Source organism: Ovis aries, chromosome 26 (genome assembly GCF_016772045.2).
Source record: "Ovis aries strain OAR_USU_Benz2616 breed Rambouillet chromosome 26, ARS-UI_Ramb_v3.0, whole genome shotgun sequence".
Taxonomy (NCBI): domain Eukaryota; kingdom Metazoa; phylum Chordata; class Mammalia; order Artiodactyla; family Bovidae; genus Ovis; species Ovis aries.
The window spans coordinates 33087826-33296694 of NC_056079.1; the positions used below are offsets into that span (position 1 = coordinate 33087826).

Consider the following 208869-nt stretch of genomic DNA (forward strand, 5'->3'; position numbering starts at 1 on the left):
TCCAGTTACGTAACAATTTTTATCAAATCAACATTCTGTGTTTACGTCAGTAATGTAATAATGTGATGTTTACGTTGACAATGCAAACATTGTTCAGAGAAGTGCCACGTAGCATGTGATGATTACTCTTTTCCTTTCCATATAACTTTTTGTTTTTCCTGGAATTAATAATTGCCTCTTTGTTGTCGTTACTATTGTTTAATTGGTTTTCTATGTGTCTTTAATTCATCTTCTAACTATAAATTATAAAATTATAACTTAAGCATTATAAAATTCTCAATATTATAAATAACATAATTCTATAACCAACAAGAACTATAAAATTCTTTCTAATACAGTCAAACATATCAGGCTCTTAGTTTTTCCTTTGAATGTCTCTGAGATTCAGCAATCTTGGATTTCTCTGTCCTCCAGAAAGCAGATACAGACTGCTTTCCCCCTGGGTTTGCTACACAACTATGATTTGGAAAGTTTCCGTCATCTTCATTGCGGGAATTCTTTCCACCTCTCTCCTGTCTTTGGCCTATTTTTCAGGGATCTTGGTTTGTCTCTTCCTTTGGTAGGGAGGAGTACATCTTCCAGTAGCTTTTTGAGAATAAGGGAATGGCAAGTGAATTTTTTGAGACAACAAATGCCTGAAAACCATCTTTATTCTGTTTTCATAATTGGTCTAAACTATGGTTGGGTATAGAAGTCTAGGTTATAAATTGTTTTCTCCTTTCAGTGCCTTTGGAAGGCCTTGATCCCTTTGTCCTGCTGTTCAGAAGTCTGAAGCCATTCTGACTCCTCGACTTCTCTGAGTGTGATATACTTCTTTCTGGAAGTTTTGGGTCTTCTCTTGACCCCAGTGATGTGAGATGTGTCTTTGTGTGGGTTTGCTTTCACTCTTTGTGCTGGGCACTCATTGGCCATTTTTTAAAAATTATTTATTTTAATTGGAGGCTAATTATAGTACTGTGGTGTTTTTTGCCATACATCCACATAAGTCAGCCATAGGCACTCATGTGTCCGCTTTCCTCTGGGACCCCTCCCACCTCCCTCTCCACCCCATCCCTCCAATTGACGTACTTCAGTTCCGGGACTCTATCTTCATTTAGTTTCTCTGTTTTCTCTTTTCATAACTCTCATTCAGCAGATATTGAGTCTCCTGAATTTATATCCTTTTTTGTCCCATTTTCTTACTTTCCAACTTTTTGTCTATTTTGCTTTTGGTAGATTCCCTCAACTTTACCTTTCAACCCTCCGAAAGATTCTTTCTCTATCATATTTGTAACCTCCGTGACGTTTTTCTTATTTTCTGTATGCTCTCTCTCTCATTAAAAGGCATCCTGATATTTTTAGAAAATTACTATCATTTTGAAAATGATATCTTTTTTTTTTACCTCAGTGTTATATTAATAGTATTTTTTTCTCTCCCTGCATTGCCTTTGTTTCTTCAAAGTGCTCCCCTTCCCCCTCCATTTGTTTTAGTCTACCTTTTACGTTGGAGGATTCCCCCAAATGTTCAATGCTTTTTTTGGGGGGGGGGGGGGGGGCAGTGTGTAGCTTCTGGGATCGTAGTTTCCTGATCAGTGAAACTACTCCAGACTTCAGTTAGCCTGGAGTCCTAACCACTGGACCACTGGGGAGTTCCCTGTTTGGTGGTCCTCATTTTTTTATTCAGCTGCAGCATGCAGGATCTTTTAGTTGTGACACGTGAACCCCTAGCTGTGGGGTCTAGTTCCCTGGCTAGGGATTGAACCTGGCCGCCTGCATTAGGGTGGCAGAGCCTTAGCCACTGGACCACCAGGGAGTTCCCTTCTCTATGGTCCTTGATGGTTCACAGTTGCCGGTGAGGCACTAAAATCTACTTGAAACTGTTGAGCATAACTGTGAGTTTGAAGACAGGTGGGCTGTGTCAAAGCCATTGAACCAGGAGACAAATCCGGGAGACAAATGCTTGATTTTGTAGCATTTTTCTCTTGAGCTGGACCGTTTCCCAGTGAGATTACTCCTCCACATTCTTGCTAGGGGTTAGGGGTGGAAATTGTGAAAATTTAAGCTTTCTTCAGCATTTTTTCCAGCCAAATATAGATGGAGGCCGGGGCAAGTGGTGGCACTCTGTTCAGTACATGGGCTTTCGGTGACTGCCCCTGGCTGTGATTCCACTCTCATTTCTGTCCTTGGTGGAGCCTAGATCCTAAGCCCCAAGGCTTCCGTGTTCACTCTTCTTCCTCCTCACGCAAGCTTTCAACCCATCTTCCTGTTTCCAGCCCCACCCTAACCACACCTCCTCCACACCTCCTCCACCACCCAGTTCAGAGGCTCCTGCTCCTTGAATTCTTGAGCCTGTCTGGGGCTTGGAGATGCTGAACTGCTGGTTTCTTGGTGCTTCCAGTCTTCACAGGTCTAAGTTTTTCTGATATAGTAGGTTAGTTTCCACTGACGATAGCTTTTGTGTTTTTTAAAAGGTTTAACATTTTTTGTTGGTTGTTGCTGTTTTCACATTCTTTGTCCTTGAGGACGTATGTTCCCTTCCTCCTTTGCTATCATTTTAGTGTAGGCTTAAGAGAGAGCAGAGATAAAATTACGTGTCCAGTAGACCATGCTTAACTGGGATTTCCATGTGCCTGTCTGAAAATCCACTGTTCCAGCTTTCTTTCCCTCCCTCCCTCCCGTCCTTTTTCTTTCTTCCTCATTCCTCCCCCTCTCTCTCTCTCTTAGAATGCTGTTCCTCCCTCTTTGAATGTGTTGGGAAGGCTGATGTCCTCTGCTCTTTAAAATATAATACTTTGAATATAAACAGCACCTTGGACTCTGGCTTTAATTTGGACACATCATGGTTCTGCAGTGGATTTAGAAATACCAACAACCCACAGTCTGCACTTCTGAATCTCTTGCCTCTCTGTGCTTGCTGAGAAAACTCTTCGGTATTTTTAGGAAGTGGAGTACTGGCATTTCATCCACTACAGGTCTGAGTAGTTCAGAGTTTAAGTTTCAGAATGGTGGTCCAGGGAGCATAGGGCCAGGTGAGGATGGGACTGGGTATTAATTAGTTGATGAATTAATTTAAAATATATATTGTCTACTATATTCCAGGCACTGTCATAGGTAGAGTGAGTATGTGCATGCTCAGTTACTCAGTCGTGGCTGACTCTGACCCCATGGACTGTAACCCACCAGGCTTCTCCGCCCATGGAATTCTCCAGGCAAGAATACTGGAGTGGGTTGCCATTTCCTACTCCAGGGGATCTTCCCCATCCAGGGACTGAACCTTCATCTCCTGCATTGGCAGGCAGATTCTTTACCACTGAGCCACTTGGAAAGCCTGTCACAGATAGAGGAAATGAGTAAGACATTCAGAGTTCAGTGAGAGAAGACAAACAGCTAAGAAAACGCAACATAAGTGTAAATGTCCTTTATGCTCAACGAAATTAATTTAGCATCTACTGTACGTCTGGCACTGTACTACCATACTTACATTTTATTTATTCCTTACAGTAACACTGTGTGTGGGGCACTATCATAATCTATTTTATTTTATTTTATTTTTATTTATTTATTATTATTATTTTTTAATTTTATAGCTCCCACTCCCCCACAGATCCTCTTTTTTTTTTTTTTTTTTTTAGTTTTTTATTTTTTAAATTTTAAAATCTTTAATTCTTACATGCATTCCCAAACATGAACCCCCCTCCCACCTCCCTCCCCATAACATCTTTCTGGGTCATCCCCATGCACCAGCCCCAAGCATGCTGCATCCTGCGTCAGACATAGACTGGCGATTCAATTCACATGATAGTATACATGTTAGAATGTCATTCTCCCAAATCATCCCACCCTCTCCCTCTCCCTCTGTGTCCAAAAGTCCATTATACACATCTGTGTCTCTTTCCCTGTCTTGCATACAGGGTCGTCATTGCCATCTTCCTAAATTCCATATATATGTGTTAGTATACTGTATTGGTGTTTTTCTTTCTGGCTTACTTCACTCTGTATAATCGGCTCCAGTTTCATCCATCTATTCTATTCCATCATAATCTATTTTAATATAAGGAAGCTGTCAAAATAGAGGAATATACAAGTTTGCCCTCCATCTGTCTCTTCCTCCTTTCTTTCTTCCTTATTTTTTTCCCTTTTGTTTCTTTCCTCCTTTCCCAATTTCCCCCCTTCCTCCTTCTATCTCATCTCTCTCTAGGGGAGAGGTGAGCCATCTCTCCTCCTTGGCCAGGCACCCGAGTGCCCATCATCCTGGGCTTAGCGCCTACAGTCTCAGAGTCCACTGAGCCCCTGCTTTCTGCAGAACCGAAAGCAGGGGCTCTGGTTGCTGCCTGAAACTTGCTCTTCATCCCTGCACATCACCCCTCTCATCTCCTCCCTCCCAACTCCGAATGCAGCAAGAGCATCTCAGGTTGGACCAGAGAAAGAAAAGAACATCCTGCAGGTAACTAGCAGTGTTTCTGAGTGCTGTCTTCAGCTTGGAAAGAAACAGGGGAGAAGAAACAAGTCATGGAAACATTGACCGAAAACTGTCCCAAACTACAAAGAAACTCATTCCTTTTTCTCTTTCTCATTCCACGCCTCGCCCCCTTTCCTTATTCTTGTAACAAAAATGTACCAGGGTATTGAGACACCAGCTAAGGAACGGCTGTGAGCGCAGAGGGCCAGGGAGGGGCTGGGGCTATATCTAGAGAGATTTTTTTTTTTTTGATCACACCACACAGCGTGTGGGATCTTAGTTCCCCAATCAAGGATCGAACCCGTGCTCCCTGCAGTGGAAGCTGAAGTCTGAACTACTCAGCCACCAGGGAAGCCCCTAGAGAGATTCTTTAGAAAAGAAGGTCAGCTGTCCCCCAGAGAAAGATCAAGGGGTCACGGGGATGACTGGGGGAGAGGGAAACACATACACCCCCCTTCTATGAATTTAGTCAGTTTTTCCATTTTTAAAACTGTCTCGGAAACAGGAAATTGCTTGGGTCTCCTGAACCGAGGGGCTCAGGTCTGGTCTTCCTCCTTATCGCTATCACCTTGTCCTTGGCCACATGGAGGTGGCTTCCTACAGTTGATGAGAAGCTGGCTTTCTCGTGCAAAGAGCCTTGTTCTTCCCAAACCAGGGCAGGTAAGTGGAGGCTGGGGATTCCTGAGGGGTTCCTCTCACTAACGATGAAGTAGAGAAGGTTTGTGGTGGGGGTGTGTGGAGGTACCCGAACACCCCAAGTGCTGAGAACGGGAGGCGGGAGTGAGGTACGGACAGAGGTTCTGCTAAATTCTGGAGGCCACCACCTAGATCCAGACCAGTTCTCAAGGGAGGCCAAAAAAAGGTTTGAAATTCAAATTATTTTTGGTGCTTGGGAGATGGGAGGGGAGTGAGAGAGGGCAGTGATAGTAAACAGAACAGAAGGGGAAAGAAAAATGAAAGGCTTGATCGGTGTCTTTCCTAAGAAGCAGCTCAGGATAACGTGTGGCAAAGGTGATCAGACTTGCAGCTGGACTTGAATGATGTTTTCTGTTATGTGTCCATGGGTTAGCCTGTGATGGGGAATATTTACAAATTTCATGCAGCTTTGGTGTCTGCCCTGAAAGCAGAGGCTTTTAATAAGCTCTCTCCTTTTTTCAGCTGCTGTTTTTGAGGTGACGACGCAGAGGTGTTTTTCCCACACTGTACCCACACGCTCTCTGCTTCTCTCAAGACAGTTCCGGGTCTCAGTTTCCCCCGACAGCGTCCGTCCTTTCACGCATATCATAGCCTGTTTTGTTATTGTTGTTGTTTTTACTCTGGCTAAGGAGGATAGGAACACCATAGGAGGGACGGATAAACATGGGCCCTGTGATGAGAGGCGAGAAAACATCAGCTCTATTTGGGAATTCGGTGGAGGGAGCAATAAACGATCTTTGGCACTTCGTTCTTTTCAGGACAGTTTCTCTCATCTCTGAAAATGAATGATCGCGATGAGCAAGGGTTGCCAGGTAGACCGTAGATACTAGACATGCAGTTCGATTTGAATTTTAGACAAACAGCGAATACGTTACTAAAAGTCTAATGTTACAGTTCTGTGTATTTGAGGTAGTTCTTAAGTCACCTCGGTGGCTCAGACGGTAAAGACTCTGCCTGCAATATGGAGGACCTGGGTTTGATCCCTGGATGGGGAAGATCCCCTGAAGAAGGAAATGGCAACCCACTCCAGTATTCTTGGCTGGAAAATCCCATGGAGGGAGGAGCCTGGTGGGCTACAGTCCATGGGGTCCCAAAGAGTCGGACATGACTGAGCAACACACTGAAGTCCCCCCCCCCCCCCCCGGCTGGTGTTCTAGGTGGTGTTTAAAGGATGGGCCCCCACAGGACTCAGACTTAGGAGAATCAGTTTCTGCATCTCCCGGAGACGGACAGACAGCCACGTCTCACGTCCGCCTGCCCACCTGTCTCTGCTCCCACATGGCCTTTCACACCAGCCTTCTCTCTCTTCTAAAAAAGGAAACAAAGGCATTGCCCTTTGTTGTAAAAACCTCCAGGGTGGAGACAGGGGGTGAATAAAAATATCTCTGTTTGCACTGCTGTATTTAAAACAGATGACCAATAAACAAATGAATTACTTTTGAAAAAACGTTAAAATAAAAATAGGGCAAGGGACTTCACTGGTGATGTAGTTGGTAAGACTTCCTGCTTCCACTTCAGGGGACACAGGTTCCATTCCTGGTTCGGAAACTAAGATCCCACATGCCGCTCTCCATGGTCAAAATAAACATCTGTGTTTGCATTGAGAAAGCAAAAGCCTTTTGTAACTGAGGTGCAAATCACTTTGCAAGGTAGGTGGCTTCCCGGGTATGATCTTCTGTAAAACTTGGAAGAAAAACACCTAACTGAGTTGACCACTGATAGATCATTATAGCAATTTTAAAAAAAGAAGACTTTATTTTTAAGAGCAGTTTCAGGTTTGCAGGAGAACTGAGCAGACAGTACAGAGTGTTCCCATATGCTTCCCCCAACCGCCCCCACAGAGTAATTTTTGAAGTGATGGCTGACCTACAGTTCGAAGGAGTTAAAAAAAATTGAGCAACGCTGCCAAATTCAGCTCTGCTGAAAAGCAGATTTCTTTTTGTTTTATTTTTTTTAATAAACTTTTAATTTTATACTAGAGTTGTAGCCTATTAACAATGTTGTGATAGTTTCAGGTGGACAGCACAGGGACTCAGCCATACACATACATGTATTCTCCCCCAAAACTCTCCTCCCATCCAGGCTGCCACATAACATTGAGCAGAGTTCTCTGTGCTATACAGTAGGTCCTTGTGAGTTTTCCATTTTAAATATAGCAATATGCCCATGTCGATTCTAAACTCCCTGACTCTCCTTCCCACCTCCCCCTCCTTCCCATAAGCTTGTTCTCTAAGTCTGTGAGTCTTCTGCTTTGTATCATGTCTTTTTAAGATTCCACATATAAAAGATAAGTGAGTGAAGTCGCTCAGTCTTGTCATACAATATTTCTCCTTCTCTGTCTGATTTATTTCACTCTTATGACAATCTCTAAATCCATCCATATTGTTGCATGCGGCATAATTTCATTATTTTTAATGGTTGAGTGCACACATACAGTAAAATCCCATTGTATGTATGGACTACGTCTTCTTTATCCATTCCTCCACTGGCGGACATTTAGGTGGCTTCTATCTCTTAGCTATTGTGAACAGTGCTGTGATGAACATGAAAAATAGATTTTAAATTCCCTTGCAAAGGTGAACTGGCTAGAAATCTTTGCACAGGGTTTGTGTTCACTCAGTCATAACAGACTCTGCTCGAAAGCCTTTCCTCTGATTAACCCTAAACACTGCTGTAACAAAACTCCATACAGCCCCATCTATTTGTTCTGGTCAACAGGTTTCCTCAGTCCATGAAAATAAGAAATAGGGATCGTATTGGTGCTATACCTGCTCATTCTTGCACTAAGTAATATTAATTGATGAATATTTGAACTGTTACATATATATGTAAATATATAAAAACATTTTAAAATTCATCCTCATCCATCTCATTAAGAGAATAATTTCCAGTAACATTTTATTGCTTCATGTTTCGTGATCAATGACATTTGTATTTATCTTGTTACAAATTATGGCAATGATGAATTAGTCTCCAAAAATATGTCTTCACACTTGGAGCCTGAAGGTTGCAGGATAGTTTTTAATTTCTAAATTGTAAAATCAATTTATAGAGGCATTTTTGTTTCAGAAAATGGGATGGGGTAATCGGTAAGAGATGTCCAAATAGTAGATGTTCAAGTAATAAAAGACGTCAAAAATATATGACATTTGGACAAACTTCTCTGGAAGCGGAATGAAAATAGAGTTTAAGGAGGAAAGGGAAAAAATTAACATCTCTGACTGTTAGAGAGCTACTTGTTCATTTCCAAAAAGGAATGGGGGTGTCAAGTTACTATGATACTTGATTTCTATTGGATACCTTTAAAAAGAGTGATATGACAGTTTCATTTAAAAATATCCTATGTTAATTAACGATTGGCAGAACACATTTTTTGCAATCACTCAAACTTGTGATTAAAAGTTACAAATGTCAATTTGAAAATGTGTGTAGAGATACATAGTCTTCCAGCATTTAAAAAATTAATGTTAACTTATTTACTTTATTTTTGGCTGTGCTGGGTCTTTTTGCTATAAGCGGGTTTTCTCTCGTTGCAGTGAACAGGGGCTACCCTCCAGCTGCTGGGAGAGGGCTTCTCACTGCGCTGGCTTCTGTTGCTGTGGAGCACAGGCTATAGGCACAAGGGTTCAGTAGCTGCAGAGTCCTGGCCCAGCTGCCCCTTGACATGTGGCATCCTCTGGGACCAGAGATTGAACCTGTGTCTCCTGCAATGGCAGGTGGATTTGTAAACACTGGCCCACCAGGGAAGTCCTCCAGCAATTTTTAGCGGGTGTTGGTGAAGAAGTTTGAAGATCACTGTTTTATATCATTGTCTCCCTGCCATTTCTGCTCATAATACTTACATTTCTAGACACTTTATAACTCTGAACAATAAAACATGTCAGCGTCATTTTACTAAAATTTCAGAGGATTCCTGGTCCCAAGTTCTTGGTACCCCATCATGCTGCCCTTCTACTCTGAACTGGGTGGTAGTTGCAGGGTCATGATACAAGGGCTTAAATTGGAGAAACCAAAAATAAACCAGCCCCTGGAGCTCACCACCAAACTATTTCAAGAACACGCAGTTACTTTTCATTGGCCATGGTTTGACTCATGGTGTACTCAGTAACATGCAATTACAAAGCTACATTCTAACAGACTTGACTTCTACCCTAACGCTTGCTTGTCACCTTCTGAGTATAGGGAGCCACCGCAGTCCTGGATAGTAACTAACCGAAGTCATCTAACGGACCCTGATGCGAACCCCTCATAGGAGAGTGGCTTTCTCGAATACCAGCCGAGGTTCTGGTGGATTTTCTTTTTAAGGAAGGCAAAAAAAAAAAAAAAAAAGAATGGAAGCAACCATATGCCCATATGGCAGAAGAAATCCACATGGAGAAGCTGGGTCACAGGGACTGTAGCAGTTGAAGTTGGGGAGAAATGAGGAACTAAAGAGCCTCTTGATAAGGGTGAAAGAGGAGACTGAAAAAGTTGACTTGAAACTCAGTGCTAAAAAACTAAGACCATGGCATCTGGTTCCATCACTTCATGGCAAATAAAAGGGAAAAAATAGAAGCAGTTACTTTTCTTTTCTTTTCTTGGGCTCCAAAATCACCATGGATGGTGACTGCAGCCATGAAATTAAAAGATGCTGCTCTTGGAAGAAAAGCTATGACAAACCTAGACAATGTATTAAAAAGCAGAGACACCACCTTGCTGACAAAGGTCCATCTAGTCAAAGCTATGGTTTCTTCAGTAGTCATGTACAGATGTAAGAGTTGGACCATAAAGAAGGCTGGGCAACAAAGAATTGATGCTTTCAAAGTGTGGTGCTAGAGAAGACTCCTGAGAGTCCCTTGGACTGCAAGGAGATCAAACCAGTCAATCCTAAAGCAAATCTACCCTGAACATTCATTGGAAGAGCTGTTGCTAAAGCTGAAGTGCCAATACTTTGGCCACCTGATGCAAAGAGCTGACTCATTGGAAAAGACCCTGATGCTGGGAAAGCCTGAGGGCGGGAGGAGAAGGGGCTACAGAGGATGAGATGGTTCGATAGCATCACTGACTCAATAGACATGAATTTGAGCAAACTCTGGGGGAGAGTGGAGGACAGAGGAGTCACAGTCCATGGGATTGCAAAGAGTCGGACATGACTTAGCGACTGAACAACAACATAGTCATTTAACAATGTTGTGATAGTTTCAAATTTGAGAAGCACTGTTCTTCACATCAGAACAGAAAAGTAAATGATAGTTCTTTCTGTGATGTGCACATTGAGACCTACTCTTTTATTCACTTTCAAATATACAATGTGGTGCAGTTAGCTATAGTTACCATGCTATACAATCCACCCCCAGAACTTATTTATCTTATAACTGGAAATTTGCACCTTTTGACCACCTTCTCTCCCCCTACATCGACCCCCAGCCCTAGCTCCCACCACTCGCCTCTGGCGACCACCAATCTGTTCTCTGTTTCTGTAAGTTCAGGGGTTTTTAGATTCCACAGAAGAGTGAGATCATATAGAATCTGTTTTTCCTCTGTCTTACTTCACTTAGTATAATGCCTTCAAGATCCACCCATGTTGTTGCAAATGGCAGAATTTCCTTCTTCTTTTTGGCTGAATAGTATTTCATTGAATATATGTCACGCTTTCCGTATCTATTCATTTGTCAGTGGGCACCTAGTTTGTTTCTTATTTTATTTTTATTTATTTATTTATTTATTTATTTATTTATTTTTACCTAGTTTGTTTCTACGTCTTGGCTATGGTGAATAATGCTGCAATGAATCTGGGAGTGCAGATATCTTTTTTGAGATAGTGATTTTGTTTCTTTCTGATATATACACAGAAGTGGAACTGCTGGATCATACGATCGTTCTATTTTTAATTTTTTGAGGAACCTCCATACTGTTTTCCATAGTGGCTACACCAATTTGCATTCCAACAGGGCCCAAGGGTTCCCTTTTCTCCACATCCTTGCCGACTTGTCCTTCGCTGTCTTTTTGATAAAAGCCATCCATATTCATGTGAAGTGATACTCATTGTGGTTGTGACTTGCATTTCCCTACTGGTGAATGATGCTGAGCATCTCTTCATGTACCTGTCAGCTATTTGTATATCTTCTTTGGAAAAATGTCTATTCAGCTCTTCTGCCTATTTAAAAAATCAGATTGTTGGGTTTTTCCTTGTTGTTGAGTTACATGAATTCTTTATATATTTTGGATATTAACCCCTTATCAGATATATGATTTGCAACATTTTCTCCCATTCTGTAGGGTGCCTTTTCATCTTGTTGATGGTTTTCTTTCCTTTGCTTTCTTCCTGGGTAGAAGAATTTTAGTTTGGTGTAGCACCATTTGTTTGTTTTTACTTCTGTTGCCTTTTTTGGCTTTTGGTGTCAAATCCAACAAGAATAATTTCCAAGACCAATGTCAAGGACCTTACCCATTATGTTTTCTTCTAGAGTTTTATGGTTCCAGGTCTTCCATATTTTAATTTGTACAATTTTCTTTTCATGTACTTTTACTTTAAAATCTTTTGTAGGGGCATTAAATAATTTGAAAAAAAGTATATTACTAAGCAAAAGAAATATAATGCACATGATATAATATTTTAAAAATATATAAGAGCATGAATGAATCCTGTCCTCTCTTAACCACCTCAGAAATGATCTCCTCGAATTCGCCACTCTTACAAGCAAAACTGTATGAAACTTCTCACCTAAAATCAAGGCGCCCATCACAGTTCAACCACTTTTTCCTACCTCAAAGTCATCACCGAAAGTGATGCAGATTGTCTTGGGCACATATCACTTCGGGGAATGCTTATTAACTTTTCTTTCTCTCCTTCGTTGTTATCAACTAATCCATTTACAGAGAGAAATCAACTGAATAAAGTCATTTTTCCCTCCCCTGGCCCTCTCCATCTCCAAAAGCTTTTCTATTTTCTTGGTTTCTAGTCCACTGAGGACTGGGAAACCACATAACTGGACCTTTTGAAATTAGATCTTCAGCCAGAATCAGTAAGCAAGCCTAAAAAAGCATCTCTGTGAAGACACAGGGACTTGGCTACTCAGAGGCTCTTTCTCTCTTATCTTCCAGTTCAGAGTTCTCTTCCAGAGATTGAAGTTGCCAGAAAGTGACCTCCAGGTCAAGACCATGTTCCTGATATGTCTGGCAGCCAGCCAGGACTGTGACATCTTCTGACATCAGATGATGGAAGGAGCATTTGGCCACTTATCCAATTAGAACATCCAAACCGTCATTATGTATTAGGTGTAAGGATAAATTTAGCTTGTTATTGTTTAATTACTAAATGATGGAATGAAGCTGAACTGGGTTTAACTCTCCAGCCTAGTGTTACACTTAATTTTAACAAAGTTTGACAGAGATGTGGAGTCATTGTACAAATTATGATGAAATTTGAAAGAAGATGCCTTAGTAAATTACCTGTCTCCGGTGACTCACACTGAACTTCACAGGTCTCGAGGTTCAAACTGCCAGTCAGGTTTCACATATCTTTTCCAGTGGCAGGAGTTTTAATGTGAATGGATACAAAATTGGCTAAAATTTCTCAAAAAATATATCCATGGACTCACAAGTATTTTTAAGTTGAAGATAAAGTTAGTTCTTTTTTTTTTTTTTTTTTTTAGTCACAGAGCAACTATAAGATGTCTGCGGTATTTTTAAATTAAAAGCTAGTTATTTGCCTAGCTTGGCAAGTTCAGAAATAGAAAAGACTTTTTAGAATAAAGTATTTGTTCATTCTTCCTCTTTTGTACCTTTTGAACTTTGTACTGTGTGCATGTATTTCCTAATAACAAAATAATGGAAGGACATAAATCCATCTGTCCAAATATCCTGTTTGATTTTCTTTGTTTTGTAATCACCAGCTTGTGTTGAGAATCACTGAGGTAATAGCCAATCTGGTTCACTGACCACCACAGGCATCTCTTGGAATAAACTGGACAGAGTTTATTCCAGCTACCAACTTTGACCACCTTCACCCCAGTATTTTCTAATTGTAGCCCTCATGTAGGCTCTGTGCTGAGGAAATGAATTATGAAACTAGTCTAAGAAAAAATATGTTAACTATAGTACCAAAGCACGGTCATGGATCCACACCTTAGGTATCAATGTCTGTCTGTTCATTCTCTCTCTCTCTGGTTCCACAGACCCAGTTCTTTCCCTGTAATCACAGGGAATGCAGGAATCCCAGCCATGCACTGCCCTTATTCAAACTGACGGAAAAACAATACCATCGCATGAATCAATAGGAACGGTGCATTTGGCCAGGAGACTGTGATTTCTGGGGACTGGACGGGCGCTTCGTTTTGAAGTTTATATTAGCATCAGATTTAACAGTATGGCAATGTTTGCCAAACTTTGTCACTGGGAAGTAATTCTGGCCTGTATCCGTAAGCACTGTCTCTCTCTATATGTATGAGTATAAAAAGTACTATAGAGTGGGTGGCTTAAACAACAGAAATTTCTTTTCTCAGCGTTCTAGGGGCTGGAGTCCAGGAGGGGGTTGCCAGCTAGGTTGGGCTCTGGAGAGAGCTCTCTTCTAGGATTGCAGATGGCTGCCCTCTTGTTGTGTGTTCACACGGCCTTGGAGACAGGGCGAGATCGCTTCCTCTTCTTATATGGCTATCAGTTCTGTTGGATTAGGACCTCACCCTTATGAGCTCAGTTAACCTTAACTCCTTCTTGAAAGGCTCTATCTCTAAATGCAGTCAGATTGTGAGTTAGGTCTTCAGCATACATGTTTTATTTTGAGAGGCAGCGTAATTCACCATATAATATACACATATCAATATGTATATACTTGTGTATATAAAATTTGATTTGACATACACACTTCCAGGTATTTCATGGAAGTTTTCTCCCTTTTGATTTTACTTTATTACCATCCCTTACCACTCTTTCCCTTATCCATAAACAGAAATTGCCAGTGTTCTTCTATCGTTTTCTGTTCTCAAAGCTGAGGATTGGAGCTAAGCAATAAAGCTGAGTGTTGGGCGGGGACCACTGAACCAAGACAGAATTCATGTCTGGCTCTGTGATTCCAAGAGTGTACCTCTCTCCTTAAAAACCTAAATTCTTTCACCTGTGTAAAACAGGATTGATAATCTATAATCCTGTGAAAGTGTGAAGAAGGAACAGGTAATAATTTGTCGCGTAATGTGAGCTCTTTTTAGTAAAAGTTTCAAAATGAAATGCAAAGATTTTCATCCAAAGGTATGAAACTGTTAAAATTTAACTGACATTCTCAGCAATTACCATGTGCCCTAAGAACATTAACTCACTGAATCTCAACAACAGTGGTATGAGATAGGTTATGTGTTATCACCACCTTTTCTATTTTATAGAAACACAGGAAACCAGAGTATCTGGTGCATGACTACACAGCTCATTTGGGAGAGTCAGGAGTCACATCCCTGGTGGTAGCTTTGGTGTTAGAGACCAGGTACCATGAAGCCACGAACTATGAAATTGCTGCTTATTCACTTCTAATTGTGTGACTCCCTTGTTCAAAAACCTCCACTAGCTCTTTTTTCTTTTTTTTGATGTGGACAATTTTTTAAAGCCTATATTGAATTTGTTACAGTGTTGCTTCTGTTTTCTGTTTTTTTTGACTGAGAGGCATGTCAGATCTTAGCTCCCTGACCAGGCATCGAACCCACACCTGTTTCACTGGAAAGCAAAAATCTTAACCGCTGGCCCGCCAGAGAAGTCCCTCCAGTGGCTCTCAAAGCCTAAAGTAATATGTACAACTCATTTGCTTAACAATAAATACCCTCGGGCAACCTTTCTTTCCTGTTTTGCTCCCCATGAAAATCCTTCCTGCATTCTTCCTGGTCCCCCTGTACTCCAGCTGAAATGGACCAATCCCTTTATCTGAATCCACCTATTCTAACACCTGTCTCCACCTTCTATATTTTACACCATTCACATCTTCAAGGTCCCTCCAAAATGCAGTCTCTTCCTACATTTTCTCCTGCACCTCTCAGCTCTAGCTGGCTGATTTTTCTTTCCCACAGAATTTTCTCTCTCTTCTCTGCATGTATTAATATGAGCTTCTGGCTTTTATGATATTTCTTTCTGTATGCTATATTCCCTCCCAACTAAATGATGGGATCCTTGAGGGCTGCAATATGCTTTCTCGGAGCTCTTTAACACTTTTCATTAAAATTTTAAATCATTATTTTTTGGTAACCAAATGTATGCAGATTTATTGGAAAAAATAAAACATTACAGAAATACATCTCTTAAAAACTGAGATCTATCATTAGAACCCTTCCTCTTCCGCCCAAAGAGAACTGTGGTTAACAGTTTGCAATGCAGTCTTTTAAACCTTTTTTTTCACTTAATAAACATACAATTTTTATGTACACAAATGGGATTCTACTATATAGGCAAATTTGTACCTTCCTCCCACTTAATCAATATTTTTCATATAAAGAGGTATCTCATTTTTTTTTAACAGCCACTCAGTATAATACTAAATGAAATCAACTCTGAATATTCACTGGAAGGACTGGTGTGGGAGCTGAAGCTCCAATACTTTGGCCACCTGATGCAAAGAGCCAACTCATAGGAAAAGACCCTAATGCTGGGAAAGATTGAGGGCAGTAGGAGATGGGGGCAACAGAGGATGAGTTGGTTGGATGTTTCACTGAGTCAGTGAGCATGAGTTTAAACTAACTCCAGGAGATAGTGAAGGACAGAGAAGCCTGGCGTGCTGCAGTTTATGTGGTCGCAAAGAGACGGGCATGACTTAGCGACTGAACAAAAACAACATAGTATAAAATTATGTGGCTGTAACAGTACTTACCTGTTCAGTCCCTCGTTGAGGAATATGACAGTGATTTCCAAATTTCACTATTATGAGCAATGCTGAAGCAAATGTATTATTCGATATATATACTCTTCGTTGTTCTGATTCACCCACCACTTTGAGGGGAACTTGAAAGACTGAGAAAGCTGGACAGATCACCAAGAAGCTGCCTGGGCCTGAACCAATGTGCTTCTTGTCATAAAGGAGGGCACTGGAAGCAGGAATGTCCTCAGCACTCTACTGGGGGACGCCAGAGAGGCAACCCTGACCAGCCCCAGTTCTTTGTGAATAAGTTGGACGAGAGAGCCCACACACCGAACGATGCGGCCCGAGGGCCTGCCTGGCTATGGATCCCACTTGATCCACTCTCATTATCCCAGCGGACCCTTGGGTCACCCTTGATGTGGCAGGTAAAACTGAATTTCTTGTGTCTACTGGAGCTGCCCGCTCTGCTCTGACTCGGCCAGCCGGCCCCCCTCTCCATCTGTGGACCACACTGTGACAGGAGCTGGTAGACAGCCCAAGGGAGAGCGATTTGCATCTCTCCTTGGCTTCCCAGGTGGCACAGTGGTAAAGAATCTGCCTGCAATGCAGGAGACACAGGAGACTTGGGTTCAATCCCAGGATTGGGAAGATCCCCTGGAGAAGGAAATGGCAACCCACTCCAGTATTCTTGCCTGGAAAATTCCATGGACGAGAAACCTGGTAGGCTACAGTCCATGGGATCACAAAGAGTCGGCCACGACTGAGCACATACTCTTTACATACACAGAAACATACATTCCATATATGTTATCTGTATCTACAGATGACTTTCTGCAGGACAAATCTTCTGGACATGAAATTGCTAGCCAAAATGGAATGGATATTCTAAATGATGATAATTATCGAATATGTGTAGGGAAAATATCTTGTTTTATGTCTTCCTGTATGTATCCTTCACAACCTCCGTGGTTAAGGGGGCTGGCTCTGGCATCCAACTGGACAGGTTTGTGACTGGGCTTGGTCCCTATGTTTTAGTCACCTCATCTATAAAATGGGGAAATAGTTGTACCTTACTCCTTGTGTTGTAAGACTTAAATAAAACAATACATGTAAAGCAATTAGCATTTAGTAAGTACCTGGAAAATAAGTAAGTGCAAGATACATGGGAGGCTTCCCTGATGGCTCACTGGGTAAAGAACCTGCCTGCAATGCAGGAACTGCAGGAGACAATGGGTTTGATCCCTGGGTCTTGAAGATCCCCTGGAGGAGGAAACGGCAACCCACTCCAGTATTCTTGCCTGGGAAATCCCATGGACAGAGCAACCTGGTGGGCTACAGCCTAAAGGGTCGCAAGGTGTTGGATGTAACTGAGCACAAGATATATGGGAGGAAAACATGGTTAATAGGTTCAGATAACTGTTCGCTGAGTGAATAGGACTGAACAGAACAATAGTAGTTTGAGTAATCTTTCGAGAAATGGATGGTATGTGGCTACTGAAACCAATAGCAACTCTACAAAATGACCAGCTAGCATTAGAAGTGCAATGGCTTTGGAACAATTTAACTTTGTGCAAAATGAACCGGTCTGAACCAGGATCAACCACTGACCTCGGCCTCTTCAGTCCCACACTTTCCCCAACAGAACTCGCTGGCCCCAGCTGCAACCTGGTACCTTATATAATGTGTGTCTCTAAGGACAGAGAACAATGCGGTTCCCTGGGGGGAGCCCTGGCTCAGCACCGAAGGTTGTTAGGGCACCTGGTAAGCCAGCGGTGAACACTGAAAATGAATAGAAAGTGCATAAATGGCTGGAGTATAAGACTCTCTGTTTAAACTCTTAGGTTCTGCCTAGTCTCCATTGTCATGGGAAGGTTCCTGTATCAATACTAAGATTCTCCACCCTGGGTTCCAGAAACATCTCTGCCACTAATCAGCTGCAAAACCTTGAGCAAACTGTTGAAACTCATTTGCACTGACACAACATGGGACTGAAATAGCTGCTGTGAAAGGCCCTTTTTGACATTCCTTTCCCCACAGGCAGAGTCACATTTTCAGACGTCTGGGCTGTCTATTGCACTGAAAAAAAAAAAAAAAAGCCCGCATAAAATCAGTCAATGGAAATATTTTCAAAATGTGTCAGAGATGGTCAATGGACCACAGCAGGGCCCAGACTCAATTGACCATCTTTGTCTCTATGGTAGAAGGTGATGGGGTCTTCTGAGGAAGCACCAGAAATACAGAAGTTGGACTGGGGCCAGGTCCTGGCCAGGGACAAGTCTGGCAGTAAATGGGGCTTCCCAGTGAAGGATAAGCATCACTGGAAGTGTACCAGTGACCCTTCTCCTAGCCTAACATCGGAGTCGAACTGCACCGGTCTTCTCAGGCCTATTTCTTTTTTTTTTTTTTTTAATATAAATTTATTTATTTTAGTCGGAGGCTAATTACTTTACAATATTGTATTGGTTTTGCCATACATTGACATGAATCCTCCATGGGTGTACATGTGTCTCCCATCCTGAACCCCCCTCCTACCTCCCACCCCATCCCATCCCTCAGGGTCATCCCAGTGCACCAGCCCCGAGCACCCTGTCTCATGCATTGAACCTGGACTAGCGATTCATTTAACATATGGTAATATACATGTTTCAATGCCATTCTCCCAAACCATCCCACCCTCTCCCTCTCCCACAGAGTCCAAAAGACTGTTCTATACATCTGTGTCTCGCATACAGGGTTATTGTTACCATCTTTCTAAATTCCATACATATGCATTAGTATACTGTATTGGTGTTTTTCTTTCTGGCTTACTTTACTCTGTATAATCATCTCCAGTTTCATCCAGCTCAGTAGAACTGATTCAAATGTATTCTTTTTAATGGCTGAGTAATACTCCATTGTGTATATGTACCACGGCTTTCTTATCCATTTGTCTGCCAATGGACATCTCGGTTGCTTCTATGTCCTGGCTATTACAAACGGTGCTGTGATGAACATTGGGGTACACGTGTCTCTTTCAGTTCTGGTTTCCTCGGTGTGTATGCCCAGCAGTGGGATTGCTGGGTCGTCTGGCAGTTCTATTTCCAGTTTTTTAAGGAATCTCCACACTGTTCTCCATAGTGGCTGTACTAGTTGCATTCCCACCAACAGTGTAGGAGGGTTCCCTTTTCTCCACACCCTCTCCAGCATTCATTGCTTGTAGACTTTTGGATCGCAGTTCTTAGGCCTATTTCAAAATCCACCTCCTTCCAAGGATCCCCTCCCAAACGAACCAGCACATGCGGTGGCACTTTCTCACCGTGTGCCACTTTCACGACCCTTCCAGGAGGGATACAGGCTGCCTCTGAGTGACACTTGCATCCTTTCAGGGAGCTTTGCCTCCCAGGCATCCAATACAGTAGTGCTCAGGAAATATTTGCGGCTCTGTGAATGAGTGACTCAGGCAAGCTCCCCAGGGGACTACAGTTTTATGGGTTTTAATATGAACCATACCATGGAACCTGAGACTTTTCCCTCATTGCTCCCACTGGAAACTGTCCATTCCAGTCGGATTTGCTGGCAGTTGGATGGAATTTTGTTCCTTTTCACGCTGAAAACCATAATCTAATTTTTAAATAATTAAAAAAAAACATTTTCATAGCACCTACCTCACGTTCTGCAGCAATCCAAACATTCTACAAATGTTAATTCATTTATTCTTTGCAAGCACCCAGATGTAGAAAATAAGACCAGGAAAGGTTGTCACTTTGTTCTGAGATCAAAGCTAATAAGCTCCAGAGCTGGTGTTCAAACTCAGGCCATCTGGTTGTGGAGTATACGCTCTGCCTGAAATGTATGTGAGTAGCAAAAATCTTCATGAGCAGGAAAAAAAAAAAGATGTTGATGTATTTATTTCAAAGGAAATGCTCTTTCTCTTGTGTCCCCCTTTCCTTCCTCATTCAGAGCATAATGTTCTAAACCAAACAGTCTTTTTTCACACCTGAGAGAGCGAGGAGGCTCATTTTTGGTTTGGCAATCAAAATGGAAGAGGAAACGTGTGTGGTTTCATCACCGGTGTTTTCCGGGCGTGTGCTCTGCCTGGTCCTGCCTGCCTCCCGGCTCATCTCGCTGGGGACCCCCTTTCTCCAAGCTTTGCTGCCTCGGGTCGCAGAGACTTTTAACAGTCTGTCTTTCCCCTGCATCTCTGGGTCACGGACCAGCCTTTCCTGCAATCCCGCCCAGCCAGACTTTGAGCCTCGACGTCTTCTTAGGCCCTCCCCTCAGTCAAAGCCTTGCAATTAGGACTCCGACCTCATCAACTGCAACTGCATCCGAATCCCCAGAAATCGCAGCTCCAGGTCCTCCATCCTGGGGTGAATCCACTGCCTTTCTGGGTTTTGAATGTTAGGCGCTTGACTACACGTACATTTCAATTATCTGTCTTCTCGGTGCGAGGCTGGCGTCAGAACCCGACAGACCTGCCATTGGTAGCCGTGGGACCCAGGGCAAGTTACCTAACGTCTCTGACTCTCGGTTTCCTCATCGTGGAGGGGATTGATATCCATAGGGTGGCCGCGTGGATCGAACGAGATAAGGGCAGAGGCTGCGCCGGCACCCTTGGGTTCTCTTCGGTCCCTCTCGGCAATAGGACGTCATACCTGCTCGTCGGTTTCCCATTTTCTCCTCCAGCTCCGAGGGCTGGGAGGGCGTCTTGGCGCCACGCTCGGAAAAAAGCCCCTAGGCACCCTTAGAAAGTGAGACCCCTCCCCGGGCTCCTGGGGCTCATTCGTGACAACCCGGGAGAGCTGAGATAACTTGCTTCGACCCTAACCCTAAACCTCAGCCCCGCGGTCCCAGATGGCTAAAGACTCGGGGTCCGATGGAGGACCGCCTGAAGTCTCTGGAGGAGGGGGCTGGGGAAGAAGAAATGGAGTCAAGAGTGAGCCCGCGCTCCGGCTTGCCTCCCTCCCCCAAGGATGCTCTCATCCCGGGGCTCCCTTCCCACTCGGACACCTGCTGCCCGGCGTCCGAGGCAGGGCCTCCCTCCGCCAGGCGGGCTTCCCGGCCCGCGTCCCACCTGCGCGGCCGCCCCCCGTGGGCGAGGGCGAGGGTTGGGGGGGTGATCCCGGCACCCAGCCTTGGGGGCCGCCGCCGGGCTCCCCGCCCCCGCGAGGTCCGCGCCCCCGGCCGCGCCCCCCGGCCGCCCCGGCACCCCTCTCCTCCCCCGGCGGGCTCGGCGGAGCTTTGTACTCACATCCGGGGCTGGGTTTTGCTTTAATGCGAAACGTAATTAACCCGGAAAAAAGGGCCGAGAGACAAGAGAGAAGGAGGGAGTGAGGGCTCGGGGGCAGAAGAGCAGGAGGAGCCAGAGGCCCCCGAGAGTTTGGCGGCGACAGAGACCACCTCCCATCCCCTCCGTCCACCCGAGAGCGACGGCCCGGAGGGCCCGAGAGGCGCTTCCAGCCGGATGTAACGCGCGCACCCTGCCCGAGCCCCGGCCCTGCGCGGCGGGGTAAGTGGGGCGCCCGCGCCGGCCGGGGCGCGCGCCGCCGGGGCCGGCAGGGAGGCCGGGCGGCGGGTGGGGGGGGTCCCACCTGGGGACCCAGGACCCCGGGACGGGTCGCCACCGCCCCCAGCCGCCTCCGATGGCCCCCGGAGAGCCCGCAGGGTAGCACCCCCCCTTCGGCCCTCGGGAGCGTCCGGGGTGGCCAAGGTCGCCGCCGCCAGGGGTCGGGCTGCGGGGGTGGGGCCGGCGACTGGGTGGGGGCGGGTGTTCTGCCGAGCTGCGATTTCTCACGTTTGCAGCGGTGAAACTTCTCGGCGGGTTCTGGCGCTGGGGTAGCCGCCCTGCAACGACTGCCCGGGCTGCAGGTAGGGGAGGCAAGCGGACGACGTCCAGGCAAGTCCCCCGGGGCACGGATGGGGCCTCGGAGACGCATCTTTCTTTTCCCCTGTTAGCCTTATTCCGTGGCAGGCCTAGAACGCTCTCCAGGGAGATCCCGCCCCTGCCCAGTGGGCCCAGCCCGAGCGCCCTCGGGCTTCTGGACCTGCGGGCTCTGGGGTGACTTGGAGGAAACGGCCCTAAAATGCAGGTGGGGTGCTAGATTGGGGAAAGCAGGCAAAGGGATCTGGCTGGCTGTCTCATCAACTTCTTCCCCTCCACCTTACACGCTTCCCTCTTCTGCTCCAGTTCTAAAGACTATTAATGCATCGATTTAAAAAAATAAAAAAAGAGGAAAGGGAAAAGAGAGGCAGTGTAGGAACGAAAAGTGTGCAGACAAGTCCAGAGAGGAGGCGCGGCCGGGCCATCTCCCCCGAGGCGGTCACATCTCCTCCCCAGGCCAGCCCTGCCCCCAGCCCCTCGCGGGGAGGTTTCCTTCCTACTTGGTGCATCTTCCCCTTCTAACTCCTCTCGCGCCCCTCCCACCCCGCTGTCTTTCTTTCGGACTCCAAATGGGGATTTTCGGAGGAGAGCAAACAGCGGAGCAGGGGGAGGGGACGGGCCTTCCACCGGGACGCCAGCTGTGGCTCCTGGCCGAAGGGGGAGGGGGCGCCTCGGGCCGCCGAGGGGTGGGTGCGCTTGGGCTGAAGTTCCAACACTGTACTCCTGTTGTGTTCAATGTATCTAAGTCAGCCACCCCTCCCCCCCGCCGCACCCCACCCCCTCCCCTTTCCTCCTTTCTGAAGCTTCATCATCTTTCTTTCTTGGGGAGCAGAGCCTTCCGAAACAGTAAGGCCAAAGATCTGGGAAGAGTAGTGTTTGTTTTCTGTTTCAGTTACATTCAATGGGTATTTTTTGGGTAATTAAGTCACCGAAGACGGTACTGAACAAAAGATAGCCTCTGTCTTCAGGGGGCTTACCACCTGAGGAGGCCAGAGGAGATCCACCGGTATTTAAAACAGAGTGCAGATTGTGAAAATGGAGATCCAGCATGCTTTGAGAAGCCAGAGGCTTTAAATTTTTTTAAAATTAATTACTTAATTACTTAATTTTTGGAATTAATGTTTGCCTGTGCTGGATCTTCCTTGCTTCCAGGGCTTTCCTCCAGTTGCGGCAATGGGGGAGGTTGGCGGGGGGACTACTCTTCTAGTGGGCTTCCCCTTTCGGTGGCCCCTCTCCTTGGGGAGTCCTGGCTCTAGGGTGCAGGGGCTTCAGTAGTTGTGGTTCCTGGGCTCTAGAGCAGAGGATCAGTGGTTGCGGTGCAGGGTCTTACTTGCCCCATGCCATGTGGGATCTTCCTCAACCAGGGATCGAACCCATGTCTCCTGTACTGGCAGGCAGATTCTTTACTACTGAGCAACCAGGGAAGCCCAAGAAGCCAGAGGCTTTTTTAAAAAAAAACCCAACTTCATCCTTTTTCAGATATTAGCCTTCTCTGTTGTGTCCCACTTGAATGCAGGTGACTTTGGCCCTAGCTTGTAGTCTAGACTCTGTGCCAGCCTGGTGGTGTATGACATCTGCTAGGTGCTAAGTAAATGTTTGTTGAATGAATGAGTGACTGCAAGCACAGGAATTGTGTGCCCTGTCCAAATGGGAGAGCGCAGTGTGAAAGTGCCTCGGACTGGTTCAAGCGGGTTTGTGAGGATTTATCTCTGATGTTGCCTTTGGACCTAAGTGCCCTTTGCCCTCTTTGTAAGCCCTGCTTTTTTTTTTTTTTAAATTAAGTCTCATATGGACAATATATAGCTGATACTTTATTTTTAAAATATTTTATTTATTTATTTTTGGCTGCACTGGGTTGCTGGGTGTGGGCTTTGTCGAGTTGCAGGGGGCAGAGGTTACCCTTTGTTGTGGTGCAGGCTTCTCATTGTGGTGGCTTTCCTTCTTGTGAAGCATCTAGAGCCCAGGCTCAGTAGTTGTAGTGTGCGGTTGGCCCGCAGCCTGTGGGGTCTTCCAGGACCAGGGATCGAACCCGTGTCCCCTGCATTGGCAGGTGGATTCTTAGCCTCTGGACCCCCAGGGAAGTCCTAAGCCCCGCTTTTGACAAGTGTGTGTGGCACTCCTACTGCTGGGAGACTCGCTCACTTCACAGGTGGGTGGGTGATCACCTGGGTATGGATCAAGAAGCCACCTGCCCTTTGGTGGAGAGTCTGCAACCCTTCTTTTCTTTTGCCATTGGTGCTTGCTTCTCTCTTCTGTATAAGGAAGTGGGGCCTGCAAATCCCGTCATGTCATCATAGTGTGCTGAACTGTTCTCAGCTCAGTATTTCCCCCCGAGGTTAAAATAAATACTGGAGATATGCTGCTTTTGGTTGGTGCGTGCTTGTGGAGCAATTCTGCAAAAAAATGAAAAGGGCGAAGCTTCAGCGCTATCACCCAAGCCCCTCTGAACAGCCTGCCTGCTGGCTTGCCTGATATTTGCTGTAAGTGCTGGGTCACTAAGGAGCCCAGATCAGCAGGGGGATGGTTTTCGGATGTGCATTCAGCTGGCGCTTTGTGGATCTCCGGTCTTCTTCGTGGGGCAGGTAGACAGGTGGGTGATGCCCCTCACATTAGATATTACTGTGGCCCCAGTGCAGTAAATATCTCTTTGGTTTCCCTGAAACTGTGGCGTTGCTTATTCCGGCTGACATAGTCCTGGCGTTTGGAAAAGATGGTCTGGGTGCTGGGACGCTGCTTTTCCCTGCCTCTTTCCTCCTCCACCACGAGCAGCTGTTGTTGTTCAGTTGCTCAGTCGTGTCTGACTCTTTGCAGCCCCATGGACTGCAGCACACCAGACTTCCCTGTCCTTTACTGTCTCCCAGAGTTTGCTCAAACTCATGTTCATCAAGTCAGTGATGTCATCCAACCACCTCATCCTCTGTCATCCCCTTCACCTCCTGCCCTCAATCTTTTCTGGCATCAGGGTCTTTTCCAGTGAGTCGGCTCTTTGCATCAGGTGGCCAAAGTGTTGGAGCTTCAGCGTCAGCATGAGTGAGCACTTGGGGCCGCCTTACTTTCAGTTTTCCGTGCATCTTGGTGAGCTGGAGAGGACTCCGGTGGTCCCATCTGTTAGGCTTTGGAAAGGAAGAGAGCAGAGCAAATATTGTAGTGCAACAGCAAGAGAAGACTGCTAGCTCTGTCTGATACAAGCTCATCACTGAGCCAGGGAATTGGCCATGGTGGGGCGATGGGGTAGGAGGGATGGGTCTCCACAGGCTGGTGGTTGGTGCGGTGGGGCAGTAACTGGAAGACTCCATTGACCTTTACTCTGAATCTTGGGTTGCTCTGCTCTCCCCTCCCCTGGTCCCTGCTGGTAAAACCATCCACCCTTTTGGGCTTTATAACTTCTCTCTCTCCTGGACGCCTTTTCTTTACCCTTGACCCCCATTGATTAAATTGATGTGCAGAAGATTAAAGACTGAATTGGGCTCTTTCTTCCGGGGAGGTGGGGGAGATCCACGCCTGCTGGGACAGGAGCTTCCAACATTGCCCAGGGCGGCAGGAGGCTTTCAGGTCTGGACCTTTGTGCCAGTAGAGGCCGGCCAGCTGAGATAAAGAGGATGGGAAATGAGGTCCCCTTCTCCTTGAGACACACGATAGTTAAAGGGCAAAGGTGAGGGCTTGCTCTCCCATCATTGCGGACTCCATTTGGCCATCCACTTGCAGAGAGCATCTATGATACCTCCCTCCTCACCCTCACCCCCACCCTCCCACCACACACCCTCCCCCACCAACCCGGGCTGAGCAAGAGGTGGCTCCAGAGTCCCTTTCCTGGCACCTGATTGCAGGCCTGGGTCTGTGAACCTGCTGGGTGACCTGGCCCACATGGATCCCATGGATCTCTTGCACTTTTTTCAATAACTTCTTGGAGAAATTTATAGGTGAGAAATATGATGGTTCTCCGAGGAGAACATTCAAATGAGACAGCTTGTTTGAATCCTTGTGAAAGATTCCAGCATCACTGCTTTCTCAGTGGGATTTGCTTACTGATATTGGAGGGCTGGAGTCAGTCTGGCAGCTGTCCGCCCTGTTTAAACTAGCGATGGGAATCATATACTGCTTGTTAGGCACTCCACATCTACCCAACCACACACACACACACACACACACACACACACACACACACACATATTTACCCAGTGCTTTGTCTTTACCAGACCTCCTGTTAAGCACTTTTCACACATTATTTCGTTTAATCCACACGGCAGCCTTTGAAGTCGGTACAGCAGTTCTCTCCATTTTGCACACGAGGAAACAGACCCCGGAAAGTTAAGTCTCATCTGTCTGGCTCTGAGACCCACGGTCTTTCCCTTTACCCCAGCACGTCGGTGAAGTCAGCACGCCCTCTTCTTGCAAGAGTTTCATCAGATGCACTCTAACCGACTGATCGCTGTCATCTGCACATCCTCTGGGCCACACCCAGCTCCTCCTCCTTCCCTGCTTCCCGGGATGGAGCCCAAGGCATTTAGACTAGCAGGCTTAGGCTGTTTGTACTCTCCCAGCACCTTGCGAAAGGCTAGTACCTGGGAGAAATAAGGATGCTCTCTTTGCTGCTACCATTAGGAAGCCCTACAGCGAAACTGAACTGTTGAATCTTCTAACTGAGGGACTGTCACATTCTGAAAGTGGAAAATCTCAGTTTCTATAGGCTATTTATAGCCCCCGCCCCCCACCCCTATCCCCTTGGCTGCTTCCAGTGCTGTGAATTCCCTGGGGTTAGGAACCTTGAGTCAAAGGCAGACCTTTGCTTCCTGCCAGCTCCATCCAGCAACAACATTTTCTCTGAACAGAGATGAGGCTGTTCAGAGAGATCATGAGTATGTCAAATATTTTGTCGTTTTCAGTATCAGTATTCAGTCATTTCTGCGTTTTCCCCAGCATTCCACCCCCCCCCCCCACCGAAAACTTTCCTTGAGTGTTTCTTGCCTCCATTCAGGGTTCTCGGGTCCACTGGGGACTGGGCACCTTTTCCTCCCCTCCCCATTCCTGTGGATGTCTGCATTCCTCAGCCTGTTCTTCCGCTGGGAACGTGTTCTCAGGACATTCCCTTCTCTCGCACATTATTCTCCAGCCTCAGACTATTTGGAATGTGCTCTTATGACAGTTTCAGAATGCAGTGATATTATAGCCATAGGAAATAGATGTTCCCACACTTTCAAAGTTGGACTCTTTGGCCCAGTCTCAGGGCTGGGTTGCCAAATAGATGTTGCTTGTGTTGTTTTTATTATTGCTGTTGTGTTTTAACTGGGCCCCTGAGTGTTGCTGGGCCCTCCAAAATGCACCCTAATGTAGGCTGGAGTATTGAAACACAGGCGACCTCTCTGATCGTCTGGCCCAGCGTTTTCTAACTCCACAGCCCAGTTCCTGTCTGCTCATTACAGCCCTTGCTGAGACCTCTGATGTCATTTCCTGATTCACTTTCTCCTGTAGAAGTTTAGCAATTTCCTGCGGTGTCCCTCTTGCTCACCACCGATGCTGCCGTCCCCAGCTCTATCCTGGAGGGTGACAAGACAGCACAAGAAACACCTTCCTGACTTTTTTTCTGAAGCAGAAACCTTGGAATTCCCTGTCCTGCTAACACCAAGTCACGTGAAAGAAAAATCTCCAAATGTACAAATGGATGAAAAATTTTTTTTTTTTTTTTCAGTTCTGAACTGCAGGAGATTATAGTGGATTATTTCATCCTGGGACCAGTACCGTTTAAGACTTTATCTCCGATATCACTTCTGTCGTTTGTATTTATCTCAGAAGTATCAGACCAATCAGGCAGATGACTTTCCCTTATTTCCCTCTATTTTTTTTTTTTTTCTGTATCTTCAAACCCATGATCTTAAAAATAAGACATCCAGTACACTAAGCCGGAGTTTTCATGACTTAATAGCTCTTTAGCTTTTCTTTAAAAACTCTGTTTATCCACCTTTTCATTCATTTGTCTAAACATTTAGCTTAAACACGTCAGTCTCATCTCCCAGAGTTCAAGAAGGAAAATTCCACTGGGTTGGGGGTGGGGGGTGGCCTTTGTTGGGGGTCCTTGCTTCCCTTCCCCAGAGCACTTGGTGGGCTGTGTCGCAGAGGTCACAGAGGCTGTATCATAGAGGCTGTGTCGCAGAGGGTGTAGCAGCAGCAGGAGCGAGGCACTGACTTGGCTGTGAATCTTCAGCTGACCCCCAGGACAGGGGCTCCTTTTATGAAGACCAGAGAGCAAAGAACCAAACCCACAAGGGAAAGAAAGAGCCTCTCTTAGAGGAGGTTGCAATAGGAAGTAAGAAACCCAACTAGGTTGGAGGGCGCCAAAGCCCTCTGGGTAGGTACCAAGCTTTTAAGCAGTTGTGATGGGTAGAATAGGGCTTTATTAGATTTAAGACTTTGAAACACCAAGAAGTCCCAAGAGAGCTATAATTTAAGCATGGTTTTGCTTCTTTATGGACTCTGGAGAATTGAGAAATTTTTTCTCAGCTTCAAAACTTCTGCACTGGGGATGGGGGTATGTGTGGAGTTAAATAGCTTTCCTCCCTGCTAAATAAAGTAACATGTACTTCCTGTATAAAAATTTGGAAAATATGAAAAACATACAGATGTAGATAAAATTTGCCCATAACCTATGGATAATAGCTGCTAATATTTTAGTGTCTGGATGTCAGTCTTTTTCTATCCAAATACAGAAATATAAAAACAATATTTAGAGGCCTTGGGTTCATATTCAAAATTGTGTTATTGTATCTTAAAGCTTATGGTGAGTTTTTTTCCTAATTTATTTAAAATTGTGTGAAAACATAGTTTTTTAAAGATTGTGCAGCATTTCCTTATGTGAATATCCTGTCACTTCTTATTACCTAATCATTGGAATGTTCAGGGTATTTCCAACTTTTTGTCACTATAAATTCAGTTGTAGTTGCTATCTTTAATTTTAATCTGTATTTGCATCTTTGTTTATTTACTTGGATGGAATGCTGGAAGTAGAATTATTGGGTCAGAGGGTATAAACTGTGCATTTTTGTTTCGTATTGCCCTCTTGTTTCATATTGCCAAGTTTCTTTCCAGAAAGGTTGCTACTCCTGTCCCGGGTGTGTGAAAATTCTAGGCAGTGTCCTCAAGTAGATGTCATGTGTTTCCGGCTTCAGCCTTCTTACTTTTCTTCCCCACTGGTGCATCAGTCTTCTGCTGGGACATGTTCTACTTTCTTGGGGTCTTGGTCCCAGTGATCTATTATATATATATATATTTTTTAAATTAAAAAATATTTATTTGTTTGGCCGTGCCAGGCCTTAGTTGCAGTGCCTGTCCTCTGGTTTCCTGATTAAGGATCGAACCCAGGACTCCTGCATTGGGAGTGTGGAGTCTGGACCACCAGGGAAGTCCTAGTTATCTGTTAGATATTAATGAGCCTGATGAAGATGTCAGTTGCCTCAGTTCCTAGGGGACGATTTTATTGGCTTGAATCTCCTCCTGTGACGGAGCCAAATGCCCTGGAAGGAGCAGTGGAGCGACGTTTGGGACAGGGGTGTTGCCCGATACGCTCATCTCATTGAAAGGTGGGCAGCCGTTGACTACTTCTCCTGACCTTTATTTCATCAGTGGGCAAGTGTTGGCCAGGAATTTCAGGTTAGGCCAGGTTGGCATTTAACTTATTTTCTGCTGCTGATCAGCAGGCAAACTCCACACAAAGTCCCTTTCTTTCTAAAAGTTTCACTTTTATCATGAATTAAATATTTAACATATTTTCACCTGCAGCACATACTTGGAAACTTACAAGACACCTAGATTATGTAAAACTTGTCTCTTTTACTTTTCATTATGAACCAGTGTTTTCTTACTTGGATTATGTGAAGCCATGTTTTGTTTTTTTTGACGTGTGTGTGTGTGTCTGTGTGTGTGTGTCTGTGTGAAAGGGAGAGAGAGGAAGAGAAATGGATTGTGTGCACACATAATTTTGATTTTCATTAAACAAAGTCTAGGAAGGAAGATGAAGCAGGAAGCAAACATGAGAAAATGTTCTGCCTCCCTGGCGTTGTTATATATTTAAACTAGCCACAGTTGAAAATAAGAACATTCAGTGTATGTAGGATTATAGCAGTGTAACAGTATGTTGCTGGCTGCAGTGTAAACAGATGAAATAATTTTAGAAAGTAATTTTGTAATGGGTGTCAAGAGTTATAAAAGATCATAACCTATGATCTAGTCTTATTATGACTTAGAATTTATGTGGTATCCGAGTGCAAAAGAAGAAACAACGTATAAAAACATGAATTTTAGCATTAGAAAAATTGGATATCATCTAACTGTCTAATCATGGAGACATGGTTTAAGTAAATTATAGTAAGTCCAGTCCAGTGATGTTATGCAACCATTAGAAACACTGATTATAAAGACAGGGTAGGAACATGGAACATGTTTATGACATAATTGAAAGTTTTAAGAAGGTTGATTATGTGGATAGGGGCATGAAAAAGCATGCAAAAGTGTAAACGATTGGCTGGAGTGATTTTTGTTAATGCCAGCATTGTTATATGGTGAGTTTTGTACAAACAGAAAACACTAGAGAGGTTGGCGTGCTTTGGAAGGAGAGGGTGCTGAAGGGGGTGTACTGAGGGCCCTTCCTGCACACAGTTTGCCCTCCATGCGTTGAGCTCCTTGCTAGGTGGTCTTGGCATTGCAGGTGGAGGGGCTGGTCTGAGCGAATGCTGCCTGGTGGTCTGACCCGACAATGAGAACACTTGCCATGTTGTCCCAAGAGATGGGACCAGAGTCATTGTCTGGTTGAGGGTCCCAGGATATGGAGTGTGTGTGTGGGGCAACTCCTGGGACGTATCCCCCAGTGTTGCCATTTACCTTTTATTTTTACTTTGGGGAACTTGGTTAAAATGAAGAGTTTACAGGACAGGCTAGACTGTTACACCTGAGGAGTGTTATGAGAGCTGGAAAGGACGTTTTGAAGGGGTGAGAGTATGTGCGTGTTTCATCAAGGTGTCCTGCCCCCTTATGGACTGGGGGCTCTTTCTCCCCTCCAGGCCAGATGGTTGGGGCTGGGCCAGGGACTTGGGGGGCTGGAGGCAGAGTGAATTGTCTTTGAGGAGCCTCTGCGGGAAAGAGGGGAGCAGACCCCGGAGACTTGGTTGATGATGGAGGCAAGCTGAAGAGGTAGGGAGACGGGATTTGGAGTCAGGGGCGGCTGGCGCCCTGTACCAAATCTTAGCAGCTGCTGGGACGAGGATGCGCTGCCAGAAGACTGGGCTCAGGACCTCAGGTTTGCGTGTCACTTCTGTGTGGGCTGATCTAACCGCATTTCTGTGTGATGCTTCGTTCTCCTGCCGCTCATTCTGCGTCCCCCCACCCCTCCCACCTCCCACAGGATGATGAGCTCTGTGACTCAGCTGCTTCTTAGGACATCTGAGCAGCTTTTTTTCGCTCCCCCGCCCCGCCTCCCCGGGCTAGAACCACACTCAGGAGATACGTAACCAAAATTCTTCTTTTTATTGTCTTGCCTTTTGATCCCTGTGAGTCCTCTCCCTCCCTTGAAAAAAGTGAAAGTGAGTTGCTCAGTGATGCTGGACTGTGCGACCCCATGGACTGTAGCTTGCCAGGCTCCTCTATGCATGGGGATTCTCCAGGCAAGAATCCTGGAGTGAGTTGCCATGCCCTTCTCCAGGGGATCTTCCCGACCTAAGGATCAAACCTGGGTTTCCTGCATTGCAGGCAGATTCTTTACCAGCTGAGCCACCTGGAAAGCCCAATCTTGGATCCATGCAAATAGGCAGCCCCCTGTTCACAAATGTTGATGATGGAAAGAGTTTCTTCTCTGGCATCTGACTTCGGTAAAAGACACTGATTAATCCTGTGGGCTAAAGAGAGGATATTGGAAAGGAAGCGTGAAGACAGATGCCAGTATTTTGGTCGACTGTGTTATCCGCTGCAGTTTATACCCTTCCTCTTAGAGATGTCCCAGGAGTGATGACAGCCCCGAAGCCCCTGGAACCTCTGTCGCTGTGGCCGGGCTGGCATCATGAGAATTTGCTGAGCTTTCCTGGGGGATGGGTGTACACTTACTGCAGGGCTGACCCAGCCTTTCTGCCCAGGACTCCTGATTTCCCCTGATTCCCTGGCGGAAACTGCATCCTTTCTCAGGGATCCATCCACTTCCTCTCCAACCAGCCTCTGACCTCTCTCCCCCAATCTTTGACCTGGCATCTGCAAGACTCGAAGTCCCTCCCGCGGCATTCGCTCCTTAACCATTGGCTTAAAAAGCCCGTCTCATCTCCCTTTCCTGAACTCACTGCCGGGCCAGTTGTGAGACTAGAGCTGGGATGGAGGCTTAGTTTGGGAAGCTGCCCACAGGGACCTCAGACCACATGGTGCACTGTGCGCGGGGAAGCGGGGTGTCTCCCCCATCCCCACTCTTGGGGTCCCTCTGCTATTTCCTTCTCCTCTGCCATCTTCTAAAGCCTCTTCTTTCCACTTTTTCTCCCTTTCTCATCTCTTCTTTTACACTCTCTTTCTAGCTGTGCTGTTTCATCTTTGTCCTGTTTCTCTGGCCCACTATATTTTTTGTACCCCATCATTACTTAGTGAGTTACCACCAGATCCCTGACCTGTCTGCCTCCTGCCTGAATCGTCTGCCCCACGGCCCAATTTCTGCCTGACCTTACCTAGAATCTGGGATTTGCTCTTCCCTGGCATCTTGGTGTGTGAGCAGAGTATTTCTTTCCCTTGGGACAGCCTCTCAGCTCCGCAGGGCCCCTTAGAGAGTCCATCACAGCATCATCAACATCCTTAGAATCCGCCTCACCTTTTGGGAATGCGTGTCTCTGCCTGTGGGACTTTCCTCCTGGCCTGGAGGCCTGCAGGTGTGGCATCTCCACTCACAGGCTAACCCAGGGTCTGCAGGGCATGGCCCGAAGCCAGCCATCTCTCTGAGCTTAGTCATAGGCTCGGGGCCATGGCGGGTTTGTGTCACTGTGAATTTTGCTTTCTTGGAGCCAATGCCATTCTCTCAATTCATCCCACCCTCTCCTTCCCCCACTGTGTCCACAGGTCTGTTTCCTGTGTCTATTCAAGTGGGACCACGGGTGAGTGGGGTCTGTCCCCAAGGGTCTGACAGTCGTGTGGGGTTTTCTAACCCCCGGGCATTGCATCCCACTTCTGCAGTGTACTGTGCTCTCAGCTGGGACGTGCCTGCCTGTTGGAGGGCGCTTATCCTCGTGGGGAAGAGAACGGGGCTTTTACATCGGCTAATCAGACAGGAGGAAACCAGAACTGGGGAGGCCCAGGGCGTGGCTTGTCTCAAATCGCTGGACCCTGTTCTGCATTCAGGGGAGCTGTTTGCAGATGGGTGTTCTTCTGCTCTCTCACTCTTCCGATGACAAATGGCTTCTGGGAAATAGTGAAGTGAAGGAAGTGAGGCCAGGGCTGAGGCCTCTGGGGGCTGCTCTCTGCACCTGAATTCCCAGCAGAGTTTATCCAAGTATTTGTACTGGAGCTTAAGTCCTTTCTGGACTTCCCTGGTGGCTCCGTGGTAAAGAAGCCATCTGCTTTGCAGGAGATGCCAGAGACATGGGTTTGATACCTGGGTCGGGAAGATCCCCTGGAGAAGGGCATGGCAACCCACTCCAGTTTTCTTGCTTGGAGAATCCCATGGACAGAGGAGCCTGGCGGGCTACAGTCCACAGGGTTGGAAAGAGTTGGACACAACTGAAGCGACTGAGCAGTAATTCTTTCTGTGATATTTTCTTTACATGTAAAGTTGGGTTATGACCTACTTTACAAGGCTTTTCTGAAAAGTGATAATAATGCTTAGTGTTTATCAGTGCTTCATGTCTGCCAAGCATTTCAGTTCAGTTCAGTCTCTCACCTGTGTCTGACTGCAGCACCATGGACTGCAGCACACCAGGCTTCGCTGTCCATCACCAACTCCCAGAGCTTACTCAAACTCATGCTCATCAAGTCGGTGATGCCATCCAACCATCTCATCCTCTGTCATGCCCTTCTCCTCCTGCCTTCAATCTTTCCCTGCGTCAGGGTCTTTTCAAATAAGTCAGTTCTTCGCATCAGTTGGCTGAACTATTATTGGAGCTTCAACATCAGTCCTTTCAATGAACACCTAGGGCTGATCTCCTTTAGAATGGACTGATTGGATCTCCTTGCAGTCCAAGGGACTCTCAAGAGTCTTCTCCAACACCACAGTTCAAAAGCATCAATTCTTCGGCACTCAGCCTTCTTCACAGTCCAACTCTCACATCCATACATGACCGCTGGAAAAACCATAGCCTTGACTAGACGGACCTTTGTTGGCAAAGTAATGTCTCTGCTTTTCAATATGCTATCTAGGTTGGTCATAACTTTTCTTCCAAGGAGTAAGCATCTTTTAATTTCATGGCTGCAGTCACCATCTGCAGTGATTTTAGAGCCCCCCCAAAATAAAGTCTGACACTGTTTCCACCATTTCCCCATCTATTTCCCATGAAGTGATGGGACCAGATGCCATGATCTTCGTTTTCTGAATGTTGAGCTTTAAGCCAACTTTTTCACTCTCCTTTTCACTTTCATCAAGAGGCTTTTTAGTTCCTCCTCACTTTCTGCCATAAGGGTCCCATTACTCTCCCCGTTTTACAGAGGCAGAAACTGAGGCCTGGAAAGGTTAGACAGTTTGTGGCCACACAGTCAGTAAGGGGCCAGAACTGGGAATAGAACTCAGGCCCCTGACCCAGAGTCTGGGCTTACATTCTCCGTGAGTGTGAAGATGCTTCGCACTCTGCCTGGCACATAGTGGAGCCTCAGGGAAGTTAGTTGAATACATGTTAATGGATTTTGGTGACCATTTGTGGAACAGAGTTGGTGGACATTTCCGGAATCTGATTGGGGTGGGATGTCTGGGGCCCTGGGGAAGAAGGATGCCCGTGGGAGAGGGTGCCGGCCTCCCTGCTGGCAGAGGTGAGTCAGCCAGAGCGAGGCACCCGCTTCGCCCTTCTTCTCACAGCCTCTCCCTTCCCGCCATGCAGGGTGATGTGAGCAGAGCCCCGGAATGCCTTATGTGGATCGGCAGAACCGAATCTGTGGGTTTCTGGACATCGAGGAGAATGAGAACAGCGGCAAGTTTCTGCGGAGGTACTTTATTCTGGACACGCAGGCCAACTGCCTGCTCTGGTACATGGACAACCCCCAGGTGAGAGGTGGCATGGGAGGGCACAGGTGGCTGCCCGGTCATCACTGGGGGGTCCTCTCTCTTGGGCAATACAGCCTACTGGTCGGAAGGGAGGGGAGAAATCCCACAACACACACATATACACAACACACACAATACAACATACAACACACATGTAACATACAACACACATGTAACACACAACACACACAAATAACACAACACACAACATATAAATACAACACACACAACATACACATACAACACAACACACAACATACACATATAACACAATACACACAATGTAACACACACAACATATACACAACACATACAACATACAAATACAACACACCGCACACACCACACAATACACACAACACATATGTAACACAACATACACACAACACACACAACACATACCATGTACACACACCACAAGCAACACACACACACAACACATACAATGTACACACACAACACACACAGTACACACACATCACATATATCACACACAACACACACATGCAACACACAACATACACACAACACACTCCACACAAACACACAAATACACACAACACACACAACACACAACATACACAACACACACAACATACATATGCAACACACACACAACACACTCCACACACACAATACGCACACACACATATACATGCATAAGAAGCCACCCCAGATTGTAGAAAAGGAAGCTCGTCTCTCCTGCCCCGTGGGGATCTGGTGTCTTTTCTCACCATCAGTAATTTTTTAAAATTTCAATATATTTTATTTAATTATAACTCTATACAGTTTAGTTATTAATGATGGCTATCATTACAACTGGCTTGCAGATTTCCAGAAATGTAACAGCTGACTCCCGTGAGCCAGTGTGAACTGACTCTGTCACAACTATGAAGTAGGTATTGTTATCATCTGTTTTACAGATGAGAAGATAGAGCTTCAGAGAGATTATCTGCTCTTTTTTAAAAATTAGTCTCTATTAGAGTATAGCTGCTTTAAAACGTTTCTCAGTTACTGTTGTACAGCAAAGTGAATGAGCCGTACATATACCTGTGTCTCCTCTTTCTTGGATTTCCTTCCCATTTAGGTCACCACAGAGCATTGAGTTGTGGTCCAGTGGTTAAAACTCTGAGCTACCAGTGCCGGGGGGTGCAGGTTCAATCCCGGCTGGGGAACTAGGCTCTAGCATGCCATGCAGTACAGCCAAAAAATTAAAAATTTTTTTAATTAAGTTAAATTAAAATTTGAAAAAGAGAAAGGATGCAGGAATTTCACCCTTGCAGAGGCTGGCAGCGCTGGATGCTGGCTCTGGGCAGCGGCTTCCTCTTTCCTCTCAGCAGGGCTGAGTCTCATGGCCATTCCCGCTCTTCCAGCCTGGGGCCCCGCCCCAGCAGAGAATGTGACCTGGCTCCCTGAACTGGACAAAGGTTGGACCTGTTTGGATCCTGGGTGGGAGGTGACTCTGGGGGCCACCCAGTTTGCCACAGATGAGAAACGGAGGCTCACATTGGGACTGCCTTTGGCAAGCACACAGCGGAACTGGGTGCCTGGCTCGGGGTTCTGTGGGGGTCAGGCACCGAGACGGCGCCTGAGGCTCTTTAGTGCTGTGCCCGGAATTCCTCGAGTCATCACTAGTCTGGGAAAAAGTTGCCCTGCTCCTGACTGGGGATCTCAGGTCTTTTTTTTCTGGCCCCGTGAGTGCTCTTGGCTCTTTCCTTCCTGCTGCCCTGGATGGGATGGGGCCCCAGAGCCTGGCATGGCCCCTGGACCCGGCAAGGTCATGGCTCACGGCCGTGTTGGGGTTGGGGGCTGGCATGCGGCTGAGGGTCGGCTTTCGTTCAGAGATTTGGGAAGAGGAGAGGCTGAGTGTTAGGGGAAGGCTTTGTGCCGTAAGATGTGAAAGTGCAAAATATCCGGGGGCTCACCCACTAGAGACCTTTGGCATGTGTCCTGTGGATCCGATGGCTGAGAGAAAACGCTATAGATACGGACAACCTACTCAGGTCACTGCCACCAGCTGCCTTTTCCCGGAAAGTTATTGTTGCTCAGTCACTCAGTCGTGTCCGACTCTTTTGCAGCCCCATGGACTGTAACCTGCCAGGGTCCCCTGCCCATGGGACTTCCTAGGCAAGAATGCTGGAGTGGGTTGCCATTTCCTCCTCCAGAGGATCTTCTTGACCCAGGCATCAAACCCGTGTCTTCTGGCCTTGGCAGGCGGATTCTTAACCGCTGAGCCACCTGGGAAGCCCCTTTCAGGGAAAGACTTAAATAGAAGCCCCGTGGTTCACCCACATCCCTGGTAGCCCTTCTGTGGGTGTCTTTCACTTAAAATGCTGAGCGTGCAGAGTGAAACCCACACACAATCTCTCCCATTCTGGGTGGATCAGGAATGCTGGCCTCCTAGGATGTGTTGGTCTTGGGTTTGCCTTCGGGCTCTGCTGCACCATTTTCCCGGCATTGCTCTGCACGGGTGCCCACGGCTGGGGCAACATGTCCGCTGGGAAAGGAAGTAGCATTTAAGGTGCTGCCTCCCCACCATGAGAGGGATTGCAATCAAGTCTTGGATGCCAGTAGACTTGGCTTCTGACGGGCCAGGCCTGAGCCCTGGGCTGGGGTCTCTGGGTCTTATCCTTCCCCTTTTCTCTCTTTGTGTACCTTCTGCTCACCTGTCTTATTAGCTCAGGGGATTAGCTCTTGCTTTCTACTAGGACTGTTTTTAACCCGAATTCATGTGCTTGGGTGGGGTGGGAGGGAGGCTTAAGAGGGAGGGGCTATATGTATGCTTATAGCTGATTCATGTTGTTGTATGGCGGAAACCAACACACCATTGTAAAGCAATTATCCTCCAATTAAAAACAAATGAAAAAAAAAATTCAGGTGCTAAGGGAATCCTGCCCAGCTCTCTTCCCCTGAGAGTGGATGGATCACCCAGGACCACCGGGTCACCGTCTCAGATCTGGACTGTTACCAGTGCTCAAGAGTTCCCTGGCTCTGTGCTGCCCTCTGATCGGCTGTCTGTGGTTCTAGAACCTACAATTCCCTGGGATACTATGCCTTGGGCCTCCTTGCCAGGGTCTCTGGGGTCCACCTCTGAGGCTCTTCCCACCCTGCCCAGGGCAGCCTCCTGAGCCTCTCTGACCCCCTGCACTGTCAGGATGCTCTCTGTGCTACAGCCTTCTTCGAGTCTGGATTACAAATAGAGCTTGGGTCCCTGCTCGGGATTCTTTACATTTCCCGTGGAAGCAGAGGTTTCAGCTGGCTGGCAGATGCCTAAAAAAGGATAGACTTGCTGTGACATAGCAATAGTTCAGAACATCGTACTTCAGTTGTTAGCTTTAGCCCTTCATTTGTGTTAATGGCCAGACAGCTATCCTCTCTAAAAGCTAGATCTTTCTGTAAGCTGTAAAATGGTAGAGTGAGCATTTATTGCTATGTGCCAGGCACTATTCTAAGGACTTCTTTGTTTTTTTTTTTCCTTTGAGTATATGCATGATTTTTGGCTTCCCTGGTGGCTCAGACGTAAATAATCCATCTGTAATACAGGAGACCTAGGTTTGATCCCTGGGTTGAGAAGATGCTCTGGAGAAGGGAATGGCTACCCACTCCAGTATTCTTGCCTGGGGAATTCCATTGACAAAGGAGCATGGCAGGCTACATGTAGACCATGGGGTCACAAAGGGTCAGACACAACTGAGCAACCGACATGTAAATACATGGTTTTATTGCATAATAGTTTGTAGACATTTTGGGTACAAGTACTCTAGGACCTTTTCCAACAGTAATATTTAGAAAAATGTTTTTATTGTCTTTGCCTCACTCTCAGACTTATACTTTTATTTCTTAAATTTTATTGGTGTATAATTGATTTATAATGTTGTGTTAGTTTCAGGTATATAGCAAAGCGAGTCAGTTATTTATATATATATATATATACATATATACATGTATCCACTCTTTTTAAGATTCTTCTTCCATACAGGGTCGTTGGGTTTTCATTTCATTCTGACAGGTCTAGTTGGCAGGCATCACTGTCCTCATTCTAAAGGTGGGGTGGGTGAGGCAGAGAGGGGAGGAAGTTTGCCCGTGGTTATGTCATAAGAAAGTGGCTGAGCCGGGATCCTAACCCCGGCTATCTGACACCAGCTCCCCTGCTATTATGGCCGGGGCAGTCACCTTAGTGTTGCTTGGGAGGAAGGAGAGCTTGCAAACGTGAGTCTCTGATTGAGATAAAGAAGGCCAGGACACTCTCAGGGCTGGGAGGTCCTAGAGGGCATGTGCTTGTCTGGCTTTTGATCCCCAGTGTCCAGTATTTGATAAATGTGAGCTCATTGAATGAATGAATGAATGAACGAGGCTGTTAAAGAGATGCCTTTGTGAAATGGAGAGTGTCCAACACTGCTCTCCTGGGCCTGGGACGAGAGCCTGTACCAAGTGAAAGCTCTGCAGAGTGAGGTGAAGCAGAGAGCAGGGGGTCAGAGAGAGGGGTGGAAGGTGATCCCCAAGAGCAAACCTGGGTAAGGTTGGTCCTTCCCTGTGGAGAGGGACACTGGGGAATGTGTGTCGTCACTGAACGTCTTAAGTTTATAGGGAAAAGGAGACACCTACTATAATGGTTTCGGTATTTAATAAGCTGGGTTTTTTTTTTTTTTTTTTTCCTGAACCCAAGTCTCTGATCTATGCCTGTTTAAACCCCTTGGAAGTCTCTGGGAGCCTGTTTTTACTACCGCTGCTACCAGTATCACTGGCTGCAGTTATATTCACTGAGTGGGTGTGGTATACCAGCCATTGTGCAAAATGCTTTGCATGTTATCTCGTTAAGGTCCTCTCAGTAATCCTGGGACCTGGGAAATCCAGCATTTCCTCTTCAAGGTGCAGAGATGGTCAGCAGCTTTGTTCAAGGTCATGCAGGTGGTAAACACAGAGCCAGGTCTGTCTCACTCCAGTGTCTACCCTCTTCACCTTTTTAAACAATATTAATTTGGCTGCATGAGATCTTTCAGTTGCGGCATGCAGGCTCTTTGTTGTGGCATGCAGGATCTAGTTCCCTGCCCAGGCTCTCTGCGTTGGGAGCTCAGAGTTTTAACCACTGGACCACCAAGGACCACCACTGGTCCCTGTATTCTTCACCTTTGTCTGCCTCTTTCCACCTGATACATGTGCTCAACCCCATGCTGATGCGGAGGAGATGACGTGGAGGGGAATTCAGAGAGGTCTTTGCCACCAGAAAACTTGAGATTTTGTTGGCAAAATGAAAACAGCATACATAAAACTACAGTGGTAAAAATGCCAATCCGTCTTTACAATAAGGTAGCATGTCATCGGACTTCCCTGGTGACTCAGACGGTAAAGAATCTGCCTGCGATGAAAGAGACCTAGGTTCCATCGCTGGGTTAGAAAGATCCCCTGGAGAAGGGAATGGCAACCCACTCCATTATTCTTGCCTGGAGAATTCCATGGACAGAGAAGCCTGGCGAGCTATATAGTCCATGGAGTTGCAGAGTTGGACACAACTGAGTTACTCTCACACACACACACACACACACACACACACACACACACACACACACCATGTTGTTAAAGTGAACAGCCCAGATGCCACTAGTTTGGGTGCAGGAGAAGGAGCTGCAGTTTTCCTCTGTGCTGCTGGTCCAGGGAAGATGGAGGGCCTGGAGGTGGAGTCTCGGATGGATGGGCCTGGGAGACGAGAGATCAAGGATCAGGTTCTGACTCTGGCCCTGAGGTGTTTGGTATGTTAGGCAAGTCATCGTGGGCCCTTTGGGTGATCCTTAACCCGGCCTTTCACCCTTCCATTTCCTAAGGGACTGAGACTAGAGTGGGATCTTTGAAATTCAGCATCATTATTTATCACATATTTGCTAAATATGCCCCATATGCCAGGCACCGGCCTAGATGCTGACGCTGCAACTGTGCCTAAGACAGAGTCTGGGCCTTTTGTGCAGCTTGCACTGTAGGTGAGGAGACAGAGGATTAGATGAAATTGAGGCAGGGAGAAAACTGCTGGGCCCCCCTTCATGGAGGGGTGGCTTAGATCCAGGTCTGCAAGGATGAGGGAGGTTAGAGTCGTAATGGCTACAGGTGATGCACATTTGTTGTGCAGTTTGCAGGTTGAAGTGTTTTCACTTAACAGTAGCCTGGAGCGCTGCAGTCCATGGGGTCGCAAAGAGTCAGACACGACTTAGCGACTGAACAGTAACAATCTCTTTCGATTGCTGTGCACCCTGTCTGGAGCAGAGCCGAAGTGGATAAGGAAACAAGGGGACAAGGAAACTGCCACTATAGAGCAGGGGTGGCACCCAGGAGAAAAGGCGAGCTTGCCTGCCTCAAGGGTGTTCAGGGTTCTGAGTTCCCCAGAAGACCAAGACTCACCGAAGCTAGGATTCGTAGCAAGCTCTTTATTAAGAAGAGAGCTGGCAACAGGACAGGGAATGGGAGGGAGCAGATAGGGCCAGCGCTCCTGCAGAAGTTGGCAAGCGATGGGCTTAGCCTTATGTTCTGGGGGACTCGAAGTTGTCCCAAGGGGGCTGGCTTCCGCATCCCCCAGGCTGGACTGTCAGGGTTCCGGCCCTCTGCAGGTGGACAGAATGGATCCAGTAGCTGAGGACAGCCCTCAGATGCAAAACAGAGATAGGAGGCCATCGCTGCATCTGCTGGGGAGGGTTGGTCGTGGGTGTGTGTTCGGCGGGTATGTGTGCCAGACCAGGTACAGCCTTGAGTGCCTGATAAAGAGTCTAGAATCTGTGTGCTGAAGTATGCAATCAAGTTGCTTTTAACTCCAGACAGAGGGCACCAAACAGGTAGAGGATGAAACCCATTAGCTCTAAAGGACCCTATAAATGGAAAGTTTCAATATTATTGATTATGGCCCCTGACTTGGTTCATGCATTTAAAAATCAATCTGCTGACAACGTCAAGGACACAGATAATGCCTGAATAGGGACAGACATTGGCTAGATTTCCTGTCAAACATTGCACTGAAGTCATGGCAGGTGTATTTTACTTTAACGTTGATCCCTATCATGACAGAAAAGGAGAAGTTCCTTCGTTAGGCTGCTCTACTCTGTTACCGACTGAGTAACCAGCTCTGTTTCAGTTGCGTGGCAACACTTACATTCCACTCTTGTGATGCCCATTTGGATAAGTAATTGGGAGACTAAATTATATGGCCCCAAACAAAGGATAAATCGAAGCATGAAAACAGTATTATTGCACTTAGACAGTTGTTCTTGTCAGATTTACTCCATAGATTGTGTTTTCTCTCTTTTGCCAAAAAAATAGGCAGATGTTTTTATTTTCCAAAGGCCATGATGTGAATTGTGGATCACCATAGTATCCAAAAAGATGACATCTCTCCTGGTAACTCTTGGACCCTGATAAAAGCCCTTTGCTTTTTTTTTTTTTTTTTGAAGCTGAAAGCAGTTCTTTCCTTTGAAAGGGACGGAGAGCTTTAGCTGTATTGACATAAAGATGGATATTTGGCAGCATTTTAGTAGAAAGAATATGAAAGAGTGGTAGAAAATGATATTAACATGTACTATGGCATGAACAATAATTTTGTCTTAAAGGCTAGGCAAAATTGCCATGTTTAAAAACTTGTGCTTTTTGTATCAGAATCCTCCTTGAGCAAAATTTCGCTGAAATCCAACAATATTAAAAAGATTTTGGGGGAGTATACTATTTTATTAACAATTAATTTCTTTACCGAGAGTTCAAGTATGTACTCACTTTATGTTCAGATTTTTGAAATGAACGTAAAATGGAGCAACAGCTTTAAGGTTGCGGTGTATTGAACGCCGCATAGCATACTCACCAAGGACGCAATCTAGGGGAGTGCTGTAACTATGCACTTAGGAGCCCAAGTACAGGGAACAGCCCTGGAATCTGAAGAAAAATCCACCATTCAAGACTGAACAGAGGCCCTTGGTTGCTAATAGAGTCTCTCCTTGACTTCAGACTTGACACAAACCGAGGGAGTCTGTCAGGGTACAAAGCCCAGCGGATTCAGGATGAGCAGTAACAGGACAGATTGGTTCATGCCAGTTTGGATTGAGGGGGTGGCTGGAGGCTGGGAAACGTGGCAGTTCAAGGCCGGGAATGGTAGATGGGAACAGCCGTTCTTCTGAGCGTTGCTGATTTCAAACAAGTTCAAACAATGTTTAAAAGATTTTGGGGAAATTTGCTGTCTGTCCAGTGGTTAGGACTCAGTGCTTTCACTGCTGTGGGTCTGGGTTTGATCCCTCGTAGGGGAACTAGGGTCCCTCCAGGGATTTTATGCGGCTTGGCCAAAGACTTTTGCACGATATGCTGAACCTATGATAATGCCAAGAACCAGGAAGATAACTTGCTTTTAAAAATGGTCAGTACATACACATGGTATATAATTCAGAATCTGGGAGAACTGATTTAGTGACCAGTTTCTCCCTCCCACTCCTGGCCCCCAGTCACGTGTCCCGCTCACCAGAGGCGGCCAGTGTTTCCACGTTCTTGTGTGTCTGTCTAGAAATATTCTCAGCATATAACTTTCGTGGTGTAACTTTCACATCTGCAGAAATTTGGGGGACAGAGTGTTTTTAATGCATGGATTTTATGTAATTGGTATATTAACTATCCATGTAAACACATGATTTCAAGGGCTAAGTGGAATTTCTGGCATGCTTTTGTCCATTCTGGGTTAGAGTAAGAATGCAGAATTCCTTTGGGGAAAAAAAAAAAAAAAATTCCCCAAAGAAGATTTCAAGCAACAGATCTCTCTTTTTTTTTTTTTTCCCCACCAAAAAGCAAATTCTGCTTAAGGTAAATTATTAAGAAGTTGGTGTTTTAAGAATTAAAATAGTGTAGGGACTTTTTGAGACTTAGCATAGAATACTATAAGTGCTCTGTGTGCTTTCTTTGTTAATGTTAGTCATTTAGAAAGCTTCTTGTTTTTATAACAAGATGTGCTTTGTTTAAATTAAAAAGAAGTAAAAACTAAGAAGCACTTTGGGATAATCATGTTAGTCGTTTGCATTCAATTCAGTTCAGTCGCTCAGTTGTGTTCAACTCTTTGCAACCCCATGGACGCAGCACACCAGGCTTCCCTGTCCATCACCAATTCCTAAAGCCAGCTAAAACTCATGCCCATCCAGTCAGTGATGCCATCCAACCATCTCATCCTCTGTCATCCCCTTCTCCTCCCACCCTCAATCTTTCCCAGCATCAGGGTCTTTTTGAAAGAGCCAGCTTTTTGCATCAGGTGGCCAAAGTATTGGAGTTTCAGCTTCAACATCAGTCCTTCCAATGAATATTCAGGACTAATTTCCTTTAGGATGGACTGGTTGGATCTCTTTGCTGTCCAAGGGACTCTCAAGAGTCTTCTCCAACACCACAGTTCAAAAGCCTCAATTCTTCAGTGCTCAGCTTTCTTTATAGTCCAACTCTCATGTCCATACATGACTACTGGAAAAAGTATAGGTTTGACTAGACGGACCTTTGTTGGCAAAGTAATGTCTTTGCTTTTTAATATGCTATCTAGGTTGGTCATAGCTTTTCTTCCAAGGAGCAGGCATCTTTTAATTTCGTGGCTGCAGCCACCATCTGCAGTGATTTTGGAGCCCCCCAAAATAAAGTCTGACACTGTTTCCATGGTTTCCCATCTGTTTGCCATGAAGTGATGGGACCGGATGCCATGATCTTAGTTTTCTGAATGTTGAGTTTTAAGCCAACTTTTTCACTCTTTTCTTTCACTTTCATCAAGAGGTTCTTTAGTTCTTTGCTTTCTGCCATAAGGGTGGTATCATCTGTATATCTGAGGTTATTGATATTTCTCCCTGCAATCTTGATTCCAGCTTGTGCTTCGTCCAGCCCAGCATTTTGCATGATATACTCTGCCTATAAGTTAGATAAGCAGGGTGACAATATACAGCCAATATATTCCTTTCCCTATTTAGAACCAGTCTGTTGTTCCATGTCCAGTTCTAACTGTTGCTTCTTTACCTGCATACAGATTTCTCAGGAGGCAGGTCAGGTGGTCTGGTATTCCCATCTCTTTAAGAATTTTCCACAGTTTGTTGTGATCCACCCAGTCAAAGGCTTTGGCCTGGCCAATAAAGCAGTAGATGTTTTCCTGGAACTCTCTTGCATTTTTGATGATCCAACGGATATTGGCAGTTTGATCTCTGGTTCCAAAGAATGTTCAAACTACTGCACAATTGCGCTCATCTCACATGCTAGCAAAGTAGTTTGCATTTAGCACCTGAAGAGACAGAAGCTATGAAGCTTAACAGAGGTTTTACTATGTAGAACCGTGGTGATGACTGTTCTTAGTTTTCTTAAAATACGTTTTTGGTTATATTGTTGTCAGGTTTTGCTTTAGATTGCTTTAGATTCAGCATTTGTTTAGTGTATCTGTTGTACACATCTGTTGTTTTGTATAGTATATTTATATACAAACAAATTATATTTTTTATTATCTTTTAAAATGCCTCTAATACAAAGCAGGTGATTTCGCCTTTGTGAGAAGTGCTGCATATCAGATTTTGCTTCAGAATCTATTGTGTTAGTTACATCAGCCAAGCACAGGACAACTTGATGAACTCATTAAGCTGTGTGTTAGGGAAAAAACATCCCCTTTTCTGAGCCTCTGTTACCTCTAGCTCTGACATTGTTGCTGTGAAGATAAATGAATAGGAGAGTGCTCCGACAAACTCTAAAGTACTACTTTAGAGATGCTACTTGTTCAAGTTTGTTCTGCCAGTGACGTCAGGATGTACAGGGAAGTGGGAGGGCCTGGGATTGAGGATAACAGTGAGGAATTTGTCCCACACCTTCCCGCGGTGTCTGAAGGGGGTGGTGTAGGGGGAACAGAGAGGAGGGGTCAGATCTGAAGGCTGTCTGAAGCAAGTCGGTGGCAAGCTTGGTGACTGACCCAAGGGTGAAGTAGAACATTCAGAGGTATGTTACCCAGTTGAGTGGGGGAGAATGCGGAGTGGCTGATGGATGTGAGGAAGTTGGGAAGAGAACCACTTAGAGGGAGAGGGGATGTGATGATGGAGTTTGAGGCAAATGGGCTGGAGGCTGAGTTGAGCAAAGGGACAAGGAGACGGCGTGTTGAGTTGAAGGTTTTGGCACCATGTCCGTGGCCATCAGTTGGCGTCCTGGAGCTTGAACGTGTCCAGGGGATTAAATAGAGCCCAGGCCTTCAACCAAGTCTGAGGTCACTATGACCAGCCTTGGAAGAGGGAAGTGAGGAGCTGGGGGTTGTGGTGGCCAAGAGACTGATACTTCATGACGTCCATCCTGGCTGAACCGGGGCTGGCGTGTGTCCACTAGAAAGAGACAGCCAGATAAGAGCATGAAAGCCTTGCCCCAGTGCAGCCATTTACGACACGATTGACTTTTTATTTTTACTATTTTTTAAAATTCAAATTTACTTATTTTTAAATGGAGGATAATTGCTTTACAATTGTGTTGGTTTCTGCCATATATCAACATGAATCAGCCGTTGGTGTGCATATGTCCCCTCCCTTTAGGATTGACTTTTTAAAAAAATGCTTATTTGGTTGCACTGGGTCTCAGCTATGACATGTGGGATCTAGTTCCCTGACCAGGGATCAAACCCGGGCCTACTGCATTGGGAGCTCACAATCTTAGCTACTGGACTACCGGGAAGTTCCAGGAGTGTCTTTTCTTGAAGGGAAAGATTGAATGCATATTTGACCTGGAGAATGGAGAGAGTAGCTTTTCACCTTTCCTCACAGCGTTCTCGTTTGGGCTTCCCTGGTGGCTCAAACGGTAAAGAATCCGCCTGCAAGGCAAGAGATGCAGGTTCGATCCCTGGGTCGGGAAGATCCCCTGGAGGAGGGTGTGGCAACCCACTCCAGTATTCTTGCCTGGAGAATCCCATGGACAGAGGAGCCTGGTGGGCTATAGTCCATGCGGTTGCAAAGAGTCGGACAGGACTGAGTATCTAAGTCAAATTGGTACCAGCAGCTGGAACTCCTGAGTGAGGGGAAGACATTGTTGGTCTCAGAGCATCTGGTAGAGCATCTGGTAAAGCATCGCCCACCCACCTACCCACCCAGAGCTTGGGAGTATCTTGCTTACTTGACTTTGGGTCATTCTCATGCCAGGCCAAGGCTGGGATGTGGACAGAGGGGATTAGGGTCTCCCCTCCCTCTGTTCCCATCACACCACCCTGCTTACTTAGCAAGTCTTGCTGTTCCGAGTGTCTGTGTCTGGCCTTGGCTGCTGGTGTTTCGAGCTGTGGTTTCAGTCCGTGGGCGGCCTTGGCGGCTCGTGCCCCGGCTATGGAATTCCATGTCCACCCCTTCCTCCTCCCTAGGTAACCTTGGGCCAGCTGGTCTGTCTGCCAGGCACCTGGGAAGCACAGAAGAGAAGGCAAGACTGGCTAGCATCTCTCCTTCCCTTTGCTCACTCTCTGAGTCCAGGTCTTTTGGAGTTTGGCATCCAAGAGCCAGTTTGACTAGTTCCTGCCCTGCCTAGTTTGGGCAGCTGTTTAGGGCCTCTTGGTGTAACCCTGCTGGTCCTGCTCTTGTGTTTACCTTTCGGTGATAATCAACTTGTAGATGCTGAGCAGGTCCTGGTCGATGTGAAGAACTGTCTCATGGGAGGTGACCTGGTATAAAAGATGGTGCATGGGATTTGAGAACCAGGCAGGGTTGGGGTGGAATCTACACGAGACTTCTGTGGGACCTGGTTAGCAACTTGCTTCACCTGCTGCATCCTGAGTTTCCTTATCTGTGAAATGGGATTGTCAGGGTGAAGTGAAGTGACCTCGCGCAGCAAGCCTGGTGCATAACAGACTCAAAATATTTGTCAGTTTCGCCTTCCTTTCTCTGGCTGTGCTTGACCCCAGGAGTAAGGGGCTCTGTCTGTTTTTCTTCACTTGACTCCTTGGGGAAGTCATTTCCCCAAGGTGAGGCTTGGAGGGCTCCTGGTGAATGACCAGGCAGCCACAGAACCTTCTAGCGCTGACATTCCCTGAATTTAGGAATCTGGAGATGGGTCTTCTGGTCATTTCTGTGTTCCCGTTACTCTCACTAGAGGATGGGGACATTTTTCTCTTTTGAGAAGAAGCAGCATTGCTTCTAGAAAAAAAGGCTCCCCCGGGAGGTACGCCCCATCTCTGTGGGCACCTCCATTCCTTCCTTGGTGTTCAGCCTCCCGCTTCCCACTCTTGGTAGTGGCTCCCTTTGGGACCTTGGTGGCAGGAGAACCCTTAAGCAGAGAGCAAGGGTTGGCGGAGTCTTCATGAAACCATCTGGCTTCAATAGGAATGTGCCCTGTGCCCTACATTGTTCCAGAAAATTCAGAAGCCCCAGAAATGTACAAGCTGCTCCTGACTCCTAGACATCCAGCGGGGCCCTGGGATCTACCCCCAACCCCACTCTGCCTGCGGCCTCAGCTTCTTCCTCTTCCCTCTTGGTGCTGCAGCAGCCACAGGGTGACTCTCTGGGCCAGCTGGGTGTGGCCTCTCTCCCCAGCTGCCTGGGCTCCAGTGCAGAGTCAGCAGGCTGGGTGGCGTCTGCAGCAAGGGTAGGGGTGGGGAGGAGGAGGGGGTACTTAGACCTGGCCTTGCGGTGGGATCTCCTGTGAGCTTAGAAACCTGTCGCTACCAGGGCCCCTACCCTTTATGTTAAAACCCTGGGAGGAAGCACAGGCATTGAAGTGAAAGTTGCTTAGTCGTGTCCGATTCTTTGTGACTCCCTGGACTATGTAGTCCATGGGATTCTCCAGGCCTGAATACCAGAGTGGGTAGCCTTACCCTTCTCCAGGGGATCTTCCCAACCCAGGGATTGAACCTAGGTCTCCCACATGGCAGGCGGATTCTTTGCCAGCTGAGCCACAAGCACGGGCATTACTTGTGGACAAATCTCCCCAGCTGATCCACACAGGCAGCCTCCCCATCAGCCTCTGTCTTTACTCCTGTCTGCTCAGAGGCCCCTGGTCCCCTCCCTAGTTCCTTCCTCAGCTCCTTCCCCCAGGTCCTTGACCCCCTCCTACTCCAGGCTGTCTCCTTTCATACCTCCTGCACCCAGTTCCTATCCACAGGAACCGCCCCCCCCCCCGCCCCCTGCCCAGGACAGGGGAACTGTAGACTCAAGTGACAGCCGAGTTCGAACTTGAATGTGTCTTCCCTAGGACACAGCGTTTCCCAGTGGAGAGAAGCTGTTCAGGTCATCTAGTGTCATATGAGTGTGTGCGTGCGTGCTCAGTCGCTCGGTTGTGTCTGACTCTTTGCGACCCCATGGACTGTAGCCCACCAGGCTCCTTTGTCCCTGGGATTCTCCAGGCAGGAATACAGGAGTGCCATTTCCTCCTCCAGGGGGTCTTCCCAACTTAAGGGCTGGTTTGGGAACTTAACCACCATGCAAATTGTGTTTTCATTTAAAAATCAAAGAGTCTCCGGGGTAGAGGAAGAAGATACTACTCTTGTCCTCAGTGTGCTTAAAATCTAGCAAGAAGAGACTTAAAGACATAGTAAAATACCCTCCAGTATAAAACTGAGGGCTGGGGGATTCCCTGGTGGGCTGGTGGTTAATTCCGTGCGTCCACTGCCAGGGGCACAGGTTCTATCTCTGATTGAGGAACTAAGATCCCGCAAGCCACCAGGCATAGCCCAAAAAAAAAAAAAAAAAACCCAGGGCTAGATTTTGTCCTGTAAACCAATTGTTCTCAAACTTGGGCCCATTGAGGGATCACTTGGGGACATTTTAAAAATGTGCAAGTTCTGGGAATTCCTTTGGTGGTCTAGTGGGCTGTCACTGTTGAGGCCTGGGGTTGAGTTCCTGGTTGGGGAACCAAAATCCAACAAGCCATGTGGCAAACAACTCTAGCACGTTCTGACTGCCTTCCAGTTGATTCTGATTCAGTGTTTTTCGGGTGGGTCTTTTAAAACAAGCTCCCCAGGAGAGGGTGATGTGCATGAGTTCAGGGAGGGGGGGGCAGGCTGCTGTCAGATGATGCTGGGATGCGCTGCAATGTGGCTTCGTGAAGGCGGGGCCTCCTGAACGTCCCTTGGAGGAGACGGTGCGTCCGCAGGTGGGCTCTGACACCCGGCCCTCCCCAGGTGCAGGCTCCCAGCGTTCCTGCCCTGACATCTGGCTGCTCGGCTCAGGCAGCTGGCACAGTCCTCCTGGACCTGGAAGTGTCTGGCCTGGAGCTGCCACTCTGGCAGCGAGCTGTCACCGTTCATCTCCGAGGTCCAGCGATCGGAGCAGACACTGCGCCGTCAGTCTGGATCAAGCCTCGGTGATCCTGGGTGATCCTGTTTTCCCCCTGTCACTCACTTCCCCCTGGGTGAGGAGCACAGTTGGGGGCGGAGCAGGGGGGAACTGCGTTCTCAGACATGCGTCAGATTTTCCTGGCCTCTGGTGGTGCAGGGAGGTGCCTGTGATCCGAGGAGCAGGCAGGCAGAGGGAGGACCGTGGTGAGGGGCTGGGGACACCTCCATCCTGGGCTCACTGGGCTGAGAGAACGACTGTGTCCTCTTCAAAGCCAGAGAGCTGAGGGCAGCCGGGGCTGAGGGTGGACTGCCCTCCCTCCGGAGGGAGATGAAGTCGTTGCAGTGGGATGGGTTCATATCTGGCAGGACGTATGGGTTTGTGTCTTGAGTGGCTCCCTCAAATCCCACTTGATCGCTCATAATTCCAGCTAGGGCTCTGGAGGCCTCCGGCTGTGGTCTGGGGTGAGGAGACTGAGTTGGGCAAGAACGGCTCCGAGACTTGGCGTCTGCGTCTGGTAATTAGCGCCACTGGTCGGGGATGGAAGCTGCCCTGGGCCGGACTCCGCTGTTTACCCTTATGTAACTCTCACAACCAGCCCAGGAAACAGGGCTGGTGAGCCCCGTCTTCTAGGTAGAGGAACTTGCCTGCGGGCCTACGACAGTGATGTCTCAGCTAGAATTCCAGCCACTTAAGTTAGAGACGGCAGTGTGCTGCTTCTAGGGCTTTGGGGTGAAGTCAGGAGAAGCCAAGCCAGGTGTGTGACCTCGGGCAGATCCCCTCAACACACGACTCACTTCCCTCAAGTACACAACAGGGGCTGGGGGTGGGCCAAGCAGCCAGTGTCCACAGTGGCCGGTGGCGGGGTGTGTCCCCAGGGCTGTGCAGATGCAGCCAGCTGTGGGCAGCCTCTCTCTGCAGAGCTGTCTGCCTTGGGTGGCTCACAGCCTTCTCAGAGGCACTGTCAGCTGCTCACTGGCTTTTTGGGGTGCTGTGTTTCCTTTTTGGAATCAGATTTAGGGGGTATAGATTTCCCTGGTGGCTCAGACGGTAAAGAATCTGCCTGTAATGTGGGAGATCTGGGTTTGTTCCCTGGGTGGGGAAGATCCCTTGGAAGAGGGCACAGCTATCCACTCCAATCTTCTTGCCCGGAGAATCCCATGGACAGGGGAACCTGGAGAGGCTACAGTCCATGGTGTTGCAAAGAGTCAGACACGACTGAGTGACTAACACTTAGGGGTACTAGGCCTATCTGTTGTTACCCAATAGAGAGTTTTCTTTAAACAACAACAACAACAAAACAATGCAGTCATTATGTAGTTTAAAAAATGTGTAAATCCAGTTGTCCATATTCAAAATGCTGATTCAGATACTCAAGGGCAACTTTTAGACTTATGGCCTCATTTGCAAAAGAGAGATGTCGTTTCTGGATCTCTTTCTCTAAATTTCTAGGGCTCTGAGAATCCTTTTATCGCGGTTTTATCTCCATCCATTTTCTTATGAATAGGAAGCTTCACACACTGCCTTACTTCAGGTGATGCCTGTGAATTTAGGTTGTTGGACTTGGAAGGACTCTTCCCTGCTATCTAAGATATTTCTTAAGGGCAGTCTCCTGGAATGACAAGTCATCCCACTGTGGACCCTTTAGGAAATTTACTAGATAGTGAAGGACCGGGAAGCCTGGCGTGCTGCTGTCTATGGGGTTGCAAAGAGTCGGACATGACTGAGTGACTGAACAATGATCTGCAACCATTATCCTAGATTTGCCTTTGTTTATTGCTTTGAGATGACCCCAGGTCTTCAAAATAGGGGCTCCCAGGTTATTCTTTGAGGCTTTCGGCAATAGTTTAAGAGGTCACCAGGAGCTGAGGTCCCGTGCGAGTGGATTCGCCAAGTTATATGTGAGAAACTCCATAGCTGTGATTTCTAACGATGGCTGTTTCTTTGGTATGCTCCCACCCCTGTGTTCATTTCTGACAGTGGAGAAGTTAGAGAGCCAAGAGACTGCGTCAGGGTAGAATGTTGCCAGACAAGGTGCCTGTTTCTTGATGTTTTAATAATGCATTTATTTTTTTATGCTGTACAGATATCATTCCATTTTAGTACTTAAAACTGCCCTTTGAAATAGACTGAAGAACTATGTTTTTCTTTCCTCCCCCCCCCCCGCCATATTGTGTTACTCTGTACCATATTTATTAAGAAGAGAATTTGAAGTGTCATCAAATAAGATAAAGCCAACAGGGATATCGGAGCAGTCAGGACAATATATATTTTATTATATATATATATATATGTATAACTAGCTAACACTTTTTCAGAGTCATATAGATGACTGTATAACTCTAAACAGAGACAATTCTAAGTGTCTTTTTAAAAGTATTTATTGGGCTGTGCCAGGTCTTAGTTGTGGCACGAGAGATCTTTAGTTGTGGCACGCAGGATCTTTTCTTCTTTAGTTGTGGCACGTGGGATCAGTTTCCTGACCAGAGCTCGAAAGACTCCTGCATTGGGAGCATGGAGTCTTAGCCACCAGGGAAGTTCCCGCAAGTGGTCTTAAGTCTATTAACTCATCCTTAGAACTGTCTGGTGAGGTAGGTACTATTATGATCCCTGTTTTTACAGAAGGGAAAACTGAGGCTTAGAGATGAAGGAACTCATTCACAAAGTGGTGGATCCCCCACTTTTAACCACTGTCCTAGAATACCTCTCTAAAATAAATGAGGCTAAGGGAAATGTTAAGTCGATATACCGTGGCAAGAATGATCACTGTGGTGAGGTGAAGAAAGATAAGTGACTAGAGAACACACTTATGGGGAGATGGTGGGGGAAGAATAGTTAGGGAGTTTGGGAAGGACATGTACACACTGCTGTATTTAAAATGGATAATCAACAAGGACCTACTGTATAGCACAGGAAATTCTGCTCAATATTCTGTAACAACTTCATTGGGAAAAGAATTTGAAAGAATTTGAAAAAGAATAGATACATGTATTTGTACAATTGAAAGGCTTAGGGCTTCCCAGGTGATCCTAGTGGTAAAGAACCTGCCTACCAATGCAGGAGATGGTAAGAGATACCGGTTTGATCCCTGGGTCGAGAAGATCCCCTGGAGTAGGAAATGGCAACTCACTCCAGTATTCCTGCCTGGAGAATCCCATGGTCAGAGGAGCCTGGCAGGCTACAGCCCTTGGGGTTGCAAAGAGTTGGACACGACTGAAGTGGCAGCATGCACGCCTGTGTAATTGAATCACTTTGTTGTACACCTGAAACTAATACAACATTGTTCATCAGCTGTACTCCAAAAATCAAAAGCTAAAAAAAAAAAAAAAAAGTAAGTGACTAGTCAAGATTGCAAAGCCAGAAAGTGGCATCAACAGAATGAGACTCTCAGCCTTCTTTAGTCCTGTATCCACTGCCTCGCATAGCATCCTTCTTCAAACGCAAAACCCATGTCTTTCAGAACCTGGCAATTGGGGCAGGAGCTGTTGGATCTTTGCAGCTGACCTACATCTCGAAGGTAATGTCGGCCTGGAGCTTTGGGACTTCATAGTCTGTAAGTAGGTTTAGTATCTAAACTAGAGGAAGCACACACCTCGGGCATCGGCTCCTGGGGGTGTTGCTGGGCTGTAATGTGCTCCCCACATGCCTGTGGAAGCGTGTAACTGACCAGGGCCGGGTGGCCTGTGGTTAGCAGGTTCTTGGAGGGTGGTCTTGCAGCCTCTCACTTCTGGGACCCATTAGTCAGTGCCACCTCCTGCAAAGGTGGGATGGGAGGTGGGTGGGCAAAGACTGGGACATGATCTTTTTTTAAATTGGGACCAAAAGGAACACAAACACAACAGCAAAAAACCCAGTGACTGCAAAGGATTCTCCCAAAGTGTATGGTTTGACTGGCATGGCTCAGAAAGCGTTGGGGCGGCACTGAAAGCTTATCCATGGGCTGGACCGGATAACTGTGGAGGGGAGCCTGGGAGGGCCCTAACCACTCAGCAGCCAGAGAACAGCTGGAGGGGCTGGCAGGCCAGCCGACAGCCCATCCCCTTGTCCAGTCCGCACAGAAGAGGTGAGAGCAACCCCTCTTTTGGGCTGAGACCTGGGTGGGGCCTGGGGGGCTCCAAGTGGATGGTGCCCACTCATAGCTGCTGAATTCAGCTTTGTGTAGTGGCTCCTCCCTGGAGCAGGCACTGGCGCTGACCTGTGATACAGCAGTGACAAAAAAAAAAAAAAGAAGGCCAGGGGATTTAGAGCCTTGCTAGAAAGAGGAACTGTTCATCCAGCGAGGAGAGCAGATGGCCCCAGCCAGCACCGAGGTTCTGCAAGGCCCTCACTCAGGCCTCTTGGGGACCTCAGCTTCCTTGTCCACGTTCTCCCCTCCTCAGGGGATGGGACTCTGATCTGAGTGGCTCCTGGCTCCATCTCATAATAAGCTTTGGGGGTCCTTGGGCAGCCCTCCCATCTCAGCTGGGCCAGAGAGGAAGGCAGCTGCAGGGGTTGCAGGCAGGAGTCCAGCAGAGGTGACTGGGTGCAGGGCAGTGTTTGGGTGCCTTAGAGCGAGGAGGGAAGGATGGGGAGAGGGGAAGGGCTTAGGAAAGCAGGCCATTTGCACGCTTTGTGGTCAGAATGTGGCTGCCTGGCCGCCCGGCCAGGAGCCTGGGCCCCTGCCTCTCCTGTCCGGTCCTGTCCTGTCTTGCTGTGAGCTCATTAGGTCATTTCATTAGGAGGTTGGAAGAGAGAGAATTCAGAGAGCGGGGAGCAGAGACCCTCAAGATTAGTGAAACTCCAACCATCTCCTGTTTGAGAGGGTTTTTTTTTTTTTTTCCTCCTTCCTGATGGGAGAAGAGGGAGTACAGTCTCGCAGAATCGTGATTTATAAATGCAGCTCGGATGAGGGTTTCTCAAATTCTCGGCTTGGGAGGCTGCTTCCTTTAGCAGGAGGGACCTGCCTTTTACCTTCTGTGGAGGGGAGAGGCAGGCAGGGATGGGTTTTGCAAAACCCACAGCTGCCAGTGGGTCAGGTTTCACCGAGAGGAGAGCCTTGAACTGCTGGCTGCCTGACCCAGTACCAGAAAGCTGGGGTTTTCCCAGAAAAAAAAAAGATTTAGCCTGTGCTGGTATCAAATTAGGCATTCCAGGTTATTTCTTGTTAATCCCTAGGTGTCCCCTCCCCAAGGAACGTGTTGCATCAGCAGCGGCAGCCTGGCCGTGGTGCGTGTGCCTTCCGCTAAGGGTGCTCGTCCTTGTGGGCTGGTGTTGGGAACATCCATCTTCAGAGGAAGGTTCTGAAATTGATGTCGTCACAGCAGCAGGGTCAGTTCTCAGGCCAACCAGAAAAAGATGGATACTGGCCTTTGACTCCACCCACCTCCCCGCTTTGTTTGCGGGTCCTCTTTCACGCAGCCAGCTCCACCTCTGTTAATGCGAATCCTGGCCTGACCCGTGAGGCCAACCAAACTGAAATGTGGGAGTCAGGAGCAGACAAAGCTTTACTGCAAGGCCATGCAAGGAGATGAGGTGGCTCACGGCCTTCAGGAGTCTAAAGCTCCCTGAAGTGTTTCAGCAAAGCATTTTTAAGGGCAGATGAGAGGGTTGAGGGTCTCAGGGTGCACGTTTCTCTGACGGGCTGATGGTGAGACAGCTGGGCGGTGTCATGGGAGTTCATGTTAGCGGTCCTCGGGCTCCAGGAGATGTGGGATCGTGTACTCAAGGTCATCTAGTCCTTCCTCCATTTGCTGCTGGTTGTTGAGGGGGGTGGGGTTCACATCTGCAAAACAACTCAGGAAATTTGCATCAGATACTATTATCTGGGTACCTCAGAGGGGAGCTCAAGCAGAGGATACGGAGAAGGCTTTGTCTGTGGAAGGCCCCATAGGGTCCTGTTCGCTTACACTTCCAGCTTGTGGCCTGGCTCTCTGTTAACTGCAACAAAGACCTCCCTGGAACAGGGCTCACTCCTGGCTTTTGACGGGCAGGGGTGGGCGGGGTCATGGATCCTTAGGAAATTCTGATGAGAAGCGTGGATTGATGTCCCGGGTAAATCATGTGTGCGTGCACATACCCTGATTTTGCCTGTGCCTCCAGGGGTCACTGACCCCTGGAAGCTGGTTCAGAGGCTCCGGCTTCAAGCCCGCTATGACTCTGGGTGGCTGACTGCCTCTTCCCTGGCTCCTGATGCTGCCTCGTGGGTCAGGGTCTCCCTGGGCAGCACCGAGGCTCCAAGGCCTTGGGCTGCTGCTGCTGCTGCTGCTGGAGGGGCCCCAGCCCCACTTCCGGCCCAGGGGGGCCAGGGTGGGGCGGGTTCGCAGTGCCCCGGTGCCCCATGGCTTTGCTGCTCCTGTGGTCTGTGCCTGATCTGATAAGAGCGAGTTCCTGAGCGTCTGTCGGGCTGGGGGTGGGGGCAGGGGGCGGCCTCGCCTGAGTCACTCTGCAGGTGACCTGTGCCCCGTCTCTGCCTCACCTCCCCTGCCTCCTGACGTCTCCCTGCCTCCTCACCCAGGACCCACCGGTCAACCACTGCTGTGCAGCGACTTACTTGTGGCCAGAGTCAGCCCATCCACCATGCCACTTCTTCAGGAGCCTCTCTGGGCTGCTTGGAGTGGGGCAGTGGGGCAGTGGTGCTATCCCTCCCAGGAGGCAGGGGTCCTGCCCCCCATCAACGGGATCTGGGGGCAAGCCAGAGCTATACTCCTCCAGAGTGAGTGAGACCACCTCTTAGCCCCCACCTTGGCCTTTCTTTTTGAGGGCATAGCAGCCAATAGATGGGACTTGCTATGTTGTGTTTTTTTTGGCCACACCAAGGTATGTGGGATCTTAGTTCCCCAATGAGGGATCAAACCCATGCCCCTGTATTGAAAGCCTGGAGTCTTAACCACTGGACCACCAGGGAAGTCCCTTTATTTTCTTCGTCATTCCAGGACTGTAAGAAGGGGTGTAGTTGCTTCTCCTCTGGCTTTGCCAATCTGGGGGCTGATCAGAGAGGTTGAGGGTCTTACCCTTACTAAACAACCCATCAGGGTTGACCTAGAACTGGCGTCCTGTTAATTCATCAAGAGCTGCTTGGCCAGGTAATCCTTCTGTGGTCACCACGAAGCAGATTACAGGTGTGCAGGCGTGTAATCACACGTACTCCCAACTGAACACCGGATAAACACATAAAAGCAAATGGAAAGCCAAGTGATCTCTTTGAAAGCTTTGACTTCCGGTAATAAGCACATTTTCCGTCTGCTGGCTGGTAATGAGTTGTGGTCAGAGTGGACCGTTTGTCACCCAGCCAGGGTGAAAGTGTCCCGAAGGCCTGGATGGCCAAGGTAGTGCTGCGACGGTCAGGGTCATACAGGAACCAAGGGTGGGGTGCACAGGAGCTCTGAGCTTGAGGACCTGCAGGAACACAGGTGCTGAGGGAGGAAGCCCATGAGTCACCGACAGATCAGAACATCAGATGCAAACAGGAGGAACGCACACAGTGTGGCTCAGGTTGAATTCTGGGGTCTGAATCCCAGGAGAACAAGATGGCATGGGGGCCAGGGCTTGTTCGCAGGGCTCCGGCGCACAGATGCTAAAGAAGCAATGGGATTTTCATCCTCTTTGAAGGCAGATATGCGGGCTCACCTTTGTCTAAATCTTCATCATCTGGGAGATGATTTTTCTTAGGCCCTCTAGCGTACACCTCACATCATGGTAAACATCAGAATGACTCCACTTTCCTCATTGACTGTAATTGTCTGGCTGTGAGATATTTGAAAGGATTTTCATCATTTTTCTTTTTGACATGATTTGACTCTGAGTAACTCAATTTATGATTGGCTCTAATTTCTCAGCTATCGTCTTGCACATCCGGGGATTCTCGTGAACCAAGAAAATCAAAGCTGCTAATTATTTTTGAATGTTGTGCAGTTTTTGTGAATGTTTAATTAGAATGTGAATGAAATTAGCTTAATGCGACATCTTATAGGCATTTAGTTAAATACTTGCTGATGAGGTTGGTGTAACGTCATATAGACATTCAGTTGAATAGTTATTACTGTTGAGTGTGCCATATTCATTTTGTGTGTTGGAGGCCAGGTCTCATACATGTTTTGCTGCCCGGAGAAGCTCACAAGGCCCTTAGCATTTTGTCCGTCATGCCAGGCATGAAAAGTGAAAGTTAGTCACACAGTCATGTCTGACTCTTTGCAATCTCATGGACTGTAGCCCACCAGGCTCCTCCATCCATGGAATTCTCCAGGCAAGAGTACTGGAGTGGATTGCCATTTCCTTCTCCAGGGAATCTTCCTGACCCAGGGATCAATCCCAGGTCTCCTGCACTGCAGGTGGATTCTTTACCATCTGAGCTACTAGGGAAGCCCCTCATGCCCAGCATAGCATGGCTTGTATTGGTACGTGGAATGGGTGTAAACAGCCCCTCCTTGGTTGAGCAGCTTCTGCATGATAAAGTGGGTTAAGTGCTTCACTTGCACGGTCACATTTAATCCTCACCATGGCCCTGTGAGAGCATGATTTATTATTACTGTTTGATGGACTAGGAAATGGTGAGACAGCTGGGACGCCTGGGATGGGGGCCTGGCGCTCTGGCACCAAAACCCAGGCTGTGCCGCCTCTCCTTCCTTTGATCTTTTATAGGCTGCCGCCTCGGTGCCCATCTTGAGTGTTCTGAGCAGTATTAATTTGGGTTGTTGAGAAATCTGGGCCAGGTCTGTAGAAAGAACTTAGAGCCAGGATGGAGAATCCAGTCACCCTGGTGTGTCAGCTTGGTGTGTCAGTCATGATCAGATCTTGAGCCACTGTGAGCCATGATGAGACCTTAATTTTTTTTTCTTTTTAATGTTGGAGCTTTCCCTCTTGTTTTTATTTTATTTTATTTTATTTACCTGCACTTGGGTCCTTTAGTTGCGGCCGGGCAGGATTTTTCCCAGGTGGCTCGGTGGTCAGAAATCCACCTGCCAACGCAGGAGACACAGGAGACGTGGGATCGATCCCTGGGTTGGGAGGATCCTCTGGAAGAGGAAATGGCAACCCACTCCAGTATTCTTGCCTGGGAAATCTCATGGACAGAGGAGCCTGGCGGGCTACAGTCCAAGGGGTCGAAAAGAGTTGGACACGACTGGGCACACATACACTATAGGAACTCTCAGTTGTGGCATTTGGGATCTAGTTCCCTGACCAGGGATGGAACCTGGGTCCCATGTGTTAGGAGCACAGGGTCTTAGCTACTGGATCACCAGGGAAGTCCTGAAACCTTAATTTTGATCCCAAAGTTTTCTTTAGCTCTTGGCTTCTAATGAGCCTCCTGTTAAAGCTAGAACGACTCCAGGAGCCCCTGGGCGAGAGCAAGTTGGACAATGCCCCTGACCAGAAATGCGGGAATGGTGTGCCTGAGTGGATGATAGCCACGTGTGAACAGTGGTTCCCAGCCTCGGTCCTGGGGGAAGGGGCTGCCCCCTTAGAAATCCCAGGTCCAGTGGGGGAGGCCTGCTCCAGGGACGTTCAGCCTTCATCAAGGGCAGTCATCTAATTCCATATGATGGAATATGCTTTCCTTTCCTTGTTCAGAGTATTTGAACTCAAACGAGAGGGGCTCACAACAGGCACAGAATCAGAACGTACATGTGGGGGCAGGCTTGAAAAGGCAGGATGACACAGCAGGACGTAGAAAAAGTCCTGCTTTCTTATGCCTTTGTCTTCAATATGGGATGTGCCCTGATCCAGTCAGCTATTCTCTGGGCAGGTGGGAAGCGCTTATTTTCATGGTGAAGCAGTCACGGTAAAGCTAAGGGAAATTGATCTGTGTGTCTCAGTGAGTGACTCTGTGGGCTCTGTTTGAAATCTGTGTATTTGTGACAATTCCACCTCTAATTCACAGAACTGTTTAGCAGAGGAGGTTGGTGGTTGGGAGAGGAGTAGGGTCTCGCTAATGTGAAAGGTACGTATCTTTGTGGTTCAAAGAGAATTTTCTCAGGACTCAGTGGCTTGTGAGCGTTTTTGCAGATTCAACACAGACATCAAGATAGCGGTTATCTCCGAGGGGTGGGGCCGGGATTCTATCTACCAGGGAGGGGCACAGAGGGCCTCTAAGAAATAGGATCGATAGTGGGTGATTTCTTAATCTGGATGATGCGTGCAAGGCTTCCACTCAGTCATTAGTTTTTAAAATGTTCTCATATGTTTTTGTATACTCTTCTTTTGTATCAAGTCTCCTAATGTATAAAGTTTTGAAGGAAGAAAAAGCACAACTTTACAACACTGTTGGAAACACACTCACGTTTCTTTTCTTTTTTCATCTGATTTAGGTGAGCATAGCCACCCCAAAGCAGAAACCCAAAACTCCGTTTTGCTTTGGTAAGTCCTGAGCAGAGGGTGGGTTTTCTGAACACTCCTACAGCAGCTTCCTCTTTTGCGTGGAGACGGTCCTGTGATCGATCACATGTGACTTGTACCATGTGTGTGTGAGGGACCGCTGTCCCAGCCGTATCCCTGGGTCTCACATGATCTTCCTTTCCCTGGTCTCCCTGTGAAGATTGTTAATAACATAAGACGGAGGCACAGGCACCCATGATGTCTCAGTTCTCCTGGCTCTGTAGGGCAGGGTGCCAGGTATCTACTGGAAGTCTTAAAGAAGCTTTAACTCAGAGCAGAGGAATGGTATGGAGATTTGAGGGAATTAGGGAATGTTCTACTGAAAGTCTTACTGCCAGTGAGTGATGGCTGGGGGTGCCCCAGGAAGCAGAGCCACTCAGTGGATGCAGGTCATTGAAGCATCAGTATTGAACTGGCTTCTACTGCCTTCTCAGTGCTGTACTAAGTGCTATGAGTAGATGCTAACAGATAGCTTCTGTTTTATGTCTGGGGTGTAAACTCCACGAAGGTAGGGATGCTCCCCCGCTTTGTCATTGGTGTATCCCCAGCACTTAGCGTATGCTTCCTGGCACAAAGCAGTTGCTCAGTAAATATTCGCTGAAGGAATGAGGGAATGAACTAAGGGGTTGTCTACCCCCCGATGCTCACCTCCTCCAGTTCTAGCTTATTTTTGCCAGGAGAGTAACATGGTCCTTTAAACTGTCCTCTTTTCCCACTCAGGTTGGTTCAAACTTCTTTTGCACTTTCTCCCACTTCCTTCAACTACCATTGCCAAGCTCAAAAATCTGACTCTCAGATTTTGTGGTCAGCAGATCTAAAAAGAGAGGAAAAAAAAAAAAAAAAAAAAGAACCCAGAAGTGAATTGTTGACCTCATGGAGTGCTGAGGAAGGACCAGGTTGAAAATGGGGTCTCAAGGTCACAGACTTGAACCCAGGCAACCTTAGTTCCATGTCTCAACCACAGACAAGACCCCTAACCCGGGTCAGTTGTGCTAGTGGAAACCGGGAGCATGGGGCCAAACTTACATGTGTATTATCATGACTGTCCAGCGTTTGGCGCCTTGGAAAAGCTGTCTGGGCGTGTGTCTGGTGGACGGTGAATGAGCCGCCTTTCTGCACAGCAGCACACGAAGGCCATTAGTGTTGTCTTGTGGCCAATGGAATAATAATCCACGTTTTTTTTTGAGATTGAGAGCGCTCTGCTTCCCAGTTATTCCCAGGTGACTTTGCACCATGGGGAACATCTTGGTCTCCCCGGCGGGAATCCTCTGCCCTGCTACGTCAAGCACCTTAGCTTTGGCGTGTGAGTTCTGACCTGGATTCTTCTCTCTTCATCCCATGCCTTTTGCAGTCATCAACGCCCTCTCGCAGAGGTATTTTCTTCAAGCCAATGACCAGAAAGATCTGAAGGACTGGGTGGAAGCCTTGAACCAAGCCAGCAAGATCACTGTACGTATGATCTTTCTCCTTTCTGGTGAGAGTCTCTCTGCAGTAGGCGCGTTTCGGGTGGGGAGTGGCCCAGGTGGCAATGGGGACTTTCTCAGGACCCGTTCCAGACCGGTTCCCCTACCTCTTCATACCTTGGCCGACTAGCCGCAAGTTGAACTGAGAGTCTGAGTCTGAATCAGGTTCGAGGGGAAGTTTATGGAGTGTCCCGCTGTGCTTCCTGGGAGGGCTCCCAGGCGGTCGTGGTTTGGGTCATTCTGGGATGCTGATTCAGAATGTGGTGGGATTGGAAAATGGAGTGCTGACTCTGAGAAACAGAGTGGAGGAAACTCACATGAGGGGGGAAGTCGGAACTTTTTCCTGGCTTGCGGAGAGACTCTTCTGACTTTAAGAGGCCACCTGGGGACCAGTCCAGGCCGTCCATTGACCTGTCCTGGGAAAGCCTAACATTTATAAGCACCAGCTTGCTGGCTGTTCTATGAGGACTCTTGTTTTCCTTGACTTGGCTAACAAAGAACTCCTTTCTTCCTCCTTAGAAATACAGAAAAAGAAAGGGAGATGGGTATGAATAAGGAGAGGGGAAAACTGTTTCAGGGAAAAAAACTAGACCTTTAACCAATAATATAAGCCGACTTCTGGCATGTAAGCCACACTTTGCTGAAAAGCTTGATTTTCTGTATCATATCTTCAGAAGTGCTAACATTCTAGTGACTTCCAGTAAAAACCAGTATGTGCTGGGGCAGATTATTCTCCCCAACACCTCAGGGTTCCCGTGAACAATTTCACAGAAGAAACCTGTACAGTTATCCAGCACCTGTGATGCTGCCTCTGAGCAGAGTACATCGATGTGGTTTTGCTTGTCGGCTCGTTATTCTGATAAACCTTGGTAAGGCAGTGAAAAGAGAGGGAAATGGTGGGGGTCTGTGAAGGGGGGTAGCTGCTAACTCAGGCACGTCTGCTACCTACACGCTTGTGTGTGTCTGCAGAATGCTGACGTTATTAAAGGTTTCCTTCGTTCATGTTGGAGTCTTCACCCTTCTGGGTCTTCCACACTGTGGGGAGTTTCTTTCAGTGAATACTTTCTTCTCATTCAGTGTTATCTCTCTCTTTTTTTTTTTTTTAAGTTTTTTGTTTTTTTGATGTGGATAATTTTTAAAAGTCTTTATTGAATTTGTTACAGTAATGTTCCTGTCTTATGTTTTGGTTGCTTGGCTGCAAGGCCTGTGGGATCTTAGCTTGGGAAGCTAAGATCCAGTCATACCCTCTGCATTGGAAGGTGAGGTCTTAAGCACTGGACCACCAGGGAAGACCCCAGGGTGTCCTATCTTGGACCTGCCTGGTGAACTGGACTACACAGACTGTGAGGCAGCGGGGGCCTGTTTGTCCTGCTTTTGTGCCTTGAGCGAGGAGTTGCTCCAAGCGGCCAGTTCCACGCCCTCTTTCTGCCTGCTGGGATGTCCCAGCCTCTGCAGGGGTGCCATAACCTCTAGGGTCCCCCTGTTCCTCTCTCTGCTCTATTTATGCATCTCTTTACTCCTCCTACCAAAGATCCTGTGGGACAGAAGGAAGAGGAGGGACACCTGACTTCCTCATTACGGGCAGATTTCTCTTAGTGCACCTTATGTGCAAAGTGAAGCATCTTGGGGGCAGGGGATGCAGAGATGAAGGATACAGACCATGTATCCAGGTGGGCTTTCTCACCGGCCACATTGCTCACCCTTCGCATCACTCCTGTGAGGCGGGTGCTTTCGCTGCCATTTTTATGAGGAAAACGGAAATCAGAGTCTTGCCCTAAGTCTGCGAAGTCACTTCAGTCGTGTTTGACTCTGTGCGACCCCATAGATGGCAGCCCACCAGGCTCCCCCGTCCCTGGGATTCTCCAGGCAAGAACACCGGAGTGGGTTGCCATTGCCTTCTCCAATGCATGGAAGTGAAAAGTGAAAGTGAAGTCGCTCAGTCGTGGCCGACTCTTAGCGACCCCATGGACTGCAGCCTACCAGGCTCCTCCGTCCATGGGATTTTCCAGGCAAGAGTACTGGAGTGGGGTGCCATTGCTCTAAGTCTGGAGTTTGCTAAATGACAGAGCTGGGATTCAAGCCTGGGACCTTCTGACTTCTGAGACCTGGAAGGGTTTATAAAAATATGAAAAACAAGCAGCAAACGTACAAGAAGTTAGATGACATACCACTTTCACTTTCATGACTTCTTGTTAGCCTCATGAAAACCTCAACTAGGGAGGGCGGGAGTGATCATCTGGTTTATAAACGAGGCAGTGGAAATGCCTGGAGATCAGAGTGACCCGCCCAGGTTCAGGAGCCAGTAACCACAGATCCCTGGTCGTTGAGTGCTGGGTCACTGAGTCCTTATGATTGAAGATAATGGTGAGCGTATGGTATTCAGCCAGAAGTGCAGACGCCAAGCGGGAGAGGGGTGGGGTGAACTGGGAGCCTGGGATTGACATACGTACACTGCCATGTATAAAATGGATAGCTAACGAGAACCTACTGTATAGCACAGGGGGCTCTATTCAGTGCCCTGCAGTGACCTAAATGGGGAGGGAATCCAATAAAGAGGAGATATCTGTGTATAGATAGCTGACTCACTTTGCTGTACAGCAGAAACTAACACAACATTGTAAAGCAGCCATATACCCCAATAAACATTTTTTAAAAAAATAAAGAATTGGGTTTGCTCAGAGTAGTAGTATTCCTATATTAGTTTCCTAAGGGCTGTTGCAAAAGGTGGATGGCTTAGAGTAACAGAAATGTATTCTCCCACAGTCCTGAGACGTCTGACATCAGAGTGTCGGCAAGGCCCTCCATGTACCCATTGAAGGCTCAAGGGGAGAATACTTCCTTGCCCTTTCTAGCTCTCAGAGGCTTCCCTGGTTTGTCCTGCATCCCTCCACTTCTGCCTCCGTCATTGTACAGCCTGTGTGTCTGTATGACCCCTCCTCTTAGGAAGACATGAGTCATTGCACTTAAGTGAAGTGAAGTCGCTCAGTCATGTCCGACTCTTTGTGACCCCAAGAACTGTAGGCCACCAGGCTCTTCCATCCATGGAATTTTCTAGGGAAGAGTACTGGAGTGGGTTGCCATTTCCTTCTCCAGGGGATCTTCCCGACCCATTGTACTTAGGGCCCACCCTAAACCAGCATCAGTTCAGTTCAGTCGCTCAGTCATGTCCGACTCTGCGACCCCATGGACTGCAGCACGCCAGGCCTCCCTGTCCATCACCAACTCCCAGAGTTCACTCAAACTCATGTCCATTGAGTCGGTGATGCCATCCAGCCATCTCATCCTCTGTTGTCCCCTGCATCAGGGGCTTTTCAAATGAGTCAGCTCTTCTCATCAGGTGGCCAAAGTATTGGAGTTTCAGCTTCAACATCCGTCTTTCCAGTGAACACCCAGGACTGATCTTTAGGATGGACTGGTTGGATTTCCTTGCAGTCTAAACCAGCATGGCTTCATCTTAATTTAATTACCTCTGCAAGAACCCTATTTCCAAAAAAAGTCACATCTGAGGTTATGGGTGGACATCTTGGGGAGACATTATTCAACTCACTACATTTTTTCGAAAGGGTTGAAAATTGGACAGTGAAATTATAGCATACTTTCCCCTATCCCAGTTAGACTCTTCCTCATAGTCTTGCCCTGCCTGTGGCAAGAGAGTCCTTGCAAATTTCATTTCCTGTTGGAAATGGAACCCTGTGGATCTCCTCCATCAGGGCACCCTTCACCAGGGAGGGGACGGGGTGGTGGAAGAGGGCCCTGTTTCACTGGGATCTTGGGAGACAGACAAGCCAAGAGGATGTCCTTGTTTTCAAGACCTGGCGCATGGTTATTGGTAAGTTTGTTCTCTGCAGGCTGATTCACCGTCTCAGGAAGTATAAGCTGTTTTGGAGATCCAGGCCATTGGTCAGAGGGAGCCGATGATGCAGGGGTGTGAGCAGTGATGACCAGCAGTTCTCTGGGTGGGCTGACGGGTCGAGAGGCAACATGACAACCAAGCTGCCAGGGGTCCTTTCCCGGCTGTCGTGAACTCTGAAAGGTTACTCCCCTCCTCCTTTGCTGGGTTTCAGGAATTTATTTGGGTCACTAGGGGGCAGGTGTGCTGTTCCACCCTGGACATATCACTGGACACCCCAGCACTCACCCACATCCCAAAAGGATTCCACGCACTGGAGCAAAACACAGAGGAACTGGGAAGGGTGGTCCCAGGAGGTGGTAGGTAGTGGTGTTTAGCAGCGGCACCGACTTTTAACGAGCTTTTGTTTACCTAATCTATGAAATAGAGAAACGGATGCCTGCCTGGTAAAGTGGCCTGAGATGAGTAGTAATGCAGGAAGAGACTAGTACTTCCTCCGCCTGGCACTGAGCAGAGGCCCAAAGCAACTGTTGTCTGAGAAGGAAAGGAGAGGGAGGGTTTCTGGCCTCATCTGGAGAGGTGGGGGGCAGAGGTCGCCCTTGACTATCTAAGTTGAGTGCACAGGCCAGGAAGAAGGGTCCTGTCCTCTTTCTGGGGCCCCAGTGTTGATCACGATGGTCTTACTCCTTTGAATTAGATGCATAGGGGTGTGGTCCTTCATTCTCATCCTTAGCAGGCAGAGTTAGTTCTCCTATGGCCCTGAGCTGTGAACTCCCCCCACCCCACTTCCTGGCTTACAGTAGCTTTTGAAAATTAATTAGGCTGCTCCAGGTCATGTATGGATGTGAGAGTTGGACTATAAAGAAAGCTGAGTGCTGAAAAATTGATGCTTTTGAACTGTGGTGTTGGGGAAGACTCTTGAGAGTCCCTTGGATTGCAAGGAGATCCAACCAGTCCATTCTAAGGGAGATCAGTCCTGAGTATTCATTGGAAGGACTGATGATGAACCTGAAACTCCAATACTTTGGCCACCTGATGCGAAGAACTGACTCATTTGAAAAGACCCTGGTGCTGGAAAAGATTGAAGGCAGGAGGAGAAGGGGATGACAAGATGAGATGGTTGGATGGCATCACCGACTCAATGGACGTACATTTTAGTAAACTCTGGTAGTTGGTGATGGACAGGGAGGCCTGGCATGCTGCAGTCCATGGGATCGCAAAGAGTCGTACATGACTGAGTGACTGAACTGACTGAGATCTTAGTTGCAGCATGTGGGATCTAGTTTCCTGACCAGGGATCGAACCCAGGCCTCCTGCATTGGGAGTGTGGAATCTTAGCCACTGGAGCACCAGGGAAGTCTTGTAATAGTGTTTTCGTTTTTAAACTTTTTTTTTTTTTTTTTTTACAGTTTTTAAAGGTTACTTTCCATTTAAATGATTACAAAATATTGGCTATATTTCCCATGTTGTATAATATATCCTTGAGCTGTGAGCTCTTGAAAGATCTGGATTCTTAGGTCTTTCTAGCTTCCAAGGCTGTAGAAGAAGTGAAACAGGATGTTAGGTTTTCTTCTGGGGTCTGCAGTTACTTTCCTGGCAGACTCACATGGGGTCTTGGGTCCTTGTGAAGGACAGGCTTTGTGGTGTGATGGGGACTGAACCAGCAGAGTTCAGGGACTTGGTCTCTGCTTAGGTGTTAATATTAATCACGGCTTTGGGCATATGATTGGACTGTTCTGGGCCTCTCTGATGATGAAAGATTTTCCAGTATAAATGAGAAATGGACAAGGAGGACGAAAAGTGGCAACATGAATGAGGATAAATGACCTCGGGTTGGGAGAATGGTCAGGACTGGGACAAACTGAAGAATCTGTTCCTCATCCAAAGACTGAACTGCTGCTTTGCTGGAAAACAAGATTGTTTTGTATGAAATATTTCAGATTTTAATTGCAGGTTGAAAAACATACTGGATAGGACAGACGAGACACAGTTGGGGCAAGTCTGCCTTTGGACCACCCGTTTGCAACCTGTGGTCTCAAACGTGCCCTAAAAATTCTGTGACTCTTTCATCAGCTGGAGAGGATCAAAGATAAATCATTTTGCAGAAGGGCGATATTTGTAAGTGCTAGTACCATTAATAAAAAGTTATTTAGAGGGACTCTCCTGTGGTCCAGTGGTTAAGAGTCCACCTGCCAATGCAGGAGATACAGGTTTGATCCCTGGTCCTGGAAGATCCCATGTGCCACAGGGCAGCTAAGCCAGTGCGTCACAACTACTGAGCCCAAGCGCTGTAGCTTTTGAACTCGCATGTTGCAAATACCGAAGCCCACACACCTAGATCCCAAGCTCTGCAACGAGCGAAGCCACCGCAATAAGAAGCCCAAGCACCATAACGAAGCATAGGGCTGGCTCACTGCAACTAGAGAAAGCCTGTGCGACAGCGAAGACTCAGCACGGCCAAAAATACATAAATTAATTAATTTTTAAAAAGTTGACTTAGAATATCTTAATTAAAATACTTTTGCATTTTTATTCATATTTTAAGTGTTTGAATTTATATCCTCTCATCGTTTGATGACCATGATAACTCTATGACGGTGTCACTCATTTAGTGACAGGTCAGAGGTTACACCCCAAGCCCTGGGACATGCTCCCCATCCTGTACCGTATGCCACAGGTGTCTCACCTACTGCTGTGCCGGGGTCCAGCCCCGGTGGATCCAGGGTGATTCGAAGGTGGGGGGACGGAGTCGGCGTCTTTGGAAAAATACATATTTAATCACAGATAGAGAGAGATTAGAAACGGATAGTGTAGTAGGAAGATTAGTGGAGAAAAGGAGGCTGAATAACTTGGATTACGTGGAATAGCATCCATGCTCCAGATGGGAATTCAGCCAGAAAAACGGGAGCAAGAAAGAAGCGACATGGGGGATTCAGTCTTTCCGGAAACTGATCCGATTTCTTTATTTTTGGGTTTGCTTATATACCTTTTGTTACACATAGGGATGAATGCAGAGTCACGCGGGGGTCAGCAGTCCCGACCTTTATCAAAATCAGGTGCTTCACATAAATGTATAAAAAAAGGTACATCATCTTCTGGCCATGAGTGAGACCTGCTGACATTTTATGATGCTTTCTTTCTGATAACCAAAAAATTTATTTCTTCCAAGGGTGTTTTTTTCTTAAACCAGGCACCACCCTCCAAATAAAGTTACATTCCTATAGGGTGAGGGTGTAGTGAGTTACAATCAAGAAAGGAATTTATTTAACCCAAGGTTAACATGATTAATCTTAAAGGTTAATACTTATTTCTCCTATATGCTTAAAGGTTAATACTTATTTCTTCCTATATGCTAGTTATATTCATTATAAGAGTAGGGAACATGGAGATTTAGCAGCAAACATCAGCCCAACAAATGAAAATCCTTTCACCAATGCTCCCCTTAAGATCTATTTAGTCTTAAGATATGATAAAGTTACATTCTTACACAGCAAGGACACAGTGATATATAAGTACAGTGATCTATTACAAAAGAGAAAATCCATTAACTCAGAAAGTCTAGTATTGCTAACATCAAAAACTACCATATTTCCTTTGCTATATTCCAAATACATTGATTAATATATTCCCAAGTGCCTAAGGATATGGAGGCCTGGCGGCAATCATTGACTCAACAAGAAGAAAAAGTCCTATGCTAATTAAGACTCTCAAAATACTCCAAAACTCTCTGTGCTGTTTATGGTTGAGAGGTAGTAAACAATCATGTGGCAGGAGTATGGATAATCCTGTCACACAAGCTAGTTTGTCAGCAGAGAGGTTTGACCTGAGACATCCTTGTCCCACCCAGAGCAGGTAATTAGCAGCAATTATTGACACAACAAATGAAGAACCCTTCACCAATATAATTCCTAACCAACTATACTAATAATTTCTAACTCCCCAAAAGAATTTGCCTTTAGTAAATCTAAAACATCTCGTGCCTCTCAGGTTGGGAGGCTGTAAGCAATCACATGTGGCCGGACAAACCTATACAAGTGGGCTAGATAACCTTCAGAGGAGTCCGTAAGCTGAAACACTCTTGTCACGCCCAAGAATTTTTATTGCCTTGGAGCTGCGCATTTACTCCTTCTCTGAGAGAAACGGTTATGGGGGAGAGCCCCCGTAAAGTCAGAGGTGTAGGTGAGAGCATAAAACAGACTCTGGTTTTGGGGTTAGATGCTCGGGAACAGGGGGTTTCCTGAGGCTTGATCACGCCTTTGCGTATGCCAAGCCTCCTTCCTCATGACCTTTGCCATGGGCGGAATTCCTCTCGCTGGCCCCCGGCACTGCTGAGCATCCTTTCTCCCGTCTTTATGTTCCTGGCTCCTTTTCATCCTCCAGGTCACTGTTTGAGCATCTCTTTCCCCTGGAGACTTACATCAACCATGCCCACAATTTTCTGCTGTCAGTCTCAGCTCCTGTTTATTGTCTTCAAGGCAGTCACCACGATTTGTGATTATTCTGGTTGTTCATCTTGCTGTATGCTTATGATCAGTCTCCCTGATCAGCATGGACGTGGAGTGAGGGCAGGACATGTGTCTGTGTGTGCTGGTTTATCTTTGGTCTCTAGCCAGGCAGGGGCTGACTCACTCAGAGTAGGTGCTCAGCACATTTGTTGAGTAAGTGTGTGCCTCTGTGTGTGTGTGTGTTTGTATGGTGGGAGTGGTTTGCTGAATTCCTCATGTCCAGGTTTGGATGGATGGAAGGACATGGTGGGAAGGGGTTTCTCACTATAACTTGGCACATTAACTTTCTTCTTCCTCCCGCCGTCCTTGGTCACCTCCCTGCTCTTTCTGGGCTTTCTTTCCCGGTTAACTGCACTGTCGTTCTTCCCAGGTACCCAAAGCTGGGAACCTGCCCCTGACGACCGAAGTTCTCAAGAGCCTAGCAACTCCTCTGGCCTTAGAGAAGAAGCCACAGGTGGCCTACAAGACAGAGATCATCGGAGGGGTGGTGGTACACACGCCCATCAACCAGGTGCTGGGGCCTGGGGCTGCCAGGCTGGGGCATGGGGGGGAGTCCAGGGGTGTCCATGGTGTGTCAGTGACATGACAGGAGGGCAGGACCAAGGAAAGGGCAGGGGTGGGGGAGCCCGTGTACGTGGGCTGATGGAGAATACCGACAGTGCAGAGACTGCGGCCGCTGCATCTGGAGCTCTGCTGCCAGGACAGCTCTGCATCACCCGCGGGGACTGGCACCTGTGGAGCCCGTGGGAAGCGGGCCAAGGGTGGCTGGCAGCAAGCTCACTGTGCCTCTGCCTCGTCTGGTTTGCTTTGGCAGCCCTTCCCTTTCTCCTGGGTCTCCCGGCCCTCCCCAGCCTTGCTCTGTGAAAGCACCCTGTACAGTGCCTGCCCAAGACAAAAGTTTGCTTTCTGGTTTCTTTCTTATTTGACTGCCCTCGTGGGCCAAGAGGAAGAGGTGACTGGCCAGGGCGGGTGGGGCCGTGTCAGGAGCAGGGAGGTGCTAACCCTGCCCCGCCCCGTTTCCATGTAGAACGGCGGGGATGGGCAGGAAGTGGGTGAGCCCGGCTCCCACGCCATCCTTCGGAGGTCTCAGAGTTACATCCCCACGACCGGCTGCCGGGGACCCACCGGGCCGCCCCTCATCAAGAGCGGCTACTGTGTGAAGCAAGGGAACGTGGTGAGTGTCCGCGAGGGGAGCTGAGGGGGGTTCTGGGGACCCCAGGAGCCAGTGGGTGTGGGCGAGCCCGAGGGGAGGGCAGATTGCTGGGAGGAGGTTGGAGCCAGCCACGCCCACATCGGCTGATTCCCGGAGGGGTTCAAAGGAAACGTGCGCCCTGCTGTCCGAGGTGCTCCCAGGCGTTTCCGCAGAGGAAGAAATCCTTGGCTCCTCACTCTGGTCCCCCAGGCTGGGAGCCTGGCCTTTGCGGGGCGAGGTCCCCAGAAGCTTAGGACCAGAATGCACCCCCGGGGACCTCTTCTAACATTCTGCTCTCTACCCTCTATTGCAGCGCAAGAGCTGGAAGCGGCGCTTCTTTGCGCTGGATGACTTTACCATCTGCTACTTCAAGTGTGAGCAGGTTTGTCGTGGCTCTGGGGCCCTCAAGAGACCGAGGGGTCTCACACATGTGTGTGTGTGTGTGTGTGTGTGTGTGCATACACGCGCATGTGTGTGAGCAGAGATGTGGTCACACAGACTCATCTGTGTGCTGGGAGTGTGCGGCATCTTAGCTCCGTCCACCTGGTGTGGGCAGCTTCGCCATGATATTACAGTGGCCTTGAGGAACTCCCTCCCTGTGTGTGCTGAGAACCGCAGAGCATCTTAGATTTTTTTTTTTTCCTCCTCTCTTGATTGTTTCGGGACCTTGTCTTGTTTGCGACCTGGTTTCAGCCAGTCATGTCTGATGATAATGGCTGGCTGGTCCCAGCGGTGGCCTTGGGCAGACGGCCTCATTCACTCTTATCTCCCCGTTTCCTCCCCCAGGACCGAGAACCACTTCGTACCATATACCTCAAGGATGTTCTCAAGACCCACGAGTGTCTGGTCAAGTCTGGGTAATTGTCTCTGCTTCTTCTTCTGTGGTCAGAACCCCGTGTGCCATCTTAGCTCTCCCGATACTCCCTGTCTGAGGCTCTGTTCCAGAGCCTGCCTTTAAGAGCAGGAGGACTTCGTCTCCCTGACATCTGTGGCTGCCTGTCTCCATCCAGGTGGTCACAGCGGCAAGATGGTGCGCTTGGCCAACCTGCCCACTTCCCAGCCCTTTACTCTCACTCCTCAGATGAGCCTGTGTAACACTGTTCTCATGGAGGAAAAGAAAGAATATGGAACAGAGGAGAGAGAGGTCCTTCTCAGGTGTTGGATGCTCATTGCCCAGGACTGACCTTCAGGGGAGGGGGCCACTGTACCCTTAGTCTCTCACTTTTTAGCACATTTGCTCAGAGCCTTGTTTGTGCCAGTGCCTCTGACCTTAATTGTTATGCCTTTTCTCTTCTCTTCCTTTTGGCAAAGTCCCTGATACCTTCTTTTAAAATATATATATATATATTTGGCTGTGCTGGGTCTTTGTTGCTGTGTGTGGGCTTTTCTCTAGTCGTGGCCAGCACGGGCTACCCTGTGGTTGTGGAGCGCACACTGGCTTTTCATTCTGGTGGCTTCTGTTGTTGTGGAGCACAGGCTGTACCACATGCAGGCGTCAGTAATTAGGCTCGTGGGCTCAGTAGTTCTGGTTCCTGGGCTCCAGAGCACAGGCTCACTCATTACGGTGCACGGGCTTAGTTGCTCCACGGCATGTGGGATCTTTCCAGATCAGGGGTCGTCTCCTGCATGGGCAGGCAGATTCTTTACCACTGAGCCATCAGGGAGGTCCCCCGATGTCTTCGTAACATAGGGCTGATTCATGGCAATGCTGTCGGGCAGGAAGAAGAAATATTTTTTAAGATGTTCTTCTTTCCACCAGGAAATGGTTACCTTTCCAGGGCCGCGGAGGGCAGGACGAATTTGGGACCTGGGGCCCATTCAATGGCTCTCCCATATCCGGCACCCATACTGGTGCCCTTGGAGCCAAGCTTTAGAGACCCAGGGGCATCTGGGCACCTAGCGGTCCTCGCTCGGCCCTCCGTCAGCAGTCTGCAGGGGCAGTTTGCTGTATCTCCCTCCCACGGACTGTGCGTGCAGAGCCAGTGTCACCAGGGGAGCTGTTGACAGCAGGCTGACTGTTCTCACATGAAGGTGTGGGAGGGTCTTGCATGAAAGCGAGGTGCGCTGTGGCCCATGGAAGCGGGGACTTGCAAACAGCAGTTGCAGAGTTTAGAAGATAAGGAAAGTTCCCACCGACAGATTATCACTTGTGAGAGCAGCTACAGATGGAAGTTCCAGAAGCGCAGCTCTGGAGCTGACCATGGGTGGAGGAGAGATGGGACTTGTTCCCAACCCTGGAGGCCTGTGCAGGTCAACAGGCGGGCTGGGGTGACTTAGAGAACCCAGATAATGTTCGGTCCTGAGAGTGCTTCACACTTCACCTGAGCCACTCACCGGCAGAGTCAGACTGAACTGTGGGAAAGAGAACTGAGAGACAGGCAGATCCCTGGGGAAGGAAGCTCCCAGACTCTGCAGGTTCCAGGCCTGTGAGACTAGGCTTCTCCCCAGCCCAGTCAAGGGGATTCTGGGCATCTGGATAGTCAGTTAATGTTTTGTTGAATTGAATTGAATTAAAAGGCTTCATAGGTGAAGGAAATGGCAACCAACTCCAGGATACTTGCCTGGAGAATCCCATGGACAGAGGAGCCTGGCGGGCTTTACAGTCTAAGGGGTTGCAAAGAGTCGGACATGACTGAAGCAACTGAGCACAAAAGGCTTCATGCAGCCTGAGAAATGGATGCAAAAAGGGTGGGGATTTCCTCCCGGTTTTGCTTTTTCCTCCCCAGAAGTTGATTACATGACTGTATGTACGTGCATGAATAGTTTGAAAGGTTAAACCACTTTAGCCAGAAGGAAGTGCGATCTCCTCTCAGATACTCAGAAAGGGACAATAGCTAATGACATGCATTTCAGATGAGCACCGTGTGGCTTTCTCGTTGCACCAGATGCTGTGTATAACTTATAACTGATCTTTGTGGTGATAAGCTTGATAGAGACGGGCTTCTGATTTCCATTGTACAGCTGGAGTGCAAAGGCTCACAAAGTTTTAAACATATTCCAGAAATACCATTTCCCAGTGGAGTCAGGATCAGGCCCTAAGTCTGTCTGACCCCCCACCCCAACCCCATAGCTGTACCCTCCCCTGGGGGTCTTTAATCTCATGCTTCTCTTTTGCCCACATGCCCCTGTCACTGGCCATGCATCTGCCATTTCCTTCGAAGCCTTGATTCCTGAAGCCAGCCTTGTCTGTGATCAGTCCTGTCTTTTCTTTCTTCCATTAAAAAAAAAATTTTTGGCCGTGCCACTCGGCATGTGGGATCTTAGCTCCTGGACCAGGGATGGAATCCGTATGTCCTGTAGTGGAAGCGTGGTCTTAACCGCTGGACCGCCAGGGACGTCCACCTGCAGTTAGTCCTTTCTTGGAATCATTCTAACTCTTGGCATGTAACACACACTTCAGCGTCTGACTCTATAGTTTTGCTTTTTAATGTTCTTTTATGGGGAAGGAGGTGGATCTCCTGCTCCTGTATGTTCCCCCAGAGACTGGATACACCAGGCAGGCGTTTCACCCTGGAAATCATTTCAGCCATTTGGAGGCTTGTGGCTAAGCATCAGCTACTTCTAGCCTTTTTCCTTGCAGAAGTCAAAGCCCTCTTACAAACCTCACCCCAGTTTGAAGCACCTTTAAGTGGTCCACACTCTCCTTCCCTTTCTCCTCCTTCACATCTAGCCCCTTTCTGAGAGCTGGGATTTGGTGAAACGGATATGGTTGCTGTGTGGATGGAGAAAGACGTTGGAAATGAGAGATTTGGGTCCCTGAGGAGAGGCCTGGTGGTGGAGTAATTAAGAGTGTAGACTCTGGAATCAGACCTGGATTCAGATCCTGACTCTGCCATTTATTTACTTCGGTGCTGTGGACCAGTCACAGAACCTCTTTGAGCCCGGGTTTACCCCAGTGGGGAAAGTCTTACTGCCTCATTGAATGGTGGTGAAGATTGGATGAAATAGCGCATCTCAAAACACAAAGACAGGGATTTCCGTGTGGTCCAGTGGTTAACACTCTGACCCACCAATGCAGGGGGCATGAGTTTGATCCTAGTTGGGGAACCAAGGTCCCACATGCCATATGGCTCGGCCAAAAGATTGTTTAAAAAGCACAAATAACAGATTGGTGGTTACCAGAGGTGGATGGTTGGGGGTAACCAAAATGGATGGAGGGAGTTGAGTGGTACAAACCTCCAGTTATAAATAAGTCCTGGGAATGGAGTATATAGCATGGTGACTATGGTTAAGGGTACTGTATGTGAACGTTGCTAAAAGAGTTGATCTTAAAAGTTATCATCTTATTGCAAGAAAACAAATTGTTACTACGTAGTGTGGTGAGTGTTGCCTAGACAGTGATCATTTGCAATATATCCAAATATCGAATCATGTTGTACACCGGAAACAAATTTACTGCTCTTTTTTATGAATATACTGTTGTATGTCTGTTATCTCTCTATAATACATACAAATAAATATATGTATATAATATATATATTTAATGTAGATATAATGGATATATAACAGCTTGTGTGTTTACATGTGTGTGTTTGTATCCAATAAGACTTTCATTACTTGACCCTAAAATAAAACCCCTCAAAATGGTACCTCTCGAAAAGCACTTGATACATCTTGGCCACTAAAGAAACACAGCTGTAGGCAGTGTGGGGGTGTGGTGCATATGAGGCAAGAGGTCTTAGAAGCAAAGGAGCTGTGTCTTGTGAGAACTGATGGCGGTGTGTATTGGGGAGGGGGTGTCCATGGGGATGGTTAAACCACTGGAGATCCTCCAGGAAGTGAAGCTGAAGGAAATATGGCAATGTTTTCTGAGGCAAGGGCTGCAGAAGGAAGGGCCTGTGAACCCCCTTTTTACGGAAGGCGGCACAGGTACCCGTCTTAGCTTGAATCAGGTTCCCAGTGGGTGACCAGCATACCTGGTAACATTCTTTCCCTCTCTCTGTCTAGCGATCTGCTGATGAGGGACAACCTGTTTGAAATAATAACCAGCTCCAGGACCTTCTACGTGCAGGTAAAAAGCTCCTCCCGACCCCGAGAAGACGGGGACTTTCCTTCTCTGTGGCGAGTATACTTGCAGGCCTGCCTTTCCCTCTGCTTTCTCTTTTATTTTGTTCGAAATTTCTCGGCGGTAAATTTAGGCCCCCGATAGTCAGTCCAGGTCCCATTTCATTCTAAACAGGATGTTTGCCCCAAGCTTCCCAACCATAAAATAATAAGAGTGGCCCGAGCCATCTCACTGGGGACTGTGAGCTTGTACCAGCTGCTCTCAGCTGCCGGGCGCCAGCTAAGCAGAGAAAAGGAGAACTGGTCAGTGGTTTCACTTCTCCCCTGGAGGGTATTTATAAGCCCCGTCTGTGTGTGGACGGCGCTGCGTGCGGAAGGACCAAAGCACAGAGGGCCCTGTGCGGGGACCAGGTGCATAGCCAGCTGCACAGAGAAAGCCATTGTGTGGGCGCCGACTGTTCAGCTCTCAGAAGCGTCTCCCCTCCGCCCACGGCTCTGGAGTTCTCCCAGCTCCTCCTCAGATCATGGGAGCTGGAAAGGCAGATTTCCAGCCTCTAGCGCGGCCTAGACTTTCAAGGCCTAGTCCCCACCCCGGGCCGCCTAGCGGTCAGTCCACAGATGGCATGCCCCCTGACTCCCCCGCCTTGCGATGATGCTGCCTTTCTAGTGCCAGGGCTGCTGTGGGGTGTGTTGGTTGAAATTTGGGGCCTCCCCACACAATTTCTCAGGGCTCCCTGCATGCTCCCCACTAAATGCCCTTCCTTTCGAGAGGTCGCCTCTCAGCCATTTCATGAGCAGCCGCGCCCTCTGAGCCGGTTCCCCTGGCTGAGCCCAGCAGACCTGTTGGCAGCCGGAGGCATCTGTGGGTTCCATTCATTCAGATGAACACCCGGGAAGAGCCCTGGAAAGTGATGGGGCCTTCGGGCAGCCTCCGTGCTGTTCGGGGCCAAAGTCTGAGCTGTAGGTACAAGAACTTCCAGTTCCTGGATTTGACAGATATTTGTAGATTCTTCTCAGAGTGCAGGCGTTGCCTCATCCTGGGGACCTGACGTTCAACAGAACAGATCCTGAACCAGAGAGGGAGATAGTCAAGAAAACTGGCAATTAGAACAGTGTGATGAGGTGGGGGTCAGCGTGTTGGGGAGATGAACACAGGTGACCTTTTAGGGCAGTGTAACTATTCCGCGGGCTTCCATGGTGGTGCTAGTGGTAAAGAGCACCCATCTGCCAATGCAGGAGACATAAGAGACGGGTTTGATCCCTGGGTCAGTAAAACCCCTGGAGGAGGGCATGGAAACCCACTCCAGTACTCTTGCCTGGAGAATTCCCATGGACAGAGGAGGTTGGCAGGCTATAGTCCATAGGGGTCGCAAAGATTCAGCCGCGACTGAAGCGATTTAGCACGCAGGCAGCGGTTCTGTATGATACTGCAGTGGCAGATGTGTGAAATTGAATTTTACAGCACAGAGTGTTAACTTTTAATATATGCAAATTAAAAAAATAATTTAGATGGTTGGGTAATTCCAGTATGGCATGCAGAATATGATCAAAGAACCTACATGTGTTAAAGTATGAAGCAACCTCACTCATGGAGGTGGGGTCGGGGGGGAAGAAAGTGTGAGAAGGGCTACCCTTAGAGTAAGTAGTGATTGCTATGGGAACTCCTAAGAAGGGTACCTCCCCTAGTCTCAGGGAGGTAAGGGAAGTTTCCTGAAGGAAGATGGAGGAAAAGTGGCCCAGAGAGTTGTTCAGTCGCTAAGTCATGTCTGACTCTCTGTGACCCCATGGACTGCAGCACGCCAGGCTTCCCTGTCCTCCACTATCTCCTAGAGTCTGCTCAAGTTCCATGTCCATTGAGTCGATGAAGGTATCTAATCATCTCATCCTCTGTTGTCCCCTTCTCCTCCTGCCCTCAATGTTTCCCAGCGTCAGGGTCTTTTCTAATGAGTTGGCTGTTCGCATCAGGTGGCCAAAGTATCGGCCCAGGGAGAGGGAACAGCAAGCAGCATGTGAAAAAAAATGCCTAGAGGTGAAAGAGGCTCAGGTGCTGGAAAGCTGATATAGAGGGTCCTTGTTAAAAAGCTGTATTTTATCCTGGGGGTTAGGCCCTTGGAGGTTAAGCTGGGGCGGTGACCCAATCAGATCCACCTCTTAAAAATCCCATTTGCACAATGGCGTGTTTCAGAGCCTTGTTTTCCTCATTTGTAAAGGGGAGATGGTAGTCCTTGATCCTGGCCACTTCGATGGGACTCCAGACCCTGGCAATGAATGTCCTGGCTGGTGCGGTGTAGTGGCTTGGCAGTGTAGGGGACAGATAAGAAAAGGGTGAGACAGGAGCCAGCAGAGCAGTTGGGAGGCTATTTATTGTCATGGTTTCAGTGACAAGGGAGGGATAAGGAAGCCTGATATCGGATGGGTGAAGAGTGGAGAAATTTGAAGAGTCCTTTCCAGGACTTTCAAGTTGATTGGATGTGGGATGAAGAGAGAGACGGGAGGTGAAGACCCTGCCCAGATGTCTGGCTGGAGCCTCAGGGTGACGATGGCAGCCGTCACTGCAGAGGACGAACACACGGAAGGAGGGGCTGTTGAGGGCAAAGGGAAGCCTTGCTCAGGTGGTTGTGGTTCCTGCAAGATGTCCTAGGTGACCTGTTAGGACAGCCCCAGATGGATGGTGCCTAACACGGTGGTGGTGCTGAGTAAACATATGCCAGGTAAACGATGATGCCAGGTGAGGGTCTAGGACGGAGCTTTGGGTGGAGATAGTGACTTGGGAAACATAAACGCAGGCAAAAAGTGTTCAGAAGACACTGCATTGTTGGCAAGAGTGTCTGCAATTAACCAGAACCTTATCATCACTTCTGTCCTCCTTTTCCATCTGCTGTCGCATTTCTAGGGTAAAAGAACCCTCACATGGCCCTGAATAAATAAATGAGGGACTGGGCAAATCTGGGTATAGCAGCACACTCAGAAAGTTGGAGAAGAGTAGAGGTGAAAACTCTTTAAGAATATGTATTTATTCATTTATGAATAAACTCATTTATGTTATCACAAGTAACATTTCATGAAAAATAACTCTGTTTCTAAAACAGAGGAGCAACAGGAGTAGCTTTTTTTTTTTTTTTTTTTTTGTATTTTTGCAAATCTCTTTAATGGCTGGCTTATTGGAAGACAGCAGGGTTCTCAGATCTGCTTCTGCATTCAGTCTGGGGCCATATGTTGTTTTGATAGAAGAGTGTGAAGAAAATCTGGCCCCGCAGAGACATGTATTTGGGAAAAGGGGATATTTTAATCTCACAGATGATTGTGGTCAGTTTGGCCCTTTGAATGGATCATACATGGCAGGGCTGTATCTGAAGGTGGGATTTGCTCCTGGGGAGAGGGTAGGGGTTATTAGCTGTTGGGAATAGAATTAAGAAGGGCTGCCTAAAAATTCTGGGCAGTTGCAACAGAAGCAACCAGTAATATATATTGGAAGTCTCTTATTTTTTATTTTTGACTGCGAATGAGGACCTTAGGTCCCTGACCTGGGGACTGAACCTGTGCCCCCTGCAGTGGAAACCACTGGACCACCGAAGGAGGTTCTAGAAGCCTTTTATTGATGACCTGTTAGGATTCAGTGCTTAAAACTGTCGCATCTGTTATGACGCTAATAGCAGATCCTCAATCAGAGCTCATTGGACTGCAATAAAAATCAGTCTGCAGTGATTCATTCAATACCCTTTGTTCCTCTCACCTCAAAAACTGCCCTCAAGGACAGAAACCCTACTTTTTCTTTTGAACCAAGCACCAGAAGCATAGCACACTCTTAAGCAGACCTGTAAGAGGTGAAGGTATAAGCTTGGCACTTCCCTTCTTGTTCTGCTGAGTTTTTTCAGCCTTTTTTTTTCACTCTCTTAGTAATTCACCGTAGGGTGGGTGGATTTCAGCTCTGGTTTTTACCTCTGGTTCATGAAACTACCTTTGTGATGTGGTTTTAAGATATTTTCGAGTTTCTGATAAAAGCTAAGCACCGGCTTTCCATAAAAGATAGATATATACATATACTGTAATCTTCACATATAGTTTTGGAGGTTTCACTGAATTTCTGTCGCCCGTGGAGTCCAGTTCTTAAAACTACTAATAGAGATTTTAACTGTGAGCTCAATAACATAATATCCTATTTCTTCTCATGTGGGATCAATATCTGCCTTTTTATTTGAAAAATATTTTAAGCACTAGGATAATGTTTATCCAGAGAAAAGCAATATCTCAAAGGTGAGTTGAAATATAAGACAATTTTACTTTAAATGTCCAAACTATAGAAATAGAGGTGAGCATTAATGAATAACGTTATTTATACTAGAAATAATGATCAATATCTTTTCAAATAACCCAAGGAATCTGAGAGACTTCAAGAAATATAGAAATATGTACAGAAATCCTTAGGAAGGCTGAAAAGAATACCACAGGAAACAGGTAGGCAGTGAAGACCTGGTCAGCTTCCCATCTGTAAACCATTTTATGGAGCTGATAAATGAGCATATTAAGAAAAAGTATGTTATTTGATCCCAACAGTTTGATCCCTTTAGAATTATATGCAGTTTGAATGTGAAGAAAATGAAAAAAAAAGTTGTAGGGGAGAAAGCCACGAAATACATTTATAATATTGGAATTTAGGGCTTCATTTGAGTCCCTCATATAACAATAATAACAACAGCGATAACTAATATGAAGCCCTTTCTGTGTATCAGGCACTTTCAAACTGCTTTGGCTAAATGAGTTCATCTAATTTTTCCTAGTAGTTCTACTTGTGAAACAAGTCAGCTAGCCCTGCTGTACGTAAAATGCCTTCTGGAAGAATCTTGGAGACTGTCCTGGTTCTCTTTTTGGACTGGGGATGGGTTTCTTTTTCTGGTTGTCCAGTAACTGGGAAAAGTCCCGGGGAAAGAGGGAGCAGGTGGATTTGCGTGAGAAAGTCCTTCCACTGGGGCGCCCTTGCTGCCTGTCTTTGGCCCAGCGCACTGGGGTGTGAAACTGCTCCCCTTGTAAACGTCCTGCACACATCTAACCAGGGAGGGTTGGTTTGGCGTGACAGGAAGGGGTAGGCGGGCAAGTTTGAGGGTTTAAAAAAAATTAGTTGTGTATTACCTTGGTGTGTAATGCAAAGAGAAAGAAACCTTTTAGGGGTGGGGAGAGTGAGGGGTGTATGTGGAAACTTTTACAGGGCCAGCCTATGATTGCACTCACGTGTGCCCAGGCACGCACGTGCACACTGGTAATTTGGGGTGACTCTACCCGAGGAAAGTGCAGGGAGACAGGTGAACAAATGTAAGTTTCTGGATGTCAGGCCTTCAGTCTTGGTCCCAACTCTGTGCCTGATACCTTTTGCCAGGTGCCACACTGGATAAGGCTTCAGTAAACGTTTGCCAGGATCACTTGAGCTCAACCTGGTAAAGTGGGAAGGTACTGAGAATTCCTGGGGCTCCAACCTGCTGTGTCGCAGCCTGGGACTCTCCTTTCTTCACAGAGCCGCTGCTGCCCCCTTCTGGCGTTGCTTGGTATTTCTCGGGGGGAGTCCTTGGGCTACACTGAGCATTTTGCAGGATTTCAATTCCCCAACCAGGGATTGAACACTCACCCTCAGCAGTGGAAGTGCGGAGTCCTAACCACTGGACCACCAGGGAATGCCCAGGGCAAGAACTTTCTAAGGGCTCAGCAGTGCGGTACACATTGGTGAAACCAAGTGCTGCAAGTCTAGCAACTGTGGAGGCCTGGGTGGGCCTCAGGACAGACCCAGATCGTTTGTCTTTTGAGAGACAAACTGTCCCTGTTCCTAGAGAAGCTGCCTCTCTGGGAGATTTTGCAGAGGATTTGGTTTCAGTGGGATTGGAGCTGGAAGTGGGATTGTTTGTTCTGATAGCTATAGTAAAACAGAAAGATGACTGCTTTGGGTATCTGGGGAGTGGAATCAAAACCAGCCCTAAACTTTGGGCTCTGGTTTTCTGAACCTCATTTTTACTTTTCTGTGAAACAGGAGGTGAGGCCAGGTTGATCTTGTTCCACAGGGGGTGAGGGACTTCACCGCTAAGCTCTCCCTCTCTCACGACCACTGTCCACTTTATTGATAAGGTGACAGAGACAACTTTGCTGGGGGAAAACAGATATCCTCAGAAGTCTGAAAGCCACTTGGATGATCTCTGAGATCCCCTCCCGCTCCAATGGTGTGGTTTTCTGAACTTAAAATTGAGTTACAGACATGGAAGCTGAAGTCACAGTGCCGTTCGTGGCTCTGTAAGTGCCTTGGGTGTTTTGCAGGCGGACAGTCCGGAAGACATGCACAGCTGGATTAAGGAGATCGGGGCAGCTGTCCAGGCCCTCAAGTGCCACCCCAGAGTAAGTCACTTCCTTCCTGCTCACAGTCACTGTCAGCCTTGCGATGAGTTGTCCCGAGTGGGCGGGTTTTGGTGATGTAGGCAAGCAGCCCGGAGCCCAGATGCAGCAGAAGCTCCAAGCTGTCTTGTTTGTTTTTCTCTTTCCACTGATCTGGGTACAAATTTTTATTTCTGTTCAGTCATTGGAGGAGGTGAGGTAGAGTTGGATAGAGAACCAGGGCTTCTGATGTGTTCTACAGATCTCCCTGCCAGGCAGTCCTTGACACCTGCGGAGTGAATGCTGCCGCTGGACATATTTGATCTCTGTAGACATGTATCTCTGGGCCTGTGAGGAGGTGGTCCTGGGTGGAGGGCCTCTTCTTGGGCCTTTGGGATGAATATTGTTAGGAAACCCTTTACTTTTCTTTTTTTCCCCCCTCCCTCTTTTATTTTCCACAGGAGATGTCCTTTTCTCGGTCCATTTCTTTGACCCGCCCCGGAAGCTCCAGCCTCTCAGGGGGGCCCAACTCTATCTTGTGCAGAGGGCGAGCACCCGGGGAGGAGAGAAAGACCCTCTGCAAAGCCCCCTCCCTGGCCTCCTCCTGGCAGCCCTGGACACCCGTCCCCCAGGCCGGGGAAAAGCTGCTTCCCACCGAAGAGACTGCTGAGGACTCTTTGTTCACGCCTCGACTTGGGGAGAGCAGTACGTCTGGGGTGCTGCCCAGCTCCCGGATAAGACACCGATCAGAACCCCAGCACCCCAAGGAGAAGCCATTTGTGTTCAACCTTGATGACGAAAATATACGGACCTCTGATGTGTGATGAGGCGTGGTGCCTGGGAGGGAGGGGGTGGGCTCAGACAAGGGGCCGTGACTCAGTGTCTCCATCTGATGCAGGACAATCAGACACCTTCCCGGCACTTGCATCCCTCTGGAGTGGGAATCCAGCTGACTTTTTAAAGAAAATGAATGCAGTGTTTTTCATTTGGGAAGGTCACTAGGTTAGACCTGTAGGCTTGCTCAGTGTGCCTCTTGCTCGACTCTTCCACAGTCCACCTGGTGTGCAGAGGTTAGAAGTCCAGTTTCATTCCTAACCAATTTTTAGTTCCTTGTCTTTGTCTCAGCTTCTTCCCTTTGTTTTCAGGCCAGGCACAGAACCTTGAGGCCAGTCATCTGGTCTTATCCTATTCTTATACATTGGCGGAAGTTTGACTGTGAAGTGGGAGAGTGGTAACTAATCCAGCTGAAAGGGTAGGGGGGTGGTGGTGGTTAGGGGGGCGGGGGATCCAGGCTCCATCTTGGTCAGGATACATTCTAAGGGACGGTGTTAAAATCTGGGGGCTTGTGGGAGGCCCCAAATGTCAACCAGGGAGATTCCCCCCCCTCCCTCCAGGGGACTGCCATAAGGGAAGACATAGGGGCCTTTTGAAGGTATGGGGAAATAATTCAACCTGAGTGGATCAGCCAATTTTGAGAATTACTCTGTTCTCTTTGAGATGTTCTTTGACCCCGAATACTGCCACCATAAAAGACAGACCTCCCCGCCCCATTTCTGTGTCAGACCCTTAGGATGGGCTCATCAGTGTTCAGTGTTGAGAACGAAACAGACATTGCCCTTGATACGGTGTTAACTGAAATGTGTGGAAGGTTGATGAGCGTATGGTAATTCACTTGTGTGATCCATCAGATCTCTATCTTAGAGTTTGAGAGTTGCTGTAAAGCAGGTGCCAGGAAGAGATGGAGTTTAGTTCACCCAGCTAAAATGTTTTGATTCATGTTTTCCTGACAGAGGAAAAAGTCTCTTTTAGCAGAGACAGATTATCTCGGGTCCTTGCCTCTCAACTCTTCTTTCATGGGGTGTTACTAGTCTAGTTTTCAGTGTTGTACATGGTATACCTGGCAGATTTGATTTCTTTCTGTTCTTTGTGTCGCCTTTTGGATGATCCCTTGTGTCTATACTTGCATGATGATACCTCATCGTCTGATGAGGTTCTGTGTGCTTAACACCGAGGAGATAACAAAGATAGCCTTAAGAGATATTTATATTTTTAACAAAAATAGAAACTGTGCATAGAAACATTGATTTAGAGGCTCTGCATTGCTGGCTAGAGATTTCCCAGGTAGAAGAGCATAGATTGTATTTCCCATCCTGTATTTTAGGATGTACCTTTGTCCATTTGTCAAGAGATACTATTTCCAGATCCCTAGAAGAATCTGTCTGTCCAGCTTATGTGGTGAACTGCTACCAGGGTTCCCTAAAGGGAGGGAATTTGATTCTGTCTATAGCTTTGTATCAGCTAGATCAGTTAATTTTTGTCTTTAAATTAAAACTTAACAAATAGATCAGGAGACTAAGAGAAGCATTTTTACCTAAGTCAGTCCCTTCCCCTCCTGATGTTCACATCCAATGGCAGCAAAAAACATGTGGTCAGAAAATCCTTAGTGGCTTGAGGGAAATCTGTTTCTTTCAGGCAGGGTAGTTTCCTTCTCAGGTTGTGAACTTTTCTTGACTGAACTGCTTTAGAGATAAGCTTCACTTAAATTGTTTGGCCCACTGGTCCTGGTTTGAAAAAGGAAATCTACCCTGAATTTTACTCTTTTTCTCTTTTCTTTATTCTGCAGCCTCTTGTATACTTTTGTCTTAAAAATCCCTTGTTTGGGGATTATTTATTTATGAGTAATCAGGTGACAACATATTTCAAGTCACCTGATTTCAAGAAGCCATTCCCAATTCTTCAAGTTCTTTGTCTCAGGTTTCATCTTCAAAGTTCCCGCAAGACAATTCTTTGGCTAGGTCAAAGAAAGTGCACAGAGATACGGAACTATAAAAATAAATTAGGAACTTTTGAGATCTCTTATACATTCCCTGACTCATGGAAAGATGTCATCTCTTGGTGTGTCAGATGTGAAAATCTACCGATTTCTTCCTCTCTTTTCAGTAAGCTCTCTGCTAGATTACTACTGCTGAATTAATTGGCCATTACAGTAAGCTGATCTGTTTCTTAGTAAGAGCTGTTTTGAGAATGTATTAAATTAAACATACTTATAAATCCGGATTGTATTAACATGATAGAGGGAAAACAAGAATTCTAGTTGGCAGATACTTGGGATTTCCAAGTTAGAATGTTGTTAATGTAGCTCCAACACCAGATAAATATAATTATCTTCAGTGAAGCCTAGAGGCATGCTCATTGCCAAATCTTTCAGAATTCCTTTTGTGTCCATTGTTTCTTAGCCTCTGGTTAATTTCACATCATACCTTTTAACGTCACTACATGTGTGAGCCAAGGATGGTGCTTATATGACCAAAGCGTTTGGTTTGAAGTGTGAAAAGTGGAACCAAACGGGAAAAGTAGGGCAGGGATGCAGGATCGATTAGTAGTTAAGTGCATAGGCTCTGGAATAAGTCTTGTTTTTTTTAAAAAAGGAACCAAAAAAGATACTGCATTTTTTTGTGTGTATGGGATAAAAGCATTTTCTGAGTTGCTGTTTTGCATAAGACTTTAGACTTGGTCTTCACCCACTGTGTCTAACAGTTTCAAGTTCTTGAAAGTTAAGGATTTGCTAGCTCAGAGCAAATGAGCTGATGGCTGATGTCTGGTGAATGTAGTTTGGCCTTTTGCATTCTGTGAGATGACAGTCCTACTAAGATGTCGTGAAAACAGAAGAGGCACACATCGGTTTCTGAATAGACTGCTGGGCTCCCAAAGAGTCCAATTTCATAGCTCACTTGAAGCAGAAGGCAGTTTTTTGGTTTTTCTTACCTCCCCTCCCCTACAATGTAATTGTGGTCTGATGTGGACTAAAAGGATCCAATACATAAGTGGCAGATTCAGTAGCTGAACTGCGAGATTTGATATGTTTGTTTTCACTGTTAACCAGATAGACATAAAGAGGTAGTAACTAGCATTTTGGAAATTGAGTTTCCCAAATTAGGTTTGTTTATGAGCTTCCAACATGTCAGAAATAGTTTCTGCCAGCCATCACTTTCTTTTCCCTTACTCCCTTTTTCTGTGTTATTGCCTGCAGTAGTGAATTACAGTCACTCATGCCTGGTAGAGTTTGAGTAAAGCGAATATTTGGCCAAAAACCATACTGTTTGACCCCTTACCCGCTGTTCCAGAAGGTGTGGTATGATCCTGTGTTTTGAACCAGTCTGTGTCAGCTGAAATGCACTGACTTGCAGGCTGAGCTGAGTGCATGGAAACTCTTATGCTTCTCATTTTATGTGATCTCTTAATTGGTATGTAGCAAAAATAATTTTCTAAAACTGTTTTGTTGCTTGTTTTGTAATAAAACCACGTGAAATACTGAAATATGGTACATGTTTTCCTAACACTGACCGTCTGTCCGTGGGTGGGTAATGTGTCTTGTCAGTCTGCCCCCGTTCTGGGTGTTAACTGGTTTCATGAGGTGGGTCCCTGGCGGGGGTGCAGCGGTGCGGGGAGGGGGGGCGGTGTCGGGGAAGGGCCGAGGACATGTCTCCATCTCCTGGGACTGGTCGGGATGGGTTGAAGTGGGGGTTACTGGGGAGTGTGTGGAGAGGGCTGCCAGGCTCTGCCCCTTAAAGTCTGGGGCTGGCGAAGACAACACCCCAGTCCGGAGACTGCTGCTCATCTGAGTGGGTTCAGAGGGAAGGTGGGAGGCGAGCAGGATGACCAGACCCCTGCGGCAGCCTGCCGGGCTCGGACCGTTCGTTCTGCTGTGGCTGCTGCTGCCCGCGCCAAGTGGGCGCGGGGTCCAGGCCGGGCGGGCCTGGCCCGTCCCACCCTGCCCAGCGGTCTGCGAACCCACGCGCTGCCCCCCGCGGCCCCGGTGCTCGGCGGGGACCGCGCCGGTGCTCGACCGCTGCGGGTGCTGCCAGGTCTGCGCCGCGGCCGAGGGCGAGGCCTGCGGCGGGCCGCTGGGCCGGCCGTGCGCCCCGGGACTGCAGTGCCGCGCGCCGCGCGCTCCCCAGCTCCTCGGCGGCCGCCCGTTGGGCACCTGCGGCTGCCCGGCGGCGGGGGCGACAGTGTGCGGCAGCGACGGGCGGACCTACCCTAGCCTGTGCGCGCTCCGAGCCGAGAACCGCGCCGCGCGCCTCCGTGGCGCGCTCCCCGCAGTGCCAGTGCAGAAGGGGGGCTGTGGGGACCCAGGTGAGCCGCGGGCGCGCGCTCTCGGCGCCCCCTCCTCGCTTCTTTAAGCAGCGAGTTCCCATCGCGGGGTTTGCCGCCGGCTCCTCCCGGCTGCCTTGCCAAAGGGAGTCAGTGCTTCCCTCCTTAAGTGTGGCGGCTCAGGGGTAAAGAATCCTCCTGCCAATGCAGGAGACGCAAGAGATGAGGGTTTGATCCCTGGGTGGGAAAGATCCCCTGGAGGAGGGCATGGCAACCCACTCCAGTGTTCTTGTCTGCACAATCCCATGGACAGAGGAGGCCTGGTGGGCTACCGTCCATGGGGTCGCAGAGTCCGACACGACTGAGCACGCACGCTCCTGCTTTGGTGTCTGGTTCCCGGCTCCCACGTGGCTGCTCCCCAATTTCCTCCCCATAGCTGTTGACCACCGTTTTCCCTTTTAAGTAATTTCCAAATCAGGATCACAGGTCTGGTCTCCTCAAGGTGTACCCTCGTGGGGACCCCAGTGAATACACAGAGGGACACGTAGAGAGGAAAGGGAGGGAAAGACGGGAGAGAGGACGAGAGATTTGAGAGGTGATACTCGATGTGAGCAGGCAGCCAGGGTCCTACTCCTCCAACCCCTGCCCCAAGAATAAAGCATCTCTTCGCAGGGACCGGAAGTGCAGGCTGGCCCAGGAGCAAGTTCAACTTCATCGCCTCCGTGGTGGAGAAGGTGGCCCCGTCCGTGGTTCATTTACAGCTGTTCCGCAGGTAAAAGGGGTCTGAGGAGGAAGCTAGACCCCTGGGCTAAGTTTCTGAGAGCCTCTCTGCTCCATCCTCTCCCTCCTCCCCACTCCCACCGCATCGGCCCTTCCAGCTTCAGTTAGTTTTCCCAGCATCACTTAGTCTTAAAAACCGCCCTGAGAAAAATCAAGGGGCTCAAAGACCTTGTATGGTCTGTTGGTCATTTCGCCAAAAAGCCCTAGTCATATGGATTCCGACTTGCAAACCTGAGCTATTCCTCCGCCTCAGACAAATTCGAGGTCAAATGCAAGAGCCAGGAGGCATCTCGATGGTGATCTTGTCTGGGCATCTTCTGCATGAAAAGAATCCCAGACCCAGAGGGCAAGAGAAACTTGTCATATGTCAGTTCGTATGTCAGTTCGTAGGCCAGTTCGTAGTGGAAACTAGGCAGAGACCAGACTTCTCTGACTCCCTCCCTGCTTGGGTGCTGGATAAAGTGGCACTAGGTCCACTTCTGACCCCAGGATTAGGTTTAGTCGCTGAGTCATGTCTGACTCTTTTGCGACCCCATGGACAGTAGCCCTCCAGGCTCCTCTGTCTGTGGGATTTCTCAGGCAAGAATACTGGAGTGGGCTGTCATTTCCTTCTCCACAATTAGGTTAGTCCTCTTTGAAGCAGAGGACAGCTACTTTGAGCAGCAAGACGGGGGCATTCCTGGTAAAGGAGAATTGGAATCAGCTCTCAGTCCTGTTCCTAAGAGATGGCCAGGGCACTGAACACACAGTCCAGTTAACGTGGAGAGAATGGAAACAGGGAGAAGTAAAATGTCTGAGGAAGCTAGGGTGAGAGAATGTTTGACAAACGCCAGGTTTCTCGTGCTTCCAGAGTACGGCGGATGCCCTGATTTGCCTGCCCTTGGCTTATGCTGTTGTCTTGCTGAGACAGGTCGCCTCTCGGCAGTGAGGATGTCCCTGCGTCCAGTGCCTCTGGGTTCATAGTGTCTGAGGATGGGCTCATTGTTACCAATGCCCATGTCCTCACTAACCAGCAGCGGATCCAGGTGGAGCTGCAGAGTGGGGTCCAGTATGAAGCCACCGTCAAGGACATTGACCATAAACTGGATCTTGCCCTGATTAAGATTGAGCCAAATGTGAGTCTGTGTATTTGGGGACTTTCATCAACGTGCTGGTGTTTTCTTCCCCACCCGCTCACACATCTTTTCTTCTTGCTATATGTTTCCTTCGTCTCCCACCCCTGTTCTCTTTCTTTCTGTTCGTTACTCCTTCTTTTTTAAATTTTCTTCTGTGCCTGTCTGTCCGTCCCTAGCAATTTCTATTAACTACACAGCTGTCTTTTTTTTTCTCCTTCAGTTCCTTCTCCAACAGAGACTGCTTCTGGGAAACTTATTTCTCTGCTGTCTTAGAACACCAGACATAACTGTAATGGATTCCAAGCTGCTAAGATGTGCTTTGAGTTCCTTGCTATGCAAAGTGGTCCACACCCCGGCAGCACTGACATCATCTGAGAAAGTGTTTAGAAAACTCAGATCGACTGAATCAGAATCTGCCTTTTCTTGTTTTATTTTATTCTCCTCTATAATGCTATGGTACTAGGCTCTCTTTTATTTTTTTTCTCTTTATTTTTTCATTGGAGGATGATTGCTTTACAGTGTTGTGTTAGTTTCCGCTGTGCAGCAAAGTCAATCAGCTACTTGTGTACGTACATCCCCTCCATCAGGAGCCTCCCTGCCACTCCCCCGACCGTCTCACCCCTCTAGGTCATCACAGAGCATGAGCTATGCTGCAGCTTCCCACTAGCTCTGTTTCACACGTGGCGGCGTGTATGTGTCAGAGCTACTCTCCTGATTCGTTCCACCCTCTCCTTCCCGCCCTGTGTCCACATGTCCACTCGCTACGTCTGTGAGAACCCACCTCTTAGCATGATTCCCAAGAGGTTCATGTGCACAGTTAAAGAGAAAGACTGCTTTGGGTGACCTCCTTTCTGTTCATGGCTTATTAACTTTGCAAACTCGTGAGCTGGAGTGGGGCCAAGTAAACTGCTAACGTCGGTTTATGTTTCATCAGTTAACTTCACTTTGTTTACTTATCATTATTTCTACAAGCAGTGATTTTAGATTTTAGGGATGGTCTGATCATCTTAACAAGTGAGAGTCTGGTGTAGTCGGAGTATAAGGAAGAAGCCTCAGGCAGTTGTAGAACTGAGGTGTGTGGTCGATTCTTAGATTCCGGGTGCTAAAATGGTAGTGGCCGTGTCATATATGTGTTATACACAAATGCTGATTGAGTCCATTCTTGATTTATCCACCTCATCCCTCTTCACCCACATACAGACTGACCTCCCTGTATTGCTGCTGGGAAAGTCATCTGACCTGCGAGCTGGCGAGTTTGTGGTGGCCTTGGGGAGCCCGTTTTCACTGCAGAACACGGTGACGGCAGGAATTGTCAGCACCACCCAGCGAGGGGGCAAAGAGCTTGGGCTGAAGGATTCAGACATGGATTACATCCAGACAGACGCCATAATTAATGTAAGTCACGGGGGTGGCTGTCCTCAGCCCGTAAGATGCAGTGGCCAGTAAGATCTCACTGGCAATGCAGTGAGAAGAACGCTTCAGGGTACCTTTGTTTCCCTTCGGCCTTTCAGGGATGTCCAGAGATCAGGTCTACCCTCTTGGGAGGGATGGAGTGCCATGCTGTTAGAGGTCAGCCTGTGTGATGTGATGACTGGCATCCACGATACTGGATGGTCTCTTAGGGTCTGTCACAGAGGTCACCACTGCCATAGGAAGTGGTGGTTCTTCCTCGGGCTGCTGTTCTTTTCTTTAAATTTTAAAAATATTGTTTATTTATTTATCTGTCTGAGTTTTAGTTGTGGCACTTCGGATCTAGTTGGGGCATGTGGAATCTAGTTCCCTGACCAGGGATGGAACTCCGGCCTCCTGCCTTGGTGGCGCAGAGTCTTAGCCTCTGGACCACCAGGGAAGTCCCCTCTTCCTATTGTTCTTTACCTGCACTGGTTTCGTAATTGATGATGATGTGGCCTGCCTTTGCCTGCCCTGGGGGAACGGGCTCACTAGAGCAGGCTGCTTTTGATAAACCTCTTTAGGGATTGTGTAGACATGACCAGGGAAAAAGTACTGATGGCATTTTCCAATTCTGTCTTCAGCACGGGAATTCTGGGGGTCCTCTGGTGAACTTGGTAAGTAGCCACTTTTTTTGTTGCCTCACACCTCTTCCTAGCTTTCAGAGACTTGACATTTCATGGTGCAGACGGCCATGTTGCTCCTGTGTAGCGATGTGTGGTTTGGTGCTTTTCTATTATTGCACCGTAAGTAAGGAGTTAGGAAAATTTCAGATCTACGATGGGTTGCCATCCTGGTGTGTGAGCTCATCCAGTTGAGGGTGCCAGAGTTTCCTTCACACCTACTTACATCTCTTCCACGTGTTCTCTGCTTTCGTTGGGTACTTAACAAAAGTCCTGGGTACTAAACCCAAATTATGTCAAACGACCACTGTACTGTGGAATGTATATCCTTGACGACCTCCTGCTTCTGCATGTGAAGAACTAACTCTCACCCCAAAATGCTAATTTAGTATTGACCTGCGTAGAGATGATAAAGGCATCAACAGCAGTCCACTGCTCTGTCATGTATTTAATTCTTAAGTTGTAATCAACATCCCTGGTGGCAACGCCAGGGTTTCTAGTTGCTCAAATACATTTGACGACCTGAGAGGGCAGTGCTGTCTGAAACACAGCCTGTGACCGTGGCCTCTGAGTCCCTTTGAGTGGGTCATTTTTGGTTCCTTTTTACATGTTACACTTGCTTGTAGGAGGATGAGTTGGGTGTGTGAAATCACTGAGCACTTTTTACTTATAACGTGGTACGTGATTTGGGGCCTGCTTTTTTTCCAGTAGACAATGAATTTACTAGAGTGAAGATGAGATGCAGAATTTCAAAGTCACACTGCAGACCTATTGAATTATAATCTGTATTTCAGTGTGATGGAAAGTCTCTCTTTTTTTTCCTCCTGCCCATTACCTAACAAAAGCTAAGGGATGATGAAATTAAGAAAAAGTATTTCCCACTTCATAAATTATGTTTAGGGGACATAAATTGACCTTATGTTCCTAAGGTCAATTTGGCGAATCTTCTGAATAGTTTCATTGAAGTGTGACTGAAAGTCAACAGCTTTTTGCCTTTTCCATGTTTATTTTTAGTCTCATTTAAGGAATGGAAAGGCATATATTCCTTATTCTCATATCTGTGTTGAAATATAAACTGTGGTTCACTCTGAAAAATCAATGTAATTTGAGCAAGAAAAAAAAAAAAAAGTGAGCTCAGGATTAAAACCCCAAACTCCTCAGCAGGAATCTGTGCTGGAGTAGGTCCCCTCTGTAACCCACACACTGCTGGTCCCCTAAGATGCCAGCTGCTGCTCCACCCTAAGCGTCTCTCCTTCCTTTGCCTGTTCAATCTGCACAGCTGGGCAGCTGAGTGTTGTCCCCTCCTTTGGCAGGATGGTGATGTGATTGGCATAAACACACTGAAGGTGACTGCAGGAATCTCCTTTGCAATTCCCTCGGATCGCATTCGGCAGTTCTTGGCCGAATTCCATGAGCGCCAGCTGAAAGGTAAGGGGAGTTGGTTTGGACTTTTCTTTCCCTCCAGGCTTCCTGGTGACTCAGATAGTAAAGAATATGCCTGCAACGCAAGAAACCCAGCTTTGATCCCTGGGTCAGGGAAGATTCCCCTGGAGGAGGAAATAGCAACGCACTCCAGTATTCTTCCCTGGAAAATTCCATGGACAGAGGAGTCTGGCTGGCTACAGTCCATAGGGTCACCAAGAATTGGATGTGACTGAGCAACTAAGGCTCTTGAGAAACCTGTATGCAGGTCAGGAAGCAACAGTTAGAACTGGACATGGAACAACAGACTGGTTCCAAATAGGAAAAGGAGTACGTCAAGGCTGTATATTGTCACCCTGCTTATTTAACTTCTATGCAGAGTACATCATGAGAAATGCTGGGCTGGAAGAAGCACAAGCTGGAATCAAGATTGCCGGGAGAAATATCAATAACCTCAGATATGCAAATGACACCACCCTTATGGCAGAAAGTGAAGAGGAACTAAAAGCCTCTTGATGAAAGTGAAAGAGGAGAGTGAGAAAGTTCGCTTCAGTTCAGTTCAGTCGCTTAGTCGTGTCCAACTCTTTGCGACCCCATGAATCACAGCACACCAGGCCTCCCTGTCCATCACCAACTCCTGGAGTTCACTCAAACTCATGTCCATCAATTCAGTGATGCCATCCAGCCATCTCATCCTCTGTCGTCCCATTCTCCTCCTGCCCCCAATCCCTCTCAGCATCAGTCTTTTCCAATGAGTCAACTCTTCGCATGAGGTGGCCAAAGTACTGGAGTTTTCCGCTTTAGCATCATTCCTTCCAAAGAACACCCAGGACTGATCTCCTTTAGGATGGACTGGTTGGATCTCCTTGCAGTCCAAAGTGCAACATTCAGAAAACTAAGATCATGGCATCTGGTCCCATCACTTCATGGCAAATAGATGGGGAAAGAGTGGAAACAGTGTCAGACTTTATTTTTGGGGGCTCCAAAATCACTGCAGATGGTGATTGCAGCCATGAAATTAAAAGATGCTTACTCCTTGGAAGTAAAGTTATGACCAACCTAGATAGCATATTCAAAAGCAGAGATGTTACCTTGCCAACAAAGGTCTGTCTAGTCAAGGCTGTGGTTTTTCCAGTGGTCATGTATGGATGTGAGAGTTGGACTGTGGAGAAGGCTGAGCACAGAATTGATGGTTTTGAACTGTGGTGTTGGAGAGACTCTTGAGAGTCCCTTGGACTGCAAGGAGATCTAACCAGTCCATCCTAAAGGAGCTCAGTCCTGGGTGTTCATTGGAAGGACTGATGCTGAAGCTGAAACTCCAGTACTTTGGCCACCTCATGCGAAGAGTTGACTCACTGGAAAAGACCCTGATGCTGGGAGGGATTGGGGGCAGGAGGAGAAGGGGACGACAGAGGATGAGATGGTTGGATGGCATCACTGACTCGATGGACATGAGTTTGAGTGAACTCCGGGAGTTGGTGATGGACAGGGAGGCCTGGCATGCTGTGATTCATGGGGTCGCAGAGTCGGACACGACTGAACGACTGAACTGAACTGAGTGACTAACACTTTCACTTTTCACCTTTTTCTTCCCCTCCAGTAGTTTTCAGGAGCCCTCAAAGGCCTTACCTGTGGTGGAGACACTCCTTCGAGTTCTGCAGAAAACAGAGTCGTGTTTCATGTTAGACCCGACTCAGATCACAGTGGGGCCAGGCAGCAATACCGGGGGCCAGGCGCAAGGCCTGGCGTGAGGTGTGCCCAGAAATACTCGGATTGAATTGATGTGGAAAGGAAAGCCAGGGGCCGGAGGTGGGGCCGTGAGCCTGCGCTAATGATGAAGGTTCTCTGAAGCACGTTTGTCTTGGCCGACAGCCTGAGAGGGCACTTATAATTGGAAGGAATATTCTGTGACTCCGGGTCTTTTAAGTTCTGCCAAAAGGAGAGAGGTCTTGTTGTCAGTAACACATTATAATTTTCCTTTCCAGGAAAGGCTCTCTCACAGAAGAAATATCTGGGTCTGCGCATGCTACCCCTCACATTGAAGTAAGCATGGGCTTTGACTATGTCTGGGTTGTATTTTAGAAGAAAAAGTTACAGATAGAGAGTCTGAACGGAGAAGGTAGAGGATGTGGTCAGAAGCGGATGAATCACCTACCACTTGTTACAGAGTCAGTGACCGCGTCTGCCGGCACCAACGCACTGTATTTTCCATGGGACTCTTTCACTTGTGGCTGTATTTTTTTTTATTTACTTATTTTTTCTTTCGGCTGCACCATGTGGCACATGGGATCTTCGTTCCCCGACCAGGGATTGCACCTGCTCCCCTTGCAGTGGAAATTCAGTCTTAACCACTGGACTGTCAGGGAAGTCACACTATGGCCACACTTTATAACGTCCAGTGGTTCTAGGCTTTGGCACCGAGAATCGGGGAAGAATGACTGTGGCCCTGTGACCAGCTAGATGGCGTCTTTGTCCCCTTGGTGCGAGCCTTGGGCTGAGCAGAGAGTCCCCGCTGAGAGCTAGGGGCGGGCCAGGGCTAGTTCACTGTGCTTCCTAACCTCCTGGGGAATCTCTTGTCACTCTTCCTAGCCTGCTTCAAGAAATGAAAAGGCAAGATCCAGAATTCCCTGACGTGGCTTCTGGGGTTTTTGTACATGAGGTGATTCAAGGAACAGCTGCTGAGAGGTAAGAGCAGTGCAGGCCCCGGCCCAGGCTCCTCCGTTCTCACTAGACGTGTCCCACGGTAAACGTGTGTGGGATCCAGGGTCCTGTCCCGTACCGTGGGCTCCACCCCCAGAGGCCACTGAACAGCTGAGGGGTGTGACTGACCGACCATATTTTACGTTTTGTGCGTGTTTGCATGCTAAGTCGCTTCAGTCCTCTCAGGCTCTTTATGACCCTATGGACGGCAGTCCACCAGGCCCCTCTGTCCATGGGATTCTCCAGGCAAGAATACTGGAGTAGGTTGCCATTTCCTTCTCCAGGAGATCATCCCAAGCCAGGGATCAAACCTGCTTCTCTTAAGGTCTCCTGCATTGGAGGGTAGGTTCTTTACCTCTAGCCACCTGGGAAACCCCATTTTGCATTTTACTTAATTTTAATTGATAATTAAATTAAAACACAGAACAGAAGCATTGTGAAATGTTTTCCCATGAAGCATATCTTTTTTTGTTGTTGTTGTTCTGGGAAGATTGCATTTTATTTTAATAACTGCACTGTGGAAGAAATTATCATCAGGTATATGCTGTCTCTAGAAGATTTCAAAGAGTGTAAAATATGTATAATAATTATTAAAATATGACATGTTAAAATGATATTTTAGATATACAGTTAAGACATCAAAGTACATTTTTATATTATATGTTAGTTTCATCTGTTTAAAAATTAGAGAAAAACTTTTTTTTAAAATGTGGCTACCAGTTCACATAAATTTAAATTAATTTTGCTAGAATTTCCAAATCTACTCTTTTGCTTAATACCTTACTTAGTAAGAATTAGAAGAATCTGGAGGGTTAGGAGTTTAGGAACATATTTTAGGTACTTTAAAATCCTGGATGACACTAAAGAATTCTCTGACACTATCAGAGGCCAGCCCAGTACTAAACAAGTACATAAAGTGAATAAAGCAAAGGCTAGAGACATTTCGAGAGATTTCCAGTAACTACAGAGAGAAAAGATGACTCGGCCTACAGTTATTCTCCTGATCTCTCTCTTATGCTTCTTGCATACCCTTCCTTCACCGTTTTCGTTTTTCTAAGAGCTCAACAGTCTGCTTAGATTATGTTAACTCTTTTCATAGGGCAAGAATCTATAGGGTACTAACTGTTCAGAACAGCTAAGCGTTAGGCTTCCAGTTACTATATTTGACTTGCCATTGGCATTTCTAGACTTTCTGGGTCCCTGCCCCCACTTATTTTTAACTTCTGGTTCAAGGCCGAAGCTATTTCTTTCAGCTCTTCAGTCCTTGCTCCTCAAAATTTGGTCTGTAGACCAGCAACAATGGCATCAGCTAGAGCTTTTCAGAGTGACAGGAGTGCCTCTGGAAAATAATTTGGAAAATAATAGATACATGTGTAGGCGTAACTGAATCACTTTGCTGCACACCAAAACTAACACAACATACTCCAATATAAAATAAAAGTTTAGAAAGAATCAGAATCTGCTTTTTAAATAAGATCTTCAGGGGATTCAGGTGCACGTTACACGGTGGGAATTGCTGCTGGCTTGAAGTCTCTGATAAACTGGAAATCTTCCTGGTGTCACCCACTCATAATAGTGATCACAGTTCCGGTAATAACAGCTGGCATTTATCAACCACTTACTGTGTCAGGAATCATTTAAAGGGTCTACCCTGGTGGCTCAGAGGTTAAAGTGTCTGCCTGCAATGCGGGAGACGTGGGTTCGATTCCTGGGTTGGGAAGATCCCCTGGAGAAGGAAATGGCAACCCACTCCAGTATTCTTGCCTGGAGAACCCCATGGACGGAGGAGCCTGGTGGGCTACAGTCCACGGGGTTGCAAAGAGTCGGACATGACTGAGTGACTTCACTTCATGTACTTGTTTCAAGCCCCCAGTAATTTGGGGATATAGGTGTTATTTTACAGAGGCAGCAAATGGGGTGCAGAGGTTAATTACCTTGGAAGTTACGTGATGTGTCAGTCAGAAGGCAGGGATGTGGGACCTAGCTTGGCCCCTGTATTATCCTACTCTTGCGGCTGCTGTTATTGTTTCTGAGAGGCAGAGTGACTGACGAGAAGATGGGTTTTCAAGTCTGAAACATCCAGGATGAAATTCTGCTTTCGCTTCTTACAAGCTGACAGTCATGGGGGAAAGTCTCTTATTTGTCTGAGCCCCACTTCCCCATACTTGACGCATAGTTTGCATCCAGTAATACTTTACAGATTTCTTTTTCTACTTACAGAACTATTGTGAATTAACTTCTTTCTTTGTGCACCACACCAGGCACCAACCCCTCCTCCTACGCACCCCCCTGCCCTGCCCCGCCCGGCAACTACCGTTGTTCTCAAGGTTTTCTCTGCTTTTAGCTCTACCCTTGAACTTCTCTTCATAGGCACGTCCTTTACATTTGGTTTCTCTTTTCTTCTTTTTTTTAATAAACTCCACATACCCTGATAATCCTCCCACATTATCATTTCTTCCCTGGGCTTCTCAGTTTCCTATTCCTCACTCTTTTTTTCTTTTTTGGCTGTACCTGGCGGCTTGTGAGATCTCAGTTCCCTCACCAGGGGTCTAATAACCTGCCCCCCTGGCAGTGAAAGCACAGAGTCCTGACCACTGGACTGCCAGGAAATCCCACCAACGCCACCACCCCCCATTTCCCTCACATGGTATCTCCTGTGGTCATTTGACTTCCAGCCTGTTTTTGACTTTAAGATAGATCGTCCACATGGCTATATATTTACTGTACTGTTTTGTATCTGGAACTAGTTTTGTTTCTAGAACATATATTCTATGTGAAACAAATATGTTGGAGGCTGAATATAATCACAACTTTGAGGAAAAGAAGCCTTAAATATTTAGAGCTTGGAGCTTCGTGACTGGTTTTTGACTTTCTGGAAACTGCTTCTGTAGTACAGCTCAGCATACCCTCCAGGTCCAAAAATTATAGGTGAAGGTGGGGTAGGTAAGTGGGCTGTCAACACCCCACTGATCAGAGTGTAATTGTCTGGAAAAATATGTATTGCTTGGGCTTTTCACGTTTATTGGTAAGGTTGAGGGTATGTTTCAGGTTAAGTGAGGTCAGGGATTAACAGACAAGAAAAGCTCAATTTACTATTCCAAACCAAATCTAACATATGGGAGGTGCAAATTTCATACATATGATTCTGGTGGAATATGAATTCTAGAAAGGTGAATAGGGTTGTTGTCCTCCGGTGATTCTGCAGCATATATTAGAAGAGCTCCCATATTTGGAAGTGAAAAGTGAAAGTGAAGCCGCTCAGTTGTGTCTGACTCTTGCAACCCTACGGACTGGCTCTTCCAAAAATGGATTTTCCAGGCAAGAATTACTGGAGTGGGTTGCCATTTCCTTGGGATCTTCCCAACCCAGGGATCGAACCCAGGTCTCCTGCATTGCAGGCAGACTCCTTACCATCTGAACCACCAGGGAAGTGGCATATTTGGAAGAATGGAGGCTATTTCTGGTTCCCTGGTTTGCATGCTTAATGTCAGCACAATAGTAGTGCCTTGAGAGACAGACATTAAATTCTAGATGGGGATTAAGTCAAACTCTTACAGTTTCATGGTCCTTTTTTCTCCCCTCCCAGCTCTGGGTTGAAAGACCACGATGTAATTGTCAGCATAAACGGACTGCCTGTCACCACAACAACCGATGTGATTGAAGCTGTTAAGGCCAATGATTCACTTTCCCTCCTGGTTCGTCGGAAAAGTCAAACTTTGATCCTGACAGTCACACCTGAGATAATCAATTAAGAGCCTTGCTTTAAAGATAAATTATCTAACAAAGCCAAAGCTACATTACCTGGTTTGTATTGAGGATGTGCCAGTGATGGCAAGGGGTTTTAGGATCTCTTTCTTCTGAAGAAAAATGTGTGCTTTTAAAACACACATACACACATTCCAGAACCATCAGGTTGGGGGTATTACAACTGCTGATAAGGAGCCTAAGGCAAGTAGAAGAAGGACATGGTGCCAGGAAGTCTGGGGAGCTGATAAAATTTTATTTAAAGACAGGAAACAACTGAAAACAGGCAGTTTCTAATTTATCCTTGATGGAAGTACTAAAACTTTTTTATAGCCATAAACTGGATATAGCACTACACACACACACACACACATATGCACCTATCTACCGACATTGAGAAACTGAATCCAGAGTGCAAAGGAAATCACATTTTTAATATTATTCCTTTACTCAGTTCTCCAAGTTTATCACAATTGGCCAGGGTCTGTAAATACAGAGGATACTCGTCACTTAAAATTCACACTGAAACTAACAAATTTGGATGGTCACAGAGGAATATAGATTCTCAGGTTGTCAGCTAGCAGTGGAAACAACTCTGGTTCCCATCAGCTTTTCTGTGAGGAGGGCTTCTATAAAATATTCTATAAAATAGAAACTTTAATAATTTACAGACTTTTACCTCTTTACCCAAGTTCTTCTTCCTGGAAACATTCATGACCAGTGATTTTGAGTCTGAAAGCTGCCACAGTTTATTTTTTAAAAATAACTTTTGATGGGGTTTGTGAATATCTTTAAGGATTTTTTTTTAAAGTGTGAGATGAAGCAGTATTTGTGGTTTAAAGTAGTATCTTATTTGGGGCAGGATTTCAATTTTAGTTTTCCAGATTTTTCTTAAAAGTGAGTTTTTCTTTTTTAAAAGGGGCATCCTTGAACTCTCTTAAGTTCTATGCAGAAATTTTAAGTTTATGTGCATTTTTCTGGGGAGAAGGTTCAATTTCTTCAGGACCCACAGCAATTTAAAATATACTGCCTTAGACTATAGAGATTATAAATAAGAATCTATCAATTTATAGTTATGAAGAAGTTGAGGTCAATGTGGTACAGAACTATCAAGACAAAAGAGAATAATCTGTTTTCATTTCTACATAATTGCCTCCATTTAATACCATAAGAAGAGCGGTCATATTAATCAGGGATAATAAAGCTGAAACTTTCAGGAAAACTGCTTCATAATGATAGAGAGTATCCAGTTATTTTAACTGGGATTCTTGGCTTTCATGTCAATTATTACGAGACTAAACTTTGAGCGGTTCTACCTTGATTGTTCCTAGAATTTATACGTTGCCCAAATAGCAGGCTCTTTGTAAACCCCCCCTTTTACTTTACACTTAACAGTTCTTTTCAACTCAGATTGTAAGGGATGGGAACTAAGTTTTTAAAACCACAAGTTTAGAACATTTTTTTTTTATCCCCTGTGATGTGGGAACTTGAAAGCTTGGCTGTCTCTTTCCCTATGACTGACTGCTATAGCCCAATGAGAGACTTTGGTACCATGCTTATTTTGACAAATGTGTCCAGTTTCTTTTTGTTTCCCACAAGTCACATCCTAATTCTATCTAGCACTCAGCAGTAATATCCTTTAAGGAAGAATCTGTTTTTCTTTCCAAGGATGTGAGGCTCTTCATTTTATATTATGTAATCATGAAGAAGAGATTTAGTTACTTGTATGATTTTTTTTTTTAATCAGTCTATAACATGGGCTTTCTAAATTGGTAAATGATACCTTTTCAATAGGAAAATTCTGCCAAGAGGATAGCTGAACCCAGACATGTCTGGAACTGTTGGCTTTCAAAACATAATTGGACATTAGAGGGAATTACTATACTGGATATATTGCCTCTCAGGAGTAATAATGATGAAACAATAGGGTTTATTAATAGACTCATTTCAGATGCTCAGCTTTAAGCACAACAGATATTGAGTTTCATCCTACCTATTGAAAAATACCCAAACAAGCATTCCAGGTTGGCAACATTCATTCTGAAATTTAAACTCAGAAAGTCAGAATTTCAGCATGTATTAAAATCGACTGCTGTTTCTACTTCTGCTGGACATTTTTGTTGGTTCAGCTTCTGACCTCCACTGCACGAAGACTCAGGGTCACAAAGGCACAGGCCAAAAACATCCTGTTGGGTCCAACTGCTCCAAAGGGTTGATGACATAGCAGCACACAGAAATAAAGAATAAGGTGACGCTTCTGCAGCTTATAAGTTAATCACTAGCCTTTATATTTTTGGTACACGAGGAAAGGTACAAACTTGATAGCCACAATACTGTCTGCTTGTCATTTCTAGTCTGCAGGGTCAAATCTGGGTCGAACATCCACAGTCTGAAGCCATCTTCCTAACCAAACCCATTCTCTCCAACGAGGGAAAATACTGGTCAGGCCTGACATCGAGGAGTTCTGAGCCTGCAGAGATGAGTCCAAGAGCCTTGCCTCTCTGGGCCACAGCAGCAGCTCTTCTTAGTAAATGGTGCACCAATTGCTGCCATCACTGGGCATCAGCCCTCCAGTGATCAGCAAAATAAGGTCAACAAACCACCAAATCCCAAGTCCTCCAAGGGTCAAGAGCTTCCCCACTGCTGTGCCAGTGTGACCCAGGCAGAAACGATCTACTCCAAAACATCCCAGGAAGAAAGAGTAGAGCAAAGTGGTTATGAAGTAGTGTCCGGTATACCTAGAGAGAGGGAATCAAGAGGAAGATGCTTATCACGTGAAAATGAAAACACTTAATGCTTTATTAGTGAATTTCACATAAGTGACAAGATGGGAAGATAGTCCCTCTGTGATTTCTTACCAACCCCTTCTCCCCCAAAGGAAGATCTCTAGTTTGTCTAGATTCTCAAAAAGGTACTTGCTAAGGCATGGAGGGGGCTTCCCAGGTGGCGCTAGTGGTAAGAACCTGCCTGCAGTGCAGGAGACACAAGAGACGGGGGTTGAATCCCTGAGTTGGGAAGATCCCCTGGAGGAGGGCATGGCAACCCACTCCAGTGTTCTTGCCTGGAGAATCCCATGGACAGAGAAGCCTGGCAGGCTACAGTCCATAGGGTCGCAGAGAGTCAGACACGACTGAGCGACTCAGCACACACGCACACAAGGTATAGAGGATCCAGAGGAACCAATACAGAGTTGGGCTGGATAAGAAACTATTACGGACATTTACAGGATAGGTATCCTAGTTGGAGTGGTGGCTGGCGCCCATCCCTTTCCTGTGGAGGCTCTTTTCCTGAGGGAGGCTGCAGTTCTGAATGTAGCTCTCTCATGAGGTGTGACCTTCCCTTAAATGAACATTAATCTCCATGCTCCTCTCCTGGCACCTGAAAAATGGGACTTCTTGGAAGGACTTCTGTCTTACATACTGTGATGACATTCAATTTCAGATACTCTAATAGCATCACCTAACACAGGCACAACTCTCCATCAGCAAGTGGTATACCTAAGTTCTGTGCCTTCAAGTGGAGTTTACAGAAATAACCCTAATTCGTTTTTTTAAAAGTTAATTAATTTTTGGCTGTGTCAAGTCTCAGTTGCGGCACTCGGGATCTTCACTGTGGTGTGCATGCTTCTCACTCTTAGCACGTGGGTTCCGTCATTGTGGTGTGTGGGCTTAGCTGCCCTGTGGCAAGTAGGAGCTTAGTTCCTGGACCAGCGATCGAGTCCACATCCCCTGACATTGGAAGGTGGATTCTTAACCCCCGGACCACCAGGGAAGTCTCAATAACCCTAATTCTTCAAGATAATACTGCTTTTCAGGGAGAAAGGCCTGCACTGTTCATAATAAAATCTTTCCTCCTGAAATTCTACGGCTGTTTTCAAAGGATGTATGCCTATCGTAGGAGTTCTGAAGTTGGATCATCTGTTCCACCTCCTTCATTTTGTGGAGGAGGGGACAGAGACTCTGGGTGCCCAGAGGTCCTTTAGCTGGTTGATGAAAGGGACATTTAGACAGCCTCTGGCCTCCTGTCCAGTGTCCCCTACGTTATCACCCCATCGCTTGTGTCTGTGGAATATGCACAGCAGTAATCATGCTGCCCGTTTAACACTTAAGGTAAAAGAAAAAAGTCAACATCAAGAGAGGACACAACAGCCCTACCTCCATCTAAGTACCAGCTACACCATGCAGACAGCACTTACTTTATACAAGGTTTGTTCTCTCGGAGGAAGGTCCTCGTGCCGGCACACTCGATTCCCTCCAGGGCCCGGCACTGCACGCGAGTGTGCTCCACATCTCTGTAGGCCTGACCCCCGAACTGCGGGGTAACAACCACAACAGAACAACCACACTAGCCAGAGCAAGCAACACGAAACATCTCTTCATATGAAGTAACAAAAGCTGGCCCAGGACAGTAACTATTCTAACAAAGGTGGGGTAAAGCTGTGCTGAAGAGCGAGGAGTTTAGTGACATACTTCAAGCGATTTTCAATGAGACGATCCTAAACGGACATGGTTTTAAATAAACTCCTTTTCATCCTTTTCATTTTCTTTCCTTGTGACTACCTTCTTTGATAATATAGCACAGAAGTTTAAAATCAGTTTCACTAAATGCCATTTTGGATTAGCGGGACACAGAGCTCTAATTAATCCTATATTTACAGAAGAGAAGAGCACATGAGTGCATATTTGGGAATGGGTATTCAGAAAGTCAATGTGTAGAGACTATCATACAGAGTGAAGTCAGAAAGAGAAAAATGTCATGTATTAACGCATACATGAGCAGTCTAGACGGAGAAGGCAATGGCACCCCACTCCAGTACTCTTGCCTGGAAAATCCCATGGATGGAGGAGCCTGGTAGGCTGCAGTCCATGGGGTCGCTAAGAGTCGGGCACGACTGAGCGACTTCACTTTCACTTTTTTACTTTCATGCATTGGAGAAGGAAATGGCAACCCACTCCAGTGTTCTTGCCTGGAGAATCCCAGGGACAGAGGAGCCTCATGGGCTGCTGTCTATGGGGTCCCACAGAGTCGGACACGACTTAAGTGACTTGGCAGCAGCAGCAGTGCAGTCTAGAAGTGTGATACTGACGAACCTATCTGTAGGGCAGGAGTAGAGACACAGATGCAGAGGATGGGCTATGGATGTGGATGTGACGGGGGGGGGATGGGAAAGGAGAGGAGGGAAGGAACTGAGAGAGCAGCACTGACGCACATACGCTGCCAAGTATAAAACAGCTAGTGGGAAGCTGCTGAATGGCATAGGGAGCTCACCTTGGTGCTCTGTGATGACCTGGGGGTGGGGATGGGCAGTGGGTGGGAGGGAGGCTCGGGAGAGAAGGGATATACGTACACATATAGCTGACTCATGCTGCTGTACAGCAGAAACTAAAACAACACTGCACAGCAATTATACTCCAATTAAAAAAAGAGTCAATGTGTATTTGAGGTCTATTGGCCCGGATGGAAAAGCATCTGCCTACAATGTGGGAGATCCAGGTTCGATCCTCTGGAGAAGGAAATGGCAACCCACTCCAGTACTCTTGCCTGGATAATCCCATGGATGGAGGAGCGTTGTAGGCTACAGTCCATGGGGTCGCAAAGAGTCGGACACAACTGAGCGACTTCACTTCTTCACTTCACTTCTTTTACATATATTATAAATGAACATCGTTAGGAAAGAACTCAGCATGTCAACTGACTCAGGACTTTGTGCAGGTCTCGAAACTGTGATATTCAGCTCATATCCATAGTAATGTAATACATCTATATATAAGTCTAAATTCCAGCAAAAAATTTCAGAAGACCTCCGACCCTTTGTGTAACTGAATTCTAGCAGAGGAAGCACAGCTGGGCACTCTCCACTGGCACCTTATTAAGTGCTTCACTACAGTTCTCGCTGGAACATTCCTCAAAGGGAAGTGGGGGGAACATGAGGATGTTTACTCTTGCCCCTCCCTTGGGACTTGGGGGCCCGAATGCTGACAGTCCCCCAGGACTTCCAGGGGAAGTGACAGTCTGAGCACCTTGACAGGATCAACCCAGTGTTGTAATGAAAATGGGCAAAAGTAAGTACTGTATAGAGATCACTTATTTTTGCCTATTTTCATTGAACCCTGGGTTGATCCTGTCAAGGTGCTCAGACTGATCTCTATATGATACTCTGGGCTTCCCTGGTGACTGGGTAAAGAACCTCTGCCAATGTAAGAGATGAGGGTTCAATCCCTGTGTCAGGAAGATCCCCTGAAGAAGGAAATGGCAACCCACTCCAGTACGCTTGCCTGGGAATTCCCACGGGCAGAGGAGCCTGGCGGGCTAGTCCATGGGGTCGCAAGAGTTGGTCACGACTTAGTGACTGAACATGAGCATACAATGCTCACTCAAACTTTTATCAATAATTACCCATAGAACAAAATCTCATTGTAGTGAAAATATTTCTTTACTTGTGAGTGCAGCAAGAGTTGCCTTTTTGGCCTTGTTACTTTCAGGTTTATTTCCCTGTGTTTGATTTAGTAACAAAGAATATTTTCCCATAATTCTCTTATAGCTGATGGTGTCTTGACTTGTATTATGCAGTGTAATATAACAGAATGGTGAGTCCACAGAGGGGAGGAAGTATATGAACTTCACTGGGTCTGGGGAGACTGACTAGGAAGTATGCGTCCAGCTTCAGGGATATTATTAATGGAACTGAAGGGCTTCTTTTCATTCTAAGAGGCCATTGTTATCCAAGGCTCCTCCTGAATGCTACAACCCCCTACAAAGACATATAATAATGAAAAGTGAAAGTGTTAGTCACTCAGGGTGTCTGACTCTTTGTGACCCTGCGTAGCCCACCAAACTCCTCTGTCCATGGGGATCTCTAGGCAAGAATACTGGAGTGGGTTGCCATTTCCTTCTCCAGGAGATCTTCCTAACCCAGGGATGGAACCCGGGTCTCCTGTGTTAGCAGGCGGAGTCTTTACCACTGAGCCACCAGGGAAGTATACTGATAGGTCTGATCTATTTCCTAAGGACGTGGTGGAAACTGCTTGCCTAGTGAAAAGAAAGGTCATTGGCAAGAGGAGCTTTGCCCCAAATGCATATGTAACGAAGATACTGCTCAATCCAGCATCAGTTTTAGAAATTGCATAAACCTTCCTTTTGCTCTTTCAGGAAAGTACGTGCCTTGAAGGGTAGTCAGGGGTGATATCTGAGCTTCAAATCCGTCAATCACAATGGCCAAAGGAACCAAAGACAGATTGGTCTTTGCACCTGGGTAGTTTTGGCACAGAGCCTGCTTCTTTCTGAGAAGGCTAAATGTCTTGTTCAGCCACTGACCCTGATCATGCTGGAAATTTTCAGTAACAATCATTTCAATGAATTTTACAAAAAAATAATTTCATACTCCTCATACTTTTCTGTAATAGCATTTAGGCAATATTGTTTCTCTATGGAAGACTTTTTTTATAAAACCAAACAAAAACCCACCTTGAGACAACCATAACCAAGCTCCTGGGATGCTGTTGTGTTTCCAACATGATCCACTGGGTCATCACATTCAATAAATTCTTCGGGTCTGTAAATCACCAGTAAGATCATCATTAAGGTCTTTCTAAATGGCTGTTTACAGGTATATAGTCGTAATAGGCAAGAGACATTTCTGCAAATTTTCTGGGGGTTAATGTCCCTCTGAGTCTTCCCCAAAACAAGAGATTCTGTCAATTAGGCTGAAGGACAGCAGGTCAAACAGCCATCCAATGACCCTTTGGTTAAGGCGGGGTGGGGATGAGGGGCGTTTCTGGTCCTTTTTCTACACCGATTCTACCTCTGCCAAGGCTTCATCTCTTCCCTAGGCAAACAGCCACAAGGCTATGGGGGCAAAATCCAGGCCAAAGGATTCCCAGCTCTCTCGCGGTTTTTCAAAAGCCTTTTCTTATTTGACTTAAAAGAGACGTTAAAAGTTTTGACTTGGTTTTGCAACGCTAAGGTTACTGCTTTTATTTTTTTAAGGAGGTGCCACGTAGAGGCGTGTGATTTACTCCACTTGCGCACCACTCAGTACCAGCACGAACGAGGGTGTCTCCTACGGTTAAAGGGAGCAGGTACAACCTCGTACTCTTCTTCCGCAGGCTATATGATGTCACTGTTCCCTAGTTCTCCTCTTTGGGGAGCCCAAAGGATCAGCCACCGACACAGAGGGGTTTTCCCTTGGAGGAGTGCGTTGAGTGAGAAACCTGTCATGGTTATTTTTCTCCCGCGTGTCGACGATCAGGTAGGTCCTCCAGGTGGAGAGGGACTGGGGGGCGGGGGGAAAGCAGCCTCCCTCCCCCCGTGCCCCCGCACAACCCCCGTGTATCCCAGGGACCCCATCTCCATCTCCACCCGCCTCGAGGACCGCGTAGCTTACAGGTAAGAGCAAAGGATGACTGGAGAGTGGGGATCGACATACTCCCAGCTCGCAGCGCCGGGGGAGCCCTCCGGGTGGGCGGCGCCAGCGGATGTGAGCTCGGGCTCGGCGGTGGCGTTGTGCGAGTGGCTCCGAGACACACAATGCAGCAGCAGTAGATTTCCCAGCAGCAGAGCCGCCTGGCCGCACAGAAGTAAGTAACTCACCGGGCAACCCCCCAGGACCATCTTCCCAGGCCCAGAGGCGTAGACCCGGCCTCAGACCCCCAGTCCCAAGCCGGCAACCGCGGACCCAAGCCCTGCCTGGTCAAGGCCTTTCCGCGGAGCCCCACGCCTCGATGCCAAACAGCCAATGGGAGCTCAGATTTTTACGTCCCCGCCCAACTCAGACAGCCAATAAGGAAAGGCTGCGCAGGAGGCGGGCCTGCGTTTCGTTTCTGCGGGTCAATTCCGCTTCTGGGGCTCACGCTCCGCCTTCTTTTCCGTGACGAGTGCTTCTTCTAATAGGCTCCTTCGACCCGCCTCAGAGTAGGCGGGCCTTGAAGCAGGTGGGTGGGGAGAATGACGATGGGCGGGGTCGGCTCCTAAGAGGGTCTGAGGGGACTGGAGAGAAAGCCCGTTCTCACTCGTCCCGGACGGAGCGCTTAGTACGTCAGTCAGGCGAGCGGGCGCCGCGTCGGGAGCGAGCTCGGACCGGAGCCGAGTTGCGTCAGTGTTGAGCGCGCGCGCATCGGTGCCAGCCCGGGGCCCCTGGCGGGGCTGGGGAATCGTGGAGCGGGCGGAGGCAGGGGCGACCGAGTGCTGAGGAGAACCTGCGGGCTCGGGCTGAGATGGGGTCGGGCGTGGGCTCGCCCTCTGAGACTCTCCGCGTCCGGTGGCTGCTCTTGGTGGGCTTGCTGAGCCCGGCCCTCGGCGGGGTTCGGTCAGGTGGGTGTCCACCCCCAGGGACCTTTCGGAATTCCAGTTTCCTAGGGCCGGGATGCTCGGAGTTTTTACCCCGCGGTGCCTGAGAGTGGCGGGGCCTGGCCTGGGCACTGGAACCCGACCCGAGTCGGGAGGCGGAGCCGCTGGGCTGCCTGTGGACCAGGGCTCGGACCCGAGGCTCCGGGTCTGGGCGCCCCCAGTTCTCTTGGGCACTGTTCTCGGGTCTGGTTCCCAGCCCTCGGTCTCTTGCCTAGCAGAGCCTTTTGGGGGTGAGCCCGACCACCAGTCTCGCGCCAAGCTGGGTCCCCCCCACCCCCCAAGACCCTCCCGGGGCGACTCTCGGTCCGACCCCGAACCTCCGGGACTCGGCTGAGAGCTTGGGAAGCTGGCTGAATGCGCGCGGAGGCTTTGAGAAGTGCTTTTGAGAAATGGAGCTGGGGTTTGCTTGCAAGGTAAATGTCACTGGGAAAGAGACCGGGAGATGGAACTTTTTGCTCCAGGTTTTCATGATTTGAAATTTTGACCATCATTTTATTAGCGGAGTCACCAGTAGGTACCACAGGGCTGAATTTAGCGATGAAATAAGAGGAGGGGGTGATTGCGTTTTTTTTTTTTTGGGGGGGGGGGCTTTTTGTTGTTTTAGTAAGAATACTTCTTTTTTTTTTTGGAAACGAAGTGCTACATTTTTATAGCCAGTCTTTTATCTCCGTTTTTACTGGGTTGGTAATGTCTCAAATCCAGGCAGATAATCCCTACTCTGCTTAAGTCACAGGCTTACGGTAAGAATTGAATCATTTATGTGAAATTGCTTTTGACTTGTGAAGCTTCCCTTAAATACATAAGGTATTTGTATTGGAGATGCTCAGACATAGTGGAAACATTTAAATCGCCAACACTAGCTTCTTTCTGAAAACACTTTTGTTTTGGCTCGTGTTAAATTATTGTTTGCGTGGCTGTGTTTTCTTTATCAGCCAGAGTATGATGGAGAATGGGGTTTCTACTAAATCGTTATCTTGAGAGTTTTTCAAAGGTGAGGATTTCAGTGCAGGACTAAATTTAGATTTTTTTTTCCTCCTTATTTTATTATTTTTCAATTAAGAAAATTTGCACCATTGCAGGAATTTTAAAGCTCTCAGTACTGAAACTTTATTGACTGGGAAGGTACCAAATCTTTTCTATTTGAAACTGTTTTTGCTATGGTGTTCTATTAATACATGGTTAACATTTATCAGCGTTTAAGGGGAAGTAGGTTAAACATCTGGAGTTTTAGTAATCCATGATTCTGTTTGGAATACTTTAAATAAGACTGATTTTTAAAGTTTATGTATTGATTTTTACATTGCTGCATATAGATGGATGGAATATCCTTATGTTTTTTAACAACAGCTTTAACAGTTTATAGTTTAACAGTCCCTCACTTAAGCACGTATATGCTTTCAAAATTTAATCAGCCTTCATAGAACACCTATGAACACCGAGCTCAGTGCTTGTGGAGGGGCACAGAGTGACCAAATGTGCTGAGTTTATCTGAAGGATGTAGAGGAAGGTTTTATTGAGAAACTGATATTTGAACTGATCGGTATGGGTGAATATTCAAGGACAGGAATTCAAAGCTGAAGGGTTTTTGCAAGAGTCTAGAGAGATAAGATGGAGAAGGCAATGGCACCCCACTCCAGTTCTCTTGCCTGGAAAATCCCATGGACGGAGGAGCCTGGTGGGCTGCAGTCCATGGGGTCGCTAAGAGTCGGACACGACTGAGCAACTTCACTTTCACTTTTCACTTTCATGCATTGGAGAAGGAAATGGCAACCCACTCCAGTGTTCTTTCCTGGAGAATCCCAGGGATGGGGGAGCCTGGTGGGCTGCCGTCTATGGGGTCGCATAGAGTCGGACACGACTGAAGCGACTTAGCAGTAGCAGCAGCAGAGAGATAAGAACAGGACTAGTTAAGGAATGGTGAGAAATCACCAGGGGGTCCACCTCAAAGGGAGGCGTGGAAAAAACTAAGGTAAGTTGATACCAGTTGGGGAGAGTCTTCTGTGATGAGCTATGGGATTTGGACTTTACCCTGGAGGAAGTTCTTTGGGCAGGATGGTTTTTAAGTAGGGATATGGGCTTTTCAGGTGAAGTGGTAAAAGTTTTACAGTGGTAAAGAACCCACCTGCCAGTGCAGGTCAAATGTAAGAGATGTGGGTTCAATCCAAGATCCCTTGGAGGAGGGAATGGCAGCCCACTACAGGATTCTTGCCCGGAGAATCCCATGGACAGAGGGCTGCAAAGAGTTGGACACCACTGAAGCAACTTAGCATGCACTTAGCACGTGGTATAACTTAGATTTGCGATTGCTGTAACTGGCTACACATGGGAGGACAGACTATAGGAGGGAGGGACTGGAGGCTGGGAGAGACCGGTTAAGAGGCTTTGTACTAGTGTGCAGTGAAATCAACTCATGTTTCCCTACGGGAATGTTCCTCTAAAATCAGCTGACCAAATTTTTGCAATACAGGATGTTTAAAACATGCACTGAAACCATTTCAACTAATGAAACAGGAATTTGAATACTCAGTAAGAACCACCCACACATCAGTTACTCTAGGAGTTAAGTAGATTTTGTAGGATTTTTTTAAAATTTTTACTATTTATAACAATTGTGTCAATGAGGAAGTGCAGTATACATTCCAAAAGGCTGACACAGTACACTTAAAAAAAAAAAAAAAAAACAAAACTAGGGCTGACAGAGGTAACTTTGTATCATTGAGGGAATTAGGCAGGTATGAAACCTCACTCTTACTTTTTCTTTTAAGGTAGTGATTATGATGTACAGACCTAAATCTTTTTTTTCCAAGACTGCAATTCTAGAGGAAATGAGTTTTAAAGCTTACTCATGGTGAATCACTGTAAAATGAACTAGGTGGTAAGAACTTGGTCCATACTAATTTTGTTTTTAAGTGCCTGTGAATTGTTTGAATTTGGTATGTTTGTGCTAAATAGGAGAATGTAGTCTTTTAAATATAAAGATAATTTGTTTCATACTCTTATGTGAGAAAATAAAAGCATTTACAATGAAAATGTGTACAAAACAAGTTGCTGGGTTCCAAGACTGTTTTCCAAACATACTTTGAATTTTACCTTACCAGGAATTACCTGGCGGGCCAGTGATTAGGAACTGCTTATTTCACCATGGGAAGCATAGGTTCGATCCTTAGTTGGGGAGCTAAGGTCCCACAAGCCACGTGGCATAGCCAAATGAAAATAAATAAATAAAATTTACCCTACCAAAGTTGACTATGTATGTATATGTTTTCAAATCCTGCTTTATTGTAGAATCCCCCCAAAGATGCAAGCTCAAAGTAACTGGAAGCTTTTTCTTTGGAATAGCCACAAGCTCAAATATATGACATAGATAGGCTCATGATATTTCTTTTCTTTTCTTTTTTTTTTCCCTTTGATGCCTAGTATACAGCAGAGACTTGGAGTTATGCCATCTTTTGTGTCAGAACTATGGGACTGCCTAATAAGTAAATCCTGGTTCTCTTGGTATCACAGTAACTAACCCCTCCTACTACTCTGCCTTTGAATGGGGCCAACATGGACCCAATTAAAGTTGAATTGTACTTTGAATTGTATAGTCTTGTTCATATGTCAAGATTTTATTGTATCAATAGTTTATTTTTCATTTTGTGACGTGTCATTTCAGTCAAATGGTTTTCCCTAGAGTGAGTTAGGGAATGTGAGAAGTTCACCTATTTTATTCAGTTTTTTAAAAAATATACAGTTGTTTTATATTTGTTTATGTGGATTTAAGAATTAGAGTATGTCAGCTTATAGTAAGTAAAAATGATGTTACTGTCAAACATTTGTCATACTGTAGGACAAAACCCATTCCCATACATGGGAAATGCTTCTTCCTCTTTGATTTTTTTTTTTTTCCTTTTCATGAGTTTTTTTTTATGGTTTAACTTATTTTAGAAAGGATCCTCCCCACCCTTTCCTTTAGTAGTTCCTAAGAACTCTCATACAAGTAAAACCTTAGAAAGCCCATTTCACTTCCTTTGATAAGGTGTGAATCTTGTTTTGAATAGAAGCTCCCACCTCAGCTGCTTAAGTTGGGAGGATAAGCAGTGTATGATGTATCAATACAATAAGTTCTCTTCATGCAAATAAGTTCTGTCCTGAGAGTGCCTTCCTGAAAGTCCAACAAAGTTAAACTAGGTACCCAACTAACACAATCAACTGTATGATACTGTACTGTAATAGGCTTAGAAAACTTTTCACACAAATATACATAAAAACCAAAAATAAAAACATTTGAAATCTTACAGTACAGTACCTTAAAAACTACAGTAGTGCAGTACAACAGCTGGCATACAGGTACACATTTGCATCTTTGAAAGTTTGCAACTTCAAGGTTCGTATGTAGGGGGCTTATTGTACAGTGAAATATAGCATTGCATTAACATGGACAAATATGTGGGCATGAGGATTTGTGGGGAATTGCTATGAAAGATGTTAATCATGAAAAATAAAGCTTATTTTAGGTAGTGCATGAAAATTTGCAATTATAAGCTCTATGTATGTATAAGCTCTAAAGATCAAAAGAGGTCATTTACTGAGTATAATTATTGAATGTCTATTGCACTAGTGCAGGAAACAGGATGAATAATGTACCGCCCTTTGTTTCCAGAAACCTAAATTTCTTGGTAGAGGAATTTAAATCCTCTGTGGTATTAAATCTTATAAGTGGTGTTTTTTCCCGAAGGACTGCTTACACACAAACAATGACAAAAGCCCTGTTTGTTTTTAAATGTAAAAATAGGTAAATGTAAAACAAAAGATGATAATACAAAAAATGTCAGAATATAGGACATAGCAGTGGAAATTATGATTATGTTTGAAGATAGCTATTAATGTATATGTTCATTTGGCATTGACCTTGTAAATGGAATGGAAATACATGGCTCAAAATCACAGTGATTTATGAATCTAATTAGTTTCTTTTCCAGAAATAATTCAGACAACAGAATTATCTTCAGTCTGTATGTTGAATCCAGGTTTATTTTCTGTAGTGAAAGTATTTAAGGGTGACTCTTCGTTGACATAGTAGTTGGGAAGGAAAAGAGAAAAGTCCTTGGCTGAGGGTTCACATTTGTTTGCTTTGCATTTAGGTAGAATTCTTTTAACTTATTTCTGTCTACAATCATAATGGAGGAAGGACTTCAGTGCCCGGGGCACAGATAGCCAAACTGTGACAGCAGGTGTTTGCAGTCAAGTCAGGATTTGTTGTACAGACTGGGAGACAAGTCTCAGATCCACTTCAGCTTGGCTTTTGAGTTTTTTTTCAAGGAGAAGAGCAAAGATGCTGGAATTTATCATCATCTTCTGGCATTTCTTTTTAAAGAAACTTTAACTTTTTTATTGGGGGTATAACCAGTCCCTGGGGTCACTAAGAGTTGGACACAACTGAGCGACTTCACTTTCACTTTTCACTTTCATGCATTGGAGAAGGAAATGGCAACCCACTCCAGTGTTCTTGCCTGGAGAATCCCAGGGACGGGGCTAACCCTAGTGGGCTGCCGTCTATGGGGTCACACAGAGTCAGACACGACTGAAGTGACTTAGTAGCATAACCTGTTAACAGTGTTTTGACAGTTTCAGGTGGGCAGTGAAAGGGTTCAGCCATATGGATTCATGTATCCATTCTCCTCCTGGGCTTCCTGGGTGGCTCAGTGGTAAAGAACCTGCCTGCCAATGCAGGAGACATGGGTTCAGTCCCCGGGGTTTCGAAGATCCCCTGGAGAAGGAAATGGCAATCCATTCCAGTATTCTTGCTTGGAGAATGCCATGGACCGAGGAGCCTGGTGGGCTACAGTCCATGGGGTTGCAAAAGAGTCAAACATGACTTAGCGACTAAACAGCAACGACAACAACAATACTCCCCCAAACTCCCCTCCCATCCAGGCTGCCACATAACACTGAGCGGAGTTCTATCTGGTATACTGTGTCATTTCTGACATTTTGTAATCGTGGTTCTGGGAGTCAGAATGTGTCTGGTTTATGATCCACTGGCCAGGTGGTCCATGGCAAGAGGCCTGTGAGCTCATCTTGCCCTGGAGAAATGATCTGAGTTTATACAGGAATGATAGATAGTGTCTACAACAGCAGTTTCATCACCTCAACGGTGTTATCAGCAACTGCAGTCTTAGTCACCTGACTCTGGTTGATATATACAGTTAGTGTAGGACTGAGGTCAGAGGCGACAAGAAAGGGGACAGAGTTTGGAATAGAGAGATTAATCATAAACTCAGTAAGGGGACTCAGTTTCACAGATACTGTTATACAACATGTAGTCAGACTTCCTCCAAAACACAGTACATAAAAATACCTAAGGAGTTAGCGGAAGGAAAAAGTGCTACTAACTCACGCCTTTTTCTTCTTTTACTAAGTATAGGACATTTTAAGTTTCCATTTCAACTCTTACTTTTATCTCCAGCCCATGTTTCCTAGTAATGTGACGTTTGTCACATATGCACAAGGTCACATAAGCATCAAATTCTGTCACATTTGAGCTGATTGTATTAAGATTTTACTTTGCATTGTGAACTGTCTGCAGCCGCTAAGTCGCTTCAGTTGTGTCCGACTCTGTGTGACCCCATAGACGGCAACCCATCAGGCTCCTCTGTCCCTGGGATTCTCCAGGCAAGAATGCTGGAGTGGGTTGCCATTCTGCTGCTGCTGCTGCTGCTAAGTCGCTTCAGTTGTGTCTGACTGTGCGACCCCATAGATGGCAGCCCACCAGGCTCCCCCGTCCATCGGATTTTCCAGGCAAGAACACTGGAGTGGGGTGCCATTGACTTCTCCAGGGTTGCCATTCTACCAGTGGTTTTTTTTGGGGGAGGGGGGTGATTTTGCTCCCTAGAAGGCATCTGGAGGATATTTTCTAGTTGTCACACTGGTGGAGCTTCTGGATGGGGTGGGTAGAGGTCCTCACCACCCTGCTTTGGCCAGAAAAACACGCACAGCAAAGAGTTTTCTGGCTCCAAATGTCAATAATGCTGAGGCTGAAGCTTTGTAGTACAAATAATGTGGATGCATGTCCTTCACAGTGACATGGGAAACTTGGTCTTTTGATTCCCATGAGAAAGGGCTACTAATTAAAGACTAAAGAATAAAAGGAATTTGGGGAAAATCTGTGCAAGGTATGAACAGGAAAAAGAATACAAATAAGCCCAGACTAGTGATAAAGGAGTGTTGAAAAAATATGGGAAGGAGGGTTTTCATACAACTAGTATATATTTATTTTTGAATGACATAACCGTAATATGTGCATTTCTCATGATGTTTTGAACTCCTAAGGCACTCAGAAAGTGGATCTTTGGATTTTAAAACCAAGAAGTCAGTTACAGAATAATAGCTCTTATGTGTAGAAGTTATTTTGGTGTGTTGTAGTTGTGAAAGCCTTTAAAAGATAAATGATTAATTTTGCTTTCTTTTCCAAAACAAGAATTGTGGTTGAAAGTGTATGGAAGGAAAGGATGTGTCTTATATTCCTTTATTGGATTTTCATTCTTGGCTAACAATCTTGGTAAAAAAAAAATCCATAGCTTCAGTCCTGGCTGGAAATTAGTCCTGACCTTAACAGGTTTCAGTGTGAGAGCTCTTTAGATATGTGCCTGCTCATTTGTAGTTATGTTTTCTGAGGTATTTCTTTTTCTCTGTGATCTTTGTTTCTGAGTTGTAACAAAGAAATTTCAGTTGAGTTGCATATGGTTTAGCTCCTAGTGTAACAGTTGCCTGAGCCTACTAACATTTATGTCCCTGCCTGTAATGATTTACTTAAAAAATCTTTTATTTTGAAATATTTATAGAATCTCAGGAAATGCATATAAATGCACAGAATGATTGACTTTTTATCACACGGAGCTTCTCATCTGTTACCCATGGAAGGCATTTTATTCCTATCATTCCTTCTGGAGTGACTGTCCTAGTAGTTGAACAAATGACCATGATCTAGAACAAAAATATTAAGGGAATTTGAGAAAACTGAAGGTCCTTGAAAGGTTTATTTTGGGTGAGGAAATAGTCCTATACCTCAGTTAATTTAGGATTAAGGATATTTTTACTTAGTGCTTTGAAACCTGCATCTGTTAAGGCCATGGATTTCTTTTGAGATGGCTCCCAACTGACAACTCCAAATATCTGAGGGATATTTTGTCATAGTGTGTCATAAGGACGCCTTATGTCAACCAGCCCTTGATTGCTTTTGTGAGTATTGGAATCCATTTCTGGTATTTTTATGTAATGATGTGAAGCCCCGTTTAGTTGCTGTTATGCCAAACAGGGTAAAGAGTTTGAAAACTGTTAGTGTGACGTGTTGTATTGAACATGAAATAAGTTATATTTTCCTGTTTACATTGTTTCTTTAAAAATTGCAAACCAGAAGATTATAGACATTTTAATGCACAGTGGTGTTTTGTGGAAGGTTAGACTTCATTTTAATCTGCATTTGAGACCTCTGAGGGACATAAGGCAGTTCAGGACTGAATGACTGTTAAGAGTTTGGATGGAAAGGAGGTGAGTGGGAGTAGAAGGTGTCATAATCTAGATGTGGAGTTAATGAGACTGATGGGTAGACATTAGATGATGAGATGCTAGATAATCAGTACTTTAAGTAGTTTATATTTTTTTGTTTACATTGAAGAAACACCTTTTTTCCTCCCCTTTTAATTTCAGCAGTAATTTGGGGTTTCAGAATACTCATTAGAAAAACAAATTAAAACAATACAGTCAGGCTTGAGTTCAGGAAATAAAAGTCTGAGTCCTTATCTCATTACTCTGTAGTTCTATTTCATGGTGGTAATCGCTTTAAACAAGTTTGGCATGTTTACTTATGATACCTCCATGTTTGTTTATGACACACCTTATGGTCTCATACATAGGGAAGGAAATGGCAATCCATTCTGGTATTCTTGCCTGGAAAATCCCGTGGACAGAGGAGCCTGGAGGGCTGCAGTCCATGTGGTCACAAGAGTTGGACACGACTGAGCAATTAAACCACCAGCACCATGGTCTCAGGGCTTCCCAGGTGGTGCTAGTGGTAAAGAACCCGCCTGCCAATATAGGAGACATAAGAGACATGGGTTCCATCTCTGGATGGGGAAGATCCCCTGCAAGAGGGCATGGCAACTCTCTCCAGTATTCTTGCCTGGGAAATCCCATGGACAGAGGAGCCTGGTGGGCTACAGTTCATAGGGTCACTCAGAATTGGACATGACTGAAGCAACTTAGCATGCACTGTGGTCTCATATATAGGATACATGCTGTATTTTTAACATTTCATAGAGATTATAAATAATACAGAGTTTATGAAGTGAAGGTAAAAATAAAAGTCTCTCCCCTCCTCCCACTCCCTATAGATTATTACTTTTAAAAATGTTATTTTACTATAAGAAATTTAAACATACACAACAGTAGAGAGAAGAGTAATAAAAAGGAAAAAGAAAAAAAGGGACTTTCCTGGTGGTCCAGTGGTTAAGGCTCTGCACTTCCACTGCAGGGGGCGCAGGTTTGATTCCTGGTCAGGGAACAAAGATTCCTGCATGCCGCAGCCAAAAGGAAAAAAAAAAGTAACAAACTCCTGTGTACCTAGATTTTAATATAACTAAATATAATCCAGATTTTAATATAATTTCATATGTGTCTGATCCCTCAAATGCACACTGAATTATTTTGATGCAAATCCTGGATATCATGTCATCTTGCTCTTGAATATTTAGAATGAATCTCTATGACATCAGGACTTTTAAAGAAAACCTTACCCACAGTATGCTTATTACACTTTAAAAAATTAACACTAATTCCTCAAGATTTTCATATATCTATGCAGTGTTAAAATGAGACTTTATCAGATGCCAGCATGGGGGTGTGTCTTCCTAAGGGATTTATATCGCTTGTTTTAATTATGTCCAAATTTTGCTTAAGTGATGACTTTATTTTTTTTTATAGTTATGTTATTTTTCAAATAATACATGATTATTTAATACCTTTGGTAATTTCAGAAATACCAAATCGGATCCTAACAATAAAATTTTGTATTTATACATAAATCCTGCTTGATTACTTCAGTGACAATGAAACAAGATGACTTTGTGCTCATTGTTATATTTACTTATTTTCATTTTTATTCTTTTATGTAGATCTTATTTTTTAAAATTGAAGTATAGATGACTTACAATACTGTGTTATTTCCAAGGGTACAGCAAAGTGATTCAGTTATATATATTCATATTATTTTCTATTATATATTATTATAAGATATTGAATTTAGTTCCTTGTGCCATACAGTAACATAAGGTCCTTTATTTTATTTTCATTTTTTTAGCTTTTATTGGAGTATGGTTGATTTACAATGTTGTATGCGTTTCAGGTGTACAGCAAAGTGATTCATATATATATATATTCATATATATTCATATTCATATATATATGTATATATATGCATGTATATTCATTTTTTTTTCAGATTCTTTTCAGTAGTTCCTTGTTGCTATCTGTTTTACATACAGTGGTGTGTATCTGTGACCTCCACACTCCTAGTTTACCCCTCTCCCCTTTCAAGTGATGATTTTCGAAGCCAGGCCCGGTTCAGCCATGATTCCACTCTGTGGTGAGCTGTACAGATTGGAATTGGGAGAAAGTCTTGTATGATGGTTCTGAGTTCTTCATTTTTTATACATTTTAACTATTCAAGTTTTTAGAACAGATTAATAGCAGTAATTTCATTGGAGATAATTGCTACATTGTTAGGTGTTTACTTATTAGAGTTAATACATCAGGCATTAAAAGTAACTTTTTCCTTTTATTGTCCCTGACCGTTTTGTAGGCATCCCCATACCATCTCGGGATGTCATTCATGTTGGGTGAAGGTGGGAAATGAGAGAAAGTGAACAGAGCCTTCGCTCCATTTCCCCACAGGAGCATTTTTTTTCCTTTGTGTTTATATCTTAAGATTTCTTTTAAGACAGAGGGTTAGGGTTTATAGCTAAAAAATTGTTTGAAAATGATTGCTGTGTATATACTATTTGGATAAAGGCTGACATCCTTGTTTTTAAGAAATACATTTCTTCCCCTTTATACTATCTGGTATATTGCTATTTTCCTATAAAACTTTATATAAAACAGAATATTTTATTTTTTATTGCTAATTTTTAATTTTCTTACCTTTTGGTTGTGCTGCATGGCATGTGGAATCTTAATTCCCTGACCAGGGATCAAACCCACACCCCCTGCATTGTCAGCATAGAGTCTTAACCACTGGACCACCAGAGAAGTTCTAAGACTACGTATTTTAATGTGAGAATGTCAGATGATTTTTCCATGATTTGAACATTCATCTCTCTTTTTGAACATTTGGCTTTTGATTTCCGTTGTATTTTGGGGGGAATGTAGTTTTTCAGGTTCAGTTGTTATGTAATGTTTGTTGTTCCTTATTCTGTAGGCTTTCAACAGACCTCCCATCTCTCTTCTTATGAAATTATAACTCCTTGGAGATTAACTCGAGAACGAAGAGAAGCCCCTAGGCCCTTCTCAGAGCAGGTAAATTATCTCTTGAGAAATATGTATGTATTTCAGTTTCACTCATTTTGAGACAATAATGTTATCTTCATTACTGATTGGTTCAGTGAGTAATGTTGATCCATGCTTATGGCACTCGTATCCATTGGACATTATTCTAGTAAAAGTGACATATTGATTCTTAGCAGCTTGTTTTTTTTTTAAAGACAATTAATCAGTTTGAAACATAAGTGGGTGAAATAGTCAGTTAAATAAAAGTCAGTGACCAGTATAGGATGCTGGTTACATAGACCTCTGACCCTTACCTGACTGGTGATGGTTACAGTGGTCTTCTTACAACAAGAGTTCACCTCTCTCTTAGCGTATGATAGGTAGAGTACTGTATGCTGAATCTTCACGGACACTGGAGAATGTGTGTTATATGCATGTATTTTTATATCTGGGAATGTTTGCAAAAGAGTTTTATTGCCATATCGGAAGAAACATACTATACTAACAATGCACAAAAATTATTTTTCAGTACTATTTTTCTCTTATTGTAAAGTTTAGAAATAATGTATTTGGATATCAACTGATTTTGCAAACCCTTCAACTTCATTGAAATATAATTTAACTTTGTTATGATTTACCAGTAACAAGTGATGAGGATAAAGAGTTTAGCTTATTATCTCTGAATTGACAAAGTATTTCTAGCTGTGAGATAGGTTGTATATTGTTTAGGGAGTAGGCAGAGTGAAGAGTACACTGGAGCTAACATCAGGAACTTTCAGAGTTACCCTCCCTCTGGGCATTACCATGGATTGGGTAGATCATTTGTCTTCATTTACTTCTTTATAAATGAGGAGTATATAACTCTAAGATCTCCTTCCAGTGGAACGGTTTATAATTTTTCCTTGCTTTGTTTTGAACTGGACATTCTCCTCTTTAATTTTGTTTCACCTTTATTAATTTGTGTTTTCATTGTTATTTTCCCCCTTCAGTTAGTAGCATAGGGACAGTGTTTTTCTACTTCATCGTGTCTCTGATGATCTTCATCAGCTTTGCACTCATAGATACTTGAGATTGTAGTGAATGTCTCACATGTACTCTGATAAATAATCGGGAAAGAGATGGAAGCACCATTTAAGCCCTAGGGATATAGTGTGAATAAAACAGACAGAATTATGTCCCTGTGGAGCTTCCATTCTCATGGGAGGAGAGACAGAGACAAATAAGAAATATAATTGTAAGATTAATAATAGAAATTACTTAAGATGGTAAAGAGTCCATCTGCCAGTGCAGGTTAGACATGAGAGATGTGAGTTCGAGCCTGGCTCAGGAAGATCCCCTGGAGGAGGAAATGGCAACCCACTCCAGTATTCTTGCCTGGAGAATCCCATGGACAGAGGAGCCTGGCGGGCTGCAGTCTATAGGGTCGCATGGAGTTGGACACGACTGAAGCGACTTAGCACACAGGCGAGATGGTAATAATCATTGTGAGAACATTAAAGCAGCAAGGAATTGGGGAGTATTGGAACTGGGGGTGAGGGGTAGGAGGGTTTGTCTTTTTTACTAGGACAGCCTGGGAAGACCTTCCTAAGAAGGTGACTGTAGGAGAACAGAGACTAGAAGGAAGGGAATGAGCAACGCAGGCAGCTGTTTGGGGGAAGAATGTAATGTCATGAATTCTCAGAATTCTTCTCAGGGGAGATGAGTGGTGTTTTTATATCCTATATTTGCCCAAGAGCAGAAAGGAATAGAAAGACACATGCCAAAACTGTGCAAAGAGATTGGTGTTTTTGTAGCTTCTAGAGATGGAGGTCCCCACGCAGAATTTGGAAGTAGAACCCCAGGACGTGGATCCGGTCTCAGCCTTAGGAGTCAGATGCTAAAGTGCCCGAGGAAAGTGGATCCTGCTGTTTCTTGGCAAAGTGTTCACTTGGAGTCCAGAAGCAGTAGGGAGAATAATAATCACTTATTATTTTAATTATTACTTAATTCTAATAATAAGGACACTTCTGATAATATTATTGTTCATTGAGTCCCTCCATGACTCTCTTTTTTATTAGAATTAAGTTTCTAGAGATCACATTAAGTGCTTCTGGCTAATGAAACGGTAAGTCACGGGGAAGTTATTTTAATGTTTAAGGTAGAGAAGAGGATCCCACAAGCAGAGGATATGTAAGTTGACTTACCTCAGTTCTTTGATTCTGAGACACGGTCTTCATGAGGTACACTGTTATTTAATGTGCCAGTAATTAAGAAAGAAACAGACTGCTGCCAGTTAGACTACTTTGCCTCTGTACGATGTGTCCCAATTTCAGAGATGTTCACAGAGCTGTGAGGGGGAAAAAGTAGGTTTAGAACTGATGAAATGTGTTAAGTCCTGTGAAGATATAAAGTTATAAAAGTGTATTAATTTCATCTAGCTTTCAGATACCGAGAACAAGGGATAATCTTTTGAAACTAAGAGGTTCATTAGATTTAAACAAAAGGAAGAATTACTTTTCACTATAGGTAATACAGGAATGGATTTAGTAAAAATAATCCCTGAAGTTATAGCTCAATCGCAATTGTAAATTAATTGAAGAAGACTTTAGATAAACATGCAGGTCGTTTTCCATAATAGGTTATTAAAAGAAGATAGGGATGATCAGAGTCCATTTTTATTATTTATGGGCATATTTCAGGTTGTTTCATAAAAGAGTTCCAGTCAGTACCAAATTATTTTCATTCAGGATGGAATTTCTAGTGTCCTTTAAATACCTGTTGTTGCAAAGTTATTTAGAAGATAGTGTTTTATTGTTCTTTTCTCCTTTGTGCATTTAGGTATCTTATGTCATTCAAGCTGAAGGAAAAGAGCATATAATTCACTTGGAAAGGAATAAGTAAGAAATTTAATTTACTTTGCCTTTTTGGTAATTTTTTTCTTTTTTCAATACTATATGGGTTTCTTTTCTAGTTAGATATTGCTTAGTAGGTTGTTAAGAAGGTGAGACTAATAAGAGTAGAAGTATGGAAAAATCCCTACAATTTTGCGTTTCCACTGACACTTGAGCAAGGGAAAATAAATCTAAATTAAAGGAAGAGAAGGTTGTACTTAAGAAAACTTTAAAATCATGACTGGCCCAAGAAACCACTGAGCAGGTGGTAAAGAAGTCTTTAGTAGTTATCTGTCTGCTAGAGCTGCCACAGTGAAATACTACAGACTTAAACAACAGACACTTATTTTCTCCCAGGACTGGAAATCTAAGATCAAGTTGCCAGCATTAATGTCTGATGAGGACTCTCTTCTTGGGATGCAGGCTCTTCTGGCTGGGAAGTGGGGTAGATGGAGGAGTGAGCTCTCTGGTGTTTCTTCTTATGAGGACGCTAATCCCATTGGCTCAGGGCCCCATCCTTAGCACCTCATTTAACCATAATTTCCTTAGTGGGCCCCATCTCCAAGTATAGCCACACTGGAGGTTAAGGCTTCAGCATAGGAATTTTGGAGGGGACACAAGCGTTCAGTCCATAGGAGTGGTCTGTCGCCCTCCTTTTTAGTTTTGGCATATTTTCACCTGATCCTGCCTTGGTAATCTGTGTACTTCTGTTGCTTTTTTGAAATTCTATGCTTCTGACTGTGCTGAGCCAACCACTGTCTTGTGGCCCATCCTTCCCTGTCCTCCCTTTTCTTATGAAGCTGAACTTCCAGTATCTTTTCGTGAGAGATTTCAGAAAAAAGCAGCCTAATAGACTCCTTTACATGGAGGTATGATTGATGGGATGTAAAGTGCTGCTCAGAGATGTCTCCCAGAACTAGTAGCAGCAGCTCCTGGGAGTTTCTAGAAATGCAAATTCTCAGGTCCACCCCTGGAATGAAGCAGAATTTGGGGAGGTGTCACAGCCATCTGTGTTTTAACAAGCTTCCATCCTGGGCAATTTTTTACCGACCCTCAAGTTTGAATAACACTTTTTATCTTAGAAGAGAATGCTGAGCTGAAGAGAGTGAGATCTCTCTGGCAGGGCTTTAGGCACTGCGACAGATTTTTTCAGACAGAGAGGCTTTTTGTGTCCTGGGCACTGTACCCGGTACTTTTAATTGTATTACTTATTAATTTTCTCAGAACTCCTGAGGTCCAGTTTGTCTCCAATGTAATGATGTCACTGTATACAAGAATTTTTAATAGCTATAAATATTTTCTACTCTTTCTATAGGAAATGCAAATTAAAATGATATCAACATAATAACATTTCTTATATTTGCCTAGCTTCAGCTTATAAAACATTTTCCTCAACTGTATGTCATTTATTAGACTATCATATCAATTTGATAATAGAGGAGTCTTGTGGCCCTTGCTTCATACTCAGAATGCTAGGGTTCAGGAAGTTTACTTGATTTACTCAGCATCACATAGTTTGTGAAAGGGGCACATATTCTAGTTATTTGACCTGAAGTCTAGTGATGTATATGTGTGTGTGTGATGTTGTGTCTACATTCCTATGCTTCTTGAATTGGGGGGGCAAATAGTACTTTTCCAGGCATTTGTTGAGAGTTGCCAGGTCTTTGAATGTCTTCGAGAAGCAGTCATCAAAGCTATTGATCACTAGTGAGAAAGAGTTAGGGTAGATAGCCTATTATGGCTCTGAGTGAAGAAGTGAGTCTGTTTGAGTGCTTACTTTTTTCCTCCCAGGGCCTAACTTGTTTTGGACCATGAATCTCTTGGTGAAAACAATGAAGCCTCCTTACAGAGGGATGTACATAATGGCTTACATTGGGGTATTTGGCTGGGACTCGGGTGTTGTGTGGCAAAAGATAGCACACCTCTCCTTGTGCTGAAAAAATTTAAAGATAAAATAAAGGAGTGAGTTAGATAGAAGGTTAAAATATCCCTCTCATGGTTGATGAGGGCTGGGTTAGGGGATTTACCAGAGAACGAGAGCCCAATGGACCTGTGAGTCCTGAACCCTGGATTAGGCAGATTCAGCCACTCACATCAGTGCTGTGCACCATGGCAGTCCTTGTCCTAGAGGAGCACGGGGGAGTTCGTTCCCACTGGCAGGCAGTGACTTCTAAGGAGGAAGAAGGGCAGAGCAAGGCCAAGTACCCTCTTCAGTTTATTCTCTCTAAATTCACCACCAGAGGGAGCAAAGAGTGTGTATATGTTAGGGAGAGAGGAGAGATGGGGCAGCGACTGAACACGGTTGGATAACTGAAATGACTCAGGACGCCACAGGCTCCTCCCGTGCTCACTCAGAGAGACTTTCATAAAGGTAAAGGGGACAGGACTCAGGACGAAGACAGCAGAGGAAATCATCGAAGGTTCAAGAACTTCCAGGCAGAGTCCCCTGGGGTCCTTTCTCAGTTGTACAGATGTGCATGTGTCTTCAGATTACGCATCACTGAGATATGAGTGAATCGTCACCTTTTCAGGGTAGCCCAGGCACGTGTTTACCAAGGGGGTTGTTTTATACCACACTGGTCACGTGGCTGAAGTCAGGCTGTGTAACTGATTAAACACCATGCCAACCATCCATCTCTCCATCTCTTAAAACAGTCTAGACACCTGGAGATTTAGAGCCTTAAGAGTCGCATTGTAAACCACTAGCTGGCACCTTGCATCCCTGACTTGTCCATAAGCCCTGAAGATAAGTATATTGCTGCTCCAGTTCTGTGAAGGATGCAGAGCCTTTGCTTGACCTAACTTTGGTCAGGCTACTGAACCTTCTCTTGGGCCCTATCTGTACACTTTGTTGGAGAATCTGGTTTTAGCAAGAACCCTGCTAAGTGAGGTTAGCAAGAACCCCCTGACCCTCAGTATCTGATCGAATTCCTCATCTTCCACCATCCTTCCCAGGTGATGTCTGATCACCATGGTCTGTCTTCAGTAAGAATCCTTTTGATTGGTTTAGCGTTAACTTGTTTTATTTGCCAGAGTCAGTTCAGTTGAAAATACAAAGTGGAGATAAACCAGTGAGATTATATTGCTGCTTTACTAACTCATGGCTAAAATTTTAAAACGAAAACCATGTTTTCTATTTGTGTCTGTCTGTATGTTTATATATGTCTATGTGTATGTATACATGTGAGATAGTTTATTCCTGCTGGAAATGAATCACATTAATTTATAAAATCCCTTAATATCCAGTTCAAATAGGTTTAGAGGTGGAATGAGCACTTACATAAATTATTTTCTTAAAACTCTTGGGAATACAGACACAAACCCAAGTTTTTTTTTAAGTTCACATCATCTTGAATAATCTTTTTGCTGGTTTTTATAGTGTAGATACAATTGTTGATAAACTCTGACAACTTCAGAGTTGTTAGTATTAAATATGTAATGCAGATATGCAATTTTTTCTACCTTTGTTTACTATTCAGATAAGCTTATGTTATCTCTCTCAGATGTTTAAGATTATAAATTATAAATCGACCCAAAGAACAAGATATATAATACAAAAAGAATTGCTTGATGTCAAGCATGGCAGTTAAAAACAAAGGAGGAGGAACCATAAATATATAATTTTTTTTTTTTGCTTTTGTGATTTTTTTTTTTTTGGATACTTGCCTGATTTGTCAATAAGAAAAACAACTTAAGATGATGGATCGCTAGCTAGCTTTGTTTAATTACTGGCTCATGAAATTTTCATGACTCATTCAAGAATAATTGTTCAGAACAAATAAAATAAATAGATGTAAGTGGCATAGAAGTTAGTAAGTGAACTTTTCAATGTTAATTAAGTTTTATGTCTCCTTAAAAATAGTTTCAAAATTTTTTTTCATAACATGAAACCTAAAAGCTATACTAAGTTAAAGATGGATAATCATTGACTAGATAATTTCTAAATAAGATAAAATATTGAAATATTAATTGCTGAAGAGAAATTTAACTTTATTTACTTTGGCATCTTGTTTTTATGTGGTATAGAGAAGCTAAATATATTTGTGTCTCTTGATAAGCATGAGAAATTATACTATGAAAAAGATACATCTCAAGAAATTATGAAATAATGTATTCATAAATTTTCTACAGAATAATAGCATGTAGCAGACAGTTTGCAATTGCCTGCTTTTTAGGCAATTAGGAAAAATTGGATTAGGAAAATTAGGATTACTAACGACTAAAATCTAATCAATATACATAAATGAAGCTTTTAAGAATAATAAAGGTAAAGAAAACAAACTATATGCAAGGAAAATAAGGTATATTTTTGATAAGAAAGGATATAAAAGATGTTTTGCTAAGGGAAAAAGAGAATAATTTTGTCCCAAAGTAGAATAAATGGTTGTTCCATAATGAAAAAGAAGAAAAATGTGGAACAAAAACTGAGTGATATAAAAAATTTGTGGAAAAGGGACCTTGGAAAAAGAATCTTTCCTTGTGTGGTCAAAATTGGCTACTGTTGGATGGATTTATTTGTAAGGCTTTTTGGTTTGTTTGTTTAATTTGCCTAGTATTAATAGTACATTAATGCAAAACCAGAATTTGGTTTTCTTTTTCTATTAAAACAAGGTTTCCTTAGATTATTGGTTTAGTTGTTTTTCTTTATGTTTAAGTACATAGCTTGAGAAGATAAGATGTGTTTTAAGATAATTTCCTATGTGACACGTGTTTATCAGGTCTTTGATCATGTGAGAAAACCAAATCTTCTCAGTATTAAGAGAACTAAGAGTTTTGTTTTTTTAAAATAACTATGTAGCTTTCTGTGTTTGTCTTTGAAATTTTTTAATTGTGACTTTGGCTGAATGGGCAGTTAAGTGTTTGTTGTTTCACAGTGACACTTGTGATCCAGTTTAGTCAAATGTTGAAACCTTTTGGCATGTTTGACAGTTTCCCCAAATCAAGTTCTAGTTGGAGTCTTTTTGACCTCAAACTAACTTTGAGATTTCTCAAATGGATCTTGGAAAATCTCAAAGGATTTGCCTCTCCTTACAAAAAGGGATACTGAACTAATAAGGGTTATTTGATATGTTAACACATCTTATTTTTCATGGCAGTATAAGTTATTTGCATAAGTCAGTTAAAAATCTGCCCTTGTAGTAACAGGAAACAATTGGAAACCTTGGTTTTATTACCAAGGCTTTGATTGTAATGTCATATTTGGGAATGATGTGTTTTGAATCAGATATGACCAGATAGCTTTAAGGAACTAAGGTTGACTTTAAGAAGGCAATTGTCTATACACCTCCCCTTGGAAAAACTGGCTTGTTCTGGCTTACAGGATTTCTTGCCCTACAGGTGAGTAAGGAAGATCACTTGTGGCAGGGCCAGGAACCTCAGGATATTTAGGGGACCTCAATAAGAGAGTTTATCCAAATATATAGATTGTAGGCATATCTGGTGGCAAGTTCTTGACTTGGCTTCCTAGCCTTAGGCGTCTTTGGTTCCTTCTGAAATGCTCTAGCAAAGCAAATTCAAATGAAATACTATACGGTCAATCACTATTTTTACTGTACTTATGTGATAACTAGGCCAAATTTAATGAGACCAGACTTTGTGCAAACAAATTAGTCTTACTTTATCTTTCACAGAAATGGGGGTGACTATAGAGAGAATGTGGGGTTTTCTTGTTTGTTTCAGTGGAAACCTGTAGTGAACCATTGCTGCTTTCATCTTGCATATTTTGCCAGCTTTACCAAATCCTGAATTCTTCTAGTTTCCTTCAGTATCTGGCTATAACTGTCTAAGTTATCATTTCCAATTTTTATCCTTTCTGACTTCGAGTCATTGAGAACTAAAATCGCCCTTTTCTTGAAACTCTAAGCTGTAGTTGGAAGATTGATGGAGCCTTCAAAAAAAGGCTGTTTCAACAGATCACATGTAGGCAATCTTTTTGCCTCCTATGGTGTGGGCCACTCAGGAAGTTCATCAGAATACCTGATGCTGTCACTAGTGACATTCAAACCAGGAAAATTTGTCAGGTGACCAGTGCTGCTTTCATTGTACCATCTGAAGATGCCCTATGGCAAAACCAATACAGTATTGTTTAAAGTAAAATAAAAAAACAACAAATTTAAAAAAATAAAATACACGCCACATTTAAAAAAAAAAAGTGGAAGTGAAGTCGCTCAGTCGTGTCTGACTCTTTGCGACCTCATGGACTGTAGCCCACCAGGCTCCTCCGTCCATGGGATTCTCCAGGCAAGAGTACTGGAGTGGGTTGCCATTTCCTTCTCTAGGAGATCTTCCCAACCCAGGGATTGAACCCAGGTCTCCCACATTGCAAGCAGACACTTTACCTTCTGAGCCACCAGGGAAGCTCGAAGATGCTCTAAGCTCAAGTTTAAAAAAAATCTTGATGGCTGCCCACTGAGCTCCGAAACTCAGTTTCTAACTATTCAACTTTGTTTTTCTTTTGTTTTCATAGCTACTCCCCTCATTAACCGCCTGACTGCTATCTCCACCCAGTAAATATCCCCTTCTACCAAGTTCCAACAGATGATTCAGCTGGTCTGTAATGAACAAAAGAGAACTGAATGAGGAAATGGGCTTGTGTTATTCAGAGGAAAGAAGAATATAATTTCTTTCCTTAAACAAGAGAGGAGATTGACAAAGGTTTTTTGCTTGACCAAAGTTCAGTCAAGTTCCAGAACCTTCTCCAAGCCCTATCAGTGTGGTTTGTTGTAAAATCTAGTTTTAGAAAGAATTTCCCCTCTCTCCCCCATATCTGATCACTCTGGATGTCAGATCAAGTTCTTTATCTTCCACCCCACTTCCCCGCCCAGTGATGTCTGGTTACTCTGGCTGTCTTCAGCAAGAATCTGTTAGGTTGGTTTAGCCAGAATGCTCCTCATCCCTGATGTTTCCTCTTAGGAGTTTTCCATCCACTGACCCCCTACTGTGCTCCTTGGCTAAAAATTCCCACTTGCCCATGCTGTATTTGCAGTTGAGCCTGCTCTTTCTCCCCAACCCTCTGTAAAATCTCTTTGCAGTGGTCTCTATACTTAACATTGATAATAAAGTTGACCTTACTGTCTTCAACAAGTGTCATTGGATTTTTATTTTTATTTTTTTGTAATAAAGCTAACCCTGTCTTTGCACGTGTGGTTTACACTGCAGATCTCCCTTAACATGGGAGGAAGATTCAAGGATCAGCAATAATTGCTTCTTTAAATAATGGACCTGTACTTAGAGATTAAACGCAATGAGTGCTGCTTCTTTATGCAGGACATTTAAAAGAGGGTAAAATAATTTATTTTCTTCTGGAAATATGATGTACCATATAACCAAATTTATACTTTTCCTATGAGACAAATCAGAAAACTTTAAAGGACTTTACAAATGCTTTTTTGCAACCAGTGTTTTATGACCATGAGAACAGATGAGCAGCTCAAACATTTCTTTCTGATTGGAATGTACACGATTTCAGATGCAAGTCCATTCATAGGCTTTATGTTTTATGGCAGCTCCCTCTTTAAACAGCAGTTTATCAGGTGAATGTTTTTATTCTTGCTCATCTCTTCTATGAAGAATGTCTTATAAAAGTTGTGTTCTTAGCTGTAAAGAGATAAAATAATCTTATATGGTGTGTTTCATTCTTCTTGCAGAGACCTTTTACCCAAAGATTTTGTAGTTTATACCTACAACAAGAAAGGGGCTCTGATCTCTGACTACCCTAATACACAGGTAATTTATTTTCCTCTTGACTATATACAGAATTTAAAACAATTATAATTTTAAAGTGCATTCTCCTCACCTGCTCTGGACTGTTACCTGAGGGCATCCTTTGATATGATAATATATGGTGCTGTCCTGGGGTGGGAGTGGTGGGTACATTGACATAGATTAAACTGTACCTTATAGCTCTGCTCGTTCTTTAAGGTCAAGTGTTTTTTTGAAAGACCAGGAAAATAATCTTCTACTTAATGATAACCCCTATTGATCATGAAGGGGAAAAGTTTGATTTATATTTTGATTTCTGATTTTGCTGAAACTTGATGAATAAAGCACATCTCAACTTCTTATTAAACCATTTGACTTACCATAAGTACGTAAAGAACAAGAACTTGTTTGCTATTAGATATTCTACTTTTTTGTTGATAATTGTTTTATAAAGAAGTGTGGTCCTCTCTGCATTAGAGAACAGAGTATTCCTGAAGATGGAACTGGAGGAATATGTGAAATAATTGACAGATGTTGACTTTGGCTTTATGTATTATTTATTTAGAGCATAAGCACTTCTAATTTTAGTTGGAAAGAATGTCTTAAAGTCCCTTTTGGCAGTTAGATGTTACCTGTTATTATTATTATTTTTTTTGCTATAGTTTTCAGGAGAAATCTTTACCTCTGTTAAGCATGTATTGTTTTTCCCCTGAGTTTTGTTACATTTTGCTAGGTGGAGTTGTGTTAGTTTTGTATTTTTGCAGCACTCTTCAAATAAATAGAAAGCAAAAGCTTTATTTTAGATTATTTATAAGACTTTTTTAAAAAAAGGCAATGCTGGCTTAGACCTATTCTTTTCTGGCCAATTTTCTGATTTTTTTATCTTAGTGTTCTGTTTGTTTGTTTTATTTTTTTGAAAAGTGTGTTGTTTTACTTCTTTTATTGTTTGTCTGGTGTTGAACAGCAAAATAGTAGAGCAGTTTAAATGTATGGATAGCATTAACTGGACTGCAGATCATCCATTCATCAATCCATCCATCCAGTCATCCTTCTGAAGATTACTATAGCATAAGACCAAAGACCACATAATTTATACCACTCAATGAAGGCAGTGATTTTTTAAAAAGGCATTCTTACTCTCTTGGAGAGGTTTCTTGGCCTGGATTTTGGTGACACACACGGCTTGGACTTGATTCCTGTCTCTATTATTTATTTGCTGGTCAAGTGTCTTTAGCCTATTTGTGCCTTAGTGTCCTCACCCTAAAATGGTAATAATAATTATAACTTCATGTGGATATTAGAAGTTTAAATGAGTTAATACTGGTAAGATATTTACTAGTCAGTCCAACAACTATGAACTCAGTAAATATTTTTTGTTACTATTATTGAAAGTTTATATGCTAAAAATAGATTTTAGTTATATGGAAATTTATGCAACTTTTATAAAGTATTACGATTTAATTATGTTTTCTTGGGTGTTTGAAAAATATAAACTAAGACAAATGAAGCCTTTCACTTATTGGCTATTGAATATAGATAGTTTCAGATAGATAAAAATGGAATAATTTTGAATTCAGACAAAATTGTGACTGTGGATCTGAGCTAGCAATTAAAACTTTGGTACTAAGATTTTTCTGTGTGTGACAACATTGTGAGATATCATGATGACATAGACGTTTAATGTTCAGAAAATGCAATTAAGTTGGACTCTGTGGGAGAGAGCAAGGGTGGGATGATATGGGAGAATGGCATTGAAACATGTAAAATATCGTATGTGAAACGAATCGCCAGTCCAGGTTTGATGCGTGATACAGGGTGCTCGGGGCTGGTGCACTGAGATGACCCACAGGGATGGGATGGGGAGGGAGGTGGGAGGGGGATTCAGGATGGGGAACACGTATACACCCGTGGTGGATTCAAGTCAATGTATGGCAAAACCAATACAACATTGTAGAGTAAAATAAATAAATAAATAAATTAAAAAATACAGTTAAGTCACACTGAAAAATGTAGATGCTTTCCCTTGTGATTCTTCTATTTAAATTAATTTGTAAATCTCTCATGTGGCTTTCATCATCAGCGTCTTCTGCAAGGCCATATTTTTTACAAAGAAACACAGTTTTAATAACCACTTGATATAAGTTGGTATGTGAAGTCAAAATTCCAAATTAGCATTAGTCTTAGACCTTTGGGTGCCTTGCAAATGCATTAGAAAGTGCTTTAACTTACTCCCTCTATTAATGAATGCTCCTTTGCTCTGAAAAGACTGTCTCAAGCTCTCTGGCTTTATGCCATTTTACCTTTACTATAATCATCGGATGCAATTAGGTGCTTTGCAAACTTGCAAAATAGGATTTGTTGTTTTTTTAAAAACTAAAGATTTAATAAAACCAAGTTATTAAAGAAATACCATCAAGCTGGTAGATTAAGTGATCAAGTGCTAAATTTCAGTCATGTCAAATGATGAGCCCTTCTATAGTAATTGAAGTGAGACGCTTTGCTAACAAATTTAACACAAAAATTTAATTTTGTGAGTTACTGTGTTACTATTTCATAAGTGCTACCCCATCTGTAATAGAAGAGATATTTCTTTCCCTCTGGTGAGAAGACAAACTCAAAGCTAGACTTTAACTTCAAAGTGCTAGAAAGAAAAACAGTGGTTGTAAATAACCCCACACTGGAAAAAGCTGTAAAATATTGAAATTTAGCCTGTGTTGTTTAGTGCATAATTTTTTAATTTTTTCAGAAATTCTCACATTAGTTGCAGGAATAATAGAAAACAGTCATGTGTACCCTTCACCCAGATTCTCTGAGTACATTTATCATACGTACTTTATCCTTTTCTCTCTATTTTTTCCCCCTGAAGAGCATGTTGTACACCTGGTGTCCTTTTACCCTTTAAATATTTCAGTGTAAATATCCTAAAAACAAGAACTTCAAAAGAAGTCACCATAGTATAGTTCTCAGAATTAGGAAGTTAACATTGAAGCAATACTGTCACTCAATTACAGACCTTATTGATGTTTGTTTTAGTTCATTACCCTAATGATGTACTGTATAGTGAAAGGAAATTCAAGTTCATGTGTTGCACCAAGCAGTCTTCCATCTCTTTTAGTCTGGAAATCCTTGGTCTTCCCTTGTATTTCATGACATGGGCATTTTTGAGAAGTACAGGCTGACGTCTTGTAGAATGTCCTGCAGTTTGAGTTTGTGTGATGTTTACTCACAATCAGATTCAGGTTATGCACCTTTGGCAGGGATCCACCCTGAAGGGTTCCCTGTATCGTATCATGAGCATGTCCTGTAATTAGTTTATCACTGACAGTGTTAACGTTGATTATTAAGGAGTTGTCTGCTCAGTTTCTTCTCTGTGAAGTTACTGTTTTTGCTCTTTTAGTTAATCTTTTGGCTAGATATTTTGAGGCTTTGTAACTATCCCATTACTTCTCAAATTTTTACTCACTGGCTTCAGTATTTAATATTTGCCTCAGTTGTTATGGTGGTTGTTGAAATGGTGATTTCCTAACTTCATCAGTGCCTCTATATGCACTGTTGTATTTGTTTCTCCTGTCAAGTTTTTCCTTCTTATTTGTTTACATCAGCATTGATGCACGGGTTCTTACTTTATCATGAGTGAAACTGAAGTCTTTTCATTTATATAAGGGCATTTTTATACCTTTTGTAAATTGTCTGTTCAACTCTTTTTTTTTTACTTTTACTTTATTTTACTTTACAGTACTGTATTGGTTTTGCCATACATCAACATGAATCCGCCACTGGTATACATGAGTTCCCAATCCTGAACCCTCCTCCCACCTCCCTCCCCATACCATCTCTCTGGGTCATCCCAGTGCACCAGCCCCAAGCATCCTGTGTCATTTTGCACCATCTTCTGTTGGATTTAATCTTTCCCCTTTAAAGTTTCAAAGTTCTTTGTATTATACTGTAGTATAGTTTTAGCTATGATAAAAGTTACAAATAATTCCCTCTAGTCTGTGAGTTGTTTTTTTACTTTTTCTTGGTGTTTCTTTTAATGTGGAAGTTTTAAAATCTTTTTTATTTTTTTAATACAGTAAAAATGATCGGTCTTTCCTCCTGTTACAGCAAGATTTTGAGTGATAGAAAGTCTTTCTCTACCCCAGGTTAAAGAGGAATTCAGCTACGTTTTCTTTTAGTTCTTGCATAGGTTCATCTTTTTTAGTGTTTCGATTCTTGATCCATTTGGAGCTTTTTCTTCTTTTAATTTGTTTTCTTCCATATGAGTTCACATGTATCTCCCCGTCTTGAACCTCCCTCCCCACCCCATCCTGGAGCTTATTCTTATGTATGATGTGAAGTATGGATCTACTTTTATCCTTTCTCAAATGTCTAATCCGTGGGCTGAGCACCAGTTATTACAAGTGCATCTTTTCCTCGGTGATTTGAGATGACCACTTTTATCATATAAGGTTCCACATGTATTTTGATCTGTTTTGAGACTGTGTTCTGCTCCACTGGTTGGTCTCTCAGTTAATGCACCACCAGGACCCTACTGTTTTTTTTTTTTTTAATATAAATTTATTTATTTTAATTGGAGGCTAATTACTTTACAGTATTGCATTGGTTTTGCCATACATCAGCATGTATCTGCCACAGGTATACACGTGTTCCCCATCCTGAACCTCCCTCCCTCCTTCCTCCCCGTACCATCCCTCTGGGTTGTCCCAGTGCACCAGCCCGAAGCATCGAGTATCACGCATTGAACCTGGGCTGGAGACTTGTTTCATATATGATATTATACATGTTTCAATGCCATTCTCCCAAATCATCGTACCCTTGCCCTCTCCCACAGAGTCCAAAAGACTGTTCTATACATCTGTGTCTCTTTTGCTGTCTTGCATATAGGGTTATCGTTACTATCTTTCTAAATTCCATATATATGCGTTAGTATACTGTATTGGTGTTTTTCTTTCTGGCTTACTTCACTCTGTATAATAGGAGGACCCTACTATTTTAATTATTAAGGGCTGGTGATATGTAATAATATCTGGCAAGTTTAGTCCTCCTCCTCCTTCTCCTATTCCCCTTGGCTGTTTTTTTTTTTTTTTCCTCCCAGTGCTTTACAATTGTTTTAAAGAGAGGAAAAAAATAAAAACTCCTTGTGTACTAAAAAAATCTGATATTAATAAGTGATATGCTTATATTTCCACTGGTCAATTTCTTGCTCAAAATGAAGAATAAACGGTCTTTAACTTATCAAGATGGTTAAATGTATAATTAACAATAATATAATCAATATGCTTAGGCAGAAAAAGAGTCCAAGCCACTGTTTTTGCTGTGTACTGAATTGTTTTCCCCCTTGGTGTCATTAGTCTGTCACAAGATCCTCTTCTGTACTGGATTTCAGTTGGCTGCTGTGGTGTCTTCTTACCTGTGATTGAAAATGTTAAACATGACATTATGCTGCCGTGTTCCGCTTCTAGGTTTAAAGGTTATTGGGGTAGAGTTGTTTGTACTTAGTATCCTCTGGACTTCTGCCTTAAAAATTTGGCAGAAATTCAAATTCTTTGTACCCATAGGGTGATAGACAGTCTGAAGATAGTCCAAAGACTGCCATGTGATAATTATGGGATGCCAATAATAGAATTGGAGAAGGAAATGGCAACTCACTCCAGTATCCTTGCCTGGAGAATCCCACGGACAGAGGAGCCTGGCGGGCTACAGTGCATGGCCTGTCAAGAGTCAGACATGATTTAGTGATTAAACCAATAATAGAATAAAAAGTTTAGTTGATTGGCCTTAAATAACTTTTAGTTCTGCACTCTCTATGATGATTTTCAGCAAGGTAATAGTATTTTGAAGATGACACTTTTTTTAAAATCATTTAGAATCATTGTCATTATCGGGGATATGTGGAGGGCACTTACGATTCATCCATTGCACTCAGCGACTGTTTCGGACTCAGGTAAGGAACTTCTTTATCAGCAGTTTTTCATTCCCTTAATTCTTTTCCCTTTACTTATCTCTGTCTCCAGCACAAGTCATTTTAGGGTACTTAAATTTAGATTTTACTTTGATGTTGCTGAAGGTCTTTCTAACTGTGTTTCAGATGTCATTCTTGGCATGTTTATTTAGGACAGTATTACAGGTGATGAATTTTAGTACCTAAATAAATTTCATTTTTTTGAGACCACTAAATAAATTTTGCTATTTTAAAATAAAGCATACTTTATGGAGAAGGAAATGGCAACCCACTCCAATATTCTTGCCTGGAGAATCCCATGGACAGAGGAGCCTGATGGGCTACAGTCCACGGGGTCGCAAAGAGTCAGACACGACTGAGCGACTTCACTTCACTTAGAAAAAGGTGGTGGTGGGACAGCCCCTGTTAATGTCAGAAGCGTAAGCAAAAAGCATAATGCAGTACAGCAGACAGACTCTGGTTTTGGGGGTAGATGCTTGAGAAAATCCAGTGAGGCTCCCTTAAGGCCAGACTCGCCTTTGCCTGTTGGACCCCTTAACCTCATGACCTTTGCTACGGGCGGGACTCCTCGTGCTGGCTCCCGGCAGTAACTCATGTTTTATACGTGCTCTTTATTTTCTCCTGTTTTGGCCAGTACTTGTCAACTTGATGCTAGAAATTTGCAACTTTTGGATTGACTGATGAGCTCTACTTTTGTTTCAATTGATTTAAATCTGTGACCTCTACATTTCTTATCATTTGTGTTGTTTGCATTTTTTTTTCAATTTCCACTCATCTTTATAAAACAGCAAGAGTAAGATGTAATAAAAATATAAAGTATTTGAGTTTCCTGAGCCATACAGCAGGTTCATGTTGAGGTTTGACAGAAAACAGCAAAATTCTATAAAGCAATTATCATTCAATAAAAGGCAAATAAATTAAAAAAAAAAGCATACTTTAAATTTGTTACCTTTTAGGTTTATATAACTTTTACTTCTGTTCTTTCATCTAAGTCTCATAATGACTGTGAGAAGGGGTTGATTGCTTCCATATTTAGGTGAGCAAGCTGAGGTTCAGAGAAATCATACCATGTGTCAAGTGAAGTGATAATAATATTAAATTTATGAGGGGCCTGGCAATATCACACTGGACTGGTTGATTGGTTACATGATTAATTGAACTAATAAATATTACTTTAAATTCTCAAGCAAACTGTATGAGATGGCGATGAGTACTATCTCCATCTAAGCTGTGACACTTGTAGAACAGTTACTGTGTACCAGGCAGTGTCCTAAGTATTTTTTGTGCTCATTAAATAGTTTTCAGGACAACTCTAGGGAGAATGTCTACTACGGCTAGTAGGAAACATTTAGGATTCAAACTTCGGTCCTCTGGCCTCCAGACTTCACACTTTAAGCCACTATTCTGAATTGCCTTTCTTTATACAGTGATCTCACAGAGGGGTTAAGTAACTTTCAGGCCAGTTAATAGTTGTCTTGAGCTTTTAATTTAGGGCTGCCCAACTCTAAAACCTCTCTATTTTTCTCAACACCATGTTATCCCTTCTTACATATGTTAAGAACTAGGACTTGAATTCATGTTTCTTAATTCCTTTTCCTGTGTATTTTTTTTTCCATCCTAAAAAACTGTATATGTGTAATACAACACTTAGAGGCTTGCTGCATATAGAAAATGTGAGTTATGGGATTGAACCCCTGCAGAACAGCTCTCATTTTGAGCACATCTTTTATCGAATGGATGATGTCCACCAAGAGCCTCTGAAATGTGGGGTTTCCAACAAAGTTATGGAAGAAGAAACCACAAAGGATGAAGAAGAGGAGCATCCTAGCATCACTCAGCTGCTTCGAGTAAGGAGCTAATGTATTTCTTCATGGCTCTGACTCAGGTTTTAAAACAATCATCTATTTGTGCATTAAACCAATACCTATTATTACTGTGTCTTTGCCAGCTTTGTGCCAGACATTGTGATGGGTACCAGGGGATAAAAAGATGAGTAATATGTAGTTCCTGCCACAAAGTTGAATACAGTCAGACTTCTGTGTTTTGGAAACGAGGGCTTAAGTCTTAAACAGTAACTATATTTCTTTTTGTCATTGCCCTCTAATAATCCATTACCATGACTTTGAGAGAGCAGTGGACTTTTTAATGTGAATACCCTTTACACAGACTGGAGCTCTAAAGTGAGAGAGAGGGAGAGACAGAGAGGGAAAGAGAGAGATTGAGTTTTAGGACTTTAATGATCTCAGATGTTTTCCTGGGGCACTCGTGGTATCCCTGTTTTGAGACTTCTTTAGGATTCCTTGGCTTCCTCTTAAGAGGGGTCTCTTAACCTGAGCTGTTTCTGGGACCAGAGGAACCTCAGTTGCAGACAAAGGCAGCTTTCTCTATAATGAGATGATGTCACTGTGCTTCTACAAGAGGCTTGTGCCTCTTCTAGAGTATTTTAATTAACTCATACTAATTTATGGCATTGTTTTCATCATCTGTTCTGCCATTCATTCTTTTGGTTCTTGGATGGTTCTTTTTAAGTTTAGTCATTGGAAAACACTTATATTTTAGCTCATTCTGTACTTTACATGGGGGCTTCCCAGGTGGCGCAGTGGTAAAGAATTTTCCTGCCAATGCAGAAGATGCAGGAGAACGTGGGTTTGATCCCTGTGTCAGGAACATCCTATGGAGGAGGGCATGTTAGCCCACTCCAGCATTATTGCGTGGGGAATCACATGGGCAGAGGAGCCTGACGGGCTACAGTCCATGGGGTTGCAAAGAGTTGGACACAATTGAGTGGCTGAGCACATATGGACAGTTTATGTAAGTTTTTGAAAATCACAAAACTAGTCATTTTTTAAAAGTAGCAACCTTGTATGTCAGTGCAAATTGTAACTCAATAAGACTGGAAGGGAAAAAATAAAGGACAAGAACAAGAAAATAAAGTGCAGACCTTGTCCTTCCTTTTCCTTGGGTTATTAGCAGATATTCTTTTTTCCACTCTAGTGGATTAGTAGGGCATCTAATTAAAATATGTGTATGTGTGTATAGTTTTGATATTAGAGAATCAATAATTCACCTTTGGAAACTTGAATAACTCATGTTATTTTTAACTAGAATTTTTCTCAGAGCACTACAGATGGCATATATCACTTTTAAAAACACATGTCTTTTGGTCTTATTGATGTAGGATGTGTTAAAAATCATTTTATGAAATTCTTAGCAGACATGAAACAAGTGACTAGAGGTTAGGATAAGATCATTGTGTGTTAAAAATAGGAGTCTTATACATAGTCGTCTTATATGTAATCTGAAGACTGTAGTCTTTTAACTTTTTGCTTTCCTTTATGGTGTTTGTGTTTTTTTTGACAGAGAAAAAGAGACGTCTTGCCACAGACCCGCTATGTAGAGTTGTTCATTGTTGTAGAGAAGGAAAAGGTAGGATTGGTGACAGTTTTTCTCCTTTTTCATGAAAAGAAGATGAGAAGTGAGGATCCCATGAAGGAAATATGAAATATATTTGTATTGATTTTTGTTAAATGACTTTTCCCTGTAATATTTATACATGATATTCGTAATATATCCAGAACTGAATGTAGCATTAACATTACCTCTATCTTTATTTTTACTGGTGATGTTTTTCCACTGTTTGTTTTGGGTAATTTGCAAATGTTAAACTTCTCCCTTCTTAGGAGGGAGCAGAGTTTAGATGATAAGTTCAGAAGGGAGCAGAGGAGAATGGGTCAGCTTAGCATTTACTATTTATTTCATTATACAGGATAACACAGGACATTTTCCTTATTTATACTTAAGATTGTGCTTTACTCAACTAAGAAAAGTTTCGTATTTATTTCAGCATTTGCAAGGTTATTAATTTTAGATATAACTGCTATATATTTTAACCTATAGAATATTTGAAATGTTTTATCTGACTTCTGCCAGCTTTGCTGTTGCTGTGAACCAAATTGTTTGCAGAAACTTAACACAACTGACAAGTCCTTTTTTGTAATCTGCAGAGTCAGTTTTGAGAATCTTTATGGTTTTTTAAAAAAACCCTTATTGTATATAGACTGGAAAATAATAAGCCATACTTTTAGGAGATAGAAATGTATTCTTATTTGTTCGTTATAGGTTCATTATCCTCAAGTGTAGAAAGAAACATAAGGGAATGTGAATAAGCATGAACTCTGTCCCAGATAATGTATTAAAAGGTTCCAGTAGAATATGATGGACAAGTGATAAAAAAAGGAGACTTGAAATATTTTTTCTCATTACTTTCTCCACATAGGTAGAAAATGGTTTAAATAAAATATTTGGATTCCTATCCTGAGATTACAGAATTTTTTTTCTTATATTGCTTTGGTGATCATGAATTTTCTTCTTTGCTTTTCAGTATGATAACATGGGAAAAAACCAGACTGCAGTGCGAGAAGAGATGATAAGTTTAGCCAACTACTTGGATAGTGTAAGTTTATTTTCTATCAGCTGGGATTATTCTGTCCTTTCCTCTCACAGCCTCTGAATAGAATTTTAAAATTGTCTGATTTGGAGCTGTGATTATTCTAGAGGATAGAATAATCAGTCTTTCTGGGGTTTGCTCTCGAATTTGTTTTGTAACTTTTCTATGTTTATAAGGAAAGTATAATTTTAGAGAGAGTGAGACAAACGAGATTTCAGATTAGCATCTACTTTATCTTTTGTGTTGAGGAGAAATTCATCAGTTGATCTAAGAAAGAAATGAGAAGTTTATTCAAGCCAAATTTGAGGATTATAACCCAGGAAGAGCATCTCAGAAAGCTCTGAGAACTGTTTTTCCCATTAGAAGTCAAGGCACAGTTATTAAGTTTTTTTGAGACAGAGGAATGTGCATTCAATGAGGTATTATTGACAGTTTACACAATCTAGACCTAAGCATCATCATGGCCCTAGCAAGGTTAAGAAGGAATGTTATCTTTAAGGAGTTGCCTTTTTTATGTTAGGAGAATGCTGCTCTTTATGGTTGAGCAGGTATTTCTGCCGATGGGGAGGTTTGGTTGATGCCTTATGCAGATACAGAAATGCACAGTGGGGTAAGAGAGGAGGCCAAAGGGCAGAGAAAAATTTTTCTGTGTAAATTTTTCTTGTCTTGCCATAAAATATGACTTTTATTTCACAGTAGATAGACTGAGGTTCTCTGGCACTTATGCAGAGATCTTTGAATTTTTGCTGAGAAACTTATTTTATTTTTTTAAATTTTATTTTTACTTTATTTTACTTTACAATACTGTATTGATTTTGCCATACATTGACATGAATCTGCCACGGGTGTATATGAGCTCCCAATCCTGAATCCCCCTCCCACCTCCCACCTCATATCATCTCTCTGGATCATCCCTGTGCACCAGCCCCAAGCATCCTGTATCATGTATTGAACATAGACTGGCGCTTCGTTTCTTACATGATAGTATACATGTTTCAATGCCATTCTCCCAAATCATCCCACCCTTTCCCTCTCCCTCACAGTCCAAAAGTCCATTCTATACATCTGTGTCTCTTTTGCTGTCTCGCATACAGGGTCATCATTACCTTCTTTCTAAATTCCATATATATGTGTCAGTATACTGTATTGGTGTTTTTTTTCTGGCTTACTTCACTCTGTATAATAGGCTCCAGTTTCATCCATCTCATTAGAACCGATTCAGATGTATTCTTTTTAATGGCTGAGTAATACTCCATTGTGTATATGTACCACAGCTTTCTTATCCATTCATCTGCTGATGGACATCTAGGTTGTTTCCATGTCCTGGCTATCATAAACAGTGCTGCAGTGAACATTGGGGTACTTGTGTCTCTTTGAGGCAAGAATATACAATGAAGTAAAGACAATCTCTTTAACAAGTGGTGCTGGGAAAACTGGTCAACCACTTGTAAAAGAATGAAACTAGATCACTTTCTAACACCACACACAAAAATAAACTCAAAATGGATTAAAGATCTAAACGTAAGACCAGAAACTATAAAACTCCTAGAGGAAAACATAGGCAAAACACTCTCCGACATAAATCACAGCAGGATCCTCTATGATCCACCTCCCAGAATACTGGAAATAAAAGCAAAAATAAACAAATGGGATATAATTAAAATTAAAAACTTTTGCACAACAAAGGAAACCATAAATAAGGTGAAAAGACTGCTTTCTGAATGGGCGAAAACAATAGCAAATGAGGCAACTGACAAACAACTAATCTCAAAGAAACTTATTTTAAATAAGGCTGTCTCCTGCTCTGAAACCATATATGACTCTGTGTGTGAGAGAGAGATAGACAGAGGGAAGGATTTGGTTTGAGATTTTAGAGTTTATTCATCTAGTGGGAGATATTGAAGAATTAGATACATGTTCCTTTTTAAAGTTTTTATTGGAATACAGTTGATTTATAATGTTGTGTTAGTTTCAGGTATACAGCAAAGTAAATCAGTTATATATATATCCACTCTTTCTTTTTCAGATTGTTTTCCCATATAGGCCTTTACAGAGTATAAAGTAGAGTTTCCTATACTATACAATAGGTCCTCGTTAGTTTTATATGCAGTGTATATGTCCGTCCCAATTTCCTAATTTATCCCTCCCCCCCTTATCCCTTGGTAACCATAAGTTTGATTTCCCCCACCTTACTCAACTTCTGTTTTGTAAATAAGTTGATTTGTACCCTCTTTTTTTAAGAGTCCACATATAAGAGTGTGTATCATACTGAGTGAAGTCAGACACAGAAAGACAAATGTCATACAGTACCACTTGTATGTGGAAAAATTTAATCTCTAATATGAATACCAAACATAATGATGATGATGATAGTGATTTTGAATGTTTATAATGTACTGATTTCTGCTTTATTGACTATGCCAAAGCCTTTGACTGTGTGGATCACAATAAACTGTGGAAAATTCTGAAAGAGATGGGAATACAGACCACCTGACCTGCCTCTTGAGAAATCTGTATGCAGGTCAGGAAGCAACAGTTAGAACTGGGCATGGAACAACAGACTGGTTCCAAATAGGAAAAGGAGTACGTCCAGGCTGTATATTGTCACCCTGCTTATTTAACTTCTATGCAGTGTACATCATGAGAAACGCTGGACTGGAAGAAACACAAGCTGGAATCAAGATTGCCCGGAGAAATATCAATAACTTCAGATATGCAGATAACACCACCCTTATGGCAGAAAGTGAAGAGGAACTAAAAAGCCTCTTGATGAAAGTGAAAGGGGAGAGCAAAAAAGTTGCCTAAAGCTCAACATTCAGAAAACGAAGATCATGGCATCTGGTCCCATCACTTCATGGCAAATAGATGGGGAAACAGTGGAAACAGTGTCAGACTTTATTTTTTTGGGCTCCAAAATCACTGCAGATGGTGACTGCAGCCATGAAATTAAAGGATGCTTACTCCTTGGAAGAAAAGTTATGACCAACCTAGATAGCATATTCAAAAGCAGAGACATTACTTTGCCAACTAAGGTCCATCTAGTCAAGGCTATGGTATTTCCAGTGGTCATGTATGGATGTGAGAGATGGACTGTGAAGAAGGCTGAGCGCCGAAGAATTGATGCTTTTGAACTGTGGTGTTGGAGAAGACTTTTGAGAGTCCCTTGGACTGCAAGGAGATCCAACCAGTCCATTCTGAGGGAGATCAACCCTGGGATTTCTTTGGAAGGAATGATGCTAAAGCTGAAGCTCCAGTACTTTGGCCACCTCATGAGAAGAGTTGACTCATTGGAAAAAACTCTGATGCTGGGAGGGATTGGGGGCAGGAGGAGAAGGGGGCGACCAAGGATGAGATGGCTGGATGGCATCACGGACTCAATGGACGTGAGTCTGAGTGAACTCCAGGAGATGGTGATGAACAGAGGCCTGGCGTGCTGCGATTCATGGGGTTGCAAAGAGTCGGACGCAACTGAACGACTGAACTGAACTGGACTGATAATGTACTAAAAACTGAGTCAAGTGACTTATATTTATAACTCATTTATTGCTCACAGTATTTCTGTGAAATAGAGATGAGTTCTATAAGCCTTTATCTGAAACCTTTGGGGTACATGTCATTAGAATTTTAGACAAGAGTTTAGAAAGGTAATATTGTTCACTATACAGTGTATGTATAACATGTAGTTCACTATGTATTGATCTTACTTTATACCTCCAAAAGGATCCTGGGGTAGCACCTTGTAATCTAACTCATTGATATTTCTATAGTGAAATATATGAATATTTATATTAAGTGAACTAAAGTGAAGTGAAGTCACTCAGTTGTGTCCGACTCTCTGTGACCCCATGGACTGTAGCCTACCAGGCTCTTCTGTCCATGGGATTCTCCAGGCAATAGTACTGGAGTGGGTTGCCATTTCCTTCAGGGGATCTTCCCGACCCAGGGATCGAACCCGGGTCTCCTGCATTGTAGACAGGCGCTTTATATATGAATATTTATATTAAGTGAACTAAAGATGAACAGTAAATAGGCTTTCATTAGTTTAGGGAAAGGTTTGAAACCAAAATACCAAAAACTTTAAATATCCAGAGTTTGTCAGATTTTGGAATGGAAGATAAAAAGGATTTCAAACCTTTGTTACTTTTGTTTTATGAATGAAGAAACTCAGACCCCTGAAAAGTTAGAGTTCCATTATATTGAAGGAAACATTTTTGATAAAGAGGAATCCTGTTTTTAAGTGGTTATGTTAATTAATTATAAGTTCAAAGATATTCTCATATTCTTTATTTTATTATATTTTATTGAAGTATAGTTGATATACAGTTTTATATATATTACAGGGGTACAATATAGTGATTCACAATTTTTAAAGGTTAAACTCCATTTATAGTTATTATATTGAGTTGGCCAAAATGTTCAGTTGGGTTTTTTAATACCTGTTTATGAAATGCCTGACAGAACTTTTTGGCCAACCCAATAAAATATTGGCTATTATTCCCTGTGTTGTACAGTATATGCTTGTATATCCTTGTAACTGATAGTTTGTATTTCTTAACCCTGTACACCCTCCCTTCCTTCTCCCCACTGGTAAGCACTAGTTTGTTCTCTATATCTATGAATCTATTTCTCTTTTGTTACACTCACTAGTTTGTTGTATTTTTTTAAGATTCCACCAAGAAGTGATGATGTTATTTAGTTGCTAAGTTGTATTCGCCTCTTTGTGACCCCATGAACTGGCTTCCCTGTCCATGGGATTTCCCAGGCAAGAGTACTGGAGTGGGTTGCCGTATCCTTCTTCAGGGGATCTCCCTGGCCCACGTCTCCTACAGTGGCAGGGAGATTCTTTATCACTGAGCCACCAGGGAAGCCCTCCTATAAGTGATACCATACTGTATTTGTCTTTCTCTGTCTGACTTACTGCACTAAGCAGAATACCCTCCAAGTCCATCTATGCTGTTGTAAATGACAAAATTTCATTTTTTATGGTTGAGTAATAGTCCATTTGTGTGTGTGTGTGTGTGTGTGTGTGTGTGTGTGAACCCAGTCATCTGTTGACAGATACTTAAGTTGCTTCCAAATCCTGGCTATTGTAAATACTGTTGCTGTGAACATTGGGTTAAACATATCTTTTAAATTAGTGTTTTTTTTTTATCCCCCAGATATATACCTAGGAATTGTTCTCATATTCTTTAATAAATTTTATATATTTTTGTTTTCTTCCCAGATGTACGTTATGTTAAATATTCGAATTGTGCTAGTTGGGCTTGAGATTTGGACAAATGAAAATCTGATCAGTATGGCTGGAGGTGCTGGTGATGTGTTGTCGAACTTTGTACAGTGGCGGGAAAAGTTTCTTATAACACGTCGGAGGCACGACAGTGCACAGCTAATTCTGTAAGTGATGTTTTTAAAGGTACTCTTTATGATATGGTCAGAATAATAATTTTCGCTTTTTTCTTTTTTTGCAGTCGTATCCTCTTAAAGTTTTTGAGCATTCATTTAAATGAGGAAGAAGTTTGATTTGTAGAATGAGTGCAGTGTGCTAATGAGACCTGCTTTTGTTGGATCTCTTGTGACCTTTATCCCATATCCTCTTCCTCTTTCCCGGGTATACTTCCTTATTTTAGTATGGCATGTTTTCTAGTTTCTTCTTGTGAAAGGATATATTGAAAGAAAAAAGTTCTGACCTCTTTCATGTCAGAAAGTGTGCTTTACAATCTCAAAACAGAATTTAAAAATTATCTCTGGTACACCAGAAACAAAATATAAATCAACTATACTTTAATTTAAAAAAATTATCTCAATTTGACCTCTGATTATGCTAGTGCTTAAGTAATTCATTGTTTCAGGGCTGTGCTTTTTCATTTGTTTTGTACATTTTAGGTTATTTTGTCAGGTCTAACATTTTTGGCATGAAATCTTTTTCCTTCAGAATTTTGGAGGCATGGCCATTGGTCTTTTGACTTCCAAATTACTGTTGAGAAGCCTTAATTCATTAAAAAAAAAAATTCACTTTAGAATGGGTGAATTTTTTTGTACTTAAATTCTATCTCAGTACAGCTTCACTGAGAAACTTTAATGCATTCTGTTTCCTGTTTTTTAGTATATGCCTTTTTTCCCTTCCTTCTTTGAGAACTTGTAGGATCTTCTCTAGAGGTTCCCAGACCTCTAAATTGTCTTGATGATATGCTTTGGTGTAGGTCTTCTATCACTCATTGTGCTGTGTTCTTAGTGGGTAATTTCAGTCTTGAAATTGTAGTTCTAGGAATTTTTCTCAAATTATTTTGTAGGCGATTTCATCCTCTCTATTTTTATTCTTCATTCCTTCAGGGATTGCTTTTACTCAGCTGTTGAGTTTCTTGTGGTTTTCCTCTAATTTTTTTTATCTTTTGTTTCCTTTCTTCTCATTGTCTTTTGTTCTATTTTCTGGGATATTTCCTTAAATTTACCTTCTAAAGTTTTTATTGTGTTTCTCATTTCACCTATCTTATTTTTAATGTTAAATAGCTGTTTTTGTTTCCCTGAAAATTTTTATGTAGTCAAATTCTTATTTCATGGATACAATAGTGTTTTTAAAGTTTCTTTGCCATCCTTCTGATATATTTTAAACGTTTTTCTTTTTTCTACATAGCATTTTCATGGTACTATAATAAAACTTAAGCTTATGTGATTAGTTAATACAGATATATTCCAAAAGCTTATAGCAAAACCCTCACTTGAAATATAAAAAAATTTTATTCTTCTTAGAAATTTTCTGGTTGATAGGCTGACTTTTTGCCAAAAAATATTTTATGTAATAATCTTTCCCTCCTTCAATGTTGAATGGTACCTAAAATAATTTTTTCTGAGGTGAAATTTCCCTTGTTTTTTTTTTTTTTTTTTGGTCATATGAGTTAATTTAGAGTAAGGCACTGAGAATGCCTACATGAATTTTTATGACCCTATAACCACAAAAGCTTGATCCTGACATTTCAATGAATTTTTAGTAAAACTGTACTCAGAAGTGTCCTCATACCCCGACAGTGAGTATGCCTTCTTGTTCACAAAAGACCAAAAGGAACGGACAACAAGCACTCCCTGTGCTTTGCCCAGCCTACCAAGCCGTCTCTCTCTGTTTGGTCTTCGACTGCCATGTTAGAGTTGTTTCTCAGATATCTGATAATCCCTGATCGGTTGTAGTTGAGAATGGGATACTAAAAAGCCTTTCTTGAAGCATTGAGGACATAAAAGTGGCTCACTACAGGGTGATCTGGCTAAAATGTTTCCATGGCAATCCCCTTATGTCAGTAGCAGACTCTTATCCTGGCTGGTCAGGTGTCCCAGAGAATGGTTTATTCATTGATTTAAAAGATGTTTGTTATGGGTATAGTCTAGGTCCTTGGTTATGGCAGTGAACAAAAGAGACAATTCTTACTCTCATGGAATTCATACTGTGTTGAAGGAGAGTTATCTTGTAAGATAAATAAGTATATGTATTGGGTCAGCCAAAAATTTTGTTTGGGTTTTACCCTAACAGCTTATAGTGTGCTAAATAATGATAAATGGTAAAGAGGAAAAATAAAGCCGAGAGGGTAGAGGTAGAAATATTGAAGGAGTGAGGTTGAACTTTTAAATAACATGATGAGGAAGCCCTCAGTGAAGAGATGACCTTTGTGTAAAGACCTGAAGGAGATGAGGGAGTGATATGGGTGTATACTGGGGAAGACACAGGGACCAGGTCCTGAGATCAGGTGTGTTCCTTATGTTCAAGGAGCAACCTGGAGACCATTCTGATTCTTCTGTTCTCTGTGCTTCCTGCTCGCAGCCTCCTGTATGAATATGCCATTGAGTTTGTTATCTGTCTCTTTTCACTAGAATTTTTGAATAAATAAATATAATGCATTTTAGGAAGGTTTTTCATCTAAAAGGTAGAAAACAAGTTGGTTTGATATATCTAATGTATATCTTCATTTGTCTGAAAAATGAACTTGTAATGTTAACTTTCACTCTCTGACGATAAAAAAGAGATAAGGCTTTAATTGAACTCTGATTTTTAAAGTGCTATTTATCTTTGTCATTTTCCCCCCAGTTTTTATAGGTTTACCAATTAGTTTAAGATTGCCCAAAGAAATAGGAGCAACGTGTACCTTTTTCTCCTCAAGTACATTTTATAACTTTTCCCTGTTCTCTTCATTTAGGAAAAGAGGGTTTGGTGGGACTGCGGGAATGGCGTTTGTGGGGACAGTCTGTTCAAGGAGCCATGCGGGTGGGATTAACGTGGTACGTTTTCTTGACGTCTTTGCATGTTTGCATTATGAAATGTCCAGCAATCGTTTATTTCCTCTCCTAGTCCTTACAACAATATTTTGAGTGTTACAAGGGCCATAGAAGATCTCTTCTTGCCTTAGAGACTGGATTTAAGTTTTCTAATACTTATTATGTGATCATTAATGCCTCACTTTTTATGAATTAAGAAACAGAGACTCCATCTGAGGAAATTAAGTTAGAACCATGAGCTTGTTTTCCCATCAACCACCATGAATAATATGTTGGTGCTTCTGATTTGTTGCTTAAATGGTCTACCTCCATCATCAGTATGTTAAGTCACTCCAGTTTCTTACTAGACTGCAGTGTTTACAATCTGATGTTGGTTGCTTGCTTTATCATGTCAGCTGCCAACATTGTGGTGGTGAATCTCCTTTTGTGAAAAAATAATTTTAGAAAAAAAGAATAATCCTTTTTGTTCAGAAACTTAATTAATACCTTCCTGTGTTTGGACAGTTTGGGCAGATCCCAGTGGAGACATTTGCATCCATTGTTGCTCATGAGTTGGGTCATAACCTTGGAATGAGTCATGATGATGGGAGAGGTTGTCACTGTCCTGTAAAGAGCTGCATCATGAATTCGGGAGCATCGTGAGTAACTGAATTCTTTTTATTCTTCCTTTTTCTGTTTTAAAACCATTTATTGAACATTTGTTTAATGCTAAAAATAAACAATGAATGTATCCCTCATCAGTACTCAAATTTCTGGGAGGAAATTATTTGCCATGTTCTATAAAGCATCAGTATAAATTTTCTTTCATCTGAATGGTATAAGAACTCTAATTATTGATTAATTCATCTCATTTAAATTAATTTAATTTATTATAGTTACTATAATGTGTTAATTTAAAGAGAACAGCAGAGTGATTCACTTGTAGATACATGTATATATGTGTGTGTGCTCAGTCTCTCAGCAGTGGCCAACTCTGCGACCCCCTGGATTTAGCCCACTGGGCTCCTCTGTTCATGAGATTTCCAGGCAAGAATACTGGAGTGAGTTACCATTTCCTTCTCAGGGATCTTCCTGAGTTAGGGATCTAACCCACATTTCCTGTGTTTACCTGCATTGGCAGGCAAATTCTTTTACTACTGAACCACCTATGAAGCTCTATGTACACACACACACATAAACACACACATGTTCTTTTTCTGATTCTTTTCCATTATGAATTATTGCAAGGTACTGAATATAGCTCCCTGTGCTATACACTAGGTCTTTGTTGTTTACCTGTGTTATATATAATAGTGTGTATATGTTAATTCCAAATTCCTAATTTATTCCTCCCCCTGCCTTTCCCCTTTGGTAACCATAAATTTGCTTTCTGTCTGTGAATCTGTTTCTGTTTTATAAATAAGTTCATTTGTATCATTTTTTTAGATTTCACACAGATGTGATATATTTGTCTCTCTCTGTCTAACTTACATCACTGAATGTGATAATTTCTAGGTTCATCCATGTTGCAGCAAATGGCATTATTTCATTTTTTCTTATGGGCTCATGGAATTCTATTATATACATATATGCTGCTAAGTCACTTCAGTCGTGTCCAACTCTGCGACCCCATAGATGGCAGCCCACCAGGCTCCCCCGTCCCTGGGATTCTCCAGGCAAGAACACTGGAGTGTGCTGCCATTTCCTTCTCCAATGCATGAAAGTGAAAAGTCAAAGTGAAGTCGCTCAGTCATGTCCGACTCTTAGCGATCTCATGGACTGCAGCCCACCAGGCTCCTCCGTTCATGGGATTTTTCCAGGCAAGAGTACTGGAATGGGGTGCCATTGCCTTCTCCAATATACATATACACATACCACATAAATACACGTCACATCTTCTTTATCCGTTTATCTGTCGGTGAGTATTTAGATTGCTTCTATGTCTTGGCTGTTGTAAATAGTGTTGCTATGAACATTGGAATGCAAGTATCTTTTCGAATTGAGTTTTCTCCAGATATACATCCAGGAGTGGGATTGATTGCAGGATCATATGGGAGCTCTATTTTTAGGTTTTTAAGGAATCCTCACATTGTTTTTCATAATGGTTGCACGAATTTACATTCCCATCAACAGTATAAGAGTTTCTTTTTGTTCACACCCTCTCCAGTGTTTATTATTTGTAGGCTTTTTAATGATTGCCATTCTGACTGGTATGACTCATTGTAGTTTTGATTTGTATCTCTCTAATATTTAGGAATATAGCATCTTTCCATGTGCCTGTTGGTGATCTGTGTGTCTTCTTTGGAGAAATATCTATTTAAGTCCTCTGCTCATTTTTTGATTAGGCAGTTTTTTAAAAATGTTAAGCTGTATGGGCTCTTTGCATGTTTTGGAAAGTAATCCTTTGTTGGTTGCATCATTTGCAAATATTTTCTTCCAGTCTGTAGGTTGTCTTTTTGTTTTGTTTATGGATTCCTTTGCTGTGCAGAAACTTTAAAGTTTATTAAGTCCCACTTTTGTTTATTTTTTGTTTTTATTCCATAACCCTAGAAGAGGAATCCAAAAAATATAGCTGTAATTTATGTCAACAAGTGTTCTGTTCTGTTTTCCACTAAGAGTATCTGGTTTAATAGTATCTGGTTTTACATTTAGGTTTTTAATCCATTTTGACTTTACTTTTGGTGTTAGAGAATGTTCTAATTTCATTCTTTTACATATAGCTGTCTAGTTTTTCCAGCACCATTTATAGAAAAGACTATCTTTTATCCATTGTATATTCTTGCCTCCTTTATCATACATTAATTGACCATAACTGTGTGGGCTTATTTTTGTGACTTTCTATCCTCTTCCACTGATCTATATGTCTGTTTTTTTGTCAGTACCATACTGTTTTGATGACTGTAGCCTTGTAGCATAGTCTGAAGCCAGGGTGTGTGATTCCTCCAGCTCTATCCTTCTTTCTCAAGATTGTTTTGGCTATTTGGGGTCTTTGTGTTTTCATACAAATTAAAAATTTTTTTTGTTCCAGTTCTGTGAAAAATCATTTGATAGGAATTGCATTGAATCTGTAGATTGCTTTGGGGAGTATGGTCATTTTTAACAATACTGATTCTTCCAATCCAAGAACGTGTTATATCTTTCCATTTGTTTGTGTCATCTTCAATTTCTTTCATCAGTGTCTTATTTTCAGGGTACAGGTCTTTTGCCTTTTTAGGTAGACTTATTCCTAGATATTTTATTGTTTTTGATGAGATGGTAAGTGAGATTGTTCACTTAATTTCACTTTCTGATATTTTGTTGTTAGTGTATAGAAATGCAACAGATTTATGTGCATTGATTTTGTATCTAGCAACTTTACCAAATTCGTTGATGAACTCTTGTAATTTTCTGGTAGTGTCTTTAGGATTTTCTGTTTATAGAATCATGTCATCTGCAAAGAGTTTTACTACTTTTTCAATTTGAATTCCTTTTACTTCTTTTTCTTCTCTGATTGCTATGGCTAGGATTTCTAAAACTATGTTGAATGAAAGTGGTGAGAGTGGTCATCCTTGTTTTGTTCCTGAGCTTACAGAAAATGCTTTCAACTTTTCACTATTGGGATGTTAGCTGTGGACTTATCATAATATGGCCTTTATTATGTTGAAATATATTCCCTCTTTGCCCACTCTCTGAAGAGTTTTTGTCATAAATGGATATTGAATTTTATCAAAAGCTTTTCCTGCATCTATGGAGATGATCATATGGTTTTTATTCTTCAATTTGTTACTGTGATGTGTGACCCATTAAAAAAAACTGGGTCATCTGTATTTTTGTGGGAGAGCTGGATTTGTCATGAATACAAATCATGTATTTGTATTCCTCAGGGTATGCTGACAGCTATCACCTCGGTAGGGGATGGGACTGGAGATGGGGGTTCTGGAGCTAGAGCTGGGTATTTATTTGATGGCACTTCCTCTCTGCTCAGTGGCCAATATTGCCTTATTGGAGGTGGGGTTTGGTCCCAAGTTGCCAGAGTACAAGCTCTGAGGGTTGGGTCTTAGCCCACTCTGTTCCCTTTACATGTGTGGTATCCCCCTCTCAGTACCAGTACCCTCTCCCCAGAGGGGAGTAGTATTTGGGCAAGAGGGGCTGGTGTGGACGCTTGGCATGGGTCTGGGCATGAGCTGTGGCAATCCAACCACAGAAAGAGATTCACAAACAAAGGCAGTTCTGTTTCTTTCCTAATTTGTATGTCTTTCATTTCCTTTTTTATTGCATTAGATAGGACTGTCAATTTTGCCTGATACTAATCTACCTTCCACAGATGTTCTTTTTTGGTTAACAGTATATATTTTCTATTCCTTTACTTTGAACTTTTCTTTATTCTTATGTTTTAGATATATCCTTCTAAACAACCTACATTTAGGTTTCTTTTTTATAAACCAACCTGGAAATATTTGTCTCTTAATTGAATCATTTAATCTGCTTATATTTAATATGATTACTAATGTACTGTATTATGCAAATGTAGATGCCATTGATTATGATACCCTTACAGCATACCACTTAGAATGAAAAATGCCAATTAAATTAATACAAATTGTAAGATGAATTCAGAGTGTTTTAAATGTTTAAAGAATATATTTTAGAAAAACACATCAAATTTGCTGTGTTAATGACTGTGGATTTGTTCCCTGCCCAAATTTTCAAGCTTCTCATTTTTGTCTCTGACCAAAGCATGCAGAGATTTTCTTTTTGGGTGGTTATTGTTTGATAATTCTAGTATCTGGAGACTTTATTGAGTTTATCTGTTTTTTTTCTCATAGTGTCTTCATTTTTTTTATAGTTTTCGTAATATCTTGTGTCTTCGTGTTATGTTTTGATAATGCATTAGACATTGTATTTGAACAGGTTTTTGTAAGAATAATTTGAGAAGTAAGATTATGTTATCCTTAGTGTATTAAATCTCCTTTTTGAGGACAGATATCCCACCTTCTACTTCCTATGCTATTTAGTGAACATTAGTTGACTGTTAGAAGTTAGGCCTTAAAAATCTTTTTTATTTAAAAAATTTTAAAATATATTTTTATTTTATGTTGGAATACAGTTATCTAACATAGGGCTTTATTTTTGATGCTAGAATTTTCCCAGATAATCAGTTGAAGCCACCTCTGTTTAAAAGGTAGATAATCTAACTTTGTAATGTAATTTTTATATTTAAGATATTTGAGGGACCTGGTAGTATTCTCCTTACACTGTTCTTAGATGCCTGGTCGTATGAGTGGTGATCTTCCTGGGAGGTGTCTTTCCTAGAGACAGGTCTTTCTTAACTCTGCCCTTCAGTATTATCAGAAAGCCTCCATAATCAGAGTGCTCTTTTTTTTTTTTTTAAATTAAAAAAAATTTGTTTTTTTCTGTCCACACTGTGTGACATTTGAGATCTTAGTTTCCTGACCAGGGATCGGACCATGTCCCCTGCATTGGAAATGCAAAGTCTTAACCACTAGACTGACAGGGAAGTCTCCAGATTGCTCTGGAAAAAAAAATCTGAGTGCCATCACTTAGAATTCTTTCTTAGGACTTCCTGTTCCTAGGCTATGAGGATTAGGACGGTAATGGTGGAATTGTGTTCTGGTTTTTTCAAGATTAGTCATAGAGAGAATATTCTAAATGATAGTTGATTTTTGTGGGTCATATCCTGATAGACCACTTCCATCCCTTCTACCTTCTTTCGCATCAGTTTTATAAAACTCACCTCGATGTGACGGAAGAGATGTAGATATGCTTTAGATTAATATCTTAGTACCCAGAGGTGATAGATGGAGAGTAGGAATGCTTTAATTGGTATTCAAGCCAAGAAAAGAGGAAGCTCATGCTTCTTATTACTGTTGGTGATGGCCAAGGATGACTAGGGAAAAGAATATCTTTGTTTTATTATCCAAAGTGTTTATGAAGGCCAACATGGAGATGTTTGTTGTTATCTTGATTTACTAAACTGCATAAGAAGTGGTGAAGATTTTGTGATCCTTCTCAGTACTATAGTCAACTTCCTTGTATATGAAACAGATTCTTTCGTAGATTGCTTTAGAATCACACAAATAAAACATTGTTTCTATGAGAAAATGTGTCCCAAGGACTGAATAACAAGTTTATTTCAAGAATAATCTGTTTAGAAGTGGTGCACTCTGTAGATTAAAATTAGGGACTCAAGTGTAGGAAATATACACGTCTGTGACTATTAGCTAATTAATATATTCTTACATTATTGAAGAACGTAAGAATATACGTTGTTGCAGGCACTTGTATTAACCATATAAAGAACAATAATAGGAAATAAAAATAAGAAATAAAAAAATGACTGTTTAAATTGAAGTCTTGCTTGTTTATCAGATAATTTTCTTATGCTTTAGTTTGACATTTCCACTTGACATCCATTAGACTCAAAATCTTGTTGCTTCTAAAACCTGCTCCGCCCCCATCTTTTCTGTGTCAATTAGTAATAATGCCTTCTTTCTAGTTGTTGCCTTCTGTGAGGTTTTCCTGCCTAGTATAGCCAACCTAGTGATCTTATTAAGACATAAATCAGATCATGTGTTTCCTGTTTCATGCTTTTCATTGTGTCACTCCCCTGCCTTATTTCACTCATTGTAAAATGTCAGATTCATGCAATGGCCTCGTCCCACCTTTCTGATTGTACCCTCACTGCCTTAGTCCACACCAATTCTACTGGCTTCCTTATTTGATCCTTGAGCATAGCAGGCAGACTTCTCCCTTAGGGCTTTTGCACTTGCTATTTCTTCTCCCTCTAATGTTCTTCACCCCCAAAGCCAGTTTTCATTCAGTTGTCCCACTGTTTGAAGCACTTGTCCTGACAGCTCTTTGAAAAACTCTACTCTGATCACTCTGCCCCCAACAAAGGTCACCCCCTTTACCTCCTCACCTTTTCCCCCGGCGGCATATATCTTCTAATGTATTATTGAATTTATTTATCCATTGTGTTTATAGTCTGTCTCACTCAGTAGAATGTCACCTTCACAGGGGTGGGGATTTTATTTTTGGTCTGCTTTGTTTACTGTTTTCTCCCTTGCACAAAGAAGAGTGTCTTGTACATAATAGATGTTCCACAAATATTTGTTGAAGGAACAGATATTGTTCAAAAGGACTCCTCTTCCTGACAATGTTCTTAAGCAGAGTAGCAAGAAAAAGAAGAATATGGAAAACAAGTGTTTTCATTATTGTGGGAAATCTTGTGCTAGATCTTTACTTACTGTGTGACTGCTTTCCAGTCCTAAGAGCCAAGAGGCAGGACTGAATACTTCCTGGGAGGCTCTGGTCTGGTTAGCAAGGGAAGAGTTTTCCAAGAGGACAAGGTCTCCCAAGAAAGGACCTGTTTCTTTGATTCCCTGGATGTACAGAAGACATGGAATCAATAGAATGCCTTCTCAGTCGTTACCATGTAACACGGTTCTCTTCCCCACAGCTGCTTTTGGCACCGTTGCTCAAACCAATGAAAAGGAGATTCTTTTAGGGCACCAAATGCCTCTGATAAACTTTTAATATGACTTGGATTTCTCAAAGGTTCTTGTTATAGATGAGTGTGTTTCCCACTAGTGTTCAAAGTGAAAATAGCCAATGGGACTATCTGAAAATACTGTTATTGAATAAAACAATAACTAAAAGAACTCCAGCAACACATAGAAACATATCAAAATTGTATTTATATAAATATCACATGGGGCTTCCCTGGTGGCTCGGTGGAAAGAATCTGCCTGCAAACAATGCAGGAGATGCAGGTTCAGTCCCTGGGTCGGGAAGATACCCTGGAGGAGGAAATGACAAGCCACTCCAGTATTCTTGCCTGGAAAGTCCATGGACAGAGGATTCTGGTGGGCTAGAGTCCATGGGCTTGCAAAAGAGTAAGACACAACTTAGTAACTAAACAGCAACAAAATAAATATATAGTTCAAATTGGACCATTTCTAGAAGCCTGTCTAGCCTTCAGAGTATTAACTACAATTCTTAGGAATTACCATCAGAGGCAATTAAACCTCAAACTGTGGCTGACATTCTGCGCCAGCGCCTGCTGCTTCTCTGTGACAGTGTGTGCCTCCTCACTGGGTGCTCACCTTGTTGCCACATAGCTCCTGGTGTTACAAGGGGTGCACAGGAATGTCATTCAGTGGAGTGACAAGAGGATGGGGAAACAGAACTCGCTTTACAATTTTGAAGGAACTTTTACTGTAGAAGATAAACTGAATTCTAGATAGAACTAGATAATTTTTGAGCAAACTCTGGGAGATAGTGAAGGACAGGGAAGCCTGGAGTGCTGCAGTTCATGGGGTCAAATAGAGCTGGACACGACTTAGTGACTGAACAACAACAGCAATTTTTGAGGTCTCTTCTGCTGATGAGATTTATGATTTTGTATTTTCTGTATCTTCTGCCATTTTATTTATTTATTTTGGTCACACTACATAGCTTGCAGGATCTTAGTTCCCTCACCAGGGATTGAAACTGAGCACTCAACAGTGAAAGTGTTAAGTGAAAGGGTTAAGTCCTAAACGCTGGACTTTCAGGGAATTCCATCTGCCATTTTATTTACTTCTATTTTTGCAAGTAGTCAGTTTCTTTCTTTTTTATAATTTTTATTTATTTGTTTATTTTTGGCTGTGCTGGGTCTTTGTTGTTGTGGGGGCTTTTCTCTGGTTGTAGTGAGCAGGGCCTACTCTCTAGTTCCAGTGCATACTCTTCTCATTGAGGTGGCTTCTCTTGTTGTGGAGCACGAGCTTTAAGGCCTGCGGGCCTCATTAGTTCTGGCACATGGGCTCGGCAGTTTCGGCCTCCTGGTACTAGAGCACAGGCTCAGTGGTTGTGGTACACAGGCTTAGTTGCTCCATAGTATGTGGGATCTTCTCAGATCAGGGATCGAACCTGTGTCCGGTGCATCGGCAGGCAGATTCTTTACCACAGAGCCACCAGGGAAGCCCCCCTCTGCCATTTTAAATATTCACTTCCTGTTGGTTGAAGACATGACTTAAGATTTTCAAAGTGTTTAATTGCTATGACTTAAGATCTTTTTCTTTGTGTTTATTACAGAGGTTCCAAAAACTTCAGTTCTTGCAGTGCAGATGACTTTGAGAAGCTAACTTTAAATAAAGGTGGAAACTGCCTTCTCAATATTCCAAAGCGTGATGAAGCCTACAGTGCTCCTTCCTGTGGTAATAGGTTGGTGGATCCCGGGGAAGAATGTGACTGTGGGACGCCAAAGGTCAGTTTAACATGTGATGTTCACTTTGCAGAGTTACCTTGGGATTTGCAAAAAATAAAATAGCTCACTTTGCGTGACTCTAGCATAGTTTGGATAAACTCCAGGAGTTGGTGATGGACAGGGAGGCCTAGCGTGCTGTGATTCATAGGGTCGTAAAGAGTCAGACATGACTGAGCGACTGAACTGAACTGAGTATAAGAGGTAAAGTAAAATTTAGTGGCAAAATGAAGATTGGTATTTTGCTTGTGGGACTATGTTCCTGGGGGTTGATTATCCCTTCCTTCCTAGAACATAACCAATGGTGTCATCTGTTCTGGTGTCCAGGAAAGTACCGTGTTTATTTTTCTATTTTTGCTACCTTCTGCCATTTCTGTTATGGTTATTGAGTCATTTATTTATTTTAAAGAACAGCTCAGTTTTTCACTTGGCTCTTTACTTGTAAGTGTTCACTATTCTGTCACTGTCAGAAACAGTTATTTAGTTGATCTCATTTCAATAATAAATTGAAGCCGACCCATTCTGCAGAATTCTTGGTTAACAGAGTTCTTGCTACTCAAGTTAGCATTCTCCCTCTGTTAATTAACCTTCAGTTCACCTGCTGCTGTCTGGCTTTCTCATACCTGTTAACCACACCTAGAGCCTTAAGTCTGGACCCATCTTTATTATTAGCATTCTGCATCTCAACCATTTTCCTGTCAAAATGGCCTGCTTAACACCACCTAGACAAGGCTTAGGAGGAAAACAATTTTTAATTACATTTAAGAAATTAAAAAATTTAAATTTAAAGGAGTTGGTTCAGTTGTATGTAAACTTTACTATATTCTCAATTTTTTCCACAAGTGGAATTTCTTTTTCCTTGCCTGATCACACAGTGCCTGGCTTTTGCCAGAAAACTTCACATTCTAGAAAGGCAGTATGTTTTTCTTTGTGTGTTCTGTTTTATTTTGGGGCCATGCTGCATGGCATGCAGGATCTTAGTTCCCTGACCAGGAATCAGACCTGGGCCCTTGGTAGTAAAAGCACAGGGTCCTAACCTCTAGACTGCCAAGGAATTCCCAGGCAGTATGTATTTTATGATGAAATTGTGGTGGGCCGTCATTGCACTATTCCTGCATGTTAGCAACCTCTCCTTACTGTTTTACATGGTACAATCCTCTCAGTAACCTTTGGAGATTCATTATTTCTTTATACTCTCATTTTCAAGTGAGGAAAATAAAGGCTAACGAGGTTATGTTTAATCTCTAAATTAATGTTACACTGTTAGGATGACTAAGCTCTTCTTTCCAGGCATTCTCCTTAATTATTTTATATGTTTTGATTTCTCCTGTTTACTTCATTATCAAACTAACTGAAATAGTCTGTATTTGCTTCTTGAACTTTTGTACTACAAATTACTCTAGAAAAAAGTACCTCTTCCCCTTCAAATATCACAGTTATTTTTCTTGGTATTGAAATTTCAAATAGTAAGCACAAGCAAAATTCCCTTCATACTTTTATTTCTTCCATATATTTTTTTAACTTCCTTCTGCTGTGGTAATTATTCTTATAAGTTTAGTGTGTTTCTCTATAGATTTTATTCTGTGTTTATAGTCTTATGTACAGTATGTATATTTGTATCATAGTTGGGTTTGTTTTAGGATTTTATTTTTTTTACATAAATAAAGTCTGACTTAGTATGTTATATATAATTTTTTTCTATTAATATATCCTGGAGATTTTTTTCCATGTCATTGTTATTTGGACATAATCCTTTGATCTGTTGACTAATATTTCAGTATAAGGAATATATTATGATTTATTTTACCATACTCTTATTAAAGACAGTCACTCACTGTAGTTAGTATTTTTTTTTTGTAGTGAACAGTATATCCTTGTATATCCCCTGTGTATGTGTGTGTATGTTCATATATATATATATATATACACACACACAGAAGTTTAAGATAATTATATAAAGGTAGAATTATTGAATTGAAAAGCATGTGTTTTTTATTTTATTAGAGACTATCAAGTTTCCTGGAAGAAGGGTGTGTCAGTTTGTACTTTTGTCAAAAGAATGTCCTGGCATTTAGTGTGCCCCGCCCTCCCCCCCATAATTTTGTAACTGATCAAGGTACACATTTTACTCCTATTTCAAGATTTTCATCATATAGCCCCTCTATGTTCTATTATTTTTTCCTAGCATTTTTGTAATTTAATTTTTTATATAAGCTCTATAATTGGTGGGGGGGGGGGTCATGTGGAGAGTGAGCTACAAAACCATTTAAAATGGTGCTTTCACCATAAACAAAATTCCTGTATACATAGTCTGTTTCCTGATTCTCTTTTCTTTTATGAAGCCATCTGTCTGCCTTACATAGTATTTTTGAAAAAAAATTAACAACTTTACTGAAGTATAATTGAATACAAGGTAAAAAAAAAACACCCCAGATTTGGGCTTAGATAAGAAAAGGCTTTATTCAGAAGAAAGACTGTTAACAACAGGAATATGCTGATCTCAGAAATCTGGAAGCATCTCAAAATCAAACAAAACGAGTTTTCTTTTATAGGGTAAACCTGGGGCAAATGTAGATAAGCAGAATCTTTTACGGGGAAGGTGGATAAGCAGGGGCAAATGGCCAGTGAGTTCTCATAGGAAGTTGTCCTGTGGTCTGGTGATTTCCAGGAGAAGCTGGTAAGGGGTGGGGATACTTGCCCTCAAGTACTTGGGGGAGGGGCAAGTATCCCCAAGTATCTATTTTTGTGCAGACAAGTAGAGTTTGAGGGTCTACAGGAAAGAAAGAAGCCTCACTAAAGTTTGGTCAAGACAAAGCAAGAGTAAGAAACAGGCAATTATGAACACTTGTCAACAATGAACTGCACCTGTTTAAAACACAGAAGTTCTTTTTAAAAATTATTATCATTTTTTATCTTTATTTTGATTTTCTTGTCATACTGCATGGCATGTGGAATCTCAGTTTCCTGACCAGGGATGGAACCCATGCTACATGTGTTGAAAGTCTTAACCACTGGACCTCCAGGAAAGTCTCCCTTAAAACATTTATTATTGCTGTTATTTTTATTTATTTTTATTATTTTATTTGTTCTAATTTTTAAATTTGTAAAAGTTTTTCTTTCTCTTTTTGCCACACTGCATGGCATGTGGACTCTTTGTTTCTTAACCAGGGATCAAACCCATACGCCCTGCAGTGGGAACAGAGTCTTAACCACTGGACTGCCTGGGAAGTCTCAACCAAAAGTACTAAAGCATACAAGTTAAGCTTTGATACCTGTTTTCATATGCGTAACTGTCACCACAATCAAGATAATGCACATATCATCTCAGAAAGTTCTTTGTGACGCTTGGCACCCCTTATTATTTCCCAGTCCTCCTTATGCCATCACTCATCTGCTATCATTGTACTACCGATATTGCTGTCATTAGTGTGCGTTTCCTAGAATTTCATGTAAGTGGAATGATTCTTTTTTATCTAGGTTCATTCACTCAGCATAGTTATTTTGAGATTCATGCTAGTTGAATGCTACTGTGTCAGTGGTTCATTCCTTTTTATTGTTGCTCATCATTGAGTAGTATGGAGATACTACCTACTGTTTATCCATCTGTTGATAGGTATTTGGGTTGTTTCCACACCAAAAGCTGCTGTGAACATTCACGGTCAAGTCTTTATATGGGATTTATGTTTTCACTTCTCTTGGGTAAATACCTTGGAGTGAAATGACTGGGACATATGGTGGGTGTGTATTTGACTTTCCAAGGAACTTTCAAACTGTTTTCCAGAGTGGTTTTCCCATTTCACATTCTTGCAATCAGTGTACCTGAGTTCTGGTTCTTTTTAAGTCATTTCTTCCACCTCATATGGTCAGTCTTTTCAATTTTGGCTTTTCTGTTAGATGTGAAGTGGTGCCTTATTGAGGTTTTAATTTCCTTTTCCCTGATGACTAGTGATGTTGAACATGTTTTCATGTGCTTATTTGCCATCTCTATCTCTTTTTTGATGACATGTCTCTTATAAACTCCTTCCTGCCTTTAAAAATTGGGTTGTTTTCTCATTATTGAATTTTGAGAGTACTTCTTACATTCTAGATAACAAATACTTAATCAGATATATGATTTGCAAGTATATTCTCCCATTCTTTTCTTTTAAGTACTTTAACAGTATCTTTTGATGAGTAGAAGTTTTATATTTTGATGAAGCCAGTTTGTGCCTAATGGGTTATGCTTTTGGTGTTGTATCTAAGAAATCTTTGCCTAATCCAAGATTGCAAATGTTTTATCCTGGAAGCTTTATCATTTTAGGTTAGGTACTTATTTAGGTTTATGATCTATTTTGACTGATTTTCTTTGTATGGTGCATGGTTTTAGATAATTTTCCAAATTTTCAGATTTTTATTATGAAATAATTCCAAACTGACAGAATGTTGCAAAAACAGTCTGACAAGTCCTATGTATTTTTCACCCACTTTCCCACAAAGGATGACAAATTGTGTAGTGATAGAGCCAGTCCTCTTGCCTGGAAAATCCCATGGATGGAGGAGCCTGGTGGGCTGTGGTCCATGGGGTCGCTAGGAGTTGGACACGACTGAGTGACTTCACTTTCACTTTTCACTTTCACACATAGGAGAAGGAAATGGCAACCCACTCCAGTGTTCTTGCCTGGAGAATCCCAGGGATGGGGGAGTCTGGTGGGCTACCATCTATGGGGTCGCACAGAGTCAGACACCACTGAAGCGACTTAGCAGCAGCAGCCGGCCATATAGAGACTTATGTAACCACCACCTCAATTAAAATACAGAACTATTCCATCAACACAAAAGGACTCTCTCCTGCTACCTCACTGTAATCACATCCACCCTGACTCTGGCCCTTATCCCTGCCCCTGGCTTCCATCTATGGTTTTGCCATTTCAGTAATGTTTGTCACTGCAGTAATAATGGAATCATACAACATACAACTCTTCTCACTAAGCATAATGCTTTTGAGGTCAGTCTATATTGTTGTTTCATTACTTTTTATTGGGGAGTAACAGTCCATTGTGTGAATGTTACTTCAGAGATTTGGAATAATGTTTAGGCTGGTATTTCCACTAGCACAAAGGGCCTATCTGAAGTTTGTTAAACTATTCATCCTTTAAAAGACATCTAGCTTCTTTCTAGTATTTTGCTATTATGAATAAAGCTTCCATGAATTATATTCTATTCTTTATCATCAGAGAATTAAAGGAAAATATGGTTTTCATGAGTAAAGAGATGAATCTCATCAGAGAAATGTATAATAGAGAACCAAATGGAAATTATAGAACTTACCAAAAAGTTTAATAAGTGAGATTCATGGATATAATTAACAGCAGAGTAAGATGGCAGAACAAGAGTCAATGAACATAAAGTAGAACAAAAGAAATAATCCACATCTAAAGGAAAAAGAGAAAAGAAAAAAAAATGAACAGAATATCAGGGACATGTAAGCAATATCAGCTAGCTTAATGGAATTATAAGTGGAATCTCAAGAGGAGAGGAAGAAGGAAAGAAAAGTATTCAAAGAAGTAATGGCTGAAAATTTCCCATATTTAACAGAAAACATTGAATTACAATTCCAAAACACTAAGTAAAGCCAAATCAGAATCATTACAAAGAATGATTGTGGGTACATTATAATCAAGGTGCTGAGATAAACAGAAAATAAGGCAAGAAGTCAGAAGAAAATCTGAAACAAATAGATCAATAGTGGCTGATTTTGGGGCCAGAATACAATAGAACAGCAGATTTATGGTTCTGAAAGGAAAAAAAACCCATCATCCTAGAATTCTGTAACATAGGAAAATAAATATTCGTCAATAATTAAAGCTTATTTCCCCTACCTCCTTCTTGTCTCCTTGTCCTCCTCCTCCTTTCTCCTTCCTTTCACAAACAATTCAGACCTCAAGACATTAGTTTCAACACAGGAGAGTAGCTGTGTCTGGGTGAGAGGTTGGAGGGTAGGAATGGAGAGCCATGGTGGCCCTAAGTAGGGTGAGAGAAGTCAAACAGTATAATGTCCGCATGGGTAAAAACCTACCCTGCAGAGAAGTCAGACCCTGAGCATGAAGAGAAGTGCATTTATGGATGCTTAATTTCCTGTGGAAATTGGAGAAGGAACGGGCTACCCACTCCAGTATTCTAATCTGGAGAATTCCATGGCCCATATAGTCCATGGGGTCGCAAAGAGTTAGACACGACTGAACGACTTTCACAATTTCTTGTGATCATTAAACTACTGTTATAGACTGAATGTTTGTTTTCCCCAAATTCATGTGTTGAAACCCTAACCCCCAAGTATATCTGTATTTGGAGAAGGGACCTCCAGGAAAGTAATTAAGATTAAATGAGGTCATAAGGGTGGGTCTTGATCTGATAGGATTAATGTTCTTATGAGAAAGAGCTTGCTTGCTCTTGTCTCTTGACACATGCTCTGAAGAAAGGCCATATGAGCACACAGCGAGGAGGCATCTGTCTGCAAGCCAGGATGAGAGTCTGTGCCAGAAACTGAATTGGCTAGGACTTTGATCTTGGGTCTCTAGCCTCCAGAGCCGTGACATAATATATTTCTTTTGTTTAAGCCATTTAGTCTATGGTATCTTGTTCTGGTAATCCCAGCAGACTAAGACACATACTCTCAGTCCTTTGAAATATGTTGAGACCTAGATAATAGCGGAAGAGTCTCTGGTAAATTCAGAAGGATAGTAAGTGACTGTCTCCAGGGAGTACCTCTTACAGCCAGGTTAGAAAGAAGCATAGGTTGAAAGGAAGAATTTTGTTAACGAGCCTTGATGGCAATAATTTCTTTCTTTATTGACAGTCATTTTCTCTTCTCAGGAATGTGAATCGGACCCTTGCTGTGAAGGAAAGACCTGTAAACTTAAATCATTTGCTGAATGTGCATATGGTGCCTGTTGTCAGGACTGTCGGGTAGGGAATTCCTCCCTATTTGGGGAAAAAAAAAAAATAGGAAAAGGAAAAATGTGCCTGTATCAAAATTGGGTTTCTCTGATTTGTAAGAGAGCGCTATTTTTATTACATGAATAGATGGAAAATTTTATGATACTTACTTGCATCTTCTTTTATGGCAAATAGTCTAAAGAGATTTTTTTTCCTGATTTATGAGTGACCTATGTTTTTCATTAGAAATTCAATAACAGAAAGTTGACACTGAAAGACTATCATTTTACCCCCTTCATTTAGCCATTGTTGATAATTTATTAATTTAGTCACTTTTTCCTATGTAAATATGAATATGTGTGTGTGTGTGTAAGTGGATAAACATGGGTATACATATTTTTACTATGTCCTTTTTTCAGTAATATACTATTGATTTTCTTCCATTCATTTAGTTCTATAGGTTTATATAGTTAGTGTTCCTTTATATGGCTGTATCATAATTTCTTTATCTGGTCAACTAATGATGGACATTTAGGTTGCTTCCAATTTTTGCTTATAAGTAGAATTGCTGGAGTATGCATGTGAACATTTTGATACACGTTTCTATACTGTCTACAGATGTGCCAGTCTGTATTTGCCAGTGTAATCAATGCACTGATAACTGTGCAGTGTACAGTACTGATTATACCATATAATCATTATTCTTGTTTTCTCTTACTAACATGTCTTCCTTGGTGGCTCAGACGGTAAAGAGTCTGCTTGCAATGTAGGAGACCCAGGTTCGATCCTGAAGTTGGGAAGATCCCCTGGAGAAGGAAATGGCAACCCTCTCCAGTATTCTTGCCTGGAGAATCCCATGGACAGAGGAGCCTGGTGGGCTGCAGTCCATGGGGTTACAAAGAGGTAGACACAATTCAGCGACTAACATTTTGACTTCACTTATTAACATTTGTTGTTAGCCAGTGTTATAATCCAGGTTAGTTTGATAGGTGTAAAGTGCTTTTTATCTTCGTTTAATTTGCATTTCTTTTGGTCATCTAAGATGCTCTGCTTTTTTCATTTTCCATATTTCATGACTTTTATAAATTGCCTGTTACTGGCTTTTGTTCACTGTTCTATTGGGTTATTTAATCTTCTGTTTTTGTTAAACCTTCTTATAGATATAAATACTGTGGTTTCAGATTTGGTTAATTTGTGGGAATTTTCCTGATATTCCTGTTCAATTTCAATCCTGTTATCCTAGTTCCGTCCAGGAGGCACTTTGTGCCGAGGAAAAACCAACGAATGTGATGTTCCGGAGTATTGCAATGGTTCTTCTCAGTTCTGTCAGCCAGATGTTTTTATTCAGAATGGGTATCCTTGCCAGAATAACAAAGCCTATTGTTACAATGGCATGTGCCAATATTATGATGCTCAGTGTCAAGTCATCTTTGGCTCAAGTAAGATATTTTTTTTATATTGATTGCTTTGCTTTTATTTATATATTTTTTGTTTTAGTTTTTGATAAAAATGAAAATTGAACATTATTGCTAAAATTGAAGTTCATTTTCCTGTCTCCTATCACATCTCCATCTTTCCTTCTCCATAGGCAGTCAAGGTCATGAATTTGATGCATCCAAGTTCATTTGGTGATTTTTGCTTTTACTTTCTCACCGCCCTGTCCTGTATATTAACATTATATGTATATATACATGCACAGTATTACATTTTAGCTTTAATAAACTCATGTAAATAGTATGGGGATATACACATGGGTCTTCTGTTTTCATTGTTCACTCAAAAAGTTTTTGCATTCTGTCTGTATTGCTGTATTTAGACCACAGAGCATTGTGTTATATACTCGGAATCCATTCTTTTCCTGGTAGTATATATATATATATTTTTATTTTGTGTGTTAAAAAAAATTTTTTTTTAATCAAAGTTACACATACACTAGATTATAGAGTCAAATTATTCATCAAGGTTTTGTGAAAAAGTAAAATGTACTTCCAGGCTTCCCAGGTGGTGCTGTGGTAAAAGAACCCACCTGAAAAGTGTAGAAGATGCAAGAGATGAGGGTTCAATCTCTGGGTCTGGAAGATCCCCTGGAGTAGGAATGGCAACCCACTCCAGTCTCTCCTGGAAAATTCCATGTACAGAAGAGCCTGGCAGGCTACAGACCATGGGGCTGCACGACTGAGCACGCACTCATCAAAGTACTCCCACTTAATAGCTCATCCCTGAAGGCCACCACTTTAACCTTTTCTTCCTCCCTTCTAGTTAATTACTTTGTTACTGGCTCTAGGGCTTTAGATAATTTCTTGGTCATGCTGCTTTTTTTATTTTTCCATTCTAGGTATTAAATGTTAATTTTTCACTATGGAGGATAAGGATTAAATTTCTTCCCTTCTCTTCTCCCAACACTTGTTAACTCTTATCTACTCATGTTCATTTTTCGTTCTCCATTTTCTTAATATGGATTAATTATAATTTTAGGTAGAGCTGTGTTGACTCTTGTAATCTTGTGATTTATAACAAATTAAAAAATTGGTCTTTGTTCAGTTCCTGGCAGGAACTGCTAAAAGCTTTGGAATTTCCCAAATGATAAGAGCCTTGAAAGTGTCTTTTGCTACGTCAATCAGGTGACTTTTTGGCAAATCCCTTGGTAACCTAAGGATAGGCTGGTTGCCAGAGAACAAACCCTGTGGTTAGTGGTTGGAAGTTAAGTCCCCTTACCTCTGGGTAGGGGAGAGGGACTGGAGATGGAGTTACTCTCCAGTGGCCAGTGGTTTAATCAGTCTGCCCATATAATGAAGCTTCTGTAAAAACCAGAAAGGACAGTTTGGAGAACTTGGGACTTAGTAAACTTGTGGAGAGGCAGGAAGAGAGCCTGGAACCTCTAAGCCCCTTTCTCCATGCTTTGCCCTGTGCATCTCTTCCATCTGTCTGTTCCTGAATTATTGATATATTCTTTGATAATAAACCAGTAATCTAGTGACTAAAAGTTTCTCTAAGTTCTGTGAGCTGCTCTAGCAAATTAAATCCAAGGAGGGGATCATGGGAACTTTGACCAGATAGGGTCTGAGGAGAGACCCTCTCAGGAGAGACCTGCTCAGTTGTGTCCAACTCTTTGTGCCCCTAAAGACTGTAGCCTGCCAGGATCCTCTGTCCATGGAATTTTCCAGGCAAGAATACTGGAGTGGGTTGCCACGCCCTCCTCCAGGGGACCTTCCCAACTCAGGGATCAAACCCAGGTCTCCTGCATTGCAGGCGGATTCTTTACCATCTGAACACCAGGGAAGCCCTCTGATATAGTGGTTTGTCCAAAAAGTTAATTGGTTCTTCTCTGTTACGGAGAAACCTGAACAAACTTTTTGGCCAAACCAATATTTTGCACTAATGGGCAGTTTTGTTGCTGTTTAGTCACTCAGTTGTGTCCAACTCTTTTGCAACCCCATGGACGGTAGTCCAGCGGGCTCCTCTGTCCATGGGATTCTCTAGGCAAGAATACTGGGGTGGGTTGCCATTTCCTCCTCCAGGGAATCTTCTCAACCCATGGATCGAGCCCGTGTCTCTGCATCTTCTGAATTGCAGGTGAATTCTTTACTGCTGAGTCACAGGGGAAGCCCTGATGAGCAGGTTATTGCAGACCAAAATAAATAATTACAGATGGGGGGTTGTTGTTAACTTAGCTGCATTTTCTTATATAAATGTGAGCATGTGTGTTTTGCTAGGGTTATTGCCATGTGACATTTATCCTGGGCAAGTATTCTGCATCCATTTTCAGATTACTTCATCCTCTGCCTCTTTTTTATTCCATCTTCTTTCACTGCATGTCCATTTTCTTTTAAGCTGAACAATATTGTACCAGGTGTGTAAGATAGACACATGAATTTCCATCATTATTTGGAAAGTACTGCCATTTTGGCTGCAAAATATTTCCAAGTAAAATATTTTTAGGAATATATATAAGCGGCAAAGTTGAGCATCAAAGGATACATACATAAAATACAAGAAAACAAGACTGGATTGATACTTTGACAGTGTCATGGCTGTTTGTCAGTGTAATTAATACCTAAATTAAGCTTCCATATATGGTAAATTGGGCTGCCCTGGTAGCTCAGTGGTAAAGAATCCACTTGCCGATGCAAGAAATGCAGGTTTGATCCCTGTGTGAAAAAATAATAGCTGGCAGTGTTTTCATCAACCCTCCCCAGCCTGATCTAACCAGGGGTGCAGTGGAGCTGTGAGAACAGTGAGAATAAGTAGACTAAAAGTGCTGCCATACTGTGCATGGTTTTTGACTTATGTATAATTTCATCTTCTTTAATGACACTTCTTTGAGGACTTGAGTGTTCGAGTCCATGCTAACATGAAAGTACCAACCAGGCTTTATCTTTACATTTTGTTGTTAATTATAAATGTGGAGCAAAATGTTTCACCTGTAGGTTCTGAAATCTTTTCATAGTTGTTGAGGCAGTTCATCCAGGCATATGGACTGTTGCGGCGAATGCTTTTATTTCTGAATTAAATTGCCAAGTCTTAAAAACATTAAAAAAATTTTAAAAATTTTATTGGAGTATAGTTGATTTACAATGTTTTGTTAGTTTCAGGTATAAAAAAAATTTTTTTTAATTTTTGATGTTACAGAAGCCAAGGCTGCCCCGAAGGAATGTTTCATTGATGTGAATTCCAAAGGAGACAGATTTGGCAATTGTGGTTTCTCTGGCAATGAATACAAGAAGTGTGCCATTGGGTAAGTGGAGGCAAAAAAAAAAAAACAATAAGAAAAAGCACATGAAAGAATGTGATATCAGTCATCTGTAGGAAGTTTTATAGCTCCTTGTGACTGTTTTCTCCTCCTTAAATATGTAACTTTTCAGACTTACAATTTTGTAAAACATGGCTTCAGAGAGACTGAATATGAATGGTAAAATAATTCATAGCTTTTGACATTACCTGTCTAAAATGTAATGTTTTTTATAATGTCACTTTTGTTTATCCTTGTTCTATAGTAAGAACCTCAAATAAACATTCTTCTTTTCCCTTTTGTTGAAAGATTATGCTGCTAAACCCATATATAAAGGTATCTGCAGAATTAACTCAGAACTTCATAATTTTCTTCTGGCTCTACATAATTTTAAAGTGATTAATTAGAAAACTTTTTTGTTTCTATAACATTTGCGCATTGTGAAAAATAATATTGCAGAGTTATAAACAAGAGAAAAGTTATCATGACCTCTCTTTCTATGTATGTCCACTAATTTCAGTGTATGTACGTCTTCCTTTATTTTGATTCTGTGCACTGTACACACACACACTAACGTTAATTTTATAAAATTGGAATTAGTCTATAATACTGTGCTTTCCAAATACACAGATAGATATGTGTAGGTATGTAAACATATAAATCATTCTGAATGGAGCTCTTCTGGTGGATGTGAGGGCAGGAAATTCCTAACAGCTGAAGTTTACCCAGAGGCTTTGACCATGAAGCCATGGGGCTCTAGTGAATGAGCTGGAAACTCACTAGGTTGTATTATATCTGTTGCAGCGCTAACATTCTCTATCAATTATTTTGTTTTTTGTAATATTCATATTTTTATTCTAAAAGTGGTTATAAAAAGCCAAAAAAATTAAATACATAATGCTGTGCTTCTCTTCTACCCACTTCACCTCCTACTCTGTTAGTTAATAGCGAAGCCACTGAGGTAAAACAATGCTGATGAAGAAGAAATAACAACCATGACTTCCTTGTTCCTAAATCTAACAGAGTATCTTTAGGTCTTCAAGCTTCTGGCCCTTTCAGTAGCATTCATCTATGTTGACCATTTTCTCCTTGAAGAAGCCCCTTTCTTTGGCTTTTGTGTGGAATGCTCTTCTAGTATTTTTTTCTGTTTCTCGATGCTTCTTTAATGTATTTATTTGTAGACTCATCTTTCTCTACTGAGCCATTAAATGTTGAGAAATACTCCCACTCTGCTGATCTGGCCCTTTGCAACAGGGCCTGGGCATGTGCTGTGCCTTCTGCATAGTTTGCTCTTCTGTGTCTGCCAGGTCTCATTTTAACTAACTCCTTTAAGATAGAAGAATAGCAAGGAGAGATAAGAAAGCCTTCCTCAGCGATCAGTATAAAGAAATAGAGGCAAACAATAGAGTGGGAAAGACTAGAGATCTCTTCAAGAAAATTAGAGATACCAAGGGAACATTTCATGCAAAGATGGGCTCAATAAGGACAGAAATGGTATGGACCTAATAGAAGCAGAAAATATTAAGAGGAGGTAGCAAGAATGCACAGAAGAATTGTACAAAAAAGATCTTCACGACGCATATTCATGATGATGTGATCACTCACCTAGAGCCAGACATCTTGGAATGTGAAGTCAAGTGGACCTTAGGAAGCACCACTACCAACAAAGCTAGTGGAGGTGATGGAATTCCAGTTGAGCTTTTTCAAATCCTGAAAGATGATGCTGTCAAAGTGCTGCACTCAGTATGGCAGCAAATTTGGAAAACTCAGCAGTGGCCGCAGGACTGGAAAAGATCAGTTTTCATTCCAATCCCAAAGAAAGGCAATGCCAAAGAATGCTCAAACTACTGCACAATTGCACTCATCTCACACACTAGTAAAGTAATGCTTAAAATTCTCCAAGCCAGGCTTCAGCAATACGTGAACTTTGAACTTCCAGATATTCAAGCTGGATTTAGAAAGGCAGAGGACAAATTGCCAACATCTGCTGGATCATCGGAAAAGCAAGAGAGTTCCAGAAAAACATCTATTTCTGCTTTATTGACTATGCCAAAGCCTTTGACTGTGTGGATCACAATAAACTGTGGGAAATTCTGAAAGAGATGGGAATACCAGACCACCTGACCTGCCTCTTGAGAAACCTGTATGCAGGTCAGGAAGCAACAGTTAGAACTGGACATGGAACAACAGACTGGTTCCAAATAGGAAAAGGAGTATGTTAAGGCTATATATTGTCACCCTGCTTATTTAACTTATATGCAGAGTATATCATGAGAAACACTGGGCTGGATGAAGCACAAGCTGGAATCAAGATTGCCGGGAGAAATATCAATAACCTCAGATATGCAGATGACACACTCTTATGGCAGAAAGTGAAGAAGAACTAAAGAATCTCTTGATGAATGTGAAAGAGGAGAGTGAAAAAGTTAGAGTAAAGCTTAACATTCAGAGAACTAAGACCATGGCATCTGGTCCCATCACTTCATGGTAAATAGATGGGGAAACAGTGGAAACAGTGGCTGACTTTATTTTTCTGGGCTCCAGAATCACTGTAGATGGTGATTGCAGCCATGAAATTAAAAGACGTTTACTCCTTGGAAGGAAAGTTATGACCAACCTAGACAACATATTAAAAAGCAGAGACATTACTTTGCCAACAAAGGTCTGTCTAGTCAAGGCTATGGTTTTTCCTGTGGTCATGTATGGATGTGAGAGTTGGACTGTGAAGAAAGCTGAGCGCCGAAGAACTGATGCTTTTGAACTGTGGTGTTGGAGAAGACTCTTGAGAGTCCCTTGGACTGCAAGGAGATCCAACCAGTCCATCCTAAAGGAGATTAGTCCTGGGTGTTCATTGGAAGGACTGATGTTGAAGCTGAAATGCCAATACTTTGACCACCTGATGCGAAGAGTTGACTTGTTGGAAAAGACCCTGATCCTGGGAAAGATTGAGGGCAGGAGAAGGGGATGACAGAGGATGAGATGGTTGGATGGCATCACCGACTCAATGGACATGGTTTTCGGTGGACTCTGGTAGTTGGTTATGGACAGAGAGGCCTGGCATGCTGCGGTTCATGGGGTTGCAAAGAGTCGGACATGACTGAGCAACTGAGCTGAACTGAACTAAGACTTCCTCAACTTCCTTCACAGGGTCAGATGTCCCTCTTATAGAAGTGCTTACTGCCATGTGCTTTTAGAAAAAATTAGTCAATTTATGTTGTTCTAATTCTTTACAAATTAGTTATTCATAGAAACTATTTCATAGAGTATTTGCAATATATCTTTCTTGATATAAAAAGCAGAGTAGGTTGAAAGAAGTTAGAAAAATAAGAAAGTATATGACTATCTTGAGTAGTCTCAAAACTAGTTGTAGCACTCTTTTTCTAGGGATTTTTTTTGTATATTTAAATTGCATGGGAAGGCTTTATTGCCTTAATGTTGTCTTAGCAAGAACAATCTTTTAAAAATGATGCTGCTTTAGAATAAAATAGATGCTGTACTAGGTAATTTTCTAGATAAAGGGGAAGTCAGATACAAAACCAGTCATAAGCACAGCACTTTCAAGATTTTTTTATGATGTTTAAGAAAAACCAAGGAAGACTCTTTCCTGCACTTTGGGGAGTTTGATCCATCTTGACTAACATAATTAGGCTAAATCAAAATGAGAAAAGTAGCAATTTGAAAGTTAAAGGAAGGGTGACTGGGTTAAAAAGTTGCATGCTTCTTTTTCATTGAATTTGATATATTGTGTTTTCCTTATTGTTCACTTCTTAATATTTTCTCAGTTACATTGTGATTTCTCCTTTGACTCATGAGTTATTAAAAATGTATTGCTAATTTCCAAGTATTTGGGCGTATTCTGGTTTTCTGTTTGTTTTTGGTTTCTAGTTTACTTCCATTGAGAACATACTTTGTATGATTTCAGTTCTTTTCGATTGGTTGGGATGTGAATTACTGTCCAGCATATGGTCTGTTTTGGTCAGTGTTCCATGTCAATTAAAAAGCAGAGTATTCTGCTGCTGTTGGATATATTGTTCCATACATGTCAAGTTAATTAATTGTCATATTCAAATCTTCTGTATTCTGGGTGTATGTGCGTATTTGTTTCCCCTTCAGTTTCTGAGAGGGATATGTGCAGATCTCCAGCTATGATTATGAAGTTGTCTACTTCTTTTAGTTCTGTGTATTCTTCCTGTATGTGTTTTAAAGTGTGTTCTTTGGTGCTTATATTATTAGGTGCATACACATTTAGGATTGTTACATGTCTTCTGAAGGAACTGAATCTTCTATTATTACCAAAGTCTCTACTTTAGACTTTTTTTTTTTTTGGCAGTATTTGTCACATAAATATTTTATTTGCTTATATGACTATTTGCCTGAAGCAGTTTTTCTATTGGTGCTTGCGATATAATATTTAAATGAATATAACAGTAAGCATCTCTTAGCTTTATTGGCTGTTTGCATTTTTTATTTTGGGAATTGCATATTTGCATCTTTGCTATTTTCTGTTGAAGTTACTATCCTTTTAATGATTTGTGATCAATTAAAAAATATATATTAAGAGTATTTATTTTTCTTTTTAAAAAAATTTATTTTTTATTGAAGGATAATTGCTTTACAGAATTTTGTTGTTTTTTACTAAACCTCAACATGAATCGGCCATTTTCTTTTTAATATGTCACCAAGACTATACATGAGACATTGAGAACATTATAGAAAAATGAATTTTGGTAGGTTCCAATAGATCCAACCAGTCCATTCTGAAGGAGATCAGCCTTGGGATTTCTTTGGAAGGAATGATGCTAAAGCTGAAGCTCCAATACTTTGGCCACCTCATGCGAAGAGTTGACTCATTGGAAAAGACTTTGATGCTGGGAGGGATTGGGGGCAGGAGGAGAAGGGGATGACAGAGGATGAGATGGCTGGATGGCATCATTGACTTGATGGCCGTGAGTCTGAGTGAACTCCAGGAGTTGGTGATGGACAGGGAGGCCTGGCGTGCTACGATTTATGGGGTCGCAAAGAGTCGGACACGACTGAGTGACTGAACTGGACTGAACTGAACAGATGCTAACCGAGATCTGTTTTATTCTATGCTTTGTTTTAGAGGTTTTCATAACTAATTTCAACTAACTATGTGACATTGGGGCTTCCCTGGTGGCTCAGATGGTGAAGAATATGCCTCCAGTGCAGGAGACCTGGGTTTGATCCCTGGGTTGGGAAGATCCCCTGAAGAAGGGCATGGCAACCTACTCCAGTATTCTTGCCTGGATACTTTCATGGTCTGAGAAGCCTGGCAGGCTACATAGTTCGTAGGGTTGCAAAGAGTTGGGCACGACTGAAGCAACTTAGCATGCATGCTTGCATGTGACACAGACATCATTATTTAGCTCTTGTTTTTCAGATGAAGAAACTGAAATTCAGAAAGTTTAAGCATTTCAGTCAGGTTGCCTCGTAAGTAAATGGTGACGTAGGAATGAATATAGGGACTTCCCTGGTGGTCCAGTGGCTAAGACTCTCTTCTCTCAATGCAGGGGGCCTGGGTTCAATCCTTGGTCAGGGAGCTAGATACTGCATACCAGAATTAAAGATCCCAAGTGCTGCATCTGAGACCTGGTGCAGCCAAATAAATAAATAAATAAATTAAAAAAAAGAATAAATGTCAAGTTGGGATAGAAGAACTTAACTCTTAAGTGCAGCATGGAAGGAAGAGCAGGCTTAATAGCAGCATGTGCAAAAAGCAAATAGAGGTTTTAGCTTAGGATAAATTGAAGGACATCAGTAATATAATGTAGTTTCCATAAGAACTACTGTCATCCTCGGTTTCATAGAAGTATAATATCTCAGTGAAGTAAATGACAATTCATCTTGTTCTTTATCAGACTGTAACTGAAGTTTCCTGTTTCACTCTGAGCACTGTGCTTGATAGGTAGTGAGACAAACTGGAACATACTTAAGAGGGGAGCTTCCTTGTTGCATGAGAAATAATTGTAGAATATTTCCCTGGTGAAGTAAGTCATTCGGACTTGTATGACAATTGTCCTAAAAGTTTGCCATGTAGAGGAAAGAAAAGATATTATCTGTGTGGTCTCATGTCGACCATCTGGGACCAATGAGGAAAAGTTACAGAGAGAAAGATGTTAACTCAGGAAATAAAAGAATGTTATGATAGTGTGAGAATATTTAGGAGGTGATGAATTAGAGGAATTGAAAAATCATATCCTACAATGACTTGGTCGTGATGTCATAGGGGAGATTTAATAGGGTAGGTGCTTAGATCAAAAGACAGGCAATTAAAAAGGAAATTTCAGTGCGGCATCTTAAGAGTTAATATTAGGGATACTTAATGTATCATGAAGGGATATAGGAAGAACATTAACTCACACACCCTTGGTAATAGGAATTATAGTCAATGAGGTCTTTGTAGAGTTCTAATACTGAATTAGTGAATTAATGAACTAATGAATTGAGTTTTTCAGTAAGTAAGAGTTAGCCAAGTGAAGAGCGATTGAGTTCCTTCAAGCTTGTTTAACATTACAAAATCTGACTTCTCTTTATTTTAACTCAATAAAAAGACACCATTGAATTTCTGTATAGTTCTGTTATTTTCAGTGTAAAAGTATTTATAAAATTATATCACATTTAAAAGCAACTACATTAGTTAGACTTTTTTGAGCCCTAAGCAGATAGTGAAGAGGGATTCTTAGGTGTCGGCATCATCATCCCTGGTACTCTAGGAATTTGCATCTTTACATGCACTTACCTCTTCTCTTTGCCATATTTAAAGAGAGCTACTTTGATCTCTGTTGCTGTCACACACTTTCTCTGTTGAGATTCCCTTCAGTTAAATAGAAATAAACTCTCTGTACAAAAATATATAATTTTTCTTTTGTATCTATACCAGATGCATTGTAGTTTGCATTATTTCTCTTTCTTTCCAGGAATGCTTTGTGTGGAAAGCTTCAGTGTGAGAATGTACAACAATTGCCTGTATTCGGAGTTGTGCCTGCTATCATTCAGACTCCTGGAAAAGGTACCAAGTGCTGGGGTGTGGACTTCCAGCTTGGATCCGATGTTCCAGATCCTGGCATGGTGAACGAAGGCACCAGATGTGATGTTGGAAAGGTAATAAAAATGTTTTTTAAAACAAAGAAAAAATTTAAAAATTAAAAATAAAATCATTATACAAAGTGAGTGGTTCTTTTCTGGTTATAAAAGAAATCTCTACTCATTGTGGAGATTTGGAAAAACAGAAAGCCACCAAGAATAAAATTAAGAATGGCTATACCTCCTGATGATTTATAGCCATATAAAGCTTTCTTTTCATTTAAAATTTTTATTGGAATATAGTTGATTTACGGTTGTGTTAGTTTCATATAATGCTTTCTTTAACTATGGAAATGATCAGTTTTTATAATGGTCACTGAGTTGGAATATTCATTATCTGCACCTAATTTGGTAGTTTCCACAATTTCATTAAAGAAACTTCTATATCTATGAAAAGAAGCTATAATTCTGTTATTCTGATTTCTTCCTTAAAGTCAGGTATTATAACCTGTTGTTTCTATGTTGTAATATACTGGGCACCTCCCCCACCCCCCTTTCAATGTGCTGTAGTTTATTAGCCAGGGTACTACTTGCTGGGATATTTAGGGTATTTTCAGGAGTGTGTGTGTGTGTGTGTGTGTGTGTGTACGTGTGTACGTGACTGTACTAAAAGTGTTGTAATGCTTGTCCTCCCCATGCTTCCTGCTACTCTGACGACAGCTGTTTGGATCAGATGTGAGCCAAGAGTTAGCTGCTGAGTTACTACCAGTGGTTCTGGATGAGATGAGCTAGGCCTAATTCCATTTGTGCGGGGAATACATAAGTAAAGAAAGGCAGTTAAGAGTAGAGCTGAAACTGAGAAGTCTCTGAGAGATACCATAATGTAGGAGTAGGGCTAGAAGGGTGATAGCAAGCTTAAGCTATATAGGATAGATCTAAGGGTGCAGGATTGTTGAACAAGTTGAAGAAACCAACTCATAGGAGAACAGAGGAGGAAAGAGAGAACACAATTGACTGATTATGGGACCATGGGACACATGAAAAAGACAGAGACCTTCAGGTTACCTCAGTTTCTACCAAGTTTTCATTTTGCATTCTGTTGTCCCTCATTCTTACAAAAAGACCCTTGTGTTTTTGTGTCTGCCTTTGCCATGGGCTTCCCTTGTGGCTCAGCTGGTAAAGAATCCACCTGCAATGCAGGAGACCTGGCTTGTGTCCCTGGGTTGGGAAGATCCCCTGGAGAAGAGAAAGGCTACCCACTCCAGTATTCTGGCCTAGAGAATTCTGTGGACTATAGCCATGGGGTGGCAAAGAGTCGGACATGACTGAGCGACTTTCACTTTGCCATGCTATTAACTCAGCTGCTGAGGTTAGTATAAACAATGTTTAGGTAAAGGACTTTATAAGAAATTTCACAACATCCTGGTGGTTTTCTGAGGTTAAAGACTAACCTATTGGGGTACATATGTTTAAGGTTTTATATATAGTTTTACCAAATTTCTCTTTAGAAAAGTTTTTCCCTGTTTACTTTCTGAGCAGTTTTCAATAGTTAGTGTTTCAATTCTCTATATTGTAATCAGGATTAGGTACTATTGTTTTTAAACTTTCATTGGTCAGTTTCTTTTTATTTTGCTCTTTCTTGACTGCTAGTGACATTAAATTTTTTAGTCTCCATATATTTATTCCTTCTTTTGTGATTTGCTTGTTAATATTCTTTGCTTATTTAAAAAATGGTGTGTTTTTCTTATTAATTTTTAAAGAGCTATAACTTATGTCATATAAAACTTAATATAATACATTTAAAAAATTTATTTGCCCAGTTTGTTACTTGCCTCTTTCTTTTGATTTTAGTATTTTTTTCCATGTTTACTTTTTCATATAAACAAATCTATTATTCTTTTCCTTTAAGAAAGGAAAAGTAAAGAAAGTCTGACTTTACTTTCAAATTTTAAAGACTTTTCTTAGTGTAGTATCAGAGAATTATTTTCTAGGACATTAAAATTTTTTGAAATGCTTATCACCAGTTGGAGTGTATAGTATGACGTTGGCATTCTTTTTTTCTTTTTATCATTTTATTCATTTAGAGATGATGACTGTATGCTGACTTCTAATGTTACTTTTTTAAGAATGATTTGTTATTTGCCTACACCTCAAGTATAATCTCTTTTAATTTGAAATCTTATTTAAATTGCTTATTAAATTTTTATATATACTTGGGCTTGGTTTCTGCTTTTTCACGTCATGTCCACTGGTTGGTCTGACTACTCATATGTCAGTATTGACTTCTTTCAGTTTTTATCAGTTTTATAATGTATTTTTAATATTTGGTTTTATAAATGCCCCTTCATTCTTTTTTCATAGTTTTCTTCGCTATTAATATTCATTTATTATTACAGATGAACTTGAGATCATTTTGTCAAGGTGCCAAAAAAAAATTAAAAATAAAAGCGCTTTGGAATTTTGGTTGGGATCAAATCAGATTTATAAATTTGTAATGGGGAAAAGTGACATCTTTACATTATTCAGTCTTCTCATAGAAGAACATGGTATGTCTCTCGATTTTTTGGGGGTTGTATTTTAAAGCTTTAGTTATAAAGCTCCTTTTCATTTTTTTGTTATTCCTAGGTATTTTATATCTTGATTGCTATTATGAATAACACAGATTTATTATGTTTTCTAATTTGTTATGTTACATTTTTAATTTGTTTTTATTGGTAAGAGAAGCTATTTTGCTTATATTTTTATTGGCTATTATTGATATTCAGAAAAATATATTCATTTGTGTATATTTACTTTGTCACCAGCCATACGCTTAGTGTTACATATTATTGTATTAGAATTTTTTAGGTAAGCTGTTATCTGTAAATGATAGAAAGTTGATTTCCTTTCTGATACTTACAATTTGAATTTTTTTCCTGTGTAATTGCAATGGTAAAACTTGCAGGATAATTTTAAATAATAATCATGATAGTGTACTTTGTCTTCTCCCTAACTTGACTGGGAATATGTGCAGTCTTTCACGGTTATATGATTTTGACTGTTGACTTGGGATAGATAATGTTTTTCATTTAATGGAGAATCCTTTTAGTTGTAATTAGTAAGAAGAAAAGAACAAATAGTTTTAAAATTTTATAAGTATTTTCCAATAGCTGTTTAAATAATCACTACATATTTTCCTTTGACTTGTTCATGTACTGAGTTACGTTGATAAATTCCTTGGCATTAAATTGTCTTTACAACCCTGGAGCAAACACTGGTAATGTAGATTTATTTCTCAGTCTTTGTGCTCTTAAATATACTTCTATATTTCTGAAGCTGTCCACTTATCCTTTTTTAACTGATGAAAATTTACTCTCTGAATTTTAGTCAGTACTCTTAAATTTCACAGAAACTCAGCTAAGACTGAATTAAATCACAGCAGGAAATTTACTGATTCAAATCACAGAATCAAATACAGAGCTTTGGAACCCCAGAATCTCAGATAATGTTCCTGTGTTTTTTTTTTACTGTATCTTTCATCTTTGTTTTCCACTGTTGTCATCCCTCGCCACCTCCCCTGTAGCCAAGCCCAGCTTTATTAAAATACAACTGATACGTAACATTTTGTAAGTTTGAGCTGTACAATGTGATGATTTGATATATATTGTGAAATAATTAGCACAGTAAAGTTAGTTAACACATCTGTCACCTTGCATACATATTTTTTTGGTGAGAACATTTTAAGATTTACTCCTACCAACTTTCAAGAATATAATACAGTATTGCTAACTGTAATCACCATGCTGAATATTAGATCCCCAGAACGTATTCATCTTATAATTGAAAGTTTATACCTTTTGACCGACATCTCTCCATTTCTCCCATTTCCTGGCAACCACCCTTCCATTCTCTGAGTTCAGTTTTTTAAAAAATCCATACGTAAGTGAGATCATATGGAATTCATCTTTCTCCATCAGACTTATTTCTCTTAGTCTGAATGCTCTGAAGATCCATCCATATTGTTGCAAATGGCAGGACTGGTTGTTCAGGAGTGTGTTGTTTAATTTTCAGTTTTGTGAATTTTCCAGTTTTCCACTAGTTATACTACTGTGGTTGAAAAAGAAACCAGATAGGATTTTGATCTTCTTAAGCCTTGCTTTGTGGCCCAGCATATGGTTTATGACATGGAATGTTCTGTGTGTGCTTAAGAAAAATATATATTCTGCTGCTGTTGTATGACATATTCTGTATATATCTTTTGGTCTATAGTGTTCTTCAGGTCTGTTTCCTTATTACATTTCTGTATGCATCATCCATCCAATATTGAAACTGAAGTCCCCTATATGTTATTGTATTGCTGTCTATTTCTCCCTTCAATTCTGTTATTATTTGGATTAAATATTAGAAGCTCCAATATAGGGTGCATGTAATTGTTATATACTCTTGATGAACTGACCCCTTTATCAGTATATAGTAACCTTCTTTGTCTCTTGTGATTGATTTTGTCTGAAAGTGTATTATATGTGATACAATTGTTGCTACTTCTGTTCTCTTTTGGTTACTATTTGCACGGAATATCTTTTTCCATCTCTACTTTCAACTGGTGCATATGGTTAAAGTTAAAGTGAATCTCTTGTGGGCAACATATTGTTAGATCTTTTTCCTTTTTTTAAATACATTCAATCACTTTGTGTCTTTTGTTTTAGGAATTTAGTTCATTTATGTTTAAAGTAACTATTGATAGGTAAAGACTTATTTAACTGTCATTTTGTTAAATGTTTGTTGCCTGTTTTGTAGTTTTTTTGTTCCTCCCTTTCTGTCTTTTGATATATTTTATTGTAGTGCATGCTTTAATTCTTTTCTCTTTATCTTTTGTGCATCTACTATAAGTTTTTTTTCCTTTTATTGGAACTTTATTAGTTTCCTTTGGTGATGTCATATTTGCTTGATTTTTCCATGTAGCCTTGCACTGGAGTTTGTGTATTTGAAGGGGGTAAACATCTCTTCCAATCTTTACAGAAAGCTTTCAGCTGGTAAAGACCTCCTGTCTGTTTTGTGTGCAGATGGGATTATCTCTGGAATCTTAGTCTACCTGGTTTGGAGCTGGTTTCAAATCTGTCTCTAGATATGCAGTGGGACCTATGGTTGGTGAAATTTTTATCAGGAACTTGGTAGGGTATGGGTGCTAACTGGTCCCTGGGTATACTAAACTGTGCTTTTCAGGAGGTAGCCCCAAGACATGGTCCACAGTTGGGTCCTGAAACAGCAGGCCTATTACCAATTGCATGGATGGGTGGAACTCCTATCAGGCACCTAAGAAGCCTACTGTCTGTTCACTAATTGAGTCCCTGGATGGGCAGGACTGGTTTGTGGACTGTGATTGAAATGGACTGGAATGAAATCCCAGGAGCCATTTCACATTTTGCAGCCAAAACTGAAGTCTGTAGACCTGGTTCTTGAGGCATGGATATGCATGTCCCCAGCGAGGTACTTGGATGTGCTGGGCTCCTTCCTGACCATGGCCTGACCAGTTCAGGATCTCATGAAGTACAGACATGACTGTCTCCTCTCTGATGTCTATTCATACAAGGGAACTAATCCTATTGCACCAGGGTTTCACCATCATGACATCAACACACCCTAATTACATACCTTCAGATATCACCACACATGGATTAGGGCTTCAGCATAGGTGTTTTGAGGCGAACCCAAATATTGAGTGTAACAGACAGTCACTAGAATAGACTTTAGTTAATAGAAGTAGAAAAATATTCATTCTTGTCTCATGCCTATGTAGCTTTTGCTGTTGAGTTGTGCATTGTGCTCAGTGTGCTGAAGTGTGGTTTACCTCAACATGTGTACAGTTTAGTTGTTTTTGGTTTGAATATAATAGAGAAATAATTGGTCAAGGTTCTCCAGAGAAACAGAACCATTAGGTTGTGTGTGTGTGTGTTTGTGTGTGTATGTGTGTGTGTATAAGCTTTTTTTTTTTTTAAAAAAAATAAGGCATTAGCTTACACAATTATGAAAGATAACAATTCCAAGATCTGCAGTGGGCAAGTTGGAGACCCAGAAGACCTGATGGTGTACTTCCTGTTTAAAGGCTAGCGAGTTTGAGTCCCAGAAAGAGTTATGATTCAGTCTGAGTCCAGAGGCAAGGAAAAAAAACAACAACAGTGTTCCAGTTAGAAGGCAGGCAGCTGGAGAAATTCTCTCTTATTTGGAGGAGGGTCAGCCTTTTAATTTTATTCATGCCATTAACTAATTGGACAAGACCAAGATAAGAAGGGTAACTTGTTTTACATTTGATCAACTTATGTGTTAATCACTTCCAAAAACGCCCCACAGAAACATCTAGAATAATGTTTGATCAAATATCTAGGCACCCTGTGAGCCAGTCAAGTTGATGCATGAAATTAACATCCCAGGTCCACATCTTGTTAGCTTGGGGTCCTGATGCATCTCCTTAAATTATACATAATCTTCAGCATGATAACAGTCTTTGAGATAATCTTGAAGACAATAGCATGGTCATAATTTTGCATAACATGGTAGAAGTGTGTACAACCATTGTATCTTGTGTGTATCCAAAAATGCACTAAATCCTACGTTGAGGAGATTAATTCTTTGGCTACTGTGTACTGTTCTTGATGGCCTGTAACTTAAATCCTGTCATGTAAAGTTAGCAATACTTAAATACTATGATATAAAGGTAATATACATTGTATGCTACCTGAGGGACTAAGAGAGAGAAGAAAAAAGTATTTGATACACGTACACACAAGCATGTTTATAACAAAATGAGGGAATGGTCATGATAATTACAGTTTTCATTTCTGTAATATAGTTATAGCTGATGTTTCGTTTTTTTCTTATTTTTGGCTGTACCATGTGGCTTATGGTATCTTAGTTCCCCAAGGGATCGAACCCATGCTTCCTGTAGTGGAAGCACAGAGTCTTTACCACTGGACCACTAGGAAAGTCCTTATAGCTGGTATTATTTAACTGTCTTCTTCCGTAATTCTTTATTGTCTTTGCTTTCAGCAAGGACTTCAGCTGATTAGGATTTTTTACTTGGCAGGATGCTGTAAAGCCTTCATTCCTGAAGGCTCTGGACTGTTAGTAGTCCTGTTAGGATTGGGTGGTTGTAGTTTTCTACCGGTCTTTATAATGGTCATACTAAGAAACACCCTAAGGGTTCTCCTATATTCCACATATATTCTTCCTTATTCCATTGTGGAGTAACAGTCCAGTTTTCCCTTGGGAATGGATCAGTCACATCAGCTCACAGTAACTCCCTTCTTTGTGTGTTCGTTTAGAGGCATGAGAAATCTGAAGTGAGTGGGTGGCAGTCTTAACTTCCAGTTCAGTGGAATCACTGAAGTGTTTCCTGATGGAAGCATTCTTCCCTCTAGAATTAAGACTTCTAGATTAACTATAGAGCATAAAGTTGTGGGAGCAGGGAACAAACATTTTGCTAGTGGGTCATGAAGAGAAATAGTGAGTGGTGCCACTCTACTTCCATGCCTTGATTCCTGGACCTCTGTCTCATACAGGCAGACACATAAAAGTAATCATTACAGTCAGTTAGAATAAGTTATTGCAAGTTCAGAGTGAAAATATGAATTGGAAAAAAACCTATAAAAGATGCTGGATTGCAATATTCATTTATCCTGTTTGTCTGCCAATTTCTCTCAAAATATAAAGGGACTAATTAGGGAGTAGATTCCGAAGTGTGAAGTAGATGAGATTGCATCAGTAGATAAAAATTTCAACAGGTTTTGAAAAGTTGAAAGAGGAAAAAAAAAGTTTGCCAGAGCAGTAGGACCTACAATTCACAGTGCAGACTGATAGAGTGTGAACAAAGAGCCTGTATCTTAGCCTGGCAGAACCCTAAACAGATTGGTGATTTGGAAACCATGATTATAGCTGAGAGGGGTGGGGGAAAACATGATATTGAAAATGGACTTACATTTAGTTGACTGATGGAGAAGCTAGTCCTTCCTTCTGTCTGTCTGCTTCTCCTGTCTTGTCAACAAAGCAACGAGTTGCCTGTTACCCTCGGAGCAGGTTGGAGATGAGAAGATAAGATTTTTGGTATTAGTTGGTCATCCTCCTAAGAGATGTCTGTCTCCCTGTCCTAACCCTAGTACACTGTTAATCTTCATGCATATATAACTGAACCATAGATTTATTGTTATATAAAGTTGGAGGATTTTGTGAGGAAGCTGAACAGAAAGACTGAAACAGAAAAATGAGAGAAAAAGTAAAAGGCTGCAAGGGTAAAGTAAAGATTTTAAAATCCAACTAATTTAAATCTCTAAAGAAAGAAAACATGAATGAATAGTTGTGGCGTTTCAGAGCCTTTTCTATAGTAATGGGATTATCTCTGTCTGATTTGAAAAAATCCATTTGTGAATATTTTACTTTAGATTTTTACGTGTATATTTGTATAGAAGGATAGATTATAGTTTTGTTTTAGGCCTTTGTGTCATCTTTGTCCTTTTTGATTGTTAGTTCTATGTCAGTTAGTTAATTTCATCAAATATGCAGTATGGGAATTAACTATTCCTTAAAAGTATGAAAGAATTCACCAATGAAATCATCTACACCCAGGTCTTTTTTTCCCCTGGCTAGTTTACTAATGTGTTCAAGTTTTCTTTATTCATTACTTCTTTTTCTTTCAGATCTGTAGAAATTTCGCATGTGTAAATGTTTCTGTTCTGAATTATGACTGTGACATTCAGGAAAAGTGTCATGGACATGGGGTAGGTAATAGTCTCTTGGTTTGTTCACGAAAGTAGTGCTTGAATAATGAGAGTTCTCCGTGGGGATGCTCAGTGAGATTTCTTAAGGTTTTTAGTTATTGGGGAATTTAGATACCTGATAAATTCTTCATTCTTAAAAAGAATGTCTATGGATTTGCATGAATTTAGTCTTTTTTCTTGGTTTCTATCCTTGTGTTCATGATTTAGAACATCATTCACAATTAACGAAAGTGGTATTTTGATTGTTTTGAAGGTATGTAATAGCAATAAAAATTGTCACTGTGACAATGGCTGGGCTCCCCCCAACTGTGAGACTAAAGGATACGGAGGAAGCGTGGACAGTGGACCTACGTACAACGGCAAGTAGTATAGAGGAAAATGAGTGTGATCTCTGTGGTCCATGTCAGAAACTGGGCATCCTTGTACCTTCCCCTCACTTCCCACATCAGTTAATCTCTTTGTGTCTTTATATTTAAAGTGGGTTTCTCTTAGGCAGCATTTAGCTGGGTCTTGGCTTTTTTTTTTTAACTCGGCCAGTTTCTGCCTTTTAATTGAGTTGTTTTGGCCAATTATATTTTGTTTGATTATTGATATGCTTAGGTTTAAATCTAACATAATGATATTTTTCTATCACAGTCTCCCTTCATATGATATTGTGCCATTTCAGGATGCTTTCATTTCTCTCCTCTTGGCTTTTATACTGTATTATAATACTATATATGTTTTAAACCTATAATACATGTTATCACTTTTGCTTTAAACAGTTGATTATTTTTAAAAGAAATTTAGATACTAGAAAAGATCTTTATGTTTACCCACATAGTTACCATTTCTGGTGCTCTTCTTTTTTGTGTTAAGTCAGATTTCCATGTGGTATCATTCAGTTTCCACTTGAAGGACTTCTTTTCACATTTCTGCCAGTGAAAAATTGACTTTTAGCTTTCTTATATCTGCAAAGGTCTTCATTTTGCCTTCCTTCTTGAATAATAACTAGGTAAAGAATTCTAAGGTGACAGTTTATACCCCTTTTACTCCTTCAGAGATGTTCCTACATTGTCTTCTGACTTGCATTGTTTTTCCTGAGAAATCTGTCTTTTTTTTTTGTCTTCTGTTTGTAGTGTGTGTGTGTGTGTGTGTGTGTGTTTACCCTCTGGTTGCTAATAAGATTTTATCTCTAATTTTTAGTGTTTGATTATGATGTGCTTGGGGTTTCTTAAGCTTTCTGGATTTGTGCTTTTTTCTTTAAATTTGGGAAAAGTGTGGTCATTATTTCTTCAAATATTTTTTCTTTTTTTACTCCATCCCTCAGGGACTCCAGTTATATGTACATCTGGCTACTTGCAGTTCTTTCACTTCTCAGTGTTTTCAGTCAGTTCAGTCGCTCAGTGTCCGACTCTTTGCGACCCCATGAATCACAGCACACCAGGCCTCCCTGCTGCTGCTGCTGCTAAATCGCTTCAGTCGTGTCCAACTCTGTGTGACCCCATAGATGCCCACCAAGCTCCCCCGTCCCTGGGATTCTCCAGGCAAGAACACTGGAGTGGGTTGCCATTTCCTTCTCCAATGCGTGAAAATGAAAAGTGAAAGTGAAGTTGCTCAGTCGTGTCCGATTCTCAGCGACCTGTCCATCACCAACTCCCGGAGTTCACCCAAACTCATGTCCATCGAGTCGGTGATGCCATCCAGCCATCTCATCCTCTGTCGTTCCCTTCTCCTCCTACCCCCAATCCCTCCCAGCATCACAGTCTTTTCCAATGAGTCACCTCTTCACATGAGGTGGCCAAAGTACTGGAGTTTCAGCTTTAGCATCATTCCTTCCAAAAAAATCCCAGGGCTGATCTCCTTCAGAATGAACTGGTTGGATCTCCTTGCAGTCCGAGGGACTCTCAAGAGTCTTCTCCAACACCACAGTTCAAAATCATCAATTCTTCGGTGCTCAGCTTTCTTGACAGTCCATCTCTCACAACCATACATGACCACTGGAAAAACCATAGCCTTGACTAGATGGACCTTTGTTGGCACTTGATTAAAAAAAAAATTCTTTATTCTTTGTGTTTAATTTTGGATAGTTTCTATTTTCTTCAAGTTTACTCTTCTGTGATGTCTGATCTGCTATTAAATCCATCCAGTGTATTCTTTATCTTTGATGTTGAAGTTTTTATCTCTGTAAGTTCTATTTCTCCCTCCCCTTTCTTTTCCTTGCTCTCTTTCTTTCTTTCCCTTCCTTTTTTCTTTTCTCCCTCACCCTCCCTTTCTCCCTTTCTTCTTTTCTTCCTTTTTCGTCTCTACATAGCATGTTCAATCTTTACGCTAGCTTCTTGAACATGTAGAATACAGTTATAGTAATATGTAATGTCTTTGTCTACTAATTCTGTCACCTGTATCATTTATTAGTTTTTATGAATTAATCTCCTGATTTGGGTCATATTTTTTCTGCTTCTTTGTATATCTTGTATCTTTTTAACTGAATTCCAAAAACTGTGAATTTTGCCTGTTGGATATTAGGTATTTTTGGATTTCTGCTGATGAGCTTTGGATGTAAGCTTAAGTGGGCTTAATTTACCTGGATGTAGTACGGTTCTTTAGAACCTTTTTTAAAGCTCTGTTGGGGAGGACCTGAGCAGCATTTAGCCTCGGATTGATTTTACCCCATTACTGAGGCAAGCCCTTTTCTGTTTATTCTATTCAATGCCGTTAACTATGGAGTTTCCCACTAAAAGTGGTAGGAAAAGGCATGCTTTCTAGTTCTGTGTGAGTTGTGTGTGGGGTTTGTTTCCACTAATCCTTTCAGGTGATTCTATCTCTGGCTTCAGGTGATTTCCTTACATGCATACATTGATCAGTTCTCAACTGAGTATCTGAGGGGAACCCTCTGCAGATCTTTCAAGTTTTGTCTGTGCAGCTTTCTCCCTTCTGGTACTTTGCTTGTGAACTCTAGTTATCTTGACTTCTTCCTCAACCAGAGTCTATTCCTCACCTCAAGGAAACCACTGGAGTTCGCTTAGGTTCCCACACCCCTCATCACAATCTGTTAACTTTCCCTAGGCAGCAAACTGGGGCAATTGTAGAGCTCCCCTTGTAAAGCTCTAAGGGATCACTGCTCTTCATTGCCATATGTCCAATGTTGTGAAAACCATTGCTTTAAGTATTTTGCCTGGTTTTCTGGTTGCTATAGCTAGCAGGATAAATCTGGCTCCTGTTACCCCATTTTGGCTAGAAGTGGAAGTCAGAACTATACATTTTAATTCATTGATGGATTGTGTCATAACTTGACTTAGCTGTTATCTAATTATTTGACATTTAGGTTGTCTCTAAGTTCTTGATATGCACTGATGACATTGTAGTGTACATCTTAATACTTAAACATTTTTCCCAACTGAAGCATAAATTGCCGTAATGAGATTATTAGATTGAAGGGTATAATCCTTTTTATGGTTCTTGATAAAAATTCCAAATGAGCTTGTGTAATGCCACCGACAGTATGAAGGTGCCAATTTTAATATAACCTGGCCAGTGTTGCTTTAAATTTTGACCTTTTCTTATTAGGTATAAAATGATATATCAAATTGGCTTTAAGTTTTCATATTTTTATTTTTAATTGTGTCGAGTATTTTGTGTAGTTTCATATAACTTTTAAAACAAAGTTTTGGTACTTTTACAAATTTAAAATTAGGATTATTTCATAGTTTACCACTTATGTTCATATTTGCTATATTCTTTCACTGAAGAACATGAAGCAGATAAAATTAATGTTAACTAATGAATTTTTAAAATTATAAGACTTAAAGTCCATAAGCCACAAAAAATAAGATTGATAAATTTAGCTACCTTGGAATAATAAAATTATGCATGGAGAAAATCATTGTACCATAAGACATGACAAAATGGGAAAAATATTGCCAATTTATCATAGACAAAACTTTTCTCCCTAATAGATAAAGGACTTTTAGAAACTGAGAAGAAAAAGAAATACAGTATTTTCTTAAACATGAAAAGTTGCTCAAATCATGGTACAAAAAGAGAAATCCAAATTAAAATCATATAAGATATAAATTTTCACCTGCCAGTTTGGCAAAAATGCACTAGTTTGACTCTATGGGTGAGGTTGTGAGGAATTCTTTTACATTGCTGGCTAGCATGCTAACTTTTTAAGAAAATTTATTTTATTGAAATTAGTTGATTTACAATGTTGTGTTGATTTCTGCTATACAACAAAGTGATTCACTTATACATATATAAATATATGCATTCTTTTTATGTTCTTTTCCATTGTGATTTATCACAGGATATTGAATATAGTTTCCTGTGTTATAGAGTCAGTTCAGTTCAGTCGCTCAGTTGTGTCCGACTTGTTGTAACCCCATGTTCTGCAGCATGCCAGGCTTCCCTGTCCATCACCAGCTCCTGGAGCTTGCTCAAACTCATGGCTATTGAGTTGGTGATGCCACCCAACCATCTCATCCTCTGTCGTCCCCTTCTCCTCCTACCTCAGTCTTTCCCAGCATCAGGGTCTTTTCTAATTGTCAGCTCTTTGCATCAGGTGGCCAAAGTATTGGTGTTATAGAGAAGGACCTTGTTTATTCAGTGTATATATAATAGTTTGCATCTGCTAATCCTAAACTCCCAATCCATCCCTGCCCCTCCTCCTCTCCCTCTTGGCAACGAGGAGTGTGTTCTCTGTGTCTGTGAGTGAGTCTGTTTCTGTTTTGTAGATAAGTTCATTTCTGTTATATTTTAGTTTCCATATATAAGTGATACCATATGGTATTTGACTTTCTCTTTCTGACTTACTTCAGTTAGTATGATAATCTCTAGGTCCATCCAGGTTGCTGCAAATGGCATTATTTCATTCTGTTTTATAGCTAAGTTGTATTCCATGGTATTTAAGTACCACATCTTACTTATCCATTCATCTGTCAGTGAACATTTAGGTTGTTTCCATGTCTTGGCTATTGTGAATAAAGCTGTCAAAAATATAGGGGTGCATGTACCTTTTTGAATTATAGTTTTGTTTGGATATATGGCATGCTAACTTGTAACTACCACTGTGGTAGACAAGTTGATGATGCTTTAAAAAACAACAAGTACATTTACCCTCTGATACGTCAGTTCTGCTTTTGGGAAATTATTCTATAGGTACATCTATGTGATATGACATGTATACAAGGCTATTCATTGTAATATGTTTTTGTAATAGCAAAGACTGGAAAAATGAAAGTATTAGTGGGTACTCACTGACTGAATAAACTATAGGGCATCCTTGCAATGGAGTTTTGTATAGCTATACAGAAAAAGAGGTGGTGCTCTGTGTATGGTTTGGGAAGATATGTAGTATGGCTAAGTGAAAAAATAACATTTATGCCACGCTACCTTTTGTGTAAGAAAGGTTCACAATAAAACATATTTTGTTCTTGCTTAACTTTGCATGAAGAAACACTGTAAGATTATAGAAGAAATTAATAAAAGTGGTTACCTTTAGGATGGAGAAGGAGATGGCAACCCACTCCAGTACTCTTGCCTGGAGAATCCCATGGAGGGAGGAGCCTGATAGGCTACTAGTCCATGGGGTCGCAGAGAGTTGGACACGGCTGAGTGACTTCACTTTCACTTTACCTTTAGGAAGGCAGAAATGAAGTGGGTGAGCAGGAGGAGTCAATAAGACTTCTCAGTGTTTTTCAGTTGATATCAGTGTGACTTTTGAACAATGTGAAAATGAATGTAAAATATATCATCATTTAGTATGTTTTAGTTAATACAAGTTAACTTCTAATTTAATTATCAGTAATATAAACTCCTTCTCTCTAGAAAACAATGCTGCACTGAGGGACGGACTCCTGGTATTCTTCTTCCTAATTGTTCCTCTTATTGTATTGGCTGTTTTTGTCTTCATTAAGAGAAACCAGCTACGGAGAAGCTACTGCAGAAGGAAGAGATCACAGACAAATGAGTACTTAGATTATTTTTTAAAAATTCTTACTAAGTAATTTAATTATGTATGATGATAATCATATCATAGAAGATAGTTTAAAACTAGCATTCTAGTTTGTGTCTCTATTCTTTTGACATGATGAGCAGGAATTAAAGGGTAAGTGGTGACTCAGCCATCTCTTATAATGGTGAGGGAAAAGGGTTATGATGACACCAACCTGTATACTACTGAAAATGGCCCCTTAGGCTTCATTTTACTTGACTTTCATTTCTGATAGTGGGGTAAGTAGAATTTGGGGCTACAACTTCTGATTTGCATGCCATTAAAATTTTTTCTTCCTTGTCTATTTCCAGTATCAATTCTCCTAGAAGTATTCTTCAAGTCTGTTTTGAAAACAGATTTCATGTATCATCAGCTTTTAAGAAATAATCTTTGATGAAAGAAAGGGTTGTCGTAATTCAGACACCTGACATTTCTAGTCTACATGTTGGACTCTTGTGTTGCTCTCTCAGCAATCATTTCTAATACGTTGGCATTGGAATGTAGCATGTGTTAGCATGGACCTTGCAGTCAGACCTAAGTTCAAGTTCTAGCAAAGCTATCATTTGCTAGAATTATGAACAGAAATAATAAGTATCTGAGCCTTGGTTTACATCCTCTACAATGAGAATAATAATATTACCCATCTCTGGAGGGCTTCATGTGAGGATTAAATAAGGAAATATTAACAAATAAAATCCATAGCACAATGCAGTTACTTAATAGCTGGTTTTTATTATGGTAATGATTCCAAAATGTTCATATCTTGCCTGGAATGCTCACCTTTACTTCATTGCCTTATTTCTCACTTACCTCACTTAAAAACTGCATAATATTTTCCTAGAGAATCCTCATGTTAGCTTTATTTTTTTAATGTGTTCTAAAACAGATGTAGATTTCTTTTTGTTTTTAAAATATAGTTTATTGAGACATATGCCTGTACCCCCTTTTTTTTGACCACACTGAGTGGTTTGGCAGGATCTTGATTCTCTAAGCAGGGATTGAACCTGGGTCCCTGGCAATGAAAGCACCAAGTCCTAACCACTGGATTGCCAGGGAATTCCCTAGATTTACCTTTCTATCCTTTTTTCTCTTAACTTTCTTTCACGCTTCAGACTGACCAATACATGTAGATAATTCCCCAGTCTGCATCTCTGAAATTTTAGTTTCATAGCAATAGCTGTCTCCTGTACATAGCTTACTTGCTATCCTTTTGGCAATGTCTAACTCTTAGCTGACATCTTTCCAGCCAGCTTGTTTTGCTTCTTTTGGACTTCCTGATATTCAGAGTGACTACTTTAGACCTAAGAATATTAATTTAGTAGTCTCTGATTTCAGGAAGACTTGAGGAGTTTGAGAACACTGGCCTGATTGTCTAAATTATTTCTTAGTATTTCAGTTTATTTAATTGTAAAATGAGATTAAGAAAACTTTCTAGTACTCTAAGGATTAAAACTGGATGAGAACTATTAAAAATGCCATATGAATTTTAGCTGTCATCATGATCATATCCACTGCCACTACCAGTATCATTCTTCTGTATTTGGAAAAATACAAGTCTGTATATTAATGCTATGTCATATAGAAATGTCTTAATCTTCATTTAGCTCAAAAGTATTTGTATCTTTCAGATCAGGTGGCAAAAATCAAGCAAAAGATTCTAGACAGCCAGCGAGTGTTCCTGGACCTGCTTCTTCAGTGACTCCTCCCAGAAACGTTGTAAGTTTAAATGAAAAATTCTTTTCCTTTATTATACTATGGTACCACACGTTTAGGGCTTCCCTGGTAGCTCAGCTGGTAAAAAATCTGCCTGCAATGTGGGAGACCTGGGTTTAATCCCTGGGTTGGGAAGATCCCTTGAGGAGGGCATGGCAACCCACTCCAGTATTCTTGCCTGGAGACTCTCCATGGATAGAGGAGCCTGGCGGGCTACATTCCATGGGGTTGCAAAGAGTTGGACATGACTGAGCAACTGAGTGCAGCACATCACATTTTTAAAGCTTAAAAAATTATTACATAATATACCAGGTGGTGCAGTGGTAAAGAATCTGCCTGCCAGTGCAGGAGACACAGCAGAGTTGGGTTTGATCCCTGGGTCAGGAAGATCTCCTGGAGTAGGAGATGGCAACCCACTCAGTATTCTTGCCTGGAGAGCCTGGAGGGTTACAGTCCATGGGATTGCAAGGAGTTGGACACAACTGAGCGACTGAACATGCACACATAGGAATAAACATGGATATTTTCCAAAGAATTTAGGAGTGTGGTCTGCAGATGGCCTCTGGGTTAGTTAATGGAATAGCACTAGGGTCCCTGGCTTAGAGGAGATGGGAGGAAAACATTGTCTCAAGACACTGAGAATGTCTTGCCTTGAAACCAAGCCTAGAAAATGTCCTGGGTTTTATGCTGTCACTCTTTTTCCCTATGTCTGCTATCTTTCTGTTTTTAATACCTGGCTTCCCCAGGGCATCTAACTAAAAATCTGGTGCTGAGCTCCTGGAGTAATAGGTCTAGTTGTCTCAGCAAGGGGACCAGCAATCACTGTCCTTTGGAGTATATTAGGGAGTACTGGGATAGTAATACACTTTTTCTAATATGCATATATCCCTAAGAAATAACAAAATGTTGCTTTATCTGCTTTTATTTATTTATTTATTTTGTGTGTTAATGTCTTCTTTCTATTTTTATTATTATTTATTTATTTATTTTTACTTTACAGTATTGTATTGGTTTTGCCATACATCAACATGAATCTACCGCAGGTGTACACGTGTTCCCAATCCTTAACCCCCCTCCCACCTCCCTCCCCATACCATCTCTCTGGTTCATTGCAGCGCAGCAGCCCCAAGCATCCTATATCCTGCATCGAACCTGGACTGGCGATTCGTTTCTTATGTTATACATGTTTCAGTGCCATTCTCCCAAATCATCCCACCCTCTCCCTCTCCCACAGAGTCCAAAAGACTGTTCCATACATCTGTGTCTCTTTTGCTGTCTCACATACTGGTTATCATTACTATCTTTCTAAATTCCGTATATATGCGTTAGTATACTGTATACACAATGGAGTATTACTCAGCCATTAAAAAGGATACATTTGAATCAGTTCTAATGAGGTAGATTGCCGGGGTCCAGCCCCGGTGGATCCAGGGAATTCGAAGCGGGGATGGCGTTGGCGAGGAAAACTTATTTATTTATTAGTATAAGATTAGATTAGGAAGAAGTAGTAGGAAAATTAAGTGGAGAAAGAGGCTGAATAACTTGGTTTACATGGGAAGCCAATAAAGTTCCACACAAGGAGCTTGCACCATCTACGTTAGGCCACTGGTGTCCTCTTGAATATTGGGGGGTGCCCCGCCTTGGGCTCCCCCTTGCGTGGATCTTAAAAGCCGGGGCAAGTAAGTAGACATGGTGAGCCTTCACACCCCAGATGGGAATTCAGCCTGAAATTAGAGTAAAGAGGAGACATGGGGGAAACCAGTCCAGAGACTGGCCCTGTCCTCTATTGTTCAGAAGGCCTTTTATACTTTTGATAAAACATGGAGATCAATGTGTAACACAAAGTTATGCAGCGTTAGCAGTCCAGACTCTTATCAAAACCAGGCTTTTCTCTCTGCGTACCTAATTGTATACACAAGTCTTAGGTAATTTACATCATCTTCCTGCCAAAAGGGCCAATTAACATTTTTTGCCTTTTTTCTGATAAGAGTTTGTCAACCAGAAGACTTATTTGTGTTGATCTTCCCAAAGTCTGGTACCCCTCTCAGAAAGCACTAAATAAAGTTACATTCTTACATAGCAAGGACACAAGAGGAGTGCAGTGATATATAACAAAGAGAAAAGTAATTAACTCAAAAGTCTAGTGTTGCTAACATCAAAACTATTATATATCTTTTCCATATCCAGTTTACATTGATTAACATCCTCCCAGGTGCCTAAAAGATAAATAATATGGAGGCCTGGCAGCAATCATTGAGTCAACAGTGAAAATCCTCTACCAATATGATTTTTAACTCTTTAGAAAAGGCGCTGATGCTTTAAGCTTTGTGCCTCTTGCAGTTGGGGGGCTGTAAGCAATTCATAAGCTGTAAGAGGTCCGGGGAACCTGTTAGGCAAGCTAGAGAGCTATCAGAGGGGGTTTGAGCTGAAACATCCCTTTCAAATGCAGAAGACTAAAGCCCTGATTTGACTTTTTCCAGAGAATATCAGAAGAGTGGAAAAGCAGGCAGATTCTTATTTTTTCGGGGGGTGGATGCTCAGGAAATTCCAGGGGGAAAACCTGAGGTCTGATTAGCCTTGCCATCAGAGCTCTGCTGCATGACCTTGTCACGGGTGCAATTCCTCACGCTGGCTCCCGGCATCAGATGAAACTGGAGCTGATTATACAGAGTGAAGTAAGCCAGAAAGAAAAACGCCAATACAGTATACTAATGCTTGATCTGCTTTTAAACGTTGTATAATGTTTTGTTTGCTGTCTTACACATGTATCTGCATCATGCTTTTTCCCCATAACATTGCTTTGTGGTTTATCTCTATCAATAGATGTAGCTCTAATGCATTCATTTTCACTGTTGGTATTATATTACATAAATTCCACACAGTTTAAAAATCCATTTTTCTTTTACCAGTTTCCAATTGTTCATTATTACAAATAAAGCTGAGATGAACATTCTGTATGTTACTCATGCATGTGTGTGAGTTCTAGGGTGGTACTACTACAGTGGTTACTATCTACATGTGGCTATTTAAATTTTATGTTATATTAAATAAAGTTAAGAATTCTATTCCCCACTGACATTTTAGATGCTCAATAGATCACCTGTGACTACTATTGTAGGGGCACCATAGGCATAGAATGTTTCCATCATTACAGAAAATTCTATTAGAGAACTCTGATATAGGAATATACCAAAGTTAAATTGCTGGGTTGAAAAATATTTGAATGTTTACTTGAAAATGTCAAATTGTTTTCCAAAAGGATTATGCCATTGGGTGATTGCATTGTCAGTGGTGTATGAGCATTCCTGTCAAAGTAAATTTTGGCAGCATTTGGTACTGTCAAACTTTTAAAGTCTTTCCAATTACAAGGAGGTTAAATGATTAGATATGCTTCTAAAATGGAAGGATATGTATGAAATCTCTCTGTTCTTCTCCCTTTCCTTTTATAAAAAAGAAACAAATTGTTAAGCCCTTTTCCCTTAACCATAAGTCTCGGGGATTTTTCCATATTTCTACATATATAGGATGATCACACAGTCCCTATATACAAGTTAGAAATTATGTAATATATAATTTTTTGTCTTTGACATTTTTTTTTCATTTTCAATTGTGGTAAAATATACATGCTTATAAAAGTTGCCGTTTTGACCATTTTTAAATATACAATTCAGTGGCATTAATTACATTCACAGTGTTGTGTAATCATCACTGCTATTTCTAAAACTTTTTCTTTACCGCAGACAGAAACTCTGAACCCGTGAAGCAGTAATTTCCCATCCCTGATGACTCCAGTGTTCTACTTTTTAATAACTGAGATAAAATAGACACATCACAGGCTTTCTTTGTAGCTCAGCTGATAAAGAATCTGCCTGCAATGTGGGAGACCTGGGTTTGATCCTTGGGATGGGAAGATCCCCTGGAGAAGGGAAAGGCTGCTGCTGCTGCTGCTGCTGCTGCTGCTGCTGCTGCTGCTGCTGCTGCTGCTGCTGCTGCTGCTGCTGCTGCTAAGTCGCTTCAGTTGTGTCCAACTCTGTGCATCCCCTACCCACTCTAGTATTCTGGCCTGGAGAATTCCATGGACTGTATAGTCCAGGGGGTTGCAAAGGGCTGAACACAACTGAGTGCCTTTCACTTTTACTTTCAGACATATCAAATTATATAAGTTTCAGGTGTACAACGTGGTTCAATATTTGTATACAGTATGAAATGAGCACCACAGTAAGTCTCATTAACATCCATTGTTGTACATAGTTACACATTTTTTTTCCTTGTGATGAGAACTTTTAAGATTTACACGCTTAGCAGTTTTCAAATATGCCATGAAGTATTATTACCAAAGGCACCATGCTGTACCTTACATCCCTATGATTTATTTTACAACTGGAAATTATTATCTTTTAACCACCTTCATCTGTTTTTATCCATTTCCCTCTCTGCCCTCTGTGAGTCTCCAATCTGTTCTCTGTATCTAACCATTTGGTGTTTTTTTGTTTATTTTTAGATTCCACATATAAGTGAGATCATACGATATTTGTCCTCTTTCTGACTCATTTCACTTAGCCTGAATGCCTGTAGTCCATCCATGTTGTCACAAATGGCAAGATATCATTTTGTTTGTTGGTTGAATAATGTTCGTATATATGTACCTGTGTTTGCCACAGATGGACCCTTCAGTTCAGTTCAGTTCAGTTGCTCAGTCGTGTCTGACTCTTTGTGACCCCATGAATCGCACGCAGCGCGCCAGGCCTCCCTGTCCATCACCAACTCCCGGAGTTCACTCTGACTCACATCGATTGAGTCCGTGATGCCATCCAGCCATCTCATCCTCTGTTGTCCCCTTCTCCTCCTGCCCCCAATCCCTCCCAGCATCACAGTCTTTTCCAATGAGTCAACTCTTCTCATGAGGTGGCCAAAGTACTGGAGCTTCAGCTTTAGCATCATTCCTTCCAAAGAAATCCCAGGGCTGATCTCCTTCAGAACGGACTGGTTGGATCTCCTTGCAGTCCAAGGGACTCTCAAGAGTCTTCTCCAACACCACAGTTCAAAAGCATCAATTCTTCGGCACTCAGCCTCCTTCACAGTCCAACTCTCACATCCATACATGACCACTGGAAAAACCATGACTAGATGGACCTTAGTCTGCAAAGTAATGTCTCTGCTTTTGAATATGCTATCTAGGTTGATCATAGCTTTTCTTCCAAGGAGTAAGTGTCTTTAAAGTTCATGGCTGCAGTCACCATCTGCAGTGATTTTGGAGCCGCCCAAAATAAAGTCTGACACTGTTTCTACTGTTTCCCCATCTATTTCCCATGAAATGATGGGACCGGATGTCATGATCTTCATTTTCTGAATGTTGAGCTTTAAGCCAACTTTTTCACTCTCCACTTTCACTTTCATCAAGAGGCTTTTTAGCTCCTCTTCACTTTCTGCCATAAGGGTGGTGTCATCTGCATATCTGAGGTTATTGATATTTCTCCCGGCAATCTTGATTCCAGCTTGTGTTTCTTCCAGTCCAGAGTTTCTCATGATGTACTCTGCATAGAAGTTAAATAAGCAGGGTGACAATATACAGCCTTGACATGCTCCTTTTCCTATTTGGAACCAGTCTGCTGTTCCATGTCCGGTTCTAACTGTTGCTTCCTGACCTGCATACAGATTTCTCAAGAGGCAGGTTCAGGTGGTCTGATATACCCATCTCTTTCAGAATCTTCCACAGTTTATTGTGATCCACACAGTCAAAGGCTTTGGCTTAGTCAATAAAGCAGAAATAGATGTTTTTCTGGAACTCTCTTGCTTTTCCATGATTCAGCGGATGTTGGCAATTTGATCTCTGGTTCCTCTGCCTTTTCTAAATCCAGCTTGAACATCAGGAAGTTCACGGTTCACGTATTGCTGAAGCCGAGCTTGGAGAATTTTGAGCGTTACTTTACTAGCATGTGAGATGAATGCAATTGTGCGATAGTTTGAGCATTCTTTGGCATTGCTTTTCTTTGGAGTTGGAAGGCAAACTGACCTTTTCCAGTCCTGTGGCCACTGCTGAGTTTTCCAAATTTGCTGACCTATTGAGTGCAGCACTTTCACAGCATCATCTTTCAGAATTTGAAACAGCTCAACTGGAATTCCATCACCTCCACTAGCTTTGTTCGTAGCGATGCTTTCCAAGGCCCACTTGACTTCAGATTCCAGAATATCTGGCTCTAGGTGAGTGACCAGACCATCGTGATTATCTGGGTCGTGAAGATCTTTTTTGTACAGTTCTTCTGTGTATTCTTGCCACCTCTTCTTAATATCTTCTGCTTCTGTTAGGTCCAGGCCACTTCTGTCCTTTATCGAGCCCATCTTTGCATGAAATGTTCCCTTGGTATCTCTAATTTTCTTGAAGAGATCTCTAGTCTTTCCCATTCTGTTCTTTTCCTCTATTTCTTTGCATTGATCACTGAAGAAGGCTTTCTTACCTCTTCTTGCTATTCTTTGGAACTCTGCATTCAGATGCTTATATCTTTCCTTTTCTCCTTTGCTTTTCACTTCTCTTCTTTTCATAGCTCTTTGTAAGGCCTCCCCAGACAGCCATTTTGCTTTTTTGCATTTCTTTTCCATGGGGATGGTGTTGATCCCTGTCTCCTGTACAGTGTCACAAACCTCATTCCATAGTTCATCAGGCACTCTATCTATCAGATCTAGGCCCTTAAATCTATTTCTCACTTCCACTATATAATAAGGGATTTGATTTAGGTCATACCTGAATGGTCTAGCAGTTTTCCCTACTTTCTTCAATTTGAGTCTGAATTTGGTAATAAGGAGTTCATGATCTAAGCCACAGACAGCTCCTGGTCTTGTTTTTGTTGACTGTATAGAGCTTCTCCATCTTTGGCTGCAAAGAATATAATCAATCTGATTTCAGTGTTAACCATCTGGTGATGTCCCTGTGTAGAGTCTTCTCTTGTGTTGTTGGAAGAGGGTGTTTGCTATGACCAGTGCATTTTCTTGGCAAAACTGTATTAGTCTTTGTCCTGCTTCATTCCGCATTCCAAGGCCAGATTTGCCTGTTACTCCAGGTGTTTCTTGACTTCTTACTTTTGCATTCCAGTCCCCTATAATGAAAAGGACATCTTTTTTGAGTGTTAGTTCTAAAAGGTCTTGTAGGTCTTCATAAAACTGTTCAACTTCAGTTTCTTCAGCGTTACTGGTTGGGACATAGACTTGGATAACTGTGATACTGAATGGTTTGCCTTGGAGACGAACAGAGATCATTCTGTCATTTTTGAGATTGCATCCAAGTACTGCATTTCGGACTCTTTTGTTGGCCATGATGGCTACTCCATTTCTTCTGAGGGATTCCTGCCCACAGTAGTAGATATAATGGTCATCTGAGGTAAATTCACCTATTCCAGTCCATTTTAGTTTGCTGATTCCTAGAATGTCGACATTCACTCTTGCTATATCTTGTTTGACCACTTCCAATTTGCCTTGATCATGGACCTGACATTCCAGGTTCCTATGCAGTATTGCTCTTTACAGCATCAGACCTTGGTTCTATCACCTGTCACATCCACAGCTGGGTATTGTTTTTGCTTTGGCTTCATCCCTTCATTCTTTCTGGAGTTATTTCTCCAATGATCTCCGGTAGCATATTGGATGGACCCTTAGACTCTTCCATATATTGGCTATCATAATCCATGCTGCAATGAACATGGGGTGCAGATAATTATAGAAGTTAGTGTTCCATTTTCTTTGGATAAATACTCAGAATTACTGGATCATATGGTAGTCATGTTTTTAATATTTTGAGGAACCTCCATACTGTTTTCTGTGGTAGCTGGACCAATTTACATTCATATGAACAGTGCACAAAAGTTCCCTGTTTTCCACATCAAAATCAAGGGTATTTGAAAATTGATGGTATTTACAGTACTAGTTAGGTACTATGTATATGTTTGGCAATACATTTTTAAAAGGTTTTATTTAAAATGTATTGACCTAGGAAATATTAATATGTTACCTTTTAACTAATGGAGTTGATGAAGGCCAAGATAATACTTTGTTATTATTGAATTTAAAAACTATAGTTTAAAAGGATTAAATATTCCACACTCAGTAGCAAAGATATGTTGAATAAGCAAAATATTTTAAATGTTAAGATTATAAGTCATCTATTCATTGATTTTTAAATAGATTATTTTTATGTGGAAAATAACCTATATAGAAAATATATTGATGAGTGCATTGTCGTAATAACTTTTTTTTTTCTTTTTAGCCTATACAAACAAACAGATTTCCAGTACCAACTTATGGAGCCAGGCAGCCTCAGCAGTACCCATCAAGGTCTGAAGTGAATTCACTTAGATTACTTGATCAGGATACAACCAAGGGTTAATGTCACAGTAGTTGCCTTGTATTTTAATTTAATTTAGGACACGGTATTTATTGCCAACAGTATAGATAGAGCACAGTTTGCAGAAAAGTTTTTAAGAGATTTTATTTAAGTTTTGTCATATTAATGAAGTGTCAGAATGAAATTTTAAAGAGGCCCCAACAAGACACTGAACAGCTGCTGTAGCCTCTGGTATCCATAAGATTCTGAAGCAAGGATCTTTATAATCACCAGCAATGGCAAATCACATAAGTTTGGCCAGACCTCCCATTAGGAACAGCTAGAAAAGCTAGACAATATAAGAAAATATGAAGACATCAGAAAGCTACTAAAGAAATGAAGGATTATTTTTTAAGGTCCAGGAGAGGAAGGTATTCCAGAGATGACCTCAGCTTTGGGGACCATTTTTCTGTCCTAGATTGTGTCTACCTATTCTGCATGGGCGAGGATAGAAAGCTGAGGAGAGTTTTCAACAAACTAGGGCTGAGGGGACAAAACCTGGAGCCCTGCCAGGGAGATGGTACCCTAGCAAATATCCCAGGCTTTGTGTTGGGACCCAGGGGCAAGGGTGAATCAGACCCTCGATTTATTTCCTACAGGTTTGGTTGTTTTCTTTCACTGTTTGCCACCAATTTAAAATAGCTTAATTGGTAAAAAATCCTGCAGTGCAGGAGACGCTGGTTTGATTCCTGGGTCACGAAGATCCTCTGGAGAAGGGATGGGCCACCCATTCCAGTATTCTTGGGCTTCCCTGGTGGCTCAGCTGGTAAAGAATCTGCCTGCAATGCAGGAGACCTGGGTTCGATCCCTGGGTTGGGAAGATCCCCTGGAGAAGGGAAAGGCTACCCACTCCAGGATTCTGGCCTGGAGAATTCTGTGGACTCTATAGTCCATGGGTTGCAAAGAGTCAGATATGACTGAGCAATGTTCACTTTCACTATCTCAATTTAAAAAGCTAGACATACAAGAAAAGAAAATGTGACTAAAACCAAGAAAATGCACTCAGAGGGTATCCAGTTAGTAGAGTTTATTAGGTACAGACTTTAAATAACTATGATGATTGTATCACAGAATTAATAGTCAAGATTGAGAATTTCACACAGAACTAGATGTGCTGAACTTAAAAACCTAAAAAAAGAATCAAATGGAAATTCTAGAACTGAAAAGCACAAGAAAAATGAGGGACTCAATGTATGGGCTTAGCATCAACAAGAAAGGAGAAGATTTTATTATAATATTTTGCATTGCATAAAATACTTCACACCCCTCCCCACCCCCCCAAAAGTCCTTCAAATTATGATTGAATTGCACACTGAGTAGTGTCCTCCAGTATAATCTTTATTATGCAATAAGAATGCACCGAAATCCAAGTGAACATCAGGAGAAGAATATATAAATTGTGAAACAGCTGCTCACCAGGCAAAATTCAGTGATGGTTTTAAGAATGGTGTCATGAATGTAGCTTTATTTCATTCAGTTGAGACATATGATTAATTGTCTTTTTTACCTCTTCACAGGCCACCTCCACCACAGCCCAAAGAATCATTTCAGGGAAATTTAGTTCCAGCTCGTCCTGCTCCTCCGCCTCCACCTCCTTTATATAGTTCCCTCACTTGATTATTTTTTTAGCCTTTCATTTTGCAGACATCTTCAGGGAACTGAGCTAATACTTTTTTTTTTTTTTTCCTGATATTTTCTTGAAAAGCCTTTCTTCCTGCTGCAGTTATGAATGAAAACAAAATACCACAAAACAGACTTTATTAATACAGAAGAACAGAACTTGAGTAGTGGGAAATGAGAAATAGAAGAAATGCAGTAAAGCCAGGGAATTTAGAATAACATTTTCATTTCCATTACTGAATACATTTTATTCAGTCATCTGTGAGGTTAATGCACCTGACATGAATTATGTTATTTTGAACATGTTATTATAATGATTCTCAAATTAACTGTATTGTTTCAAGTTTTGTCATTATGTGCTTAAATGTAACTCTGAATTTTGACCTTAGTTGTTATTAGTGTAGTTTCTGGTTGAACATGTAATAATCTAATACCTGTGAAAAGTAATTAGCTGCCAATTAATATGTAATATTTTTAATCTTACACAGACTAATAATCATCATACATTAGAATTTTGTTTATCTCATTCACTTCATGAATAAAGGAATACTCTGTATTCAGAAGAATGCACAAAATACACAAGATATCATAATACTATCTAAAAAGTGCAAAAACACACTATAAGTGTGTATGTGTATACATACACACAGTTGTTATCTTCCATTTTTATGAACATTCTATGGATAAATGCTTCTATGGATTCTGGACAATGGATTCCATGGATCTATCTATGGATAATGAATATTAGCCAAGTTAATTTAAAAATAGAATTTCTATTATGAATCATGTTAAAACATAGCATCCTTTTACAATAGCATCATTTTAAATAAATTATAAACTTTAAGGTACGAAGTATTTAATAGAACTAATCAGATATGCTGTTGATTCATAGCTGTAATAAAAAGCAGGAGCAATTATAATATCTTCAATCAATTGAGCTATCATAAAACCACTTGAGAATCTCATGAGCACTTTAAGTCCAAAATCTGAAACTTCAAAGATTGCTATTAATATACTTTTGAATGTTTACATTTACTAAGGTGTGCTTGATTATGTCTCTGTTGATTCTAATATTTTTCAAGAAATTAGGCTGGAGAAATAAAGAAAAAGTTTTTTTAGATAAGTGCAAGAAAATTAGTGGTATCTGTGAGTTATTGTCTCAGCTGTGATAAAAAGTGAATTTTTACTATGGAAGAAATGGTATGAATGATGAAAATTTAAGCACCTAAAATTTTTTCACAACCTTTCATAATAAAGTTTATTAATAAGTTTATTAACTGAATTTCTTTAGTTTTTTAAAAATTTTTGGTTTGTGTATATATATATATATATATATATACATACAAACATAAGATTACAATAAATACTTGAAATTCTGATTTGTGTTGTCCATTAACTTCTTAAATACTCAGCTATTTATTACCTTATTAATTAAAACACAGTTTTAGAAAAAACTACTAGTCAAATGTTTACAGATACTGTCTCACTAATTTTCAAGACTTCTGGCAAATTGTGAACAAAGGCTTATTGTTTGAAAAAGCCTTGAAAAACAGATTGGTTTTGAAGAAGACACATATCTTAGTCCTCTGAAGATGGTACATTATTTTAACAATCAGCTATGTAATAAAAATTGTAAACAACCCCAAATAGTCTTCAATTTAATCTCTGAATGAATTAATATACAACTAAAAAGTTTTGTGTTTGTCACTGATGTAGTTCCACAAATTTTGAAATTGTAATTTATATCACTGAAATTTTACAGTTAGTAAATATTAACTCTGCAACTTAAAACTTTCTCAGGATTAAATAATTCCTTGGATCTTTGGATGTTTAGGACCTTTTTTTTCTGGCTGCACCACAGGTCAGGTAGGATCTTAGCTCTCTGACCAGGAATCGAACCCATGCCCCCTGCAGTGGAAGCATGCAGTCTTAATTGCTGGACCCTGAGGGAATAAGCTATTCTAAAAGATTATTTGATCAGCCTGAACTTCTTTTGCTCTTATATGCATTTTGACATTTTATATGCTTTTTTTTCACATAGGTTTGTCCTTGATTTATCTAGGATTGTTATTTTAAAAGTTGTAAAATTTCTTGGTCATAGATGCCACTTCAAAATTTGAAAATAATAAAGGCATTCTTTGCCATCTGCTAAAGATGTTTTAATAATCAAGGATAAATTATATGTAAGTTTGGTGTCACTGTATGGCTATGTTCACAGACTTACTACATTGTTCAAGATACTACATTTTCTCTTTCTGTCAGACAAATGCCTGGGTTTACTAACTATATAGTTAAGCACAATCCAGGTTTTCTTAAGCACGGATCAGATTTTATAAAAGTCTATAAATGTTTACTGAAACTATTATCTTGCAGGTACCATATTAGATCATGTGATATACAAATTCTGGATGGGACATGCCTTCCATTATAGAGAGAGCTATATACATAAATAATAATATAAAGTCTGCTTTTTGAAAGATTTAAACAGGAAAGAGTAAGGAGGGGAAAACAAATGGGATACTGAAAATTCATTCAAAATATTTAGCACCAATTAACAAGTCAAAGGGAGAAGGCAATGGCACCCCACTCCAGTACTCTTGCCTGGAAAATCCCATGGATGGAGGAGCCTGGTGGGCTGCAGTTCATGGGATCGCGAAGAGTCGGACACAACTGAGTGACTTCACTTTCACTTTTCACTTTCATGCGCTGGAGAAGGAAATGGCAACCCACTCCAGTGTTCTTGCCTGGAGACTCCCAGGGATGGGGGAGCCTGGTGGGCTGTGGTCTATGGGGTCGCACAGAGTCGGACACAACTGAAGCGACTTAGCAGCAGCAGCAACAAGTCAAAACATTTAGTATAACAGTTCTAATACTGTGAAGCGAGGTAAAACCAGCTTTTGGCTCAACTACACCCAAATACTAAGATCATGGCATCTGGTTCCATCACTTCATGGTAAATAGATGGGGAAACAGTGGAAACAGCGTCAGACTTCATTTTTCTGGGCTCCAAAATCACTGCAGATGGTGATTGCAGCCATGAAATTAAAAGATGCTTACTCCTTGGAAGCAAAGTTATGACCAACCTAGATAGCATATTGAAAAGCAGAGACAGTACTTTGCCAACAAAGGTCTAGTCAAGGCTATGGTTTTCCAGTGGTCATGTATGGATGTGAGAGTTGGACTGTCAAGAAAGCTGAGCACTGAAGAATTGATGCTTTTGAACTGTGGTGTTGGAGAAGACTCTTGAGAGTCCCTTGGACTGCAAGGAGATCCAACCAGTCCATTCTAAAGGAGATCAGCCCTGGGTGTTCTTTGGAAGGAATGAGATGCTAAAGCTGAAACTCCAGTACTTTGGCCACCTCATGCGAAGAGTTGACTCATTGGAAAAGACTGTGATGCTGGGAGGGATTGGGGGCAGGAGGAGAAGGGGATGACAGAGGATGAGATGGCTGGATGGCATCACCGACTTGATGGACTTGAGTTTGAGTGAATTCTGAGAGTTGGTGATGGACAGGGAGGCCTGGCGTCCTGCAATTCATGGGGTCCCAAAGAGTTGGACATGACTAAGCGAACTGAACTGACACCCAAAAATGTGTTAGTATAGCACTGGGTTTTCCTGTTGAGGTGCAAGCTAGATGTGTACTGTTGACCCTTGAACCACATGGGTTTGAACTGCACAGATTGACTTACAAGTGATTTTTTTATTCCCAATAAAAATACAGTGACACTCTGTATCTGCAGGCTTGCGTCAGTGGATTCAACTAACTGCAAGTGGCAAAACAGTTCAGTATCCATGGTTGGTTGAATCTGCAGAGATGGAAACCAGAGGGCCAATTTTGGGACTTGAGCATCTGGGCATTTTGGCATCCACCAGGGATGCTGGAACCAATCTCCCTGTGCATACAGAGAGGCCAACTGTTTTCATTGCCATGTTTCTGCTCATTCCGTTCTTTTTCAGGCTGAAATAACCCTGTTGAAAGCCTTTGCGTCCATAGAATCTCATCTCCACTGTGAGTTTAGATGTGGGGCTTCTCCAAGTGAAATTTTTGTTACCACTGGACCTTTTTGTTTGTGTACCTGCCATTCTGTTAATTGATGTGAGAGACAACTCGTTCTTTGGGATTTGAAAAGAATTAAAAGATACTGCATAGAGGTAAAGACTGGGTAGTGAGTCTGGGAGGGAGGAGGTCTTGCAGTCCAAGGTAATAAGGCAATTTTCATTCAGGAAAGATTGGAAGTCGTAAGTGGTCCTAGCACAGGGGATGAGAGGAAAAGAGGCAGCAGCCTGAGCTACAAATTTAGAAAATTTTGAATACTCTGTTGAGGATTGTGGTTAGAATTTTCTACTGGAACATATGTACTGTAATTATGGGCAGGAATCTTGTCCATCTCATTCATTACCTGAGTATTCACTGTACCCAGAAGTTAACTGAACAAGGGCAGGCCATTAAGTGAATTGTAGCCAATGGTCTGCGAACCACATGGAAAGTAGAAGCAGCCTGGTTACAAGGTGTATTTGGGCAGTGGATATAGAAAGTGCCATGGCAGGTGCTTTTTG

General features: G+C 42.6%; 4 protein-coding genes across 14 annotated transcripts; 3 read left to right on the top strand and 1 right to left on the bottom strand.

Moving 5' to 3' along the window:
• Positions 1-4989: 4989 nt before the first annotated feature.
• Positions 4990-87264, top strand: PLEKHA2 (pleckstrin homology domain containing A2). Of its 8 annotated transcripts, XM_042241518.1 has the most exons (13): positions 21215-21429; positions 32869-32903; positions 34833-34996; positions 53696-53752; positions 60519-60567; positions 61937-62034; positions 70774-70914; positions 71431-71577; positions 71909-71977; positions 72382-72452; positions 76543-76606; positions 82894-82971; positions 83409-87264. In XM_042241518.1, exons 3-13 carry the CDS (start codon positions 34856-34858, stop codon positions 83769-83771), a joined length of 1278 nt encoding a protein of 425 aa, XP_042097452.1. In that variant the 5' UTR covers positions 21215-21429; positions 32869-32903; positions 34833-34855; the 3' UTR covers positions 83772-87264. The 8 variants fall into 8 exon arrangements, with proteins under 8 accessions (XP_042097453.1, XP_042097452.1, XP_027818481.1 ...); XM_042241519.1 differs by lacking the exons at positions 21215-21429; positions 32869-32903 and adding an exon at positions 4990-5098; XM_027962680.2 differs by lacking the exon at positions 32869-32903.
• A 229-nt stretch (positions 87265-87493) lies between these two features.
• HTRA4 (HtrA serine peptidase 4) lies at positions 87494-108264 on the top strand. Of its 2 annotated transcripts, none has more exons than XM_042241517.2 (9): positions 87494-88083; positions 88714-88813; positions 89732-89936; positions 91137-91331; positions 91970-92002; positions 93322-93436; positions 95416-95473; positions 96020-96115; positions 107980-108264. In XM_042241517.2, exons 1-9 carry the CDS (start codon positions 87603-87605, stop codon positions 108002-108004), a joined length of 1308 nt encoding a protein of 435 aa, XP_042097451.1. In that variant the 5' UTR covers positions 87494-87602; the 3' UTR covers positions 108005-108264. The 2 variants fall into 2 exon arrangements, with proteins under 2 accessions (XP_042097451.1, XP_014960109.2); XM_015104623.4 differs by lacking the exon at positions 107980-108264 and adding an exon at positions 99717-99921 and having other exon boundaries at positions 87524-88083.
• On the bottom strand, positions 100110-108599 carry TM2D2 (TM2 domain containing 2). 2 transcript variants are annotated; one of them, XM_004021790.5, is made up of 4 exons: positions 108258-108599; positions 107339-107426; positions 104070-104185; positions 100110-102612 (listed from the first exon to the last, which is right to left on the bottom strand). In XM_004021790.5, the coding sequence occupies exons 1-4, from the start codon at positions 108482-108484 to the stop codon at positions 102399-102401; spliced, it is 645 nt and encodes a 214-aa protein (XP_004021839.1). In that variant the 5' UTR covers positions 108485-108599; the 3' UTR covers positions 100110-102398. The 2 variants fall into 2 exon arrangements, with proteins under 2 accessions (XP_004021839.1, XP_042097456.1); XM_042241522.1 differs by having other exon boundaries at positions 104070-104218.
• Positions 108600-108842: 243 nt separating this feature from the next.
• ADAM9 (ADAM metallopeptidase domain 9) lies at positions 108843-205584 on the top strand. Of its 2 annotated transcripts, XM_004021791.5 has the most exons (22): positions 108843-109183; positions 120675-120772; positions 123560-123618; positions 131259-131337; positions 137181-137257; positions 138927-139122; positions 140636-140701; positions 141657-141728; positions 146947-147116; positions 149900-149981; positions 150483-150616; positions 159033-159204; positions 166054-166146; positions 167360-167555; positions 170746-170851; positions 177784-177967; positions 186556-186636; positions 186890-186995; positions 192442-192583; positions 194236-194323; positions 202575-202642; positions 204209-205584. In XM_004021791.5, exons 1-22 carry the CDS (start codon positions 109087-109089, stop codon positions 204306-204308), a joined length of 2466 nt encoding a protein of 821 aa, XP_004021840.1. In that variant the 5' UTR covers positions 108843-109086; the 3' UTR covers positions 204309-205584. The 2 variants fall into 2 exon arrangements, 1 of the variants encoding a protein (XP_004021840.1); XR_003587124.2 differs by lacking the exons at positions 192442-192583; positions 194236-194323; positions 202575-202642; positions 204209-205584 and adding an exon at positions 180286-180435.
• Positions 205585-208869: the final 3285 nt, after the last annotated feature.

What these genes read in the sequence shown, in the direction of transcription:
- PLEKHA2 (XM_042241519.1), top strand. Translation starts at nt 34,856, where the DNA reads ATGCCTTATGTGGATCGGCAGAACCGAATCTGTGGGTTTCTGGACATC. An exon ending in ACCAAGCCAGCAAGATCACT is followed by an intron (nt 62,035 to 70,773) that starts GTACGTATGATC and finishes CGTTCTTCCCAG; the next exon opens with GTACCCAAAGCTGGGAACCT. An exon ending in GCTACTTCAAGTGTGAGCAG is followed by an intron (nt 71,978 to 72,381) that starts GTTTGTCGTGGC and finishes TTCCTCCCCCAG; the next exon opens with GACCGAGAACCACTTCGTAC.
- HTRA4 (XM_015104623.4), top strand. Translation starts at nt 87,603, where the DNA reads ATGACCAGACCCCTGCGGCAGCCTGCCGGGCTCGGACCGTTCGTTCTG. An exon ending in GGGGGGCTGTGGGGACCCAG is followed by an intron (nt 88,084 to 88,713) that starts GTGAGCCGCGGG and finishes ATCTCTTCGCAG; the next exon opens with GGACCGGAAGTGCAGGCTGG. An exon ending in AGACAGACGCCATAATTAAT is followed by an intron (nt 91,332 to 91,969) that starts GTAAGTCACGGG and finishes TTCTGTCTTCAG; the next exon opens with CACGGGAATTCTGGGGGTCC.
- TM2D2 (XM_042241522.1), bottom strand. Translation starts at nt 108,484, where the DNA reads ATGGTCCTGGGGGGTTGCCCGGTGAGTTACTTACTTCTGTGCGGCCAG. An exon ending in GTCATCCTTTGCTCTTACCT is followed by an intron (nt 107,427 to 108,257) that starts GTAAGCTACGCG and finishes GGTGATTTACAG; the next exon opens with ACCCGAAGAATTTATTGAAT. An exon ending in TTGGTTATGGTTGTCTCAAG is followed by an intron (nt 104,219 to 107,338) that starts GTGGGTTTTTGT and finishes TGCTCTGGCTAG; the next exon opens with TGTGGTTGTTCTGTTGTGGT.
- ADAM9 (XM_004021791.5), top strand. Translation starts at nt 109,087, where the DNA reads ATGGGGTCGGGCGTGGGCTCGCCCTCTGAGACTCTCCGCGTCCGGTGG. An exon ending in TAGCCAACTACTTGGATAGT is followed by an intron (nt 141,729 to 146,946) that starts GTAAGTTTATTT and finishes TTTTCTTCCCAG; the next exon opens with ATGTACGTTATGTTAAATAT. An exon ending in CAGTGGACCTACGTACAACG is followed by an intron (nt 186,996 to 192,441) that starts GCAAGTAGTATA and finishes CCTTCTCTCTAG; the next exon opens with AAAACAATGCTGCACTGAGG.